This window comes from Gobius niger, assembly GCF_951799975.1.
Source record: "Gobius niger genome assembly, chromosome: 3".
Lineage (NCBI taxonomy): Eukaryota > Metazoa > Chordata > Actinopteri > Gobiiformes > Gobiidae > Gobius > Gobius niger.
Genome location: NC_136854.1, coordinates 43833068 through 44041991, shown reverse-complemented (window position 1 = coordinate 44041991; position 208924 = coordinate 43833068). Strand labels below are relative to the sequence as shown.

Here is a 208924-nt window from a genome sequence, read left to right as displayed (position 1 = left end):
CGACAGACTGGACTGTACTGGCATGGTCTGTGAGAGGAGAAGTACTGTTCCTACTTATACTACTACTTATACTACTACTACTACAGACTGGACTGTACATGCAGGGTCTGAACCAGAGAGAAAGTATTAATACCATCACTACTACAACTGTTACTCTGTGACAGACAGACAGACAGACTGACTGACAGAATGAAGTTTATTGTCGTGTCTTGTACACACTTTAAGCCCCGCCCCTTCATTGGCTTAAGTTAATTATACTCATTATATAATCCTTCATATAAACAGCTCTGCTGCTCTGACTGTAGGAGAGCCATGGACTAAACATGCTCAGCTAACGGCTAACGAAGCCCGTTCATGCTAGGTCTGTGGGTTTGATGTTGTGTTGAGACAAACAAGAGCAACTCCATAACAACTTAATGGCTGGGGGGGAGGCAAGTTTTCATTGTAGAAAGACTGAGGGCCGGAGCCGCCAGTTTTAGGCCAAAGTAAAGCAACACACTGGAAAAATGAGATAAATGACTTAAAACTGCCTGAATAAAAGGTTCTTTATGTTGAATTTGAGTCTGTTTGGACTAATCTAAGATGAAGATAAAGATACAAAAGCAAGGCCGTGGGAACCCAGGGTGCTGAGGGCGCTGCAGCACCCCCTGGTGGATAGTTTGTGAACTGCAGGCAATATTAACCCCTCAACTCCCACCTGAACCGAGCACATTTTCTCCAGCTTTACCCCAATCCAAAAGCTTCTGGAAAAAAGGTGAGAAAATAGAGACAGAGCTGAGACGAAAACAAGGATGAAAATGTGAAAAAAGTGAGAAAACATTTACAAAAAATGACAAAAAATTGACAAAAAATTGAGAAAAAATGGACCAAAAAAATCGAATAATTTGATGAAAAAGTGACAAAAAAGTGACAAAAAAGTGACAAAAAATGTACAAAAAATGACAAAAAATGACAAACATTTTGACAAAAAAGTGAGAAAAATTTGACGAAAAATTGAGGAAAAAATGGACGAAAAAGTGATGAGAATTTGACAAAAAAAATCAAATAATTTGGCGAAAAAGTGACCAAAAAGTGACCAAAAAATTGACAATTTTTTTTTTTTTTTTTTACAAAATAGTGACAAAAACTTGACAAAAAAGAGTCGACTGCCCAACAAAAAAAGTGATGGAAAAAAATCTGACGTGAGGAAAAAGATCAGTTTAGTTTTGTCGGTCTTTCAAATGAGGCGTTACACTGGCCTACAGGATTTGGGTAAAGCTGAACTGGAGAAAATGCTCTCGGTTCAGGCGGGAGTTAAGAGGTTAATAAATAGGATTTATGCACAGAAAAAGTATTTTGGGGGTACATTTTGTCCCTCAGCGCCCCCTAACTAACACATCTTCCCACGGCTCTGCACAAATGCTGATGCCGATGGAACGAGCATGAAACCCACTTTGAAATCAGACAAATGAACTTTTACCTTTAAACAGATTTGTTTTTCACTTGAAATGATACAATATAATCTGAGCTAAGAGAATAATGACTTGTTCCATTGGTGATAAGATGTTTTATCTGATCTAAGACCAAATCTACTCAGACTTTAGATTGAATCTCTTTATTCGAGGTGGTTTCTGTCATTTCTTAAAATTATTTTTATTTTGAGTTGTACATGATATGACCTCATTGTGTTAATTAACAGTATTTCTCCCATTTAACCCTAAAAATGTTCAAGTCCTTTCTGATTTGTGTCCTAATGTTTGGCGTGTGGGATGTGAACCTTCTCGTCCTGGGCCAGAGACAGTGTTTGAGCCACAGTGACGGTCGAGTAACTGAGAGGTTGATGGTTCAAATCCCGCCTCCTGCAGTTTATCATCGTGTCAATATGTCGCAAAATCAACAGATCAGAGCAAAATCTGGCCACGATATCAGAAAATCCCCATCGTCTTCATCTGACGGAGGCATTTTTATAAACTCAGCCTGAAACAAAAACGCATAAATGTGCAAAGGTTCCATTTACTTCAGATTTTCCAAATTTATTTCTACTTTTGCGTCGTTTTGGGGAAGATTTTGTGTTTTTCAAAGTTTCCTGTTTTGACACAATTTGCAGAAAAATATGTGACAATGCATTTAACCTCTTAACTCCCGCCTGAACCGAGAGCGCTTTCTCCAGTTCAGCTTTACCCAAATCCTGTAGGCCAGTGTAACGCCTCATTTGAAAGACCTACAAAACTAAATTGATCTTTTTCCTCACGTCATCAGATTTTTTTTCATCACTTTTTTTGTTGGGCAGTCGAATTATTTTTGTCCAATTTTCGTGACTATTTTGTCACTTTTTCGTAAAAAAAAATATTTTTTTTCCTTTTTTTTGGTCCATTTTTTTGTCCATTTTTTGTCACTTTTTCGCCAAATTATTTGAATTTTTTGTCAAATTCTCATCACTTTTTCGTCCATTTTTTCTTCAATTTTTCGTCAAATTTTCCGTCCATTTTTGTAATTTTTTGTAAAATTTTTGTCAATTTTTGTACATTTTTTCTCACTTTTTTGTCACTTTTTTGTCACTTTTTCGCCAAATTATTCAATTTTTTTGTCAAATTCTTATAATTTTTTCGTCCATTTTTTCTCAATTTTTCGTCAAATTTTTCTCACTTTTTTATAAAAAAATGTGTCCATTTTTATCATTTTTTTGTAAAAAAAAATTTCGTCTCAGTTTTGTTGCTATTTTCACACCTTTTTTCCAGAAGCTTTTGGATTGAGGTAAAGCTGTGGAAAATGTGCTCGGTTCAGGTGGGAGTTAAGGGGTTAAACTGAATAGAACAAACTGGGTCAAAAAGCTTTAGTAAAATATCTATATATGTTGTGCCGCCCTAATCCTTGGGCAAGCCTCGCCTCTGTCAGTCTGCCCCAGGGCGGCCACAATAGCAGCGTGAATGAATGATGACTGGTGTCTGAGCCATAGCTGTGTTTGTAGTACGACTAGTGACGGCCGTTTGAAAAGAGCCTCAGAGAGTTTAGATAGTTTGAATCCTCTGAGCTTCGTTCATGTGGGAGAAGAAACACGAGGACCTGATTTAATATGATTATTATATAAATGCAAAACATCTCGAGTCCATTAAATGCACCTGCGATTTTAGTCGACAAAACTAGAATCAAACTGAATGACATTTTCATCAAAAGACTAAAACTACATTTAAATTTAAATATGTGTCAAAAAAAAAGGCAATGCTGGTGAAATGGGAAAAGTTTTAAATGTGGAGAGATGTCAATTTGAAAAAGGACAAAAATAATGTCTGGCAAGTTTTTCTTTAACCCCTTAACCCCCACCTGAACCGAGCACATTTTCTCCAGTTTGGCTTTACCCAAATCCAAAAGCTTCTGGAAAAAAGGTGAGAAAAGGTGAGAAAATAGCAACAAAACTGAGACGAAAAAATGACCAAAAATGTGACGAAAAAATGACAAAAATGTGACAAAAATGACAAAAAAAAATGACGAAAATGTGACGAAAAAATGACAAAAATGTGACAAAAATGTGACAAAAAAATGACAAAAAAATGACAAAAAAATTACGAAAATGTGACGAAAAAATGACAAAAATGTGACGAAAAAATGACAAAAAAATGACAAAAAAATGACAAAAATGTGACAAAAATGTGACAAAAATTTGATTAAAACATGACGAAAAAATTACGAAAAAATGACAAAAAAATGACGAAAAAATGACGAAAAAATGACGAAAAAATGACAAAAAAATGACAAAAATGTGATAAAAAATTTGATAAAAAATGACAAAAAAATGACAAAAAAATGACAAAAAAATGACAAAAAAATGACAAAAAAATGACAAAAATGTGACAAAAAATGACCAAAAAATGGATGAAAAAATGACAAAAAAAAAGTTACAAAAATGAGTCGAATACCCAACAAAAAAATGATGGAAAAAAATCTGAAGTGAGGAAACAGATCCTCTCGGTTCAGGCGGGAGTTAAGAGGTTAAAGCTCAAAAATATCCTAAATTTCACATATTTTAACGACAAAATCTGAAAAATGGATTGAGCCAAGTTTAAACGTATAGAATCATAATGTGACGTATTAGATGCAGACTTTTTCAGAGGGGATTTCAGATTTATTATTTACTTAGTTCTTTGTTTTTGGAAATTCATAAGGCTGGGAATCAGATATTAAAAAATCCCTCTGAAAAAAGCTTCAAAATACAGAGAAAATGGTCCTTAAATAACAGTTTCCCATAAAAATAAATCTATCATGAAACATTGAATCAGTGCAATAATTGAACATGTTATATTTAAAAGTTTCTATGTTAAGTGTTGGCTCAAAACCTGAATAAATAAATCAAAAGCTTGTGTGTGAGTGAGTCTTACCTGTCTGACGCAGCAGGGGAAGTCGTACGAGGCAGAAGCAGTTGTATCAGTGTTATAATAGAAGTATTTGTGTGTTTCCTGTGTGGTGCAGTCGTAGTATTGGTAGTATTTGTAGTATTGGCAGTACTCGTACCTGTGTGGATGCTGTGGACGTCGGCTCTGATGTGCCCGGGACCTGCTGAACCAGCCTGAGAGCGGAGACACGCCCAGCACCTGAACAGGTTAGTCCTCCCCGTCCAGGCCAGTCCCGGTCCAGGCCACTCCCCCCCCGTCCAGGCCACTCCCCCCCGTCCAGGCCACTCCCCCCGTCCAGGCCACTCCCCGTCCAGGCCAGTCCCCGTCCAGGCCACTCCCTCCCCGTCCAGGCCAGTCCCCGTCCAGGCCACTCCCCGTCCAGGCCAGTCCCGGTCCAGGCCACTCCCCCCCGTCCAGGCCAGTCCCCGTCCAGGCCACTCCCCCCCGTCCAGGCCACTCCCCGTCCAGGCCAGTCCCCGTCCAGGCCACTCCCCCCCGTCCAGGCCACTCCCCGTCCAGGCCAGTCCCGGTCCAGGCCACTCCCCGTCCAGGCCACTCCCCGTCCAGGCCACTCCCCCCCGTCCAGGCCACTCCCCCCGTCCAGGCCACTCCCCGTCCAGGCCACTCCCCGTCCAGGCCACTCCCTCGCCTTATCACCCACTCAGGGCGGGACACAAACCCGGGACCAGCGGGCACGGCTCGCCATCTTTGGACTCAGGGCCTGGACTAAACAGGAACATGGAGAACATGGCATAAAGAGGCGTCATTTTATGTGACAAAAACTCAACAAAAAATGACAAAAACTCAACACAAATGTGACAAAAATTCAACAAAAAATGACAAAAATTCAACAAAAAATGACAAAATTCAACAAAAAATGACAAGAATTAAATAAAAAATGACAAAAATTCAACAAAAATGTGACAAAAATTCAACAAAAAAATGACAAAAATTCAACAGAAAAATGACAAAAATTAAATAAAAAATGACAAAAATTCAACAAAAATGTGACAAAAATTCAACAAAAAAATGACAAAAATTCAACAGAAAAATGACAAAAATTCAACAAAAAAATGACAAAAATTCAACAAAAATGTGACAAAAATTCAATAAAAATGTGACAAAAATTCAACAAAAATGCGACAAAAATTCAACAAAAATGTGACAAAAATTCAACAAAAATGTGACAAAAATTCAACAAAAATTCAACAAAAAAATGACAAAAATTCAACAAAAAAATGACAAAAATTCAACAAAAAAATGACAAAAATTCAACAAAAAAGTGACAAAAATTCAACAAAAAAATGACAAAAATTAAACAAAAAAATGACAAAAAATCAACAAAAAAGTGACAAAAATTAAACAAAAAAATGACAAAAATTCAACAAAAAAGTGACAAAAATTCAACAAAAAAGTGACAAAAATTCAACAAAAAAATGACAAAAATTCAACAAAAAAATGACAAAAATTCAACAAAAAAATGACAAAAATTCAACAAAAAAATGACAAAAAATCTACAAAAAAATGACAAAAACTCAACAAAAAAATGACAAAAATTCAACAAAAAAATGACAAAAAATCAACAAAAAAATGACAAAAATTCAACAAAAAAATGACAAAAATTCAACAAAAAAATGACAAAAAATCAACAAAAATGTGACAAAAAATCAACAAAAAAAAGACAAAAATTCAACAAAAAAAATGACAAAAAATCAACAAAAAGTGACAAAAATTAAAAAATAATTAAAAAAAACCCAAAAAGGTGACACAACACAGTAACAACGCAAGGAAAAAGATCAGTTTTAACCTTAGAGGACAGAATGCATTTGGTTTAGGCGGGCGGTAAGAGGTTAAATCCTCCTAAAACTAAACAAATCCAAGTGAAAGAGACTAAAACTGTGACTCTAACCTGCAGATGTTCTTTGTCGAGTCATAAACAGTAAAAAAGGGAACGTGAGCGGCTCAGGTGGGGGCTCAGAAATGTCCCGGCTCTGACGTGACGGGGAAGAGTTGGACTGGTTTGGGCACTTCATGGTTCACAGAAACAAGACTGAACCGGGTCTGAATCACAACGAACCAAACCTGCTCCAGACCAGGACTAAAGACTGAGCCAGGACTAAAGACTGAGCCAGGACTAGACCAGGACTTAAGACTGAGCCAGGACTAAAGACTGAACCAGGACTAGACCAGGACTAAAGACTGAACCAGGACTAGACCAGGACTTAAGACTGAGCCAGGACTAGACCAGGACTAAAGACTGAACCAAGACTAAAGACTGAACCAGGACTAGACCAGGACTTAAGACTGAGCCAGGACTTAAGACTGAGCCAGGACTAAAGACTGAGCCAGGACTAAAGACTGAGCCAGGACTAAAGACTGAGCCAGGACTAAAGACTGAGCCAGGACTAAAGACTGAACCGGGTCTGAATCACAACGAACCAAACCTGCTCCAGACCAGGACTAAAGACTGAACCAGGACTAAAGACTGAGCCAGGACTAGACCAGGACTAAAGACTGAACCAGGACTAAAGACTGAACCAGGACTAAAGACTGAACCAGGACTAAAGACTGAACCAGGACTAGACCAGGACTAAAGACTGAGCCAGGACTAGACCAGGACTAAAGACTGAACCAGGACTAAAGACTGAACCAGGACTAAAGACTGAACCAGGACTAGACCAGGACTAAAGACTGAACCAGGACTAAAGACTGAACCAGGACTAAAGACTGAACCAGGACTAAAGACTGAACCAGGACTAAAGACTGAACCAGGACTAGACCAGGACTAAAGACTGAACCAGGACTAGACCAGGACTAAAGACTGAGCCAGGACTAGACCAGGACTTAAGACTGAACCAGGACTAGACCAGGACTTAAGACTGAGCCAGGACTAAAGACTGAACCAGGACTAGACCAGGACTAAAGACTGAGCCAGGACTAGAGACTGAACCAGGACTAGACCAGGACTAAAGACTGAGCCAGGACTAGACCAGGACTAAAGACTGAACCAGGACTAGACCAGGACTAAAGACTGAGCCAGGACTAGACCAGGACTAAAGACTGAGCCAGGACTAGACCAGGACTAGAGACTGAACCAGGACTAGACCAGGACTAAAGACTGAGCCAGGACTAGACCAGGACTAAAGACTGAACCAGGACTAAAGACTGAACCAGGACTAGACCAGGACTAAAGACTGAGCCAGGACTAAAGACTGAGCCAGGACTAAAGACTGAGCCAGGACTAAAGACTGAGCCAGGACTAGACCAGGACTAAAGAACAAGAACAAGAACACTACAGAGACTCTGGTTAAATAATGAATATTATAAATACAAAGTCGACTAAAACAGACTAAAATTGAAGGACATTTTCATCAAAAGACAAAAACTAAATCAAAACATGTTTGTGTGAAAATGAACATGGCTTGCAGTGACCCAGCGGCTGTGAGTGGTCCGCGTGGCGCCTTCACTTCTGACCACGTGGTCTCCAGGACGCTTGTAGAGACCACATGATCAGAAGTGAAGGCGCCACGCGGACCACACACAGCCGCTGGGTCACTACAAGCTCACAACGCACAAATATACACTTTCTTTCTCGCATTAAGAGTTGCATAAAGCAGCTTTAAGAAACTGAAAAGAAGTTGTTCAATGATTTCATTTTATAATTATTTTTTCGCATCATTTAGACGACAGAATGATGAAAGTGTTTTTATTGTTTTAACCCCTTAACTCCCACCTGAACGGACCCCATTTTCTCCAGTTCGGCTTTACCCGAATCAAAAAGCTTCTTGGGAAAAAAGCACCAAAACAGCCACAAAAAATGAGAAGAAAAGAAGGATGTAAACGCAACAAAAATGTGACAAAAACTCAACAAAAAAAAAGACAAAAATTCAACAAAAAAGTGACAAAAATTCTACAAAAAAAGACAAAAATTCAACAAAAAAGTGACAAAAATTCAACAAAAAATCAACAAAAAAGTGACAAAAAATCAACAAAAATGTGACAAAAAATCAACAAAAATGTGACAAAAAATCAACAAAAATGTGACAAAAAATCAACAAAAAAAAGATAAAAATTCAACAAAAAAAAGACAAAAATTCAACAAAAAAGTGACAAAAAATCAACAAAAAAGTGACAAAAACTGAACAAAAAATGACAAAAAAATTCAACAAAAAAATGACAAAAATTCAACAAAAATTCAACAAAAATTCAACAAAAAAGTGACAAAAATTCAAAAAAAATGTGACAAAAATTCAACAAAAAAATGACAAAAATTAAACAAAAAAATGACAAAAAATCAACAAAAAAGTGACAAAAATTAAACAAAAAAATGACAAAAATTCAACAAAAAAGTGACAAAAATTCAACAAAAAAGTGACAAAAATTAAACAAAAAAATGACAAAAACTCAACAAAAAAATGACAAAAATTCAACAAAAAAATGACAAAAATTCAACAAAAAATGACAAAAATTCAACAAAAAAATGACAAAAAATCAACAAAAAAATGACAAAAATTCAACAAAAAAATGACAAAAATTCAACAAAAAAATGACAAAAAATCAACAAAAATGTGACAAAAAATCAACAAAAAAAAGACAAAAATTCAACAAAAAAAATGACAAAAAATCAACAAAAAGTGACAAAAATTAAAAAATAATTAAAAAAAACCCAAAAAGGTGACACAACACAGTAACAACGCAAGGAAAAAGATCAGTTTTAACCTTAGAGGACAGAATGCATTTGGTTTAGGCGGGCGGTAAGAGGTTAAATCCTCCTAAAACTAAACAAATCCAAGTGAAAGAGACTAAAACTGTGACTCTAACCTGCAGATGTTCTTTGTCGAGTCATAAAAAGTAAAAAAGGGAACGTGAGCGGCTCAGGTGGGGGCTCAGAAACGTCCCGGCTCTGACGTGACGGGGAAGAGTTGGACTGGTTTGGGCACTTCATGGTTCACAGAAACAAGACTGAACCGGGTCTGAATCACAACGAACCAAACCTGCTCCAGACCAGGACTAAAGACTGAGCCAGGACTAAAGACTGAGCCAGGACTAGACCAGGACTTAAGACTGAGCCAGGACTAAAGACTGAACCAGGACTAGACCAGGACTAAAGACTGAACCAGGACTAGACCAGGACTTAAGACTGAGCCAGGACTAAAGACTGAGCCAGGACTAAAGACTGAACCAAGACTAAAGACTGAACCAGGACTAGACCAGGACTTAAGACTGAGCCAGGACTTAAGACTGAGCCAGGACTAAAGACTGAGCCAGGACTAAAGACTGAGCCAGGACTAAAGACTGAGCCAGGACTAAAGACTGAGCCAGGACTAAAGACTGAGCCAGGACTAAAGACTGAGCCAGGACTAAAGACTGAGCCAGGACTAAAGACTGAGCCAGGACTAAAGACTGAACCAGGACTAAAGACTGAACCAGGACTAAAGACTGAACCAGGACTAGACCAGGACTAAAGACTGAGCCAGGACTAGACCAGGACTAAAGACTGAACCGGGTCTGAATCACAACGAACCAAACCTGCTCCAGACCAGGACTAAAGACTGAACCAGGACTAAAGACTGAACCAGGACTAAAGACTGAACCAGGACTAAAGACTGAACCAGGACTAAAGACTGAACCAGGACTAGACCAGGACTAAAGACTGAGCCAGGACTAAAGACTGAACCAGGACTAGACCAGGACTAAAGACTGAGCCAGGACTAGACCAGGACTAAAGACTGAACCAGGACTAAAGACTGAACCAGGACTAGACCAGGACTAAAGACTGAACCAGGACTAAAGACTGAACCAGGACTAAAGACTGAACCAGGACTAAAGACTGAACCAGGACTAGACCAGGACTAAAGACTGAACCAGGACTAGACCAGGACTTAAGACTGAGCCAGGACTAAAGACTGAGCCAGGACTAAAGACTGAACCAAGACTAAAGACTGAACCAGGACTAGACCAGGACTTAAGACTGAGCCAGGACTTAAGACTGAGCCAGGACTAAAGACTGAGCCAGGACTAGACCAGGACTAAAGACTGAGCCAGGACTAGACCAGGACTAAAGACTGAGCCAGGACTAAAGACTGAACCAGGACTAGACCAGGACTAAAGACTGAGCCAGGACTAAAGACTGAACCAGGACTAAAGACTGAACCAGGACTAGACCAGGACTAAAGACTGAGCCAGGACTAAAGACTGAACCAGGACTAAAGACTGAACCAGGACTAAAGACTGAACCAGGACTAAAGACTGAGCCAGGACTAAAGACTGAGCCAGGACTAAAGACTGAGCCAGGACTAGACCAGGACTAAAGACTGAACCAGGACTAAAGACTGAACCAGGACTAAAGACTGAGCCAGGACTAAAGACTGAACCAGGACTAAAGACTGAGCCAGGACTAAAGACTGAGCCAGGACTAAAGACTGAGCCAGGACTAAAGACTGAGCCAGGACTAAAGACTGAGCCAGGACTAAAGACTGAGCCAGGACTAAAGACTGAGCCAGGACTAAAGACTGAACCGGGTCTGAATCACAACGAACCAAACCTGCTCCAGACCAGGACTAAAGACTGAACCAGGACTAAAGACTGAACCAGGACTAAAGACTGAACCAGGACTAGACCAGGACTAAAGACTGAGCCAGGACTAGACCAGGACTAAAGACTGAACCAGGACTAAAGACTGAACCAGGACTAAAGACTGAACCAGGACTAGACCAGGACTAAAGACTGAGCCAGGACTAGACCAGGACTAAAGACTGAGCCAGGACTAGACCAGGACTAAAGACTGAGCCAGGACTAGACCAGGACTTAAGACTGAGCCAGGACTAAAGACTGAACCAGGACTAGACCAGGACTAAAGACTGAGCCAGGACTAGAGACTGAACCAGGACTAGACCAGGACTAAAGACTGAGCCAGGACTAGACCAGGACTAAAGACTGAACCAGGACTAAAGACTGAACCAGGACTAGACCAGGACTAAAGACTGAACCAGGACTAGACCAGGACTAAAGACTGAGCCAGGACTAAAGACTGAGCCAGGACTTAAGACTGAGCCAGGACTAGACCAGGACTAAAGACTGAGCCAGGACTAAAGACTGAGCCAGGACTAAAGACTGAGCCAGGACTAGACCAGGACTAAAGACTGAGCCAGGACTAAAGACTGAACCAAGACTAAAGACTGAACCAGGACTAGACCAGGACTAAAGACTGAGCCAGGACTAAAGACTGAGCCAGGACTAAAGACTGAGCCAGGACTAAAGACTGAGCCAGGACTAAAGACTGAGCCAGGACTAAAGACTGAGCCAGGACTAAAGACTGAGCCAGGACTAAAGACTGAACCAAGACTAAAGACTGAACCAGGACTAGACCAGGACTTAAGACTGAGCCAGGACTTAAGACTGAGCCAGGACTAAAGACTGAGCCAGGACTAAAGACTGAGCCAGGACTAAAGACTGAGCCAGGACTTAAGACTGAGCCAGGACTAAAGACTGAGCCAGGACTAAAGACTGAGCCAGGACTAAAGACTGAACCAGGACTAGACCAGGACTAAAGACTGAACCAGGACTAAAGACTGAACCAGGACTAGACCAGGACTAAAGACTGAGCCAGGACTAAAGACTGAGCCAGGACTAGACCAGGACTAAAGACTGAACCAAGACTAAAGACTGAGCCAGGACTAGACCAGGACTAAAGACTGAACCAAGACTAAAGACTGAACCAGGACTAGACCAGGACTAAAGACTGAGCCAGGACTAAAGACTGAGCCAGGACTAAAGACTGAGCCAGGACTAAAGACTGAGCCAGGACTAAAGACTGAGCCAGGACTAAAGACTGAGCCAGGACTAAAGACTGAGCCAGGACTAAAGACTGAACCGGGTCTGAATCACAACGAACCAAACCTGCTCCAGACCAGGACTAAAGACTGAACCAGGACTAAAGACTGAGCCAGGACTAGACCAGGACTAAAGACTGAACCAGGACTAAAGACTGAACCAGGACTAAAGACTGAACCAGGACTAAAGACTGAACCAGGACTAGACCAGGACTAAAGACTGAGCCAGGACTAGACCAGGACTAAAGACTGAACCAGGACTAAAGACTGAACCAGGACTAAAGACTGAACCAGGACTAGACCAGGACTAAAGACTGAGCCAGGACTAGACCAGGACTAAAGACTGAACCAGGACTAGACCAGGACTTAAGACTGAGCCAGGACTAAAGACTGAACCAGGACTAGACCAGGACTAAAGACTGAGCCAGGACTAGACCAGGACTAAAGACTGAACCAGGACTAAAGACTGAACCAGGACTAGACCAGGACTAAAGACTGAACCAGGACTAGACCAGGACTAAAGACTGAGCCAGGACTAAAGACTGAGCCAGGACTAAAGACTGAGCCAGGACTAGACCAGGACTAAAGAACAAGAACAAGCACTACAGAGACTCTGGTTAAATAATGAATATTATAAATACAAAGTCGACTAAAACAGACTAAAATTGAAGGACATTTTCATCAAAAGACAAAAACTAAATCAAAACATGTTTGTGTGAAAATGAACATGGCTTGCAGTGACCCAGCGGCTGTGAGTGGTCCGCGTGGCGCCTTCACTTCTGACCACGTGGTCTCCAGGACGCTTGTAGAGACCACATGATCAGAAGTGAAGGCGCCACGCGGACCACACACAGCCGCTGGGTCACTACAAGCTCAAATACGCACAAATATACACTTTCTTTCTCGCATTAAGAGTTGCATAAAGCAGCTTTAAGAAACTGAAAAGAAGTTGTTCAATGATTTCATTTTATAATTATTTTTTCGCATCATTTAGACGACAGAATGATGAAAGTGTTTTTATTGTTTTAACCCCTTAACTCCCACCTGAACGGACCCCATTTTCTCCAGTTCGGCTTTACCCGAATCAAAAAGCTTCTTGGGAAAAAAGCACCAAAACAGCCACAAAAAATGAGAAGAAAAGAAGGATGTAAACGCAACAAAAATGTGACAAAAACTCAACAAAAAAAAAGACAAAAATTCAACAAAAAAGTGACAAAAATTCTACAAAAAAAGACAAAAATTCAACAAAAAAGTGACAAAAATTCAACAAAAAATCAACAAAAAAGTGACAAAAAATCAACAAAAATGTGACAAAAAATCAACAAAAATGTGACAAAAAATCAACAAAAATGTGACAAAAAATCAACAAAAAAAAGATAAAAATTCAACAAAAAAAAGACAAAAATTCAACAAAAAAGTGACAAAAAATCAACAAAAAAGTGACAAAAACTGAACAAAAAATGACAAAAAAATTCAACAAAAAAATGACAAAAATTCAACAAAAATTCAACAAAAATTCAACAAAAAAGTGACAAAAATTCAAAAAAAATGTGACAAAAATTCAACAAAAAAATGACAAAAATTAAACAAAAAAATGACAAAAAATCAACAAAAAAGTGACAAAAATTAAACAAAAAAATGACAAAAATTCAACAAAAAAGTGACAAAAATTCAACAAAAAAGTGACAAAAATTAAACAAAAAAATGACAAAAACTCAACAAAAAAATGACAAAAATTCAACAAAAAAATGACAAAAATTCAACAAAAAATGACAAAAATTCAACAAAAAAATGACAAAAAATCAACAAAAAAATGACAAAAATTCAACAAAAAAATGACAAAAATTCAACAAAAAAATGACAAAAAATCAACAAAAATGTGACAAAAAATCAACAAAAAAAAAACAAAAATTCAACAAAAAAAATGACAAAAAATCAACAAAAAGTGACAAAAATTAAAAAATAATTAAAAAAAACCCAAAAAGGTGACACAACACAGTAACAACGCAAGGAAAAAGATCAGTTTTAACCTTAGAGGACAGAATGCATTTGGTTTAGGCGGGCGGTAAGAGGTTAAATCCTCCTAAAACTAAACAAATCCAAGTGAAAGAGACTAAAACTGTGACTCTAACCTGCAGATGTTCTTTGTCGAGTCATAAACAGTAAAAAAGGGAACGTGAGCGGCTCAGGTGGGGGCTCAGAAACGTCCCGGCTCTGACGTGACGGGGAAGAGTTGGACTGGTTTGGGCACTTCATGGTTCACAGAAACAAGACTGAACCGGGTCTGAATCACAACGAACCAAACCTGCTCCAGACCAGGACTAAAGACTGAGCCAGGACTAAAGACTGAGCCAGGACTAGACCAGGACTTAAGACTGAGCCAGGACTAAAGACTGAACCAGGACTAGACCAGGACTAAAGACTGAACCAGGACTAGACCAGGACTTAAGACTGAGCCAGGACTAGACCAGGACTTAAGACTGAGCCAGGACTAAAGACTGAGCCAGGACTAAAGACTGAACCAAGACTAAAGACTGAACCAGGACTAGACCAGGACTAAAGACTGAACCAGGACTAGACCAGGACTTAAGACTGAGCCAGGACTTAAGACTGAGCCAGGACTAAAGACTGAGCCAGGACTAAAGACTGAGCCAGGACTAAAGACTGAGCCAGGACTAAAGACTGAGCCAGGACTAAAGACTGAGCCAGGACTAAAGACTGAGCCAGGACTAAAGACTGAACCAGGACTAAAGACTGAGCCAGGACTAAAGACTGAACCAGGACTAGACCAGGACTAAAGACTGAGCCAGGACTAGACCAGGACTAAAGACTGAACCGGGTCTGAATCACAACGAACCAAACCTGCTCCAGACCAGGACTAAAGACTGAACCAGGACTAAAGACTGAACCAGGACTAAAGACTGAACCAGGACTAAAGACTGAACCAGGACTAGACCAGGACTAAAGACTGAACCAGGACTAAAGACTGAACCAGGACTAAAGACTGAACCAGGACTAGACCAGGACTAAAGACTGAACCAGGACTAAAGACTGAACCAGGACTAAAGACTGAACCAGGACTAAAGACTGAACCAGGACTAGACCAGGACTAAAGACTGAGCCAGGACTAAAGACTGAACCAGGACTAGACCAGGACTAAAGACTGAGCCAGGACTAGACCAGGACTAAAGACTGAACCAGGACTAAAGACTGAACCAGGACTAGACCAGGACTAAAGACTGAACCAGGACTAAAGACTGAACCAGGACTAAAGACTGAACCAGGACTAAAGACTGAACCAGGACTAGACCAGGACTAAAGACTGAACCAGGACTAAAGACTGAACCAGGACTAGACCAGGACTAAAGACTGAACCAGGACTAAAGACTGAACCAGGACTAAAGACTGAACCAGGACTAAAGACTGAACCAGGACTAGACCAGGACTTAAGACTGAGCCAGGACTAAAGACTGAGCCAGGACTAAAGACTGAACCAAGACTAAAGACTGAACCAGGACTAGACCAGGACTTAAGACTGAGCCAGGACTTAAGACTGAGCCAGGACTAAAGACTGAGCCAGGACTAGACCAGGACTAAAGACTGAGCCAGGACTAAAGACTGAACCAGGACTAAAGACTGAACCAGGACTAAAGACTGAACCAGGACTAAAGACTGAGCCAGGACTAAAGACTGAGCCAGGACTAAAGACTGAGCCAGGACTAGACCAGGACTAAAGACTGAACCAGGACTAAAGACTGAACCAGGACTAAAGACTGAGCCAGGACTAAAGACTGAGCCAGGACTAAAGACTGAGCCAGGACTAAAGACTGAGCCAGGACTAAAGACTGAGCCAGGACTAAAGACTGAGCCAGGACTAAAGACTGAACCGGGTCTGAATCACAACGAACCAAACCTGCTCCAGACCAGGACTAAAGACTGAACCAGGACTAAAGACTGAACCAGGACTAAAGACTGAACCAGGACTAGACCAGGACTAAAGACTGAGCCAGGACTAGACCAGGACTAAAGACTGAACCAGGACTAAAGACTGAACCAGGACTAAAGACTGAACCAGGACTAGACCAGGACTAAAGACTGAGCCAGGACTAGACCAGGACTTAAGACTGAGCCAGGACTAAAGACTGAACCAGGACTAGACCAGGACTAAAGACTGAGCCAGGACTAGACCAGGACTTAAGACTGAGCCAGGACTAAAGACTGAACCAGGACTAGACCAGGACTAAAGACTGAGCCAGGACTAGAGACTGAACCAGGACTAGACCAGGACTAAAGACTGAGCCAGGACTAGACCAGGACTAAAGACTGAACCAGGACTAAAGACTGAACCAGGACTAGACCAGGACTAAAGACTGAACCAGGACTAGACCAGGACTAAAGACTGAGCCAGGACTAAAGACTGAGCCAGGACTTAAGACTGAGCCAGGACTAAAGACTGAGCCAGGACTAGACCAGGACTAAAGACTGAGCCAGGACTAAAGACTGAACCAAGACTAAAGACTGAACCAGGACTAGACCAGGACTTAAGACTGAGCCAGGACTTAAGACTGAGCCAGGACTAAAGACTGAGCCAGGACTAAAGACTGAGCCAGGACTAAAGACTGAGCCAGGACTAAAGACTGAGCCAGGACTAAAGACTGAACCAAGACTAAAGACTGAACCAGGACTAGACCAGGACTTAAGACTGAGCCAGGACTTAAGACTGAGCCAGGACTAAAGACTGAGCCAGGACTAAAGACTGAGCCAGGACTAAAGACTGAGCCAGGACTTAAGACTGAGCCAGGACTAAAGACTGAGCCAGGACTAAAGACTGAGCCAGGACTAAAGACTGAACCAGGACTAGACCAGGACTAAAGACTGAACCAGGACTAAAGACTGAACCAGGACTAGACCAGGACTAAAGACTGAGCCAGGACTAAAGACTGAGCCAGGACTAGACCAGGACTAAAGACTGAACCAAGACTAAAGACTGAGCCAGGACTAGACCAGGACTAAAGACTGAACCAAGACTAAAGACTGAACCAGGACTAGACCAGGACTAAAGACTGAGCCAGGACTAAAGACTGAGCCAGGACTAAAGACTGAGCCAGGACTAAAGACTGAGCCAGGACTAAAGACTGAACCGGGTCTGAATCACAACGAACCAAACCTGCTCCAGACCAGGACTAAAGACTGAACCAGGACTAAAGACTGAGCCAGGACTAGACCAGGACTAAAGACTGAACCAGGACTAAAGACTGAACCAGGACTAAAGACTGAACCAGGACTAAAGACTGAACCAGGACTAGACCAGGACTAAAGACTGAGCCAGGACTAGACCAGGACTAAAGACTGAACCAGGACTAAAGACTGAACCAGGACTAAAGACTGAACCAGGACTAGACCAGGACTAAAGACTGAGCCAGGACTAGACCAGGACTAAAGACTGAACCAGGACTAGACCAGGACTTAAGACTGAGCCAGGACTAAAGACTGAACCAGGACTAGACCAGGACTAAAGACTGAGCCAGGACTAGACCAGGACTAAAGACTGAACCAGGACTAAAGACTGAACCAGGACTAGACCAGGACTAAAGACTGAACCAGGACTAGACCAGGACTAAAGACTGAGCCAGGACTAAAGACTGAGCCAGGACTAAAGACTGAGCCAGGACTAGACCAGGACTAAAGAACAAGAACAAGCACTACAGAGACTCTGGTTAAATAATGAATATTATAAATACAAAGTCGACTAAAACAGACTAAAATTGAAGGACATTTTCATCAAAAGACAAAAACTAAATCAAAACATGTTTGTGTGAAAATGAACATGGCTTGCAGTGACCCAGCGGCTGTGAGTGGTCCGCGTGGCGCCTTCACTTCTGACCACGTGGTCTCCAGGACGCTTGTAGAGACCACATGATCAGAAGTGAAGGCGCCACGCGGACCACACACAGCCGCTGGGTCACTACAAGCTCACAACGCACAAATATACACTTTCTTTCTCGCATTAAGAGTTGCATAAAGCAGCTTTAAGAAACTGAAAAGAAGTTGTTCAATGATTTCATTTTATAATTATTTTTTCGCATCATTTAGACGACAGAATGATGAAAGTGTTTTTATTGTTTTAACCCCTTAACTCCCACCTGAACGGACCCCATTTTCTCCAGTTCGGCTTTACCCGAATCAAAAAGCTTCTTGGGAAAAAAGCACCAAAACAGCCACAAAAAATGAGAAGAAAAGAAGGATGTAAACGCAACAAAAATGTGACAAAAACTCAACAAAAAAAAAGACAAAAATTCAACAAAAAAGTGACAAAAATTCTACAAAAAAAGACAAAAATTCAACAAAAAAGTGACAAAAATTCAACAAAAAATCAACAAAAAAGTGACAAAAAATCAACAAAAATGTGACAAAAAATCAACAAAAATGTGACAAAAAATCAACAAAAATGTGACAAAAAATCAACAAAAAAAAGATAAAAATTCAACAAAAAAAAGACAAAAATTCAACAAAAAAGTGACAAAAAATCAACAAAAAAGTGACAAAAACTGAACAAAAAATGACAAAAAAATTCAACAAAAAAATGACAAAAATTCAACAAAAATTCAACAAAAATTCAACAAAAAAGTGACAAAAATTCAAAAAAAATGTGACAAAAATTCAACAAAAAAATGACAAAAATTAAACAAAAAAATGACAAAAAATCAACAAAAAAGTGACAAAAATTAAACAAAAAAATGACAAAAATTCAACAAAAAAGTGACAAAAATTCAACAAAAAAGTGACAAAAATTAAACAAAAAAATGACAAAAACTCAACAAAAAAATGACAAAAATTCAACAAAAAAATGACAAAAATTCAACAAAAAATGACAAAAATTCAACAAAAAAATGACAAAAAATCAACAAAAAAATGACAAAAATTCAACAAAAAAATGACAAAAATTCAACAAAAAAATGACAAAAAATCAACAAAAATGTGACAAAAAATCAACAAAAAAAAGACAAAAATTCAACAAAAAAAATGACAAAAAATCAACAAAAAGTGACAAAAATTAAAAAATAATTAAAAAAAACCCAAAAAGGTGACACAACACAGTAACAACGCAAGGAAAAAGATCAGTTTTAACCTTAGAGGACAGAATGCATTTGGTTTAGGCGGGCGGTAAGAGGTTAAATCCTCCTAAAACTAAACAAATCCAAGTGAAAGAGACTAAAACTGTGACTCTAACCTGCAGATGTTCTTTGTCGAGTCATAAACAGTAAAAAAGGGAACGTGAGCGGCTCAGGTGGGGGCTCAGAAATGTCCCGGCTCTGACGTGACGGGGAAGAGTTGGACTGGTTTGGGCACTTCATGGTTCACAGAAACAAGACTGAACCGGGTCTGAATCACAACGAACCAAACCTGCTCCAGACCAGGACTAAAGACTGAGCCAGGACTAAAGACTGAGCCAGGACTAGACCAGGACTTAAGACTGAGCCAGGACTAAAGACTGAACCAGGACTAGACCAGGACTAAAGACTGAACCAGGACTAGACCAGGACTTAAGACTGAGCCAGGACTAGACCAGGACTTAAGACTGAGCCAGGACTAAAGACTGAGCCAGGACTAAAGACTGAACCAAGACTAAAGACTGAACCAGGACTAGACCAGGACTTAAGACTGAGCCAGGACTTAAGACTGAGCCAGGACTAAAGACTGAGCCAGGACTAAAGACTGAGCCAGGACTAAAGACTGAGCCAGGACTAAAGACTGAGCCAGGACTAAAGACTGAGCCAGGACTAAAGACTGAGCCAGGACTAAAGACTGAACCAGGACTAAAGACTGAACCAGGACTAGACCAGGACTAAAGACTGAGCCAGGACTAGACCAGGACTAAAGACTGAACCGGGTCTGAATCACAACGAACCAAACCTGCTCCAGACCAGGACTAAAGACTGAACCAGGACTAAAGACTGAACCAGGACTAAAGACTGAACCAGGACTAAAGACTGAACCAGGACTAGACCAGGACTAAAGACTGAACCAGGACTAAAGACTGAACCAGGACTAAAGACTGAACCAGGACTAGACCAGGACTAAAGACTGAGCCAGGACTAAAGACTGAACCAGGACTAGACCAGGACTAAAGACTGAGCCAGGACTAGACCAGGACTAAAGACTGAACCAGGACTAAAGACTGAACCAGGACTAGACCAGGACTAAAGACTGAACCAGGACTAAAGACTGAACCAGGACTAAAGACTGAACCAGGACTAAAGACTGAACCAGGACTAGACCAGGACTAAAGACTGAACCAGGACTAGACCAGGACTTAAGACTGAGCCAGGACTAAAGACTGAGCCAGGACTAAAGACTGAACCAAGACTAAAGACTGAACCAGGACTAGACCAGGACTTAAGACTGAGCCAGGACTTAAGACTGAGCCAGGACTAAAGACTGAGCCAGGACTTAAGACTGAGCCAGGACTAGACCAGGACTAAAGACTGAGCCAGGACTAAAGACTGAACCAGGACTAAAGACTGAACCAGGACTAAAGACTGAACCAGGACTAAAGACTGAGCCAGGACTAAAGACTGAGCCAGGACTAAAGACTGAGCCAGGACTAGACCAGGACTAAAGACTGAACCAGGACTAAAGACTGAACCAGGACTAAAGACTGAGCCAGGACTAAAGACTGAGCCAGGACTAAAGACTGAGCCAGGACTAAAGACTGAGCCAGGACTAAAGACTGAACCAGGACTAGACCAGGACTAAAGACTGAGCCAGGACTAGACCAGGACTAAAGAACAAGAACAAGCACTACAGAGACTCTGGTTAAATAATGAATATTATAAATACAAAGTCGACTAAAACAGACTAAAATTGAAGGACATTTTCATCAAAAGACAAAAACTAAATCAAAACATGTTTGTGTGAAAATGAACATGGCTTGCAGTGACCCAGCGGCTGTGAGTGGTCCGCGTGGCGCCTTCACTTCTGACCACGTGGTCTCCAGGACGCTTGTAGAGACCACATGATCAGAAGTGAAGGCGCCACGCGGACCACACACAGCCGCTGGGTCACTACAAGCTCACAACGCACAAATATACACTTTCTTTCTCGCATTAAGAGTTGCATAAAGCAGCTTTAAGAAACTGAAAAGAAGTTGTTCAATGATTTCATTTTATAATTATTTTTTCGCATCATTTAGACGACAGAATGATGAAAGTGTTTTTATTGTTTTAACCCCTTAACTCCCACCTGAACGGACCCCATTTTCTCCAGTTCGGCTTTACCCGAATCAAAAAGCTTCTTGGGAAAAAAGCACCAAAACAGCCACAAAAAATGAGAAGAAAAGAAGGATGTAAACGCAACAAAAATGTGACAAAAACTCAACAAAAAAAAAGACAAAAATTCAACAAAAAAGTGACAAAAATTCTACAAAAAAAGACAAAAATTCAACAAAAAAGTGACAAAAATTCAACAAAAAATCAACAAAAAAGTGACAAAAAATCAACAAAAATGTGACAAAAAATCAACAAAAATGTGACAAAAAATCAACAAAAATGTTACAAAAAATCAACAAAAATGTGACAAAAAATCAACAAAAAAAAGACAAAAATTCAACAAAAAAAAGACAAAAATTCAACAAAAAAGTGACAAAAAATCAACAAAAAAGTGACAAAAACTGAACAAAAAATGACAAAAAAATTCAACAAAAAAATGACAAAAATTCAACAAAAATTCAACAAAAATTCAACAAAAAAGTGACAAAAATTCAAAAAAAATGTGACAAAAATTCAACAAAAAAGTGACAAAAATTCAACAAAAATGTGACAAAAAATCAACAAAAAAATGACAAAAAATCGACAAAAAAGTGACAAAAAATAAAAACAAAACAAAGGTGACACAACACAGCAGGAAAAAGATCAGTTTTGTGGGTCGAAGCTTCTTCCGAGTCGTTGTTGTCGCCGTCAGGTTTTTGTTGCGTTTTTGCCACGTTTCATTTCGAAGTGAAACGCAACTGTGACGAAGCCATAAAAATTTGATTAAAAAAGCAACGAAAATGTGACGACAAAGATCAGTTTTGTAGGTCTTAGCTTTCAAATGAGGCGCTACAGAAGCTTTAATGTTGGGTAAAGCCGAGCTGGAGAAAACGCACTAGGTTAAAGCAAGGATCCTCCAGAGCCCCAGGTCCTATTCGGCTTTAGCAGCTCATGATGAAGCTACGTCCATGTGTTCTGGACGTTAAAGGGACTGAACGGAGTTTAAAATGTTAAAGTATTTTCCTCCTACATGTTCCTCCGTGTCCTGATGTGAATGAGCTCAGACCTGTTCACCACAACGGCCTCTGAAATCACTCAGAAAGGACGAATGCACAAGATTAATATAGAAGCTGCAGTTACACGCACGACCTAAGGCATTTTTTGTCATTTTTTGTCATTTTTTGTCATTTTTTGTCACATTTTTTCATCATTTTTTTCATCATTTTTTTCGTCATTTTTTCATCCCTCTTTTGGTCATTTTTTAGTCTTTTTTGTCATTTTTTTGTGTTTTTAATCACTTTTTTTCGTCATTTTTTCATCATTTTTTCATCATTTTTTCGTCATTTTTTGTCGTTTTTTTGTGTTTTTTAATCACTTTTTGTCACATTTTTTGTCCTTTTTTTGTATTTTTTAATCACTTTTTTGTCATTTTTTTGTCATTTTTTCATCATTTTTTTTTTCATTTTTTGTCACATTTTTTGTCAAATTTTTGTAATTTTTTGTCCTTTTTTTGTGTTTTTTAATCACTTTTTTCATCATTTTTTCATCATTTTTTGTCATTTTTTGTGTTTTTTAATCACTTTTTTGTCATTTTTTCATCATTTTTTTGTCATTTTTTGTGTTTTTTAATCACTTTTTTGTCATGTTTTCATCATGTTTTTGTCATTTTTTTGTCACATTTTTTGTCACATTTTTTGTCACATTTTTTGTCACATTTTTTGTCATTTTTTTGTAAAATGACCAACCTGCATTTAGCCTCTTTAAAGACACACTAAAAACACATGAAGAAGAACCGACACATTTAAAGTTTTTATTCAATAAATAAAACACAGGAAGTTGTTCTTAAATCTCTTTTTTTAAAAGTCATTAATTGTCAAAGCATCTTAAAAACATACTGTGCGGTTCGAGGTAGAGGACAGCGGCGGCCATGTTTGTAGTTTTGGGCACTTCTCATATAATTAATGTAAAACAAAAGGCTGTTTGGTCCCACACCACGAGTAGCTGATCACAGTCATAATAAAACGAGAGCGTTGCCCAATCACTGGAATGTTGGTGGTTCAATCCCCACCGGATAAAAACAGGCTTAAAGGAACAGGCACCGTTTTTCCATACTGAGATATGTTCTTACCTGAGCTGTGACGAGTTCTTTAGGACCTGTCTGATCTTCAGTCACGTAAACACAGCGCAGACGGCGTTAGCATTTAGCCTCTCCCTCTCTCCTCTATAGCTCCAAAACAGGTCAAGATAGAAGCTACCAAGCTCTTCCACGTTTTCACTATTTAAATATGGTTACGTGAAGTGTTCCACTACAAAGTATAATTACACACAATTAAACAATGTGGATTTTCTAAGCGGATAAAAGGGGGAACTATATTGTAAGTAAGGGATAATGTAAAGAACGCTGGTCATTATCGGGAAAATAAGCACCTTCAGGGCGAACCGGTCTTGTTTGGCCCTGAAGGTGCTTATTTTCCCGATAATGACCAGCGTTCTAAACATGATCCCACTTATTATTCGGCCATTTGCAACTGAACACACAACATAAACTTCGTACACTTTCATGAAGGTCGAAAGGTTTATTTAATGACTTCCGCGACAAATAGTCCCCAAAAGTTTGCGCGTTGCTCGGCAGCGTTTTGCTAGGCTAGAAGCAGCAAGGCTAGCAGCTAGCCTAGCTACTTAGCTGAAGGCGCAGTTGGAGGAGGTGGTGAATCTCTGGGTAAGTTGAAAGTCAGACTCACGATTCCCCGACTTCTCTCTCAGTGACGGGACAGATAGTGTCGCTGCTACGTACGTGCGGAGTGATACGAAAGCATGAACTCAGACGTCCTTTATCAGAAAATAATGACCGGGAGAACGTTGGGAAATCCCATTCAAATCAACGGAGCTTCTACTTATGTTTTGAAGAGCCGTATAATAAGGCGTAATAATACCAGGAGTAGTTTGGCGTCAGTAAAGTGAAGATTACTGCGCGGATGCCAAACTACTCCTGGTATTATTGCGCCTTACAATATAGTTCCCCCTTTTATCCGCTTAGAAAATCCACATTGTTTAATTGTGTGTAATTATACTTTGTAGTGGAACACTTCACGTAACCATATTTAAATAGGGAAAACGTGGAAGAGCTTGGTAGCTTCTATCTTGACCTGTTTTGGAGCTATAGAGGAGAGAGGGAGAGGCTAAATGCTAACGCCGTCTGTGCTGTGTTTACGTGACTGAAGATCAGACAGGTCCTAAAGAACTCGTCACAGCTCAGGTAAGAACATATCTCAGGATGGAAAAACGGTGCCTGTTCCTTTAAAGCTCAGAACAGTGGATTGGCGTCTTTAAGCCAGTTTGTTGAGGGTGAGGCTGCCCCGGACCCACAGCGTGTCGACCTCCGGCAGAACCGAGACTCTGTGCGTGAAGTCGAACAGTTTCTCTCCGTCGATGAAGAAGCGCAGCCGGCTCTGCTCACAGTGGATCTCCATCTGAAACCAGAACATTATTGTTCTCATGACTCATGACTCAAACCTCAGGGCTCCAGCTGAATGTGGACAAAGCGGCTAATGCTAATACGATGCTAATGTTATTTTGCGGCGTTCTATTGAATTTAAGCAACAAAGCTGGTACAAATCTGACTTCATATGTCCGTAAATAAAGAATTTAGAAAAATGGTGTGGTTAGATTTATAATCCAAAAATAATGTAACAACTCATTTAGAGATCGTAGTAAGCCTGTGATTTCATTCGCCCACAGTGGACGTTAGCAACATTAGCACTGCAGAGGACGACTGGAGGACATGGATCTGTTATAATAAACGGGTGAGGGAGGTGGGAGGAGCTTATCGGTGATGCATCTGTGTCGGGTCAGCTTTAACAGGCATTGTCCACACCATGTCATTCTTGTATTACATTCATTGTGTCTTCTTGAGTGATAGACTTTTTGGTTTCTTTTTAAAAGACACGAGGTTGAAACAAACAAAAGCTGTTCAATTACCTTACGCGTTTCAACGGACAAGGGAACGTTATATAGTCTATATGTATAGTTTGCCAGAAAACGGCTAAGAAGTGTGAAAACATTAGCCGGGCACGAGCCAGACTGATCCTCCATGTTAGATACACGGGGAAACAGTCTGGAATTGTGTGATTTGAATCTCGCTGACTCCGGCAAAACCAGGCAGAGCCAATCATAGCGCGGGAGGCGGGAGTTAACAGTGCGTCATCTTCCGCGCTAGGATTTCCCATAAACACCTGCGCTCCTCCTGCAACCACAACAGTGAAGATGGCGGCCGCGACACAGCGAGCTTTTACCAGAGCCCTTTCTTCTGTTTTAAATGAGCTGGACTTAAAGCCACAGCAGAAGCTGCTCCGAGGGCTTTCACCGGAGCATTTACTCGACTGCACGAGGGGACGATAAACAATCATGGCCGAGGACGTGAACGCAAAGCGTAAGTCGCTTTGTGTTTGATTGGTTCACTCTTGTTCAAGCTGCGATCGTTAGCCCCGCCTCCAGTCTAGATTTTGAAATTGCGTCCAATTACCACAATTCCAGACTGTCTTTATATGTATTTATGAAAACATAAATGAAGTCAGTCTGGCTTTTGCCAGGCTATGAAAACATGGGACTCGCATGAGAGGTTTTCCTTCTGGCTCGGAGAGGGGGGGGCCCTCTGTGTGAACATCCTGTTTTCTCTCTGTGAAGCTACAAAGTCCTGGAAGTTCAGATCAGAGCGACATCAGGAGAAGAAGAAACGACCCTGACCCTGAAAGGCAGTCCTCTGATGAAGGGGAAGAAGGGCGTGTCCGATTGGCCGCTCCCCCAGACTCCGCCCACACAGGCCCGCCTCTGCACCTGCCTGTCTCTGAAGCGCACGCACACCTCCACCGCCACGTCCAGCGGGGGGCGCTGTGACCCCACGCCACAGGTCAGGGCCACGTAGAACCTGAGGAACATCCCCAAACACAAGAGAAACGTTTAAGAGAGAGACGGGACATGTGCGAACCACTCTGCCCCCACGCCACAGGTCAGGGCCACGTAGAACCTGAGGAACATCCCCAAACACAAGAGAAACGTTTAAGAGAGAGACGGGACATGTGCGAACCACTCTGACCCCACGCCACAGGTCAGGGCCACGTAGAACCTGAGGAACATCCCCAAACACAGACAGTTGAGTTTGTTGAGTTTTTGTCACATTTTTGTTGAGTTTTTGTCACATTTTTGTTGAATTTTTTTTGCGATCGTTAGCCCCGCCTCCACTCTGACCCCACGCCACAGGTCAGGGCCACGTAGAACCTGAGGAACATCCCCAAACACAAACACAAGAGAAACGTTTAAGAGAGAGACGGGACATGTGCGAACCACTCTGACCCCACGCCACAGGTCAGGGCCACGTAGAACCTGAGGAACATCCCCAAACACAAACAGTTGAGTTTGTTGAGTTTTTGTCACATTTTTGTTGAGTTTTTGTCACATTTTTGTTGAGTTTTTGTCACATTTTTGTTGAATTTTTGTTGAATTTTAGTTGAGTTTTTGTCACATTTTTGTTGAATTTTTGTTGAATTTTTGTCACATTTTTGTCACATTTTTGTCACATTTTTGTTGAATTTTTGTCGAATTTTTGTCACATTTTTGTCACATTTTTGTTGAATTTTTTTTGCGATCGTTAGCCCCGCCTCCACTCTGACCCCACGCCACAGGTCAGGGCCACGTAGAACCTGAGGAACATCCCCAAACACAAGAGAAACGTTTAAGAGAGAGACGGGACATGTGCGAACCACTCTGACCCCACGCCACAGGTCAGGGCCACGTAGAACCTGAGGAACATCCCCAAACACAAACAGTTGAGTTTGTTGAGTTTTTGTCACATTTTTGTTGAGTTTTTGTCACATTTTTGTTGAGTTTTTGTCACATTTTTGTTGAATTTTTGTTGAATTTTTGTTGAGTTTTTGTCACATTTTTGTTGAATTTTTGTTGAATTTTTGTCACATTTTTGTCACATTTTTGTCACATTTTTGTTGAATTTTTGTCGAATTTTTGTCACATTTTTGTCACATTTTTGTTGAATTTTTTTTGCGATCGTTAGCCCCGCCTCCACTCTGACCCCACGCCACAGGTCAGGGCCACGTAGAACCTGAGGAACATCCCCAAACACAAACAGTTGAGTTTGTTGAGTTTTTGTCACATTTTTGTTGAGTTTTTGTCACATTTTTGTTGAGTTTTTGTCACATTTTTGTTGAATTTTTGTTGAATTTTTGTTGAGTTTTTGTCACATTTTTGTTGAATTTTTGTTGAATTTTTGTCACATTTTTGTCACATTTTTGTCACATTTTTGTTGAATTTTTGTCGAATTTTTGTCACATTTTTGTCACATTTTTGTTGAATTTTTTTTGCGATCGTTAGCCCCGCCTCCACTCTGACCCCACGCCACAGGTCAGGGCCACGTAGAACCTGAGGAACATCCCCAAACACAAGAGAAACGTTTAAGAGAGAGACGGGACATGTGCGAACCACTCTGACCCCACGCCACAGGTCAGGGCCACGTAGAACCTGAGGAACATCCCCAAACACAAACAGTTGAGTTTGTTGAGTTTTTGTCACATTTTTGTTGAGTTTTTGTCACATTTTTGTTGAGTTTTTGTCACATTTTTGTTGAATTTTTGTTGAATTTTTGTTGAGTTTTTGTCACATTTTTGTTGAATTTTTGTTGAATTTTTGTCACATTTTTGTCACATTTTTGTCACATTTTTGTTGAATTTTTGTCGAATTTTTGTCACATTTTTGTCACATTTTTGTTGAATTTTTGTTGAATTTTTGTTGAATTTTTGTTGAATTTTTGTTGAATTTTTGTTGAATTTTTGTCACTTCTTAGTTAAATTTTTGTCACATTTTTGTTGAATTTTTGTCACATTTTTGATAAATTTTTGTTGAATTTTTGTCACATTTTTGTTGAGTTTTTGTCACATTTTTGTAGAATTTTTGTCACATTTTTGTTTAATTTTTGTCACATTTTTGTTGAGTTTTTGTCACATTTTTGTTGAATTTTTGTTGAATTTTTGTTGAGTTTTTGTCACATTTTTGTTGAATTTTTGTTGAATTTTTGTTGAATTTTTGTCACATTTTTGTTGAATTTTTGTTGAATTTTTGTTGAGTTTTTGTCACATTTTTGTTGAATTTTTGTCACATTTTTGTTGAGTTTTGTCACTTTTTTGTTGAATTTTTGTTGAATTTTTGTCACATTTTTGTTGAGTTTTTGTCACATTTTTGTTGAATTTTTGTCACATTTTTGTTGAGTTTTTGTCACATTTTTGTTGAATTTTTGTTGAATTTTTGTTGAATTTTTGTCACATTTTTGTTGAATTTTTGTTGAATTTTTGTCACATTTTTGTTGAGTTTTTGTCACATTTTTGTTGAATTTTTGTCACATTTTTGTTGAGTTTTTGTCACATTTTTGTTGAATTTTTGTTGAATTTTTGTTGAATTTTTGTCACATTTTTGTTGAATTTTTGTTGAATTTTTGTTGAATTTTTGTCACTTTTTTGTTGAATTTTTGTCACATTTTTGTCACATTTTTGTCACTTTTTTGTTGAATTTTTGTTGAATTTTTGTTGAATTTTTGTCACATTTTTGTTGAATTTTTGTTGAATTTTTGTTGAATTTTTGTCACTTTTTTGTTGAATTTTTGTCACATTTTTGTCACATTTTTGTTGAATTTTTGTCACATTTTTGTTGAATTTTTGTCACATTTTTGTTGAATTTTTGTCACATTTTTGTTGAATTTTTGTCACATTTTTGATAAATTTTTGTTGAATTTTTGTCACATTTTTGTCAGATTTTTGTTGAATTTTTGTCACATTTTTGTTGAATTTTTGTCACTTTTTTGTCGAATTTTTGTCACATTTTTGTTGAATTTTTGTTGAATTTTTGTTGAATTTTTGTCACTTTTTTGTTGAATTTTTGTCACATTTTTGTCACATTTTTGTTGAATTTTTGTCACATTTTTGTTGAATTTTTGTCACATTTTTGTCACATTTTTGTTGAATTTTTGTCACATTTTTGTTGAATTTTTGTCACATTTTTGTTGAATTTTTGTCACATTTTTGATAAATTTTTGTTGAATTTTTGTCACATTTTTGTCAGATTTTTGTTGAATTTTTGTCACATTTTTGTTGAATTTTTGTCACTTTTTTGTTGAATTTTTGTCACTTTTTTGTTGAATTTTTGTCACATTTTTGATAAATTTTTGTTGAATTTTTGTCACATTTTTGTCACATTTTTGTTGAATTTTTGTCACATTTTTGTTGAATTTTTGTCACATTTTTGTTGAATTTTTGTCACATTTTTGTTGAATTTTGTTGAATTTTTGTTGAATTTTTTTTGCGATCGTTAGCCCCGCCTCCACTCTGACCCCACGCCACAGGTCAGGGCCACGTAGAACCTGAGGAACATCCCCAAACACAAACAGTTGAGTTTGTTGAGTTTTTGTCACATTTTTGTTGAGTTTTTGTCACATTTTTGTTGAGTTTTTGTCACATTTTTGTTGAATTTTTGTTGAATTTTTGTTGAGTTTTTGTCACATTTTTGTTGAATTTTTGTTGAATTTTTGTCACATTTTTGTCACATTTTTGTCACATTTTTGTTGAATTTTTGTCGAATTTTTGTCACATTTTTGTCACATTTTTGTTGAATTTTTGTTGAATTTTTGTTGAATTTTTGTTGAATTTTTGTTGAATTTTTGTTGAATTTTTGTCACTTCTTAGTTAAATTTTTGTCACATTTTTGTTGAATTTTTGTCACATTTTTGTTGAATTTTTGTCACATTTTTGTTGAATTTTTGTCACATTTTTGTTGAGTTTTTGTCACATTTTTGTTGAATTTTTGTCACATTTTTGTTTAATTTTTGTCACATTTTTGTTGAGTTTTTGTCACATTTTTGTTGAATTTTTGTTGAATTTTTGTTGAGTTTTTGTCACATTTTTGTTGAATTTTTGTTGAATTTTTGTTGAATTTTTGTCACATTTTTGTCACATTTTTGTTGAATTTTTGTCGAATTTTTGTCACATTTTTGTCACATTTTTGTCACATTTTTGTTGAATTTTTGTTGAATTTTTGTTGAATTTTTGTTGAATTTTTGTTGAATTTTTGTTGAATTTTTGTCACTTCTTAGTTAAATTTTTGTCACATTTTTGTTGAATTTTTGTTGAATTTTTGTTGAATTTTTGTTGAATTTTTGTCACATTTTTGTTGAATTTTTGTTGAATTTTTGTTGAATTTTTGTTGAATTTTTGTTGAATTTTTGTTGAATTTTTGTCACTTCTTAGTTAAATTTTTGTCACATTTTTGTTGAATTTTTGTCACATTTTTGATAAATTTTTGTTGAATTTTTGTCACATTTTTGATAAATTTTTGTTGAGTTTTTGTCACATTTTTGTTGAATTTTTGTCACATTTTTGTTTAATTTTTGTCACATTTTTGTTGAGTTTTTGTCACATTTTTGTTGAGTTTTTGTCACATTTTTGTTGAGTTTTTGTCACATTTTTGTTGAGTTTTTGTCACATTTTTGTTGAGTTTTTGTCACATTTTTGTTGAATTTTTGTTGAATTTTTGTTGAGTTTTTGTCACATTTTTGTTGAATTTTTGTCACTTTTTTGTCGAATTTTTGTCACATTTTTGTTGAGTTTTTGTCACATTTTTGTTGAGTTTTTGTCACATTTTTGTTGAGTTTTTGTCACATTTTTGTTGAGTTTTTGTCACATTTTTGTTGAGTTTTTGTCACATTTTTGTCACATTTTTGTCACATTTTTGTCACATTTTTGTTGAGTTTTTGTCACATTTTTGTTGAATTTTTGTTGAATTTTTGTCACATTTTTGTCACATTTTTGTTGAATTTTTGTTGAATTTTTGTTGAATTTTTGTCACTTTTTTGTCGAATTTTTGTCACATTTTTGTTGAATTTTTGTCACATTTTTGTTGAATTTTTGTCACTTTTTAGTTGAATTTTTGTCACATTTTTGTTGAATTTTTGTCACATTTTTGTAGAATTTTTGTCACATTTTTGTCACATTTTTGTCACTTTTTTGTTGAATTTTTGTTGAATTTTTGTCACTTTTTTGTCAGATTTTTGTTGAATTTTTGTCACATTTTTGTTGAATTTTTTTTGCGATCGTTAGCCCCGCCTCCACTCTGACCCCACGCCACAGGTCAGGGCCACGTAGAACCTGAGGAACATCCCCAAACACAGACAGTTGAGTTTGTTGAGTTTTTGTCACATTTTTGTCACATTTTTGTTGAATTTTTGTTGAATTTTTGTTGAATTTTTGTCACATTTTTGTTGAGTTTTTGTCACATTTTTGTCACATTTTTGTTGAATTTGTGTTGAATTTTTGTCACATTTTTGTCACATTTTTGTTGAATTTTTGTTGAATTTTTGTTGAATTTTTGTCACATTTTTGTTGAATTTTTGTCGAATTTTTGTCACTTCTTAGTTAAATTTTTGTCACATTTTTGTTGAATTTTTGTCACATTTTTGTCACATTTTTGTCACATTTTTGTTGAATTTTTGTCACATTTTTGTTGAGTTTTTGTCACATTTTTGTCAGATTTTTGTAGAATTTTTGTCACATTTTTGTTGAATTTTTGTCACTTTTTTGTCAGATTTTTGTTGAATTTTTGTCACATTTTTGTCACATTTTTGTCACATTTTTGTTGAATTTTTGTCACATTTTTGTTGAATTTTTGTCACATTTTTGATAAATTTTTGTTGAATTTTTGTCACATTTTTGTTGAGTTTTTGTCACTTTTTTGTTGAATTTTTGTTGAATTTTTGTTGAATTTTTGTCACTTTTTTGTCAGATTTTTGTTGAATTTTTGTCACATTTTTGTTGAATTTTTTTTGCGATCGTTAGCCCCGCCTCCACTCTGACCCCACGCCACAGGTCAGGGCCACGTAGAACCTGAGGAACATCCCCAAACACAAGAGAAACGTTTAAGAGAGAGACGGGACATGTGCGAACCACTCTGACCCCACGCCACAGGTCAGGGCCACGTAGAACCTGAGGAACATCCCCAAACACAAGAGAAACGTTTAAGAGAGAGACGGGACATGTGCGAACCACTCTGACCCCACGCCACAGGTCAGGGCCACGTAGAACCTGAGGAACATCCCCAAAGACAGACAGTTGAGTTTGTTGAGTTTTTGTCACATTTTTGTTGAGTTTTTGTTGAGTTTTTGTCACATTTTTGTTGAGTTTTTGTCACATTTTTGTTGAATTTTTGTTGAATTTTTGTTGAATTTTTGTCACATTTTTGTAGAGTTTTGTCACTTTTTTGTTGAATTTTTGTTGAATTTTTGTCACATTTTTGTTGAATTTTTGTTGAGTTTTTGTCACATTTTTGTTGAGTTTTTGTCACATTTTTGTTGAATTTTTGTTGAATTTTTGTCACATTTTTGTTGAGTTTTGTCACTTTTTTGTTGAATTTTTGTTGAATTTTTGTCACATTTTTGTTGAGTTTTTGTCACATTTTTGTTGAATTTTTGTCACATTTTTGTTGAGTTTTTGTCACATTTTTGTTGAATTTTTGTTGAATTTTTGTTGAATTTTTGTCACATTTTTGTTGAATTTTTGTTGAATTTTTGTCACATTTTTGTTGAGTTTTTGTCACATTTTTGTTGAATTTTTGTCACATTTTTGTTGAGTTTTTGTCACATTTTTGTTGAATTTTTGTTGAATTTTTGTTGAATTTTTGTCACATTTTTGTTGAATTTTTGTTGAATTTTTGTTGAATTTTTGTCACTTTTTTGTTGAATTTTTGTCACATTTTTGTCACATTTTTGTCACTTTTTTGTTGAATTTTTGTTGAATTTTTGTTGAATTTTTGTCACATTTTTGTTGAATTTTTGTTGAATTTTTGTTGAATTTTTGTCACTTTTTTGTTGAATTTTTGTCACATTTTTGTCACATTTTTGTTGAATTTTTGTCACATTTTTGTTGAATTTTTGTCACATTTTTGTTGAATTTTTGTCACATTTTTGATAAATTTTTGTTGAATTTTTGTCACATTTTTGTCAGATTTTTGTTGAATTTTTGTCACATTTTTGTTGAATTTTTGTCACTTTTTTGTCGAATTTTTGTCACATTTTTGTTGAATTTTTGTTGAATTTTTGTTGAATTTTTGTCACTTTTTTGTTGAATTTTTGTCACATTTTTGTTGAATTTTTGTCACATTTTTGTTGAATTTTTGTCACATTTTTGATAAATTTTTGTTGAATTTTTGTCACATTTTTGTCAGATTTTTGTTGAATTTTTGTCACATTTTTGTTGAATTTTTGTCACTTTTTTGTTGAATTTTTGTCACTTTTTTGTTGAATTTTTGTCACATTTTTGATAAATTTTTGTTGAATTTTTGTCACATTTTTGTCACATTTTTGTTGAATTTTTGTCACATTTTTGTTGAATTTTTGTCACATTTTTGTTGAATTTTTGTCACATTTTTGTTGAATTTTGTTGAATTTTTGTTGAATTTTTTTTGCGATCGTTAGCCCCGCCTCCACTCTGACCCCACGCCACAGGTCAGGGCCACGTAGAACCTGAGGAACATCCCCAAACACAGACAGTTGAGTTTGTTGAGTTTTTGTCACATTTTTGTCACATTTTTGTTGAATTTTTGTTGAATTTTTGTCACATTTTTGTTGAGTTTTTGTCACATTTTTGTTGAGTTTTTGTCACATTTTTGTTGAATTTTTGTTGAATTTTTGTTGAATTTTTGTCACATTTTTGTTGAGTTTTGTCACTTTTTTGTTGAATTTTTGTTGAATTTTTGTCACATTTTTGTTGAGTTTTTGTCACATTTTTGTTGAATTTTTGTCACATTTTTGTTGAGTTTTTGTCACATTTTTGTTGAATTTTTGTTGAATTTTTGTTGAATTTTTGTCACATTTTTGTTGAATTTTTGTTGAATTTTTGTCACATTTTTGTTGAGTTTTTGTCACATTTTTGTTGAATTTTTGTCACATTTTTGTTGAGTTTTTGTCACATTTTTGTTGAATTTTTGTTGAATTTTTGTTGAATTTTTGTCACATTTTTGTCACATTTTTGTTGAATTTTTGTCACATTTTTGTTGAATTTTTGTCACATTTTTGTTGAATTTTTGTCACATTTTTGATAAATTTTTGTTGAATTTTTGTCACATTTTTGTCAGATTTTTGTTGAATTTTTGTCACATTTTTGTTGAATTTTTGTCACTTTTTTGTCGAATTTTTGTCACATTTTTGTTGAATTTTTGTTGAATTTTTGTTGAATTTTTGTCACTTTTTTGTTGAATTTTTGTCACATTTTTGTCACATTTTTGTTGAATTTTTGTCACATTTTTGTTGAATTTTTGTCACATTTTTGTTGAATTTTTGTCACATTTTTGATAAATTTTTGTTGAATTTTTGTCACATTTTTGTCAGATTTTTGTTGAATTTTTGTCACATTTTTGTTGAATTTTTGTCACTTTTTTGTTGAATTTTTGTCACTTTTTTGTTGAATTTTTGTCACATTTTTGATAAATTTTTGTTGAATTTTTGTCACATTTTTGTCACATTTTTGTTGAATTTTTGTCACATTTTTGTTGAATTTTTGTCACATTTTTGTTGAATTTTTGTCACATTTTTGTTGAATTTTGTTGAATTTTTGTTGAATTTTTTTTGCGATCGTTAGCCCCGCCTCCACTCTGACCCCACGCCACAGGTCAGGGCCACGTAGAACCTGAGGAACATCCCCAAACACAAACACATGAGAACTTAACAAGGGAAAAAGATTTACTTGTGACTTTCCGGAGAGCCGTGTGTTTAGCATAAACCCTGTTACTGGAGTGTAAAGTTACCGCTCGGGTTTGGGGTCGACCACGCCCACCAGCAGGAGCTTCTTCCGGGACACAGGCCTCCGGAGATGTGGCCCCTGAACGGGACGGACTGAAACACAGGAGGAGATAAATGTAAGACTGTGCGGTACATTTGTCCATGTGCTTTGTTCATGTCAAGCACACTCTGTGAACCGTAGGTGGCGCTGTGCAGGTGTACTGTCCTTTTTTGTAATATCCACGCGATGGTCGGGAGTTAAGGCTAAATGCGACACACAAAGACCAGACAGGTGCGGATCAACTCGTCTAAGCTCAGGTAAGAACATGTCTCAGTCTGGAAGAACTGTGGCTGTTCCTTTAACCTCCTACCACCCGCCTGAACCACTCTGTCCTCTGGCTGTTATAAAGGCCTGTGTGACACCTCATTTGAAAGCTAAGACCCACAAAACTGAGCTTTCCACCTGTTGTGGCTGTTTGTCTCACCTTTTTTATGCTTTTTTTTTCTTTTTTTTAATTTTTGTCGTTTTTTGTTGATTTTTTGTCACATTTTTGTTGAATTTTTGTCATTTTTTTGTCACATTTTTGTCATTTTTTGTTGAATTTTTGTTGAATTTTTGTTGAATTTTTGTTGATTTTTTGTCACATTTTTGTCATTTTTTGTTGAATTTTTGTTGAATTTTTGTCACATTTTTGTCACATTTTTGTTGAATTTTTGTCACTTTTTGTTGATTTTTTGTTGATTTTTTGTCGTTTTTTGTTGAATTTTTGTCGTTTTTTGTTGATTTTTTGTCGTTTTTTGTTGAATTTTTGTCACATTTTTGTTGATTTTTTGTCGTTTTTTGTTGATTTTTTGTCGTTTTTTGTTGAATTTTTGTCGTTTTTTGTCGTTTTTTGTAGAATTTTTGTCACATTTTTGTTGAATTTTTGTCATTTTTTTGTTGAATTTTTGTCACATTTTTGTTGAATTTTTGCCACATTTTTTGTTGAATTTTTGTCACTTTTTTGTTGAATTTTTGTCATTTTTTTGTTGAATTTTTGTCACTTTTTTGTTGAATTTTTGTCATTTTTTGTTGAATTTTTGTCACTTTTTTGTTGAATTTTTGTCATTTTTTGTTGAATTTTTGTAATTTTTTGTTGAGTTTTTGTCATTTTTTGTTGAGTTTTTGTCATTTTTTGTTGAATTTTTGTCACATTTTTTGTTGAATTTTTGTCATTTTTTGATGAATTTTTGTCAAATTTTTTGTTGAATTTTTGTCATTTTTTGTTGAATTTTTGTCATTTTTTTGATGAATTTTTGTCACTTTTTTGTTCAATTTTTGTCACATTTTTTGTTGAATTTTTGTCACATTTTTTGTTGAATTTTTGTCATTTTTTTGTATAATTTTTGTCACTTTTTTGTTGAATTTTTGTCACTTTTTTGTTGAATTTTTGTCACTTTTTTGTTGAATTTTTCTCATTTTTTGTTGAATTTTTCTCATTTTTTGTTGAATTTTTGTCACATTTTTGTCACATTTTTTGTTGAGTTTTTGTCACATTTTCGTCACATTTTCGTTGATTTTACATCCTTGTTTTCTCTTGTTTTTTGTGGCTGTTTTGGTGCTTTTTTCCCAAGAAGCTTTTTGATTCGGGTAAAGCCAAACTGGATCCGCTCCGGTGGGAGTTAAGAGGGAGCTCCTGTCGTGATATTGGGCTGTACAAAACCACTGACTGATCCGAGTCTCCTCCTCCGGCGTCTGGGCGGAGCCTCTGTCGTCTGGGCGGAGCCTCTGTCATCTGGGCGGAGCCTCTGTCGTCTGGGCGGAGCCTCTGACTCATGAACCAAACTGTAGCAGAGTCTCGACCCCGCCTTGTTCCCATGCGTTAACCTGTGAGGCGTGTCCACGTTCCTGCAGGTCGAGGAGTGACATTCTGACAGAAGGATTCACGTCCGTCATCGCCCCCTACAGGCAGAGGCGGGAGCGGCTTCCTCCAGATTAAAACACATCCTCTGAGGATTCTGGACGTCAGCGAGTCATTCACACAAATACCAGAAACATGCTTCATCCTCCGGTCTCAGCAAACCACATGTTTCTCCATTAAAGTCATGAATGAACAGAAAACAACCTTACCAGATGTTTGGAGGGACTCACACTGGCTGCACTTTCTTGTCTCTGTAAAAGAAACAATGATTATGCCACATTTTAAAACAACAACAACAACAACTACGAATGTTCAAGGTCACATGCTCTAATACTTGGCTCACAAAGGAAGGGAAAACTCCTTTAGCTCAGGAGTTTGGAGATTTTTCAACAAATAAAACTTCTCAAAATGCTAAAATAAACATGATATTTTTGTATTTTATGTTGAATAAACAATTGCTGAACTATTATTCACCCCAGACCAGTGTAAGAAGTGAAAAGCTCCATATTGTCAGGTCGAAACATGACACAACTTTCCTAAATTCCAATTAATTCTCTTAATTATAAAGTTTTACAGCGTTGTATTTGCCACTTTGTCGAACATCCAAATGTGACTCAGTTCCTCGGCTTAATCGATTGTTTCCACATTATTAGAAATGATTATTGTACAGATTTGTGGCACTTAAAGCATAAAATGTACAATATTATGACCGAACGTTCCAGGTTAGAGCCTTTGGGACAGACTCAGGGCTGGGCCATGTTGACAAAAATAAATATCTCAATATTTATGGAGACTTTCTCGATAACGATGAATGAAATCAGAACCGCATCAAAAAAAAATCTTAATTTGTTTTGTTGCTTAAAAACATATATTGTCCTGACCAGTGTTGGGGTTTTTTTTTTCTTCACATTTTTGTCACATTTTTTCGTCAATTTTTAATAATTTTTTTGTCATTTTTTGGCCCAATTTTTTATCATTTTTTGTCACATTTTGGTCATTTTTTTTTATTTTTGTTGTCACATTTTTCACAATTTTTTATCCCTTTTTTGTCATTTTTTGTCACATTTTTTATCAATTTTTGTCATTTTTTTGTCTTTTTTCGTCAATTTTTAATCAAATTTTTGTCATTTTTTTCGTAATTTATTACAAAAATATATGACTTTTTTCAGTAACTAAGGAATATAACATGTTACTCACACAAAATACAGGAATATATTAGACATTACATTTCAAGTCACTCAAGTTACAAGAGCATTTACCCCCTTACCCCCCGCCTGAACCGAGTGCATTTTCTCCAGGTCGGCTTTACCCAAATCTAAAAAATTCTTGACTGAAGGTTTCTATAGGTCAGAGTAACACCTCACTTGAAAGCTACAAAGCTCATTTAAACAGTCACTTTTTAAAGCACTTTTTCATCACATTTTTGTCCATTTTCTTTTATCATATTTTTGTAATTTTTTTGTAATTTTTTTGTAATTTTTTTGTAATTTTTTTTGTCATATTTTTGTAATTTTTTGTCATATTTTTGTAATTTTTTGTCATATTTTTGTCATATTTTTGTATTTTTTTGTCATATTTTAGTAATTTTTTGTCATATTTTTGTAATTTTTTGTCATATTTTTGTAATTTTTTTGTCATATTTTTGTAAAAAAAAAGTCATATTTTTGTAAATGTTTTTGTCATATTTTTGTAATTTTTTGTCATATTTTTGTAATTTTTTTTGTCATATTTTAGTAATTTTTTGTCATATTTTTGTAATTTTTTGTCATATTTTTGTAATTTTTTTGTCATATTTTGGTAAAAAAAAAAAGTCATATTTTTGTAATTTTTTTGTCATATTTTTGTAATTTTTTTTGTCATATTTTTGTAATTTTTTGTCATATTTTTGTCATATTTTTGTATTTTTTTGTCATATTTTAGTAAAAAAAAAGTCATATTTTTGTAAATGTTTTTGTCATATTTTTGTAATTTTTTGTCATATTTTTGTAATTTTTTTTGTCATATTTTAGTAATTTTTTGTCATATTTTTGTAATTTTTTGTCATATTTTTGTAATTTTTTTGTCATATTTTTGTAAAAAAAAAAAGTCATATTTTTGTAATTTTTTGTCATATTTTTGTCATATTTTTGTATTTTTTTGTCATATTTTAGTAATTTTTTGTCATATTTTTGTAATTTTTTGTCATATTTTTGTAATTTTTTTGTCATATTTTTGTAAAAAAAAAAGTCATATTTTTGTAAATTTTTTTGTCATATTTTTGTAATTTTTTGTCATATTTTTGTAATTTGTTTTGTCATATTTTAGTAATTTTTTGTCATATTTTTGTAATTTTTTGTCATATTTTTGTAATTTTTTTGTCATATTTTTGTAAAAAAAAAAAGTCATATTTTTGTAATTTTTTTGTCATATTTTTGTAATTTTTTTTGTCATATTTTTGTAATTTTTTGTCATATTTTTGTAATTTTTTGTCATATTTTTGTAATTTTTTTGTAATTTTTTTGTCATATTTTTGTAAAAAAAAATTGTCATATTTTTGTATTTTTTTGTCATGTTTTTGTAATTTTTTGTCATATTTTTGTAATTTTTTGTCATATTTTTGTAAAAAAAAATTGTCATATTTTTGTAAATTTTTTTGTCATATTTTTGTAATTATTTTTTTCATATTTTTGTAATTTTTTTTCATATTTTTGTAATTTTTTTTGTCATATTTTTGTAAAAAAATTTGTCATATTTTTGTAATTATTTTTTTCATATTTTTGTAATTTTTTTGTCATATTTTTGTAATTTTTTTTGTCATATTTTTGTAATTATTTTTGTCATATTTTTGTAATTTTTTGTCATATTTTTGTAATTTTTTTTGTTTTATTTTTGTAAAAAAATTTGTCATATTTTTGTAATTTTTTTGTCATATTTTTGTAATTTTTTGTCATATTTTTGTAATTTTTTGTCATATTTTTGTAATTTTTTTTGTCATATTTTTGTAATATTTGGTCATATTTTTGTAATTTTTTTTGTCATATTTTTGTAAAAAAAAATGTCATATTTTTGTAATTTTTTTGTCATATTTTTGTAATTTTTTGTCATATTTTTGTAAAAAAAAATTGTCATATTTTTGTAAATTTTTTGTCATATTTTTGTAATTTTTTTTGTCATATTTTTGTAATTTTTTGTCATATTTTTGTAATTATTTTTGTCATATTTTTGTAATTTTTTGTCATATTTTTGTAATTTTTTTTGTCATATTTTTGTAAAAAAAATTGTCATATTTTTGTAATTATTTTTGTCATATTTTTGTATTTTTTTGTCATATTTTTGTAATTTTTTTTGTCATATTTTTGTAAAAAAAATTGTCATATTTTTGTAAATTTTTTGTCATATTTTTGTAATTTTTTTTCATATTTTTGTAAATTTTTTTGTCATATTTTTGTAAATTTTTTTGTCATATTTTTGTAATTATTTTTTTCATATTTTTGTAATTTTTTTTCATATTTTTGTAATTTTTTTTGTCATATTTTTGTAAAAAAATTTGTCATATTTTTGTAATTATTTTTTTCATATTTTTGTAATTTTTTTGTCATATTTTTGTAATTTTTTTTGTCATATTTTTGTAATTTTTTTTGTCATATTTTTGTAATTTTTTGTCATATTTTTGTAATTTTTTTTGTTTTATTTTTGTAAAAAAATTTGTCATATTTTTGTAATTTTTTTGTCATATTTTTGTAAAAAAAATTGTCATATTTTAGTATTTTTTTGTCATATTTTTGTAATTTTTTGTCATATTTTTGTAATTTTTTTGTCATATTTTTGTAATTTTTTTTGTCATATTTTTGTAATTTTTTGTCATATTTTTGTAATTTTTTTGTCATATTTTTGTAATTTTTTTTGTCATATTTTTGTAAAATTTTTTGTCATATTTTTGTAAAAAAAAATGTCATATTTTTGTAATTTTTTTGTCATATTTTTGTAATTTTTTGTCATATTTTTGTAAAAAAAAATTGTCATATTTTTGTAATTTTTTTGTCATATTTTTGTAATTTTTTTTGTCATATTTTTGTAATTTTTTGTCATATTTTTGTAATTTTTTTTGTCATATTTTTGTAAAAAAAATTGTCATATTTTTGTAATTATTTTTGTCATATTTTTGTATTTTTTTGTCATATTTTTGTAATTTTTTTGTCATATTTTTGTAATTTTTTGTCATATTTTTGTAATTTTTTTGTCATATTTTTGTAATTTTTTTTGTCATATTTTTGTAATATTTGGTCATATTTTTGTAATTTTTTTTGTCATATTTTTGTAAAAAAAAATGTCATATTTTTGTAATTTTTTTGTCATATTTTTGTAATTTTTTGTCATATTTTTGTAAAAAAAAATTGTCATATTTTTGTAAATTTTTTGTCATATTTTTGTAATTTTTTTTGTCATATTTTTGTAATTTTTTGTCATATTTTTGTAATTATTTTTGTCATATTTTTGTAATTTTTTGTCATATTTTTGTAATTTTTTTTGTCATATTTTTGTAAAAAAAATTGTCATATTTTTGTAATTATTTTTGTCATATTTTTGTATTTTTTTGTCATATTTTTGTAATTTTTTTTGTCATATTTTTGTAAAAAAAATTGTCATATTTTTGTAAATTTTTTGTCATATTTTTGTAATTTTTTTTCATATTTTTGTAAATTTTTTTGTCATATTTTTGTAAATTTTTTTGTCATATTTTTGTAATTATTTTTTTCATATTTTTGTAATTTTTTTTCATATTTTTGTAATTTTTTTTGTCATATTTTTGTAAAAAAATTTGTCATATTTTTGTAATTATTTTTTTCATATTTTTGTAATTTTTTTGTCATATTTTTGTAATTTTTTTTGTCATATTTTTGTAATTTTTTTGTCATATTTTTGTAATTTTTTGTCATATTTTTGTAATTTTTTTTGTTTTATTTTTGTAAAAAAATTTGTCATATTTTTGTAATTTTTTTGTCATATTTTTGTAAAAAAAATTGTCATATTTTAGTATTTTTTTGTCATATTTTTGTAATTTTTTTGTCATATTTTTGTAATTTTTTTTGTCATATTTTTGTAATTTTTTGTCATATTTTTGTAATTTTTTTGTCATATTTTTGTAATTTTTTTTGTCATATTTTTGTAAAATTTTTTGTCATATTTTTGTAAAAAAAAATTGTCATATTTTTGTAATTTTTTTGTCATATTTTTGTAATTTTTTGTCATATTTTTGTAAAAAAAAATTGTCATATTTTTGTAATTTTTTTGTCATATTTTTGTAATTTTTTTTGTCATATTTTTGTAATTTTTTGTCATATTTTTGTAATTTTTTTTGTCATATTTTTGTAAAAAAAATTGTCATATTTTTGTAATTATTTTTGTCATATTTTTGTATTTTTTTGTCATATTTTTGTAATTTTTTTTGTCATATTTTTGTAAAAAAATTGTCATATTTTTGTAATTTTTTTGTCATATTTTTGTAATTTTTTGTCATATTTTTGTAAAAAAAAATTGTCATATTTTTGTAATTTTTTTGTCATATTTTTGTAATTTTTTTGTCATATTTTTGTAATTATTTTAGTCATATTTTTGTAATTTTTTGTCATATTTTTGTAATTTTTTTTGTCATATTTTTGTAAAAAAAATTGTCATATTTTTGTAATTATTTTTGTCATATTTTTGTATTTTTTTGTCATATTTTTGTAATTTTTTTTGTCATATTTTTGTAATTTTTTTTGTCATATTTTTGTAATTTTTTTGTCATATTTTTGTAATTTTTTTTGTCATATTTTTGTAATTTTTGTCATATTTTAGAAACATTTTTTGTCATATTTTTGTAATTTTTTGTCATATTTTTGTAATTTTTTTTTGTCATATTTTTGTAATTTTTTATCACAATTTTGTAATTTTAGTGTTATATTTTCATCATTTTTTTCACGTTTTCATCCTCGTTTTCGTCTCATTTTTGTCGCTGGCCTTTTCCTGAAGCTTTTAGATTTGGGTAAAGCCAAACTGGAGAAAATGTGCTTGGTTCAGGTGGAGGTTAAGAGGTTGAATATATTAACAAAATAAAAAGCACCAATGAACTCTGGTGTATAAGATAATGGACCCCTGGCACTTTTGCTCCCTGGCATTATTACTATATTCAGTTTGTGTTTTGCCAAAGTAACTCAAAGTAGTGTAACTCAGCTACATTTATGAAACAGTAATATGTAATACAAACATATTACATTTTAGAGCCGTCATCACTAATAAAGAACATATTACATTTTTTAAGTTCTTGCCCAACACTGATACTGAAGAGATTAAGGGCACAAAACACTTCCCACGTTCTCCCGCAATTCAAAAAAAAAAAAAAAAAAAATCCCCCTCAATTTCTCCTCAATATTTATAATTTTCCCACATGTTTCCCCCTATTATTCATACATTTCTTTCCCCGGATTTTTTCCACTTTTCATCCCATATTCCTCAACATTGGTGATAAACTTGATATTGTGAACAGGGACACAGTTACGGGGGGGAAAGTGAGGGCAATTACAAGGGCCCAGCAGTGTTAATTTTGACGACATATTTTAATTTAGTTTTAGTCTTTTGACTAAAATGTAATGTAATTTTAGTCTAGTTTTAGTCGACTAAATTTAAGACTAATTGAGTGGACTTTGCATTGATAATATTGATTCTAATCATATTTAATGTTAGGGCTGTGCAATTAATCGAAATTCGATTACAATTTCAATTACAACAGTAAACGATTACAAAATTAGCATAATCGCAAAAAAACGATTATATTTTTTTTTCAATTTTTTTTTCACTTTTATTTTTATTTTTTTTACTTTTTTCCCCCCAATTTTCTTCAATTTTTTTATTTTTTTTTTCAAAGCAGACTTGCGTTATTTCACGGCGCTGGGATTATTTTCCCTTCGCTTTTCTCGTGCCGTGGCTCATGCTTTTGTCTGACATAAAAACAAACAGCGCTGTGTGATGATGTCATCAGGCCGCGCTGCTCAGTTTGCTTGCGCAGGTGTGAGGGCCGGCCAGCAGGGGGCAGGTGTGAAACAGGGACCTCTCTTTAATCGAGGCAAACTTGAAATCATTTGTACTTTTATGACTGTCCAGAAAACAGAAAATATCATCATAGTGTTTTGATTAATAAAAAAAATAAAATAAAGATAGACTTTTTTTTAAAGGCAACAAATAATCGTTTGAATAATCGTGATTTCAATTATGACAAAAATAATCGTGATTATTATTTTTTTCAATAATCGAGCAGCCATGTTTAATGTTGTTCCTCTGCTTCATGTTTCTGCTCCACATGAACAAAGCTCAGAGCTGATCCTTTAAACATGATCTGAGGCTCTTTCAGACGCTCAATACAAGTTTGGATGATTTTAGTCTCTCCAAAAAAATTGCAAAAAAATTGACAAAAAAAAACGACAAAAAATGTGACAAAAATGACAAAAAAAGACAAAAAATGTGACAAAAAATATAAAATCACAAAAAATTTTCAAAAAAAACACACAAACATGTGACAAAAAATGACAAGAAAAAATGATAAAAAAAAATGACAAAAAACTGACAAAAAATTGACAAAAAAACGACAAATAATGACAAAAAAATGACCAAAAAACGACAAAAAAATGACAAAAAAAATGACAAAAAACCCGACAAAAAATGACAAAAAACCTGACTAAAAATGACAAAAAAATGACAAAAAAACGACAAAAAAATTACAAGAAATGTGACAATAAAATAAAATTTCATCCCCATTTTTACTCTAGTTTTAGTCGACTAAAATTGCAAGTAAATTTAACACTAATTGAGTGGACTTTGCATTGATAATATTGATTCTAATCATGTTTAATGTTGTTCCTCTGCTTCATGTTTCTGCTCCACATGGACAAAGCTCAGAGCTGATCCTTTAAACATAATCTGAGGCTCTTTCAGACGCTCAATACAAGTTTGGATGATTTTAGTCTCTCCTTTTCATTTTTATTTAGTCTGATTTTAGTCGACTCAAACATCTGGACATTTTAGTCACAGTTTTAGTCTCATGAGAAACTTTTCATTTAGTTTTAGTCCAATTTTAGTCACAAAAATATCACTTTGACTAAAATTAAGACTCAATATTTTAGTCGAAGAAATGCACAGGGCCCCTCATACTCACTGTGTGTGTTATGTCCGTTTTTACGAACAATCAGACATGGGGGCCCAGAATGTCTTGTTTCCACAGGCCCCAGAATTTCTAGCAACGCCCCTGATTGCAAATTTCCGCATCTTCCAAACATCTTCCGACAATAACGATTCGATACGATCACGTACGATATATCGCCCCGTGTTCTGTTTCAATCTGCGTGTGGGATTCGGAGCCAAAATAACGTCCTAATGCGACGAAGAACACGGTGCGGAGAAGAAACTAAACCAACGCCGAGTTCAGCCTAATGTCGGCTCAAAACAGCGCGTGACATGTGTGGAATGTCGTGGAAATCCAGTCACGTGACCACGCTTTGATTTGAAGTTCACAATCCGCACACACTGGACGTAAACGTGAACAATGGCGTGATTTGTTCCAGTTGTTTCGGTCGTTTACACTTCACAGCGCGCGCCCTTTTCCCTGTTGCGTCAGAACAGTGTCCAGAGGTTTTACGCGTGAGGCTGACGCGGTTCAAACGCGTTCACACCGACGCTCCTGACCGTCATAGAGGTTAAACAGTGAGACTTTCTTACCTTCTGGTCCGCGTTTCCGGTCCGCTCCATGTCGAGTCCGAACCAGGGAATGTTCCAGAACCGCAGCTTTTCTCACGCGCAGTTTTTCCTCCTCCTGGATCCACGGGCTGTTTCCAAACCCACAGCGGTCAGAGGGTCCGGTCTTTAGCTCCACACATGGGGGATAAACCAGAGCCGCCCCGGGTTCAGTGTGATTCAGGAAACAGAGGAAATCAAGTCCTGGAGGTTCATTATGTAACATCAGCTCCGGCTCCAAGTGGAACAATGAGGCTGTTGTTGACACGAACTGCTGCCCTTTTGATCCATGTAACAAACCACAGTGAGGTGTGATGGACCGAGGGCAGTGACTGCAGGTCAGCTTTACCCAAATCCATCAGGTCACAGCCTATATTTATATTTTTTGTCATTTTTTTTATTATATTTTTTTTGTCATTTTTAAATTTCTTTTTTATTTCTTTTTTTGTCTTTTTTGTTAATATTTATTTATTTTATTTTTTTAAATTTTTGTCTTTTTTTGTCATTTTTTTATTTTATTTTTATATTTTTATTTATTTTTTATTTATTTTTTTGTCACTTTTTTTATTTATTTTTAGTAATTTTTTTGTCATCTTTTATGTTTATTTTTTTTGTCTTTTTTGTTCATTTTTTTATTTTTATTTAATTTTTTTGTCATTTTTTATTTATTTTGTCATATTTTAATTAATTTTTTATTTATTCTTTAGTCATTTTTTTATTTCTTTTTTTAATGTTTTTATTTCTTTTTTTATTTCTTTTTTGTCATTTTTTGTCATTTTGTCATTTTTATTTTTTTGTCATTTTTTGATTTAATTTTTTTTTGTCATTTTTTCGTCACATTTTGTCAAAGTTTTCTCACTTTTTGCCACGTCATCCTTGTTTTCGTCTCAGTTCTGTCTCTATTTTCACACCTTTTTTCCAGAAGCTTTTGGATTGGGGTAAAGCCAAACTGGAGAAAATGTGCTCGGTTCAGGCGGGAGTTAAGGGGTTAAACAAGCATAAGAAGTTAAATAATGATTCACATGCGCGTCCTTGGTTTGGCTAAATATTGTCAGAAAATAATAATCCTTCTCTGACAGTATCAGATATTCAAAACACATAATTTAGTGAAATGTAAATAGGATAAAGTTGCAGAATAAGTTTGAGTTGTTTTTCGCGGCTCCGACTCAATTCAGGCTCTTTTGTGGCTCCTTAGGAAACGATACATCACAGTTTTGCCACTTTTCATCGCTTTTTGTCACTTTTTTGTTGCTCATTAAACTCTCTGGATTGTCTGGGTAAGTTTCTGCCATTGTGCGTGATAGACAATAAAGTTTGTCTGTTTTGAAGCATCAGCGGACGGAAAACACTGGACTTTTCTCCTCATGCTGAATATGTGCCGTCACCACCAGGGGGCGGTGCTTCACTGTGTGCCACACTTCAATCTGCTCAGACTGAGGAACTGCTTTGCTCATCAGTCCTTCCTGAAGCTGAATGAGGAGCTGAAGGGGAGACACTACAGGCAAAACTCACTTTTTTCAGTTTTCTGGTTTTGGGCCAAATCTGTCTCTGAACATATAAACTTTCACCCGGAAACAGAAAATATCCCTAATCTTCACAATAACATGTTTAAATATTGCGCTGATTCAATGTTCCCCCATAGACTTATATGGGAGAACACAATTTCAAGGGCCTTTTTCTCCAAACACATGTTTCTGTCATTGTGGCGACACTATGTCCACGTCAGTCGGACCTAAAGACTTCACATTTTCCAGCCTTGGACTGAACAAGATTTGGAAGATTTTTTCAGAGGGATTTTTTATTATTTAATCCCTTAAGCCCCATTTATTGAGTTTTGAATGTCAAAAAATGAGGCGAAAAATTACATTTTTACTAATTTTTCCACTAAAAAACAGCTTATTTTAAAACTAAACAAGAAATCCTAAATCCCCTCTGAGAAAGTCTTGGCAACTCATTCATCAATAAAATGAAACCATAAATTTGAATGTAGCTCTGTCCATTATTCAGATTTCGGCGCCGAAAAGATGATGAAATTTGGGGCATTTTTAGGCATAAAACACCTTGTTCTTATATGAAAAGATAAAATGACAGAAAACTTGCCATGTATTTTTTCCTCACATTTATGTCAGTGATCGACAGCAACAGTTTCAAATTGATATCTGTGAATATACATTTTTTCCCTGTTCACCTGCAGTGTCTCGCCTTAAGTCATGAACTCAGAGTGTCCTGGCGATTGGACACTTGTTTATGTCTTATATTCGTTTGTCTTTGTTTTCTGTTGATCCGGAGCTGCGGAACTTTGCAAAACACATTTCAGATCTTTGGATTTGACAATAAAGTAGGCCTATCTTTCCTTCCTTCCATCCTTCCTATGTATCCTTCCATTATTCCATCATCCTTCCTATATACACACTGCTCACAAAAACTTAGGGCACACTCGGAAAACACATCCTGGACGTCAATCAGTTCAACCACGGACGTCCTCCTGAGGGATCTCCTCCCAGACCTGGATTAGAGCATCAGTCAGCTCCAGGCAGTGCTTCTCCTGTTTCTCCGTGCACAAATGAGCAGATAGCGGTCCTGCTGCTGGGTTGTTGACCTCGGTCGCCCCCCCCAGGTCTCCTGATGTACTGGCCTGTCTCCTGGTGTCTCCTCCATGCTCTGGACACTATGCTGGGAGACACAGCAAACCTTCTTGCCACAGCACGAATGGACGTGCCATTTTGGATGAGCATCACTCCCTGAGCAGCTTCTGTGGGCTGTAGATGCTCCTCATGATGCCTCTAGTGGTGAGAACACTGGACAAATGCAAAAGTGTTCCAAAAATACGGTCCAAAGGATGAAGACGGGGAAATGGTCTGTGGTCACCACCTGCAAAACCTGCAAAACCTTCCTCTTTTGGACTGATCTTGCTAATTGCCTCTCATTTCCACCTGTGTCTGTTTCATTTCCACAACACCAAGTGAAACTGATTCACAATAAGTGTGGCTTCCTAACTGGACAGTCTGATATCCCAGAAATCTGACTGACTTGGAGTTACATTGTGTTTTTTTTAGTGTGCCCTAAGTTTTTGTGAGCAGTGAATATCCTATCCATCCATTCTTCCAATATATCCTTCCATCCCATCCATCCACCTATCCTATCTATCCTTCCTTATTCCTATATAACCTTCCATCCTATCTGTATATCCATCCCGTCCTTCCTTACTTCCTATCCATCCATTCTTCCTATAAGGGCTGCACGATATTGAAGTGACTTGCGATATGCTATATGTCTGTGCAATATCTCGATAACGCAATATGTTCCATGTTTTTCAGCAAATTGTGTCAAAAGACTTAAAAAACACCCAATCAGGACCAAAACAAGGGTAGAATTTAACAAAGCTAGTTAATGTTAAACTAAAACTGAACTTTTACACGTGACTTCAATGCATGAGTTTTCGCGATATATTGTGCAGCCCTACTTCCTATATATCCTTCCATCTATCCTATCCAATATTAAAGTTACTACGTTTGCTTATATTCTTCTTTAAACTCGTGTGTTCAAACACTGTAAAGCCTAAATGAAACTGATTAAAATAAATATTGTGTCGTGTAGGGCTGTGCAATTAATCGAAATTCGATAATTTTTTTTTTTTTTTTTCACATTTTTTTTCTAATTTTTCATTTTGGGATCTTTGTCTTTTTCTGCTGGATTTTTATCATTTTTTTTAATGGATTTTTTTTTTTTGGATGGATTTTTTTTTTTTTTGGATGGATTTTTGTAATTTTTTTGATGGATTTTTGTCTTTTTTTTGATGGATTTTTGTCATTTTTTTGATGGATTTTTGTCTTTTTTTTGATGGATTTTTGTCTTTTTTTTGATGGATTTTTGTCTTTTTTTTGATGGATTTTTGTCATTTTTTTGATGGATTTTTGTCTTTTTTTTGATGGATTTTTGCCTTTTTTTTTGCTGGATTTTTTTCATTTTTTTGATGGATTTTTGTCATTTTTTTGATGGATTTTTATCATTTTTTTTAATGGATTTTTTTTTTTTTGATGGATTTTTGTCACTTTTTTGATGGATTTTTGTCTTTTTTTTGATGTATTTTTGTAATTTTTTTGATGGATTTTTGTCTTTTTTTTTGATGGATTTTTGTCACTTTTTTGATGGATTTTTGTCTTTTTTTTGATGGATTTTTGTCTTTTTTTTGATGGATTTTTGTCTTTTTTTTTGATGGATTTTTGTCTTTTTTTTGATGGATTTTTGTCACTTTTTTGATGGATTTTTGTCTTTTTTTTGATGGATTTTTGTCTTTTTTTTGATGGATTTTTGTCTTTTTTTTTGCTGGATTTTTTTCATTTTTTTGATGGATTTTTATCATTTTTTTTAATGGATTTTTGTCATTTTTTGATGGATTTTTGTCTCTTTTTTTGATGGATTTTTTTAAAGGCAACAAATAATCGTTTGAATAATCGTGATTTCAATTATGACAAAAATAATCGAGATTATTATTTTTTCAATAATCGAGCAGCCCTAACTCTCATGTTAAAACCTTTATTAATTCATCTTCTCCAAACAAAAACCAAACTCATGTGAAGCGTAACAGAGCAAAGAAAAGGCGAGCGACTGGTCCAACATGGCGGCTTTTTATTCCATCCACACACAGCACCGCGCTATAGATTCAAATAGACTTTTTCATATAAAGTTAATTATATCTATATATTTATATCATTGTTTCCTGTACAGCTTCAGGCGCGACGTCCCACTCTGTCGGGTTTGACGTGGTTCTCGTTGTAGCTTTTTTTCTTTTTCCTCTAGTTTTTCTTCAGTAAACTTCCGTAAAACCCCGAGGCGTCGTTTAAAACCGTCCCGACGACGACGCGGCGGCGGCGACGCCTTTTTCCGGAGTCGCTTCGGTACAAAAAACTGGCACTGGACTTTTCAAGAGTCTTTATACAGCGTAAAAACAAATAAAATTAAATAAGAAGAACAAGTGTAAACCTTTCCCGCACGGCACTCGGAAATAAAATCGACAAATTAGTAAAAAAAAAGGAGAAAAGAAAGACGACAAAACTACAAAGCAAGAGCGCGGTTGTTAGACCTTTTAGAGGCGCCGCGATCACGCTCACGCCAATGTAGTGAAGACCCGCGGTCAGAGGTCAAAGGTCAAAGGTGAGATCAGGGGGGGGGTTAAAATCAAGGCGGTCTCAAGTTCGTTTCCGAGGCGATGGAATCACGCTGCGAAAAACGTTCATTTGTCTTTGAGATTTCTGGGTCTTTTCATGCAAGTCGAAGAGGAGATTCTGGACTCCCTTAAAGGAACAGGCCACCGTTTTTACACACTGAGATATGTTCTTACCTGACCTTAGTCGAGTTAATATATCCCCGTCTGGTCTTTGTCCGTGCGCTCACACATACGCAGCCTCTCCCACATGTCACATAGCTCCAAAAAAGCTCACGATAGAAGCTACCAAGCTCTTCCACGTGTTCCCTATTTAAATAAAGTTACGTGAAGTGTTTTCATGCGAAGTATATTTACACAGAAATGTAACATGTTAGTGCTAGATGTTCTGCTCCGGAGGGACAGTCTGCTGTGAAAACGTGAGATATCATGACACAAATTAAGGTGAGGGCCAGGGAAATGGTTAACCTCTTAACTCCCGCCTGAGCCGAGAGGATGTTTTTCCTCACGTCATCACATTTTTTTCCCCAACATTTTTTGGTTGGGTGTTCGACTCATTTTGGTAACTTTTTTGTAATTTTTTTTTATCACATTATTGTCATTTTTTCGTCCATTTTTTCGTCAATTTTTAATCAATTTTTTGTCACATTTTTGTCACTTTTTTGTAATTTTTTGGTCAATTTTTCGTCCATTTTTAATCATTTTTTCATCAATTTTTCGTCAATTTTTAATCAATTTTTAAGTCACATTTTTGACATTTTTTTGTCAATTTTTCGTCAATTTTTCGTCCATTTTTAATCAATTTTTGTCACATTTTTGTAATTTTTCGTCCATTTTTTCGTCCATTTTTAATCATTTTTTCGTCCATTTTTAATCATTTTTTCGTCATTTTTTCGTTACTTTTTTTGTCACTTTTTTGTAATTTTTTTATCACATTATTGTCATTTTTTCGTCAATTTTTAATCAATTTTTTGTCACATTTTTATCACATTTTTGTAATTTTTTGGTCAATTTTTTGACATTTTTTCGTCCATTTTTTGGTCCATTTTTAATCAATTTTTTGTCACATTTTTGTCACTTTTTTGTAATTTTTTGGTCCATTTTTCGTCCATTTTAAATCATTTTTTCGTCAATTTTTTGTCAATTTTTAATCAATTTTTAATCAATTTTTTTGTCACATTTTTGACATTTTTTCGTCCATTTTTTGGTCCATTTTTAATCATTTTTTCGTCAATTTTTCGTCACTTTTTTTGTAAATTTTTTGTAATTTTTTTGTCACAAATTGTCACATTTTTTACATTTTTTGGTCCATTTTTTTTATCAATTTTTTGTCCATTTTTTGTGACATTTTTGCCACTTTTTCATACATTTTTCGTCACTTTTTTGTCAACGTTTTCTCACTTTTTTGTCACATTTCCATCATTGTTTTATTGCTATTTTCACACCTTTTTTCCAGAAGCTTTTGGATTGGGGTAAAGCCAAACTGGAGAAAATGTGCTCAGTTCAGGTGGGAGTTAAGGGGTTAACCTTAAAGATTAGGATTATTTGTATTTTTAGACAAACCAACTCATAGATCTATACAAACTCACAGCAGACCGTCCCTCCGGAGCAGACGATCTAGCGCTAACCTGCTACATTTCTGTGTAAATATACTTCGTATGAAAACACTTCACGTAACTTTATTTAAATAGGGAACACGTGGAAGAGCTTGGGACAAAGACCAGACGGGGATATATTAACTCGACTAAGCTCAGGTAAGAACATGTCTCAGTATGTAAAAACGGTGGCCTATTCCTTTAAAGTGACAGTCTGGAAGTTTAAATGTTTTACAAATGTGGTCGATTGTGAAAAACTGACTTCCTGGGCTTGAAATGTATAAGTAATATTAAATATCTTCCCTAAAGCCCCTCCCCTTTGCTGATTTCTACAACTAATCAGAATCCCCGGGACGCAACTTTGACCAATGAGAAGCGCTTTCCTGTGAACAGGCCTGGTTAGGTCCAATCAGGAGAGAGGGGGAGGAGCTTAAGCACTTGCTGTTGAAAAGCTCTATTCCTGCTGTCCTCATTTTGCAAACCAGGACAGGTTTTCTGCTTAAAGGGATGATTCCACTCTTATCTCTCCTCACTTTGCAAAGGTACAGACTGTCACTTTAACATCTGAGTATAAAAAAGACGAGGCTTTACCCTGCACGATGGCGTTTTGGCGTGAGATATTCGTTACTACAGCGCAGGTTCATTCACAAACACTGATATTTTACAGCCACGTGTCCTGGAGGCTCCTGGAGATGGCGCTATCACCCAAATATGTTTTTTTTCCTTCTGTAAAATTAGTTTTCACTCTTTAAAGGAACAGGTTTTTCCAGACTGAGAGATGTTCTTACCTGAGCTTAGACGAGTTCATGTGTGCCTGTCTGCAGAGCCGGGGGGAGATGTTTTAGTGAGGGGGCGCTGATGTACCCCCAAAATACTGTTTCTGTGCATGAATCCTGTTTATTAACCTCTTAACTCCCGCCTGAACCGAGAGCGTTTTCTCCAGTTCAGCTTTACCCAAATCCTGTAGGCCAGTGTAACGCCTCATCTGAAAGACCTACAAAACTGAATGGATCTTTTTCCTCACGTCATCAGATTTTTTTAATCACTTTTTTTGTCGGGCAGTCGAATCATTTTTGTTTAATTTTTGTCACTATTTCAAAAAAAAAAAAACATTTTTTGGTCACTTTTTTGTCACTTTTTCGCCAAATTATTTAATTTTTTTTGTCAAATTCTTCTCGCTTTTTCGTCCATTTTTTCCTCACTTTTTTGTCAAAATGTTTGTCATTTTTTGTCACTTTTTCGTCCATTTTTTCTCACTCAATGGATCTTTTTCCTCAAGTCAGATTTTTTTACATCACTTTTTTTGTCGGGCAGTCGTCGCATTTTTGTCAAGTTTTCGTGACTTTTTTGTGACTTTTTCGTCAAATTTTTCGATTTTTTTGGTAAAATTTTTCGATTTTTTTTTTGGTCAAATTCTTATCACTTTTTCGTCCATTTTTTCAAAAATTTTCGTCAAATTTTTCTCACTTTTTTGTCATTTTTTGTCCATTTTTTTAGTCACTTTTTTGTCACATTTTTGTCACATTTTTGGTCAATGTTTTCTCACTTTTTTCACATTTTCCTCCTTGTTTTCGTCTCAGTTTTGTCGCTATTTTCAAACCTTTTTCCCAGAAGCTTTTGGATTGGGGTAAAGCCAAACTGGAGAAAACGTGCTCGGTTCAGGCGGGAGTTAAGGGGTTAATATTGCCTGCAGTTCACAAACTATCCACCAGGGGGGGTGCTGCAGCGCCCTCAGCACCCTGGGTTCCCACGGCCTTGCCTGTCTGATCTTCACAGCACATTAGCGTTAGCATTTAGCCTCTCCCTCTCTCCTCTATAGCTCCAAAACAGGTCAAGATAGAAGCTACCAAGCTCTTCCACGTTTTCCCTATTTAAATATGGTTACGTGAAGTGTTCCACTACAAAGTATAATTACACACAATTAAACAATGTGGATTTTCTAAGCGGATGAAAAGGCGGGACTATATTGTAAGGCGTAATAACACCTCAGGAGGAGTTCGCCGTCCCGTTTGGCCCCATAGAGGAGAGAGGGAGAGGCTACATGCTAACGCTAGTGCTGTGTTTACGTGACTGAGGGCACGCATGAAGACCAGACGGGCACACATGAACTCGTCTCAGCTCAGGTAAGAACATATCTCAGCGTCCTGTAAAGAGTGGAACGAAAACCCCACAAAGGAAACGACCATATTTGGATTGCAGCGCCATCTCGGTCGCCGTGGATACAAAACATGTCGGCGTTTGTGAATAACCGGGGAGAAACCTCGACACAAATCTCAACACAGACCTCGGCGACCACAGGTTTGTGCGGAGGCGAAGGTTCTCGAGCCGTCATCTGTACTCTGCAGTTCAGGGGGAGGCACGGTTTTCAAGTCTAGTCGAGTAAAACGGGGGAAAAACGATCATCTTAAAATGAGATAAATTACTTTAAAGGGTCTTCATGTTGATACAAATGGAACGAGCATAAAACCCACTTAAAAAAACCCAGTGTGACGCCTCGTGTGAAAGACCTACAAAACTGAATGGATCTTTTTCCTCACGTCACGATTTTTTTTCAGCACTTTTTTTGTCGGGCAGTCGTCTCATTTTTGTCAAGTTTTCGTGACTTTTTTGCCACTTTTTCGTCAAATTATTCGCATTTTTTTTGACAAATTCTTATCACTTTTTTGTCAACTTTTTCCTCCATTTTTTGTCAAATTTTTGTCCCTTTTTCGTCAAATTATTCAATTTTTTTTTGTCAAATTCTCATCACTTTTTTGTCCATTTTTTCCTCCATTTTTTGTCAAATTTTTGTGACTTTTTCGTCAATTTTTTCTCAATTTTTGTCAAATTTTTGTGACTTTTTCGTCAAATTTTTCTCAATTTTTGTCAAATTTTTGTGACTTTTTCGTCAAATTTTTGTCCCTTTTTCGTCAAATTATTCGAATTTTTTGGGACAAATTCTTATCACTTTTTTGTCCATTTTTTCCTCAATTTTTTGTCAAATTTTTGTGACTTTTTCGTCAAATTTTTCTCATTTTTTGTCAAATTTTTGTCCCTTTTTCGTCAAATTATTCAATTTTTTTTTGTCAAATTCTTATCGCTTTTTTGTAAATTTTTTGTCAAATTTTTCGTCCATTTTTTGTCACTTTTTCGTCCATGTTTTCTCACTTTTTTTTCACATTTTCATCCTTGTTTTCGTCTCAGTTTTGTCGCTATTTTCACACCTTTTGTCCAGCAGCTTTTGGATTGGGGTAAAGCCAAACTGGAGAAACTGTGCTCGGTTCAGGTGGGAGTTAAGGGGTTAATATTGCCCGCGGTTCACAAACAGCGGGCAATATTAACCGAAGTTAAATGAACCTTTAACCTCGAGTCACTCCAGTTCGAGCCTCCTGTGGGGGTTCAGAGGTTCCAAAGAATGTTCAAAAGAGGTTAATATACTTGTTCCGTTTGTGTTTTATCTCATCTAAGACCAAACCATTCAAGCGATTAAAGTGATAGTCTGTAAGTTTGCAAAGTGAAACAATCAGATCCCTCCCTTTAACCAGAAAGCCCTTCTTAAGTTTGCAAAACGAGGAGGAACAGGATTATCAACACGATCAAGCTCCTCCTCCTCCCTCCTGATTGGCCGACACTAGACTCCGAGATCCGGGAAGGAGGGACTTTGCAAACAAATATCATACGTCAATACTCACTCAACACGGAAATGTAAGACCAGGTGGTTGATTTTGCACATTTTATAACATTTGTAAAACATTTAAACTTCCAGACTATCACTTTAAAACGAACACTCTTCCTCCAGGGCACCTTCTGTACGAGCGTCGTTCCTCCTGTGTGACCTGACTGACGGTTTTCTCACATTCAAGCACAAAAAAAAGCCTCTCAGAATCACGTCGGGGGCCGGAGGTTCGGCGCTCGCGGGCCCGGATTTGCCCCGCGGGCCGGACCTTTTCCTTCCTTCTAAACACATGAAAACAGATCGTTAGAAAAACAACCAAGGCATCGTTCCTTCCAGCGCCTCGTTCAAGTAAATCAAAAAAACCGCGAGTGGCGTCGGGGGGGCGTGACCGTGGGCGGAGCCGAGCGAGTTCCAAAACAGCAGACGTCGTTTATGTCGTAGCAGGTTCTTTTGTTTTGTTTGTTTTGTTTTTTTACGAAAAAGAGACGCCGCGCTGTCACGACGAGGAGGAGGAGGAGGAGGAGGAGGAGGAGGAGGAAGGCGGGCTTTTGGGGAGCGCCAGTTTGTTGACGGCGGCGACGGTCGCTTCCACCGTCCTGTACAGCGTGTCCAACATGTCGGGCGCGAACGGCATCCCCTCGAGGCAAGACGGGAACGCCGCGTCCTCCGGGGAAGCCTTGGCGTCCGGCTCGGGCTTGGCGGCGTCTTTTGAGGCACATTTTGGGTCCACGTCCTCCTCGCGCTGCTCCCCGGGCTCCTCCCCCGCCTCGGGCCCCCTCGCCTCCAGACGGGAGGAGGAGGAGGAGGGGGGCGAGGGTTTGGCGTCGCCGGTGGAGTCGCCGTCGTGCTGCGGTGGTGGTGGGGGTTGTTGGGCGGGAGGGGGCGCCGGGGGGCTGGGCGGGTCGTGTTCGCTGCCCGGGTCGATGATGGAGGAGGAGTCGCGGGTCTCGGTGTCGGAGAGGGCGTCCTGGGCGTCCGGTTTGGGGTCGGAGGAGGAGGTGGAGGAGGTGGAGGCGAGGGGAGGGTCGTCTCCGCTGACCCGCCGGCGCTTCACGGGGGTCGCGCCGTCGTCTTCAGCTGCGAGAGAAAAGGGAAACGTCAGGAGGAGAAGCCACAACCTCCACAGGGACAACAGCACTGTCCCCCCTCAGGGCTGTGTTTTGGGCCCGGATTTGTTTTTACTCTGTGTGACGTCACGACTTCTGCCTCCGGGTCCGAGCTCACCGGCTACAGACTTATTTCCCAAAATAAGCCAAAAATGTCTACTACTAAAAAAGCCATATTAACTGAAGTCACTATACACTATACCGGGGTTAGCGTAGCTGCTGCGCGGTTAGCGTTTATCTCTGTTAACCTCTTAACTCCCGCCGGAACCCAGAGCATTTTCTCCAGTTCAGCTTTACCCAAATCCTGTAGGCCAGTGTAACGCCTCATTTGAAAGCTAAGATCTACAAAACTCATCTGAATGGATCTTTTTCCTCACATCATCACATTTTTTTCCATCTTTTTATCTCAACTTTATTTTCTTTTTTTTTTTTTAATCATTTTTTTTGTCTTTTTTTTGTCACATTTTCTTTCATTTTTTTAATTTATTTTTTCTGTCAAAGTTTGTAATTTTTTAGTCAAATTTTTGTATTTTTTTGTCAATTTTTTTGTCAAATTTTGTCAATTTCTTGTGACATTTTTGCCACTTTTTTGTCAATGTTTTCTCACTTTTTTGTCACATTTCCATCATTGTTTTCGTCTCAGTTTTGTTGCTATTTTCACACCTTTTTTCCAGAAGCTTTTGGATTGGGGTAAAGCCAAACTGGAGAAAATGTGCTCGGTTCAGGTGGGGGTTAAGGGGTTAAAGGGATGTTTCAGGATGTTTGACACAGGGCCTCATTTCCTCGTTATCCAGAGTGTTGCTGATTTCTGGAGATATTTTTTTTGTAATTCAAGCAGTTCTTATATTTGAAGAGTTTGGTGGCGCTAGGCCAGGGGTGTCCAAAGTGCGGCCCGGGGGCCAAAAGCGGCCCTCAGACCTCTTGCTGTATCGGTTCACATCACCAGAGATGGACCTTTTTATCTGAAATGTAATAATTCTATACAGTTCTAACCGAACAACTAACATTGTTAGACGGAGCTGCATGAAGGTTTTAAGCTTAAATAAAGGTGTGGGGCACAAATTAAACCTCTGCTAGTCCAAGGTTTTGCGGCACTAACTACTGATCTACGGCCCTTCACCCCGTGTACGCTTCAATATGCGGCCCCCCATGAAAAAAGTTTGGACACCCCTGCGCTAGGCTAGTGCAAGGCTAGTGCATTTCTATGGTATCAGCTAGCCTGCATTAAAAACAGTGTGACCCGCTCCACAGAGCACCTGAGGCACTTATAACACCAGACTCACCATATACATGTCTGTGTCCATAGAGTCATGTTTGGAATATAACTGACCTGCATCGCATTTTGAGGGACTATTTTCTCACAGATCACTCCGCCGCTGCGTAGCTTATACAACCACGAAGCTGATGCTGCTCAAATATAAGTTATTTTAAATGATTCTATGGACACAGACATGTATATGGTTAGTTTTACTTGGGCCTGATTGATAAATAAGTCTGTTCAGTAACTCTCTGTTGAGTTTCACAAATATTGATTGTGGTATTAAAGAGTTTTTTGTAGTTTCTAAAACATCTACGAACCCGGAAGTAGCGCTGTGATGTCGCCACTCAACAAACGTATATCCTTCCATTAGGAAAACATATTTAATGATGTTTCCTATCGTTTCTTTGCTGATGATTAGGCTTGTCAAAAAAATCTATTCCCCGATACTAAATGGATACTTAAAGTGGTGCTGAAGGTAGATATGAATTTGAGACGATACTTTCTGGAACCTGCAGCTGCGCACAGGCTTTAAACCAGAGTTAAAAGTACTCACTTCCTGAAACTAAACACCTGCATTGTTGAAGTGTAGGATCTGATGCTGGTGGTGCTGGACCAGGTCAAAAGGAGCAGCCGTTTTTATAGAAACTGTAGAATTAGCGAGTGTTGCTAATGTTAGCTTAGCAGCTCCCGTTTGTTTACAGGAATCAGTTAGCATTGGATACTAAGCCATTTGTCAAGTGTATAGTTTCATGCTTCCCATCTGTACTGATCATGAATATATTTAGAGGAAGTTTAAAGGTTTGGTGAATGAATGCACTGTTCTGCTCTGCTCCTAAATGTGATGGTCCAGTTCAGAAAATAGTTTATACTGTTGTTTATGTAACTTCACTACTGCCACCGCAGGCCTTATGTGATAGGTTAGAATATAATACTGCATATCCCCAAATACAATTCATAGTAAGTACACTTTAAAAACAATATCAACATATTTAAGTTAGTTAAAGTTTATTATTTTGTATCTTTCATTAATAATTTCGCCCTGATCTGTTTATCTGTAATCAGCCAGTAAGCCTCGTCTTTTCTGGGATCGATTGGCCTGACCCACCACGAGGGGGATTTCGCGCTTTCCCCTTTGCAGGTAATAAGTTGCCCAAGCACATTATTGTTGAAACGTGTACATTGTTAAAAGAGTTATCAGCTAAAATCGAATAGTTTTCTGACTAGGGCTGAAACAACTAATCGATTAATCGACAACTAATCGATTAATCGACAACTAATCGATTAATCGACAACTAATCGATTACTAAAACAGTTGTCAACTATTCCAGTAATCGATTAATCGTTTTCTAGTAAACACGGACTAAAATAGAGCAAAAAAGACATGAAAATTATGTATTTTGGATGAAAACCTACTTTTTTAAAGTGAGGGTCTGCAGTGTTTTGTACATCGTAAATTTCATAAATATCTGTCTTTGTCTCGTCCAATCAGAAAGCAGAATTAGCACAAAGAGCCTCCAACAAACGTTTACTTTAAGTTTACTCCATCAACATGTCCTCAAGCGGCGCCACTTTAGCTTTATGTGATAAAAAAAATTGAAAAAATACAATTTCCATGCACCTTTCACAGCCGAGCGATTAATCGATTAATCGTAAAAATAATCGGTAGATTAATCGATTACCAAAATAATCGTTAGTTACAGCCCTATTTGTGACGTTTTTGATCAGTTGTTTTAAGTTTGGTGCGTCGTAAAACTTGCGCTTTGCTCCGTGAACTCGCCGTTCGCCATTTTGTTTAGACAAGTAACATGAAGCTAATGTTTCATTTATGTAAACATCATGTAAACTGTGATGTTTGTTGACTGCAATAAGAAAGCTACTACAGATCACTCCTAAAGGTTATTGTCGGAAGTGAGCGGGGAAGTCTTTAGGAGTTACTGCGCGGACGTTGTGTATCATTACGCCTCACAATATAGTCCCCCTTTTTATCTGCTTATAAAATCGACACGTTACATTTCTGTGTAAATATACTTCGCATGAAAACACTTCACGTAACTTTATTTAAATAGGGAAGACGTGGAAGAGCTTGGTAGCTTCTATCGTGAGCTTTTTTGGAGCTATGTGACATGTGGGAGAGGCTGCGTATGTGTGAGCGCACGGACAAAGACCAGACGGGGATATATTAACTCGGCTAAGGTCAGGTAAGAACATATCTCAGTATGGAAAAACGGTGGCCTATTCCGTTAACATAGTTAAAGGCAGCCAGTGAAGTGAAGATAAATGGGGGTGATATGCTGAAATACTCGTGTGCCACTGCATGATCACAAAGGCTAAACTCACACCTGAACGGATCGGACTCTGCCGTTAAAAACACGGCTCTCGTGCGCCCGGTGCAGATGAGTCTCACCCAAAGACACGTGTCGCAGGAGAGCGGTGAGCCGCCTTTAGTACCTTTGCTGCTGTTGTGCTGCTCCGTTTCCATGGCGCTGCGCTGCTGCACGCAGAGTCTGCAGCGGGTCAGCAGGTCGGAGAGGGCGGGGCCTAAGGCGGGCGCCAGCGAGGAGTCTGAGGGCTGCGGCTGAGAGAGGAGCAGCAGCAGCACCCGCAGGTCCTGAAGACGAGACAAACACTCAGACTTTCCCCAAAACCACTGGAAACAAGGTGGGTTTATTCATTATTCATATTGAGATATTTGTTTTTGTCAATATATCCCAGGACGGACCGAGTTTAGAGGAGGGGAAGATATTAATGTACAGGGTTGACTTTATCTTCAATGGCAAGAAAAGGGGTAAAAAAGGGTAAATAATGGAGGGAAAATGGGGTAAAAATAGAGAAACAGTGGGAAAATAAATGGGGAAAGATTAAGTATAAGGTTGAAAAAAAAAAAAAAAAGTGGGGGGAAAAATAAATGGGGAAAAATGGGGGAATATTAGGAAAAAAGTTTGAAAATATTATGGAAAAAAAAAGAAATTAGAATTTTTTTATTTTTTGAAATAGGGAAAAAATGGGGAAAAAAATAAGTTGGGGAAAAAATTGAAAATTAATGGGGACAAATTAAGAAAAAGCTAAAAAAAAAAAAATGGGGGGGGGGAATAAATGGGGAAAAAGTTTGAAAAAAATGGGAAACAATGGAAAAAATAAATGGGGAGAAAAATTTAAAATGAATAGGGAAATATTCAGAAAACGCTTGAAAAAAAAAAAAAAATGTGGGGGAAAAAAAATAAATGGGGAAAAATGGGGGGAGTAATAGGGGGAAAAAAGTAAAATTAATGGGAAAAAGCTTGAAAACATTTTTTTTTTAAATGTGGGAAAATGTTAAAACATAAATGAGGAAAAATGTGGTAATATTAGGAAAAAGGTTTGAAAAACAGGAAGCAAACTGAAAAAAATAAATGGGGACAAATTAGGAAAAAAATTTGAAAAAATTTGGGAAAATGTTAAAAAATAACTAAGGAAAAATGTGGTAATATAAGGAAAAAGGTTTGAAAAAATTCAGAAGCAAATTGAAAAATAATTGGGGGGAAAAGTGTTTTTTTCTTCCCTTTTGTCGTCTGTTCAGGACAATGATCTTCAGGACAAAGCGATGTGTAGATGTAGATGTTTGCAGCACATTTTTACAGATTTCTGCAAAACTACAGCTTCATCATCGTCATCGAGAAAGTCCCCAAAGATACTGAGGGATTCATCGCCCAGGACGAACCGCTCCTTAAACCCAGACTGAACCCCCTGGACCCTCTGGACCCCCTGAACCCAGACTGTCCCCCCCAGTGTTAATTTTGACAACATATTTTATTTTAGTTTTAGTCTTAGTCTTTTGACTAAAATGTAATGGAATTTTAGTCAAGATTTAGTCAAAAAAAAAACTTTTCAATTTTAGTCTAGTTTTAGTCGACTAAAATTAGGACTAATTTAGTCGACTTATATTTATAATATTCATTATAATCATATTTAATCGTGGTCCTCGACTTCATGGAGCTGCTTCTATATGAATAAAGCACAGACCTGTTCATTTGGCAGTAAATTTAAATGATCTGAGGCTCTTTCAGACGCTCAATAGAAGTCTGGATGATTTTAGTCTCTCCTTTTCATTTTTATTTGGTCTGATTTTAGTCGACTCAAATATCTGGACATTTTAGTCATAGTTTTAGTCTCATGAGGAACGTTTAATTTAGTTTTAGTCCAATTTTAGTCACAAAAATATCACTTTGACTAAAATTAAGACTAAATATTTTAGTCGACGAAATTAACACTGGTCCCCCCTGAACCCTCTGAACTCCCTGAACCCAGACTGAACCCAGACTGAACCCAGACTGAACCCAGACTGAACCCAGACTGAACCCAGACTGAACCCAGACTGAACCCAGACTGAACCCCCCTGTCCCCCCCCTTTCCCGGCACTGACCGCGTTGAGCAGGCTGCAGCTCTTGCTCAGCTCCCCGCGGTTGTGGTAATATTAGGAAAAAAGTTTGAAAAAATTCAGAAGCAAATTGAAAAATAATTGGGGGGAAAGTGTTTTTTTTCTTCCCTTTTGTCGTCTGTTCAGGACAATGATCTTCAGGACAAAGCGATGATGTAAATGTAAATGTTTGCAGCACATTTTTACAGATTTCTGCAAAACCACAGCTTCATCATCGTTATCGAGAAAGTCCCCAAAGATACTGAGGGATTCATCGCCCAGGCTGAACCGCTCCTTAAACCCAGACTGAACCCCCTGAACCCAGACTGTCCTCCCTGAACCCAGACTGTCCTCCCTGAACCCAGACTGTCCCCCCCAGTGTTAATTTTGACAACATATTTTATTTTAGTTTTAGTCTTAGTCTTTTGACTAAAATGTAATGGAATTTTAGTCAAGATTTAGTCAAAAAAAACTTTTCAATTTTAGTCTAGTTTCAGTCGACTAAAATTAGGACTAATTTAGTCGACTTATATTTATAATATTCATTATAATCATATTTAATCGTGGTCCTCGACTTCATGGAGCTGCTTCCATATGAATAAAGCACAGACCTGTTCATTTGGCAGTAAATTTAAATGATCTGAGGCTTTTTCAGACGCTCAATACAAGTTTGGATGATTTTAGTCTCTCCTTTTCATTTTTATTTAGTCTGATTTTAGTCGACTCAAATATCTGGACATTTTAGTCACAGTTTTAGTCTCATGAGGAACTTTTAATTTAGTTTTAGTCCAATTTTAGTCACAAAAATATCACTTTGACTAAAATTAAGACTAAATATTTTAGTCGACGACATTAACACTGGTCCCCCCTGAACCCTCTGAGATCCCTGAACCCAGACTGAACCCAGACTGAACCCAGACTGAACCCAGACTGAACCCAGACTGAACCCAGACTGAACCCAGACTGTCCCCCCCGTCCCCCCCTGTCCCCCCCCTGTCCCGGCACTGACCGCGTTGAGCAGGCTGCAGCTCTTGCTCAGCTCCCCGCGGTTGGAGCAGAGCGCCGGCTGCAGGCTGTCCCCCCCCGTCCCCCCCCCGTCCCCCCCCTGTCCCGGCACTGACCGCGTTGAGCAGGCTGCAGCTCTTGCTCAGCTCCCCGCGGTTGGAGCAGAGCGCCGGCTGCAGGCTGTCCCCCTCTGTCCCCCCTGTCCCCCCCCGTCCCGGCACTGACCGCGTTGAGCAGGCTGCAGCTCTTGCTCAGCTCCCCGCGGTTGGAGCAGAGCGCCGGCTGCAGGCTGGCCTCCTCGTTCAGCAGGTTGGTGACCAGCACGCTCAGCAGGTTGTTGCGGCTCGGGCCGGACAGCACCTGGACCCGCGGCGTGAAGGCGGACAGGAAGGAGAAGGCGGCGCCGATGTTGACGAAGCAGCGCTCGTCCATCACGATGCACTTCATGTACTCGCTGAAGGCCGGGTCCTCGCACAGCAGCTTCACACACGTCTTGGACAGCGCCGTCTGAGGAGGGGGCGAGTCAGGGGTCAGGGGCGTTTCACTCAGTCACCAATTTAACAAAAACTGTCCGAGGGGAGCGTTTTTTAACTTACATCAAGCACCCAATATAAAGTCATTTGGACCGTCCTGTTATAGTGCAGATTAGGGCTGTGCAATTAATCGAAATTCGATTACGATTTCGATTACAACAGTAAACGATTACAAAAATAGCATAATCGCAAAAAAACGATTATAATATTTTTTTTCCAATTTTTTTTTTTTTTTTTTCCCCACATATTTTTCTAATTTTTAATTTTGGGATTTTTGTCACTTTTTTGCTGGATTTTTATCATTTTTTTCATGGATTTTTGTCTTTTTTTTAAATGGATTTTTGTCTTTTTTTTATGGATTTTATGGATTTTTGTCTTTTTTGATGGATTTTTGTCTTTTTTTTTTAATGGATTTTTGTCTTTTTTTTCATGGATTTTTGTCTTTTTTTTATGGATTTTTGTCTTTTTTTATGGATTTTTGTCTTTTTTTATGGATTTTTGTCTTTTTTTTAAATGGATTTTTGTCTTTTTTTTATGGATTTTATGGATTTTTGTCTTTTTTTATGGATTTTTGTCTTTTTTTTTATGGATTTTTGTCTTTTTTTTCATGGATTTTTGTCTTTTTTTTATGGATTTTTGTCTTTTTTTTATGGATTTTTGTCTTTTTTTTGATGGATTTTTGTCTTTTTTGATGGATTTTTGTCTTTTTTGATGGATTTTTGTCTTTTTTTAATGGATTTTTGTCTTTTTTAATGGATTTTTGTCTTTTTTTATGGATTTTTGTCTTTTTTTAATGGATTTTTGTCTTTTTTTTAAATGGATTTTTGTCTTTTTTTTGGTGGATTTTTTTTTTTTTTGATGGATTTTTGTCTTTTTTTTTAATGGATTTTTGTCTTTTTTTTGGTGGATTTTTGTCTTTTTTTTGATGGATTTTTGTCTTTTTTTTGATGGATTTTTGTCTTTTTTTTGATGGATTTTTGTCTTTTTTGATGGATTTTTGTCTTTTTTAATGGATTTTTGTCTTTTTTTATGGATTTTTGTCTTTTTTTAATGGATTTTTGTCTTTTTTTTAATGGATTTTTGTCTTTTTTTTTAATGGATTTTTGTCTTTTTTTGGTGGATTTTTGTCTTTTTTTTGATGGATTTTTGTCTTTTTTTTGATGGATTTTTGTCTTTTTTTTTGATGGATTTTTGTCTTTTTTGATGGATTTTTGTCTTTTTTGATGGATTTTTGTCTTTTTTGATGGATTTTTGTCTTTTTTTTTGGATGGATTTTTGTCTTTTTTTTGATGGATTTTTGTCTTTTTTTTGATGGATTTTTGTCTTTTTTTTTAATGGATTTTTATCATTTTTTTTATGGATTTTTGTCATTTTTTTGATGGATTTTTGTCTTTTTTTTAATGGATTTTTATCATTTTTTTTATGGATTTTTATCATTTTCTTTGACGGATTTTTGTCTTTTTTTTTATGGATTTTTTTTAAAGGCAACAAATAATCGTTTGAATAATCGTGATTTCAATTATGACAAAAATAATCGTGATTATTATTTTTTCAATAATCGAGCAGCCCTAGTGCAGATAATCACAAACATGCAGAAGAGGAGCTGACCTGAGACTGGCAGAGCTCGGTCCACAGTTTGGGAAACAGGGTGAGATGGAGAGGCAGCCCTTCGTACGCGATCAGCACACCTGGCAAACACAAGGGCATCGTTAGCACATCTTTATCTTACACTTTCCAGGTTCTGCTCTTTCACTTTTCACTCGCAGCATTGAGGATCCAAAAAGTGAACGAAGCAGAATTAAACTCAAGCTAAAAAAAAACATCTATTCCTCCATAAAACATTGATAGTAAAAGTGGCGTCGAAGGTAAATCTTCACTTGAGTGGGCATCGATACTTTCTGTCTTCGCCCTGCCCCTAATGTTAGCTTAGCGGCCCCTGCATTCCTATGGCATTAGCTTAGCCTAGCGCCGTCCATTCTTACAGTTACATATTCCCTACCTGTACTATTATGCACAAGTGTGACGGCAACATGGGCCAAATCCAGTCACTAAATACTTTATATTGTTATTTATAAAACCGAGCATAGTTTTAGTTTTGTACTATAACTTTGCAGCTGAAAATGCCAAACAGAGTGAACAGATTTGACCTTTTAATATAATAATTTCTCGAACATTATAGAACCAAACTAGAAAATTTTGCAATTGCGATTGTCTGCGGAATTGTAGGCTACTAATGCAGAAATTGCAAAACATTGTGAAAAATGTCATAATTGCATAATACTGATTTTATTGTGAAAATCCCTATTAAGTTGCAGAAACTGTAAAAACTGTTGAAATTGCAGAAACTCTTAACATTGTATAAACTGTTTAAATCACTCACAGACTTCACTATATCAGAAATCCTATTCAAATGAATGGGGAGCCTTCCCCATACAAATCAATAGCAGAATTCCCAAGCCCGTAGAAAAAAACTGGAAAAATGTAGAACTCTAACTTTTTCTGAAAACTGACAAGTTGTGGAACCTGAACAAGCACAAACTGCAGAAATTGCTGAAACTGTGGAAAAAACTGCAGAATCTGTGAATTTGCGGAAGCCCCATTATAAGTAATGGGAAAAATCGGCCGAATATCGGAAGTTGCAGAATTCCCAAAAGTAATAGCAGGATTCTCTCCAACATGCGGAACGTTTTGATGTATAACTTGTGGAAATCGTTGAAACTCTGAAAGCTGTAGAAAATTTGGAAAAAAATACTATAATAATAAAGAACGTGAAAACCAATTATTGATCAATCAATAATAAATAAACACTATTTATATGGTGTCGAGTGTTCTGCAATGTAGATCATACAGGTCAGACGGAAAGAGACAAAAGTTTCCATCCATTTTCTTCCGTTTTATCCGGGGCCGGGTCGCGGGGGCAGCCGGTCCACACACACCTCCTCCAGCTGTTCTGGGGGGACCCGACCTCCTCCAGCTGTTCTGACCCCGAGGCCACACCTCCTCCAGCTGTTCTGACCTCGAGGCCACACCTCCTCCAGCTGTTCTGACCCCGAGGCCACACCTCCTCCAGCTGTTCTGACCCCGAGGCCACACCTCCTCCAGCTGTTCTGACCCCGAGGCCACACCTCCTCCAGCTGTTCTGACCCCGAGGCCACACCTCCTCCAGCTGTTCTGACCCCGAGGCCACACCTCCTCCAGCTGTTCTGACCCCGAGGCGACACCAGGCCAGCTCGGAGACATCGTCCCACCAGCGTGTCCTGGGTCCACGAGGCCTTGTCCCACTAGGACATGCGGGCGGCACGGTGGCGCAGCGGTTAGCGCTCCCGCTTCACAGCTAGAAGGTCCCAGGTTCGATTCCCACCTGGACGGGCCTTTCTGTGTGGAGTTTGCATGTTCTCCCCGTGTCTGCGTAGGTTTCCTCCGGGTACTCCGGTTTCCCCTACCACTAAAAACATGTACAATAGATTCCCCTCTGGGGCCAGGACTCCCCTGAAAAGGAGATTCTTAATCTCAGTGGGACCATCCTGGTTATATATATAAAGGTTATAAAGGTCAATAAAATAAAATAAAAACATGCCTGGAACACCTCCCGAGGGAGGCGACCAGGAGGTATCCGAAACAGCTGCTCCTTCTAATGTGAAGGAGCAGCGACTCTACTCCGAGCTCCTCCCGGGTAACTGAGCTCCTCACCCCCAGCCACCCTGCGAAGGAAACTCATTTCGGCCGCTTGTATTCGCGATCTCGTCCCTTCGGTCATTACCCAAATCTCATGACCATAGGTGAGGGTCACATGACCATAGGTGAGGGTCACATGACCATAGGTGAGGGTCACATGACCATAGGTGAGGGTCACATGACCATAGGTGAGGGTCACATGACCATAGGTGAGGGTCACATGACCATAGGTGAGGGTCACATGACCATAGGTGAGGGTCACATGACCATAGGTGAGGGTCACATGACCATAGGTGAGGGTCACATGACCATAGGTGAGGGTCACATGACCGTAGGTGAGGATCACATGACCATAGGTGAGGATCACATGACCATAGGTGAGGGTCACATGACCATAGGTGAGGATCACATGACCATAGGTGAGGGCGGGGTCGACTCAGCTCCCTCTTCACCACGACAGACCGATACAGCGACCGCATCACTGCTGACGCCGCACCGATCCGTCTGTCCATCTCACGCTCCATCCGTCCCTCAAGGAGAACAAGACCCCGAGATACTTGAACTCCTCCACTCGAGGGAAGGCAAGACCAACGTTTCCAAATATTGTGCATATATTTAAAAGGAGACTCCTACTTTTGCTGTGGCATCGAAATCAGTATCGAGAATCGAGAAATTGAGTATGAAATGTTAGTATTATGACGACACCTACTACTTTTACTCTTACTTGAGTAGATATTTTGGCTACTCTGCCCACCTCAGCGAGAAGAGTGTTCATGGTTTGGCTGCAGTGTTTTACTTCTGCTCTGTGTGTGCAAGTTTATAGTTTAAATATTCTCATTTTGACACATTTTGACCACGCTTTGTGAACGGCGAACACTCCATCGTTTACGAGCCGCGTCCGTACTGAGTTTGACGAGGGTGTCCGTGAACTTCTCGCAGTTGATGGCGACTCGACACAGCAGGTGGATGAACTGGTGATAGGAGAGGAAGTAGTCCAGCAGCATGCGGTCGTACACCTCGTCTTTACCCTGAAACGGGACAGAAACGTTAACATCACGGGGCTGGAGGTCTGAAGGTCACGGGGGAGGGAGGGGCCGCACCTTGCTGCTCTCCACCATAGAGGGCAGCAGACACATGTTGAGCTCCGGTCTGGGCGGGCGGATGTTGTTCTTGGCTCCCATCAGTTTGATGTTCTCTCGACAGGGCAGGTACGGGCCGAAGGACACTGCGGAGAGAGAAGAAGAAGAAGAAGAAGAAGAAGAAGAAGAAGAAGAGTTAACAGTTGGAGGTGTTGAACTCTGAGGTGATACTGAAATATGAACTGATAAACTAAGGCAAGAGTCCTGTGTGGAACAGAACGTAAGAGCTCGTGTTTGTAAGCAACATTTCACTCTGGGTCAGTCTGGGTGGATCTGGGTCAGTCTGGGTGGGTCTGGGTCAGTCTGGGTGGGTCTGGGTCTCAGTCTGGGTCAGTCTGGGTCAGTCTGGGTGGATCTGGGTGGATCTGGGTGGATCTGGGTGGATCTGGGTGGATCTGGGTGGGTCTGGGTCAGTCTTCGTCAGTCTGGGTCTCAGTCTGGGTCAGTCTGGGTCAGTCTGGGTCAGTTTGGGTCAGTTTGGGTCAGTTTGGGTCTCAGTCTGGGTCAGTCGGGGTCAGTCTGGGTGGATCTGGGTGGATCTGGGTGGGTCTGGGTCAGTCTGGGTCTCAGTCTTCGTCAGTCTGGGTCAGTCTGGGTCAGTCTGGGTGGGCTCCTGGTCAGTCTGGGTGTGTCTGGGTCAGTCTGGGTCAGTCTGGGTCAGTCTGGGTCAGTCTGGGTCAGTCTGTGTCAGTCTGTGTCAGTCTTCGTCAGTCTGGGTGGGTCTGTGTCAGTCTGTGTCAGTCTTCGTCAGTCTGGGTGGATCTGGGTCAGTCTAGGTGGATCTGGGTCTCAGTCTTCGTCAGTCTGGGTCAGTCTGGGTCAGTCTGGGTCAGTCTGGGTGTGTCTGGGTCTCAGTCTTCGTCAGTCTGGGTCAGTCTGTGTGGGTCTGGGTGGGTCTGGGTCAGTCTGGGTGGGTCTGGGTGGGTCTGTGTCAGTCTGGGTCAGTCTGGGTCAGTCTGGGTCTCAGTCTGGGTCAGTCCGGGTCAGCTCCTGGAGGAGGGACTCACTGGGGATGTTGCTGTGGTGGTAGGTGCAGTGGTTGTGCTGCAGAAATGGCACCAGCGTGTGCAGGAAGTCGTGAGGACTGAGCAGCACCAGCTCCTTCAGCACATCTGCGAGAGGAGGAGAGGAGGCACAAGAGTCACATGTAAGCTCGTACCACTTAAACCAAATGCATTCTCTCCTCTAGGCCATTGTCGTCTTTTTATTTCCCTTATGTGTTTTTGTCACTTTTTTATTACTTTTTTGATGCTCTTCTGTCACTTTTTTGCTGGATTTTAGTCTTTTTTTGTTTTTAAATGTCTAAATGGATTAGCTCCACCTTATTTGTCAGAGTTGATATCTTTGCACAGTCCTGTCCGAGCTCTGAGGTCCGAACAATATCTTCTAGACCATCCCAGGTCTAAGCGGAAGAGCAGAGGGGCGGAGCCTTCGCTGTAGCCGGCCCTAAACTGTGGAATTCTCGCCCTTTACACGTTAGAACTGCCACATCTGGAGAGTTTCAAGCGCTCGCTGAAGACTCACTTTTTTGCACTGGCCTTCGGCACGAGCTGAGCTGAGCATTTTCTCATGTTGTTTTTATTATTCTATTTGTATTAAATGTTGATTGTTTTATTTTATGAATCTGTACAGCACTTTGGGGCAGAGGTGCTGTTTGTAAATGCGCTCTATAAATAAATTTGACCTTTGACTTTTTCTGCTGGATTTTTATCTTTTTTTTGCTGGATTTTTGTCATTTTTTTTTCTGGATTTACATCCTCATTTTCTTCTCGTTTTTTGCCTCTGCTTTGAAGAAGCTTTTAGATTTGGAGAAGTTGGAGAAAACATGTTCAGGTGGGAGTTAAGAGGTTAAGACTGTTCACGATGCCACAACAAAGAATTTATAAAATTTGAATGAAAATAATGTGTTAATTTGTGGTTTGTTCACCAGTTTGTTCATACATTATGTAAACATACACACATCACGACTGCATTTCATTCTTTCTTTTTTGCCTCATCTTTTTTCTGACACTTTTTTTACCCACACAGACACTGTTTTCTCCGCTGCACCAACTTAAACTAACTCCGAGAGTTGGACTTAAGTCTGTTCGAGTCAGTTCAGCATCCGATGGCTGGAAACCACAATGCCAAAGTTCTTTTCTTTCATTTCAACTCCTCAGTCATTATTTGATTGATTTAAATGACAAAAACCATTAGTGTAACGTTCTTTATGTGCAAAACTGTGGCCCGCGCTCTTGCTGCAGGTAAACCCTTTGGGCCTGTGAGAGTCCATTATTAATAGATGTTCTTTTGGGAGTGCAAAAGTACTGCAGCTCACAAGGAAACATCCCGACTCTCCGGATTACCCAGCATGCATTTGCCAAGACTCCATCCACGTTTGTGGGAAGTGTGAAGGTGCAGAGGTGATTTCTCTGCGATGGTAGACGGAGGATAAGAGGGTGAAGCGATTAGGGCTGAACGATTTCGCCAAAAATCAATATTGCCAATTTTATTGCGATTTTCCGCTAATAACCTTTTGTTGCAATACAATTACATATTTACAACTGATTGAATAAAGTATTACTCACTCTTAAGTCCTTAATAATCACATGGAAGATAATTCCAAATAGTCCACATAGTTTTTTTGTAAATAGCCTAAATAATTTCTTGCTATTTGCTCTTGTGTTTTAGTCAGTGGTTGTGAGATAATTTCTTATCTTTGTCCAAAACATTCCCAAACATAAGCCTCGAAAAGTGAGTCACAAAGGACTGAGCTTCATCTGTGGAGGCAGAGACGTGTGAATCCGGAGGAAAGTTTCTGTGATCAGAGCATCAGAGCGTGTAGCGCTGCAGCTAACGCGATGCTAACAGAGGAAACAGCAATAGTCCTGAGCACTTCAGCTAACGCTATGCTAACGGAGGAAACAGCAACAGTCCTTAGCGCTGCAGCTAACGCAATGCTAACGGAGGAAACAGCAATAGTCCTGAGCACTTCAGCTAACGCGATGCTAACAGAGGAAACAGCAATAGTCCTTAGCACTGCAGCTAACGCTATGCTAACGGAGGAAACAGCAATAGTCCTGAGCGCTGCAGCTAACGCTATGCTAACGGAGGAAACAGCAATAGTCCTGAGCGCTGCAGCTAACGCGATGCTAACGGAGGAAACAGTAATAGTCCTGAGCGCTGCAGCTAACGTGATGCTAACGGAGGAAACAGCAATAGTCCTGAGCGCTGCAGCTAACGCTATGCTAACGGAGGAAACAGCAATAGTCCTGAGCGCTGCAGCTAACGCTATGCTAACGGAGGAAACAGCAATAGTCCTTAGCACTGCAGCTAACGCTATGCTAACGGAGGAAACAGCAATAGTCCTGAGCGCTGCAGCTAACGCTATGCTAACGGAGGAAACAGCAATAGTCCTGAGCGCTGCAGCTAACGCGATGCTAACGGAGGAAACAGTAATAGTCCTGAGCGCTGCAGCTAACGTGATGCTAACGGAGGAAACAGCAATAGTCCTGAGCGCTGCAGCTAACGCTATGCTAACGGAGGAAACAGCAATAGTCCTTCGCGGTGGCTGCTTTACACACGCTGATATTTTCACATCCACGATCTCCCGCGCCTGAAGTAGACGGAGGAGTGAACAAAAGCAGGCGGCGTCTCTCGCGGCTACATCGGGTCGAAATCGTGTTGTGTATTATCGAGATTAAATTGCAAATGCGCTGAATCGTTCAGCCCTGATGATGACGACACATGTTCCTCTCAGAAGCTCCACAGACCGGAGCCGGACCAGCCTCTGCCTGCACAGCTGTGAAGTGCACAGATGTTTCACCTAAACAGGCGTTCCTGAGCTCCGGGGGGCTGTAGGAGTTGAGCAGCGTCAGCAGTTTGTGGGCGAAGTCGATCCTCTCCTGCCACTGGATCAGCGCCTGCTTCACATCTGCACAAACACAAGCAGAACTCCAGCTTAGTTTATAACGTGGAACCAAACGTGTTCAGGAGGAGCTTCTCAGACCTTTCCTCTGCAGGTACGGCCGCGTGGCTTTGAGCACCGAGAGGAAGATGGACAGCAGCTCCACCAGGTCTCCGGTCACGTGACACGCCGTGGCCTCGTGGTACATCATGTGCAGCGTGTTGAACGACTGGAAAGGAAACAGAAAGCTGTTGGTGACCATATTTCTCCTGTTTTCTATGTTTTACGTGTCCCAGTTTCCAGTTCAGTTTATTCGGTCAAAATTGTGACAAAAGATTAGGGCTGTGCAATTAATTGAAATTCGATTACGATTTCGATTACAACAGTAAACGATTACAAAATTAGCATAATCGCAAAAAATCGATTAGAATTTTTTTATTTTTTTCAAATATTTTTTTTCCCACATTTTTTTTCTAATTTTTAATTTTGGGATTTTTGTCACTTTTTTTATGGATCTTTGTCTTTTTTTTATGGATTTTTTTATCTTTTTTTTGATGGATTTTTGTCTTTTTTTATGGATTTTTGTCCTTTTTTTATGGATTTTTGTCATTTTTTTGCTGGATTTTTGTCACTTTTTTGCTGGATTTTTTTCACTTTTTTGCTGGATTTTTGTCACTTTTTTGCTGGATTTTTGTCACTTTTTTTTGATGGATTTTTATCTTTTTTTTGATGGATTTTTGTCATTTTTTTGATGGATTTTTGTCATTTTTTTTAATGGATTTTTGTCTTTTTTTATGGATTTTTGTCTTTTTTTTAATGGATTTTTGTCTTTTTTTTTATGGATTTTTGTCATTTTTTTATGGATTTTTATCATTTTTTTTATGGATTTTTGTCTTTTTTTTTATGGATTTTTGTCTTTTTTTTATGGATTTTTGTCTTTTTTTTGTTGGATTTTTGTCTTTTTTTAAATGTTTTTTTGTCTTTTTTTTTGATGGATTTTTGTCTTTTTTTTGATGGATTTTTTTAAAGGCAACAAATAATCGTTTGAATAATCGTGATTTCAATTATGACAAAAATAATCGTGATTATTATCTTTTCAATAATCGAGCAGCCCTACAAAAGATTTACATTCAGTTAAGTAAACTTCTTCATAACATACAAAATGACCAAAAAGGTACAGGCTGAAGCTAATGCTTATTTTGCCTACGCTTGTTTTTTTTTTTTTTAAACTTAAAACATGTTTTTGTTAACTTTCGAACATAACATCAGACATTCAAAAGGGTTTTATTTTATTATATATATATATATATATATATATATTTTTTTTTTTTTTTTTTAAAGTAAGTTGACAGTCTTAAACAGACTAGTAAACAGAATGAAGGTATTTTTCAAGTGTAATCCTTCTATACATTCTCTTTAGGTGGAAGAGAGAGGGACATAATTTGAGATCCTCTGTTCAGTCGTTCCAGAGATCGACCCCTTTAACGGAAACACAAAATCTCCTGGTGTTTGTTTGAAATGTTTTCTTTACAAACGTCTCCTCTGAGCTCAGACCGGCTCTGTCTGATGAACATATTTTGTTGGTGACACAAGTTTATTTTTTACTTTGAACATCATTTTTATTGTACACAAATCTACTAAATCATAGAATTTCAATGTTTGCAGGTTCATGAACAGGGAATGGGTTGGTTGGTTGTAGGTTGAGAATGTGATGAGTCTTATTGCCTTTTTTTGTGTTTGATTTATAGGTATTTCCCCAAATTTCTAAACAATAAGTGATATATGGCATGATTAATGAGTTATATATAAGAATTAAGCTCTCTTTGTTTAAAATATATCTGGATTTATATAATATCGCTATTGCTTTTGATAATTTCATTCTGATATTATTAATCTGTGACTTACAATTTAGATCATGGTCAATTATAACTCCAAGAAATGTGTTTTAAACTCGTTCTAAAGGCAGACTGGTGAGTCCCTCCAGCAGGGGGCGGTACCTCGGTCATTAAGATGAGTCCTCTGTTGAACACCACCAGGAGTCGGTCCTCGTCGTTCTCCAGTAAAACTCTGAAGGCACTGCACACACACACAGAGGGGTCAGAGGCAGCCCTGTGGCCCTGTTACTCTAGCGCCCCCTGCTGACTGACCTGATGAGCGTGGTCCAGCACGAGCGTCCGTCCAGGCAGCGCAGGTAGCAGCTGATGGTGGTTTTCTTGAACTGTTTGATGTCGTCCTGCTCCTCGTCTCGCATGTCCGGCCTCTGAGCCACGAACAGCTGCATCAGGCTGAACAGCTCCTCCACGGCCTGCAGGGGGCAGCACAGAACACATTAACATCAGCTCCTCCACGGCCTGCAGGGGGCAGCACAGAACACATTAACCACAGCACGGCCTGCAGGGGGCAGCACAGAACACATTAACCACAGCTCCTCCTGCAGGGGCAGCACAGAACACATTAACATCAGCTCCTCCTGCAGGGGCAGCACAGAACACATTAACATCAGCTCCTCCTGCAGGGGGCAGCACAGAACACATTAACCACAGCTCCTCCTGCAGGGGCAGCACAGAACACATTAACAACAGCTCCTCCTGCAGGGGGCAGCACAGAACACATTAACAACAGCTCCTCCTGCAGGGGCAGCACAGAACACATTAACCACAGCTCCTCCTGCAGGGGGCAGCACAGAACACATTAACCACAGCTCCTCCTGCAGGGGGCAGCAGAGAACACATTAACATCAGCTCCTCCTGCAGGGGCAGCACAGAACACATTAACCACAGCTCCTCCTGCAGGGGGCAGCACAGAACACATTAACATCAGCTCCTCCTGCAGGGGCAGCACAGAACACATTAACCACAGCTCCTCCTGCAGGGGGCAGCACAGAACACATTAACATCAGCTCCTCCTGCAGGGGGCAGCACAGAACACATTAACCACAGCTCCTCCTGCAGGGGGCAGCACAGAACACATTAACCACAGCTCCTCCTGCAGGGGGCAGCACAGAACACATTAACCACAGCTCCTCCTGCAGGGGCAGCACAGAACACATTAACAACAGCTCCTCCTGCAGGGGCAGCACAGAACACATTAACATCAGCTCCTCCTGCAGGGGCAGCACAGAACACATTAACATCAGCTCCTCCTGCAGGGGCAGCACAGAACACATTAACATCAGCTCCTCCTGCAGGGGGCAGCACAGAACACATTAACAACAGCTCCTCCTGCAGGGGCAGCACAGAACACATTAACCACAGCTCCTCCTGCAGGGGGCAGCACAGAACACATTAACAACAGCTCCTCCTGCAGGGGCAGCACAGAACACATTAACAACAGCTCCTCCTGCAGGGGCAGCACAGAACACATTAACAACAGCTCCTCCTGCAGGGGCAGCACAGAACACATTAACCACAGCTCCTCCTGCAGGGGCAGCACAGAACACATTAACATCAGCTCCTCCTGCAGGGGGCAGCACAGAACACATTAACAACAGCTCCTCCTGCAGGGGCAGCACAGAACACATTAACAACAGCTCCTCCTGCAGGGGCAGCACAGAACACATTAACATCAGCTCCTCCTGCAGGGGCAGCACAGAACACATTAACAACAGCTCCTCCTGCAGGGGCAGCACAGAACACATTAACCACAGCACGGCCTGCAGGGGCAGCACAGAACACATTAACCACAGCTCCTCCTGCAGGGGCAGCACAGAACACATTAACAACAGCTCCTCCTGCAGGGGCAGCACAGAACACATTAACAACAGCTCCTCCTGCAGGGGGCAGCACAGAACACATTAACAACAGCTCCTCCACGGCCTGCAGGGGGCAGCACAGAACACATTAACCACAGCACGGCCTGCAGGGGGCAGCACAGAACACATTAACCACAGCTCCTCCTGCAGGGGGCAGCACAGAACACAATAACCACAGCTCCTCCTGCAGGGGGCAGCACAGAACACATTAACATCAGCTCCTCCTGCAGGGGGCAGCACAGAACACATTAACATCAGCTCCTCCTGCAGGGGGCAGCACAGAACACATTAACATCAGCTCCTCCTGCAGGGGGCAGCACAGAACACATTAACATCAGCTCCTCCTGCAGGGGGCAGCACAGAACACATTAACATCAGCTCCTCCTGCAGGGGCAGCACAGAACACATTAACATCAGCTCCTCCTGCAGGGGGCAGCACAGAACACATTAACATCAGCTCCTCCTGCAGGGGCAGCACAGAACACATTAACCACAGCACGGCCTGCAGGGGCAGCACAGAACACATTAACAACAGCTCCTCCATGGCCTGCAGGGGCAGCACAGAACACATTAACATCAGCTCCTCCTGCAGGGGCAGCACAGAACACATTAACATCAGCTCCTCCTGCAGGGGCAGCACAGAACACATTAACAACAGCTCCTCCATGGCCTGCAGGGGCAGCACAGAACACATTAACATCAGCTCCTCCTGCAGGGGCAGCACAGAACACATTAACCACAGCACGGCCTGCAGGGGCAGCACAGAACACATTAACATCAGCTCCTCCTGCAGGGGGCAGCACAGAACACATTAACATCAGCTCCTCCTGCAGGGGCAGCACAGAACACATTAACCACAGCACGGCCTGCAGGGGCAGCACAGAACACATTAACATCAGCTCCTCCTGCAGGGGCAGCACAGAACACATTAACAACAGCTCCTCCATGGCCTGCAGGGGCAGCACAGAACACATTAACAACAGCTCCTCCTGCAGGGGCAGCACAGAACACATTAACATCAGCTCCTCCTGCAGGGGCAGCACAGAACACATTAACAACAGCTCCTCCTGCAGGGGCAGCACAGAACACATTAACATCAGCTCCTCCTGCAGGGGCAGCACAGAACACATTAACAACAGCTCCTCCATGGCCTGCAGGGGCAGCACAGAACACATTAACATCAGCTCCTCCTGCAGGGGCAGCACAGAACACATTAACCACAGCACGGCCTGCAGGGGCAGCACAGAACACATTAACAACAGCTCCTCCTGCAGGGGGCAGCACAGAACACATTAACATCAGCTCCTCCTGCAGGGGCAGCACAGAACACATTAACCACAGCTCCACAGCTCCTCCTGCAGGGGGCAGCACAGAACACATTAACCACAGCTCCTCCTGCAGGGGGCAGCACAGAACACATTAACCACAGCTCCTCCTGCAGGGGCAGCACAGAACACATTAACATCAGCTCCTCCTGCAGGGGCAGTACAGAACACATTAACCACAGCTCCTCCTGCAGGGGGCAGCACAGAACACATTAACATCAGCTCCTCCTGCAGGGGCAGCACAGAACACATTAACATCAGCTCCTCCTGCAGGGGCAGCACAGAACACATTAACCACAGCTCCTCCTGCAGGGGGCAGCACAGAACACATTAACATCAGCTCCTCCTGCAGGGGGCAGCACAGAACACATTAACAACAGCTCCTCCTGCAGGGGCAGCACAGAACACATTAACCACAGCTCCTCCTGCAGGGGCAGCAGAGAACACATTAACATCAGCTCCTCCTGCAGGGGCAGCACAGAACACATTAACAACAGCTCCTCCTGCAGGGGCAGCACAGAACACATTAACATCAGCTCCTCCTGCAGGGGGCAGCACAGAACACAATAACAACAGCTCCTCCTGCAGGGGGCAGCACAGAACACATTAACAACAGCTCCTCCTGCAGGGGCAGCACAGAACACATTAACATCAGCTCCTCCTGCACAGAACACATTAACATCAGCTCCTCCTGCAGGGGGCAGCACAGAACACAATAACAACAGCTCCTCCTGCAGGGGGCAGCACAGAACACATTAACAACAGCTCCTCCTGCAGGGGCAGCACAGAACACATTAACATCAGCTCCTCCTGCAGGGGGCAGCAGAGAACACATTAACATCAGCTCCTCCTGCAGGGGGCAGCACAGAACACATTAACATCAGCTCCTCCTGCAGGGGCAGCACAGAACACATTAACAACAGCTCCTCCTGCAGGGGCAGCACAGAACACATTAACAACAGCTCCTCCTGCAGGGGCAGCAGAGAACACATTAACAACAGCTCCTCCACGGCCTGCAGGGGGCAGCACAGAACACATTAACCACAGCTCCTCCTGCAGGGGCAGCACAGAACACATTAACAACAGCTCCTCCTGCAGGGGGCAGCACAGAACACAATAACCACAGCACGGCCTGCAGGGGGCAGCACATCGTTACATCATCACAGCTCTATGTGCAGATAATTGTGGGAGTAGAACCTGCAGGTCGTGTGTGATCGTCTTCAGGACAAACTGGTGAAGACGACGACAGGAGAGACGCTGGTGGAGCCGTGTTAAAGCCACAGATAAAATATAATAAAGATATAATAAAGATATAATAAAGATATAATAAAGATATAATAAAGATATAATAACGATGAGCGAGTCCCATTCAGCCCCATTCATGGAAGAAGGTCCCGAGTCCTGTGTGAACCGTAATGGCCGCTCTGTCTCCTCCTACACAGCCTGTTCCTTAAAAGGGCAAAAAGGCGGGAAGCCCTGCACTCAGGGGGCGGAGCCTCGACAGAGCTCCAGAGCTTGATTGACAGGCTCTGGAGCCAGTTAATGCACTGAAAATGGTTCCAAATTTCAGGCTGATAAACAAAAAACAGCGTGGTCACGTGGGTCACATGGGTCACACGGGTGACGCGGGTCATAGCGATTTTTAGAAAAAGAAAATCTCTTTGGAGCCGGGCTTTTAAGCCGTTCTTGGGACGTTTTAAGTCCCATTAGAATCAATGCTCCCCAGTGTCTCTTGGAGTCGCTCCTGGCCACCAGGGGGCGGTGTTACAGCCATGTCAGCTCCCGCCATGAGGACCATACAGAAGCAAGTTCGTCGCCCATTGGTTGAAGCTGAAACTCCTGCCTGCTAATCACCGACTGTATCTTAACCACGGACTGAACTTCCCACACGAGTGATGTGTTTGTTAAGCTTCGTCTGTATCATCTTCACAGCAGGTCTTTGATTCAAGTAAAGGGCTTTTCTTTCTCATATATCTCGATAATCAATTTGATTTTATATATTCGTAATGAAAACAAATATATTTCATGCAAACATCAACTCAAGCAATAGTTTCATTAAACTCTTCCATGGTCGGCACTGAGGCGTCTGAACTCACTCACCCCCGGGTACTGGCTGGCGTGCGGCGTGAGGTTCTTGAACGCCCACTGGATGTTCTGATGAGACGCCAGCTGCCGGGTGAAGACGGGCGACGCCTCGCAGCACATGCGCAGGATGCCGTAATAGGCCGGCAGCATCCCGCGGTTGAACAGCACCACCTCCTGGTCGTCGTGGTCGGCCAGGATGTAGTTGAAGGCGATGTTCTTGGTGACCACCGGGTTCTGCACCACCAGCCGCACGTTCTCCGGGCAGTCCACGCACACGTTGTACCAGAACGACAGCAGCGCCTGCTTGTTGTGGTTTGTGGCGATGGCGGGTTCTGACAGTTTGGGCTGGAGGAGGAGGAGCACAGGAGGGAAGTCAGGAAGTTCAGAAATAAGGAATTATGGACAGCACTTTTACTCAAGAGAGGCTTTACCTTCAGCAACTCGGACCATGACAACAAAGACTTAAACTTTTAGCAATGATAACGCAGCTATTATTGATTTTTTTATCGAGGTCTGAGCATCATCGCTTTAAGTTTTGAGAAGTGTTTATTGCAACTTTATATTAACAGGAGGACGTTAAAGGAACAGGCCACTGTTTTTCCACACTGAGATATGTTCTTACCTGAGCTGTGACGAGTTCTTTAGGACCTGTCTGATCTTCAGTCACGTAAACACAGCGCAGACGGCGTTAGCATTTAGCCTCTCCCTCTCTCCTCTATAGCTCCAAAACAGGTCAAGATAGAAGCTACCAAGCTCTTCCACGTTTTCCCTATTTAAATATGGTTACGTGAAGTGTTCCACTACAACAGGGGTCCTCAAACTACGGTGATTTATTCCGGCCCCCGACTTGTAGAGCACAAATCCCTGAGTATGTCAAAAAAAATAGTAAGTCTCAGCCCATTCCTGTGCGGAGTTAGGATGTTTTAACTAAATAATTTAGTTAAATAAATTTAACTAAACCAGTTTACTCATTCCAGCCACTAGGCTATGAGAATAAATAAAAAATAATTCCACAGGTGTCCAGCAGAGGGCACTGACATAAGAGATCAGAATATAAACACGCTAGTCTCCACATTTGATATTCTGAGATTATGAGTGATTACAAAGAAATGTCCAACCCGTCACACAGTTCAGCTGTAGACCAGTGGTTCCCAACCCATTCCAAAAGCTATGGTCACTACAAATGTGTAAAAGAATGAAGGCAAAAAATAATTTCAAACAATCTGCAGTTGGAGTGTTTGATGCACCCGTGCTCCTCTCTTATAAACTACAACGACAATATGTTCACTAAACTCGGAATAGAATTCAAGAGACAGTGGAATAATTATTGATAAATATTAGGGGTTCAGCTCTAACGGTTCGGTTCACGGTGCAGGACCCGTGGTTTGGTGCATCACGGCGCAAGTACAATCTAAAAAAGTAATAAGTAGGTTTTGAACTGAAATAGCCTAATGATCGTTATTAGACAGTATTTATAACCTTACAATAAAATTGGCAATGCGTTCAAAGCTGCTTTAGAATAAAATGTACCTCTGGGCTCACAATACGTGAAAGCAAAATAGAAAACAAATGGTCCAGCAGGAAAGTAAAGAAAAAAAGAAAAAAACTACGCAGTGCAGGCCATGCGCTCGTTAAGTGGTAGTTTCATTTTCGCTTTTACTCACATGGAGGATAAACCAGTCGGAGCAGCGCGTTTGATTAGAGGCTCGTGTTTGAGCAGGTTTTGGGCAATGTTTTGGGTGTATTTTTTTTCGGAGACAAAGCTTTGGAGACGGAATGCGGCCAGGATTGGATCTTGCGCATTTGTCTGCGCTGCTGACATTACGCAGCACTGGATCTATAATGAACCACAGCCTCGGTCACTGCAGGAGAGACTTAAACAAAGACACGCAGATGTGTTTTGGAGGAGGTAACTGTACCTGTGCGGAGCGTCTGCAGGTTAGCGCTGAGTGATGATGACACACATCGCCCTGGTTGGATGCGCGCGCGCACACATACACACACACACACACACACACATCGCCCTGTTTGGATGCGCGCAGACGCACGGCAGTCAGATCTCGTGCACTCGCGTTGTTGTGACAGCGGATCAGCCCCCAGCACCAACCACGCACACACTACTGTCGCCAGGCTTCCTGGTGTTCCCAAACGGTCTCCCATCCCAGTCCTAACCAGGCCCTTCCCTGCTTAGCTTCAAAGTCGGTATGGGAAATAAACATGGCGGCGCCCAGGCGGCGGCCATTGAGATTGCGTTTTCTATTATAGATTATAGCCACGTGGTAAATGAAGCTTAACCACAGAGTGTGGAGAGAATGAATAACGACCACAGTACTTTGAGAAACTTGTGACACAGGCTTGTAAAGCACAAGTGTAAGAAGTTATTACTTTGGTCACATTACATAATTATGTTTTATTTGAAATTAAAAATAAATGGAAACTAAAACAAAGTGTGAAGACTTGATCACTATTTGTGCAAACCACTACAGTGAAACAAACATGAGCCTGAATCAAGTGTTGATCTTGTGGATATAGGACTGTGCAGGCGAGTCAGCTCTACTTCACTATGAGGCACTTTGTCCTGGGTCATACAATTCTATATTATAGCCAACCCGGTCCGGCCCCCCATCACAGTCAGGAACAATAATGTGGCCCCCAGAGAAAAAAGTCTGAGGACCCCTGCACTACAAAGTATAATTACACACAATTAAACAATGTGGATTTTCTAAGCGGATAAAAGGGGGAACTATATTGTAAGTATTATAAGTGAAATAATACCAGGAGTAGTTTGGCATCCGCGCAGTAAAGTGAAGATTACTGCGCGGATTTCGAACTAACCACGTAACCATATTTAAATAGGGGAAACGTGGAAGAGCTTGGTAGCTTCTATCTTGACCTGTTTTGGAGCTATAGAGGAGAGAGGGAGAGGCTAAATGCTAACGCCGTCTGCGCTGTGTTTACGTGACTGAAGATCAGACAGGTCCTAAAGAACTCGTCACAGCTCAGGTAAGAACATATCTCAGTGTGGAAAAACGCTGGCCTGTTCCTTTATGCACCCCCTGTGGCAGGCATATCGGGGACAGGAAGTGAATTGGAGACAGGAAGTGAATCGGAGCTAGCGAGCGCTGGAGAATCGGGGCTCCGGTGTTTAGCGCATGCGCAGGCCTGGCATGTTTACGCAGCTCTTTGATACTTTATTGATCTCACAGATGGAGAAAGTGTTAATTAGGCAATGTGTGAATTATGTCGGCGATATTTATGTAAAATACATTGAAATAAATCATTGTAATGATAGAAATGATAATAACAATTATGAAAGATTTGACAAAGCAACAGAACAACAAGTTGTAAATTGTGTATATTTATAGAAAATACAAATAAACAAAATAATGATGATTTTGATGATGATATAAATTATAATAATTATAAACGATCAGATTTAACTAAACAAAAACACAACAATTGACTATTTACAAAATGTACAATCTATGACAATATTTATAGGTCTGTATATTTACACACAAGGCAGCAAATATAAGATTTAAATAGGTTAGGTCCTCATAAAGCCATTCTTTTCAGCAAAAAAACGCGAAAGAAAACCTCCTGGTGGGTAGTTTGCATCTATATGACTGGAATAAGCGGAAAAACAATTAAAATCATCATAAAAATCATAAAAATATTAATACATTTTAAAGCCGGTCGAACTTCGCGCCTGTAAGACGCATGCGCAGAAGTACTAAATATATTGAGCTGAGTTAAAACAAACTTCTTTCAAAACAGTACTTTTGATTTGTATTAAAATGATGTTATACAAAGCATTATGACTGTGTCAAGCTATTTTTTTTATTCGACTCCAACATATTAATCACTGTCTTCTAACTGTCCCCGATACGCTGCCACAACTGTTTTCTAACTGTCGTAAACATAAATTGTCCATGCGAAGCTTGCGCATGCGCTAAACCCCTGTGTCCAACTCTCTTCCTGTCCCCGATGTGCTGCCACACCCCCTCCCCATTAGAAACAGTCATTGAGCTAAGTGGAACTGAAGCGTGCCATTTGCAGTTATGTCTCTGACTGTGGTGCATCTGTGTTTACCTGAAACAGGTTCCACAGGTCCATGAAGTAGCCGGAGAACATGAGCTTCTCGGTCTTGGAGATGAGGCAGTAGGTCATGAAGCTGAAGTACTGCACCAGCTTGGTGGTGCCGTGGACACTGGCGTCCACGTACAGTTTGGCGCGTCCCAGCAAACCCAGCAGCAGGTTGTAGACCTGGTGCAGCACCACCGTGGTGTCGGGCGACAGCGGCAGCTCTCGAGTCGGCAAGTGCAGGGAGCGCGTGGAGCGGAACATCTGGCGGAACGAGTTACTGGGGATGAGGGAGACCAGGAGGTACGCGGCCGCTGGAGATGAGGAGAGGGACATGAAGACAGTGTAATGTAAGGATATCTGCAGCACAACAAACACCTGTCTGGCTCTAAACTCACTGATTACAGGTCATAATTAGAATATCATTAAAAAATGCATTTATTTCTAATATTCAACTTAACCTCTGAACCCCCGCCTGAACCGAGAGGATCTTTTTCCTCCCGTCATCAGATTTGTTTTCCATCATTTTTTTGTTGGGTATTCAACTCATTTTTGTAACAGTATTGTCATTTTTTTGTCATTTTTTGTCTCATTTTTGTCACATTTTTGTCATTTTATTGGTCAATTTTCTTTATTTATTTGGTCAAATTTTTAAACTTTTTTTGTCACATTTTTGTCCATTTTTTGTCATTTTTTGTCTCATTTTTATCACATTTTTGTCATTTTTAATCATTTTTTTGTCAATTTTTTGTCAAAATGTTATCACATTTTTGTAATTTTTTTAATCAAATTTTTGTCATTTTTTGGTCAATTTTCTTTATTTTTTCTGTCAAATTTTTGAACTTTTTTTGTCACATTTTTGTCATTTTTCCCCCAATTTTTTTCAATTTTTTGTCACATTTTGTCATTTTTTGGTCACATTTCTTCTTCTTCCATTTTTGTGTCAATTTCTTGTGACATTTTTGCCACTTTTTCATCAATTTTCCGTCACTTTTTTCTCACATTTACATCATTGTTTTCGTCTCAGTTTTGTTGCTATTTTCTCACCTTTTTTCCAGAAGCTTTTGGATTGGGGTAAAGCCAAACTGGAGAAAATGTGCTCGGTTCAGGTGGGGGTTAAGGGGTTAAACTAACTGATTACAGACGCTCGTCATAATTAGAATATCATTAAAAAGTGCATTTATTTCTAATGTTCAACTTAACCTCTTAACTCCCGCCTGAACCGAGAGGATCTTTTTTCTCACGTCATCAGATTTGTTTGTTTTTTGTTGGGTATTCAACTCATTTTTGTAACTTTTTTTGTCATTTTTTGTCACATTTTTGTCATTTTTTCGTCCATTTTTTGTATTTTTTTGGTCATATTTTTATCACATTTTTGTAAAAAATTTTATCACATTTTTGTCATTTTTAAGTCAATTTTTAATCATTTTTTTGGTCATTTTTTGTCACATTTTTGTCATTTTTTGGTCAAAATTTTATCAAATTTTTGTCACATTTTGTCATTTTTTGGTCACATTTTTTCTTCCATTTTTGTGTCAATTTCTTGTGACATTTTTGCCACTTTTTCATAAATTTTCCGTCACTTTTTTGTCAATGTTTTCTCACTTTTTGTCACATTTCCATCATTGTTTTCATCTCAGTTTTGTTGCTATTTTCTCACCTTTTTTCCAGAAGCTTTTGGATTGGTGTAAAGCTGGAGAAAATGTGCTCGGTTCAGGTGGGAGTTAAGGGGTTAAACTAACTGATTACACGTGCTCGTCATAATTAGAATATCATTAAAAAGTGCATTCATTTCTAATATTCAACTTAAACTGTGAAACTGATATATGATATAGACCCATTACAGGCAAAGTGAGATACGTCAAGCCTTTATTTGTTTTAATTATTACGGCTCTATCTGTAAAAACCCCAAATTAAAAATCAAACACAGGCAAAGGCTCGACATGTGTCACTTCGCCTGTAATGAGTCTTTATCATATATTAGTTTCACATTTTAAGTTGAATAACAGAAGTAAATGCACTTTTCGTAAAGTCTAGAAACATTCTCTCATGTACATCAATAGAGATATTCCTTATTTTAGATTTATTTGCTAAAACATATCTGCACGTTGTCATCTTCCTCATAAACGTGAGTGGATTTGTTCAAGAATAAGTGGCTTAATATGACGTCCTGTTAAGCAATAATGGGTTTTAGCTGAAGGAGCTGAAGAGCCCTGGATCGAACTAAACACTAAAATAACCCTGGTTGTTAAAACACTTCCAACAAACTATTAAAGGAACAGGCCAGCGTTTTTACATACTGAGATATGTTCTTACCTCACTTTAGACGTGTTAATATATCCCCGTCTGGTCTTTGTCCGTGCGCTCACACATACGCAGCCTCTCCCACATGTCATATAGCTCCAAAAAAGCTCACGATAGAAGCTACCAAGCTCTTCCACGTGTTCCCTATTTAAATAAAGTAACGTGAAGTGTTTTCATGCGAAGTATATTTACACAGAAATGTAACATGTGGATTTTATAAGCAGATAAAAAGGGGAACTATATTGTGAGGCGTAATGATACAGCAGCACAGCGTCTGCGCAGTAACTCCTAAAGACTTCCCCGCTCACTTCCGTCAGTAGAAGCTGCGTGACTTGTAGAGCTCAGAGAACAGTTGAAGAAGCCTGGATAACTTGTGAACGATGCCTTTTACGTGCATCGTGCCGGGCTGTGATAACAAGCAGAAAGTATATAGTGTAGTAATGTTTCACGGATTTCCAACTCACCCCGGACGACGACACAGGACTCAGGAGCTCCACCATGAGGTAGGAATGCGCAGCACTTTCCCAAAATATATTTTCTGCTTGTTGTAAAAGGCTCTGTACAAGTCACGCAGCTTCTACTGACGGAAGTGAGCGGGGAAGTCTTTAGGAGTTACTGCGCGGACGTTTTACTCCTCGTATCATTACGCCTCACAATATAGTTCCCCTTTTTATCTGCTTATAAAATAGACATGTTACATTTCTGTGTAAATATACTTGGCATGAAAACACTTCACGTAACTTTATTTAAATAGGGAACACGTGGAAGAGCTTTTTTGGAGCTATATGACATGTGGGAGAGGCTCCGTTTGCGTGACAGAGCGCACGGACCAAGGCCAGACGGGGATATATTAACTCGACTATGGTTTGGTAAGAACATGTCTTAGTATATAAAAACGGTGGCCTATTCCTTTAAATATATTCTTAGAACTTGTTCATCACAGTATTACTTGATAACCCCTGCACTAGTGACTCTTTCATATATCGTAAAAACTAACATTCTTTTAATCAAATGTATTAAAGTAAAGGTAAAATGATCTCCTGGTGGTGGGGTCAGTGTTCAGCTCCAGTCCGTCCCTTCCTTCCTTACATGTGCGCACTCGTGGGTAGTTGTGGGCCAGCAGGAAGCGTTCCACCCAGTTCTCCATGTTCTGCAGGACCCAGCTGTGCGCCAGCTTGTTCCGCGGCGTCTGGACGGCGAGCCAGTCCAGGCACTGAGACGGGTTGTACTCGATCACCTGGGGGCAGACGGGATTCGTGAGGCGCGACCATCGAGACTCCAGAAAGTACAAAAAGCAGCACGTCGTCTGAGTCCGTACCTCCCAGATCCGCTGTAGAATATAAGAGGCGAAAGAGGGCATCCCTGGAGGACCCCCGGCAAACTCCATCAGCATCGTCAGCAGCTTGAAGAAAGGGTTCGCCGCCTGTAAAGTAAATACAACACTCACTTTTAATTAGGGCTGTTCAATTAATCGAAATTCGATTACGATTACGATTACAACAGTAAACGATTACAAAATTAGCATAATCGCAAAAAAACGATTATAATTTTAATTTTTTTTTTTCAAATTTTTTTTCAAATTTTTTTTTTCAATTTTTTTCATTTTTTTTTTTTTTTTTAATTTTTTTTTCTAATTTCTGCTTTTTAATTTTTGGATTTTTGTCTTTTTTTGCTGGATTTTTGTCATTTTTTGCTGGATTTTTGTCTTTTTTTGCTGGATTTTTGTCTTTTTTTTGCTGGATTTTTGTCTTTTTTTTGCTGGATTTTTGTCATTTTTTTGATGGATTTTTGTCATTTTTTTGCTGGATTTTTGTCACTTTTTTGATGGATTTTTGTCACTTTTTTAATGGATTTTTGTCACTTTTTTGATGGATTTTCGTCTTTTTTCTGCTGGATTTGTGTAATTTTTTTGCTGGATTTTTGTCTTTTTTTGCTGGATTTTTGTCTTTTTTTTGATGGATTTTCGTCTTTTTGTCACTTTTTTGCTGGATTTTTGTCACTTTTTTGCTGGATTTTTGTCTTTTTTTGCTGGATTTTTGTCACTTTTTTGCTGGATTTTTGTCACTTTTTTGCTGGATTTTTGTCTTTTTTTTGATGGATTTTTGTCTTTTTTTTGATGGATTTTTGTCTTTTTTTTGATGGATTTTTGTCACTTTTTTAATGGATTTTTGTCACTTTTTTGATGGATTTTCGTCTTTTTTCTGCTGGATTTGTGTAATTTTTTTGATGGATTTTTGTCACTTTTTTAATGGATTTTTTTAAAGGCAACAAAGAATCGTTTGAATAATCATGATTTCAATTATGACAAAAATAATCGTGATTATTATTTTTTCAATAATCGAGCAGCCCTACTTTTAATACAACATTATTCACGGGTTAAACAGGCAGCAGCAGCAGGTCTAATTTAATCATTTTTAACACTACTTTAACGCACAAATACATTACATACGTGACAAAATGTACAGATATTTTAGCGATTCTCAACACGTTATGAAGAAACTAGACACTCTAAGCCGACACTTCTCTCTCTCTGGAGCGTTTGACAAAGCAGAGCGGCTTCTCATGGAAAGATTGAAACAGTTGAGATTTTAACATTTCTCTGAGTTTTGAAATGGTTAAAATCGGTCCAAGGACGACTGAGAAACATCCTGTTAAAGGAGAGGAGTTAATCAAAAAGAAGAGCCGCCCCACCTCCATTTCTATAAGAAAAACTGTGATTTTGATCAGAACTTAGGGCTGCTCGATTATTGAAAAAATAATAATCACGATTATTTTTGTCATAATTGATATCACGATTATTCAAACGATTATGTGTTGCCTTTAAAAAACTCCATCAAAAAAAAGACAAAAATCCATCAAAAAAAAGAAACAAATCCATTAAAAAAAAGACAAAAAAACATTAAAAAAAGACAAAAATCCAACAAAAAAATGACAAAAATCCATCAAAAAAAAGACAAAAATTCAGCAAAAAAAAGACAAAAATCTATTAAAAAAAAAGACAAAAATCCATAAAAAAAAGACAAAAATCCATTAAAAAAAAGACAAAAATCCATCAAAAAAGACAAAAATCCATTAAAAAAAAAAGACAAAAATCCATCAAAAAAAAAGACAAAAATCCATTAAAAAAAAGACAAAAATCCATAAAAAAAAGACAAAAATCCAGCAAAAAAAGACAAAGATCCATAAAAAAAAGTGACAAAAATCCCCAAATTAAAAATTAGAAAAAAAATGTGGGGGAAAAAATTGAAGAAAAAAAAATTGAAAAAAAAAAAAATAAATGAAAAAAAAATTTATTATCGATTTTTTGCGATTATGCTAATTTTGTAATCGTTTACTGTTGTAATCGAAATCGTAATCGAATTTCGATTAATTGCACAGCCCTATCAGAACTAGCTTCTGTTTAGCTTAGATTTAGAGGAACTGAGGGCAGGTAGAATTAAACTGTTTTCACCTGAGGAGAGCTTAGAGTCTCACCTTTCAGTCGAGCCACAGTACGTGTCCATAGCTGTAACATATACTGTACGTTGTGGTGCTACAAATATCATGAAAAATGGCCCCGCAATTGTATGGGTGGTTTTCCCAGTGGCCTTTGGACCCTCCAGGACCAATTCTTTTTAGGGTTTCATTCCATCCCATCCAGAAACCCTACCACAAAATTGATCCTGGAACTTCATAGTGACGCCTTTAAAACCAACCCTAAAGATGTAACAACCAGGCCAAGCCAAAACGTTGGGCTTCGACATGTTTCTTATTTTATATAACATAATAAAAGTGCCTGTATTTTTCTTTCATAAACTGTCACCAACATCTGCACAAATGGAAGCCTCAGTCTCCCCCAAAATGTGGAAAGACGGGCACCAGGACGGAGACATTACAGAGACAATACCCTTCATTGTTCTTACAGTGTTCTTACAGTGTTCTTACAGTGTTCTTACAGTGTTCTTACAGTGTTCTTACAGTGTTCTTACAGGCCCTTGGAAAACCCGTTACAAACTCACCTCTGGAGTTAACTTGGCGATGGATGTGAAGAGCATGGACACGATCTGCAGAGACAGAAGCACAGTGAGTCCCTCTGCTCTTGCTCTCGACCTAAGTGGGGACCTCTGTGGGGACCTCTGTGGGGACCTCTGTGGGGGCCTAAGTGGGGACCTCTGTGGGGACTCTGTGGGGACCTCTATGGGGGCCTCTGTGGGGACCTCTGTGGGGACCTCTGTGGGGGCCTCTGTAGGGACCTCTGTGGGGGCCTCTGTAGGGACCTCTGTGGGGCCTCTGTAGGGACCTCTGTATGGACCTCTGTGGGGGCCTCTGTGGGGACCCTGTGGGGGCCTCTGTGGGGACCTCTGTGGGGGCCTCTGTGGGGACCTCTGTGGGGGCCTCTGTGGGGGCCTCTGTGGGGACCTCTGTGGGGACCTCTGTGGGGGCCTCTGTGGGGGCCTCTGTGGGGGCCTCTGTGGGGACCCTGTGGGGGCCTCTGTGGGGACCTCTGTGGGACCTCTGTGGGGGCCTCTGTGGGGACCTCTGTGGGGACCTCTGTGGGGGCCTCTGTGGGGACCTCTGTGGGGACCTCTGTGGGGGCCTCTGTGGGGACCTCTGTGGGGGCCTCTGTGGGGACCTCTGTGAGGACCTCTGTGAGGACCTCTGTGGGGGCCTCTGTGGGGACCTCTGTGGGGACCCCTGTGGGGACCTCTGTGGGGACCTCTGTGGGGGCCTAAGTGGGGACCTCTGTGGGGACTCTGTGGGGACCTCTATGGGGGCCTCTGTGGGGACCTCATTGGGGGCCTCTGTGGGGACCTCTGTGGGGACCTCTGTGGGGACCTCTGTGAGGACCTCTGTGAGGACCCTGTGGGGACCTCTGTAGGGACCTCTGTGGGGCCTCTGTAGGGACCTCTGTATGGACCTCTGTGGGGGCCTCTGTGGGGACCTCTGTGGGGACCTCTGTGGGGGCCTCTGTGGGGACCTCTGTGGGGACCTCTGTGGGGACCTCTGTGGGGACCTCTGTGGGGGCCTCTGTGGGGACCTCTGTGGGGACCTCTGTGGGGGCCTCTGTGGGGGCCTCTGTGGGGGCCTCTGTGGGGACTCTGTGGGGACCTCTGTGGGGACCTCTGTGGGGGACTCTGTGGGGCCTCTGTGGGGGCCTCTGTGGGGACCTCTGTGGGGGCCTCTGTGGGGACCTCTGTGGGGGCCTCTGTGGGGCCTCTGTGGGGACCTCTGTGAGGACCTCTGTGAGGACCTCTGTGGGGGCCTCTGTGGGGACCTCTGTGGGGACCTCTGTGGGGGACTCTGTGGGGACCTCTGTGGGGACCTCTGTGGGGGCCTCTGTGGGGACCTCTGTGGGGCCTCTGTGGGGACCTCTGTGGGGACCTCTGTGGGGGCCTCTGTGGGGACCTCTGTGGGGACCTCTGTGGGGGCCTCTGTGGGGACCTCTGTGGGGACCTCTGTGGGGACCTCTGTGGGGGCCTCTGTGGGGACCTCTGTGGGGACCTCTGTGGGGGCCTCTGTGGGGACCTCTGTGGGGGCCTCTGTGGGAGCCTCTGTGGGGGCCTCTGTGGGGACCTCTGTGGGGACCTCTGTGGGGGCCTCTGTGGGGACCTCTGTGGGGGCCTCTGTGGGGGCCTCTGTGGGAGCCTCTGTGGGGGCCTCTGTGGGGACCTCTGTGGGGACCCCTGTGGGGGACCTCTGTGGGGACCTCTGTGGGGGCCTCTGTGGGGGCCTCTGTGGGGCCTCTGTGGGGACCTCTGTGGGGGACCCTGTGGGGACCTCTGTGGGGACCTAAGTGGGGACCTCTGTGGGGGCCTCTGTGGGGACCTCTGTGGGAGCCTCTGTGGGGGCCTCTGTGGGGACCCCTGTGGGGGACCTCTGTGGGGACCTAAGTGGGGACCTAAGTGGGGACCTCTGTGGGGACCCTGTGGGGACCTAAGTGGGGACCTCTGTGGGGACCTCTGTGGGGACCCCTGTGGGGACCCCTGTGAGGACCTCTGTGGGGACCTCTGTGGGGGACTCTGTGGGGACCCCTGTGGGGACCCCTGTGGGGCCTCTGTGGGGACCTCTGTGGGGGACTCTGTGGGGACCTCTGTGGGGGCCTCTGTGGGGCCTCTGTGGGGACCTAAGTGGGGACCTCTGTGGGGACCTCTGTGGGGACCTCTGTGGGGGCCTCTGTGGGGGCCTCTGTGGGGGCCTCTGTGGGGACCTCTGTGGGGGCCTCTGTGGGGACCTCTGTGGGGACCTCTGTGGGGACCTCTGTGGGGACCTCTGTGGGGACCCTGTGGGGGCCTCTGTGGGGACCCCTGTGGGGACCTCTGTGAGGACCTCTGTGGGGACCTCTGTGGGGGCCTCTGTGGGGACCTAAGTGGGGACCTCTGTGGGGACCTAAGTGGGGGCCTCTGTGGGGACCTAAGTGGGGGCCTCTGTGGGGACCTAAGTGGGGACCTCTGTGAGGACCTCTGTGGGGGCCTCTGTGGGGACCTCTGTGGGGACCTCTGTGGGGACCCTGTGGGGCCTCTGTGGGGACCTCTGTGGGGACCCTGTGGGGCCTCTGTGGGGACCCTGTGGGGCCTCTGTGGGGACCTCTGTGGGGACCCCTGTGGGGACCCTGTGGGGGCCTCTGTGGGGACCTCTGTGGGGCCTCTGTGGGGGCCTCTGTGGGGACCTCTGTGGGGACCCCTGTGGGGACCTCTGTGGGGACCCCTGTGGGGACCCTGTGGGGGCCTCTGTGGGGACCCCTGTGGGGACCTCTGTGGGGGCCTCTGTGGGGACCTCTGTGGGGCCTCTGTGGGACCCCTGTGGGGACCTCTGTGGGGACCCCTGTGGGGACCTCTGTGAGGACCTCTGTGGGGCCTCTGTGGGGGCCTCTGTGGGGACCTCTGTGGGGCCTCTGTGGGACCCCTGTGGGGACCTCTGTGGGGACCCCTGTGAGGACCTCTGTGGGGACCTCTGTGGGGCCTCTGTGGGGGCCTCTGTGGGGACCTCTGTGGGGACCTCTGTGGGGACCCTGTGGGGCCTCTGTGGGGCCTCTGTGGGGACCTCTGTGGGGACCCTGTGGGGGCCTCTGTGGGGACCTCTGTGGGGACCCCTGTGGGGCCTCTGTGGGGCCTCTGTGGGGACCTCTGTGGGGACCCCTGTGGGGACCTCTGTGGGGGCCTCTGTGGGGCCTCTGTGGGGACCTCTGTGGGGACCCCTGTGAGGACCCCTGTGGGGACCCTGTGGGGGCCTCTGTGGGGCCTCTGTGGGGACCCTGTGGGGACCTCTGTGGGGACCCTGTGGGGACCCTGTGGGGACCTCTGTGGGGACCCTGTGGGGCCTCTGTGGGGACCTCTGTGGGGACCCCTGTGGGGACCCTGTGGGGGCCTCTGTGGGGACCTCTGTGGGGCCTCTGTGGGACCCCTGTGGGGACCTCTGTGGGGACCCCTGTGGGGACCCTGTGGGGGCCTCTGTGGGGACCCCTGTGGGGACCTCTGTGGGGGCCTCTGTGGGGACCTCTGTGGGGACCCCTGTGGGGACCCCTGTGGGGGCCTCTGTGGGGGCCTCTGTGGGGACCTCTGTGGGGCCTCTGTGGGGACCCCTGTGGGGACCCCTGTGGGGACCCTGTGGGGACCTCTGTGGGGACCTCTGTGGGGACCCCTGTGGGGACCCCTGTGGGGACCCCTGTGGGGGCCTCTGTGGGGACCTCTGTGGGGCCTCTGTGGGGGCCTCTGTGGGGACCCCTGTGGGGACCCCTGTGGGGACCTCTGTGGGGACCCCTGTGGGGACCCCTGTGAGGACCTCTGTGGGGACCTCTGTGGGGCCTCTGTGGGGACCTCTGTGGGGACCTCTGTGGGGACCCCTGTGGGGACCCTATGGGGGCCTCTGTGGGGCCTCTGTGGGGACCTCTGTGGGGACCCCTGTGGGGACCTCTGTGGGGGCCTCTGTGGGGACCTCTGTGGGGGCCTCTGTGGGGCCTCTGTGGGGCCTCTGTGGGGGCCTCTGTGGGGGCCTCTGTGGGGACCTCTGTGGGGACCTCTGTGGGGACCTCTGTGGGGCCTCTGTGGGGGCCTCTGTGGGGCCTCTGTGGGGGCCTCTGTGGGGGCCTCTGTGGGGCCTCTGTGGGGACCTCTGTGGGGACCTCTGTGGGGACCTAAGTGGGGACCTCTGTGGGACCCCTGTGGGGCCTCTGTGGGGACCCCTGTGGGGACCTCTGTGAGGACCTCTGTGGGGACCTAAGTGGGGACCTCTGTGGGGCCCCTGTGGGGCCTCTGTGGGGCCTCTGTGGGGGCCTCTGTGGGGACCTCTGTGGGGGCCTCTGTGGGGGCCTCTGTGGGACCCCTGTGGGGCCTCTGTGGGGCCTCTGTGGGGACCCCTGTGGGGCCTCTGTGGGGCCTCTGTGGGGGCCTCTGTGGGACCCCTGTGGGGCCTCTGTGGGGGCCTCTGTGGGGGCCTCTGTGGGGACCTCTGTGGGGGCCTCTGTGGGGCCTCTGTGGGGGCCTCTGTGGGGACCTCTGTGGGGCCTCTGTGGGGACCTCTGTGGGGACCTCTGTGGGGACCTCTGTGGGGACTCTGTGGGGGCCTCTGTGGGGACCTCTGTGGGGACCTCTGTGGGGACCTCTGTGGGGACCTCTGTGGGGACCTCTGTGGGGACCTCTGTGGGGGCCTCTGTGGGGACCTCTGTGGGGGCCTCTGTGGGGGCCTCTGTGGGGGCCTCTGTGGGGACCTCTGTGGGGACCTCTGTGGGACCTCTGTGGGGACCTCTGTGGGGACCTCTGTGGGACCCCTGTGGGGCCTCTGTGGGGACCTCTGTGGGGGCCTCTGTGGGGCCTCTGTGGGGGCCTCTGTGGGGGACCTCTGTGGGGGCCTCTGTGGGGGCCTCTGTGGGGGCCTCTGTGGGGCCTCTGTGGGGGCCTCTGTGGGACCCCTGTGGGGCCTCTGTGGGGACCTCTGTGGGGACCTCTGTGGGACCCCTGTGGGGCCTCTGTGGGGACCCCTGTGGGGCCTCTGTGGGGACCTCTGTGGGGACCTCTGTGGGGACCCTGTGGGGACCTCTGTGGGGACCTGTGGGGGCCTCTGTGGGGACCTCTGTGGGGACCTCTGTGGGGACCTCTGTGGGGGCCTCTGTGGGGACCTCTGTGGGGACCTGTGGGGACCTCTGTGGGGACCTCTGTGGGGACCTCTGTGGGGACCTCTGTGGGGGCCTCTGTGGGGACCTCTGTGGGGGCCTCTGTGGGGACCCTGTGGGGACCTCTGTGGGGACCTGTGGGGACCTCTGTGGGGACCTCTGTGGGGACCTCTGTGGGGACCTCTGTGGGGGCCTCTGTGGGGGCCTCTGTGGGGACCTCTGTGGGGGCCTCTGTGGGGACCTCTGTGGGGACCCTGTGGGGACCTCTGTGGGGACCTGTGGGGACCTCTGTGGGGACCTCTGTGGGGACCTCTGTGGGGACCTCTGTGGGGGCCTCTGTGGGGACCTCTGTGGGGGCCTCTGTGGGGGCCTCTGTGGGGACCTCTGTGGGGGCCTCTGTGGGGGCCTCTGTGGGGACCCCTGTGGGGCCTCTGTGGGGACCTCTGTGGGGGCCTCTGTGGGGCCTCTGTGGGGGCCTCTGTGGGGGACCTCTGTGGGGGCCTCTGTGGGGGCCTCTGTGGGGGCCTCTGTGGGCTTCTGTGGGCCTCTGTGGGGGCCTCTGTGGGACCCCTGTGGGGCCTCTGTGGGGACCTCTGTGGGGCCTCTGTGGGGCCTCTGTGGGGGCCTCTGTGGGGGACCTCTGTGGGGGCCTCTGTGGGGGCCTCTGTGGGGGCCTCTGTGGGCTTCTGTGGGCCTCTGTGGGGGCCTCTGTGGGACCCCTGTGGGGCCTCTGTGGGGACCTCTGTGGGGGCCTCTGTGGGGCCTCTGTGGGGGCCTCTGTGGGGGCCTCTGTGGGCCTCTGTGGGGACCTCTGTGGGGACCTCTGTGGGGGCCTCTGTGGGGACCTCTGTGGGGACCTCTGTGGGGACCTCTGTGGGGGCCTCTGTGGGGGCCTCTGTGGGGACCTCTGTGGGGACCTCTGTGGGGACCTCTGTGGACCTCTGTGGGGACCTCTGTAGGGACCTCTGTGGGGGCCTCTGTGGGGGCCTCTGTGGGCCCCCCTAGTGGGGACGGTTACGTACGTGCTCGGCGAGGCGGTTGTTGTATCGGCACAGGCTGAAGATGAGGTTGCAGGTCTGCCGGATGTTGATGCCGTCTCTGATGTGCTGGAACAGGAAGGGGAAGCCCTTTCCTCCCGTGAGAGCCGCCATGTCGCTCTGGGACAGGGTCAGGTGTCTGCGGAGAGTTAGGGAACGTTTACGCCCACGTCTAAGAACAGTTTGTCTCTGTGCGGTCGAAACGTTTCACTGTTACTCGCAGTGACGAATGAAAAGCAGTAAAACGCTCTTTTGGTAAAAATGCAAGAGATTCCAAAGCCAGTCTTCAAACGCCGATATTGTCTGTTCAATGCACAGACTTTTTTACATGACAGTATTCCAAACCTGATTCTGGACCAAAGACTATGTAAACTTATTTCCTATGTTTGATTATGGTTATGTATATCTTAAATGTACCATAATGAGCTGGTCTCAGAGAACAAACCGGAAAGTAAAAGAACGGCAGCTGTAAAGTTTGTAAATACGTTTAAAGTGGTCGGCATAAATAAGCACTGTTTGATTCAGCCGACTCCGTTTTGGGCATTATTGTGTTTCTTTTCTTTTGTAACAACTTGGAACTTGAAATTGCTCAAATAAACTAAACTACTAACTAAACAACAATGTATTATCAAAAATCCTCGGTGAATACGGAACCTAAAGAAAGAATCCTATATTATTTTGTGTGAGAAAACCACTAATAAAAGCGGTAAAGAAAAGCTAAATCTGGGAGACATTTGAATGTATTTATAATGTTTGTGCACCTCTCAGATCGGGACTGCTCGACCAACAGAGCGATGAGAGCGATCATCTTCTCCAGAGCTGCAGGTCGGTACTTCTCCTCCGCCAGAGACAAGATGTCCTCCTCTTCATCCTCCTCCTCTGCCTCCTCCTCGGACAGCACCTCCACCTGCGGCTGCGACATCAAACATTTCACAGTCAAACCTCCACATGCAGCTTTAAATCAACACTCCCAGCTGAGACTGCAGTAACTTCCACCCATGAACGGAGAAGGTTTGATGAAGCTGATGTAGAGGAAAAAGTGACAAAAATCCAGCAGAAAAAAGACAAAAATCCAGCAAAAAAATGACAAAAATCCAGCAGAAAAAAGACAAAAATCCAACAGAAAAATGACAAAAATCGAGCAAAAAAATGACAAAAATCCAGACAAAAAAGTGACAAAAATCCAGCAAAAATGACAAAAATCCAGCAGAAAAAAGACAAAAATCCAGCAAAAAAAGACAAAAATCCAGCAGAAAAAAGACAAAAATCCAGCAGAAAAAAGACAAAAATCCAGACAAAAAAGTGACAAAAATCCAGCAAAAAAAGACAAAAATTAAGCAATAAAAATGACAAATATCCAGACAAAAAAAAGACAAAAATCCAGCAAAAAAAGACAAAAACCCAGCAAAAAAAGACAAAAACCCAGCAAAAAAGTAACAAAAATCCAGCAAAAAAGTAACAAAAATCCCGCACAAAAAAGACAAAAATCCAGCAAAAAAAAGACAAAAATCCAGCAAAAAAGTGACAAAAATCCAGCAAAAACATGACAAAAATCCAGCAAAAAAAAGACAAAAATCCAGCAAAAAAGTGACAAAAATCCAGCAAAAACATGACAAAAATCCAGCAAAAAAGTGACAAAAATTCAGCAAAAAAAAGACAAAAATCCAGCAAAAAAAAGACAAAAATCCAGCAGAAAAAAGACAGAAAATCCAGCAAAAAAAGACAAAAATCCAGCAAAAAAAGACAAAAATCCAGCAAAAAAAGTGACAAAAATCCAGCAGAAAAAAGACAAAAATCCAACAAAAAAAGAGACAAAAATCCAGCAGAAAAAAGACAAAAATCCAACAAAAAAAGACAAAAATCCAGCAAAAAAATACAAAAATCCAGCAGAAAAAAGACAAAAATCCAACAAAAAAGTGGCAAAAATCCAACAAAAAAAGAGACAAAAATCCAACAAAAAAAGAGACAAAAATCCAGCAGAAAAAAAAAAAAAATCCATCAAAAAAGTGACAAAAATCCAGCAGAAAAAAGACACAAATCCAGCAAAAAAAAAGACAAAAATCCAGCAGCATATCCATCTTTAAATCAACACTCCCAGCTGAGACTACAGTAACATTCATCCATGAACGGAGAAGGTTTGATGAAGTTAATGTAGAGAAAAGTAAATATTCATCATAAACTCACATTCTCAGGCCCTTTGGTTCCCATGTAGAAGTGCACCATGATGGAAATGGCTTGAAGCGACAACAAAAACTGGCTCTGTGAGAAAACATTCAGAAATAAAATGGTTAAAAAAAATTGCATAAACACCAAACTTTCATAAAGTAAACCTGCTTTTGATGAACCTTTTTCAAACTTTAAATAATCTCTGAATGGAAAAGACACTAAATCGGCCTCAGACTTGTGTGAATGAAGTGAAATACTGCACAACTCGAGCTTTAGATGAGGGAACATTACAACAAGGTTCCCTCTACATTGGTCTGTTCTCACCTCCTCCTCCCCCATCTTGGCGAACTCGTACAGGAAGGCGAAGTACTCGGTGAGGTGTTTGCTGTGCGGCTTCACTCCGTGCTCCATGATGGACAGCAGCGTCTTGACGAAGCGCGTGACGCAGGAGCGGCTGCCGATGTCCTCCACCGGGCCGTCCATGTCGTCGGAGCTGAGGCGGGACAGACGGCGTTAAAGCAGCACTATGTGACTGGTTTACCTTAACCTCTGAACTCCCGCCTGAACATTTCTCCTCCAAGTTCTCCACATCTAAAAGCTTCTACAAAACAGAGATAAAAAACGAGAAGGAATGAGGATGTAAACGCGACAAAAAACGCTTAAAGGTGAGCAAAAAAAATGACAAAAGAGCAACAACAAAAGTGACAAAAATCCAGCAAAAAAATGACAAAAAACCAAGAAAAAAAATGACAAAAAACCAAGAAAAAAATGACAAAAATCCAGCAAAAAAATGACAAAAATCCAACAAAAAAGTGACAAAAATCCAGTAAAAAAATGAAAAAAATCCAGCAAAAAAGGACAAAAATCACAAAAAAAAGACAAAAATCCAGCAAAAAAATGACAAAAATCCAGCAAAAAAATGACAAAAATCCAACAAAAAAGTGACAAAAATCCAGTAAAAAAAGACTAAAATCCAGCAAAAAAGTGACAAAAATCCAGTAAAAAAATGACAAAAATCCAGAAAAAAAATGACAAAAATCCATCAAAAAAAGAAAACAATCCAACAAAAAAATGACAAAAATCCAACAAAAAAGTGACAAAAATCCAGCAAAAAAATGACAAAAAACCAAGAAAAAAAATGACAAAAAACCAAGAAAAAAATGACAAAAATCCAGCAAAAAAATGACAAAAATCCAACAAAAAAGTGACAAAAATCCAGTAAAAAAATGAAAAAAATCCAGCAAAAAAGGACAAAAATCACAAAAAAAAGACAAAAATCCAGCAAAAAAATGACAAAAATCCAGCAAAAAAATGACAAAAATCCAACAAAAAAGTGACAAAAATCCAGTAAAAAAAATGACAAAAATCCAGAAAAAAAATGACAAAAATCCAGCAAAAAAAGACTAAAATCCAGCAAAAAAGTGACAAAAATCCAGTAAAAAAATGACAAAAATCCAGAAAAAAAATGACAAAAATCCATCAAAAAAAGAAAACAATCCAACAAAAAAATGACAAAAATCCAACAAAAAAGTGACAAAAATCCAGCAAAAAAAGACTAAAATCCAGCAAAAAAGTGACAAAAATCCAGCAAAAAAAGACTAAAATCCAGCAAAAAAATGACAAAAATCCAGCAAAAAATGACAAAAATTCAACAAAAAAATGACAAAAATCCAGCAAAAAATGACAAAAATTCAACAAAAAAATGACAAAAATCCAACAAAAAAGTGACAAAAATCCAGCAAAAAAGTGACAAAAATCCAGCAAAAAATGACAAAAATCCAGCAAAAAATGACAAAAATCCAACAAAAAAATGACAAAAATCCAGTAAAAAAATGACAAAAATCCAGCAAAAAAGTGACAAAAATCCAGCAGAAAAAAGACAAAAATCCAACAAAAAAGTGACAAAAAAAGCAGCAAAAAAAATTGACAAAAATCCAGCAAAAAGTGACAAAAGAGCAGCAAAAAAGTAATAAAGTGACAAAGCACAATAAGTGACAAAAACACAAAAGGGAAATAAAAAGTGACGACAATGGCAGAGAGGAGAGAATGCGTTTGGTTTTGGCGGGTGGTAAGAGGTTAACAAATCCTTCCCATCGTCCCTCTGGGGGAAATACAGGTGTTTATGGGATGATTGGAGGGTCTTTCATCTCCCCCCGGTGTCTCTTATATCAATACACACTAATGGAATCACGAAGAAGAAGCTAACAGGCTAACGGGCAAAGCTAACTGTGGGCTAGCTCCACTTAAACGGTATTTACAGCCAAGTTTGAGTGAAAAACTTTATTTCCATTGTGTAACTGGATGAACAATATCCCTCTGTCCTTTGTCTTTTCTGTCAGCGTAGTTTTTACTCTCACGGACGATGAATGAGTAAAAAACACAACATGCTACGACACCTGCAGTGGCGTTCATGGCCTCTAGGGGCACGAGTTACTTCGTTCTGCTTTAACATTACAAACCATTGAGGAGCAGAGAGAACTGTGAAGTTAGGGGGGGGTAAATGTGGCGTCGCAGGTGTTTCCCAGAATCCACTGCGTTGAAGAAGCTGAGAGACAAGCGGCTCGACTTCTGTGGCCAAAAACGTTCGCAAACACAGAACGGGTCGTCTGTGCTGCACACCTCCTGCATGGCTCTGACTCACACGAGAAAATAAACACCCCTGCTTACTTCATCTAAAAACACTTAAAGAGGGGGTGTTCTGCTTTTGTCAGCCCCATAGCACCAGTCTATATCACACTACAATGATGACAAACCTTCTGTTGGTCTGTAAATGCAGTAAATTAGAATAACTGCCTTGTATAAAATGTCTCTCTCAAAATGGCTGTAGTGAATGTCTTGAAATAGGCCTCTGTCTCTTTAAGAACCTCTGAGCCTTTAGACACGCCCCCTCCACACGCTGTCTGTGGCATCAGTGGGGAGGGGGTTCTGCTGAGGAGCAGTGGTTGGTTACTCGGCTGGTGACCAAAGCTCGGAGGCGTCTCCAGGAGGTGGGGGCGTTCCTAGGAGGACTCAGGCAAACCTATCCCTAAAATGGCCGCCATCAGAGTTTTTACAGATGACTCAGAAATACGTGAATGTGCCAAGGCAACACTTCAGCCATGTTTTTAATGAGGGAGTGACAGAATAACATCATGGAAAGCTTGAAAAAGTCCATTTTGAAAATTCTGTTCCTGCTCTCCTCATTTTGCAAACTAAGAAGGGCTTTCTGGTCCAAGAGGGGAGAAGTTTACCTTCACATCTCACCCTATGTCTCCTCACTTTGCAAACTTACAGACCATCACTTTAACTGGTGATCCTCTAACCCCCCACTTTAACCTCTTAACTCCCGCCTGAACCGAGTGCATTTTCACAAGTTTGATTTCTAATAAAAGTGAAAATAAGGGCCAAGATAGTGATGAAAACGAGACGTAAACGCAACAAAAATGTGACAAAAATGTTGCAGAAAAGTAACATGAAAGCAACAAAACATGGCAAATATGCAATAAAACAAAACAAAAAAGTGATAAAAAAGTGATAAAAATGTGACAAAAAAGTTACCAAAAAAGTGATAAAAAAGTGATAAAAATGTGATAAAAATGTGACAAAAAAATGACAAAAATGTGACAAAAAATGACAAAAATGAGACAAAAAAGTGATAAAAAAGTGATAAAAAATGTGATAAAAATGTGACAAAAATGTGACAAAAATGTGATAAAAATGTGATAAAAATGTGACAAAAATGTGATAAAAATGTGATAAAAATGTGACAAAAATGTGATAAAAATGTGATAAAAAATGTGACAAAAATGTGACCAAAATGTGATAAAAATGTGATAAAAAAGTGACAAAAAAGTGACAAAAATGTGACAAAAATGTGATAAAAATGTGATAAAAATGTGACAAAAATGTGACCAAAATGTGATAAAAATGTGACAAAAATGTGATAAAAATGTGATAAAAAAGTGACAAAAAAGTGACAAAAATGTGATAAAAATGTGATAAAAATGTGATAAAAAAGTGACAAAAATGTGATAAAAAATGACAAAAACTGATAAAAATGTGATAAAAAAATGACAAAAATGTGACAAAAAATAGTGATTAAAAAGTGATAAAAAAGTGATATTAATGTGATAAAAATGTGACAAAAATGTGACAAAAATGTGACAAAAAAGTGACAAAAATGTGACAAAAAGAGACAAAAATGTGATAAAAAGAGACAAAAAAGTGACAAAAATGTGACAAAAATGTGACAAAAATGTGACAAAAAACTAATAAAAAAGTGATAAAAATGTGACAAAAATGTGACAAAAAAGTGACAAAAAACTAATAAAAAAGTGATAAAAATGTGACAAAAAGGGACAAAAATGTGATAAAAAGAGACAAAAAAGTGACAAAAATGTGACAAAAAAAGTGATAAAAATGTGACAAAAAAGTGACGACGCGGTAACAACGCGGTCTTAGCTTTCAAATGCACCGTTACTCTGGCCTATAGGCTGTGAGCGCCAGTCAAGAAGCTTTCAGATTGAGGTAAAGCTGAACTGGAGAGAATGCGTTTGTTTTTTGTTGCTTTTTTCCCAGAAGCTTTTAGATTTGGATAAAGCCAAACTAGACCATCTTTAAGGAAGCCTCTCGGTATCGGCAACAAAGAAACGTCCCCACTGTCCCTCTGAGTCTTACCCGTCCTCCATTCCCGGCTGCAGATACAGATGTGCGTGAACGGGCCGCAGTCTCTGGATCACGTGGATACACAGCCTCTGGAACATCTGCACAGCAACAATAAAGCTTCACAGATTCATCCAGTACAGCAGATGTTAGGAGTGTACGAGCGCCGGACCTGTCGGACGATCTGATTGGGACATTTGATGAGGATCTGCATCGGCCACCAGTTATCGTCCGCCATCCGGTCCAAGAACCACTGGGGAGTACACAGAGGAGAACTTGAAAAAAATGATAAAAATCCAGCAGAAAAATGACAAAAATCCAGCAAAAAAAATGACAAAAATCCAGCAAAAAAATGACAAAAATCCAGCAAAAAAATGACAAAAATCCAGCAAAAAAGTGACAAAAATCCAACAAAAGAGTGACAAAAATCCAGTAAAAAAGTGACAAAAATCCAACAAAAGAGTGACAAAAATCCAGTAAAAAAGTGACAAAAATCCAGAAAAAAAATGACAAAAATCCAGAAAAAAAGTGACAAAAATCCAGCAAAAAAATGACAAAAATCCATCAAAAAAATGACAAAAATCCAGTAAAAAAGTGACAAAAATCCAGTAAAAAAAAGACAAAAATCCATCAAAAAAGTGACAAAAATCCAGCAAAAAAATGACTAAAATCCAGAAAAAAAAAGACAAAAATCCAGCAAGTGACAAAAATTCAGCAAAAAAAGACAAAAATCCAGCAAAAAATGACAAAAATCCAGCAGAAAAATGACAAAAATCCAGTAAAAAAGTGACAAAAATCCATCAAAAAAAAGACAAAAATCCAGCAAAAAAGTGACAAAAATTCAGCAAAAAAAAGACAAAAATCCAGCAAAAAAAAGACAAAAATCCAGCAAAAAAGTGACAAAAATTCAGCAAAAAAAGACAAAAATCCAGCAAAAAATGACAAAAATCCATCAAAAAAGTGACAAAAATCCAGCAAAAAAATGACACAAATCCATTAAAAAAGTGACAAAAATCCATTAAAAAAGTGACAAAAATCCAGCAAAAAAAAAGACAAAAATCCAGCAAAAAAATGACTAAAATCCAGCAAAAAAGTGACAAAAATTCAGCAAAAAAAGACAAAAATCCAGCAAAAAATGACAAAAATCCAGCAGAAAAAAAGACAAAAATCCAGCAAAAAAGTGACAAAAATGTGTAAAGTACGTTTGTCCATGTGTTTGGTTCTTTTTGAAAGCCTGATGAAGCACACTCCAGAACAGTGGGGGCACATGTGCTTTTGTGTTAGGATGTTTGCACTAAAACGTGTAAAACAAATGTCCTTAAGGCTGAAGTACCTCACACGCCGCCTGACTGTTGTTGAACTGTTTGGTGAGGAGCTCGATCCACTGCAGCATCGTCGGCTGAAAACACAAACACACACAATGTTTCATCTGATTTACAAGGAAGGTTTGCAAACATTCCATCAAACAGAGGACTGAGGAGAAATGTTGATACTCAGAAGCAAATTCGACACAATGAGCACATTTCAATCAAAAACATTGTGGATAAGCTGAATGTTTTGAACCGTAAACGTTTACCGTAAATGCTCTAATACAGACCGGGGCCTTTATTTACTCAAGGACATCTAGGACCAGGCCTTTATTGGAGACAGGCCTTTATTTCTATTTGAGCAAAACGGACGACCAGGAAAACGAAGAAAAACGAGATTTGTGTCCATTTGCAACTAAAATATGAGGTTCATTTATTAATGAACATTTCAAACCCTCTCCCAGCGGCTGGAACATCGACGCCTTTTATTTTGTCGGGACAACAGGAAGTGTTTCGTTGCCGTTAGCGGAGCTTTGACATCAGTGTCGCTTTTTGAACACAGGAAAAGTCAGTATAACCTCCGAGGAACTGCTATTTTCAAAAAAGCAAAAGCGAAAAAGAATAAAAAGAGTCGCTGTATTTCTGTAAGAGGAGTTAATCTGTGGAACGACCTGGAAGATCAGTTTAAACTGTCCCAAACAGTCAAAACTTTCAAAAAGTTGTTTAAAGCTACTAAAATTCGAGAATATATAAGCTTAGGATGAATAAAGTAAGAAAAATAAATAAAAAAATAATAATAATGACATGATTTAGTTTCAACTAATTTAACTTAAAACAAATGTATGTAACATATTTGTTGGAATATTGAAATTTATGTTACTAACTTCAGATACAGGATTATTTCTCTTCTGTTTAACACTTGATATTGTTCATTATTAATGTTTGTGTTTTGTTTTTGTTTTTCTCTCGTGGAAGTCTGTAAACTGGGTTAGGGCGTTATAAGTTTTCACTTCAGCCTAAACCCTTTCGGTCGTGTTGTCAACAAAGAATTGGAAATGTATTTACGTTTAAAGGAATGAATGAACTGACCGAATAAACTACTACTACTGCAGGTTTCTGTTTCGTTTTTACCGCGGACCGGGTTATTTGTTGTTATCTCGTGTAAAAGGCGAGTTTAGACGGAGCGTTTGTGTTTGTGATCGATCATGAGACTGACCCGAGAGAAGACGAGACGCTCGCGCTGATGGGAGGAGTTATTTTGAGGCGTGGGACTGACCTGCACACGGAGCAGCTGGACGTGCTTTGATAAATATGGTCACAGGAGGTTTGAAAAGTGTCTAAATCTGTGTCAAAGTTACGCTGGGATCAGCTCCTCCGCAGCGTCGCCCTCGGCCCGGGTTCAGTTTGTTACTTCCTGCACCTGAGTTTTCATTTACACCAGTATGAGACAAACTCCTAACATGGGGAATATTTCTACTGCTATAGTTTCTAATAAAAGCCCCGGCCTGTTTTATACATGGGAGCCTTCATTATTACATGACGGATTTAGATGTGAATGTACTCGATGTGCCTTTAAAAGTAGCAGCCGCTCTTCGTTTGTTCATATGTAAAATACCACAGGCTTTTGTACAACATAAACAGGAGAACAGCAGCAGTCTGCAGAAGCACTGTTTGCAAAAGGCTTTAATCATTCTCATTGTGAAGAAAGTTTGATTTTATGCCAGTTTTAATCCATTTTTACCCCTTAACTCCCGCCTGAACCGAGCACATATCCTCCAGTTTGGCTTTACCCCAATCCAAAAGCTTCTGGAAAAAAGGTGTGGAAATGGCGACAAAACAGACGAAAACAATGAAGGAAATGTGACAAAAAATTGATGAAAAAGTGGCAAAAATATGACAAAAATGACCAAAAAATGTGACAAAAAATTACAAAAATGTGATAAAAATTAGACAAAAAAAAAGACCAAAATGTGACGAAAAATTGACGGAAAAAAAATAAATAAAAAGTGACGAAATGTGACAAAAAAATGACAAAAAAATGATAAAAAATTGACAAAAAAATTACACAAAATTACAAAAAAATAACAAAAAATGTGACAAAAAAAGTGACAAAAAAATGTGACAAAAATATGATAAAAAATTGACAAAAAAATTACCAAAAATTAACTAAAAATTACAAAAAAGGACAAAAAAAAGACAAAAAATGTGACAAAAAAATGACAAAAATATGATAAAAAATGGACACAAAAAATTTAAAAACATTTTAAAAACATTTTAAAAAATTACAAAAAAATGACAAAAAATGTGACAAAAAATGTGATAAAAATTTGACTAATAAATGAAAAAAAAATGGGAAAAAAAACAAAAATACTAAAAAGTTACAAAAATTAGTTGAATACCCAACAAAAAAATGATGGGAAAAAAAAATGTGATGACGTGAGGAAAAAGATCCTCTCGGTTCAGGCGGGAGCTCAGAGGTTAACACCTTCATATTAAAACATTTAAGGCTGTTCATGACCCACAGCTCAGAGCCCTGTGACCCCGACATCCATCAACCTTAAGACAAAGACACTGCAGTGTAAACCCAGTTAAACATCAGTTCTCAGTGAGTGAGTACCTTTTCCTTGGAGTGAATGAAAGTTTCAAGTACGAACGAGGTGCTCAACTGCAAAGACAAACGACACGAATCAGATCAGGCTCAAACCTCGGCCAAAGCGGCGAGAGACGAGGCCAGTACCTTTGCAGTCATGAGCGAGACAGACTTGGGGTCTGGTAAAGTGCTGGGGATGCTGCTGCACAGCTGCCACATGAAGCTGAGGAGGGACAGCAACATTAGCTCATCCAAACGTCTCTAAAACCATCCAAAAACAAACACTCACCCAAAGTACGTGTGCTCGAAGATGTTCTTGTCCTGGAGGAACTGCATGTTGTCGTGCCAGATCCACTGAGGGGAAGCGTGATTAATGCGTGAGAGGATGAACGTTGTGCAAAGCCAGTGACTGTGGTCCGTACCTCGAGCAGATCTGGAGACACGTCGAAGCTGAAGTCTTTCCCGTTCTCCTCCTCCAGCTCCACTCGCTTGTAGAACAACATGTAGGCACTGTGGGTCTGAGGAGAGGCTGTGTTACAACACCAGGCCATGCAATCCACTTTGTACAGCACATTTAAACAACAAACGTTTCCAAAGAGCTGCAAAAAAAAACTATACATCAGAATAAAACAGATAAATAGAAATAAAACCAGATATAAGAAGCAACATAAGCAGCAGCATGTCGCATGTAAAGCTGTTTAACACCATTTTAATGCCATAATACTATGTGTTTAATGCCACTAATAAAATGTTTCCGCCTTTGCCGTCGCAGAATCGCGAGTGAGTCACGATCGCAAGAGCTCTTTCAGACGCTCAATACAAGTTTGGATGATTTTAGTCTCTCCTTTTCATTTTTATTTAGTCTGATTTTAGTCGACTCAAATATCTGGACATTTTAGTCACAGTTTTAGTCTCATGAGAAACTTTTAATTTAGTTTTAGTCCAATTTTAGTCACAAAAATATCACTGACTAAAATTAAGACTAAATATTTTAGTTGATGAAAATAACACTGTGGTTAGACAAACATATTTGCGACCAGCCTTTATTCAGAACGTGGGTCAAACTGAACTGGAGAAAATGCACTTGGTTAATGCGGGTTAAGAGGTCATGGCCCTAACTTCATTAAGCCTCATTTGCAACATGATATTGATGTTGGTGACGCTTCCCCTATGAAGCAACACCCATAAAGAGAGAGCCCTGAGGAGCGCCAGGTAATGAACAAAGACCTGCGAGTGGAAAAGTCTGACAAGTCACCTCGTTTCTGCACCGATTTTAGGAAGAACTCTGTCACTAAGGCTATATCCACACAAAGACAAAACGCTGATATTTTCAGAAACTTCCTTTGTGAGCCTGAAGCAGCTCAGTAAACGTGTGCGTCCACAAGGGTCGACTCAGGTCTGTGGAAACGCTGTGGTTCATCCTCCAGGCCTGTGTGAGGCGCTGTGACGCTAACACAGAGAACAGAACCAGATGTCGAGGCGCATGTGCAGTAAACCTTTGTGGAATAAAAACAGTGAAAATGAAACGGATTGAAGGATTTAGGATCTACAGAAGAGACGAGGAGGAGAGTTTATTCTTCTGTCTGTGACTTTTCCTGTCAGTCCAAAAACACAGACTGACTCGTGTTTTTCTCCTTGTGGACGGCAGTGGAGCAACGAGGGACGGAGTCAAACCATCATAGATCCATGAGGAAAACTCAGCATCAGGTCATTATGGATCACAGACTCTGGAGCTGTGATGTCATCGAGAAGTCGTAACAACGGAGTCACGTAAACGGCGTTTTCAGATCTTTCACTCGGGGACCTGGTTTGGAAAATGTTCGTTTACAGACGCCCAAAACGCCGGCTCGTATGGACGATACACTGGACTGGTAAAACATCTTTGTGTTTGGTCGTCAGTTTGACTTTGTATGGACAGGGCCTAAGTCTGACTGTTTCCCTTTACCTCGTTTAGACTGTACTGACCGTGTCTGTTTCTAAACTAGACCTCCTGAAAGCTCAGAATTAAACCATCATCACATGCTTCGTAAGTGCTCACTTTATTGTCTTTAGTTTCAGGGATTGATCTAATGGTTTCAAATTAAAACATTAAAAGAAATTCTTACCTTTTCAAAAGAAAAATCCATAAATTTATCGGTGACCGAGTCGTAGGTCTTTGTCTGAAACACAAACAGTATTTCCAGTTATTATCGTTGTATCTGCTCCTGTGGATTTGTTAAAAGCATTTGTGAATTCCTCATCAGTGGAAAGTAAGTTCATAACAGGTGTGGCAACAGGGCTGGACGGGCCATCGGGAGATTCGAGGGTTTTCCCGGTGGGCCGACGGCCCGACGTACTTTTGGGCCGGTTGGGCCAGTCAGACCGAGATAAGGCCCGTTATACCTGAACACCGGCCCACAATTAACGGGAAAAGCCATTATCTATCTTTATTTTCCGGCTCTTCACAACGTAAGTAGAAGCTCCGTTGATTTGAATGGGATTTCCCAAAGTTCTACCGGTCATTATTTTCTGATAAAGGACGTCTGAAAAAAATACTGACGCTGCCAATGGTAACGGAGTTCGTGCTTTCATATCACTGAGAGTCCCGTCCCTGAGAGAGAAGTCGGGGAATCGCTCGTGAAGTTAACGTGAGTCTGACTTTCAACTTACCCAGAGATTCACCACCATTCCTTCAACTGCGCCTTCAGCTAAGTAGCTAGGCTAGCTGCTAGCCTTGCTGCTTCTAGCCTAGCAAAACGTTGCCGAGCAACGCGCAAACTTTTGGTCATTAAATAAACCTTTCGACCTTCATAAAAGCGTACGAAGTTTATGTTGTGTGTGTTCAGTTGGAAAATGGCCGAATAATAAGCAGATCATGTATAGAACACTGGTCATTATCGGGAAAATAAGCGAAACAAGACCCCTCGGCTTCGTGTCGGGGTCCGGTTCGCCCTGTCGGTGCTTATTTTCCCGATAATGACCAGCGTTCTATACATTATCCCTTACTTACATAGATGCAATTACACAATTCCTCCACTAGAGGAATGTGACGCCTTTTATACCCTGCAGGTGGCGCTTTATTGAGTCATGGTTCACAGATAATCTCTATAATGAGCGATGGGCCTCTGGGACATCACACTCATGCCCCTCACACTGTGAATATAAGAGGAAATAGTTTATTGTAACTCCCTCCAGGACCCACAGAACCTCAGACCTCTATTTTTTATACATTTTAGACAAATGTTTGCAAAGAAGTGCATGCTGGGAGTTGTCAGTCGTCAGTGCAGTTTGTAAATCTTCTAGTTTCCATTGAAAGGATTTACAAAGTTTGGCCTTTTTGTGATTTCTGTTCTCACTCCTCAACTCTAACTCTGTGGTGAGTTTTACGGTTTCATCTTAAACCTACTGTTGATCATTTGGTTTTGAGAAGTTTATTTGTGTTGCAGTCGCGAGAGGAACTTCATTAACGGAACGCACATTTTAAGATTGTTAAGTCATTTTACAAAAGTTCCTTTAAGTTATAAATGAAAAGATTAAAGTGTTGAGTCTCTGACGCGTGAGCTTGAATTCGGCAGAAACAAAATGCAGCTGTTGTCCTTGATTTGTAGCTTATGTAAGGATTAAACAACTCGGAGCACTTCGCGGAGTAACACCACTCCGCGTCGTGGTGTTCTTGACTCCGCGTCGTGCATTATAACGTCTAACGCGGCTCCTCGTTGTTTAATCCGCTTATACCAGGGTCCCACAAACCTAACATTTATAATAAATGTGTTTTTCATTGACTAAACTCTCTAAATCTGCCAGACTACGGGACTATTTTGTGTGGGTTATTAGCCGGTCACTGAAGGCTGGTCTCAGAGCGAGTCATTCTCCGCAGCTATTACGAGGATCTCAGTCAGGCTCAACGACACAACATCAGCACAGAATCACAACACAACAGGACTAACCCGGAAACACTTTTCCCTGGAAGGAAACACCGATATGCGGCACTCGTGGGCAGGAGTTATTTACCTTTTACAAGGTTTAACCTGAAGCTAAAGCTAGCTAGCTCAACCAGCTCAACTGTTTATGGAAACAGCTGCGGTGGAGTCGCTCACACCTGGGCCCCCCCAACTCAAACTTTTATGTTTGACTTTACTAATCCAGACAAAGATGCTTCAATGCAGGATCATTTTATGTACGCCTGAAAATGATGAATAGCCTTAACCGTTTTCAATAGAAATGTAAAGCTCATATGTTATTAACAGTAGCTAACCTAGCTGCTCACTCTCCTCTACAAACATTTAGCAAACACTAAATCCATCTCATACGTTCCTGTCAGTCACTAATTACGCCTTTATCTGACTCAGCTGTGTCATGCGTTGCTATGGCGACGCCACAGCGGAGTGACATCCCAGTGATTTAACTACCGGACTACGTGTGCGGTTACACCAAAATAATGCACCAGCCAATCAGAATCCAGTATCACCCAGACCATGGGATAAACTGTTTTAGTTCAAGCCAATGTTATTGTTTTGCTCATCACCTCCACTATTGCACTGAATATGACTTGACCTAAAAGTCCCGGGCCGGTCGTTTCTGCCAGTCCAGCCCTGTGTGGCAATAATCCAAGCTGTTCCTGATTCATGACAAATGAAACTGTCTCTTGGATTTGGTTTAGAAATCCATTATTCCTGAAGTTTAGTGAACTTAAAGTAGCCGTAGTCACTCATTCTGTCGGTGATTCGGACACAGCTTGACACGTTCTCCTCAGGAACTCTCCACTAAACGAGGAGTTCGAGGGCGGACATTCGGACACTTACCGTCATCTCTCCCCCGAAACACTCGGAGGCGAGCTGAGCCGAGTCGAACGGCTTCACTTCAGCGTCGTTAAACAGATACCTGAAACACAAGCAGACGTTAACATCACTCACCCCCAGGGCTCACGTCTCCATCACAAACCCCCTCCCTCACCACAAACCCCTCCCTCACCACAAACCCCTCCCTCACCACAAACCCCCTCCCTCACCACAAACCCATCCCTCACCACAAACCCCTCCCTCACCACAAACCCCCTCCCTCACCACAAACCCCTCCCTCACCACAAACCCCCGCCCTCACCACTTGTTGTTCTTGTAGGCGTGCGGGTTGACGATGTCTCGGATGAAGCTGTAGTAATGCCCTCCGTCCGCCGTCCCCGTGTGAACCGTGACCCCGATCAGGTCGTACTCGTAGCTCTCCGTGACCTTCGACCCTTTGGAGCCCTCGCCTTCTTCCCGGAAACCTGCGGAGACGAGCGTGAGTGAGACCCGCCCACACAGACGGACGGTAACGGGCGGAGCCGTGACGGGCCGTACCCTCTTTGCGCTCGCCCTTGCCCATCAGCACGTCCTCGGTGTACGGCGTCATGTCGAGCCTCAGCGGGAACGAGAAGTGGGTGTTGACTTTCTCCTTCATCATCGTCACCATGTTGAAGGTGTAGCGCATGGTGTTGAAGCTCAGGATGCGCGGCAGCTTCTTAAAACACGCCCTGGGAGGAGCGGGAAAAGCGTTTAGGGCAGAACCTCCGGCCCTCAAGGGGATTTTCAGAAACATTACGACACAGATCAGAAAGTGCACTGCAGAAAGTCAATATCAAGCATTAAATGAGTTAGCTTGTTGCACAATGTGGCTACGCTAGTTCCTCTGAGCTGAAGCTGTGGGCGCTAGTACTTCCTGTTCGTATTCATTTCCATTAAGATTAGTTCAGACCAGTGAGTTCCTGGTAGAAATATTTCCAGAGACGTTTATGTTTGTGAGGATCAGGGAGTTTGTCTTGAAGCTAAAGGCTAATTTAAACTCTTAACTCCCGCCTGAACCGAGAGGATCTTTTTTCCTCATGTCATCACATTTTTTTTTCCATCATTTTTGTCACTTTTTTGGTCACATTTTTATTTTATTTTTTCATTTTTTCGTAAATTTTTTATCACATTTTTGTAGTTTTTTTTATCACATTTTTGCCACTTTTTCATCAATTTTTCGTCCCTTTTTTGTCCATTTTCTTGTCACATTTTTGCCATTTTTTTGTCACATTTTTATCACATTTTTGTCACATTTTTTGTAATTTTTTTTGTCATTTTTTGGTCAAATTTTTATCACATTTTTATCACATTTTTGCCACTTTTTCATCAATTGTTCGTCCCTTTTTCGTCAATTTCTTGTGACATTTTTGTGACATTTTTGCCACATTTCCATCATTGTTTTCGTCGAGAAAATGTGCTCGGTTCAGGTGGGAGTTAAGGGGTTAATGCTTTACACAACTTGAAATAGTGCCTTTATATATATATATATTTTTTATAGCATGTTAGCCTTTAGCTTCAAGACAAACTATCAATCCTTCATGATCACAGGCGTCTCCTCTGAACTCGTTACATCATGATTTGAACACAGTAAATGATCATCTACCGGGAACTCACCGCCCACAACGTAATCTTTAGACAATATGATTTTTATTCCAGGAAAAGAAAACAGACAGGAAGTCCAGGCGCTCACACCTTCAGGTCAGAGGAACTAGCATAGCCACACCGTGCAACAAGCCAATTGAGGAAATGTTTCTTGTTTTGAGCGGTTTTCACTCATTTAGACACTTTTCCGGATCGAGTTTACTTTGCTTGTTTGAGGACATTTCAGACCAGTTCTAGGGTAAATCTCGCTTGAAATAAGAAAGTAAAATTGCCAATGAGATCAATTTTCTTGCCCCATTGGCAAAGAAAATGACCTGAAATAAGGACGAAATATATCGAAACGAGTCAGAAACATCTCAGAACAAGTGAAATAATCTGGGACAAATGCCCAACAACTTCTTAACCAGTCAAAACAACTCAAATGTGGATTATTGTGCTCAAATTGAGATGTTTATACTGATCTAGTTGATCTAGTGCTATTTTTAGGGTTAAATGGGAGAAATACTGTTAATACACACAATGAGGTCATATCATGTACGACTCAAAATAAAAATAATTTTAAGGAAGAAATGACAGAAACCTACTTGAATAAAGAGATTCCATCTAAAGTCTGAGTAGATTTGGTTTGGTCTTAGATCAGATAAAACATCTCATCACCAATGGAACAAGTCATTATTCTCTTAACTCAGATTATATTGTATCATTTCAAGTGAAAAACAAATCGTTTTAAAGGTAAAAGTTCATTTGTCTGATTTCAAAGTGGGTTTTATGCTCGTTCCATTGGCATCAGCATTTGTACACTGCAAAAAGTCATTAACTAGATCAGTATAAACATCTCAATTTGAGCACAATAATCAAAATTTTAGTTGTTTTGACTGGTTAAGAAGTTGTTGGGCATTTGTCCTGGATTATTTCACTTGTTCTGAGATGTTTCTGACTCGTTTCGATACATTTCGTCCTTATTTCAGGTCGTTTTCTTTGCCAATGGGGAAAGAACATTGGTCTTATCTCATTGGCAATTTTACTTTATTATTTCAAGTGAGATTTACCCGAGAACTGGTCTGTAATGTCCTCAAACAAGCAAAGCAAACTTGCTCCGATCAGGAAAAGTGTCTAAATGAGTGAAAACCGCTCAAAACAAGAAACATTTCCTCAATTCAAGTCATTTAAGCCAATGCTTGATATTCACTTTTGTAGTGTACAGAGCCGTGGGAAGATATTTTAGTTAGGGGGTGCAAAATACTTTTTCTGTGCTTAAATCCTATTTATTAACCTCTTAACTCCCGCCTGAACCGAGAGCATTTTCTCCAGTTCAGCTTTACCCAAATCCTGTAGGCCAGTGTAACGCCTCGTTTGAAAAACCTACAAAACTAAATGGATCTTTTTCCTCACGGCAGATTTTTTTCCATCACTTTTTTTGTTGGGCAGTCGACTCATTTTTGTCACATTTTCGTGACTTTTTTGTCACTTTTTCGTCCATTTTTTGTCAATTTTTCGTCAAATTTTTCTCACTTTTTTGGTCAATTTTTTATCATTCTTGTCATTTTTTGTAATTTTTTGGGTTAATTTTTTATCATATTTTTGTCATTTTTTGTCACATTTTTTTGTCTTTTTTTGTAATTTTTAGTCAATTTTTGGTATTTTTTTTGTCAATTTTTTATCATATTTTTTTCATTTTTTTGTCCCATTTTTTGTAATTGTTTTGTAATTTTTTGTAATTTTTTTTGCCTATTTTTGATCATATTTTTGTCATTTTTTGTCACATTTCGTCACTTTTTTTTTCCGTCAATTTTTCGTCACATTTTGGTCATTTTTTTTGTCTAATTTTTATCACATTTTTGTAATTTTTTGTCAGATTTTTTGGTCATATTTTTGCCACTTTTTCATCAATTTTTCGTCACTTTCTTGTCACATTTCCATCATTGTTTTCGTCTCAGTTCACAAACTGTCCACCAGGGGGAGCTGCAGCGCCCTCAGCACCCTGGGTTCCCACGGCCTTGCATTTGTATCTTTATCTTCATCTTAGATTCGTCCAAACAGACTCAAATTCAACATAAAGAACCTTTTATTCAAGCAGTTTTAAGTCTTTTATCTCATTTAAGATGCTCATTTTTCCAGTGTAGAGCTTTACTCGGCCCTCGGTCTTTACACAATGAAAAAACTTGGCCTCCGTGAAGAAAACTTGCCTCCCCCTGGTTTAGGACAAGTCGACATAAACGCTTCTGTGGCTTTAACGTCGTTACCTTTTCTCGGCTCGGACCTTCTTGCCGCACTGGGAGCACGTGTACATGTTGTCCCCCTCCAGCGTGTCTTTGATGGTCACCTCGTCCAGAGATTCCTGCAACAAACACCATACATGGGGATGTGTTGGGGGTGAGGGAGGCGAGGGAGGCGAGGGAGGCGAGGGAGGCGAGGGAGGCGCTCGTCTGATCAGCAGGACAAAGTGAGCTCACTGTTTACAAGGGATGGAGTAACTGAGGGCAGCTTTAAGCAGATTTAAAGGAATAGTTCTGTTTTTCCACACTGAGATATGTTCTAACCGAGCTTAGACGAGTTGATGTGTACCTGTCTGTGCTCAGTCACGCAAAACGACCAAAGATGTTGTTAGCATTTGGCCTCTCCCAGTATATTCCTATGGCTCCAAACGGGGGGAAGTTGGAAGTGACCGCGCTCTTCCACGGGCACAAAGACCAGACAGGTACGGATCAACTCGTCTCAGCTCAGGTAAGAACATATCTCAGTGTGGAAGAACGGTGAACTGTTCCTTTAAGTATCTTTAAGCCGTGTACATGAGTATATCAGATACCACGCATTATAATATAGCAAAGCAGAGATCTACATAAAACTAGTTCTTTGTGGGTTCAAAGGTCAATGGGCCCGATCTTGTGCATCAAAACGGAGACGATAGCGTGACATTTTGCCTCAGTAGCAGCACTTTGTGATCTTGCCGCTCCAGACTTAGCGCATTTAAGTGGGTGGAGACACACATTTTCCTCCAACCAGATCGACTCCGCCTCCAGGAGAGTGTTTCTGTGGTTGTGAGGTTGTGGGGGGTGAACATGTGCTTTTGTTTTGCTTCGCGTTCACGCCAAGGAACGGACGCTGTAGCTCTTTTCCTCTGGAGACGTGAACATGGTTTAGCTCACGATGGTTTAGCTCATGATGGTTTAGCTCACGATGGTTTAGCTCACGATGGTTTAGCTCACGATGGTTTAGCTCACGATGGTTTAGCTCACGATGGTTTAGCTCACGATGGTTTAACTCACGATGGTTTAGCTCATGATGGTTTAGCTCATGATGGTTTAACTCATGATGGTTTAACTCATGATGGTTTAGCTCACGATGGTTTAGCTCACGATGGTTTAACTCACGATGGTTTAACTCACGATGGTTTAGCTCACGATGGTTTAGCTCACGATGGTTTAGCTCACGATGGTTTAGCTCACGATGGTTTAGCTCACGATGGTTTAACTCACGATGGTTTAGCTCACGATGGTTTAGCTCACGATGGTTTAACTCACGATGGTTTAGCTCATGATGGTTTAGCTCATGATGGTTTAGCTCACGATGGTTTAGCTCACGATGGTTTAACTCACGATGGTTTAGCTCATGATGGTTTAACTCACGATGGTTTAGCTCATGATGGTTTAGCTCACGATGGTTTAACTCACGATGGTTTAGCTCACGATGGTTTAGCTCATGATGGTTTAGCTCATGATGGTTTAGCTCACGATGGTTTAGCTCATGATGGTTTAACTCACGGTGGTTTAGCTCATGATGGTTTAACTCACGGTGGTTTAGCTCACGATGGTTTAGCTCACGACGGTTTAGCTCATGATGTTTTAGCTCATGATGGTTTAGCTCACGATGGTTTAGCTCATGATGGTTTAGCTCACCTGGTTTAGCTCACGATGGTTTAGCTCATGATGGTTTAGCTCATGATGGATTAGCTCACGATGGTTTAGCTCACGATGGTTTAGCTCACGATGGTTTAGCTCACGATGGTTTAACTCACGATGGTTTAGCTCACGATGGTTTAGCTCATGATGGTTTAGCTCACGATGGTTTAGCTCACGATGGTTTAGCTCACCTGGTTTAGCTCACGATGGTTTAGCTCATGATGGTTTAGCTCATGATGGTTTAACTCACGGTGGTTTAGCTCACGATGGTTTAGCTCATGATGGTTTAGCTCACGACGGTTTAGCTCATGATGTTTTAGCTCATGATGGTTTAGCTCACGATGGTTTAGCTCATGATGGTTTAGCTCACGATGGTTTAGCTCACGATGGTTTAGCTCATGATGGTTTAGCTCACGATGGTTTAGCTCACGATGGTTTAGCTCACCTGGTTTAGCTCACGATGGTTTAGCTCATGATGGTTTAGCTCACGATGGTTTAGCTCACCATGGTTTAGCTCATGATGGTTTAGCTCATGATGGTTTAGCTCACCTGGTTTAGCTCACGATGGTTTAGCTCACGATGGTTTAGCTCACGATGGTTTAGCTCACGATGGTTTAGCTCACGATAGTTTAGCTCACGATGGTTTAGCTCACGATGGTTTAGCTCACGATGGTTTAGCTCATGATGGTTTAGCTCATGATGGTTTAGCTCACGATGGTTTAGCTCATGATGGTTTAGCTCACGATGGTTTAGCTCACGATGGTTTAGCTCACCTGGTTTAGCTCACGATGGTTTAGCTCATGATGGTTTAGCTCACGATGGTTTAGCTCACCATGGTTTAGCTCATGATGGTTTAGCTCATGATGGTTTAGCTCACCTGGTTTAGCTCACGATGGTTTAGCTCACGATGGTTTAGCTCACGATGGTTTAGCTCACGATGGTTTAGCTCACGATAGTTTAGCTCACGATGGTTTAGCTCACGATGGTTTAGCTCACGATGGTTTAGCTCACGATAGTTTAGCTCACGATGGTTTAGCTCATGATGGTTTAGCTCATGATGGTTTAGCTCACCTGGTTTAGCTCACGATGGTTTAGCTCACGATGGTTTAACTCACGATGGTTTAGCTCACGATGGTTTAGCTCATGATGGTTTAGCTCACGATGGTTTAGCTCACGATGGTTTAGCTCACGATGGTTTAGCTCACGATGGTTTAGCTCACGATGGTTTAGCTCACGATGGTTTAGCTCACGATGGTTTAGCTCACGATGGTTTAGCTCACGATGGTTTAGCTCACGATGGTTTAGCTCACGATGGTTTAGCTCACGATGGTTTAGCTCACGATAGTTTAGCTCACGATGGTTTAGCTCACGATGGTTTAGCTCACGATAGTTTAGCTCACGATGGTTTAGCTCATGATGGTTTAGCTCACGATGGTTTAGCTCATGATGGTTTAGCTCATGATGGTTTAACTCATGATGGTTTAGCTCATGATGGTTTAGCTCATGATGGTTTAACTCATGATGGTTTAGCTCATGATGGTTTAACTCATGATGGTTTAGCTCATGATGGTTTAGCTCACGATGGATTAGCTCATGATGGTTTAGCTCACGATGGTTTAGCTCATGATGGTTTAGCTCATGATGGTTTAGCTCATGATGGTTTAGCTCATGATGGTTTAGCTCACGATGGTTTAGCTCACGATGGTTTAGCTCACGATGGTTTAGCTCACGATGGTTTAGCTCACGATGGTTTAGCTCATGATGGTTTAACTCACGATGGTTTAGCTCACGATGGTTTAGCTCATGATGGTTTAACTCACGATGGTTTAGCTCGCGATGGTTTAGCTCACGATGGTTTAGCTCACGATAGTTTAGCTCACGATGGTTTAACTCACGATGGTTTAACTCACGATGGTTTAGCTCACGATGGTTTAACTCACGATGGTTTAGCTCACGATGGTTTAACTCACGATGGTTTAACTCATGATGGTTTAACTCACGATGGTTTAACTCACGATGGTTTAGCTCATGATGGTTTAGCTCATGATGGATTAGCTCGCGATGGTTTAGCTCACGATGGTTTAACTCACGATGGTTTAGCTCACGATGGTTTAACTCACGATGGTTTAGCTCACGATGGTTTAGCTCATGATGGTTTAGCTCACGACGGTTTAGCTCATGATGGTTTAGCTCACCTGGTTTAGCTCACGATGGTTTAGCTCACGATGGTTTAGCTCATGATGGTTTAACTCATGATGGTTTAGCTCATGATGGTTTAACTCACGATGGTTTAGCTCACGATGGTTTAGCTCATGATGTTTTAGCTCACGATGGTTTAGCTCACGATGGTTTAGCTCACGATGGTTTAACTCACGATGGTTTAGCTCACGATGGTTTAACTCACGATGGTTTAGCTCACGATGGTTTAGCTCATGATGGTTTAACTCACGATGGTTTAGCTCACGATGGTTTAACTCACGATGGTTTAGCTCACGATGGTTTAACTCACGATGGTTTAGCTCACGATGGTTTAACTCACGATGGTTTAGCTCACGATGGTTTAACTCACGATGGTTTAACTCACGATGGTTTAGCTCACGATGGTTTAGCTCACGATGGTTTAACTCACGATGGTTTAGCTCACGATGGTTTAGCTCATGATGGTTTAACTCACGATGGTTTAGCTCGCGATGGTTTAGCTCACGATGGTTTAGCTCATGATGGTTTAACTCATGATGGTTTAACTCACGATGGTTTAGCTCATGATGGTTTAACTCACGATGGTTTAGCTCACGATGGTTTAGCTCATGATGGTTTAGCTCACGATGGTTTAACTCACGATGGTTTAGCTCGCGATGGTTTAACTCACGATGGTTTAGCTCACGATGGTTTAACTCACGATGGTTTAGCTCGCGATGGTTTAACTCACGATGGTTTAACTCACGATGGTTTAGCTCACGATGGTTTAGCTCATGATGGTTTAGCTCACGATGGTTTAACTCACGATGGTTTAGCTCGCGATGGTTTAACTCATGATGGTTTAGCTCACGATGGTTTAACTCACGATGGTTTAGCTCACGATGGTTTAACTCACGATGGTTTAACTCACGATGGTTTAGCTCGCGATGGTTTAGCTCACGATGGTTTAACTCACGATGGTTTAGCTCACGATGGTTTAACTCACGATGGTTTAGCTCACGATGGTTTAGCTCACGATGGTTTAGCTCACGATGGTTTAGCTCACGATGGTTTAGCTCACGATGGTTTAACTCACGATGGTTTAGCTCACGATGGTTTAACTCACGATGGTTTAGCTCACGATGGTTTAACTCACGATGGTTTAGCTCACGATGGTTTAGCTCACGATGGTTTAGCTCACGATGGTTTAGCTCACGATGGTTTAGCTCACGATGGTTTAGCTCATGATGGTTTAGCTCACGATGGTTTAGCTCATGATGGTTTAGCTCATGATGGTTTAGCTCATGATGGATTAGCTCACGATGGTTTAGCTCACGATGGTTTAGCTCACGATGGTTTAGCTCACGATGGTTTAGCTCATGATGGTTTAGCTCATGATGGTTTAGCTCATGATGGATTAGCTCACGATGGTTTAGCTCATGATGGTTTAACTCACGATGGTTTAGCTCATGATGGTTTAACTCACGATGGTTTAGCTCGCGATGGTTTAGCTCACGATGGTTTAGCTCACGATGGTTTAGCTCACGATGGTTTAGCTCACGATGGTTTAGCTCACGATGGTTTAGCTCACGATGGTTTAACTCACGATGGTTTAGCTCACGATGGTTTAGCTCACGATGGTTTAGCTCACGATGGTTTAGCTCACGATGGTTTAGCTCACGATGGTTTAACTCACGATGGTTTAGCTCACGATGGTTTAGCTCACGATGGTTTAGCTCACGATGGTTTAGCTCACGATGGTTTAACTCACGATGGTTTAACTCACCTGGTTTAGCTCACGATGGTTTAGCTCACGATGGTTTAACTCACGATGGTTTAGCTCACGATGGTTTAACTCACGATGGTTTAACTCACGATGGTTTAGCTCACGATGGTTTAACTCACGATGGTTTAGCTCACGATGGTTTAGCTCATGATGGTTTAACTCACGATGGTTTAACTCACGATGGTTTAACTCACCTGGTTTAGCTCACGATGGTTTAGCTCACGATGGTTTAGCTCACGATGGTTTAGCTCACGATGGTTTAACTCACGATGGTTTAACTCACGATGGTTTAGCTCACGATGGTTTAGCTCACGATGGTTTAGCTCACGATGTTTTAGCTCACGATGGTTTAGCTCACGATGGTTTAGCTCACGATGGTTTAGCTCACGATGGTTTAGCTCACGATGGTTTAGCTCACGATGGTTTAGCTCACGATGGTTTAACTCACGATGGTTTAGCTCATGATGGTTTAGCTCATGATGGTTTAGCTCACGATGGTTTAGCTCACGATGGTTTAGCTCATGATGGTTTAACTCACGATGGTTTAGCTCACGATGGTTTAGCTCACGATGTTTTAGCTCATGATGGTTTAACTCACGATGGTTTAGCTCACGATAGTTTAGCTCACGATGGTTTAGCTCATGATGGTTTAACTCACGATGGTTTAGCTCACGATGGTTTAACTCACGATGGTTTAGCTCACGATGGTTTAGCTCACGATGGTTTAACTCACGATGGTTTAGCTCACGATGGTTTAGCTCACGATGGTTTAACTCACGATGGTTTAGCTCACGATGGTTTAACTCACGATGGTTTAACTCACGATGGTTTAGCTCACGATGGTTTAACTCACGATGGTTTAGCTCACGATGGTTTAGCTCATGATGGTTTAGCTCATGATGGTTTAGCTCACGATGGTTTAGCTCACGATGGTTTAGCTCACGATGGTTTAGCTCACGATGGTTTAGCTCACGATGGTTTAGCTCACGATGGTTTATCTCACCATGGGGTAAATAAAGTTTTTAGTTTGACCTGTGAGAGCCTAAGGCTTAAGAAAGAACGCAAGACAGCGCAATGTAAACCAGGAAGTGAATGTCAGCTGTGTTTCCATCAGTGCAGTCGCCTCCTGTTGTGACGCCCCCTCACAGGTGGCGGAGGCCAATGGCACATATAGCGCCGCCAAGAGCCTGCGCCGCCCCGTGCGCCGCCCCGTGCGCCGCCCCGTGCGCCGCCCCGCGCGCCGCCCCGTGCGCCGCCACAAGATCTGGCCCAATGTATCACAGGAATCACATTTTCTAAAACTTCCAAATCTTGTTCAGTCCAAGTCTGGAAAGTTTGGAGTCTGTAGGAGCTTAGTTTGAGTAAAGTGAAGATATGACTACGCGGATGTCGAAGTACTCCTGGTATTATTACGCCTTACAATATAGTTCCCCTTTTTATCCACTTAGAAAATCCATGTTTAATTTTGTGTAACTAGACTTGGATCGTGTAACTACTCACATAACTGTATTTAAAAAGGGAAAATGTGGAAGAGCTTCTATCTTCACCTGGTTTGGAGCTAAAGAGCAGGAGAGGCTAAATGCTAACGCTAATGTGCTGTGTTTACGTGACTGAGGACACGCGTGAAGACCAAGAGAAGACACGAATCTCAGACTAAACCACAGCAGGAAAGTTCACCTGCAGCATCTCGCCTTCAGGATTAATGTCACAACATTAAAGGCGTTTCTGAAAAGTGCACTCACGTAGATGTTCTTCATGTCGGCCACTTGGCAGCGCACCGTGTAGAACTCCTCCGCCGTCTGACTCACGTGGTCACAGTCCTGCACACACACACACACACACACACACAAACAAACAAACAAACAAACAAACACACAAACAAACATCAGGAAATACTGAAGGTTCACAAAAGCAGCAGCAGATTTATGCACGAAACTCACCAGAGAAACCACATTATTCGTGATGACGCCTCCAAACAAGGTCTTTACTGTGTTTTTCTGGAATAAAAATTACAATTTATTTATGTTGAATTTACACAAAACTCAAAGATAAACCTGACAACTTCTTAACCTCTTCACTCCCGCCTGAACCGAGAGCATTTTCGAACACCTCATTTGAAAGACGTTCAAAACTAAATGGATCTTTTTGTGGTGTGGCCTCGGGGTCAGACCAGCTGGAGGAGGTGTGGCCTCGGGGTCAGAACAGCTGGAGGAGGTGTGGCCTCGGGGTCAGACCAGCTGGAGGAGGTGTGGCCTCGGGGTCAGAACAGCTGGAGGAGGTGTGGCCTCGGGGTCAGACCAGCTGGAGGAGGTGTGGCCTCGGGGTCAGAACAGCTGGAGGAGGTGTGGCCTCGGGGTCAGAACAGCTGGAGGAGGTGTGGCCTCGGGGTCAGAACAGCTGGAGGAGGTGTGGCCTCGGGGTCAGAACAGCTGGAGGAGGTGTGGCCTCGGGGTCAGAACAGCTGGAGGAGGTGTGTGTGGATCGGGAAGTCTGGGCATCTCTGCTGAGACGCTGCCCCCGCGACCCGGCCCCGGATAAAGCGGAAGAAAATGGATGGATGGCACTTTTTTTGTTGGGCAGTCGTCTCATTTTTGTCAAATTTTCGTGACTTTTTTGTCACTTTTTCGTCAAATGTTGACATTTTTTCCTCCATTTTTCGTCCATTTTTTGCACATTTTTTGTCTTTTTTTTGGTACATTTTTCGTCAAATGTTTCGATTTTTTTGTCAAATTCTTATCACTTTTTCGTCCATTTTTTCTCAATTTTTCGTCAAATTTTTCTCTCTTTTTTGTCCATTTTTGTCTTTTTTTGGTGCATTTTTTGTCTATTTTTTGTCACTTTTTCGTCAAATTATTTGCATTTTTTTGTCAAATTCTTATCATTTTTTCCTCCATTTTTCGTCCATTTTTTGTCAATTTTTGTCTTTTTTTTGTACATTTTTTGTACATTTTTTGTCATTTTTTCGTCAAATGTTTAGATTTTTTTTGTCAAATTCTTATCACTTTTCCGTCCATTTTGTGTCACTTTTCCGTCCATTTTTTCTCATTTTTTCGTCAAATTTTTCTCACTTTTTTGTCAATTTTTGTCTTTTTTTTGCACATTTTTTGTCTTTTTTTTGTACATTTTTTGTCTTTTTTTTGTACATTTTTCGTCAAATGTTTAGATTTTTTGGTCAAATTTTTGGTCAATTTTTTGTACATTTTTCGTCACTTTTTTCTCAATTTTTCGTCAAATTTTTCTCTTTTTTGTCCATTTTTTCGTCCATTTTTTCCCACCTTTTTCACATTCTCATCCCCTGTTTTCGTCTCAGTTTTGTCGCTATTCTCACACCTTTTTCCCTGAAGCTTTTGGACTGGGGGGTAAAGCTGTAGAAAACGTGCTCGGTTCAGGCGGGAGTTCAGGGCTTAAACTGCTCGTACCAGGTCCTGGGACATCTCCTCGATCTTGGTGATGAGGTCGGTGAAGAACTCCGTCATGTCCTTCTGTTCTCCCGTGTTCAGAGGCTGTTTGTCCATGGTGTAGGTCTTACAGAACGGACGGGGGTTGTACGCCTTCCTCTCGCTCTCCTGAACAATCCAAAACAAAGGAATCAGGAATCACATGAAACTACGGACTCTCTGTGATCCTCAAAACTCACCATGAGGTACGTGAACATCTTCTGCAGCTCCAGCAGAGTCGTCTTGTGCTTGATGTCCTCGGCGTACTGCACAGAGAGGAGCACATGTCATTAACGCTGTAATGTTGATCGGTTTTAATGGCGCTGGTCGATGTGTGAGCCTCACCTTGGCGGTGAACACGGCCTGTCTCGCCTCGGGGATCATGTACAGCTGCTGGATGGTGGAGGCCAAGTAACACGTGGCTCCCAGGTTTGTGAGTCCCACGAAGCGGCACTCGGCCCGGACGTCGTCGTGAGGCCAGTAGTCCCACTTGTACGGGGCGTGAGAGGCTGAGGGAGGGGGAGAGGGAGAGAGTCATTCATTCATCAAGTGCATTTTAAGGGGCCATCAGCCTCTGGACACATTGGACTTTTTTTGTCCAGAAATGACAGTAAATGGAAAACATGGGGCTGAAAACCGTCCCCTGTGGTGCTCCGGTAATGATGAATGGTCAATGCTCAACTTAAAGAGTAGGGCTGCTCGATTATAGAAACAATAATAATCACGATTATTTTAGTAATAATTGAAATCACGATTATTCAAACGATTATTTGTTGCTTTAAAAAAAAATATATATTTCATTTATTCATTTTTATTATTATTTTAAAAAACAACTATGGACTAGATTTTCTTCGGACAATAAAACCTTTTTTGTTGTTGTTGTTTTTTTTTGTTTTTATAATATGCTCACGTTTCTAAACTAATCATATAGGGACACCTGCCCCCTGCTGGCCAGCCCTCACACCTGTCCAACAGAGCGGCGCGGCCTGATGACATCATCACACAGCGCTGATGTTTTTATGTCAAACCAAAGCCTGAGCCTTTAGCTCGAGAAATGTGAAGGGAACAGAAACAATCATCTCAGCGGAATGAAGTAATAAGAGTTTGTTTGAGCTCCGTTGATCTGCTCCTGAAGAAGAGTTTTAGACTTTTTCCACGTTACGATGTCGCGCTTCGCATCATGTGCTTCAAAAGAGCTCCGCTTTTTTCCATTTCCTAATTTTGATCTTTTTCTGTGAATATGAGGCCAAATTACATCAAGTAAAGAGTATCTGAGCAGAAACCTGAAGAGCACAGAAGCTGATCCTAGAGCCAGGACCTGCCTGTTGTTTAACCTACATCCTGCTGTGAGTGAGGCTGCACCTCTTACACGCCGCCTCCAAAAGGAGGAGATCCAGACTCTCATTCATGCAGAGATGGAAACAGGGTCTGCAGACGATGGTTGGATTTTTGGTCAAAGCCTGTTACAGTTTATGGGAAATATTAACCAGTTATTTTGCAAAGAGCCGCATTGTATTAAACATATCCAGTCATGCAAAGAGCCGCACTCCGATTGGCCGAGAGCCGCGTGTTGGCCACCCCTAGGGCTGCAACTAACGATTATTTTGGTAATCGATTAATCGACCGATTAATTTTTATGATTAATCGATTAATCGCTTGGCTGTGAAAGGTGCATGGAAATTGTATTTTTTTTATTTATTTTATCACATAGAGCTAAAGTGGCGCCGCTTGAGGACATGTTGGAGTAAACTTAAAGTAAACGTTTGTAGGAGGCTCTTTGTGCTAATTCTGCTTCTGATTGGACGAGACAAACACAGACATTTATGAAATTTACGATGTACAAAACACTGCAGACGCTCACTTTAAAAACAAAGTAGGTTTTCATCCAAAATACATAATTGTCATGTCTTTTTTGCTCAATTTTAGTCTGTGTTCACTAGAAAATGATTAATCGATTACTGGAATAGTTGACAACTATTTTAGTCATCGATTAGTTGTCGATTAATCGATTAGTTGTTTCAGCCCTAGTCAGCCCTGAACTATAACATGCCATGAAGGGGCTTAAATTCCACAGTCTCTGGTAAAATCCGGTCCTTCTCTGGTGCACATGCTAACAATAGCAATAGCACTGCTGCCACATGAGAAAAGTGAACATTGGCAGCACACGTGTGAAGCGTGACACTCACTCTGCACACGTGTGAAGCGTGACACTCACTCTGCATGTGCTGCGCCATCACCCAGTTGTGCAGCAGCCTGTAGTTGTCCACGGAGCCCTTCACCGTCTCCACCAGCAGGTCGTACGCCGCCGCTCGCGCCGAGTGCGACTTGCACTTGGGCTGCGAGCGGTCGGACAGGCTGGGCAGCAGGAACAGCAGGTTGTAAACGTCGCGCAGGAACTCCTGGCCCTCGCGGGAAAACTTAAAGGGAGGTTTGTGCTTCAGGACGCTGGTGGCCAATCGCAGCAAACCCGTCAAACCGTCGTCTTCGATGGCGCCGTCCTGCTGGTCCAGGATCTCCCGGCTGAGGACAAAAAGCGGAGCTCAGGTGAGGCTACGGGGACGAATTATAGACACTGAAAACTGAATGTGTCGGACGTGGGGCTCGACACCGACACCTGAATGATCTCCTGCACTAAAATACGTCTGGAACCAGAAAACAGAACTATAATGTGTGGAAGATCTGAACATTTACAATATAGGGTTCATCTCCAAAGGGAAAAATGTGTAAAAATTGGGACTAATTTGGGGAAAATTGGAAAAACTGTGTCAAAAAAAAATGGGGGAAAAATGGGAATAAATTGGGAAATAATGTGGGGAAAAGGGAAAACAATTGAGGGGATTGGAAAAAATATTAGTAATAACAAAATGTGCAAAAATTAGAGGAACATTTTTGAAAAAAAATGTAAGAAATTGTTTCAAAAAATGTGGGGAAAAATGGAAATAATTTGGGGAAAATTGGAGAAATTGTGTCAGAAACATTGGGAAAAGATTGGAAAATAATGGGGGAAAAGGGGAAAACAATTGAGGGGATTGGAAAAAATATTAGTAATAACAAAATGTGCAAAAATGAGGGGAAAATTCTGGAGAAAAAGAAAAAAATTGGAGAAATTGTTTAAAAAAATTGGGAAAAGATTGGAAAATAATGGGGGAAAAGGGAAAACAATTGAGGGGATTGGAAAAAATATTAGTAATGACAAAATGTGAAAGAAAATGAGGGGAAAATTTTGGAAAATAAGAAAAAAATTGAAGAAATTGTTTAAAAAAAATAGGGGGAAAATTTAAATAATTTGGGAAAATTTGAGAAATTGTGTCAAAAAAATTGGGAAAAGATTGGAAAATAATGGGGGGAAAAGGGAAAACAATTGAGGGGATTGGAAAAAATATTAGTAATAACATTAGTAATAACAAAATGTGCAAAAATGAGGGGAAAATTTGGGGGAAAAAATTGAAGAAATTGTTTCAAAAAATTGGGGAAAAAATGGAAATAATTTGGGGAAAATCGGAGAAATTGTGTCGAAAAGATTGGAAAATAATGGGGATAAGGGAAAACAATTGAGAGGATTGGAAAAATATTAGTAATAACAAAATGGGAAAAATTAGGGGAAAATTTGGGGAAAAAAGAAAAAAAAATGAAGAAATTGTTTCAAAAAAAAAATGGCAAAAATTGAAAAAAAATGGGGAAAATTTGAGAAATTGTGTCAAAAAAATTGGGAAAATATTGGAAAATAATTGAGAGGATTGGAAAAAATATTAGTAATAACATTAGTAATAACAAAATGGGGAAAAAAAGTGTAAAAAAATTGGGCAAAAGAATTGAAAAATTGGGAAAATAGAGAGAAGAAAATGGGCAAAAAATATATAATAAATTGGGCAAAAAAGGGAGGAAGTTCTTTTCTTCAATGCTGGATAAACAGCATCAGAAAACTTCTAACATCTAAAGATAAAAGATACCAAGACCGATACCAGTATAACAGTATTTTTCATCTGTCCCAAACTGTCCTGGTTAAACCCCCCCTGGTCAGACCTGCAGAGGCTTCACTGTGGCCTCCTCTGAAGGATGAAAAGATGATGATCCTCCAGAGTAAACTACACGTGGTGACATGTGAGTGTGACTGACCTCCGGATGCAGTCGGCCAGGTGTCGGGCCAGAGCGTCCAGGTCCAGCAGCGTGGTCTGCAGTGGAGCCATCGACAGAGAGAGCTTCTGTGAGTGAAATACAGCGCTCTAACAAACAGCTTCAACAAACAACACGGGCCAAAACCGGCGCATTCATCACCGCGGATTTTAAACACGCTGCAGGTGAAGAGCGGAAAAAGCAACACAGTAACACTTTATAATAACTACGCCTCATTTAGCTTTAATACATGATGAGTTAACACTTAATTTAGGGCTGCTCGATTATTGAAAAAATAATAATTACGATTATTTTTGTCATAATTGAAATCACGATTATTCAAACGATTATTTGTTGCCTTTAAAAAAAATCCATCAAAAAAGTGACAAAAATCCATCAAAAAAATGACAAAAATCCATCAAAAAAGTGACAAAAATCCATCAAAAAAGTGACAAAAATCCATCAAAAAAAAGACAAAAATCCATCAAAAAAGTGACAAAAATCCATCAAAAAAGTGACAAAAATCCATCAAAAAAGTGACAAAAATCCATCAAAAAAATGACAAAAATCCATCAAAAAAAAGACAAAAATCCAGCAGAAAAGTGACAAAAATCCCAAAATGTGAAAAAAAAAATGTGAAAAAAAAAAATTGAACAAAATTTTTTTGAAAAAAAAAAAAAAAAATGAAAAAAAAAAAAATTATAATTGATTTTTTGCGATTATGCTAATTTTGTAATCGTTTACTGTTGTAATCGAAATCGTAATCGAATTTCGATTAATTGCACAGCCCTAACTTAATTCATCATGAACACTTCTTTAGTTCACTGTGACAAACACTTAATAACTACTTAAAGGGGCTCGATGCCAGTGTTAATGTCGTCGACTAAAATATTTAGTCTTAATTTTAGTCAAAGTGATATTTTTGTGACTAAAATTGGACTAAAACTAAATTAAAAGTTTCTCATGAGACTAAAACTGTGACTAAAATGTCCAGATATTTGAGTCGACTAAAATCAGACTAAATAAACATGAAAAGGAGAGACTAAAATCATCCAAACTTGTATTGAGCGTCTGAAAGAGCCTCAGATTAGGGCTGTGCAATTAATCGAAATTCGATTACGATTTCGATTACAACAGTAAAAATCGCAAAAAATCGATTTTTTTTTTTTTTTTCAATTTTCTTTTTTTTTTTCAAAATGTTTTTATTTATTTATTTATTTTTTTCAAATTTTTAGTTTTGGGATTTTTGTCACTTTTTCTGCTGGATTTTTGTCTTTTTTTTCTGGATTTTTGTCTTTTTTTTCTGGATTTTTGTCTTTTTTTTGCTGGATTTTAGTCTTTTTTTTTTTTGGATTTTTGTCATTTTTTTCTGGATTTTTGTCTTTTTTTTCTGGATTTTTGTCTTTTTTTTCTGGATTTTTGTCTTTTTTTTCTGGATTTTTGTCTTTTTTTTTTTTCTGGATTTTTATCATTTTTTTCTGGATTTTTGTCACTTTGTTGATGGATTTTTTTAAAGGCAACAAATGATCGTTTGAATAATCGTGATTTCAATTATGACAAAAATAATCGTGATTATTATTTTTTCAATAATCGAGCAGCCCTACCTCAGATCATGTCAATTCTCTGTTAAAGGATCAGCTCTGAGCTTTGTTCATGTGGAGCAGCTCCATGAAGCAGAGGAACAACATTAAACATGATTATAATCAATATTATCAATACAAAGTCCACTAAATTAGTCTTAATTTTAGTCGACTAAAACTAGACTAAAATTGAAACTTTTTTTTTGACTAAATCTCGACTAAAATTAACTTACATTTTAGTCAAAACACTAAAACTAAAATAAAATATGTTGTCAAAATTAACACTGCTAGATGCAAGTTAGACATGTTATACTCACTGCTGCCGCCTCAGGTCATACGTGTAACTGCACCTTCTATATTAAACTCGTGCATGATTCACTTCAGACCCGAAGTAACGCCGTTTTGAGCGACAGTGCAGGATTTTAGAGGCTCGTTTTACACGTTAGGACACGGAGGAACATGTAGGGGGAGGGAAATACTTCATTTTAACATTTTTAAACTGTGTATAGTCCCTTTAAAGCAGTACTAAGTAACTCTTCCCCCTAGAGGCCATTAGTGCAACTGCAGGTGTAGTAGAAAGTTATGATTTTTTAACTTATTAATTGTCTTGGAGAGTAAATACTACGCTGACAGGAAAGGCGAAGGGAGAGAGGGTTACAGTGCATCCAATTATACAATGGAAATATTTTTTTTCACTCAAACTTTGCTGTAAATACTGTTTAAAGTGACGTTAGCCCGCAGTTAGCTTTGCCCGTTAGCATGTTAGCTTCTTCTTCGTGATTCTATTAGTGTGTATTGCTTTCTCCGCACCGGTGGCAGTGAAGTTGCAAACAGTTTTCTGTCCAGAGACACCAGGGGGCGATGAAAGACCCTCCAATCATCCCACTTGTATCACCCCCAGAGGGACTAGGAAAGGATTTATTAAGGTAAACACGTTACTTAGTGCTGCTTTAAAACAAGACCTTTGTTCATATATTAGTTCAGATTTGTTTTGGGATCTTGTTTAGTTTTTGGATAAGCTAGTTAGTGATGATCTGTGTTTTTGGAGTTCAAAGCGGAAATCCCTGTCTGTAGAGAGTGGAATCAAAATTATCATTATTATTTTGAGAAAACCGGCCAAAGGTTCAGTAAAGTCTGCTTTTGCTCATGTCTGTATTTATTGCTGCCTGTTTTGTTTCCCAGAAAGGAAAACCACATTTGGTTTTTATGCTTTCGTTCTAACCTCTTACCACCTGCCAAAACCAAATCCATTCTCTCCTCTAGGCCATTGTCGTCACTTTTTGTTTCACTTATGTGTTTTTGTCACTTTATTTGCTGGATTTTTGTCATTTTTTTGTTTGATTTTTGTCATTTTTTTGCTGGATTTTTGTCATTTTTTTGTTGGATTTTTGTCATTTTTTTGCTGGATTTTTGTCATTTTTTTGTTTGATTTTTGTCATTTTTTTGTTTGATTTTTGTCTTTTTTTTGTTTGATTTTTGTCATTTTTTTGTTTGATTTTTGTCTTTTTTTTGTTTGATTTTTGTCATTTTTTTGCTGTATTTTTGTCATTTTTTTGTTGGATTTTTGTCATTTTTTTGCTGGATTTTTGTCACTTTTTTGCTAATTTTTTGTCTTTTTTTGCTGGATTTTTGTCATTTTTTTGCTAATTTTTTGTCTTTTTTTGTTGGAATTTTGTCACTTTTTTGCAGGATTTTGTCACTTTTTTGTTGAGTTTTTGTCATTTTTGTCGCTTCTTTTTGTCACTTTTTAGCTTTTTTTGTTGCCTTTACATCCTCATTTTCCTCTGTTTTTTTGCCTCTGTTTTGAAGGAGCTTTCAGATTTGTAGAATGTGCAGAAAACCTGTTCCGCTCTGAATTCAGAGCTTAAATGAACCGTCGTACCTGGCTGGCGTCCTTCACGTGGATGTTGTCGATGAGTTTGCACAGGAGCCAGAAGTATTCCTTACAGCCGGTCCTCAGCAGCGGCTCCTCCTCGTAATCCTCCGCCTGAGACACACCACGCTTTAACACCCTAAAGGTAACGCCATCATAAAGGTAACGCCGTCTCTCACCCGCAGAGGTTTGAGCGCCTGCGCGTCCGACAGGAACTTGAGCAGCGTGGAGGCGGCGAGCAGCAGGAAGGAGCGGTTTATGGATTCCCCGCCCTCCAGTCCGCACAGCGAGAGCTTGTACAGGCCGTTACAGGCTTCGTGGCGGACCGACGGCTGCAGGCGGGACAGTGTTAGAACTCGTAGCAAAAGAGAAATGTTACACGCTTTAAATGTAACAAGTGCAGGTGACATTCACAGCAAATAACATGCTATATTAAAACAAATGGTAGCTCTGCCAATTGTAGCATTTAGTGCAAAAAAAAAAAAACACCTGTATCTGCAGCACCTACAGTAACTTTACCTCGCTCGTTAACCCCTTTACTCCCGCCTGAACCGAGCACATTCTCTCCAGTTTGGCTTTACCCCAATCCAGAAGCTTCTGGGAAAAAGGTGTGAAAATAGAGACAGAACTGAGACGAAAACAGTGATGGAAATGTGAGAAAAAAGTGAGAAAACATTGACAAGAAAGTGACGAAAAAATGACAAAAATGTGACTAAAAACGACAAAAATGTGACAAAAAAATGACAAAAAAATGATTTAAAAAATGACAAAAAAATGACAAAAAAATGACAAAAAAATGACAAAAATGTGACAAAAAATGACAAAAAATTATTAAAAAAATGACAAAAATGTGACAAAAAAGTGACGAAAAAATGACAAAAATGTGACAAAAAATGACAAAAAAGTGACGAAAAAATGACAAAAATGTGACGAAAAAATGACAAAAAAGTGACGAAAAAATTATTAAAAAATGACAAAAAATGACAAAAAAAATGATAAAAAAAATGACAAAAATGTGACAAAAAAATTACAAAAATGTGACAAAAAACGACAAAAAATTGATAAAAAAAATTGACGAAAAAATTACAAAAATGTGACGAAAAAATGACAAAAATGTGATGAAAAAATGACAAAAATGTGACGAAAAACGACAAAAAATTGATAAAAAAAATTGACGAAAAAATGACAAAAATGTGACGAAAAAATGACAAAAAAGTGACGAAAAAATGACAAAAAAGTGACGAAAAAATGACAACAATGTGATGAAAAAATGACAAAAATGTGATGAAAAAATGACAAAAATGTGATGAAAAAATGACAAAAATGTGATGAAAAAATGACAAAAATGTGACGAAAAAATGACAAAATGTGATGACAAAAATTACAAAATGTGATGACAAAAATTACAAAAAATTGACAAAAAAAATTGACAAAAAAAATGACTAAAAAATGACAAAAAAATGACAAAAATGTGACAAAAAAGTTACAAAAATGAGTTAAACACCCAACAAAAAATGATGGAAAAAAAATCTGATGTGAGGAAAAAGATCCCCTCGGTTCAGGCGGGAGTTAAGTTAACTCAAAGAAAACGCCACATTAGATCATTTTGAAAGTGTCAGTTCAGCATCAATTCTTTTACAAGTCACTTTTTAACATATGCTGTTGTCGACGTAACAACCTTTGCAATAAAAGTTGTAAAACTGTGAAAGTTGCTGCTACAAAGCTCTGTGATTGATAAATAGACACCACAACAGTGTTTCCTTAACTTTGTGAAAGGAGTGAAACAGCGCCCCCAATTTGACGCTGGTGGTCAAAAAGTGTACTGCATCCATATTTACCATTGAGAATGAATGGAAGAGAGTTAGTATTAACCACACACAGAGCAAAAGTAGGTCACCCTCAACAGAACTGTTTCCCCGATATAGAGGGAAAATGATTTTGTTTTTGAGGACATTTTTGGTCTTGCCTCCTCCTGAACTAGACTATGGTTGTGTCACTCAGCCCGGGTCTCTCTGTAAACTCTTCAACGGTCTCACGAGCACAGAATCTCAATCTGTATCTTAACACTTGTATTTTTTGTAACTGTTTAACATATTCCTGATTGCAAAAAAAAACGTTATAAAATATCTTTATTTAACCAGGACGTCCCACTGAGATTAACCCCTTCACTCCCACCTGAACCGAGCGCTTTTTCTCCAGTTTGGCTTTACCCCAATCCAAAAGCTTCTGGAAAAAAGCTGTGAAAATAGCAACAAAACTGAGACGAAAACAATGATGGAAATGTGACAAAAAAGTGACGAAAAATTGATGAAAAAGTGGCAAAAATGTCACAAGAAATTGACAAAAAATGGAAGAAAAATGTTGACAAAAAAATGACAAAAATGTCAAAAATGACAAAAATTTGATTAAAAATTGACGGAAAAAAAGACAAAAATGTGATAAAAAAATTACAAAAATGACAAAAATTTGATAAAAATTGACGGAAACAAAGAAACATTTGATTAAAAAAATTACAAAAATGTGATAGAAATTTGACAAAAAAAATACAGAAAAGTGACAAAGATTTACAAAAATGTGACAAAAAATGACAAAAATGACAAAAATTTGAAAAAAAATTGACCAAAAAAAAGACAAAAATTTGATTAAAAAATGACAAAAAAATGACAAAAAAATGACCAAAATGTGACAAAATGTGACAAAAAAATGAAAAAAAAAAATAGATAAAAAATTGACGAAAAAAATGACAAAAATGTGACAAAAAATTTGTTGAATACCCAACAAAAAATGATGGGAAAAAAATCTGCTGACGTGAGGAAAAGGATCCTCTCGGTTCAGGCGGGAGTTAAGAGGTTAAGAATCTCTTTTTCAGGGGAGTCCTGGCCCCAGAGAAGAACCTATTGTACATATTTTTCACAGTAGGGGAAACCAGAGGACCTGGAGTAAACCTCCGCAGACACGGGGAGAACATGCAAACTCCACAGAAAGACCCGGTTCAGGCGGGACTTGAACACAGGACCTTCTCGCTGGTCCTGTGTTCCTCAGGGAGTTCAGCCCATGATCCAGAGCTGATCCTCCTCACACACACCCCCTCGCTGTTCGTTACCTCCGGGATGAGCAGCGTGAGCTTCTTGAGCCAGTCGTGGAGGTGGTCGCTGTCGGCCAGACTGGACTTGACTGAAGACGAGCAGTGGGCCCAGCTCACCAGCAGCCACATGGAGTAATGAGTCACTGAGGAGACACCGCGGTTACAAACCACACACAGGCACAGAATCCACCCCAGGTCAACCAAGCTTCTACCTTCATGTCTGGAGCGATGGTCGGACTGAGCCTTCAGAACCCTGAAACCAGAGGGAAACGTGAGAGGCAGGTTCAGACGGAGCCCGGGCTGATGTTTCAGTCCAAACCTGTGTGCGAGGTTGTCGTAGGTGTAGGCCACGTTGATGAGACGCTGGATCAGAGACGTTTCCTGCACCAGACTCAGGAAAACCTACAGAGAACAGGATCAGCTGTGAGGATCTGAGAGGAGCAGGGCTTTCTGATACCGGCACTTTAACCACCGATACATGTACGACATCAATACACAAATAGTAGGGCTGTGCAATTAATCGAAATTCGATTACGATTTCGATTACAACAGTAAACGATTACAAAATTAGCATAATCGCAAAAAATCTATTATATATATTTTTTTTTCTATTTTTTTTTTCTTTTCGTTTTTTTTTTTTTTTGTTTTCCCACATTTGTTTTCTAATTTTTAATTTTGGGATTTTTGTCACTTTTTTTTATGGATCTTTGTCTTTTTCTGCTGGATTTTTGTCTTTTTTTGATGGATTTTTGTCATTTTTTTAATGGATTTTTGTCATTTTTTTTTGATGGAAATGGCCAAATCCGCCGAATTCTAAATAGTGGATAGAACAAGGTTTTCATTTCTGGTTTAATTTGGTAATATATTAGTTAAAAGATTTTGGATCTTCAGTTATCAGTGGAAAAAATCTGTTTATTTTCTCCTTTTTCCCCGTGTTGAAAGTTCAATAAATCAGGCAGTTATTACATATTAGGGCTGTGCAATTAATCGAAATTCGATTACGATTTCGATTACAACAGTAAACGATTACAAAATTAGCATAATCGCAAAAAATTGATTATAATTTATTTATTAATTATTTTTTTTCAATTCTTTTTTTTTTTTTTTGCAAAGCAGACTTGTGTTATTTCAGGCGCTGGGATTATTTTCCCTTTGCTTTTCTCGTGCCACGGCTCGTGCTTTTGTCTGACATAAAAACAAACGGCGCTGTGTGATGATGTCATCAGGCCGCGCAGCTCAGTTTGCTTGTGCAGGTGTGAGGGCTGGCCAGCAGGGGGCAGGTGTGAAACAGAGACCTCTCTTTAATCAAGGCGTACTTTGTCATTTTTTTGCTGGATTTTTGTCACTTTTTTGCTGGATTTTTGTCATTTTATTGATGGATTTTTGTCTTTTTTTTGCTGGATTTTTGTCACTTTTTTGCTGGATTTTTGTCTTTTTTCTGCTGGATTTTTGTCACTTTTTTGCTGGATTTTTGTCACTTTTTTGCTGGATTTTTGTCACTTTTTTGCTGGATTTTTGTCACTTTTTTTGCTGGATTTTTGTCACTTTTTTGCTGGATTTTTGTCACTTTTTTGCTGGATTTTTGTCATTTTTCTGCTGGGTTTTTGTCTTTTTTTTGCTGGATTTTTGTCATTTTTCTGCTGGATTTTTTTAAAGGCAACAAATAATCGTTTGAATAATCGTGATTTCAATTATGACAAAAATAATCATGATTATTATTTTTTCAATAATCGAGCAGCCCTATTGCATATTTTAGAAAAACATTTGGAAAAACCTTCACAATCTAGTGAAGTCCAAGCCTGTAAAGTTTGGGGTCTGCAGGATTTTGGCAAACAGCGTCTTCCACAAAGGAAATGACCATATTTGGAGTGTTGTCGGGGGGATTCCGTGTTTAGTTTAGTTTAGTTTAGCTCTGGTTCTGACCTCCGTGAGCCGCGGGATGTGCAGGCCTTTCCCGTGCTCCACCGTGGACTTCCTGGATTTGCCCGGCCACGCCCGCTTCCTCTGGCTCTCGCTGAGTCCGGACCACGAGAAGACGTCGTGATAGGCCAGGTCCAGGTCCGCCGGGTCCACCGCGAACTGGCAGATGAGCTTCAGCAGACAGGCCAGGCAGTCCAGCAGCCACTGCAGAGACACGGGGACAGATGTTACACAGGGCGGGACAAACAAAGCTTACCTGGAGGAAATAGAGCTTTGACCAAACAGCTGTTAGACTTAAGTAACTCTTCTCACCACAGTCCACGACTCCTGGTCTTTCGGCTCCAAAATCCCAGAGTTAAAGATCTCCAACAGAAGCTGAAGACCTCCAGATGAAACGAACTGGAAGAAGAGCTGATTACAACATTTGACCAGGTTTGGTTTAAACATCGAAACAACAGTCGGATGGTCGTACTTTGCAGCTCCAGGAGTTCTTGCTGTTCTCGATCTGATCCTCGCTGGAGTCGTCCGAGTCCGGGTACAAGTCGCTGTAGCTGCCCTGAAGGAAGAGCAGCAGCAGAAGGTGAGAACATGATCCTCACACACGGATGCAGACGGCATCGTGTCATAGAAGGGGGCGTGGCCTCGCCGAGGGGGAAAAAAGAAGGAAGCACAACTTTTCCGTCTTTTTAGCCATTTTCTGGTGAAATATGAACTAAAGTAAAGTCTAAATCGGGTCCATATGGATGTTTATTCACAGCAGATTGTTCAGTAGAAGCAAAAGAAAGGCAAACGTAGCTAGCGCTAGTTAGCGTTAGCAGTAGCATGATGCTAACATGAAGTAACATGTTAGCATTCTCCGTTATTCATGTATTTATGGGCTGTTGAACCACTTTGCTCGTCCCCATGTCTTTGTATCTTTATTTAGTAGAAACTAGATTCATATTTGAGCATTTGTTAAAGTAGTTTTTGAATAATTAGAGAAAGTTCAGATTTGTTTCCCCCTTAACTGTTTTCAAACATGACCATATATGGGCGACTACATACTGCCGCCACATTTAGCACACTGCCGCTAGCTTTAGCATATTGTCGCTAGCTTTAGCATACTGTCGCTAGCTTTAGCATACTGTCGCTAGCATTAGCATACTGTCGCTAGCATTAGCATACTGTCGCTAGCATTAGCATATTGTCGCTAGCTTTAGCATACTGTCGCTAGCATTAGCATATTGTCGCTAGCTTTAGCATACTGTCGCTAGCATTAGCATATTGTCGCTAGCTTTAGCATATTGTCGCTAGCATTACCATATTGTCGCTAGCATTACCATATTGTCGCTAGCATTACCATATTGTCGCTAGCATTACCATATTGTAGCTAGCATTAGCATATTGTCGCTAGTCGCAGCATAATGCGTGGCGAGTCTAAAACTAACTCAGTGATTTGATTCTCCCGGTTCTGTGATTAAAATGAAATAAAGCAGGTCCAGATTCACTGAGGCTTAGTGAAACTTGTAGCTAACTTTCATCACGATGTTCCTCAGCTCCCCTGAGGTCCATGGTCTGGGCTTATTGGCTTTTATTCGATCGGCTGATATTGTAAAATAAAAAAATCGTCCCTCTAACAGCGACAGGTTTATTTATTTTATTATTCACAGTGATGGAGAGAAGAGTGAGTGTGTGTGGAGAGAAGAGTGAGCGTGTGTGAAGAGCATCACAGATGAGTGTTCCTCACGGTGGACTCTCGGTGGATGCGGCGGTTCGGTTTCCCCAGAGCCTCGATGATCTCCAGCGCGTACAGCAGTTTGTGAGGACTCTTTATCCTCAGCAGCTCCTTCCAGCACAAACCCTCCTCCGTCTGAGAAGCACAGAGAACGTCAATGAAATGTTTAATGTACATTTTTTTCTATTATTTGTCACTTTTTCGTCCATTTTTTCTCAATTTTTCGTCCATTTTTTCCTCAGTTTTCTGTAAATATTTTGTCCATTTTTGTAAAAAAAATTGTCCATTTTTTGTCACTTTTTCAACAATTTTTTCTCAATTTTTCGTCAAATTTTTCTCACTTTTTTGTAAATTTTTTGTCCATTTTTGTCATTTTTTTGGTGCATTTTTTGTCTATTTTTTGTCACTTTTTCATCAAATTATTCGCATTTTTTTGTCAAATTCTTTTTGTCATCTTTTCCTCCATTTTTCCTCCATTTTTTCCTCACTTTTTTCTCAATTTTTAGTCAAATTTTTCCCACTTTTTTGTCCATTTTTTGTCTATTTTTGTCATTTTTTTGTCATTTTTTTGTCCATTTTTTCTCAATTTTTAGTAAATTTTTTTGGTCCATTTTTTGTCTATTTTTTGTCACTTTTTTGTCCATTTTTTTCTAAATTTTTCGTCAAATCTTTCTCATTTTGTCAATTTTTGTCTTTTTTCGTCCATTTCTTCTCAATTTTTCGTCAAAATTCTTATAACTTTTTTGTCATTTTTTTTGTCCATTTTTTGTCACTTTTGATATAAAAATCTGACGAAAAATGATCGCGGCCTGGACCGCCTCGTCGGAAAAAGCGGTTTAAACATGTCTGACCGGGTCGTCTGAGATGTTCTGAAAGGCCTGGAGCATCTTGGGGCAGGTGGGCAGCAGCATCAGCAGCTCCCAGACTCGCCGGGACAGGTTCTCCGCGTGAAGGTGCAGCTCCTCACAGCGGGCGCTCTGCACACACGTGAACAGTTGAGCATTAATATCATCATAATAACCACGTGTGGGCGTTTGACCGCGACCCTGACCTCGGCGCCGTCCTGGCCCTTGTCCGAGTTGGGGCTGGGGGGTTTAAAGCAGGCCAGCATCTCCAGCAGCTCGAACAGGGAGGTGAGGTGCGGCTCCTGGAGCAGCAGCAGCATCGGGATGTGCTCCTTCTGAGGCGGAGGCAGGCAGGACGCCGGCAGCTGCACGCCCTCGCCCTTCCTCTCCCTCCGGGGGGCGCCCAAGGACACGAACACCATCTGAGAGGAGGAGACGGGGTTAATGCAGGAAACTGGGTAAAAGGCGACACACAGAGAAGCTAAAGCATCAGCGAAGACCAGAGGCTGTGGGGGAATCGAGGAAAAACATACTCTCAGATTCTATATGAAACTTTTACTGTGGATTATTATAAATATGAGGAAAAAGTCTGCTGCAAGTTTGCTGTCATTTTATGTTCATTTTAACTCCCGCCTGAACAAAGCACATTTTCTCCAGTTTGGCTTTACCCCAATCCGAAAACTTCTGGAAAAAAGGTGTGAAAATAGCAACAAAACTGAGACGAAAACAATGATGGAAATGTGACAAAAAAGTGAGAAAACATTGACAAAAAAAGTGATGAAAAATCTATGAAGAAGCGGCAAAAATGTCACAAAAATGTCAAGAAATTGACAAAAAATGACAAAAAATGACAAAAAAATGACAAAAAAATGACAAAAATGTGACAAAAAAAATGACAAAAATGTGACAAAAAAAATGACAAAAAATGGACAAAAATGACAAAAAAATGACAAAAATTTGATTAAAATGTGACAAAAAATTGATTAAAAAAATGACAAAAAAATGACAAAAAACTGACAAAAATTTGATTAAAAAAAATGACAAAAATTTGATTAAAAAAATGACCAAAAAAAATGACAAAAATGTGACAAAAAATGACAAAAAATTGATTAAAAACATTACGAAAAAACGACAAAAAATGTGACAAAAATGTGATAAAAAATTGACAAAAAAGTTACAAAAATGAGTTGAATACCCAACAAAAAAATGCTGGAAAAAAACAAATCTGCTGACGTGAGGAAAAAGATCCTCTCGGTTCAGGCGGGAGTTAAGAGGTTAAGCGTAGCCACATCCGCCTGTATTTTTAAGTGATCAAACCTAAATAATGGACAGAACCTGGTTTAAATGTGTGGTTTGTTTTTTTTATATATATGAAGTTGTTTCGTTTTATTAATGAGCTTGTCATTGGTGAAAAAATCCCCTTGTTTTTTGGGGGCTCAAAGCTAAAATAAATCAGATGAAGAACTAGGTCTCTCTGAAAAAATCTTCAAGATCCAAGTCCAAGCCTATAAAGTCTCTAGGACAGGTCACTAAATGGAGGAACTGCCAAACCGTCCGGATCCGAACCTCCAGAGCCCCTGGACAATTTTCTGAGTAGAGGACAAACCCATCACTGCATTGGCTCATAGTGTACATAATACAGGCTTCAGATATTTAGGAGCCAAAATCATTTTTAGAGCAATATTAGCAATATTTTCAAAGCAAAGTAATTATTGTTGGATTTAATAAAGACTTAAAAATCCCCATATAATGTGAAATAACCCTGTGTGCTCCGGTCCTTTGCTTGACATTTCTTTTTCAATTTGGACCTTGGTGAAATGTAATGCTCTAGGTGCTACTGAAGTGGAAATGTGGAACAAAAACGTTGTAAAGAGTGAGTTTGGTCTGTTTGTATTTGTATTAAAACGAAGCTGTTGAGGCAGAACGTTTGGCCTGATTATCATAATGAAGCTCTGACCTGCATGTCTTTGAAGCCGAGCTCGTGCAGCGTTTTCTCGTCGTAGTCTGTGGTGAGTTCGTGTCCAGAGGAGATCATCCTGACGGGCCCCATGAGCCCCCCTGCAGACACACAGTCAGTCTCTAAACTCTCAGGTGTAACTGGACTGGACCTGGTGAGTGAAACGTGCTTCAGACCTGGGAAGTCTCCGGCCGCCTGCCTCCCGCTCTGACCGAACTCCTGCAGCTGAGGCTGTTGGTTCAGCTGCTCCTTCTGGAGGTTCTCGTACCAGTGAGTGACCTCGGCCCTGAGGTCGGCCACCTGGTCGCTGGGGTACATCTCTATGGTCATCTGAAACGGAGGCGGCAGTTAGTATGGGACGGACTCTACACTCGGCTACGCTGTGATTAAATGAGGGAGAAGAACTAATATTAACAGCAGCAGATTTTGTCTTTGAGATTAGAAATGATGAAAAAGATCCAACACTAGTTAAATCCATTACTGCAGGATGAGTTGTAGAACAGAAATTGACAAAAAAAATTATGAAAATAAGAAAAAAATTGATAAAAAATTTGACAAAAAAATAACAAAAAAATGATAAAAAATTGACAAAAAAATAACAAAAAAATAACAAAAAAATAACAAAAAAATTATAAAAAATTGACAAAAAAATGACTTAAAAAAAGATAAAAATTTGACAAAAAAATGACAAAAAAGACAAAAAAACGACAAAATGTGACAATTTTTTTTTACAAAAAATGTATAAAAAACTGGCGAAAAATGATAAAAATGTGACCAAAAAAAATAAAAAAAATAAAAAAAAAAATGATAAAAATTTGACAAAAAAATGACAAAAAAAAAGATAAAAATTTGACAAAAAAAAATAAAAAAAAAATTATAAAAAACTGGCGAAAAATGATAAAAATGTGACAAAAAATAAATAAAAAAAATAAAAAAAATTGATAAAAATTGGACAAAAAAAAGACAAAAAATGACAAAATGTGACAAAAAAAATTACAAAAAATTTATAAAAAACTGACAAAAAATGATAAAAATGTGACAAAAAATAAATAAAAAAAATGACAAAAATGTGACAAAAATGAGTTGAATACCCAACAAAAAATGATGGAAAAAAATCTGATGACGTGAGGAAAAAGATCCCACACTAGTTAAATCCATCACTGCAGGAGGAGTTGTAGAACAGAGGGGAACGTGCTGGCGCTGCATTAAGTGAACGGCGCCCCCCGTTGGCCACTGCCATAGTGGTCTCGACCCGATTATCCTAAAGGCATTTGAAAGGCAAACCTGCAGGGGGCGCCCCACTTACTTAACCCCTGAACTCCCACCTGAACCGAGCACATTTTCTCCAGTTTGGCTTTACCCCAATCCAAAAGCTTCTGGGAAAAAGCTGTGGAAATAGCAACAAAACTGGCCATTTTGTAGGAGTGTCTGAATGAAAAAAGTAGTGCACTCAAAAGTGACTATATAGTGAGTATATAGGATTCAGCCCACCGACGGAGTCACGGAGTTAAAGACTTTATTCCAAATCAATACAAGGGGGAAAAAAGCAAGGGGAGTTTTACTTGAGGACCGGAGAGCAGGCGGGACTGTGGAGATCCTGGGGTTGGTACCTTGTCTGGGAGTCCGGCGGGCTGGCACACGATCCTCAGAGGCAGAGACTGTTTGTCGCTCAGAGCCTTGAGGTGACTGCTGATCCCCGTGCCCTCGATCTGCCACTGACGCAGGTGATACGCGAACCTGCGGGGGCACAGACGCCGCGTGAGCACGGAGGGCGACGCGTGAGGAGCGGCCGAGGCCAGCACGTACCTGCGCCTGAAGGCCTCCAGGTGCGTCTTCAGCATCAACAGCCCCCTCTCGATGCTCGTCAGGCTGGAGTGAGCGTCTTTCTCCAGATTCGCCGACGCCATCAGCAAACTCTCCATGCACTTCCTGATGAACTCCTGCTCCTTCTCCAGGCCCGTTTTACCCGCTGGAATCGAGAGCAGAGATCAGCCGCGGGACAAACGTGCACAAACCTCTGGGCGTGAGCGAGCGCAGACCGTTGATGTAGTAGGAGTTGATGTACTGGATGGCGGCGCGGCTGATGTCTGCGGACTGAGCCCTCAGAGCGATGCCCCAAAGCTGGTCCATCCCACACAGCTGGAAACACAGGGGAACAGCACTCGTTATGGAGGTTAACGACATGAGGGCTGATACATGTGGATATTAGGGCCAGGAACCCAAAAAAATAAAACAATAATCGGAAAATTGCAGTTAGTTAGAAATTGCTGTGAATGACGATTACCGTAAATGCTCTAATATCGGCCGGGGCCTTTATTTACTCAAGGGCATCAGGACCAGGCCTTTATTGGAACCAGGCCACAGTTAGAGACAGGCCTTTATTTCTATTTGAGCAAAACGGACGACCAGGAAAACGAAGAAAAACGAGATTTGTGTCCATTTGCACCTAAAATATTAGGTTCATTTATTAATGAACATTTCAAACCCTCTCCCAGCGGCTGGAACATTGACGCCTTTTATTTTGTCGGGACAACAGGAAGTGTTTCGTTGCTGTTAGCGGAGCTTTGACATCAGTGTCACTGCAGGTTTCTGTTTCGTTTTTACCGCAGACCGGATTATTTGTTGTTATCTTGTGTAAAAGGCGAGTTTAGACGGAGCGTTTGTGTTTGTGATCGATCATGAGACTGACCCGAGAGAAGACGAGACGCTCGCGCTGATGGGAGGAGTTATTTTGAGGCGTGGGACTGACCTGCACACGGAGCAGCTGGACGTGCTTTGAAGACGCGATGGAGACTTTATTAAAACCCTGGAGGGTCACACGACATTTGCCCTGTTTCCAAATATCGTCACAGGAGGTTTGAAAAGTGGCTAAATCTGTGTCAAAGTTACGCTGGGATCAGCTCCTCCGCAGCGTCCCCCCTCGGCCCGGGTTCAGTTTGTTACTTCCTGGCCCGGACTCCAGGACGGGGCCTTTCTGTGGAGTTTGCATGTTCTCCCCGTGTCTGCGTAGGTTTCCTCCGGGTACTCCGGTTTCCCCTACCACTAAAAACATGTGCAATAGGTGAATCCTCCAGCCAGGTGATTCTGACCATCGGTTCCACATCATGGAGACGGGTCCCCGGGCGCGGCACTGCCGTCGACCACTGCTCCTGACGGGTCGCCCCAGCGGCATCGAAGGACGGGTTAAAAGCAGAGGACACATTTCCCTACGGGGACAATAAAGGAACAAACAAACAAACAAACATAAAACACAACACCTTTGTGAAGCCTCTGCTTCTCCACTGGAGTCATTTCACTACAGAGCGACTGAAACGCTGATAAAATGGCCGCACGTTGGGGGGATATGGAGCGGGGACTCGATTTTACGATTTATTTTTTAGAAAATCGTCTGTTTTTAAAAGCATGAATTAATTGAATTCATTAGAATTAGCAGAACTCTCCATCCTGCTTTGTTGCTCAGAGACTTGGCCCTTAAACAAGACGATCAGATCAGATCAGATCAGATCAGATCAGATCAGATCAGATCAGATCAGATCAGATCAGATCAGATCAGATCAGATGGCTTTGATAGAGAACATCGAGTGGCCCCAGCACGTTTCCAACGAGCGCTGAGCGTCCTGCCTGGGCAACGTCGCCTTCCTCCTGACCATCCAACAAGAGCCATTGTCCAGGTTGACCCGAGGGCCACAGGCTGGAGACGAACCCCCCACTGGCTCAGCGTGGGGACGCCCCCCAACACATCGCAGGAGCCCTGAGTACCTGAGCATCACTTGGCCTCCCTTCATACAGCTGTAGGCAACATGTCTCCCCCTGGGCCTCCTCTTTCCTCTCTCTCACCTCATACTCCGTCATCTTAAAGGAACCCGTCTTATGGCACATTATTTTAACCCCCCGTATTAAAACGCCAGTCGTCCCGGCCCGAGCAGACGTGTTTCAGAGCAGCACCTCGCAGCTGGAGGCGTTGTCCAAGGCGCTGGTGGCGAGTCGCGCTAAGTTACACAGATGCTGGAACAGGTTCAGCCCCGTCATAGAGATGGTCTCCGGCTTCAGCTGCGGCATCTGCAAACACACGTCCAACTATCAGACATGAAGCCCTGGAGATGCAGCAAAGGGTGGTGGGAGGGGCTTATGGGGAGACTGCATGAACAATCAGGAAGTGCGTTTACTTTTAGCTCGATCAACACAGCACACACTCAGCCGTTCTCTCGTACCTTCTCCAGAAACAGGTGCTTGTAGGTCTCCATGCCCATGGCGTGCTGGTCTTTGCTCCGGACCTGATTCAAAAACCAGTGCAGCGCGTCGTCGTAACATTCCCCGTCCTCCACCAGACAGTGCCACAGGATGTCCACCTGCTCCAGACTCAGCCCTGGCACAAACACACGGGAGGATTACGAGCTTTGAGTTTTACTCCAGACTCTCTCAACCAATCACTGATGTCCTCGGCCTATTTTATAAAATGAAATCAAACAAAAACTCTTCTGAGTTAAGAGTCCGCCTAAGACGAGGCCTTTGTGTGGACGTGTACAAAGGCCAGGACGCGTGAGTCCCACGTGTGTTCATTAAAGCTGCCTTAAGCGAGGTGTTTTTGAAGTCTCTTCATCGCGGTGCCTCGCGGTGGGGGTGGGGGAGGGTGGGATGGGCTCGCGCACACATGCAGCTCTGCCCAAAAGGTCTGCAGAAGCCCAGACCGGACGGCCCGTGCGTGGAGCGCTGCAGAGTCAGACCTGACTGAAGATTGATGCTGCGGGCGGGGGCGGGGGCGGGGCCACGTGTGGTGCGGGGGCGGGGCCACGTGTGCACTGCTCGTGCTGCTTAGTAACAGTTGTTACTGAAATGTATGTCTTTCCACAAGAGCAGTAAACTATTCGTCCATTTTAAAGAAGGTTATGATCAGATTTCGTATTAATGAAACTAAAAAGGTGATGCGTGTATCTTATTCGAGACAAAAAAATAAAAAATAAATAAAAATTAAAACCCGACCCGACCCGACCCTCATGCATGACATCTCGGCCCGAGCCTAAAATCTAACCTCTAATATCGGCTACAGGGTTACATTTGTTTATATTTTCTGTTGGTTATGTGCCTCGTGATTTTTTTCAATGAAAAAAATGTGCCTTGGCTCAAAAAAGGTTGAAAACCACAGGTTTAGACCACACGCTGCTCTGATTGCATTCAATGAACTACGGAAATGAAACACACATTCATCCACATAAATCAGATATGTTCAAAGTCAATGTTTGGAGATTTACATGTATTTGCTAAACTGCAACTTTCATGAAAGTCTGTCACTTTTTTTGGACATTTAGAACAAAATAATTCCATTTAGAACCAAGTTTACAGCACAGCACTTTTTTTTCCCGCAACCCTCGAACGCCTCAGCCTCTGCTCCGGTGCTGCTTTGCTTTGTGAGGAAACAGACCTGAAGCTCCTGTAGATACTGGACTAATAAACAGGAGGATTTCAGCTGCGTCAGAGCAGGTCGGTCACATGTTTATTGTAAACTTCTGTCATAATGCTAAACTGTTAGCCGCTAACTGTTGCTGCGTCTTCTGCTTCGAACATTTGCATCTCTTGTTCATGTGTTTGTGTTTACATGGTGCGGGGGGGGGGGCATGTGGGGGTGAGGTTGTTGCTGTGAGGTGAGGGCATGGATCTATTATAATAAACGGGTTAGGTGGAGGGTGAGCTTATTGGTGATGCATCTGTGCCGGGCCGGCAAAACGGGATCACTTAGAGCAGCTTTAACAGGCATTGTCCATACCAAATAAACAAATAAAGTTTCAAATTTTTTACCCCAAATTTGTCTGAAAAGCTTAAAGAGGGGGTGTTCTGCTTTTTTCAGTCCCATAGCACCAGTCTATATCTCACTACAATGATGACAAACCTTCTGTTGGTCTATAAATGCAGTAAATTAGAATAACTGCCTTGTATAAAATGTCTCTCTCAAAATGGCTGTCGTGAATGTCTTGAAATAGGCCTCTGTCTCTTTAAGAACCTCTGAGCCTTTAGACACGCCCCCTCCACACGCTGTCTGTGGCATCAGTGGGGAGGGGGTTCTGCTGAGGAGCAGTGGTTGGTTACTCGGCTGGTGACCAAAGCTCGGAGGCGTCTCCAGGAGGTGGGGGCGTTCCTAGGAGGACTCAGGCAAACCTATCCCTAAAATGGCCGCCATCAGAGTTTTTACAGATTACTCAGAAATACGTGAATGTGCCAAGGCAACACTTCAGCCATGTTTTTAATGAGGGAGTGACAGAATAACATGATGGAAAGCTTGAAACAGTCCATTTTGCAGAATACCCCCCCCCCTATATATATGATTTAAGTCGGTTGTGACTAAAATGTGACAAAAACGTGACGAAAAAGCCACATAAGAGCAACCAAACAGCAACAGAAAAGTGACAAAAAGCGATGTGGAAAAAATGTGATGAAAACGAGGGAAATGACAAGTTTAGCTGAGTTTTGTCGGTCTTAGCTTTCAAACGAGGCTGTAACCTTTTAGATAAGCTTGTGCCATTCCTCAGGTCTTCATTATGAGATGAAGAAAAGGGGCGCAGTGTTCGCCCGGCCTCAGGCGCTCATGCAGTGCAGCTAAAGTAAAAGCATAAGGTAAAAGGCTGAAGTCTCACTGAAATGGTCCGGAGAGCCCAGGGTGGAGAAGACGCAGGTGAGGAACTGCAGTCGCACCTGGACCTCTGCGCTGTGGCTGTATCTGAAACAGAAGAAACCCCCGTTCACACGTCTCCTCAAACCAAAGCAGAATCCGGATCTTTCAAGGCGTTCGTGGCGACACTCACAGTGCAAACTTGTGCCGCTGCTCCCTGACCTCCTGGATGTAGTGCTGGAGATTGTCGAAGAACAGCCTCATCATGTGCAGCTCCTTCTCCGCCCACCTGAGGAACACACGCAGACGTTACGGCCGAGGAACTTCCACGGAGAAGGTTCGGAAAGGGGCGTCTTACATAGTGATCCAGTGAGTGTCGTAGCTGGAGCCGAACTGCTGAAAAGTGCCGAACAGTTTTGGGAGCAAACGCAGAGACACCACCACAGACCTGAGGAACACGAGACGAAGATGAAGAAGAAATACGACAAGTACAGGCTTCGATCAGCGCGACAGGAGGAGATTCCAGGCAGGAGGATTAAGGCGGGTCTAGTGCGTTTAAGGCGAGACGCTGCTTCTTCAAAATCTAAATAATGGATCAAGCCGTATTTTTGTATTTTTATTTTTTCATTTTTGTAACTTTGTCATTTTTTTGGTCATTTTTTGTTATTTTTTTGTAAATTTTTAATCAATTTTTTGTAATTTTTTCATCATTTTTTTAATCACATTTTTGTCATTTTTTGGTCATTTTTTGTCATTTTTTGTCATTTTTTGGTCAAATTTTTATCATTTTTTTGTAATTTTTTATCAATTTTTTGTAATTTTTTGTCAATTTTTTTTTATCACATTTTTGTCATTTTTTCGTCATTTTTTTTATCATTTTTTTGGTCAATTTTTTATCAATTTTTTGTTATTTTTTCATCATTTTTTAATAACATTTTTGTTATTTTTTGTCATTTTTTTTGTCATTTTTTGTCATTTTTTTGTTATTTTTTTGTCAAATTTTTATCACATTTTTGTCATTTTTTTGTCATTTTTTTAATCACATTTGTCTTTTTTTGTCAATTTTTTGTGACATTTTTTCCACTTTTTCATCAATTTTTCGTCACTTTTTTTGTCCCATTTCCATCATTGTTTTCGTCCCAGTTTTGTTGCTATTTTCTCACCTTTTTTCCAGAAGCTTTTGGATTGGGGTAAAGCCAAACTGGAGAAAATGTGCTCGGTTCAGGCGGGAGTTAAAGGGTTAAGTGCTTAAATACCGATACGAGAACAAGGCATTTTCTTCAACAGACTTTTTGAAGTGAATAGACGGTTTATAGACTTTTCACAGCAGATTGGTTAGTATTTCGTTAATTTACTCATTTACATTTCCTTAAGTAAAGTAGGCGACACTTTAAAGAGAAGTTACATCCGAATTGAACAGATATTTTTATTCCTCTTTCCATCACAGACAGAACAGCTCATGTCCTAAAGCTCCTCAGTGCTTGTGCTTTATTCATTTATGTGTTTTTATTTAACACTAGTATTGAGATGTTACTTATTACTGCAGATAAATGGTCTCTTTTCTCCTTTACTTCAGCTCCGTGTGGATTTTCTCCTGTGTTTTCAGTAACTTATCCAGTAGCTTCAGCATTTTGATTGTTTTGGCTCAATATAAACATGCTGTATCTCTTTATTTTGGATTTTTCTGACGACTTTTTAGTCGCTGGGTTAGTTTTTCAGATGAATAAACCCCTGGGCATAAAACGGAGTAAGAATCGCCAGAACTGTTAGCACCTTTAGCAACATTAGCATCATTAGCCTGTATGTTGTAAACACTGCAGACTCAACAACATTTAGGTCTGGTTAAATCCAGCTCAGACTCTGGTTTAGGGAGAGTCGTCTGTAATAAAGTCAGCTCTATGTGGATTATTGTATTTACACTAAACTATTCTCCAGTTTGTTGTTATTTTCTCTCCTCAGTGGAGCTGCTCCTGTAGGAGCGCCGGCCTCACGTCAGGTGGTATCGGTTTCTGGTATCGGGACCTCATTAATGAATACGAGTATGTGGTATCGGCCCGATACCCGATACTGGTATCGGTGCATCGCTAATTAGTTACAAACATTTTGGGGATTTAGGATTATGTTTGTTTTAAAGGCAGTCATTAGTGGAAAATGTAAAAAAAGAAAAATATTTCACTTGTTTTTTGTGTTTCAAAACTCAATAAATCAGGCAAGAAAAAAGACATTGGGCAATTCAAAATATTAAGTATAAAAGTGTAAAGTACAGAGTCTGTACAAACAATAGCCTAGAAATAAGTGAAATTGCCCATAATTTCAGTAACTTCAATAAATCAGTCCATGGGGTCAGATACATAAACGTGAAGATAAAGCCACTCCAGCTGTTTTATATCAAGTGAATTAAGATGAGAGAGCTTTTTAATCTAATGTTGAGTGCCATAAGCTCTTCTCTCTTAATGCGAGTGTGAAAACCCGCGTGCAGGTACCGGTGGTGAGCGAGGTTCTCCAAACAGCCCTCGATGAACCTCATTCTGATCTGACGGTCCGTGAACCAACAGACCAGCGAGCACAGCAGCTTCTCCGCCTCGTTTATCAGCCCCTCCGACAGATGGATCTGAGAGAAACAGGAAACAGGATCAGAGCCGAGAACCCGACAGGAAACGCGAGTGTGAGGAGAACGTACGGCGTCGTCGTCCTGCACCAGGTCCCACAGCAGAGTGTTGCCTTTCTTACACACATTGTCCAGGTTGATGTCGGTGACGGCGTGGCTCGAATACTGGTGTTTGTGAACGGCCGGACCTGAGGACACAAGAGAAGAAGTTGTTTTGTATTTACATAATGTATTTCTTCTAATGTACGTGAGAGTGACCCAGAGTCCCAGAGTCATAAAAATCACATAAAAATCACACAGTCACATTTGGATCGCTAATAAAGACTATTCAAAAACACAATAACATATTTGAAGTTCGATATATTGAGGCAGTAAGTCAGGATTAACCCTTGTATTATGTTAAGGGTCAATTTGACCCATTTCAGTTTTTGTGTTGATCAAAGTACTGGTTATCCTTTCTTTTTCTTGCTGAAATTTGGTGACTTTTCCTCATCTAGGGTCATGAACTGGTGTGTAAAATCTGGACACTTTGATGTGTAGTGGAATGTCTGTGCAGAGTTTGTATACAAAGATGATGTTGCGGGTCATTTTGACCCAGACGCTTTAATTTGGGTAAATAGCTGTACTTTTTACTTTGATGTACAATTGTTTGTATTCTGATTGCCTCTGAGACCCAGAGCCAGGTGTGTGAAGAGAGGGAACTTTCTCACACTTGTCCTTGTCACTGTTCTCATGTCATCTCTTTGACAAACTCACCAAAAATGAGCTCCAGAAGGATGACATGTGAGGAGGCTTTATCACAGATTTTGAACTGGGATAGTGATGTAGAGGAAGAGATTTCAGAAACAGGATTTTTCAGAGACAGAGGACAATGTTATTGCTGATCCAGATTGTCAATTTTCCTACGATGAGGAGGATTCAGAGGACGAGTCTGCCGTTGTTCCTCCAACAGAAGAAAACCAAGGAATGCAGCAATCATCATCCACAGAGGGGACATGGGCATCTAAGGACGGTAATATAAAATGGCCAACATCACCACACCCAAGCCGAGGCAGACTATCATCTTCCAATGTGATCAAAATGACTCCCGGTCCTACAAGATTTGCTGTCACACGAGTTGATGATACTTGAACTTCTCCACTTGAGGTAAGGACGAGATCGTGAATACAATCGGCCAAAATGAGTTTCCTTCGCAGGGTGTCTGGGCGCACCCTTCGAGATCGGGTGAGAAGCTCAGTTACCCGGGAGGAGCTCGGAGTAGAGTCGCTGCTCCTTCACGTCGAAAGGAGCAGCTGAGGTGGCTCGGGCATCTGTTCCGGATACCTCCTGGTCGCCTCCCGCGGGAGGTGTTCCAGGCATGTCCTAGTGGGACCAGGCCTCGTGGAAGGCCCAGGACACGGTGGTGGGACTATGTCTCCGAGCTGGCCTGGTGTCGCCTCGGGGTCAGAACAGCTGGAGGAGGTGTGTGTGGATCTGGAAGTCTGGGCATCTCTACTGAGACTGCTGCCCCCGCGACCCGGATAAAGCGGAAGAAAATGGATGGATGGATGGACGAGTTGATGAGATTCAATCAGCATTTCAGCTCTACATATCCCCACCAATAGAGAGGATTATACTGGAAATGTCCAACTTGGAGGGGAGACGTGTGTTTCAAGAGAAATGGAAGCCACTGGATCAGACTGACTTGCATGCTTACATTTGAGTTCTGTTATTAGCTGGAGTGTACAGGTCTAAGTACACTCCAGGATGAACAGAGAGAAGGAAAACAGGATGAGAAGAAGGAAGGAGAGAGCATGGCAGGAGGAAAGAAGGAGGGAAGAATTGTCATTTTGACCCGAGAGGAGGACAAGAGGATTAGACTAAATATTTCTTAAATATAGTGTTGGAATTAAAAATGTAGTGTATGTCACTTTTCTAAATGTTTATATAACCTAAAATACAGTTGTTATTGGTTTAACCTGTTTTCTTGACTGTTTTGAGTGCATTTACACTGTACGGGTCAAAATGACCCGCAACATAATCAATGTCATTTTTTTTCAACATAATACAAGGGTTAAACACCTCGGAGCCGCGTTAGACGGTTCTAACGCCCGACACAGTGTTGTTCCTCCTGCATTATAACGTCTAACGCGGCTCCTCGTTGTTTAATCCGCTTATACCAGTTTTTTTTTCCATCATTTTTTGTTGGGTATTCAACTCATTTTTGTAACTTTTGTGTCATTTTTTTGTCACATTTTTGTCATTTTTTCATCCATCTTTTCAATCAAAATTTTGTCATTTTTTCGTCAATTTTTTATCAATTTTTTTTTATTTTTTTGTCACTTATTTGTCACATTTTTGTCATTTTTTAAACACATTTCAGTAATTTTTTTGTCACATTTTTGTCATTTTTTGTAATTTTTTTGTGAATTTTTTATCACATTTTTGTCATTTTTTCTTCAATTTTTTGTCAATTTCTTGTGACATTTTTGCCACTTTTTCTCACTTTTTTGTCACATTTCCATCATTGTTTTCGTCTCAGTTTTGTTGCCATTTTCTCACCTTTTTTCCAGGAGCTTTTGGATTGGGGTAAAGCCAAACTGGAGACCAAATAACAAATAAACTGATGTGACCTGGTCCGCCTGTGACCCGCCTGTGAGCCGCCCGTGACCCATTTGTGTAGTTTTTTCGTCAATTTTTTGTAATTTTTTTGTCGCATTTTTGTCAATTTTTTGTAATTTTTTTGTCACATTTTTATCACATTTTTGTCATTCTTTCGTCATTTTTTTCTTCACTTTTTTCTTCAATTTTTTTGTCATTTTTTAATCAATTTTTTGTTATTTTTTTGTCACATTTTTTATCAATTTTTTGTTATTTTTTTGTCACATTTTGTCACATTTTTTGTCATTTTTTTGTCACATTTTTGGCATTTTTTTCTTCAATTTTTTGTAATTTTTTTGTCAATTTTTTATCAAATTTTGGTCATTTTTTTAACAAATTTTGGTCATTTTTTTAACACATTTCTGTATTTTTTTTGTCACATTTTTGTCATTTTTTCTTTAATTTCTGTCAATTGTGACATTTTTGCCACATTTCCATCATTGTTTTCGTCTCAGTTTTTCATCTGGAGCTTTTGGACTGGGGTAAAGCCAAACTGGAGACCAAATAACAAATAAACTGATGTGACCTGGTCCGCCTGTGACCCGCCTGTGACCCGCCTGTGACTCGCCTGTGACCCGCCTGTGACCCGCCTGTGACCCGCCTGTGACCCGCCTGTGACCCGCCCGTGACCCGCCCGTGACCCGCCCGTGAGCCGCCTGTGAGCCGCCTGTGAGCCGCCTGTGACCCGCCCGTGACCCGCCCGTGACCCGCCCGTGAGCCGCCTGTGACCCGCCTGTGACCCATTTTTGTCGTTTTTTCGTCAATTTTTTGTAATTTTTTGTCGCATTTTTGTCACATTTTTGTCCATTTTTTGTAATTTTTTTGTCGCATTTTTAATCACATTTTTATCACATTTTTATCACATTTTTATCACATTTTTGTCATTTTTTGTAAAAAAAATTGTGAATTTTTTTATCACATTTTTGTAATTTTTTTGTCACATTTTTGTAATTTTTTTGTAATTTTTTGTCGCATTTTTATCACATTTTTTTCACATTTTTATCACATTTTTGTCGTTTTTTCGTCAATTTTTTTTAATTTTTTTGTCGCATTTTTGTCAATTTTTTTGCCGCATTTTTAATCACATTTTTATCACATTTTATCACATTTTTATCACATTTTTATCACATTTTTATCACATTTTTTGTCAATTTTTTTATCACATTTTTATCACATTTTTGTCATTTTTTGTAAAAAAAATTGTGAATTTTTCATCACATTTTTGTTATTTTTTTGTCACATTTTTGTAATTTTTTTGTAATTTTTTTGTCGCATTTTTATCACATTTTTATCACATTTTTATCACATTTTTGTCATTTTTTCGTAATTTTTTTTCTTCAATTTCTTTAATTTTTTGTAATTATTTTATCAAATTTTCATCAATTTTTTAATCAATTTTTTGTTGTTTTTTGTCACATTTTTGTCACATTTTTGTCTTTTTTTTGGCATTTTTTTCTTCAATTTTTTGTAATTTTTTTGTTAATTTTTTATCAAATTTTGGTCATTTTTTTAACACATTTCCGTAATTTTTTTGTCACATTTTTATCAAATTTTCTTCAATTTCTCGTCAATTGTGACATTTTTGCCACTTTTTCATCATTTTTTCGGTCACATTTCCATCATTGTTTTCGTCTCAGTTTTTCATCTGGAGCTTTTGGATTGGGGTAAAGCCAAACTGGAGACCAAATAACAAATAAAGTGATGTGACCTGATCTGCCTGTGAGCCGCCCGTGACCCGCCTGTGACCCGCCTGTGACACGCCTGTGACCCGCCTGTGACCCGCCCGTGACCCACCTGTGACCCGCACACTGGCACAGTAACATGGTGACCCGTGGTCCTCCTCACAGACTGTACCTTGCACCAGGTGCTCGTGGTAGATGGAGGCCAGGTTGGGCAGGTGCTGCTGCAGGTGCGAGCTGAGTTCCGCGTGGGAGTTTATCTGCACCAGCTCCTCCTCGCAGCCCGACTCCTCGCCGTCGAAATCCGCCATGTTCTTCTCCGACTTCGCACTGACCTGAGAACTGCTGCAGCTCACGTCGTCCGCGCTCAGCATGTCCTCCACCATCGCACTGCGGGGCCCACACAAAAACATCACTTTAATAAATGGGAACGATTCATGAGGAGCAAAGAAAGCACCGCACACGAACGCCACCTCATCACAGGGAGAGTAAACGCACACGCAGTATTGATCTGTCAGCACACAGAGGCGCTCGCTGTAAAGTCAGACTGAGGCGAGTGACAGGAGGAGAACAGAGGTAAAAGTCCTCATCCGTCGTTGCCTATTTCACTTCCGGGTGATTTAATGTAATGGCGAATATGGCTTACAAGCGACTGACAGTGCCTGGATTGCGTGAAAGGTTGAAGAGAAAGGGTGTTTCGAGTGTGGGGAAACGAAAGGAGGAATTGTTGTTGCGAGTTGAACCAGCGGATGGTGTTCATGAAGATGTAGAAGAAGATGAGAGCGAGCAGAGCGAACGAAAACATCTGTGTGCGAGTGAAAGACGGTGACAATGTGAATGAAGTTCAGCTGAGAGGGAAGAATGTGATGATGTGATGATGAATGATCTTCAACTGTAGTTATACACACGATCTGCACAAGGATCTCCCCAGTATTTAAGCTCATATCCAGCCCATACGTCCGAATAAAGGACTGTTATTTGTGCCAGTGGACAATGGTTCTTCCAGCTTAGCCCGGTTAGCTTGTTACAATCGCCTACAGCTCATTGTTGATGAAAAGTCCTCAATAAACCACAAATGCATCAAGCCCGGCTCAGTGTGTGATCATCTCAAAGGCTGCTTTATAAAGTTACTGGCTGTATTTATGTTATTATTGCATAATACTTGTTTTCACCAGATCTATGCGCTGCTAAGGAGCTCGTTAGCTCCGGGCGAGCGGTTAGCAGCTTGGCTACGGACTTGTTTTTGACATGGCTGATGTTCTCACGTTGAAAACACAGACTCGATAAAGTTGTTTTGGACAGAGAGATAATCAGAGGCCGTCAGTGCTTTTTACTACAGTCTCCCAGGGACAGCTCACTGACACCGGGGGCAACGGTTAGTGATCCTGCCCGGCCTTCGAGGCTCCGAGCCGGGCGGGAGACCGTACAGCGGGGCAGTGCGTGGCTAAAAGTGTCCGCTGAAGGCAGGAGGGGGCGGGAGGTACGAGCCCCAAATGTAGGAGTCGGAACAGTGGAAGTCTGCATCGTTAAATATCAGCTACAGGATTGTGTTCCTCTCTTAGCAGAAGATAAGCCCGGAAGAGCGAACGTAAACGCTCCAGCAGAACCGGAACTTGCGAAGACTATTTGTCACTCAAAATGCACTGCAAATCAGATGAACTTTTGGGAGAGCAGAACGCCGTGTTAGCAGAACGTGTTTGCTATTTTACCAGAGTGCCATGATTTATTGGTAGTTTGATGAATCTTATTTCCGCCCTGGGGCAGCTCTTACCCCTCGTGGTGGTGGTGATGGTGGTGCTGTGGCCCGATGAACCTCCTGCAGTTGAAGATCTCGCTGCTCATGGCCTCTCCCAGGAAGTCCGCGGGCCGGGGCAGACAGGACGGCTCCTGCGGGCCCTGCCCCAGCGGCGACGCCCCCACGTCGGGCACGGCGGGCTGCGCGTCGGGGCCGTCCCCCCGCCCGGACGTGGAGGCCGTGCTGCTGCTGCACTGCTGCTCCAACAGCCTCATCCGTCCCTCCAGCCCGGACGCCGCCATCACGCCGGACGCCTCCGAGCCGAAGGGGAGGGGCTTGGATTTGACCACGCCCCCCTGAGCGTTAGAGCCCGCCTCCTCTCCCAAAGCCTCCCCGGCCTTGCGCTTCCTGGACTCCGTCTGCTCGCGGCTCGGGTCCTTGGGCGTTTCCGGCGTGCACTGGGGAAGACGACGCCCGTGTTACAGCCGGGTTTTAAAGCCGCTTCTGATTCAGGGTTAGTTTTGTTCTGACCTCGTCCTCGTCCTCCTCGTCCTCGTCCTCCTTCAGCGCCTCGGAGTCGTTCATGTCGTCTGATTGGATGTCGCTCCCGGGGCTGGCGGCTGATTGGCTGGCTCTGCTGGACGCCGCCTCGTTGCTGGACGCCTCGCTGCGGCCGCTGCTGCTGCCCTCCTCCACGCTGTTCGCCGTCTCGTCAGAGCTGCCCTGCATCGACTCCTGAGGCGACCACACGCTTTGTTTACGCTGGAGTGTTCGCAGGAATCATTAAAACTGCTTCATTTAACCTCTTTTTTTGCAACTTTTTTGTCATTTTATTGTCTTTTTTTTGTCACATTTTTGTCAAATTTTTGTCACATTTTTGTCACATTTTTGTCACATTTTTGTCACATTTTTTGTCCAATTTTTTGTCCAATTTTTATCATATTTTTGTCACATTTTTGTCACATTTTTGTCACATTTTTTGTCCAATTTTTATCATATTTTTGTCACATTTTTGTCATTTTTTCCTCATTTTTTCCTCATTTTTTTGTCATTTTTTTTTAGACTTTTTGGTCACATTTTGGTAAATTTTTTGGTTACATTTTTATCATATTTTTGTCACTTTTTAGTCATTTTTTTGTCATTTTTTTGTCACATTTTTGTCACATTTTTATCACATTTTTATCACATTTTTATCATATTTTTGTCACATTTTTGTCACATTTTTGTCACATTTGTCATTTTTTTCGTCATTTTTTTCGTCATTTTTTTCGTCATTTTTTTCGTCATTTTTTTGAAAAAAATGTGTCAATTTTTTATCATATTTTTGAAACTTTGTCATTTTTTTGTCACATTTTTGTCATTTTTTGTCAAATTTTTATCACTTTTTTGTCACTTTTTTGTCACATTTTTGTCACATTAGTCATTTTTTTTCGTAATTTTTTTAGTCAATTTTTTGATTTGTTTTGTCAAATTTTGTCAAATTTTGAGTCATTTTTTGTGTCAAATTTTGTCAAATTTTGAGTCATTTTTTTGTCACATTTGTCATTTTTTTTGTCAAATTTTCATCATATTTTTGACACATTTTTGTCACATTTTTGTCACATTTGTCATTTTTTCGTAATTTTTTTGGTCAATTTTTTGTAATTTTTTTGGTCAATTTTTTGTAATTTTTTTGTCACATTTTTGTCATTTTTTAGTCATTTTTTGTCAATGTTTCTCACTTTTTTGTCACATTTCCACCATTGTTTTCGTCTCAGTTCTGTCACTATTTTCACACCTTTTTTCCAGAAGCTTTTGGATTGGGGTAAAGCCAAACTGGAGAAGATGTGCTCGGTTCAGGCGGGAGTTAAGGGGTTAAAAAGTAAAACTATTGTGTAACTTTACTGCCTCCGCGTCCTGCACAGAAACAACGCCCGCCCTGTGTGTCTTCGTCCCGCTCACCTCTGTGTCCGAGAGCCGCTGCTGGTTGCGTTTGCCGCTCATCACGGGGTCGTCCATCTCGATGTCGGAGCCTCCGCTGTGCTGCGTGTCGCTGTTGTCACTGCTGTCCGGACTCGCCGCGGGGGACCCTGAAGGCAGCACGAGCAGCTTTACTCAGACACTGCGATTCATGTTTTTGTTTCATGTGGGACGGTCCAGCCGCTACAGAGGTATTAACCACAAACCAAGTCTGGCATTCAGCATCTGGACATAATTGGGACAAACCTTTCTTGTTGCCCATGGGGAGGCTGGTGTTGAGCAGGGAGGCGAAGGAGCTCTGTTTGGAGAGCTGAGCTTTGGCCGCCAGCGCGTTGTTCCACAGAGCTTTGATCAGCATCGACGCCAGGTACAAGGTCTGAGAGAGAGAAGGGGGCGTTACAGCAGGAGGGGCCCAGGACAGGGGACACGAGGGCAGGAGAGAGAGAGAGAGACATGGATAGGGCTGCTCGATTATTGAAAAAATAATAATCACGATTATTTTTGTCATAATTGAAATCACGATTATTCAAACGATTATTTGTTGCCTTTAAAAAAATCCATCAAAAAAAGACAAAAATCCATCAAAAAAAAGACAAAAATCCAACAAAAAAATGACAAAAATCCATTAAAAAAAAGACAAAAATCCATCAAAAAATGACAAAAATCCATAAAAAAAGGACAAAAATCCATTAAAAAAAATGATAAAAATCCATCAAAAAAAATGATAAAAATCCATCAAAAAAAGACAAAAATCCATCAAAAAAATGATAAAAATCCATCAAAAAAAAGACAAAAATCCATAAAAAAGACAAAAATCCATAAAAAAGACAAAAATCCATCAAAAAAAAAGACAAAAATCCATAAAATAGACAAAAATCCATAAAAAAAAAGGCAAAAATCCATAAAAAATAAAAGACAAAAATCCATTTAAAAAAAGACCAAAATCCATTAAAAAAATGATAAAAATCCATTAAAAAAAAATGATAAAAATCCATCAAAAAAAATGATAAAAATCCAGCAAAAAAAGACAAAAATCCATCAAAAAAATGATAAAAATCCATCAAAAAAAAGACAAAAATCCATAAAAAAGACAAAAATCCATAAAAAAAGACAAAAATCCATCAAAAAAAAAGACAAAAATCCATAAAATAGACAAAAATCCATAAAAAAAAGGCAAAAATCCATAAAAAATAAAAGACAAAAATCCATCAAAAAAATGATAAAAATCCATTAAAAAAAATGATAAAAATCTATTTTAAAAAAAAAGGCAAAAATCCAGCAGAAAAAGACAAAGATCCATAAAAAAAAGTGACAAAAATCCCCAAATTAAAAATGAAAAAAAAAATATTGAAAAAAATTTTTTTTTTTAAAACACATTATAATCGATTTTTTGTGATTATGCTAATTTTGTAATCGTTTACTGTTGTAATCGAAATCGTAATCGAATTTCGATTAATTGCACAGCCCTAGACATGGATAATACAGTCAGACTGACCCGGGACAGAGGACACGAGAGAGAGGGAGAGACATGGATAATACAGCCAGACTGACCCGGGACAGAGGACACGAGGGCAGGACTGACCCGGGACAGAGGACAGGAGAGAGAAGCCGTACCTGCTCAGTGTGAGCGCTGGGGTGGAGTCCCGACACCAGGTTCAGGACGTGTCGAAGGGGAACCGGGTCCAGGTTTTTAATGAGAGACGGAAACAAGTCGTGGATGTAACGACTGCAGTGTTTGAGCTGCAGGACAATCAGATAAAGATGTGTCATTGTTATGTTCAAGAGCGTTCAGGACCAAAAACTAAATGTTGACCTCTTAACTCCGGCCTGAACCGAGAGGATGTTGTTCCTCACGTCATCAGATTTTTTTTTCCATCATTTTTTTTGTGGGTATTCAACTCATTTTTGTAACTTTTTTGTCATTTTTTTTGTCACATTTTTGTCATTTTTTTGTCAAATTTTTGTCAAATTTTTGTAATTTTTTTGTCATTTTTTAATGATTTTTTTGTTACATTTTTGTCCATTTTTAGTAATTTTTTGTCAATTTTTTGTCAATTTTTTGTAATATTTTAATCAAAAAATTTTCATTTTTTTTGTCACATTTCGTCATTTTTTTTCATTTTTTTGTCATTTTTTGGTCACATTTGTCATTTTTTGTTACATTTTTGTCAAATTTTTGTTACATTTTTGTCAATTTTTTGTAATTTTTTAATGATTTTTTTGTTACATTTTTGTCATTTTTTGTCACATTTTTGTCATTTTTTTGTCCATTTTTTGTCAATTTTTGTCATTTTTTTAATAATTTTTTTGTCATTTTTTAATGATTTTTTTGTCATTTTTTGTCACATTTTTATAATTTTTTTGTAATTTTTTAATGATTTTTTTGTCATTTTTTGTCAAATTTTTTTGTCACATTTTTTGTCATTTTTTGTCACATTTTTGTCAAATTTTTGTCAAATTTTTGTCATTTTTTTGTCATTTTTTTGTCATTTTTTTTGTATTTTTTGTCATTTTTTTGTCATTTTTTAAAGATTTTTTGTCATTTTTTTGTCTAATTTTTGTCAATTTTTGTCATTTTCTTGTGACATTTTTGCCACTTTTTCATAAATTTTTCGTCACTTTTTTGTCACATTTCCATCATTGTTTTCGTCTCAGTTTTGTTGCTATTTTCACACCTTTTTTCCACAAGCTTTTGGATTGGGGTAAAGCCAAACTGGAGAAAATGTGCTCGGTTCAGGCGGGAGTTAAGCGGTTAAAGTCGATTTCTTGTAGTCGAGCAAACTTTATTCGACCCTGTGATTCCTCATTTAGAAGCCAAGACCTTCTCGTTTCTAAACATCTGTGTGAGTGAGTTAATTAAAACGTCTGCTTCCCTGATACGTCACAGTGTCATGAACATTAATACTTTGCGTGTTTCACCTGCGCCGCTGCCCAGATACAGTCCACGTGCTGCGTGCTGAGACGACCCTCTGCGGCCAAGAAGTTCAGGATCACCTGGCACTGCTTTATAATCTGCGAGACGGGCGTGTTTTAGGCGTGTTCACATGAGTAACAACATCACACGCGTAAACACCGCAGTGATCATCGTCTCACCTCGATGTGCAAGTTTGGTCCGAAGATGTGCTCGATTACGTTGTTGTGGATCAGCCAGTCGGCGAGCTCCTTCGCGATCGACCTGCGAGAGCGACGGGAAACGCATCAGACGCTTCATTCCAACATTTAACGTTTACAAAGACTCACGTTTCAGTGTCCGAGACCAGGGACTCGTTGTTGCAGACGTCGTTGAACGTGTGGAGCTGGTTCTGAGAAAAACACGGACACGGATTTAAAGACACGACTGAGGTGAAGCGTTGCCGCCATTTTTGATGATCACTCACAAGACAAAGCACTGAAACAAACCTATCGAGTGGTGAGTTAGTGGAGTCACACAGCTGTAATCAGGGGCTGAACTGTGTCGTTTTGAGTTCACATATTAAAGGAACAGGCCACCGTTTCTCCACACTGAGATATGTTCTTACCTGAGCTGTGACGAGTTCTTTAGGACCTGTCTGATCTTCAGTCACGTAAACACAGCGCAGACGGCGTTAGCATTTAGCCTCTCCCTCTCTCCTCTATAGCTCCAAAACAGGTCAAGATAGAAGCTACCAAGCTCTTCCACGTTTTCCCTATTTAAATATGGTTACGTGAAGTGTTCCACTACAAAGTATAATTACACACAATTAAACAATGTGGATTTTCTAAGCGGATAAAAGGGGGGACTATGTTGTAAGGTAGGGCTGCTCGATTATTGAAAAAAATAATAATCACGATTATTTTTGTCATAATTGAAATCACGATTATTCAAACGATTATTTGTTGCCTTTAAAAAAATCCATCAAAAAAAAAGATAAAAATTCATCAAAAAAAAGACAAAAATCCATTAAAAAAAGACAAAATCCATTTAAAAAAAAAGACAAAAATCCATTTTAAAAAAAAGACAAAAATCCATTAAAAAAAATGATAAAGATCCATAAAAAAAAGTGACAAAAATCCAGCAGAAAAAGACAAAGATCCATAAAAAAAAAGTGACAAAAATCCCAAAATTAAAAATTAGAAAAAAAATGTGGGAAAAAAAATAAAAAAATTGAAAAAATAAAATAAAATGAAAAAAAAAATTATAATCGATTTTTTGCGATTATGCTAATTTTGTAATCGTTTACTGTTGTAATCGAAATCGTAATCGAATTTCGATTAATTGCACAGCCCTATTGTAAGGCGTAATAATACCAGGAGTAATTTGGCATCTGCACAGTAAAGTGAAGATTACTGCACGGATTTTGAACTACTCCTGGTATTATTACGCCTTACAATATAGTTCCCCCGTGGAAAAACGTGGAAGAGCTTGGTAGCTTCTATCTTGACCTGTTTTGGAGCTATAGAGGAGAGAGGGAGAGGCTAAATGCTAACGCCGTCTGCGCTGTGTTTACGTGACTGAAGATCAGACAGGTCCTAAAGAACTCGTCACAGCTCAGGTAAGAACATATCTCAGTGTGGAAAAACGCTGGCCTGTTCCTTTAAGTAGCCGTGTGAGCTCCGGCTACAGCTGCTCTACCAGAGTCTGACATGTTTGTGCTGCAAAGGCAAGTCTTTCCTGACGATAATGATGACCCTCCTCAGTGAGAGGATTCATAAGCTGCTGTAGACTTTAGCACTAGCAGTGTTTGTCTATGTATTTATGTATTTATTTAGAATGGAATGATGATTGTAGCACCCCCTCCTGGAACCTCCCCTGGTCGGGTCTCCCGGGGCAAACCGGTGCTCGGTGACGGGTCAGACAAAGAGCGGTTCAGAAGCTCCTCATGAGAGACCACCAGGCCCGCTTTGAATCGTGATGTCGTCCTTCTGTGGACCCACCACCTGCAGGGGGCGCCAGGAGGACGTAACACTTAAAGGGGGGGTAATTCTGCAAAATGGACTTTTTCAAGCTTTCCATCATGTTATTCTGTCACTCCCTCATTAAAAACATGGCTGAAGTGTTGCCTTGGCACATTCATGTATTTCTGAGTAATCTGTAAAAACTCTGATGGCGGCCATTTTAGGGATAGGTTTGCCTGAGTCCTCCTAGGAACGCCCCCACCTCCTGGAGACGCCTCCGAGCTTTCAGAACCCCCTCCCCACTGATGCCACAGACAGCGTGTGGAGGGGGCGTGTCTAAAGGCTCAGAGGTTCTTAAAGAGACAGAGGCCTATTTCAAGACATTCACTACAGCCATTTTGAGAGAGACATTTTATACAAGGCAGTTATTCTGATTTACTGCATTTACAGACCAACAGAAGGTTTGTCATCATTGTAGTGAGATATAGACTGGTGCTAGAACACCCCCTCTTTAAGTTTATACACCCTGTAGGCCGGTGTAAGGCCTCATTTGAAAGCTAAGACCTACAAAATGCATCTAAACTGATCTTTTTTTTCATCAAATTTTTGCCACTTTTTTCAAGACGCTTTTAGATTTGGGTGATACCAAATCTCTCAACCCCCACCTTCTCCAAGTGCATGTTCTCTCAGATTTTGCCCAAATCTAAAAGGCCAGTTACGTATAACGCCTCATTTGAAAGCTAAGACCTACAGAACTGATCTAAATGGATCTTTTTCCCTGCGTTGTTGGCGCATTTTTCTGTGGCTCTTTCGTGACTTTTGTCTCTTTTTCGTAATTTCCGTGCCTTTCTTGTCAAATTTTTGTCACTATTTTGATTTTCAAGAAGCTTTTTTACATTTGTGCAAATACCAAACTGGAGAAAACGTGATCGGCTCAGAGGTTCTTAAAGAGACAGAGGCCTATTTCAAGACATTCACTACAGCCATTTTGAGAGAGACATTTTATACAAGGCAGTTATTCTAATTTACTGCATTTACAGACCAGCAGAAGGTTTGTCATCATTGTAGTGTGATATAGATGGATGTATAATGGCTTGCTCTGTGGTCTGTGTCGCCTCAGAGGGAAACTCGTTCTCCGGCAGGTTCTCGGGGCACGTACGGTGATCTGGCTGAGCCCGGCCAGCCTCATGGTGAGCGTCGGGGACATGAAGTACTTGAAGGCCAGGTCGAGGCTCTCCTTGTCGAAGCAGAGCGCGGAGTCCAGCGGCTCCTTCACCGTGCTCCACATGAGGTCGGCCATGTTCCTCGCCGCGCTCTGCCGAAGCTCCTGGTCCGACAGCTTACACAGGTACCTGTAACCGCACACGGGGAGACGTCACACGGGGGCTCAGCAGCACGTCGCGCCGCCGTCTAAACCTCAAAGCGATTCTGTGCGTTTAGTTTCTTGTTATTTTGGGTTCACGGCTCAGTATATCAATTTAGATAATTATATTCTTTGCTCTGTGATTAAAACCAAAATGTTAACCTCTTACCACCCGGCTAAACCAAATGCATTCTGTCCTCTTTTGGCTGTGTAGCACCTCATTTGAAAGCTAAGACCCACAAAACTGATCTTTTTCCTCACGTTGTTGCTGTGTTGTATGTTTTGTATGTTGTTGTTTTTTCATTCTTTTGTTGAATTTTTGTTGAATTTTTCTCACATTTTTGTTGAATTTGTGTCACAATTTTGTTGAATTTTTGTTAATTTTGTGTTGAATTTTTGTTAATTTTGTGTTGATTTTTTGTCACTTTTTTGTTGAATTTTTGTCACTTTTTTGTTGAATTTTTGTCACTTTTTTGTTGAATTTTTGTCACATTTTTGTTGAATTTTTGTTGAATTTTTCTCACATTTTTGTTGAATTTGTGTCACAATTTTGTTGAATTTTTGTTACATTTTTGTTGAATTTTTGTCAATTTTGTGTTGATTTTTTGTCACTTTTTTGTTGAATTTTTGTCACTTTTTTGTTGAATTTTTGTCACTTTTTTGTTGAATTTTTGTCACTTTTTTGTTGAATTTTTGTCACTTTTTTGTTGAATTTTTGACACATTTTTGTTGAATTTTTGTCACTTTTTTGTTGAATTTTTGTCACTTTTTTGTTGAATTTTTGACACATTTTTGTTAAATTTTTGTTGTTTTTTGTTGAAATTTTGTCATTTTTTTGTTGATTTTTTGTCATTTTTTTGTTGAAATTTTGTCATTTTTTTGTTGATTTTTTGTCATTTTTTTGTTGAAATTTTGTCACTTTTTTGTTGATTTTTTGTCATTTTTTTGTTGAAATTTTGTCACTTTTTTGTTGAAATTTTGTCGTTTTTTGTTGAAATTTTGTCACATTTTTGTTGAATTTTTGTCACATTTTTGTTGAAATTTTGTCACTTTTTTGTTGAATTTTTGTCTTTTTTTATTGAATTTTTGTCACTTTTTTGTTGAATTTTTGTCACATTTGTGTTGAAATTTTGTCTTTTTTTTTCACATTTTTGATGATTTTTTGTCACATTTTTTGTTGAATTTTTGTTGAATTTTTGTCACATTTTTGTTGAATTTTTGTCATATTTTTGTTGAATTTTTGTCATATTTTTGTTGCGTTTACATACTTGTTTTCTTCTTATTTTTTTGTGGCTATTTTGGTGTTTTTTCCCACAAACCCACAAAACGGATCTTTTTCCCCGCGTTGTTGCTGTGTTGTGTCACCTTTTGTATGTTTTTTATTTTTTTCATTCATTTTTGTCACATTTTTGTCACATTTTTGTTGCGTTTACATCCCTGTTTTCTTCTTATTTTTTGTGGCTGTTTTGGTGTTTTTTCCCAAGAATCTTTTTGATTGGGGAAAAGCCAAACTGGAGAAAGTGGGATCCGTTCAGGTGGGGGTTAAGAGGGTTAAGAGAGACAGTCGATTGTCGGATAAACGAGCATCAAGGCTCTGATCGGTGTGATTTAAACCACTCCGTCTCTCTCGTGCTGTCGGTAAACGCCGGAGTCGGAGCTGAGGCGGTTGCCGGGCAGAGCCGTTGCCTTGGCTACAGTTGCCATGGCAGCAGCGGCGGCGGCAGCAGCAGCAGCAGCCTCCGTCTCCTCACACGACCCTCGCCATCGGCACGGCGGCCAATCGACCAATCACGGCCGTCTTTCACCGAGAAGAAATGTTCCTCCGGCGCGTTTGTGACTCTGCGGCTCAGCTCAGATTATCCACTGACGACGGGGCTGAAGTTCCATTCAGTTTAAACGACATGTGTGTGTGTGAGCCATTTGTGTTTTCATCAAAATATTACATCAGAAATTTAACTGTTGTACATTTAAAGTCACCATGTGGTTTTATTAAAGGCAATCATTCTGAGTCCGGACGAGCTGCAGGCAGTCGCAGATCTAACCCTAACCCCCCTCTCAGCGCAAACCCTAACCCTGCAACTGGAAAAGGCTGCGTTATCTCTGTTTTGCCCCAAAACGTTTGCAGGCAAAGCTAAATGCATTTCCACTGTGGGCGGAGCAGAGCCGCTCTCTCTGTACATTCTCCACATTTAGTTTGTGCATGAAATATTCTGGCGTTTGAACTGGCGTTCTGAGGCAGATGCATCAGCGTCCGCTGTTCTGGTCCTGTTTGGGCCCAATATGCAGGTACGTTAACTCTGAGGCCCTGGACTATGGTCTGCAGGTTTCTGTTTCGTTTTTACCGCAGACCGGATTATTTGTTGTTATCTTGTGTAAAAGGCGAGTTTAGACGGAGCGTTTGTGTTTGTGATCGATCATGAGACTGACCCGAGAGAAGACGAGACGCTCGCGCTGATGGGAGGAGTTATTTTGAGGCGTGGGACTGACCTGCACACGGAGCAGCTGGACGTGCTTTGAAGACGCGATGGAGACTTTATTAAAACCCTGGAGGGTCACACAACATTTGCCCCGTTTCCAAATATGGTCACAGGAGGTTTGAAAAGTGGCTAAATCTGTGTCAAAGTTACGCTGGGATCAGCTCCTCCGCAGCGTCCCCCTCGGCCCGGGTTCCCGTTTGTTACTTCCTGCACGTGAGTTTTCATTTACACCAGTATGAGACAAATTCCTAACATGGGGAATATTTCTACTGCTATAGTTTCTAATAAAAGCCCCGGCCTGTTTTAGAGACCGCTTTAATTTGCCTCCGCCAGCCGCGAACCCGGCCTCTGATAAAGAGCCGGCCTCTAATGGAATACAGGCCAGTATTAGAGAATTGACGGTAAATGGTGTAGTCTGTGCTCAGCTCAAGTCTCCGGGGCCGGATCTTGTGGTTCAAGCTGTGCCCATGAGCAAAACACCTCGGGACAAAGCTCTCACCTGATGACGTAGGTGCGAAATGGAATAATGTGCTGCATCACGGCGGGAATGTGCAACCATATCCTGATCTGTGGAGAGAAAGAGCCCAGATAAGTCTCTTATATAAACATCAGGGGTGAGTCCAGTTCAAAGCAGCAGGTCTGAGGGGAAACCTGAGTGTGGGACTCACGTTGGACACGATGGTGATGAAGGGCGTGAGCGATGGCGAAGGGCAGCGTCTCCGGAGTCCCGAACTCGAAACAGTCCTTCATCAGAGAGAGGCCGTGTTTCCCGCAGAACAGGCAGACGTAACGCAGCAGGTGAAGAGGAACCTCCACGTCCTGCACAAGGAAACACCTCACACGTCACACTTTTGTTGTCGTTTTTTGTTGAATTTTTGTCTTTTTTTTTGGTTGAATTTTTGTCACATTTTTGTTGAATTTTTGTCACATTTTTGTTGAATTTTTGTCTTTTTTTTTATTTAATTTTTGTCATTTTTTTTGTTGAATTTGTCTTTTTTTTTGTTGAATTTTTGTCACTTTTTTGTTGAATTTTTGTCGTTTTTTTTGTTGAATTTTTGTCTTTTTTTTTGTTGATTTTTGTCTTTTTTGTTGAATTTTTGTCAGTTTTTTTGTTGAATTTTTGTCACATTTTTGTTGAATTTTTGTCATTTTTTTTGTTGAATTTGTCGGTTTTTTGTTGAATGTTTGTCGTTTTTTGTTGAATTTTTGTCTTTTTTTTTTAAATTTTTGTCACATTTTTGTTGAATTTTTGTCTTTTTTTTTGTTGATTTTTTGTCACATTTTTGTTGATTTGTCGGTTTTTTGTTTAATTTTTGTCACATTTTTGTTGAATTTTGTCATTTTTTTGTTGAATTTTTGTCTTTTTTTGTTGAATTTTTGTTGATTTTTTGTCACATTTTTGTCTTTTTTTTTGTTGAATTTTTGTTGATTTTTTTGTCACATTTTTGTTGAATTTTTGTCTTTTTTTGTTGAATTTTTGTCACATTTTTGTTGAATTTGTCGTTTTTTTGTTGAATTTTTGTCGTTTTTTGTCGATTTTTTTTTCATTTTTTTTGTTGAATTTTTGTCTTTTTTTTGTTGATTTTTTGTCACATTTTTGTTTAATTTTTGTCGTTTTTTGTTGAATTTTTGTTTAATTTTTGTCGTTTTTTGGTGAATTTTGTCATTTTTTTGTTGAATTTTGTCATTTTTTTTGTTGAATTTTTGTCACATTTTTGTTGAATTTTTGTCACATTTTTGTTGAATTTGTCGGTTTTTTGTTGAATGTTTGTCGTTTTTTGTTGATTTTTTGTCATTTTTTTTTGAATTTTGTCACATTTTTGTTGAATTTTTGTCTTTTTTTGTTGATTTTTTGTCACATTTTTGTCACATTTTTGTTGAATTTTGTCTTTTTTTGTTGTTGAATTTTTGTCTTTTTTTTTGTTGAATTTTTGTTGTTTTTTGTTGATTTTTTGTCACATTTTTGTTGAATTTTTGTCGTTTTTTGTTGAATTTTTGTCACATTTTTGTTGAATTTGTCGGTTTTTTGTTGAATTTTTGTCGTTTTTTGTCGATTTTTTTTTCATTTTTTTTGTTTTTTTGTTGAATTTTTGTCACATTTTTGTCACATTTTTGTTAAATTTGTCGTTTTTTTGTTTAATTTTTGTCACATTTTTGTTGAATTTTTGTCATTTTTTTTGTTGAATTTTTGTCTTTTTTTGTTGAATTTTTGTCTTTTTTTTGTTGAATTTTTGTCTTTTTTGTTGTTGAATTTTTGTTGTTTTTTGTTGATTTTTTGTCACATTTTTTGTTGAATTTTTGTCGTTTTTTGTTGAATTTTTGTCACATTTTTGTTGAATTTGTCGGTTTTTTGTTGAATTTTTGTCGTTTTTTGTCGATTTTTTTTTCATTTTTTTTGTTATAAACCAGTTATAAACCAGTTATAAACCAGGACTAAACCAGGACTAAACCAGGACTAAACCAGGACTAAACCAGGACTAAACCAGGACTAAACCAGGACTAAACCAGTTATAAACCAGGACTAAACCTGGACTAAACCTGGGCTAAACCAGGACTAAACCAGGACTAAACCAGTTATAAACCAGGACTAAACCAGGACTAAACCAGGACTAAACCAGGACTAAACCAGTTATAAACCAGGACTAAACCAGGACTAAACCAGGACTAAACCAGGACTAAACCAGGACTGAGCCAGGACTGAGCCAGGACTGAGCCAGGACTTACTCCAGTCGTAGAACCCAGAGCTCAACTAAACCAGGACTAAACCAGGACTAAACCAGGACTGAATAAGAAAGTTTTTAGGCAAATTGAAAAGCAAAACCAAGCACTGACTTGACCAATGAAGCAGACTTACATTCATGTCGCAGAACGAGCCCAGAATGTTGCTTTCATGAGCCGAGATGTCCTAAACAGAAGAGCGGAGGTTTCAGCACAGTGGTCTTTCTAAAAACATGGTGGATCAGACATTCGTCACCTCTATCGTGGGGTGCGTGTTGTGTTTGTAGGCCGTGTACAGGGGAAACCCGATCTGAAATATCTTGGCCGTGCACAGCAGCAGCTTCTCCCTCTCCTCTGTGCTCCAGGAGCTGAACATCTCCGGCTCCGATCCGTCCGAGCCTCCGGCCTCCGCCCCGTCCGCCATCGACCCCTCCCCGCCGTCGAGCTCCTCCGCCTGGGCGTCAGCGGCCCCAGCCTGCCCCGGGAGCGGCTGGGGCTTCTCAACAGCTGCCAAGAGAAGGAGGATGGGTTAGTTTGGTCATGACGACGAGTAGGGCTGCGCGTCGTCATAATGTGTCCCCCGATACCAGTACTTAAACGTACTTTGTTTTTGATACTGATACTGGACTGGGCACCATGAAACGACACCAGTCTGGTTATGGAATAAAAGGTTTTAGGCACTACTGGCACTGAAAAGAAATCTAAAATCTTTATATTCAAGTTTTGAGGCTGGGGGATCTATTTTTTTTAAAAAGTGGAAAAAATACAGAAAAGAGAAAAAAAAATGGGGAAAAAACGCGAAAGGGTTTTTTTTTTTTCCATTTCATCCTTAACCCCTTAACTCCCGCCTGAACCGAGCACATTTTCTCCAGTTTGGCTTTACCCCAATCCAAAAGCTTCTGGAAAAAAGGTGTGAAAATAGAGACAGAACTGAGACGAAAACAATGATGAAGATGTGACAAAAAAGTGAGAAAACATTGACAAAAATGTGACAAAAAATGACAAAAAATTGATTAAAAAAAGACAAAAAATGTGATAAAAATGTGACAAAAAATGACAAAAAATGAGTAAAAAATGACTAAAAAATGTGACAAAAAATGAAAAAAATTGATTAAAAAAAGACAAAAAATGTGACAAGAAATGGACGAAAAAATTAAAAAAAATTGATTAAAAAAAATGGACGAAAAAATTACAAAAATTTGACAAAAAATTGATTAAAAAAGACAAAAAACGACAAAAAATGACAAAAATGTGATAAAAAATGTGACAAAAAATGACTAAAAAATGACTAAAAAAATGACTAAAAAATTTGACAAAAATGAAAAAATTTTATTAAAAAAAGACAACAAATGTGACAAAAATGACTAAAAAATGACTAAAAAATGACTAAAAAATGTGACAAAAATGAAATAAATTGATTAAAAAAAGACAAAAAATGTGACAAAAATGTGACAAGAAATTGACAAAAAATGGACGAAAAAAAAAAAAAATTGATTAAAAAAAATGGACGAAAAAATTACAAAAATTTGACAAAAAAATACAAATAGTGAATAGTGAAAAAAAATAGTGAAAAACGCAGGGAATAAATTATGAAAGAAATGGGGGAAATGTGGCAAGAGAAGGAGGATGGGTTAGTTTGGTCATGACGACGAGTAGGGCTGCGCGTCGTCATAATGTGTCCCCCGATACAAGTACTTAAACGTACTTTGTTTTTGATACTGATACCTCGGACTGGGCACCATGAAACGACACCAGTCTGGTTATGGAATAAAAGGTTTTAGGTACTACTGGCACTGAAATCTTTATACTTCCTTCCTTATACTTATACTTTACTAAAAAATGACTAAAAACTGTGACAAAAAGTGAAAAAAATTGATTAAAAAAGACAAAAAATGTGACAAAAATGTGACAAAAATGTGACAAAAATGTGACAAGAAATTGACAAAAAATGGACGAAAAAATTAAAAAAATATATATTTTAAAAAATGGACGAAAAAAATTACAAAAAATTGACAAAAAAATGATAAAAAAGACAAAAAATTACAAAAAATTACAAAAAATGTGATAAAAAATGTGACAAAAAATGACTAAAAAATGACTAAAAATGACTTAAAAATGACTAAAAAATGACTAAAAAATGTGACAAAAATGAAAAAAATTGATTAAAAAAAGACAAAAAATGACAAAAAATGACAAAAATGTGATAAAAATGTGATAAAAAATGTGACAAAAAATGACTAAAAAATGACTAAAAAATGTGACAAAAAATGAAAAAAAATTGATTAAAAAAAGACAAAAAATGACAAAAAAATGACAAATGTGATAAAAAATGACTTAAAAATGACTAAAAAATGACTAAAAAATGTGACAAAAAAATGAAAAAAAATTGATTAAAAAAAGACAAAAAATGACAAAAAAATGACAAAAATGTGATAAAAAATGTGACAAAAAATGACTAAAAATGACTAAAAAATGACTTAAAAATGACTTAAAAAAGACAAAAAATGTGACAAAAATGTGACAAGAAATTGACAAAAAATGGACGAAAAAATAAAAAAAAATTGATTCAAAAAATGGACGGAAAAATTACAAAAATTTGACAAAAAAATACAAATAGTGAATAGTGAAAAAAATTGTGAAAAACGCAGGGAATAAATTATGAATGAAATGGGGGAAATGTGGCAAGAGAAGGAGGATGGGTTAGTTTGGTCATGACGACGAGTAGGGCTGCGCGTCGTCATAATGTGTCCCCCGATACCAGTACTTAAACGTACTTTGTTTTTGATACTGATACCTCGGACTGGGCACCATGAAACGACACCAGTCTGGTTATGGAATAAAAGGTTTTAGGTACTACTGGCACTGAAAAGAAATCTAAAATCTTTATATTCAAGTTTTGAGGCGGTTGGTCTTCAAAATTAAAAAGACAAAAAAAGGAAACATTTGGGGGAAAATTGGAGGGTGACCGGGGGGGATCTATTTTTTTTAAAAGTGGAAAAAATACAGAAAAGTTAGAGAGAGAAAATGGGGGAAAAACGCGAAAGGTTTTTTTTTTTTTTCTTCATTTCATCTTTAACCCCTTAACTCCCGCCTGAACCGAGCACATTTTCTCCAGTTTGGCTTTATCCCAATCCAAAAGCTTCTGGGAAAAAGATGTGGAAATAGCAACAAAACTGAGACAAAAACAATGATGAAATTGTGACAAAAAATGATAAAAATGAAAAAAATGGACGAAAAAATGAAAAAAAATGGATTAAAAAAAATGGACGAAAAAATTACAAAAATTTGACAAAAAAATTAAATAAAAATGACAAAAATGTGAGAAACATTGTGTTAAAAAATAGTGAAAAACGCAGGGAATAAATTATGAAAGAAATGGGGGAAATGTGGCAAACATTGGGTAAAGAAACTGGGAAAAATAGGGGAAAATGGGGGGGGGGGGGGAGAAAATCATTTATTTGAGCACGTTAGCTTTTTGTTAGCATCTTGCATCCAGACCCAGTTATGGCGGCCATTTCCAAACAGTTGGACAAACTTGGGAATTATGCACTTGACTTCAGTGTTAATTTCGTCAACTAAAATATTTCATCATAACTTTAGTCAAAGTGATGTATTTGCCGAGTAAATTTGGACTAAAACTAAATCCAAAGTTTTTCATAAGACTGAAACTATGACTAAAATGTCCAGATATTTTCGTTGACTAAATAAAAATGAACAGAGGGGACAGAAATCATCCAAACTTATCTTTTAAATGATCTGCCAAAGGAAAAGATCTGAGCTTTGTTCATGTGGGAGAAGCAATGGCCGCCGGCTGCGCTGCTTTGTGGCGACAACACTAGGGGCCGCCACTGCTGTAGTACCTCCATGTAGCCGCTAGTCTCCCATTGGAATGACTTGCACTTCAGACACGTTAAAAACAACTTTAACTTGGGATGCACCGATACCACTTTTTCTAAAACCGATACGAGTACTTTGATTTAAGTACTCGCCGATACCAAATACCGATACGAGTACAAGGCATTTTCTTCAACATTCTTACTTTTTTCCACAGCAGATTGGTTTGTAATTAGTTAATTTACTCATGTACATTTCCTTAAGTAAAGTCGGCGACACATTTAAGAGCCGTTATATTAGAATTGTGCTGATGACATTTATTTATTTATTTTATTTTCTTTCAATATAATTTTTTATTTTTATGTCTCTGTCCATCGTAGACAGAAAAGCCCATGTCCTAAAGCTCCCAATGCCTGAGCTTTATTCATTTATGTGTTTTTATTTAACAATAGTATTGAGATGTTACTTAAATGGTCTCTTTTCGTCTTTACTTCAGCTCCTGTAGATTTTCTCGTGTGTTTGTAGTAACTTAGCGAGAAGCTACAGCGTTTTCATTGTTCTGCTGCTCATTTTCCCTCAATATAAACATGCTGTATGTCTTTACTTTGGATTTTCTGAGGACTTTTTAGTCGCTGGGTTAGTTTTTCAGATGAATAAACCCCTGGGCTTAAAACGGCGTCAGAATGGCCAAAACTGTTAGCCGCGAGTTAGCATCGTTAGCCTGTATGTTGTAAACACTGCAGACGCTGCAGCGAGTTAGCAACGTTAGCCTGTATGTTGTAAACACTGCAGACGCTGCAGCACTAACAACATTAAGCTCTGGTTAAATCCAGCTCAGACTCTGGTTTAGAGAGCGCAGTCTGTAATAAAGTCAGCTCTATGTGGATTATTGTGTTTACACTAAACTATTCTACAGTTTGTTGCTTCTTCTCTCCTCAGCTGAGAACTGCGCCTCGTAGCTGTGCCTCGTAGCTGCGCCTCGTAGCTGCGCCTCGTAGCTGCGCCTCGTAGCTGCGCTGGCCACACGTCAAATGGTATCGGTTCCTGGTATCGGGACCTCATGAATGAGTACGAGTATGAGTACAAGCATGTGATATCGGCCCGATACCCGATACTGGTATCGGTATCGGTGCATCCCTAACTTTAAAGCCTGGTTTAATTTACACAGACATTTATATGGTTAGTCTGGTGTTAGAAGTGACTCAGGTGCTCTGTGGAGCGGGTCACACTGTTTTTAATGCAGGCTAGCTGATACCATAGACATGCGCTAGCCTAGCACTAGCCTAGCGCCACGAAACTCTTCAAATATAAGAACTGCATGAATATAAAAAATATATATATATCTCCAGAAATCAGCAACACTCTGGATAAGAAGGAAATGAGGCCCTATGTCAAACATCCTGTAACATCCCTTTAACCAAGTGCATGTCTTTTCAGATATGTATTTTGGGTAAAACTTAAAGTCTGGAACTGACCTGGATCCGGGTTTGATTGCACTCGCGCTACCCTAACGAACATTTACATTTCCGATAAACCAATCCCCGCTCCTGTACCTTTCTCCTGCGGGCTCGGCTCGTCCTCCTCCGCCGAGTCTCTCTCCACGTTGACATGCTCGTCCTCCCCCGGAGAGGAGGGCCGCGGGGGGGACACGGAGCCTCCCGTGGCCCAGCCGGGGGCGTGCGGAGCGGGGGCGCCGTGGAAGGAGCACAGCCGGTCGCGGAGGCTGCTGATCTGGGCCACCACCAGGTTGATCAGGGCGTAAACCAGCTGGTTGAACACCTCCAAGTGTTTGTACTCTTTGAAGCAGCACAGGCATTGTCTGGGGGAAACATCGATATTAAAACAGGGTCTGCAGAGTCAAATTTAAGACCTTTTAAGACCTTTTTAAGAGCACAAAATCTCAAAAATAAGACCTGTTTTTGAACAATATATAAATGGACTGTAAAGAAAATCACTGTCACAAAAATCCAACTGTTGTTTCTGATTTCACAGTGGGATGAACAAATGTAAGAACTTCATTTTTCACATTAGGCATTTTAACTTTTTCCTCACGTCATCAGATTTTTTTTCCATCATTTTTTTTGTTGGGTATTCAACTCATTTTTGTAACTTTTTTGTCATTTGTCGTCATTTTTTGGTCAAATATTTGTTAATTTTTTTTGTCAAACTTTTGTCATTTTTTGCCACTTTTTTGTCTTTTTTTCCGTTTTTGGTCTAATTTTTGTCAATTTAATTTTTGTTTTTGTCGTTTTTTCTCATTTTTTTTGTAAATTTTCTGTCATATTTTTTCATATTTTTTTTTTCATTTTTGTCACTAATTTTTATAACGTTTTTTGTCACATTTTTTTGTTATTTTTCTATCCATTTTTTGTCGTTTTTCCGTCACTTTTTTGTCACATTTCCATCATTGTTTTCGTCTCAGTTTTGTTGCTATTTTCCCACCTTTTTTCCAGAAGCTTTTGGACTGGGGTAAAGCCAAACTGGAGAAACTGTGCTCAGTTCAGGTGGGAGTTAACGGGTTAAGAACCACTCAAGTTTGAACAACCTCATCCCATAATAAGAATATTGAGATTGAATAATTATTCACAAGTATCAAGTGAATGAAAGAAAACAACAGATATTTAGTTTGTGTATTTAAAATGCTTTGTAAGACTTGAGCTGGTTAAACATTCACTGTTTCTAAAAATAAAAGCAGCTTTTCCACTCGTTTGCACAGAACAAAACACTGTCAACTTTACAACTTTATAATTATTTTAATGATATTATTATTAGGCCAGAATCTAGTCCAGGTTTTCTGTTTCCTAAACTTGTTTGTCAGATGTTTTGATGTTTCTAAAGTAACAGGACTTTCACAGAGGAGCGTTCGCTTTGTGTTTCCCAACATTTGGACAAACTTTATTGTGAATGATGCCGTTCATGACCTTGAGTTGATATTTACAGTGAAGGATTATCTCCACGTTGTTTCATATTGGACGTATATTTCACCTTGCTCATGTTCTGGATCCTAAACTCTGCTGACTTCAGCACTGATGCCCATTCAGGACCAGTGTCAGTGCACGAGAGGCTGTCCTGGTTTAAAGTAGAAGAAAGAGTGGCCTGGAGTCTTATAGTGTTCTCAAAAACCCTTAGGTCTGTTCTCCCAACTACGGCCGACCAGTGAAATTTTTGTCACTTTTTTGATGGATTTTTGTCTTTTTTTCTGCTGGATTTTTGTCACTTTTTTTGATGGATTTTTGTCACTTTTTTGATGGATTTTTGTCACTTTTTTGATGGATTTTTGTCACTTTTTTGATGGATTTTTGTCTTTTTTCTGCTGGATTTTTGTCACTTTTTTGATGGATTTTTGTCACTTTTTTGATGGATTTTTTTTTTTTTTCTGCTGGATTTTTGTCACTTTTTTGATGGATTTTTGTCTTTTTTCTGCTGGATTTTTGTCACTTTTTTGCTGGATTTTTGTCACTTTTTTGATGGATTTTTGTCTTTTTTCTGCTGGATTTTTGTCACTTTTTTTTATGGATTTTTGTCACTTTTTTGATGGATTTTTGTCTTTTTCATGCTGGATTTTTTTTTTTTTTTTTATGGATTTTTGTCTTTTTTTTGGGCACAGTTTAAATACTCGTCAGGCTTTTACACGTCCACAGCCGAGGACCGATGCTCTGAAGAGAACTGTTCTGTGCAGAGCGATGCTTCTGTGGAACAAGCTCCTCATTCTTTAACAACTGTTCAAAAGCTGTTTTAAAAGAATGGTAAAACAACACGTCCTAAATCATGGGACATAATGTAGTGAACAACAATATCCCAGCTTAGGTGTATTGTAATATTGCATTAGCATGTTCTGGTGGTGTTCAGGAACGGGATTTTCAAGGATTTTTAACGATGTATTTGTACCCCAGGAAGAGCAGTCTTTACTATTATATGGTAAAGACTAATGGGGATCCATCAATAAACAATAAACAATAAACTTCAGTGGTTTTTCTGGGTGGATAAAGCTCTGAAGGAGAGTTCTTCTGCCTCGCTCCACTATCACTGAGTTTACGTTGTTTGTGCGTCAGTGTCGCTTCGGCCTCTCGGACCCTGAGGCACCGGCGGCTCCTCATCGCTGCTTCTGGGACTTTATCTGTCGACTTTTTAAACTAAACTGTGCGCAAATAATTAGGTCGTTGAACGTTCATTTTTACCATGGATTTAAGACCAAATAGGACGAATTTTAGACTTTTTAAGACCCCGCGGAGACCCTGATAAAACCACTGCTTTCACCACTAACTTTAACCCCAACATGTGGAGCACTTGCCTCTGAGTCCAGGAGTTGATGTAGCCCAGAACTCGCAGAGCATGTTCCTTCTTCAACTGGAATCCTCCTTCACTGCTGTCTGCGTCTGAAACTGAGGACACAAGCACATTTACAACCAGGACTTTTATCACGATCATTGTGTCTAAACAAAACTTTAAAAATGCTAAATCACGACTGAAACATGACTAACACTGGATATTTGTGCGATTTTAAGCTTTATTAATACTTGTGCAGCCCTAGAGCTCTTTTTTGGGGAACTAATGTTACTTTACATTAGGGCTGCTCGATTATTGAAAAAATAACAATCACGATTATTTTTGTCATAATTGAAATCACGATTATTCAAACGATTATTTGTTGCCTTTAAAAAAATCCATCAAAAAAGTGACAAAAATTCATCAAAAAAGTGACAAAAATCCAGCAAAAAAGTGACAAAAATCCAGCAAAAAAGTGACAAAAATCCAGCAAAAAAGTGACAAAAATCCATCCAAAAAAATGACAAAAATCCAGCAAAAAAATGACAAAAATCCATCAAAAAAGTGACAAAAATCCATCCAAAAAAATTACAAAAATCCAGCAAAAAAATGACAAAAATCCAGCAAAAAAGTGACAAAAATCCATCCAAAAAAATGACAAAAATCCAGCAAAAAAATGACAAAAATCCAGCAAAAAAGTGACAAAAATCCATCCAAAAAAATTACAAAAATCCAGCAAAAAAATGACAAAAATCCAGCAAAAAAGTGACAAAAATCCAGCAAAAAAGTGACAAAAATCCAGCAAAAAAGTGACAAAAATCCAGCAAAAAAGTGACAAAAATCCATCAAAAAAATGACAAAAATCCATCAAAAAAGTGACAAAAATCCATCAAAAAATGACAACAATCCATCAAAAAAATGCCAAAAATCAATTTAAAAAATGATAAAAATCCAGCAGAAAAAAGACAAAAATCCAGCAAAAAAGTGACAAAAATCCATCAAAAAAATGACAAAAATCCAGCAAAAAAGTGACAAAAATCCAGCAAAAAAAAGACAAAAATCCAGCAGAAAAAAGACAAAAATCCAGCAAAAAAGTGATGAAAAATCCATTTAAAAAAAAAGACAAAAATCCCCCCCAAAAAAATTGAAAAATAAAAAAAAATTGAAAAATAAATATATAATTATGATTATGCTAATTTTGTAATCGTTTACTGTTGTAATCGAAATCGTAATTGAATTTCGATTAATTGCACAGCCCTACTTTACATTGTATCATAGAACAATACAACCCACTGTTCCACGGCGCCAGTGCTGGAGGACGTGACTGTCATTGTTTCAAACACAAAGAAGTCGGTTTAAGGGCCTTTAAGGTGAACCTCATGTCTGGCCCTCACAATCATTTGAGTTCAGTGTTCGAGGCAACGTATGACAAAAGAAACCAGTTTTATAGAAATATACTGCTACTTTTTTACTAGGGCTGCACGATATTGAAGTGACTTGCGATATGCGATACTGCTGTGCAATATCGCGATCACGATATTATTGCGATATTTCACTAAACACAATTTTTTTCAGCAAATTGTGTCAAAAGAAGACTTAAAAAACACCCAATCAGGACCAAAACAAGGGTAGAATTTAACAAAGCGAGTAAATGTTAAACCAAAACTGAACTTTTACACGTGACTTCAATGCATGAGTTTGAGTTTGCAAAAAAAATGGGTCGATCTCAGTCAGATGAAGGTTATGGTGATGTTGGCGATATATTGTGGCTTCTCGCGGTACGGATATTGAATCAGCTAATATCGCGATACGATATTTTTCGCGATATATTGTGCAGCCCTATTTTTTACAGTAACTACGGAATATAACAAATGACTGCATATAACAAAAATGCGGTAATATATAAGTCATTACAATGTAAGTAACTCGAGTTACGAGTAGGCCGCCATACCGCGGTCACGTGATGCACACCGCGGGTTTGAACAGATTGAAGGTTTGAACAGATTTGGTCTGGTCTTAGACAAGATAAAACCTCTAGTAGTCGTTCTCTTAATTCAGATAATTTTGTGTCTTAGCATTTGTATCTTGGATTAGTTCAAACCGACTCAAATTCAACATAGAAGAACTTTAATTAATGCAATTTTAAATCATTTATCTCATTTAAAACCTCCTACCGCCCGCCTGAACCAAATGCATTCTGTCCTCTTTGGCCATTACATAGGCCTGTGTAACACCTCATTTGAAAGCTAAGACCCACAAAACTGATCTTTTTCCTCACGTTGTTGCCGTGTTGTGTCACCGTTTTTATGTTTTATTTTGGTCACATTTTTGCTGAGTTTTTGTCATTTTTTGTTGATTTTTTTGTCACATTTTTGTCACGTTTACATCCCTGTTTTCATCTCATTTTTGTGGCCGTTTTGGTGCTTTTTTTTCCCAAGAAGCTTTTTGATTAGGGTAAAGCCAAACTGGAGAAAATCGTATCCGTTCAGGTGGGAGTTAAGAGGTTAAGATGGTCATTTTTCCAGTGTTGTGCTTTACTTTGGGCAAATAATCAGTGGCTTTGGCTCTCGGTCTGTTTACAATAAAGAAAATCATCCCTCCACAAAGAAAACTTGCCCACTCCTGTATTAAACCTTTGGTAAAGAAGCAAAAGGGCATCTCTAAACTCCAAACATAGTCCCATCTTAACGCTGCCAAACTGTTGAAGCCGTTGCCATAAAGCCGTACAGTAAAGTCACGCTCCACAAAGCGCCGCCGCCGCCGCCGCCGCCGAGGCCGCGCAGTCAAACGCCGGTGTCCAGTTACAGAGATTATAAAAGGGCTCAAGTTTCTCCAACACAGAAATCAAACAATCGGCCTTTCTGTTCACAATGTGCAAAACGTCTCCCGCGGCGGCGCTCACTGTCGACCTTCTGCTCCAGAGGACGGAGAAAAGTTACCGGGAAACGACTCGCCGAGCTTCAGACGCCGTCACTGTTCAGCAATATCGCACCACAATATTCACTACAGTATCGCAACTGCCATTCGAAAGGTTATTAATCAAAAAGCCTGCAATTATTGAAGCTAGTAATCTCCTTTCTTCATGAGGTCTTATAAAGCTGCAACGCTGTAGTTTAAAGGGGCGACATGCAAGTTAGTCATTTTATACTCACTACTGCCACCTCAGGTCATACATGTAACTGCAGCTTCTATATTAAGCTCGGACCCGAAGTAGCACCTTTTTGTGCGACAGTGCAGGATTTTAGAGGCAGTTGTGGTGAACAGGTCTGAGCTCATTCTACACTTAAGGACATGGCTGGAACATGTAGTGCAGGGGGAGGCAACGTCAGGCCCGCGGGCCAAATCCGGCCTTCTTTCATCAAACTCTGGCCCTGGAGATGATTTTGAGAAATATTATGCCCCAAATCAGAGATCAAATGCCTGTATAAGTGCTCTAGAAATGTGAAAAACACTGTCAATTCCTTAAAATGTCTTAACAGAGCAGCCTTTTAGACCATAATCCTAGAAGAATACTCATCAAGGAAGAAATGACTTAAATCTACTTGATTATCTACTTTAAATCTAAAGTTTGAGTAGATTTGGTTTGGCCTTAGAGCAGATAAAACCTATTCTTGCCAGTGGAACAAGCACATTTTGTTCAAGTTTTTTCTTGATTCAGATTATTTAGTATAATTTCAAGTGAAAAATAAATAATTTTTACAGTAAAAGTTAATTTGTCTTATTTCCAGTGGGATTTCTATTTGTTCTATTTGCATTAACATTGTTATCTGATCTTAGATTAGTTCAAACCGACTCAAATTTATTCAAGGAATTTTAAGTAATTTATCTCATTTAAGACGGACAAGATTTAAAATTTTCCCAGTGTATATGATGTACAACACTGGCATATGTAGAAAGTGATGCTTAAACTCCGTATAGTCCCTTTAAAGATACACAGGTGATCTTCTAATATACAGTCTCTACAGATTTGTTTATAATGTGAACCATGAACTCAACTTTCAATTGAAAACAAAAAGCAAATCACAACTGAAACACGTTAAAGGAAAAAATCACTAATGTGGACTTTTCCCAAACACTGCAGCCCCAATGAAACACTTATTCTAAAAGATATTGTGTCGTAGCACAAAAAAACGTTAAACGCTGTTGGTCCAGGTACATGATTAAAGGAAGTGACACGGGGGAAAAAATCATGTTCAATCATGTTCGTGTTTTACACCCTTTTCCCTCCATTTTTTGCACCAATTTCTAATTATCTCCTATTTTTCACACATTTCTTGACATTGAAGATGAACCCGATAGATACAGACGGCATCCCTGGAATCGCCCATATATGGTCATGTCTGAAAACAGTTAAGGGGGAAAACAATTGAGAAAAATCTAAATTTTCTCTAATTATTCAAAAACTACTTTAACAAACGGTGAAATAGGAATATAGTTTTATACTAAAGATACAAAGACATGGGGAGGAGCAAAGTGGTTCAACAGCCCATAAATACATGAATAACGGAGAATGCTAACATGATGCTACATGTTAGCATTGGGTCAATGCTAACGGTTAGCTAGCGCTAGCTACAACTGCCGTTTTTTCGCTTCTACTGAACAATCTGCTGTGAGAAAATATCCACATGGGCCCGATTTACACTTGACTTTATTTATGTGATAAATAAGTTCATATTCCACCGGAAAATGGCTAAAAACAGTGAAAAATTGTGGTTTTTCAACCTTTGTTGAGCCAAGGCACATTTTTTCATTGAAATAATCACGAGACACCGCCAGCAGAACATGTTCTCTTCAAAGTGTCTTGGCGAGGAACACTGTATAGTCTCACTCGCCACAACGCCTCAATACATCGCTCATTCTCTTGTCTCAAAGAAATGAACTGCCTGATATGGAAGAGTTTAATATGGTTACTCTGCCGATCACTAGACGGCATAGACACTCGAAAACGGTGCATTATTTGTGGATAATAATGCATTTGTTTAAAAACACAAAAAACTAGGTGAGATTGGATAATTTCCCAAGACACACCAGACAATATCTCACGGCACAGTGGTTGAAAAACACTGCTCTAAAGATTTTATTTTCCCCCTCGGCGAGGCCACGCCCCCTTCGAGGACGAGATGCCGTCTGTATCTCTATTGTAAATTCGCAGATCTTCCAAACATTGTTGTTCCGTTTTCTGGTTCTAGACGACACTTTTTCCATACCAGTAATACCAGTTCCATAGAGCCCTTGTAATAACTGCAGCAAAGGCGCATTATGGATTATTTTTTGAGAAGAAGCAGCTCAATTGCAGAACTGACCCATCTCGTCTCCCAGTCTTATTCTGCATCTGCCCTGATCCAGCTCGAGTCATCCCCTTCGAAGGTAATGCCCGACAGAAACTCATCTCCATCGTTTGACCCCGGCCTCTTTAATCCTCTTTTCTGTTTCATTCGGGGTCACATCAGCCGAGCCCCATCTGTGAGCGAGACTGTGAGCGAGACTGTGAGCGAGACTGGGCCGCGGGGGTGAAGACGAGTGACCCGGGGAAGCCTCGCTCAGCACAGATCCGAGCCGCAGATCTGAGCCGCAGATCTGCGGCTCAGATCTGCGGCTCAGATCTGAGCGGCCCTCGGGCAGATCGTGGCCTCCACTGCAGACGCTTTCACCGGCTTTGTGCCTTATGAACAAACTCTACTCACTTAAATAAAAAGGTCCAACAATAAGGCTATACAGCAAGAAAAACAAAACACATTATGGCTGCATATTGATATTGATCGAGTTTTAGTCTAAAATGATTTTTTTCAATTTTAGTCCACTGCTCTGGCCCTGGTCTACGCTCAGCCCTGACTTAGTCTGAATAATACAGCTCATTTTCAGAACATTTTATAGCGACAAACAGAACCGCTAAAGTGACTGACTTGTTACCGCTGACTTTGTCCGGACGGTCTCAACACGCGCAGCGCTGACAGTCTCGCCCCGAGGGCCCTCTCGTTTCCTTTCCCCTTAATAATCCCGTCATGTCGCGCTGGCTCGTTCATAAACTTACCGAATTCACTCAGTTCACTTTACTCCCACGTCTCACAGAGATGGGCTGTACCATCTTCTCAAACAGGGGAAACACAGGGACAGCACAGCTGCCCTTTAATGATCAGAAGCATCAGCGCTGCCGCGGCTCAGAGGCAGAGGAGGAAGTGCGATTTGAAGTTGCTGAACATTAAAACTGTATTTTCAGCACATGTTGGCTTAGTAGGGCAAATATCTAAGAACAATAAAATAAATAATACTTAATATTGGGGGAGAAAAAAAAAACAGGTCACGAGAAGGGCACTTAAAGGGCACAAGGCAGAGGGGGCAGGTGCTTGAGCACCACCTGGGCTCTATCTGTGCACGTCCCTGTCCCCGATCTATTCCTCATTTATGTTTGTCCCATTTCTTCACACAATTTTTCCTTATTTTGAGCCACATTTTCCCCAAATAACTCCCCATTTTCACACATTTCTTGCCATTGGAGATGAAACCGATATTGTAAATTTGCAAATCTTCCAAAACATTATTGTTTCGTTTTCTGTTTCTAACTGATTTTTGTACAGGTATCGAAAAAATGTATCATTCAGGTTCTGTTTGAAGATTTTATGAAGAATTGACTGTACTTCACACATTTTTAGAGCATTCACAGGCATCTGATCTTTCATTTGTGTCATATCATCTTCAAAATCATAAAAAAACATCCTGAGGGCCACAGGTTCTTAGCAGAAGGGCCGGATTTGGCCCCGGGCCTGACGTTGCCTACCCCTGCCCTACATGTTCCAGCCATGTCCTGATGTGTAGAATGAGCCCTGTTCACCACAACAGCCTTTAAAATCCTGCACTGTCGCTCAGAAAGGTGTTAACTCGGGTCTGAAGCGCCGTCATGCACGAGCTTAATATAGAAGCTGCAGTTACGCATAAGACCTGGGGTGGCGGTAGTGAGCATAAAATAGCCAACTAGCATCTACCCGCAAGAATATGTCCTTAGGCAGCCTAAAAGTAACACGACTTCCTTCTCGAGCCGCGAGGTTTATCTCCATCGAATCGCAATCGAGGTTTCGACTGCAAAAACCAAACCTCAAGAGGCCGTTTTTTAGTCACGTGGCTGTGCCCCGGGGATACTTTTGAATGTCAGGGGGAAACTCATGCTGAAGAGGGCGCTGTCCAGGTAAAACCAAACACTTTTGTTCTAATGTGGGTCGATTTGAGCGGTGTTGTTGGGCAGTCTAAACGTATACAGAGACGCACGGAGTTTCCTGTCCAGAGCCATAGCAACAGCGCAGTACATGAGCGAAACCACTGGGGGCACTACTGCGCAGCTCAACAGGTGAAGCAGAACGAACCATTTACAAACAGAGGAAAGCGGCACACGAGCAGAAAACTCAGGGAAAAGGTTCTTGCAGCCGATAGTCATCAGTTGTAGCATTAAGTTTGATTTACATGACGTTTATTTCTGCGGTGAGAACGAATCCTGCAGTAAAATCTTCACTTTATTGTGCGGATGCCACGGTACTCCTGGTATTGTTACGCCTTACAATATAGTTCCCCCTTTTATCCGCTTAGAAAATCCACATTGTTTAATTTTGTGTAATTATACTTTGTAGTGGAACACTTCACGTAACCATATTTAAACTCTTAACTCCCGCCTGAACCGAGAGGATCTTTTTCCCTCACGTCATCAGATTTTTTTTCCATCATTTTTTTGTTGGGTATTCAACTCATTTTTTTAACTTTTTTGTCATTTTTTCGTCACATTTTTTAATAAAATTTTTGTCACATTTTTTCATCAATTTTTTGTCATTTTTTTGTCATATTTTTGTCCAATTTTTTTTATCAATTTTCTGTCATTTTTTTGTCACATTTGTCATTTTTTTTGTCCAATTTTTTAATTAATTTTTTGTCATTTTTTGTCAAATTTCTGTCATTTTTTCGTCAATTTTTTTAATCATTTTTTTGTAATTTTTTGTCACATTTTTTCGTCCATTTTTTTGTAAATTTCTTGTGACATTTTTGCCACTTTTTCATCAATTTTTCGTCACTGTTTTCTCACTTTTTTCTCACATTTCCATCATTGTTTTCGTCTCAGTTTTGTTGCTATTGTCACACCTTTTTTCCAAAAGCTTTTGGATTGGGGTAAAGCCAAACTGGAGAAAATGTGCTCGGTTCAGGCGGGAGTTAAGGGGTTAAATCGGGAAAACGTGGAAGAGCTCGGTCGCTTCTATCTTCACCTGGTTTGGAGCTATAGAGGAGCAGAGGCTAAATGCTAACGCCGTCTGTGCTTACGTGACTGAGGACACGCGTGAAGACCAGACAGGTCCACATGAACTCGTCTAAGCTCAGGTAAGAACAGATCTCAGTCTGGGAAAACGGTCGCCTGAACCCAAATCTAAACGCTTCTTGAAAAATGTGTAAATATAGCGAGAAAAATTAGACTAAAACAAGGATAAAAAACGCAGATAGAAACATGACGACAAAGTGACATAAAACCAACCAAAGAATAACAGAAAAGTGGCGAAAACGTGTGAGGAAGAATTGAGTTTTGTAGGCTTTCAAACGAGGCCGTGGGAACCCAGGGTGCTGAGGGCGCTGCAGCACCCCCTGTTGGATAGTTTGGGAACTGCAGACAATATTAACCCCTTAACTCCCACCTGAACCGAGCACATTTTCTCCAGCTTTACCCCAATCCAAAAGCTTCTGGGAAAAAAGGTGTGAAAATAGCGACAAAACTGAGACGAAAACAAGGATGAAAATGTGACAAAAGTGAGAAAACATTGACGAAAAACTGACAAAAATTTGACGAAAAATTGAGGAAAAAATTGACGAAAAAGTGATAAGAATTTGACCAAAAAAAAAGTAAATAATTTGACGAAAAACGGACAAAAAGGGACAAAAAAAATCGAAACATTTGACAAAAAGTCACACAAATTTGACAAAAATGTGAGAAAAATTTGACGAAAAATTTAGAAAAAATGGATGAAAAAGTGATAAGAATTTGACCAAAAAAATTGAAAAATGTTACGAAAAAGTGACAAAAAATGTCTAAAAAAATGACCAACATAGACAAAAATTGGACAAAAAAAGTGAGAAAAATGTGACGAAAAATTGAGAAAAAATTGATGAAAAAGTGATAAGAATTTGCCAAAAAAAAATTGAATAATATGACGAAAAAGTGACAAAAAAGTCACGAAAATTTGACAAAAATGAGACGACTGCCCAACAAAAAAAGTGCTGAAAAAAAATCTGACGTGAGGAAAAAGATCCATTTAGTTTTGTAGGTCTTTCAAATGAGGCATTACACTGGCCTACAGGATTTGGGTAAAGCTGAACTGGAGAAAACGCTCTCGGTTCAGGCGGGAGTTAAGAGGTTAATAAACAGGATTTATGCACAGAAACAGTATTTTGGGGGGTACATTTTGTCCCTCAGCGCCCCCTAACTAAAACATCTTCCCACGGCTCTGGGTAAAGCTGCACCCTGATGGTCAAGCACAGACATAAATCACAAAAACAGATGCATATAAATAAAATCCTGCCCGATTTCAACAAATAAACGTGATCTGATGAATGACACGAACAATAACCAAACCCCCGGCTGTTCTGCTCCTCAAAACAGCACAACAAAACAAAACACCATATGCTCTGACTGAATGAAATCGTTTGCAAACCGGTCGTATTTCGGAAAACCCCGGGGTCTCCGAGAGGCTCGCGGGCCTTGCGTTGACACAATACGGCCCCCCCAAAAAAAAACAATAGGTCTCCGCGGAGTGGACATCACTGACCTGACAAACACGTCAAACAAAGTGGGTTAGCTTCGGCGAGGCTAGCAACTTAGCATGTCCACCAAAACACACGTCAAACCCCCCCACCCCCCCGCACAAAAACACGAATTCACCAACGCGTTTCTGCCGGTTGCACGGATGTCAGATCTCAAAGCGAGGGTTCCGTCGAAAAAAAAAATTCTGGGTCGTATTGGAAGTTGTAGCTTTTTTTTTTTTTTTTTTTTTTTTTTTTTTTTTTGACACAGGGCCCCAAACTCAAAATGGCATTCGAGTGTCCAAATCATCCCGAGGTTTCCCTTTCCCCCCCCACGAATTTACTCTGTCGCGAATGATTTACACTGCGAAAACAAGCTAACGGCATTCACGTTTAAACCCAACGGTCGCGTGAAAGACGTAAAGTTTACGTTTTAGCCTAGCCGGGAGCTAAAGTGAAGCTTGCAGGTGCTAACACTGTGGACCACTAGCAAACAGCTTAGCATGAAAAATATTGTTTACTCACTTTCATTTAGGACCTCCACCAGCTCGGCGCAGTTTTCGCACATCGTTTATAAAAAGGGGGGAAGCTAATGCACGCGCTCAGACCATCGCATCGCACACTGTTGATGATGGCCCGAGTTGTTTTTGGGGGTGAAAAAGGCCCGATGGTGGGAGTGTATGGCTGGACTGGTGAAGGTTATTCCAGCGGATGCGGGCGAGGGCGCAAGGTAAGGGCCCCCAAAACGCGTTTGCATCCGAGCCACAATCATGAACAGTGGTATTTCGGAGGCACTGGGTAAGGCGGAGAGCCAGTCAGACTCCGATCCGAGCGAGACTTGAGAGAGTAGACACGGCAGCCATGTTGAATAAGTGACGGGCGGGGGGGAGAGGAACACACGGAGAGAGCGTGGACCGCGCTCGGGAAACTTCGGGTTTTTCCGGACCGGGCTTTTCGGAACGCGTCGTCGAGAGTTCGGAAGTTGGGGTTTTGAAGGTCAAACTTTTGTTTATTTATTTTTTATTTATTTTTTTCAGATTCAATTTTCAGATTTAGAGCCCATATACGGTTTCACCCGGAGACAAAAAAAAAAAAGGATATAACTAATCTTCACAATAACATGTTTAACTCTTAACACTCTTAACACATTTTCTACAGATTGGTTTTACCCAAATCCAAAAGCGTCTGGAAAGAAAGAGTCATAATAGTGACAAAAACGCGTAAAAAAGAGACAAAAGCGACGAAAATGTAACAAAAAAGTGTCAAAAAGAGACAGAAAAAGACAAAAATGTGACAAAAATACGACAAAAACATGACAAAAACGCGTAAAAAAGAGACAAAAATACTACAAAAATGTAACAAAAAAGTGTCAAAAAGAGACAGAAAAGAGGCGAAAATGTGACAAAAACATCACAAAAAAGTGTCAAAAAATAGACAAAAAAAGACAAAAATGTGACAAAAATACTACAAAAATGTGGCAAAAAAGTGTAATAAAAAGAGAGAAAAATGTGACAAAAATACGACAAAAACATGACAAAAACGCGTAAAAAAGAGACAAAAATACGACAAAAATGTGAAAAAAACGTGGCAAAAAATAGACAGAAAAGAGACGAAAACGTGACAAAAAAGCATCAAAAACGTGACAAAAACAAGTAAAAAAAGAGACTACAGCGATGACAATGTGAAGAAAATGTAATAAAAAAGTGTCAAAAAGAGACAAAAAAGAGACAAAAATGTGACAAAAATACGGAGAAAACGTGACAAAATAAAGTGTAAAAACGTGACCCAAAACACTTTAAAAATGTGACATAAACGCTGCAGCAATGCCACAAAAAGTTTTGTTGGTCTTAGCTTTCAAATGAGGGTTACAGTGGCCTATCGGCTGTGAACTCCAGTCCAGAAGCTTTTAAATTTGGGTAAAGCCGAACTGGAGAAAATGCTCACGGGTAAGAGGTCCAAAAATCTAATCTTCACAATAACAACTCAATGCGCTGATTCAATGTTTTTCTATAAAGCTTTAGTTAGATTCGCCTTTATTGATCTCACATTGGAGAAATTAACTTGTTACACTCAGGAACACTCAAGGTGTGGAGGATCGACAGGAAATGTGCAAACAATTAAATAGCAAATAGTATCTTATAGTAGTATCTTATATACAATGACTACCACAAACTTTAAAGGGGCCAAAATTATAAACAGTGAAAAATAAAATGAACCGACTATAACAAAAAATGTCAGTATTGGCAGTGCAGGTTTACAGTCAAGTGATTGAAATTGTAATTAATTGTAATTTCAAAGGCCATTTTCTCAAAATGCATTTCCCTCACTCTGCAGCAACATTATCTCCACTTAAGAATCTCAATACAGGCTTCCAAATGTCCAGTCTTGGCCTTAATAATAAGATAAGGTAATCCTTATTCACTTGTTACAATCGGTATTCAATAAAATCACTCCGTGTGCAAAAACAGACAGGAAATGCACAGTTAAAGCAGCACTAAGTAACGTGTTTACCTTAATAAATCCTCCCCGTAGTCCCTGTGGGGGTGATACAAGTGTTTATGGGATGATCGGAGGGTCTTTCATCGCCCCCTGGTGTCTCTGGACAGAAAACCATGTTTGCAACTTGTCTGCCACCGGACCGGAGCCACCAATACACACTAATGTAATCACGAAGAAGAAGCTAACAGGCTAACGGGCAAAGCTAACTGCGGCTAACGTCACTTTAAACAGTATTTACAACCAAGTTTGAGTGAAAAAAAATATTTCCATTGTATAATTGGATGCACAGTAACCCTCTGTCCCTTCACCTTTCCTGTCAGTGTAGTATTTACTCTCCAAGACAATTAATAAGTTAAAAAATCGTAACTTGCTACGACACCTGCAGTTGCGCTTATGGCCTCTAGGGGGAAGAGTTACTTAGTACTGCTTTAAATAGTAGAAAAAGAGGTATCTTATGTACAATAAGTAAAAGCAACACTCTTAAGGGGTGGAATTATAACAATGAGGAAATAAGAATAAATAAAAATAGGATACAAACAGACTGTTTATTGAAGGTTTTTCCCAGAAGGATTTTTAGATATAATTCCTAGGCTGCTAAATCAGATTTTTTTTTTACAAATAATCTTTATTCCCACCAATAAAGAGATGATTTTAAAACTAAACCCCATTGTCAGAATTGTTTAATCTTAAAATACCAGTTTGTGCCAATCTTTGTGTACTGGGAATATATCCTACAGGTTTTCTCACAAACAAAGAAACAAACTAGATTATTGGACTTTGCTACATGCCAGAAGAGCTTTGACCTGGACGAGCTGGAAGCACCTTCTATAAAACACTGGATAAAAGAACTTTCAGAGCGTGTTGGACTGGAGAGACTGACTTACATCTCCAAGGGTCAAATGAAGGACTTTGTAGAATGATGGGAGCCACACATGATTATTATATCATCTGTAAAGTTGGGACATACCACTTTTTGCTTTATTTTTAATTTAATTTAATTCTGTATTATTATTTTGAAGTTTAATTTCTTGTAACTTAAAACTTTACACAGTAATATGTATTTCTGTGATAGGTGCAGGTCTCTGATGGTGTGAATGTGTGTGCGAGTGATACATGGTTTTTATTGTATTTTTTTCTATTATATTGTTATTATGTTTGTTGTTATATGAAAATTAATAAAAAATATTTAGCAAAAAAAAAAAAACCCAAATCCCCTCTGAAAAAGCCTTTATAACTTCACATACAGAGCTCTGCAGGCGGGAATGGACTTCCAGACAGTCGAACGTTAGTGGAGGACAAGAAGAGATTTAAATTGTTACTGAGAAAACTCTTACAAACAAATGTGGATTGAATTTGGCGAATGAACGTGTCATGTGATGTTCCTTTCTGAATGCTAATATGTGCTACTTTTATGTACAGCTTTTACAGGATTTTAGTAGGATATACAAATGTACTGATACACATTTTTGTATGGATTTAAATACTGTTTTTACTTTTTGTGAATGGATTTAGTGGGACCCCAGGAAGAATAGCGACAGCATGACTGCGCTAATGGGGATCCTTTCAATAAACAATAAACAATAAACAATATAACTAATATGTCAATAAAATAAATCATGACCTACATTTAAACCTGTCTTATACATTTTTGTGTGTGCTGAAAATATAGGTAATATTCCAACTCGAGGCGTTTTGTTCAAGGCACATTCTTTGGCCGACATGTCCATTCCTCGTGTGACCACCAGATGTCGCTGAACGATTTAAAGCCCAAATAAAGACGGGCTCCTTCCGAAACCATCAGATCGGTAAGAGCTCTTACGCCAAACCGGATGTGCGTCAGCATCCGCCACGGCAAGTTGCTTCCAAATTGGTCTGTCAGTTAGGAAGTAGTTAGGAAAAGGAGCCTTGATGCTAACTATCATAGCCACTTTAGCATAGGGACCTCTGATGCTAACTATCATAGCCACTTTAGCATAGGGACCTCTGATGCTAACTATCATAGCCACTTTAGCATAGAGACCTCTGATGCTAACTATCATAGCCACTTTAGCATAGGGACCTCTGATGCTAACTATCATAGTCACTTTAGCATAGGGACCTCTGATGCTAACTATCATAGCCACTTTAGCATAGGGACCTCTGATGCTAACTATCATAGCCACTTTAGCATAGGGACCTCTGATGCTAACTATCATACCCACTTTAGCATAGGGACCTCTGATGCTAACTATCATAGCCACTTTAGCATAGGGACCTCTGATGCTAACTATCATAGCCACTTTAGCATAGGGACCTCTGATGCTAACTATCATAGCCACTTTAGCATAGGGACCTCTGATGCTAACTATCATAGCCACTTTAGCATAGAGACCTCTGGTGCTAACTATCATAGCCACTTTAGCATAGGGACCTCTGATGCTAACTATCATAGCCACTTTAGCATAGGGACCTCTGATGCTAACTATCATAGCCACTTTAGCATAGGGACCTCTGGTGCTAACTATCATAGCCACTTTAGCATAGGGACCTCTGATGCTAACTATCATAGCCACTTTAGCATAGGGACCTCTGATGCTAACTATAATAGCCACTTTAGCATAGGGACCTCTGATGCTAACTAGCATAGCCACTTTAGCATAGGGACCTCTGATGCTAACTATCATAGCCACTTTAGCATAGGGCCCTCTGATGCTAACTATCATAGCCACTTTGGCATAGGAAACTCTGATGCTAACCATCATAGTCACTTTAGCATAGGGACCTCTGATGCTAACTATCATAGCCACTTTAGCATAGGGACCTCTGATGCTAACTATCATAGACACTTTAGCATAGGGACCTCTGATGCTAACTATCATAGCCACTTTAGCATAGGGACCTCTGATGCTAACTATCATAGCCACTTTAGCATAGGGACCTCTGATGCTAACTATCATAGCCACTTTAGCATAGAGACCTCTGATGCTAACTATAATAGCCACTTTAGCATAGGGACCTCTGATGCTAACTAGCATAGCCACTTTAGCATAGGGACCTCTGATGCTAACTATCATAGCCACTTTAGCATAGGGACCTCTGGTGCTAACTATCATAGCCACTTTAGCATAGGGACCTCTGATGCTAACTATCATAGCCACTTTAGCATAGGGACCTCTGATGCTAACTATCATAGCCACTTTAGCATAGGAAACTCTGATGCTAACCATCATAGTCACTTTAGCATAGGGACCTCTGATGCTAACTATCATAGCCACTTTAGCATAGGGACTTCTGATGCTAACTATCATGGCCACTTTAGCATAGGGACCTCTGATGCTAACTATCATACGCACTTTAGCATAGGGACCTCTGGTGCTAACTATCATAGCCACTTTAGCACAGGGACCTCTGATGCTAACTATCATAGCCACTTTAGCATAGGGACCTCTGGTGCTAACTATCATAGCCACTTTAGCATAGGGACCTCTGATGCTAACTATCATAGCCACTTTAGCACAGGGACCTCTGATGCTAACTATCATAGCCACTTTAGCATAGGGACCTCTGGTGCTAACTATCATAGCCACTTTAGCATAGGGACCTCTGGTGCTAACTATCATAGCCACTTTAGCATAGGGACCTCTGATGCTAACTGTCATGGCCACTTTAGCATAGGGACCTCTGATGCTAACTATCATAGCCACTTTAGCATAGGGACCTCTGATGCTAACTATCATAGCCACTTTAGCATAGGGACCTCTGATGCTAACTATCATAGCCACTTTAGCATAGGGACCTCTGATGCTAACTATCATAGCCACTTTAGCATAGGGACCTCTGATGTTAACTATCATAGCCACTTTAGCATAGGGACCTCTGATGCTAACTATCATAGCCACTTTAGCATAGGGACCTCTGATGCTAACTATCATAGCCACTTTAGCATAGGGACCTCTGATGTTAACTATCATAGCCACTTTAGCACAGGGACCTCTGATGCTAACTATCATAGCCACTTTAGCATAGGGACCTTTGATGCTAACTATCATAGCCACTTTAGCATAGGGACCTCTGATGTTAACTATCATAGCCACTTTAGCATAGGGACCTCTGATGCTAACTATCATAGCCACTTTAGCATAGGGACCTCTGATGTTAACTATCATAGCCACTTTAGCATAGGGACCTCTGATGCTAACTATCATAGCCACTTTAGCATAGGGACCTCTGATGCTAACTATCATAGCCACTTTAGCATAGGGACCTCTGATGTTAACTATCATAGCCACTTTAGCACAGGGACCTCTGATGCTAACTATCATAGCCACTTTAGCATAGGGACCTCTGATGCTAACTATCCGGTGATTAGGAGCTATGTGCCGTCCCATAAGCCACTGCACCGAACCCCTGAAGCTCTAGTTCCCGAACTGCACAGATCTAACAGTCGACCCATGAAAGGTTAAGGAGTTAGATGTTAGTGTTAGTGCTTAGAGGATACGATGTGATGGTTTCGGATTGAGCCTATGTCTCTTCGCGGACAGAAGGTGATGCTCTTCTTCTGACATATGAAGTTATAAAAGATCCATTTTAATATTGAGTTTTTTAAAATTAATTTTCTTTTTCCGTGTGTTTAGCAGCGGCGTCAACGTCCTCTTCTCAACGGACGACTCTGAAAAGCGGCGGTCAGCGCGTTACTTCTACTCATTTACCGTTTTAAACATAGTACAGTTTTAAAATGGGAAGTGTTAACACGCTCTGTGGATGTTTTGATGCAGTTTTCTGATGAAAAGTGACCACCGTGTGAAACAAGCTAACGTTACCAAAACGTGTGCGGTGTAAAGTGGCGGTCAGTACTTTTTGCTAATCTTTTTATCTCATTTCAGGTCAAAACAACAACACGGCACTGTTCAGTTTCACGGTAAGACATATATTTGTAGTTTGTGATGTTTAATTCTGCCTTTAATGAAACCGCTCTGGTCAAATTTGAACCGAGCTAAATGAAAATCAGTTCAAATTAAAGCAGTACTAAGTAACTCTTCCCCCTAGAGGCCATAAGCGCAACTGCAGGTGTCGTAGCAAGTTACATTTTTTTAACTTATTAATTGTCTTGGAGAGTAAATACGACGCTGACAGGAAAGGTGAAGGGACAGAGGGTTACTGTGCATCCAATTATACAATGGAAATATTTTTTTTTCACTCAAACTTGGCTGTAAATACTGTTTAAAGTGACGTTAGCCGCAGTTAGCTTTGCCCGTTAGCATGTTAGCTTCTTCTTCGTGATTACATTAGTGTGTATTGCTTTCTCCGCACCGGGGGCAGTCAAGTTGCAAACATGGTTTTCTGGTCAGAGACACCAGGGGGCGATGAAAGACCCTCCAATCATCCCATAAACACTTGTATCACCCCCACAGGGACTACGGGGAGGGTTTATTAAGGTAAACACGTTACTTAGTGCTGCTTTAATTTCTACCAATCGACGTCTTGTTAAACGTCAACGTTAGCTAACGGTTAACGCGGCCTTAACTGAGAATGACCGTGTTTCACATCTCGATCAAAAGTCTTATAAGACCGTGTGCTGTAGGTCATGTTTGTCCCAGTTCCTCTGAGTCGTGCTGCAGCAGGACTGATGTGGACAGATGTTACAGAAGAAGCTCGTGAGGTTCATTTCTTCAACAGTTACTATAATAACTATTTTCTCCAAAGTAAAAGTAGATCTACCACATCTGTCCACATCTGTCACGGTCCACCACGACTCAGAGGAGCCGGGACACACATGACCCTCCAGCAGATACAGATGACCTGGGTTTGTCATGTTTTTTAGAATGAGAGTAAAAAATGAACTCATATTTTTATTATATACACGATTTTCACATACTTTTCTTTTTTGTCATTGTAATGATAACTTTCCGTATATTCAATGACTCTTACATCCAGCAGAAGTCTGGCATCCACATGCCCGGAACATACCAGCGCATCAAAATGACCCACAAAGACCACACAAGGGTTGATTATTTTTGTAATAAGAATAAATAAACTGATGCAACAGATAAAATATAAATAGCATTTAATAAAGTAATCCATTTTTGTATGTGATCAGCACACATACACACACTCCGTATTTCTATGACACACACACAGAAATATCCAAAATATCACACACACTTTACTTATTTACAAATATCATTTAGGTTTTACTTGATAAAAGCAAGAGAGTTTTACTTGAGTAATAAAGTTTAATTCAAATATCATCATGCAAATACTTACATACCTTACAGTATTTTTCAAAGTAAATCATGGCTCCAGAGTAACTTTTATTTTAGTAGCGCTGGCGCGACCAACTTTTTCATTTGGTCGCACAGACTCGAGACACAATATCAAAATTCAACATTTTAATAAATTAAAACAAGGACAGTTATAAACGTGTTCAAAATCACTAATAATTGATCTTAATAATGATTAAAACAATGTTAAAACTTTTTTTTTTTTTAAGTTTTTCATATTAATATTAGTGATTTCATATAATTTTATTATTATTATTTTTTTACATTGTTCTGCTTTAATTTTGTGTTTTCAATCCATTATTATTCATCTTCCATCTTCTCTTTCTTTCCAAATCTGCAACATCACTGTCACTTGCAGGATATTCACTTATAAAATTATGTATTACTGCCATAACTACTGAACTCTTCACCCAGCGCCTGTATGAGTGTAGAGCATCCCTCAGTCTACCTCTGGGCAGCTGTGGCTACAATAGTTGACCTCTTAACCACTGCCAGGCAAAGCTGCAAAAAGCTAAAGAAATGTTGTTTACTATGGATTTCTATGTGTAATCGAAAAGAACAATTTACTCCTAGAGGTCCCCAGCTTAAGGCCATCTGCTCCAAAGACATTTCAGCATGAAGTGAGGAGACACATGTGATGATTGTCCTGATGAAATAAGTTATATATAATATCCTCTTGGCTCTAACTGTCCAGGATGTTCTCCTCTTAAGGCCCATAGCGACTCAGGTGTTCAAAGGAGCTGCTCTCTGCTGTTTTATTTAGTTAGACCTCTGCTCTAATGAATAACTTTGTTTTAACAGGACGACCCTTAAGCTAAAGACACTTCTGGACAGAAACGGCACCGCTGTGAGCAGTGTGGGAAGTCATTCAGACACAAAGGAACACTGACACAGCACCAGAAACACCACACCGGCACAAATCTCCTGTGCTGCCCCCTGTGTGCCAAGAAGTTCACTGCAGAGTCATGGCTCACTGTCCACATGAGAGTTCACAGCAGAGAGAGGCCCTTCACATGTGAGCAGTGTGAGAAGAGGTTCAAATCAAAGAAAGACCTAAAGACACATGCACTGGTCCACAGTGGAGAGAGGCCCTTCACCTGTGAGCAGTGTGAGAAGAGGTTCAAATCAAAGAAAGACCTAAAGACACATGCACTGGTCCACAGCAGAGAGAGGCCCTTCACATGTGACCTCTGTGGGTCATCGTTTAAAGAAAAGAAAACACTAAAACTCAGTCGTTCACACCAGAAAACGAGACTTCAGCTGCGACGAGTGCGGGAGAAGTTTTGGACAAATATCACATTTAAAACGACACAAACTCATTCACAACGGAGAAAAGAAGCATCACTGTGACCAGTGTGGAAAGTGTGGCCTTTCTTCACAAAACTGTTTTAAAACAGCACAAACTCAGTCACAGTGAAAGGAGCTTCTCTTGTGAAGAGTGTGGAAAACGCCTCACCAGTAAATCAGGCTTAGAACAACATGAACGGATGCACTTCAATCATAAAGTGTTCTTTTGTGAAACATGTGGCAAAGCCTGTCCCTCACTGAGTCAATTTGAAAGACATGAAACCTCCCACTCCACAGATCCACGCCACATCTGTGGCCAGTGTGGGAAAAGGTTTAAAAGTAAATCTGCTGTGATACGACACAAGCAAATCTCCCATGATAATAAAAGGTTCCAGTGAGAGCAGTGTGGCAGGTCTTTTACCTCTAAGAGTAACCTGAAAGCTCATCAGAACCTTCACACAGGGACAGAGAAGCAGCGACTGGACACAACCGGAAACACCAGAGCGTCCAGAACCAAGACAAACCCTCCTCAGACCAGATCCCTCTGAAGAACCTGGAGATCCGGCTCCACAGAGTCCAGATGTGAGGCTTCATAACACAGTAGGGCTGCTCGATTATTGAAAAAATAATAATCACCATTATTTTTGTCATAATTGAAATCACGATTATTCAAACCATTATTTGTTGCCTTTAAAAAAAACTATCTATATTTATTTATTAATCAAAACACTGCACTAAACTTTGTTTTCTGAACAGTCATAAAAGTACAAATGATTTCAAGTACGCCTCGATTAAAGAGAGGTCCCTGTTTCACACCTGCCCCCTGCTGGCCGGCCCTCACACCTGCGCAAGCAAACTGAGCAGCGCGGCCTGATGACATCATCACACAGCGCTGTTTGTTTTTATGTCAGACAAAAGCACGAGCCACGGCACGTGAAAAGCGACGGGAACATAATCCCAGCGCCGTGAAATAACGCAAGTCTGCTTTGCAAAAAAAAAATGAGGGGGAAAAAAATAGAAAAAAAATATATATATAATCGTTTTTTTGCGATTATGCTAATTTTGTAATCGTTTACTGTTGTATCGAAATCGTAATTGAATTTCGATTAATTGCACAGCCCTATAACACAGACTGTGTTTTTACTGCAGATTGTATCGGTTTGTGGCACTTCAACATCTGAACATCTGCTGTGAGCGATTAGTGTCGAAGACCTCGATCCCCAACCAGCGTCACCCAGTGTTTCACAGGAGGTCACATAGAAACTGGACTGAACTAGACTAAACCAGACTAAACCAGACTAAACCAGACTCAACCAGACTAATTCAAAGGAGAACAAATAATGTTACAAAGATTATAAAGGCGTCAAAGGATGATTTTCGTTTTAACACGTTTTTTCTTTTAGTCAAATGTGTAAAGCTGTTCTACGACCCTCCACACAGAGTTGTTTGTAAAAGATAAAACTACTGTATTTAAGGGGAGACACTACAGGCAAAACTCAATTTTTTCAGTTTTCAGGTTTTGGGCCAAACTGGTCTCTGAACATATAAGCTTTCACCCGGAAACAGAAAATATGCCTAATCTTCACAACAACATGTTTAAATATTGCGCTGATTCAATGTTCCCCCATAGACTTATATGGGAGAACACAATTTCAAGGCCTTTTTCTCCAAACACATGTTTCTGTCATTGTGGCGACACTATGTCCACGTCAGTCGGACCTAAAGACTTCACATTTTCCAGCCTCGGACTGAACAATATTTGGAAGATTTTTTCAGAGGGATTTTTTATTATTTAATCCCTTAAGCCCCATTTATCGAGTTTTGAATGTCAAAAAATAAGGCGAAAATTAAATTTTTACAAATTTTTCCACTAAAAAACATCTTATTTTAAAATTAAACAAGAAATCCTAAATCCGCTCTGAGAAAGTCTTGGTAACTCATTTATCACTAAAATGAAACCATACATATGAATGTAGCTCTGTCCATTATTCAGATTTCGTCGCCGAAATAATGGGAAATTTGGGGCATTTTTAGGCATAAAACACCTTGTTCTTATATGAAAAGATAAAATGACAGAAAACTTGCAATGTATTTTCTCACATTTATGCCAGTGATCGACAGCAACAGTTTCAAATTGATATCTGTAAATTTAGATTTTTTCCCTATTCACCTGCAGTGTCTCGCCTTAATGTTCTTTAGGCGTGAGCACAACTATTTGGAGTAAGAGCAGTTTGTATTTTTTTCCTGTAAATAGTTTATCCACCATTAGAGCAAACTTCACTCAGTCAGAGTTGTGTTTTTGAATCATTTTCGTGACTTTCTTGCTCTTTTTGACTTGTTTGAACATCTGAAGCCTCTGACTTAATAAAGGCCTGGAGTTGAGTTTGTTTCATTCACTCGTGTCTATTCAGTCTATTCTCCTTAACAAGAGCTCAAAACGTTCTGTTCCACCTGATGATGTCATGAGGTGGTGTCTGTCCTCTGGTTTTTAAAGTCCACACACTTTCACCAAACTCATTTTTTAGCAATTTAACGCTAAGATTTCTTCCATTATGAAGCATGTGTCAGTAAGTGTTCTTTTGTTCTTTACACATTTCCCACATGCAAAGACTTTACTGTAAAATATGAAATACTGATGAGTCTCGGTAAATACATAAAGCCTTAATCTTCAGGACCAGGGCTTTTATGATGATGAGGACAAAGCAGTTCTAAACCTAAACTACTGAACTAAAGACATATATTTTCCGAGATTATACTTAATATAATGAGTCACAGCAAAGATGAAAGAAATTCAATTTAAAATAATCAATAGGATCTGTCTAACGAGTAGTTTTTTTAAACAGATTTAAAATGGATGTAGGAAACTGTGAACCAGAAGATTTAGGTGGTCACACCGCCTTTGCGATGCCCAATTCCGTCAGACCTTGGAAGCTCAGCAGGGAAGGGCCTGGTCGGTACTTGGATGGGAGACCGTTTGGTAACACCAGGAAGCCTAGTGAATGTAGTGCGTGAGTGAGTGGTTGGTGGTGGTCGGAGGGGCCGATGGCGCAGACTGGTTGCCTCGCTTCCGTCAGTCTACCCCAGGGCAGCTGTGGCTACAATAGTAGCTTACCACCACAGGGTATGGAGTGAATGAATAGTGCAATGTAAAGCGTCTTTGAGTGTCCAGAAAAGCGCTATATAAAACTAATGCATTATTATTATTATTATTATAGATCGTTTTTGTTTGTGTGACGTCGTCCAAAGGTTTTGGCTGGACCTTCGACAATGGATCGTCTCCAAAGGAACTCAGATTATCAATATACACTCTAAGAAATGAAACATTGGGGGTTTAAAATGTAATTAATACTTTTCTTTTCCATGTACATACAATTGTTGATTTTAGGGGTTTAATTAATAATGTTTGACTTGATTTAATTAAATTCAAACAGTTTTAATGCTAAATGATAGAATTATGTAGAATGTATAGAACATTTTTAATTAAATCCAAAGCGCCCTTTCCACACCATGTCTGAGCATGCGCAGAAAGTGACGCAAATCTTTGAGCATGCGCATTTGCATATCTTCGTCTACCACGCCGCTGTGAGGTCTGGCCATGCTGTCTGGAAAGATCGACTAATCGTCAATCATCCGTCAAGGTTAAGGTAAAATCTTATTATTATTAATGGAATATTATTTAACTAGTACTTTATGATGTTATATGGAGTATATTTTTTTGATAAAAAAGCCGTACATGTAGCCTATGTGTTCTGTAGGTAAACGCATTTTGCTGGCATCGAAAACATTTGCATATTTGACGTTACTGTACATCTGAATATTGCCTCGACTGCGTTTAAAATCACCTTCGAACTACGACAAGCACGCTTATTTTATTTGTTTTATTGCAGCATCAAGCTAGGTGAAAGTTAGCTCTCCACTGATTGCTTCGCGTTAGCTGTGAAGTTTTCACGAGTTTTAGAGCGAGCAAGAAATGGGATCAAACTCGTACACAGTGAAGCTAACGAGTCCATTCAAACAGCCGTTTGATTGAAGAGAAACCGCATTTGTACATATTTCTGAAACGCGCCGGTAGGTAACGGTACACGCGCGCACTGGCTGGGCTGCTCATGCTCCGGTAGGTAACGGTACACGCGCGCACAGGCTGGGCTGCTCGTGCTCCGGTAGGTAACGGTACACGCGCGCACTGGCTGGGCTGCTCATGCTCCGGTAGGTAACGGTACACGCGCGCACTGGCTGGGCTGCTCATGCTCCGGTAGGTACCGGTAAACGCGCACACTGGCTGGGCTGCTCGTGCTCCGGTAGGTACCGGTAAACGCGCACACTGGCTGGGCTGCTCATGCTCCGGTAGGTACCGGTAAACGCGCACACTGGCTGGGCTGCTCGTGCTCCGGTAGGTACCGGTAAACGCGCACACTGGCTGGGCTGCTCATGCTCCGGTAGGTACCGGTAAACGCGCACATTGGCTGGGCTGCTCGTGCTCCGGTAGGTGACGGTAAACGCGCACATTGGCTGGGCTGCTCGTGCTCCGGTAGGTACCGGTAAACGCGCGCACTGGCTGGGCTGCTCATGCTCCGGTAGGTGACGGTAAACGCGCACATTGGCTGGGCTGCTCGTGCTCCGGTAGGTGACGGTAAACGCGCACACTGGCTGGGCTGCTCATGCTCCGGTAGGTACCGGTGCACGCGCACACTGGCTGGGCTGCTCGTGCTCCGGTAGGTAACGGTAAACGCGCGCACAGGCTGGGCTGCTCATGCTCCGGTAGGTACCGGTGCACGCGCACACTGGCTGGGCTGCTCGTGCTCCGGTAGGTAACGGTAAACGCGGGCACAGGCTGGGCTGCTCGTGCTCCGGTAGGTACCGGTGCACGCGCACACTGGCTGGGCTGCTCGTGCTCCGGTAGGTAACGGTAAACGCGGGCACAGGCTGGGCTGCTCGTGCTCCGGTAGGTAACGGTAAACGCGGGCACAGGCTGGGCTGCTCGTGCTCCGGTAGGTACCGGTAAACACGCGCACAGGCTGGGCTGCTCGTGCTCCGGTAGGTAACGGTAAACACGCGCACACTGGCTGGGCTGCTCGTGCTCCGGTAGGTACCGGTGCACGCGCGCACAGGCTGGGCTGCTCGTGCTCCGGTAGGTACCGGTGCACGCGCGCACAGGCTGGGCTGCTCGTGCTCCGGTAGGTACCGGTAACGCACGCAGAGGATGAAGGGAATACAAGCGAATGGAGAGAGAAGGCACGGTTTGTAAAATGAGTAACAGAAAGTATGTATATTATGTATGTAGTATTGTTAAGTTTAGACCATCTTTCTGCTGCTCCTTTGCCCATGTATCCACAAGTTTATTGTGTTCTTTTCCCCCTCCTCCTTTTCTCTCTCAGGTTGTAGCTGTGGAGTTTTGAGCTGTGCTCTGAAAGTGTCAAAGGTACCAAATGCTTTTACATGATTTGCTTTTTGTTGTTTACACAATTTTACTGGTTAAACCTCTTCTTATTTGGTCTCTCAGGTTATGAATGTGGAGTTGTAAGCTGTCATGGGGGAGCTCCAGAGCCAATGGCCCGCCCTCTTTTCAAAGTACCTGAGGTAAGAGTTTGAGTCTTGGTTTGAAACTATGGCCATGAACAGAAAAGTTCTGTGTTCAGATTTTATCTTTGTGCTGACTTGATTTGACCCTGGTTTTTATTCCTGAATCTGACTTTGATTTAGACCTGGTTCTATCTTGATTTTGTTCAGGTTTAGATTAGGTTTAGTCTTGATTTGATCCTGTTTTGAATATTCAGAAATATTTGATAATCTAACTTTTTGAACTTTGTAGATCAATACAGAGTCCACCCGAATCACCACCGTTCCTCTGCAGTCCACATTCATGAGCCGTCTCGACCACTACTCTGACCAGCTGATGCTGTGGAAGAAGGAGGGGAAACAGTGCAGCGGATCACTGCAGTTGGACAGGTATTCTTATTGTTTTACATTGTTAGTTTAGTTGCAGATTGACCTCAGTCCTGGCCATGAACCAGTCTGTAACTGCCTTGGGTTATTTTGTGCTTGTCCTGGGCTCTACTTCTGGTCTTGGTTTTGGCTTCAGTTCTGGATTTAGTACAGACTTAAAGGCCCCATACCTGATGTTAAGTAGTGGATTAAAATTGGTTTTGCTCTCTAGTACATTGCCAAAGCAGGCATTTGTGATAATAGATCTGTGTCTGCTGTGCATCAAATTAATGATCATTTTTGATGATGTTTTGAGAATCCTCTAAACATCATCAGAGTATCCGGTCAGTTTTGTTTTAAGCCGCAGTGTGCAACATTGCCGTTAGCAAATGGAATAAAATGGATGCATTTATTTTATTCAGTACCTCAGTCCCCTTATCAGGGTTGCGTAGACTCAGAGTCTGTACTCACAGAAGGTGATGGGACTAAAGGTAGACAAACATACATTTAAAGTGTGCTTAGATCTCTTCTAAATGCTTAACTTTATTAACCCACTCTTGAAATAATTGTATTATAGGTGTTGTAGAGCTGTGTGTAACACTGTTTGGGTTCATGAACAAAACAATGAGGTGCAAATCGAGAAAAAAAAGAAATGCAAACCAAAATGGAGATGTTTTTTGTTAATTCTTGTCATTATTGGACCAAGTCACATGAAACAAAAATTGTCCAAGCGCCAACATCAGCACATTTTAAGGAAAAAAAAGACTTATGAAAGTGTCATAAAAGTGGCTTGATGTTGGTAAGATGAACAGATTTAAAGCAAAAAAAAAAGCCACGTTGTATCTCTCTTTAATAATTGGTAGCTATAGTATAGATTATTTGTTTTATCTCAACTATTTGACTAAAATGGAGTGAATTTTGTGGTAGAAAGATAATAGAAAAAAGTCAATGTGCAATGAATTCTAAACATATTTCCATGTCCCTTTTCAGGATGTCAACTCGATGGAAGCTGAAGAACTCAAGGGGATTGATATGGCCGTTTCTAAAATAATCTACAAAGGAGAACAGCCTGATGACTCCCATGAAGATGTTGGCGTCATCATCGAAAGATGTGCTGTCCTGCAGGATCTTCGAGATGTGGCGACTGGGTCTGCACTTTTGTTTGGACTAGTGCTTATGGGACTGGAAGATAAAAAAACTGTACTGAAGAACAAACTCTACCAAAAGGAGGCGCAATGACTGTTAAAGAGGGGAATGGGAAAAAATCATCTGCATTTTCTTGCTGAGCAAAAGTTCATTGTTAAAAAATTGTTTATGAAAAGTGAGGTCAAATAATTTGCTTTGCGTGGTGAAAGGCTTTTGTAAATAAAGTGAATGCAAGACAATTTGTATTAACACTTTTTGTGTAAGCTCTTTATCGTACAAGATGTTTCCATTGTAGATCAAGTGTTACAGAATAGTTGTGTACTGTGTTTTGTAAACTAGTGTAAAAAGGTTCTTGAGCTGTCATCTGTACTCTGTAGTTAAGTGTTGGACCTTTCCTGGGGATCTCTGAAAGGTCTAACGCCTAACTACAGAGTACAGATGACAGCTCAAGAACCTTTTTACACTAGTTTTAATAGCACATAAATATTAACATTTAACATATAAACAAAGCTATTAATTAAATCATAATTAACAGAATTAATTGGGTCCAAAGCGCAATATAAATTGTACACTTAAATCCAAATTAATGTTGTTGATTAAATCCAAGGTAATACTGTCAATAAAATGAACAAAGCTTGAATAGGTTCAAATTGATGCTGTTAAATTGTGACAATTACACAAACTTGTAGCCTTTAATTAACAATTTCACTTCTGATATACACGACTATTGATATTGTAGATAACAACCATATTGCTTTACAATTAATTGACAGAGTTTTGTGGAAAAGGTTGCCTTAACTTTATTAATTAAATTCAACGTTTTATTTCTTAGAGTGTAACAATTAATGATATAAAACATGGTATTTTTCACAATAATCATAAGGATTTTGGTCTTAATAATATTATTTTGTTAAGCAAACATTATTTACATAAATGTTGTTTTTTCAAGACAAAAACATCACTCATTGGACGAATGAGCTGAAACTTTTTTATAAATCTTTATTAATGATCAACACCCAAAATGCAGAAAAACTGGCTTCTTTTATAGACAATCTTATAGAATGAAATGCCCCTTTACATTTGTCTTTTCTTTTTTTTAATAATGTGAATTTATACAAATGTTCTTTAAAAAAAAAAAAAATCTTTAATATGTGCACTGAACATAGTGAGGTCTTTACGCTGTAACTTTTTTGTTTGCATTTGAATAATAAAAAAGAAAAAAAAACTTATTATAATGTAGGTGAAGTGCGCCCCCTACTGTCAGAGAGAGAAACTACAGCCACAGGTTCTAAGAAGTATGCAGGTGTTTCTAGGGGTAAATTACGCACTAATTCTGTTCATTTTTCGCCCTTTAGCGTTTCGTAATGCATTTTGGGATTAAATACTTTCACTAAAATAGGCCAAAATGCAAAATATTTTAGTAAAAGTTGATGTTTTTTTGGGGGGGGGGCGACATGTCACGATACGCTGAAGGCGGATCCTGAAGCCACAGTTTCAGAACCACTTTTCTGTTTCATTAGAAGCACGTTTGCTCAGACGTCGAGAAGCCAAAATATTTACTGAAGAGCAACATTACTTTCAAATACTTTTACTGAGGTACAAGTAAAAAGTATTGACCCAAAAATGATTCGAGTAAAAGTAAAAAGCTGAGTAACTGAGTAAAGTCATTGTTTTCAATGACGTCATAAATTGTGTGAAACAAAACTCAATCATGCAAAAATCGTGATATTTCCAATGAAAATGCACAATATAATTCTGAAGAACAAGGAGCACAGGCAGAAGCCTCTGAACGCCCGCCTGAACCCAGAGGATCTTTGTCCTCACGTTATCGGATTCTTTTCCATCATTTTTTGTTGGGTATTCAACTCATTTGTGTAACTTTTTTGTCATTTTTTGTCAAATTTTTATCAATTTTTTGTCATTTTTTTGTCACGTTTTTGCAATTTTTTTGTAACTTTTTGTCAAATTTGTATCATTTTTTTGTCATTTTTTTGTCCATTTTTTTTTTAATTTTTTTGGTCACATTTTGTCACATTTTTGTCATTTTTTCGTCCATTTTTTCTCACTTTTTTGTCACATTTCCATCATTGTTTTCGTCTCAGTTTTGTTGCTTTTTCACAGCTTTTTTCCAGAAGCTTGGAGAGAAAATGTGCTCGGTTCGGGTGGGAGTTAAGGGGTTAATAGAAAAAAACGTCAAAAAGTTTCAAAAAATCTACAAAACAGTGAAAAACGTGACAAAAAACACAAAATAGAATGAATATATCTATATATCAAAAGCGACAAATGAAGAATTACATGGGCTAAAACTGAACAGGAGTTAAGGCGGGGGTTAAGGGGTTAAAAAAAACAACTAAGACTAGAAATGCAATGGCTGCGCCATTGCGATTGACTGCGGAATTGCGGGAAGCGAATGCAGAAATTGCATAAACTGTTCAAATTGCATAAATTGCTTAATTTGCATAATCGTATTTGCATAAACTGGTAAAATGCATAAAATGTCATGTTGCATGAACTGTATAAACTGCATAAAGTGGTAAAATGCATGAATGGTTTTTTTGCATAAATTATGTAAATTGCATAAACTCTTTAAAATTCATAAATCCTAAATGGCATAAACTCTTAAGTTGCATAAACTGGTTAAATCCCATAAAGTGGTTACTTTGCATAAATTGTTAATTTGCATAAACTTTTATATTCCATAAACTGGTCAAACTGTTGAAATGGCCTCAGTGCTTGATTGGCAGAAGCACAAATGGCTGAAAGGCGGAGTTTCCCCATTGGCTGGATTCCCACATACACACTAATGCAAACATGTCAAACTCTTGTATAAA

The 208924-nt window shown here is 39.8% G+C and overlaps 1 protein-coding gene and 1 pseudogene across 2 annotated transcripts; both read right to left on the bottom strand.

Annotated features, from left to right (window-relative positions):
* Window positions 1–24773: 24773 nt before the first annotated feature.
* LOC306960521 (galectin-related protein-like) lies at window positions 24774–45924 on the bottom strand (annotated as a pseudogene). Its single transcript, XR_013794273.1, has 4 exons — window positions 45895–45924; window positions 35293–35380; window positions 26191–26371; window positions 24774–24917 (listed from the first exon to the last, which is right to left on the bottom strand). The product of XR_013794273.1 is annotated as a galectin-related protein-like (transcript).
* Window positions 45925–56798: 10874 nt separating this feature from the next.
* usp34 (ubiquitin specific peptidase 34) lies at window positions 56799–189869 on the bottom strand. The gene is given in 80 exon segments (XM_079553218.1): window positions 56799–57400; window positions 61139–61298; window positions 64314–64595; window positions 66230–66309; window positions 69201–69324; window positions 69397–69521; window positions 70443–70547; window positions 73241–73348; window positions 73424–73550; window positions 75319–75397; window positions 75469–75626; window positions 80498–80827; window positions 84575–84879; window positions 87959–88106; window positions 88188–88292; window positions 90868–90912; window positions 96977–97130; window positions 97753–97904; window positions 99176–99250; window positions 99482–99650; window positions 103814–103899; window positions 103971–104051; window positions 105132–105197; window positions 107723–107770; window positions 107843–107918; window positions 107985–108049; window positions 108118–108213; window positions 109801–109854; window positions 112477–112555; window positions 112775–112937; window positions 113011–113183; window positions 116340–116434; window positions 123702–123779; window positions 123900–123956; window positions 125379–125525; window positions 125597–125662; window positions 125742–125905; window positions 127612–127916; window positions 129513–129598; window positions 132972–133076; window positions 133142–133294; window positions 136066–136190; window positions 136260–136300; window positions 136367–136449; window positions 137971–138171; window positions 138280–138366; window positions 138440–138523; window positions 139694–139816; window positions 140533–140658; window positions 140733–140948; window positions 142484–142584; window positions 142660–142813; window positions 144094–144220; window positions 144290–144452; window positions 144523–144622; window positions 146429–146542; window positions 146695–146849; window positions 149110–149192; window positions 149278–149373; window positions 149443–149532; window positions 151568–151695; window positions 151765–151880; window positions 156187–156401; window positions 157783–158204; window positions 158278–158481; window positions 159688–159815; window positions 159952–160081; window positions 161320–161445; window positions 162625–162717; window positions 162799–162880; window positions 162946–163007; window positions 165719–165911; window positions 168899–168966; window positions 169068–169088; window positions 169090–169218; window positions 171254–171304; window positions 171374–171624; window positions 176505–176770; window positions 179243–179333; window positions 189505–189869. Coding segments are annotated over 80 exon segments (10743 nt in total). The 5' UTR covers window positions 189548–189869; the 3' UTR covers window positions 56799–56819.
* Window positions 189870–208924: the final 19055 nt, after the last annotated feature.